The sequence below is a fragment of the Salvelinus alpinus genome, chromosome 26 (assembly GCF_045679555.1).
Source record: "Salvelinus alpinus chromosome 26, SLU_Salpinus.1, whole genome shotgun sequence".
In the NCBI taxonomy this organism is placed as follows: domain Eukaryota; kingdom Metazoa; phylum Chordata; class Actinopteri; order Salmoniformes; family Salmonidae; genus Salvelinus; species Salvelinus alpinus.
Window position 1 is genome coordinate 17327770 of NC_092111.1, and position 244469 is coordinate 17572238.

A 244469-nucleotide genomic window follows, 5' to 3' on the forward strand; every position below is an offset into this window, starting at 1 on the left:
TGTTACAATTTACAACCGTCCCGTTGACGGAACGCCGATCCTTAAGAAAAGTGGTGATCCTAACTGACCTAAGACGGGGATTTTTAACTAGGATTAAATGTCAGGAATTGTGAACAAATTAGTTTAAATGTATTTGGCTAAGGTGTATGTAAACTTCCGACTTCAACTGTAGTTTTGATGTCTTCACTAATATTCTACAAAGTTAAAAAAAAAAAAAAAAAAAATCTTGAATGAGTAGGTGTGTCCAAACTTTTGACTAGTAATGTATAATACGAATTGAAATTTCTGGCATATCATACAAAATGGGTGATGGATATCCACAAATTACTATATACAGTACAAAACATGACATATCATGCTAAAAGGAAAGCCTTGGATTTACGTACAGAATAATACACCATGCTCTGAGAGCAGGTTGCAGTGATGACAAAAGCCCTGGTCTACCCTAGAATGCCTCAACAAAAATATACAGTGGGGAGAACAAGTATTTGATACACTGCCGATTTTGCAGGTTTTCCTACTTACAAAGCATGTAGAGGTCTGTAATTTTTATCATAGGTACACTTCAACTATGAGAGACGGAATCTAAAACAAAAATCCAGAAAATCACATTGTATGATTTTTAAGTAATTAATTTGCATTTTATTGCATGACATAAGTATTTGATACATCAGAAAAGCAGAACTTAATATTTGGTACAGAAACCTTTGTTTGCAATTACAGAGATCATACGTTTCCTGTAGTTCTTGACTAGGTTTGCACACACTGCAGCAGGGATTTTGGCCCACTCCTCCCTACAGATCTTCTCCAGATCCTTCAGGTTTCGGGGCTGTCGCTGGGCAATACGGACTTTCAGCTCCCTCCAAAGATTTTCTATTGGGTTCAGGTCTGGAGACTGGCTAGGCCACTCCAGGACCTTGAGATGCTTCTTACGGAGCCACTCCTTAGTTGCCATGGCTGTGTGCTTCGTGTCGTTGTCATGCTGGAAGACCCAGCCACGACCCATCTTCAATGCTCTTACTGAGGGAAGGAGGTTGTTGGCCAAGATCTCGCGATACATGGCCCCATCCATCCTCCCCTCAATACGGTGCAGTCGTCCTGTCCCCTTTGCAGAAAAGCATCCCCAAAGAATGATGTTTCCACCTCCATGCTTCACGGTTGGGATGGTGTTCTTGGGGTTGTACTCATACTTCTTCTTCCTCCAAACACGGCGAGTGGAGTTAGACCAAAAAGCTCTATTTTTGTCTCATCAGACCACATGACCTTCTCCCATTCCTCCTCTGGATCATCCAGATGGTCATTGGCAAACTTCAGACAGGCCTGGACATGCACTGGCTTAAGCAGGGGGACCTTGCGTGCGCTGCAGGATTTTAATCCATGACGGCGTAGTGTGTTACTAATGGTTTTCTTTGAGACTGTGGTCCCAGCTCTCTTCAGGTCATTGACCAGGTCCTGCCGTGTAGTTCTGGGCTGATCCCTCACCTTCCTCATGATCATTGATGCCCCACGAGGTGAAATCTTGCATGGAGCCCCAGACCGAGGGTGATTGACCGTCATCTTGAACTTCTTCCATTTTCGAATAATTGCGCCAACAGTTGTTTCCTTCTCACCAAGCTGCTTGCCTATTGTCCTGTAGCCCATCCCAGCCTTGTGCAGGTCTACAATTTTATCCCTGATGTCCTTACACAGCTCTCTGGTCTTGGCCATTGTGGAGAGGTTGGAATCTGTTTGATTGTGTGTGGACAGGTGTCTTTTATACAGGTAACGAGTTCAAACAGGTGCAGTTAATACAGGTAATGAGTGGAGAACAGGAGGGCTTCTTAAAGAAAAACTAACAGGTCTGTGAGAGCCGGAATTCTTACTGGTTGGTAGGTGATCAAATACTTATGTCATGCAATAAAATGCAAATTAATTATTTAAAAATCATACAATGTGATTTTCTGGATTTTTGTTTTAGATTCCGTCTCTCACAGTTGAAGTGTACCTATGATAAAAATTACAGACCTCTACATGCTTTGTAAGTAGGAAAACCTGCAAAATCGGCAGTGTATCAAATACTTGTTCTCCCCACTGTAGATGCAACATGCAACACTTTCAATTATTATTTTTTTTGTTAAAATTCATATAAGGAAATCAGTCAATTCACATAAATTCATTAGGCCCTGATTTCACATGACTGGGAATACAGAAGCTTATGAGAATGGCTTTCAGACAACGAGTTCAAATTTCTTTTCAATGACAGTCCACGTATGGCTTCTTTTTATCTTCTTCCAAAAGTCCCACAAGAATCTTGAAAACCTCCCAGGCAGACCAGTCATCAGTGGTAATGAAAGTCTGACAGAACCCATCTCCAAGTACATTGATTACTTTATTACGCCTTTTCTGACGTCACTGCCAGCCAATCTCAAGATACCACAGATGTGTTGAACAAAATGAAGGAATTGAACAATATAGGTACAGCTTCATTTTTGGTAAACATGGATGTGGAGTCTCTATACACCACCATTGAACATGAACAAGGATTGGCAGCTATGCACCATTTCTTGAGTACCCGGCCTGTGACTGAGATGCCTCCCATAAAATTCATTGTCTCACTGACTGAATGGACTCTTAATAATAACATCTTTGTCTTTCAGGACTGTATTTTTAAACAAAGGATGTGCCATGGGAGCTTGCTACAGCCCTTCCTATGCTGGTTTGTACTTAGGTAAATGGGAAAATTACTTCATTTTGGATCCTTCAAAAAAACAGTTATTTGACTGGATTATATGGCGGGGACGCTATTTTGATGATGTTTGCCTGTTCTGGTCTGGCTCAGAAGATGAACTTATTTCTTTCAACCAATACCTTAACAGCAATAACTCTAACATCAAACTAACTATGGAGTACAGCAAGGATAACATGCATTTTGTTGGACCTTGACATCAGTAAAAATGACGAAGGTAGTTTGCACACATCAATCTTTAGGAAGCCTACAGATGGGAATACCATTCTGACGGCAGACAGTTTTCACCCCAAAAGGCTAAAAGAGAACATTCCATATGGCCAATTCCAAAGAGTCCGCAGAATTTGTGATCAGGCAACAGACTACAGTGTCTAATCTGCTGAATTGGAGAATCGCTTCTTGAATCGGGGCTACAGCGCTCAGGTCCGGAAAGATGCAGGTATAAGGGCCGGATGACTTGACAGAGAGAACTTGTTGCGAAGGGGAGCGCCTCGTGATGCATCAGAGAACATTAAAAAATAATTGATGAATCATCCAAAGTGATACGCTACCACGCTAAGTCTTCCCAGAGCCACCAGTCATAATCTTTAAGAGATGTCCTACCTTAATGACAAATTAGTTCACAGCTATCTTCCTGGTGACAGTCAAAAAACTTGGCTAGCACACAAACTCAAGGGCTCTTTTAAATGCAACCAGTGCAACCATTGCAGATATTTTGCACAGAAAAAGTTTTTTGTTGACACAGCTTCTAAAATGGAGTATCAAGTCAAGCATTTCATTAACTGCAAAACCACTCATGTCATCTACAGATTGGATTGTCCACAGTGCAAGGTATTCTACATTGGACGGACAAAGAGACGCCTTCAAGACCGCTTAGAGGAACACAAGTACGGCTTACGGGTAGGCAATGAAGACTACCCCATGGCAAGGCACTACAAGTCCTTACACCATGGTAACCCTGCCTCCCTACAAGGTATGGGTATTGATCATGTTCCGGGCTCAATTAGAAAAGGGGACCGTCTTAAACAGCTAAACCAAAGGGAACGGTTTAAGATTTACAAACTACAGGCCATTAAGTACCCTGGTTTAAATTAAGATATGGATTTCTCACCTTTTCTGTGGGGTCGTGATAGGTCTATTTGCTGTCATCTAGTGGACATTTTTGCTCTTTTGTCCTCAGCTATGTTTAGACTGTTGTCCATGTTCGCTGTGTTTTAGGGTACTATGGAATAGATGGCTCTCCTATTCTTGGCACTTTGTCCAGTCATATTAAAGGTTAGAACAACCTTTCTAGGGGTTCTGATGCTTCTAGCTTGGAGTTGCATTTTTGATAACATATTTATAATATTTCACTTTTTAATGTGTATAGTATTGCTTAATAGGTGTTGTCCAATGAATGCTGTAACCACTCCCTCTTCAAATCAGGACTGATTTGAAAAAGCTGTTCAAAAGAGAATATTTTATTATCATTTCTTTGTACTCCCTGACGAAGGCCATGCAGCCGAAACGCGTCAGAGTTTTTAAACTTTGTTTCCATTGAACATGCCATACAAATAAAGGCATTTAAATTACTTATATGAATAGTGCCTTAGTCCTCCTTTCTTTTTGATGACAGATTTGCATCTGTTGGCCACAGACACATAAAAAAAAGTTAGGGGCGCGGATCAGTAAACCAGTCAGTATGTGGTGTGACCACCATTTGCCTAAAACAGCGTGACACATCTCCTTCACATAGAGTTGATCAGGCTGTTGATTGTGGCCTGTGGAATGTTGTCCCACTACTCTTCAATGGCTGTGCGAAGTTACTGGATATTGGCTGGTACTGGAGCACGCTGTCCTGCACGTCGATCCAGAGCATCCCAAACATGCTCAATGGGAGAAGAACTAGGACATTTTCAGCTCCCAGAAATTATGTACAGATCCTTGTGACATGGGGCCGTGCATTATCATGCTGAAACATGAGGTGATGGCGGAGGATGAATGGCACGACAATGGGCCTCAGGATCTCGTCACGGTATTTCTGTGCATTCAAATTGACATTGATAAAATGGAATTGTGTTCATTGTCCTAGCTTATGTCTGCCCGTACCGTAACCCCACTGCCACCATGAGGCACTCTGTTCACAACGTTGACATCAATACACTGCTCGCCCACACAACACCATACACGCTGCTTTCCATCTTCCCGGTGCAGTTGAAACCGGGATTTATCTGTCAAGAGCACACTTCTCCAGCATGCCAGTGGCCATCGAAGGTGAGAATTTTCCCACGGAAGTCGGTTTACGATGCTGAACTGCAGTCAGGTCAAGACCCTGGTGAGGATGACTAGCACACAGATGATTTTCCTGATTTCTGACAGTTTGTGCAGAAATTCTTCGGTTGTGCAAACCCACAGCTTCATCAGCTGTCTGGGTGATTGGTTTTAGACAATCCCACAGGTGAAAAAGCCGAATGTGGAGGTCCTGGGCTGGTGTGGTTACACGTGGTCTGCGGTTGTGAGGCCGGTTTGAAGTACTGCCAAATTCTCTAAAACGACTTTTGAGACAGCTTATGGTAGAGAAATTAACATTACATTTTCTGGCAACAGCTCTGGTGGACATTCCTGCGGTCAGCATGCCAATTGCATGCTCCCTCAAAACTTGAGACATCTGTGGCATTGTGTTGTGTTTCATTTTATTGTCCCCAGCACAAGGTGCACCTGTGTAATGATCATGTTGTTTAATCAGCTTCTTGATATGCCACACCTGTCAGGTGGATGAATTATCTTGGCAAAGGAGAAATGCTCACTAACAGGGATGTAAACAAATTTGTGCACAATCTTTGAGCAAAATAACTTTTTTGTGCTTATGGAACATTTCTGGGATATTTTATTTCAGCTCATGAAACATGGGACCAACACTTTACATGTTTACACTTCTTCCATTTAATAATGATTGAGGCCACTGTGTTCTTGGGGACCTTCAATGCTGCAGAAATGTTTTGGTACCCTTCACCAGATCTGTGTCTCGACACAATCCTGTATCGGAGCTCTACGGACAATTCCTTCGACCTCATGGCTTGGTTTTTGCTCTGACATATACTGTCAACTGTGGGACCTTATATAGACAGGTGTGTGCCTTTCCAAATCATGTCCAATCAATTGACTTTTGAATTTACCAGAGGTAGACTCCAATCAAGTTGTAGAAACATCTCAAGGATGATCAATGGAAATAGGATGCACCTGAGCTTAATTTCGAGTCTCATTGCAAAGGGTCTGAATAATTATGTAAATAAGGAATTTCTGTTTTTCATTTTGAATATATTTGCAATCATTTCTAAAAACGTCTTTTCGCTTTGTCATTATGGGTATTGTGTGTAGATTGCTGAGGATTTTTGTTTATTTAATGCTTCTCCCTCCCTCTTGGTCTTAGGCTTTGGGATAGTTAAAAGGCCAGTGCCAGAGTACCTGAAAGACCTACTAGAACATTAATAATTTAGCTGTTTGAAAACCAATTTCTCCAGAATCGAGTTGTGTGACATTATTTTTATCCAACAAGTATGTAGTCACAAGCTTGATGTCATCATTGCATGCTAGGAATATGGGACCAAATACTAAACGTTTAACTTCTTTCATACACTATAAGTACATTTGTTCAAATACTTAACTTCTTCAAATCGGGGGGCTAGATACATAAAGTGGGGAAGAACTGGGACGAAAGGTACACTTTATTTTCTTACGTACTCAGAGATTGATAGAGCTAGAGCCACCATATTTTACTATAAACCACTTATACATGTCCTCAACCATTAGCAACTGTAATTTCATTTCTAGGTTAAAGGAGTTCAAATGAAATAGACAGAGAACAGAACTACCACAACGTTACTTTTGTACCTACTGCGGGCCGAAGTAACACATGCTTTGTCGGAAGTAAGGGCTAGCGAGAAGTGCACAATATCTGTGTCATGACTGTCCATGAGAATCCAAATAGGTCAGATCAGGTTTGCAATGAATAACTTCAGTCAGACGTAGACGGGGAAGGAAATAGCTAGTGGGGATTAACAACTCACGTACTGTTGTAAATCAAGGGAGAAGATCCAGGCCTGTGCTCTCCAAATCCACCAAAGGAATGTGCTTTGTCTCAACAGACATTTTTCCCGCTGAAACTCTACCACGTTCAAAAGCAAATACTGGAACAACATTTCTAATGTAGAACATGGGGAACGGTCAAAGGCGATCTATAGAACACTAATGTCATTTTGTTTGTTATTTTGTGATGTCATTAAAAATGTTATAAAGGAAATACTGTAACTTGGAAAGTATACCCACTACAGTACATATATGAAGTTTCCATACTATGCGTTTCAACCCTGTGTTTTGTGTACGTGTTTGTTTAATCAATAACATCCTGATATGTCAATCAAGATGGCGCTGACAGAGATGGTCGCCTCGCTTTGCGTTCTTAGGGAACTATGCAGTATTTATTTTATTTTATGTACTATTTCTTACATTGTTAGCCAAGGAAATCTCAAGTGTTATTACATACAGCCGGGAAGAACTATTGGATATGAGAGCAACATCAACTTACCAACATTACGACCAGGAATACGACTTTCCCGAAGCTCTTCGGACCACCACCCAAGACAATGGACCTAATCCCAGCAGCTGACTGAAAACAACGGCGACGGAGAAGGGGCAGACGGAGCAGTCTTCTGGTTAGACTTCGTAAATGGGCACACCGCTCACCGCTCCCGAGTATATTACTTGACAATGTCCAGTCTCTTGCCAACAAGGTAGATGAAATTCGAGCGAGGTTTGTCTTCCAGAGAGACATCAGAGATTGTAACATTCTCTGTTTCACGGAAACATGGCTCTCTCGGGATATGTTGTCGGAATTGGTTCAGCCACCTGGCTTCTCCATGCATCGTGCCGACAGAGATAAACACCTCTCTAGGAAGAGGAAGGGCGGGGGTGTATGCTTTATGATTTAACAACTCTTGGTGTAATCATAACAACATACAGGAACTCAAGTCCTTCTGCTCACCCGACCTAGAATTCCTTACAACCAAATGTTGGCCATTCTACCTACCAACAGAATTCTCGTGAGTTATAGTCACAGCTGTGTACATCCCCCCCCTTAAGCGAACACCAAGACGGCCCTTAAGGAACTTTTCTGGACTCTATGTAAATTGGAAACTATATATCCGGGGCAAATATTCTTGACTACTGCTACTCTAACTTCCGTGATGCATACAAAGCCCTCCCCCGCCCTCCCTTCGGCAAATCCGACCACGACGCCATCTTACTCGTCTCGTACACAGACAGTGTAGTGAAGAAGGCGCAACAGCGCTTCTTGAACCTCAGGAGGCTGAAGAAATTTGGCTTGTCACCCAAATCCCTGACTAACTTTTACAGATGCACAATCGAGAGCATCCTGTCGGGCTGTATATCACAGCCTGGTACGGCAACTGCACCGACCTCAACTGCAAGGCTCTCCAGAGGGTGGTGCGGTCTGCACAATGCATCACCGGGGCCAAAATACCTGCCCTCCATGACACACCTACAACACCCGATGTCACAGGAAGGCCAAAAAGATCATCAAGGACAACAACCACCCGAGCCACTGCCTGTTCACACCGTTATCACCCAGAAGGTAAGGTCAGTACAGGTGCATCAAAGCTGGAACTGAGAGATTGAAAAACAGCTTCTATCTCAAAGCCATCAGACTGTCAAATAACCATCACTAACTCAGAGAGGCTGCTGCCTACACTGAGACCCAATCACTGGACACTTTAATAAATTCATCACTAGTCACTTTATTAAACAATGCCACTTTAAATAATGCCACTTTAATAATGTTTACATATCTTACTTTACTCACATCACATGTACAGTGGGGAGAACAAGTATTTGATACAATGCCAATTTTGCAGGTTTTCCTACTTACAAAGCATGTAGAGGTCTGTAATTTTTATCATAGGTACACTTCAACTGCGAGAGACGGAATCTAAAACAAAAATCCAGAAAATCACATTGTATGATTTTTAAGTAGTTAATTTGCATTTTATTGCATGACATAAGTATTTGATACATCAGAAAAGCAGAACTTAATATTTGGTACAGAAACCTTTGTTTGCAATTACAGAGATCATACGTTTCCTGTAGTTCTTGACCAGGTTTGCACACACTGCAGCATGGATTTTGGCCCACTCCTCCATACAGACTCCAGGACCTTGAGATGCTTCTTACGGAGCCACTCCTTAGTTGCCCTGGCTGTGTGTTTCGGGTCGTTGTCATGCTGGAAGACTCAGCTACGACCCATCTTCAATGCTCTTACTGAGGGAAGGAGGTTGTTGGCCAAGATCTCGCGATACATGGCCCCATCCATCCTCCCCTCAATACAGTGCAGTTGTCCTGTCCCCTTTGCAGAAAAGCATCCCCAAAGAATGATGTTTCCACCTCCATGCTTCACGGTTGGGATGGTGTTCTTGGGATTGTACTCATCCTTCTAATTCCTCCAAACACGGCGAGTGGAGTTTAGACCAAAAAGCTCTATTTTTGTCTCATCAGACCACATGACCTTCTCCCATTCCTCCTCTGGATCATCCAGATGGTCATTGGCAAACTTCAGACGGGCCTGGACATGCGCTGGCTTGAGCAGGGGGACCTTGCGTGCGCTGCAGGATTTTAATCCATGACGGCGTAGTGTGTTACTAATGGTTTTCTTTGAGACTGTGGTCCCAGCTCTCTTAAGGTCATTGACCAGGTCCTGCCGTGTAGTTCTGGGCTGATCCCTCACCTTCCTCATGATCATTGATGCCCCACGAGGTGAGATCTTGCATGGAGCCCCAGACTGAGGGTGATTGACCGTCATCTTGAACTTCTTCCATTTTCTAATAATTGCGCCAACAGTTGTTGCCTTCTCACCAAGCTGCTTGCCTATTGTCCTGTAGCCCATCCCAGCCTTGTCTACAATTTTATCCCTGATGTCCTTACACAGCTCTCTGGTCTTGGCCATTGTAGAGAGATTAGAGTCTGTTTGATTGAGTGTGTGGACAGGTGTCTTTTATACAGGTAACGAGTTCAAACAGGTGCAGTTAATACAGGTAATGAGTGGAGCACAGGAGGGTTTCTTAAAGAAAAACTAACAGGTCTGTGAGAGCCGGAATTCTTACTGGTTGGTAGGTTATCAAATACTTGTGTCATGCAATAAAATGCTAATTAATTACTTAAAAATCATACAATGTGATTTTCTGGATTTTTGTTTTAGATTCCGTCTCTCACAGTTGAAGTGTACCTATGATAAAAATTACAGACCTCTACATGCTTTGTAAGTAGGAAAACATGCAAAATCGGCAGTGTATCAAATACTTGTTCTCCCCACTGTATATACTGTATTTTATACCATCTACTGCACCATGCCTATGCCACTTGGCCATCGCTCATCCATATATTCACCACTTTAGATTTGTGCGTATTAGGTAGTTGGTGGGGAATTGTTAGATTACTTGTTAAATTTGTGTGTAGTAGGTAGTTGTTGGGAATTGTTAGATATTACTTGTTAGATATTACTGCACTGTTGGAACTAGAAGCACAAGTATTTCGCTACACTCACATTAACATCTGCTAACCATGTGTATGTGACCAATAAAATTTGATTTGATGTCTGGAACAGGAAAAAAATAAAAAAAACACAATTCTACAAAAAACAAGTCTTTCTTTTTTTACTTTCCCTTGTTCAAAACAACTTGTGTATATAACTGGTTGAAATGTTGTTGCAAGCGTACCGATTTTTTTGCTGGGAGGTTGTCTTCCTCATTAGGCACATGCGTGTGTCATTACGTCATTCTAGCTTCTGTGTTATTTGAGAAAATGGGTGTGTTACTTCCGCACCGCGTTACTTTCGTCATGGTTTGCGGTGAGGACTAGATGGTATACAGCTACGAACAGAATGTACTTTTCATAGGTTAGGAGAACTTACACAGCAGGTTATGATAATTAACATAGCAGGTTAAAATAATTAGGTAAAGGTTAGGACACTTCTTAGGTTTATGCGTAATTAAAATTCAAAGATTCTGCCCGAAACAACAAAAATAAAAGACAATTTATGCAATGTAGGTGTCACTTCCATATGTAGTGTCACGCCCTGATCTGTTTCACCTGTCCTTGCGCTTGTCTCCACCCCCCTCCAGGTGTCGCCCCTCTTTCCAATTATCCCCTGTGTTTTTATACCTGTGTTCTCTGTCTGTTTGTTGCCAGTTCGTCTTGTTCGTTCAAGCTAACCAGCAGTTTCCTGTCAGCTCCTATCGTTTCCCAGCCTCTCTTTCCTCATCTTCCTGGTTTTTGACCTCTGCTTATCCTCACCCTGTACTGCCCGCCTGACCTTTCTGCCTGTCCCTGACCCTGAGTTTGCCTGCCGTCCTGTACTGTTGCTCCACCTCTGGATTACTGAACTCTGCCTGTCCCTGACCCTGAGTCCGCCTGCCATACTGTACCTTTGCTTTACCCTGGATCTTCGACCCCTGCCCGCCTTGACCTGTCTTTGCCTGCCCCTGTTGCAACAACAAACATTGTTACCTCGACAGTCTGCACCTGGGTCTTACCTTTATTCCTGATATGTAGCTGTATACCATGTAGCGACAACCCGGTTCTCCACTGCTTTTATTTAAAAACGGTAAAAACGATATGTATGAAAGTACCCTCAGATGAAAGGTGACATGTTGTACTGTCACCTCATATGAAACATTTGCTATAAAATACAAAATGCTGTAGAAGAGCCAAAAGTACACATTTTAGTTTCACTGTCCAAATAAATACGGAGGGGAGTGTATTGATGTTTTAATTGAGGGAATGGGTTGGTAGTGTATGACCTGTGATGGAATAAAATGGGTTATTGAAACGAGAATTCCTAAATTGAGGAATTAAACAGATTTTCAATAATCGTACACCAAACAAATATGTGAAGTGATTTATGACTGGAAACTAATTTCAGTGAAAATGAATAGACTACAAATTACAATAGAGACCACAGAACCAGTTTCCAAGTTGTAATGATGTTCTGGATTACTACTGTCTGTCTTTGCATGTCAACAATATTCGTCTTGGCACAAATACAGAAGACTTTCTAGGGAGTTTATCCTAGCCACCGTGCTTCTACACCTGCATTGCTTGCTGTTTGGGGTTTTAGGCTGGGTTTCTGTACAGCACTTTGTGACATCAGCTGATGTAAGAAGGGCTTTATAAATACATTTGATTGATTGATTGATTGACTTAAGCAGAGGGTTGAAAGCTTGTCTGGTTCCAACTCTTGGTGGATTGGTTTTGGCTGATTGTAAGCCCATGGAGCTGTTGATTCGGTCCGAGGTGATAAGGTTATTGAAAAATAACTGCTTTATTGGCCGAGGGACTTGGTCTGGTCCATCAGCTTGCGTAAGAGGTCTTCCATCTGAGCCTGGAAGTTGTCGACCAGAGGCTTAAGCTGGGCCTGCATGTTCTCAGCCAGGGGCTTCAGCTGGGCCTGGATCTGCTGCAGCTGGGCCTTTCCATCCTCTACGAACGTCCTGTTATGGAAGGAAACTGGTGGTTAGTGGTCTGAATATTGACAAAGGAGAGTGCCAAAAATATTATTTGAAAATAAGTTCAAAACACATTACCTGTTAAAGCTTTTGCAGGTCATTAGCATTTTTTAAATCTAATTTTGGAATGTATATGATTGTTGCGAAGCATCCATTCTACAGCATTATTTTTGACTGCTGTTTATTGTAAATTATGCAAAAGAATGAAGATGTGTTGTGTTTGTTTCACAGTTAATAGTTTAAAAAATGTCACTCACTCTGACTGGATCTTCTGCACTAGCTCCTGAGTGGTGGAGGTCAGCTGAGCTGACAGATCCTGGAAATACTGTGCCAGCGTCTCAACCTCGGGGGACTGTGCTGCTTGGCTTCCTATGGGTAGCCAGAGGATAACTTCATTAACATATTCCAACATTGTACTCAAACCGTTTATGCCCATACAGCATACAACAACACATACAAGACCCTCTCTACATACAGTCATTTAAAATACATGAGTTATAAATAAATCCACCAACTCTGCAATATAAGATTCCTATATCTTGCATATCTCTCAGTATTGTTGTATTATACGCTGAGTATAGCAAACATTAGGAAACCCTTTTGCCCTCAGAACAGCCCAGATTTATCGGGCATGGACTCTACAAAGTGTCGAAGCATTCCACAGGGATGGATGCTGGCCCATGTTGACTCCAATGCTTCCCACAGTTGTGTCAAGTTGGCAGGATTTTCTTTGGGTGGTGGACCATTCTTGATACACACGGGAAACTGTTGAGCGTGAAAACCCAGCAGCATTGCAGTTCTTGACACAAACCGGTGCTCCTGGCACCTTCTACCATATCCCGTTCAAATGGACTTAAATATTTTCACCCTCCGAATGGCACACATACACAATCCACGTCTTAATTGTCTCAAGGTTTAAACATCCTTATTTAACCTGTCTCCTCCCCTTCATCTACACTGATTGAAGTGGATTTAACAAGTGACATCAATAAGGGATCATAGCTTTCGCCTGGATTCACCTAGTCAGTCTATGTGAGGGAAAGAGCAGGTGTTCTTAATGTTTTGTACACTCAGTGTATCGTGCACATATATGAAATATAGTTATAGATCCACATAATCTCCATACAGAATGCAATCTATGAGACTGTGTGTGTGTGTACGTGTTTTTGTTTCAGCTATGATTGTGTATTTAATTCTGAGTGCTACCACAGGGGAGAAACTAACGACAGAGTGTTCCTTTCACTTATGAAGATTTTTCACTTAAAGTGTGCCAGAGCGAGCACGACAACTAGGGCGGCAAGGGAGAACTTCATGGCTGCTGAGTATGGCACCTGAGGAGAGAAGAAAGTGCTAGGATTAGCTTGACCCCATAGGTCTGTGGAGGCATGGTTTGATCACCGGATGGCTGTGGTGTAAAGTAACTAAGTAAAAATAATTTTAAGTACTACTAAGTCGTTTTCACTTTACTATTCATATTTTTGACAATTTGTACTTTTACTCCACCACATTCTTAAAGAAAATATGTACTTTTTAATCCCATATATTTCCCCTGACACATAAAAGTACTTGTTACATTTCAAATGCTCAGGCTGGAGAGAAATATGGTCCAATTCACACACAACGCATTGTCATCACTACTGCCTCTGATCTGGTGGACTCACTAACCACAAATACTGCGTTTGTAAAATATGTCTGAGTGGTGGAGTTTGCCCCTGGCTATCCGTATATTTAAAACACAAGAACATCGTGCTGTCTGGTTTGTGTAATATACGGAATTTGATGAAGACACATAGTATTTACTTTTTATATTTTTACTCAAGTATGACAATTGATTACTTTTTCCACCACTGTACTTTAGTACATTTACTGAAGTAGTATTTTACTGTGGGACATTCACTTTTACTTGAGTCATTTTGTATTAAGGTATCTTTATTTTTACTCATGTATGACAATTAAGTACTTTTCCCACCACTCCCGGGTGGTAAGATTGCCATCCCTGAAGCATTTAGTTGTTTCAAGGATTTTCCCTTGGTATAACAAATAAGGGCACTCAGTGGCAGGTTTGGGATCAGTTAAACTTAACTCAGTTAATTCAGGAAGATTTTGAAATCATAATGAATTTGTTTAATAGTAATGGAGTTGGTCAAATACATGGCTCCCGAGTGGCGCAGCGGTCTAAGGCACAGCATCTTAGTACTAGAGGCGTCATTACAGACCCTGGTTCGATTCCAGGCTGTATTACAACCGGCTGTGATTGGGAGTCCCATATGGCGGAGCACAATTTGTCCAGCGTTGTTAGTGTTTGGTTGGGGTAGGCCGTCATTGTAAATAAGAATTAGTTCTTAATTGACTTACCTAGTTAAATAAAGGTTAAAATAAAGAAAAAAAATACCCGTACCCCTGACTCCCTAGTAAATTGCAACTTCTGCCTTAAGGACAACAAAGTCAAGGTATTGGAGTGGCCCTGACCTCAATCCTATAGACAATTTGTGGGCAGAACTGAAAAAGCGTGTGCGAGCAAGGAGGCCTACAAACCTGACTCAGTTACACCAGCTCTGTCAGGAGGAATGGGCCAAAATTCACCCAACTTATTGTGGGAAGCTTGTGGAAGGCTACCCAAAACGTTTGACCCAAGTTAAACAATTTAAAGGCAATGCTACCAAATACTAATTGAGTGTATGTAAACGTCTGACCCACTGGGAATGTGATAAAATAAATAAAATCTGAAATAAATCATTCTCTCTACTATTATTCTGACATTTCACATTCTTAAAATAAAGTGGTGATCCTAACTGACCTAAGACAGGGAATTTGTACTAGGATTAAATGTCAGAAATTGTGAGTTTGTATTTAGCTAATGTGTATGTAAACTTCCGACTTCAACTGTATATACACTACCATTCAAAAGTTTTGGGTCACTTATAAATGTCTTTGTTTTGAAGGAAATGCAATTTTTTTGTCCATGAAAATAACTTCAAATTGATCCGAAATACAGTGTAGACATTGTTAATGTTGTAAATGACTATTGTACGGCTGATTTGTAATGGAATATCTACATAGGCGTACAGAGGCCCATTATCAGCAACCATCACTCCTGTGTTCCAATGGCAAGTTGTGTTAGCTAATCCAAGTTTATCATTTTAAAAGGCTAATTGATCGTTAGAAAACCCTTTTGCAATTATGTTAGCACAGCTGAAAACGTTGTCCTATTAAAGAAGCAATAAAACTGGCCTTCTTTAGACTAGTTGAGTATCTGGAGCATCAGCATTTGTGGGTTCGATTACAGGCTCAAAATGGCCAGAAACAAAGGACTTTCTTCTGAAACTCGTCAGTCTATTGTTGTTCTGCGATATAAAGGCTATTCCATGCGAGAAATTGTCAAGAAACTGATGATCTCGTATAACGTTGTGTACTACTCCCTTCACAGAACAACGCAAACTGGTTCTAACAGAATAGAAAGAGGAGTGGGAGGCCCAGGTGCACAACTGAGCAAGAGGACAAGTACATTAGAGTGTCTAGTTTGAGAAACAAACGCCTCACAAGTCCTCAACTGGCAGCTTCATTAAATAGTACCCCGCAAAACACCAGTCTCAACGTCAACAGTGAAGAGGCGACTCCGGGATGCTGGCATTCTAGGCAGAGTTCCTCTGTCCAGTGTCTGTGTTCTTTTGCCCATCTTAATCTTTTCTTTTTATTGGCCAGTCGGAGATATGGCATTTTCTTTGCAACACTGCATAGAAGGCCAGCATCCAGGAGTTGCCTCTTCACTGTTTACGTTGAGACCGGTGTTTTGCGGGTACTATTTAATGGGGCTGCCATATGTGTTATTTCATCGTTTTGATATCTTCACTATTATTCTACAATTTAGAAAATCGTCAAAATAATGAAAAACCCTGGAATGAGTAGGTGTCCAAACTTTTGACTGGTACTGTGTATATATATATCTGTCTGTCTGTCTGTCTGTCTGTCTGTCTGTCTGTCTGTCTGTCTGTCTGTCTGTCTGTCTGTCTGTCTGTCTGTCTGTCTGTCTGTCTGTCTGTCTGTCTGTCTGTCTGTCTGTGTATAACTATACATTTAATATTCATTTATACTGTTATGGCCTTTTATTCATAAATGTTGCATTTGGTAATATTAGGTCAGAATTCTTTAGTTATTAATGGTGGAATTTCTCCACAAACATTTCTATATGACGTCTGCATGTTACCTGGGGCCATTTATTTCCAGTGTCTTAGAGAAGGAGTGCCGATTTACCTTGGGTTAATCACAGACTGTGTTGATTCATACAATGCCCTTGAGCTCTTGTACTTTCCTTTCAGAAAAATATGCAGAAGCTAGGCCTGTGTTCACTACTACGGCTTTGAATGCAAAGGGCACTCAATATCATCTGTTATTTGTAGTGGTGACCCATCATTCAGGGCGGGTCGGACAGAGCCACACCTGTTTTGAGTCCCACAAACATAATGAATGGTCCAAAAATATATGAATTAGTATATATATTTTTTATTTAATTTTTGGTTGCCTGTTTTGCATGTTATTTTGGCATTAATACGTGTCACATATCAGTTTGCAAACAATGTACAAAATAAATACAAATCTTTGAGTTAATAAAGCCACATACAAACATTGAGTAAGGCAACTCCAAAATGCAGGCGTTTAAACTTAGCTCAGTGCTTTCTGTGGTGGTGGGGCAGCCAATGGAAAATACGGAGCGTAGAGTAAAGTAAAGTTCTCTAGTTGCGCCGTGATTGGCTCAATGTTCTGTCAGTCATGGGGACACTACGTCACTAAAATATCTACGGGGAGAGCTCGAAAATTCAAGCCCCTTGGGTGCTGCCATACAGTTACATTAGAAGTGCCCATCCAAGAAGGGTCATTGGCCACAGATAAAATGACGTTAAATCACGTTATATATACCGTAGCTTTGAATGGACTGATCATGTCAACATCATACTTTCAAAATCTTAGCTAGCAAGCTAGACAAGCAGTCATCATCATGAATCAAGTCGACAATCTACTGGCAAATCCTTTTCAATCCTTGTCATATGAAGAGAAATTATAGATAAAATGTATCGGTGCTCATTGGCCATTGGACATAAATATTACACAACAAGTTGGAAATTGCAAATTCAACAATGAGTGGTTTGGAAAGAATCAGTGGCTAACTGCAAGTGTTGCAAAGCCATCACTAGCCTGCTACTCAGTGGAGTGGGTGTATGGTCCAAGTCTGAGTTTAACTCGATATGACAACAGCCAGTGAAAGTGCAGGGCACCAAATTCAAACAACAGAAATCTCATAATTAAAATTCCTCTTTTTTTTTTTTTAAGTATCTCTCATGCTAGAAATGTTTGGAGACCTCTGCTATATACTATAGTTTATTTAAGCAATAAGGCCCTAGGGGGTGTGTTATATTGCCAATATATTTATTCCTCTTACGTTTGTGTATTGTATTGAATTGTATTGTATTGTATGTTTGAGTGGGCTATGAATCCAGGAAGATTAGCCATGATGGACAAATGGATATATTAGTAAAATCAACCTAAATAAACTACAAACATTTAGTATTGAGTCTGAGGTGATACACAACACATAGTATAAACCCATTCACCAGGTCAATGCAACCCCAGTACCTTATCATACTTTATAACCATTACGATAATCTCATCAGAACATAAGCCACCACTAGGTAATACATCAAGTGAGGAGAGTAGGGCCAATTGATATAGGCAGCAATGATGAGTATAATGCATTCTGGGAATTTTTTTGAAAATTATATTTGGTAAAACTTTACTATAGCCCCCCTTGTGTATGCATTCAAGCATACAACCATTATAACCTCTACATTATAACTGCTAATTACCACTACATTGTAACATCCATCATAGGAAGTCATAAACATTTAGAACACTGCCGTAAGACATTATAAATGCACTTATAATGGGCATTATAGATGACAGGCAATTTTGTTGTCATGTCCTCTTATGTCAACACAGGCTACACAATAACAATAACAGTTCTGCTTTAACATGCTACTTAGGAGGCTACAATGCAATTCATAAAGCTTTGTGTCACATATCTCAAGGCATACTATAGTGAATGTCATAATCCCCATAATTCTCCTTTGTTGTTATTGCGAAACATTTCAACTCTATATCTGACATGGTACAGGGGTCTTCTTTTTTTTATGAAGTCAACTGTGTCATGTGTCCTTATTGAGTGTACATTGCAGGCTTATGTAAAGTGACACCAGTTTGGTGTGACATAACAGCTTATAAACCACATCACAAGCACAGGTTCAAATTACTTAGAAAAGTCCCTGACTGAGAGGATGTGGCAGGGGGCAGTTGAGTGGGGCTTTGGTTAGCATCTGCTGGCAGCAGCATGGGATGAACATTCGGGGGGAACAGTCTGTAGCTGCACAGTGCCCTCTACTGATGCATTGCAGGGCTGCCTGACAAAAGCCTGGCCTGAGAGCCATACTTTACATATTTCTGAGCACCTTCAAGACATATACCAACTACAGGTCTAGTTCCTTTAGACATAAACGAAAGTAGAGAGGTTTTTTGAGAGGTTGGTCAGGGAAGATTGGTGGGCGTAATACGGGACTGTTTAGTAATTTAAAAGTTGCGTATTCGAATCGCATTGGGGACAATTGTAGCATTTTACCTAACCCTTCCCCTAAACCTTATACTAAATGTAAAACCATATACTGGAGTGGGCCTAATCAGGATTGTTTCTTGCCGGTCTTAAACAAATGTACTTTGAAACAAAAGTATACACCTCACACACATAGTTATGGGCTTCACAAAAAGAAGACACATGTACCATGTCAGATATACAGTGAAAAGTATTCAGACCCCTTGACTTTTTCCCACATTTTGTTACGTTACAGCCTTATTCTAAAATGGATTAAAAATATATATATTCATCAATCTACACACAATACCCAATAATTATGAAGCAAAAAAGGGTTTTATTCTAAAATGGATTAACTTATTCTAAATTTGATTTAAAAAATAAAAATCCTCAGCAAACTACACACAATACCCCATAAAAAAAACAGAAGTACCTTTTTTACATAAGTATTCAGAACCTTTGCTCTGAGACTCGAAATTGAGCTCAGGTGCATCCTGTTTCCATTGAGCATCCTTGAGATGTTTCTACAACTTGATTGGAGTCCACCTGTGGTAAAGTCAATTGATTGGACATGATTTGGAAGGCACACACCTGTCTATATAAGGTCCTACAGTTGACAGTGCATGTCAAAGCAAAAACCAAGCCATGAGGTCGAAGGAATTGTCCGTAGACAGAATTGTGTCGAGGCACAGATCTGAGGAAGGGTACCAGCATTGAAGATCCCCAAGAGCACAGTGGCCTCCATCAATCTTAAATGGAAGAAGTTTGGAACCACCAAGTCTCTTGCTGGAGCTGGCCGCCCCCGGCCAAACTGAGCAATCGGGGGAGAAGGGCATTGTCAGGGAGGTGACCAAGAACCCGATGAGAGCTCCTCTGTGGAGATGGGAGAACCTTCCAGAAGGACAACCATCTCTGCAGCACTCCACCATTATGGCATTTACGGTAGTGGCCAGACGGAAGCCACTCCTCAGTAAAAGGCACATGACAGCCCGCTTGGAGTTTGCCAAAATGCCCCTGAAGCATCCAACAAGTGCTCAGCATATGTGAGAACTCCTTCAAGACTGTTGGAAAAGCATTCTTCATGAAGCTGGTTGAGAGAATGCCAAGAGTGTGCAAAGCTATCATCAAGGCGAAGGGTGGCTACTTTGAAGAATCTCAAATATAAATTATATTTTGTTTTTTTGTTAAACACTTTTATGGTTGCTACAAGATTCCATGTGTGTTATTTCATAGTTTTGATGTCTTCACTATTACTCTACAATGTAGAAAATGAGTAGGTGTGTCCAGACTTTTGACTGGTACTGTATATTTATACTCCGGACTCTGACATTGCTTGTCCTAATATTTGTATATTTCTGAATTCCATTATTTGACTATAGATTTGTGTGTATTTTTGTGAATTGTTAGATATTACTGAACTATTGGAGCTAGGAAAACAAGCATTTTTCCGGCAATAACATCTCCTAAATAGAGTCTAAATAGAGCCTGGTTCCTCTCTAGGTTTCTTCCTAGGTTCCTGCCTTTCTATTGTGCTGCTACATCTGCATTGCTTGCTGTTTGGGGTTTTAGGCTGGGTTTCTGTATAAGCACTTTTTAACATCTGCTGATGTAAAAAGGTCTTTATAAATACATTTGATATGATTTTGATTTGTGTATGCGACCAATAAACTTTTCTTTGATTTGAGGTACATCATCCAATTCGTATGATACTGTATGACAGCTATTCCATTCATAATGTAACCTAACATAACGTGCACTGATTGTACCCCTTTTGCCATCAGAACAGCCTCAATTCGTTGGGGCATGGACTCTACAAGGGGTTAAACCATTTCCACAGGGATGCTGGCCCATGTTGACTCCAATGCTTTCCACAGTTGTGTCAAGTTGGATCATTCTTGATACATATGGGAAACTGTTAAGCATGAACAACTTGACACACTCAACCCAGTATGCCTGCCACCTACTACCATACCCAGGTCACATATTTACGTACAGAATAATACAAATTGCCCTGAGACCACGTTGCTGACAGAGAACTTGAAAAACTTGTTCACCTCTCTCACTTCTAACTCACTTCTACTCACTTCTGTTCTCGATTGGTTGTGGGACAGCATATGGGGCAGGTAAGAGTCATTGTAATGTGGATAGGTGGGTAGTATCTCGTGACAGATAATTAAATAATTAAAACACAGAGGAAAGATTATGGGTTCTGGCAGGGCCGGATCAACCTATTGGGCTATAGACCAGGCCTTTTTAAATCAGTATGTTCTCCAAGCACTAATATTTGAACTGCTTAGAAGCAAATGCTTGTTCACTCCGGCTTTAAATTATAGTTTGGTAGCCTACAAATAGAACTGAAAAATGTGAATGTCCTTTAAGAAAATGTAAGCTTGCGTTAGTCATCTTAGATCTTTGGTCTAGTTAGATGTATAATTGGTATAACTGGTTTAGATCTAAAATCGAGTTGGTCTATCGTCTAGTTAGTAGTAGGTCTGTCTAGCGCTGGTCAAGAGCTTTAATTTAGGGAGTGGTTAGTTGGTGTACTGTAAATCTAAATCTACAGTAGGAAGTTAGATGTTGTGTTGGTCTAGGGCAGGGTTCCCAACCAAGGATGGTTTTATTTGGCACCCCAACTTCTGAGCCCCCCCCCACCCCGTACTGTAAAAACGCAAGGAAATCAGCTCCAAGTAATTGTATTGTTAGCAAGTATTCCCACGCATAATAGAGAGACACGTGGTCATTTACAAATGCAAGCAAGGTTTGAAATTATTATGTTTTAGTCAAATATTATATCTGTTTGGGCTTCTTGCAGTCAGTTTGCAGTCTAAATGTTCTTTGTAATTATGCTCCTGTTTTTAGTTGGTTAAAACTTATTCGGGATCGGTGTCCCTTCCGCAGGACGGTTGAGCTAACGTAGGCTAATGTGATTAGCATGAGGTTGTAAGTAACAAGAAAACCTGCCAGGACACAGACATATCTGATATTGTCAGAAAGCTTATTAAATTCTTGTTTATCTAACTGCACTGTCCAACTTACAGTAGCTATACGCACTGCTAAAGCTAACTCTCTCTCCTCTGCTCTCATCCTTCTAGACCTATCGGCTGCCTTTGATACTGTGAACCATCAGATCCTCCTCTCCACCCTCTCCGAGCTGGGCATCTCCGGCGCGGCCCACGCTTGGATTGCGTCCTACCTGACAGGTCGCTCCTACCAGGTGGCGTGGCGAGAATCTGTCTCCGCACCACGTGCTCTCACCACTGGTGTCCCCCAGGGCTCTGTTCTAGGCCCTCTCCTATTCTCGCTATACACCAAGTCACTTGGCTCTGTCATATCCTCACATGGTCTCTCCTATCATTGCTATGCAGACGACACACAATTAATCTTCTCCTTTCCCCCCTCTGATAACCAGGTGGTGAATCGCATCTCTGCATGTCTGGCAGACATATCAGTGTGGATGACGGATCACCACCTCAAGCTGAACCTCGGCAAGACGGAGCTGCTCTTCCTCCCGGGGAAGGACTGCCCGTTCCATGATCTCGCCATCACGGTTGACAACTCCATTGTGTCCTCCTCCCAGAGTGCTAAGAACCTTGGCGTGATCCTGGACAACACCCTGTCGTTCTCAACTAACATCAAGGCGGTGACCCGTTCCTGTAGGTTCATGCTCTACAACATTCGCAGAGTACGACCCTGCCTCACGCAGGAAGCGGCGCAGGTCCTAATCCAGGCACTTGTCATCTCCCGTCTGGATTACTGCAACTCGCTGTTGGCTGGGCTCCCTGCCTGTGCCATTAAACCCCTACAACTCATCCAGAACGCCGCAGCCCGTCTGGTGTTCAACTTTCCCAAGTTCTCTCACGTCACCCCGCTCCTCCGCTCTCTCCACTGGCTTCCAGTTGAAGCTCGCATCCGCTACAAGACCATGGTGCTTGCCTACGGAGCTGTGAGGGGAACGGCACCCCCGTACCTTCAGGCTCTGATCAGGCCCTACACCCAAACAAGGGCACTGCGTTCATCCACCTCTGGCCTGCTCGCCTCCCTACCTCTGAGGAAGTACAGTTCCCGCTCAGCCCAGTCAAAACTGTTCGCTGCTCTGGCACCCCAATGGTGGAACAAACTCCCTCACGACGCCAGGTCAGCGGAGTCAATCACCACCTTCCGGAGACACCTGAAACCCCACCTCTTTAAGGAATACCTAGGATAGGATAAAGTAATCCTTCTAACCCCCCCCCCCCCCCTTAAAAGAGTTAGATGCACTATTGTAAAGTGGTTGTTCCACTGGATATCATAAGGTGAATGCACCAATTTGTAAGTCGCTCTGGATAAGAGCGTCTGCTAAATGACTTAAATGTAATGTAAATGTCTATTACAGTGAAATAATACCATGCTATTGTTTGAGGAGAGTGCACAATTTTGAACATGAAAAGTTATTAATAAACAAATTAGGCACATTTAGGCAGTCTTGATAGAAAGTTTTGAACATGAATGCAATGGTTCATTGGATCAGTCTAAAAACTTTGCGCATACACTGCTGCCATCTAGTGGCCAAAATCTAAATTGCACCTGGGACGGAATAACATATTACGGCCTTTCTCTTGCATTTCAAAGATGATGGTACAAAAAACAATTCTAAAGAAGGCTTGTTTTTTTCTTTGTATTATCTTTTACCAGATCTACTGTGTTATATTCTCCTACATTCCTTTCACAATTCCACAAACTTCAAAGTCTTTCCTTTCAAATGGTACCAAGAATATGCATATCCTTGCTTCAAGGTCCTGAGCTACAGGCAGTTAGATTTGGGTATGTCATTTTAGGCGAAAATTGAAAAAAAGAGTGGAATACTTAAGAGGTTTTTGAAATTATGTAAAAAATAAAATCTGAGAGGTAGATCTCGGCTTGCATTTTGACTCAGAAAGTGATCTTGACTCAGAAAAGGTTGGGGACCACTGTTCTAGAGTTTTCCCTGTTAACATTATCAACCATGTTTCCCTTTTTTCTGTGGCAATTGTGATCTAATCTACGCAATATTAGCCACTTTCAATGCAACATACTGAAACAAAATTAAGTACGCAAGATATTTTGTTGTAGGCAGAATGCATTGGAGTAGGATTCTATTCCAATAACACCCATGACTCAGCCCATACTCTACACAGACCGGTGTGGCATGAACAATCAGAGCTGCAGTAGGCCTATATGCAAATAGACCATTGCCATATATGGATCTGTGCCATTTACTATGAACTGGACTGTGTTTACAGCATGAGCGTTCATGAGTAGATGCACTTGTTTTGTAATCAAAGTGGGAGCTGCATGTAGCCATGTGTGCACATTTTGCTCATATCCTTTGCTAGTTAGTAAGTTATTAACCCAGTTATAGATCATTTGTAGTCAGCAGTAGGGGAGTGATTGCTTCCTACAAGAGCACTACTTGGCCACAGGTAAAACTGTAACTTAAAGTGGGTACAGCCTCAGTGTTCACAGTAAAAGCATGCTGAAAGTTTTCACAACGTTTAAGTTTGCGATCAGCAGACCTGAAATTCAGTCAGTGCCAAAACAAATTAGAGGGAACATTGCCCCCAACCATCCGCTCAATAAAAAATTGTCCCACTGCTTGATCTGGACTGTGTTATATTTAGATGCCCAGTTGGTCTAGATAGTGAAGATGACTAGTTAGGAAGATGGATGGATCGAGATTGATGGATGGATGGGTGGGTGTGTGGGTGGTTGGGGGGTGGATGGATGGATGGATGGATAGATAGTGTGTGTTGCTTTTATGGTTAAAGAATAGTATGATTTAAAGGTATCTACCACCGTGCTGTCACGGTCATTTACCAAAACCTTTTTTTAAACGTTTTGAATAATTATTTCTGTAGCTACTATTTTTCCAATGTATAACAATTTAAATCACATTAGCCACAGAATTCCTTTACAGTTTTGGTTACAGTAAATGGCCCATTCACAGCTCCCCATTTTCACGTCTCTGATTTCTCCGCCCCTACTCCAAGATTGACAGCCAAGCAGCCTAATCCTCACAAAGACTAAAGGGATTGGCAGGATACATTTTTCTCCGTGAGGAAAACAGAGCTTTTATTTATCAGTCTTTTTTTGTTTCGTTGTTTTCATTTTCTATTACAATATCAGCGGGGAAACCAGTATTTTCATCACGAAATTTCTCTATTACCCCATACTGTTGACGTTTACGCTTCAACAATGGAATCTATCCGCCCTCAGCGACTTCAACCAGGGATAGGATTTGGAGCTGGATCGACTGGGACCCTACGGTCTTCTCTCCGGCCCGGGGTTACAATGCCAACCGCACCTCTACTGCCTCCCCCGGCTTCTTTATGTGCTTCCTCTGGGCCGCCTCCGCCGCTTCAACTGCACAGTCTTCACGGCACTATTGGGAGTGCGGGGCTCGGAACAGGGATGGCTGGATTCGGTCTATGTAATCCAGGGAACCCGGCGGTCTTGAAGGAGGCGGTGGAGGCTGTTGTTCGGAGTTTTGCGAAGCATACGCAGGGCTATGGCAGAGGTAACCTGGAAAAAATTAGTCGCAGAATGTATGTCCTCCGACTTTCCCTGGCCGTTATTCAAATGCAACTGGTCGTAGTTAAAATGTAACCCACTGTAACTGTGATTAAGATAAGAAATGGGATTAAAATAGCCTAGTAGTGCATGTGCAACATGCAGATTGTGTCACCAAAACTGACCATTCAGTTCATAACAGTAGGCTACATGAACATACCGAGTTTATTATAGCCTATATTTTTGTCATGTCTAGCCTAATGACTACAGGATACAGTTGACTACAGGATACAGTTGTGTGCTCAATTTACATAGCATTTGGGCACTCCATCCGACATTTGACACTTCAAGTCACCCACAATGCTTTAAACTAGACCTAGCCAACATGTCATACTATCATCCAAAAACCCAATCAATTAAATGTGAGTAGATAGACCTGTTCAATTTTCATTTACAGAAGTAGTATGATGTTACATACTCTTCATTAATTTTTAGTTTATGTGGACTATTATAACTGTGTTGAAAGTCAACACAATTATGGGCAGCTTCATTCAGTTCAGTGTCTGTCAGTGGGTGGTTCCTTGTTGTTTACTTATAAAATAAACAGGATGTTTTTGGCTATATCCATATATGTACAAAAGTAGTGTTAATGCTCACTCGTGTGTAATAACCCACTGTGCCACTTTTATCCTTTCTTAAATCCAAACCTGCATACCAAATGAGAACAGCAGACCATATTTAAAGGTAAAATCAGCAATTAGAACTTGAGATATTGAGATGCAAGACTTCGCTCTCACAGTCACACACAGTATACGCATGTGCATGGGTTCACGTCAGGCTGTTACAGCGTGGTAGCCAAAGGACCAAAACAGCGGAGAAGTTGAGCCTCGCACTTCAACGGTCTTTGTTGTTGCGGAAATTAACCCACTATGCCGTTTACTTTCTGCATCTGTCATATCGCTGAGTCAGCCTTTAAGACACCATGCAGAGGAACGTTAAACTATAATTTTATGTCTCCTCCAGTGAACGTTAAGCTGTGTCATTTTATGTCTCCTCCAGTGAATGTGGTGGAAGCCTTGCAAGAGTTCTGGCAGATGAAGCAGTCAAGAGGGGCAGACCTCAGGAATGGGGCGCTGGTAGTGTACGAGATGGTCCCATCAAACAACCCACCCTATGTTTGCTACGTCAGTCTTCCAGGGGGAAGCTGCTTTGGGAGTTTCCAGGTGAGCTAACATGTGGCCGTAGGTGTTCTCAATATAGTTGTTGGCACTAAAACGTTGGTTTGCGCCTCAGGTGGAAGGCCCCCTGTATAGTATCACTGAGTTAGAGAAAGTGCTTGAATATTTTCTTTATTTTTACCACAACAGTACAATATAATGGTTTGACATTGTGTTGGTGTAGCTGCATGAATTAGCCTAACTTCCTTATATGGCCATGAAATTAGTGATTTATCCGACCATACAACTCTACTCATGCACAAAAGCTCCCACCCAAATCAATTCTGCCAATCTGACCTCATCTCCTTTAGTACATTGCCCCGGATTTTCAGATCAAATGTCAATCACTGGGAGCCTCTTCTGGACTGTCATGAGTAATGTCAAGTGAGCGCCAGAGAAAAATTTGACCTGGGTCAGGTTTATTGGGGCACACTGTAGCAAAACGTTGTGCAATTGAAAACAATGTTTATGTCGTGTCTTTGTTTGCAAACTTCTAACTGTGCAACCATATTCTGCTGGAAGCATATGACACTTGCAGACACTTTTATCCAAAGGGACTTACTGTACAGTGAGTACATACATTTTTTGTATGTGATTCCTCTGAATCACGAAAATGTGCGTTTCTTATTAGAGAAGTCCATGTAGTCCCTCCAAGTTTCAGTCCGTTTTCTTCCGTTTGGTTCCTTATGAACATGACCCGGATGTTGCCGGGACTTACGGCTCACACGCTTGATAAATCTGGCCTAAGTAACTAATCAAGTTAAAAGGCATCGTTGCATGTTTTACATAGTTTATAACTTGAGCAGAACAGTTGAAGTGTGTGTATATGTGTGTATATACAGTACCAGTCAAAAGTTTGGACACACCTACTCATTCAAAGGTTTTTCTTTATTTTGACTATTTTCTACATTGTAGAATAATAGTAAAGACATCAACACTATGACATGGAATCATGTAGTAACAAAAAAAGTGTTAAACAAATCAAAATATATTTTATATTTGAGATTCTTCAAGTAACCACCCTTTGCCTTGACAGCTTTGTACACGCTTGACATTCTCTCAACCAGCTTCACCTGGAATGCTTTTCCAGCAGTCTATTTTGATTACAACATGATTCCATATGTGTTATTTCATAGTGATGATGTATTCACTATTATTCTACAATGTAGAAAATAGTAAAAACAAAGAAAAATCCTTGAATGAGTAGGTGCGTCCAAACGTTTGACTGGTACTGTATATATCAAGTTTTTATTATTATTGGTTGGGGGGCTTGAACATACTCACAGCTAATAGCTGAATTGCAGTATACAGGAAAAAAAGACAACTGTTAGCTGAAGAATAAAGAAATGGAGAGTGATGTCTCCAGCTTCAGGCTGCTCTTGGTGAATGGTATAGTATGTATACTGTGAATCCCAGATTAAAGCAGTTTGCTGTCTTCCATCAGGATTACAAACCAAGATTAAATTCAATAGCTAACCATTGGCAAATCTCAAATAATAATCCCTGGATCTGAACCTTTTCTGAGGTAAAACACACTGCCACGTCAATAACTCTAGGCAGTTGGGTCCATCAAAAACATGTTAGCAAGGTGTAGGACAGTTTTCTCCAACTGATTTTCATTGGTGGACATAAAAGACTGTAAAAACACCAGGAAATCAACTCCCAAGTTATTTTAATTTAAGAAATCTGTTCCCAAGTATTCCCATGCATAGTAGAGAGACGTGACCGTATGCAAATGTAAAAAAGGTTTGAAATGGTTATGTTTTAGTAAAACATTATATCTGTTTAGGCTTCTTGCGGTCAATTTGCAGTCTACAAATTATTTGTAATTATGTTTCGGCCCCCCAACCATCCGCTCAATACGAAATCGGCCCACAGCTGAGTCTAGTTGATGATCCCTGGTGTAGGATCCTGCTTGTCTTCAGGCTTAGCATAAAAAAAATCTTATATGGAAATTCAAGTTTAACTGAATTCATGATGTAGGAAACCACATTTGGCTGTTGACGAGTTCATTATCTATCTATGAACTTGTATACATAATTACATACAGTACAAGCCATATTCCTATCTTTGCTAAATAATCCACCAGTATTATTGAAATAGTAAAGACTCCTTTAATGTACATTCTTATTTTTTTCAAATGTTATTTGAAATTCTAAATCATACACTAAATATTAGACAACTTAAGCATTGTGCCTAACAGAATATTCCATGGGAGAATGACATGTTTTGCCATTTCTTCCTCTCTTCGAATTGCCTGGCTGCAATGCATACTGGGATGGGAAACTCATCTGGTGGGTGGCTCATCTGGTTGTTATTAGAGCCAAACATTGAGCTTAGAAGGACCTGTGAAACCCCTCCCCACATTCTCCCCCTCATCCCATTTGCACAGAGCCTCCCTTGCCCCTATCCTTCCTAACTCTCTTTCGTTCTTTGAGATAATAGCAATGAAGTGGAAGCGTCGATATTACTTAAATGTAATGATACAATTTAAATAAGAAAAGATTAACATACATTTCAAATGCATAATCTTTCAACAACAAAAAATGTCCCTATTAAAATCCACTTCTAAATGACTTCCAGAAGATCCATACAATAACTTGACCTAACCATCTTCCAGATATGATATTGCATGTATCCATGTCTCACAGGGTCATAACGTTTTGTGCTATAGGCTACATATATTTTTTGGGGACCATTCAGAAAAGTACTAAATATGCTTTACTTTCGGCAGTTTTGTCCAACCAAGGCTGAGGCAAGACGTAGTGCTGCCAAAATCGCTCTGATGAACTCGGTTTTCAACGAGCATCCTTCCCGCCGCATCACAGATGACTTCATTGAGAAGAGTGTATGTGAGGCGCTGGCCTCCTTTAATGTGAGTGTCATTGAATGTGTTTTTCAGATAAAATGACTGACATGAACAGTAGCAGTGAGCACTGGTATTTAATATAGTCATTACTGTAGCTCTTAATAATTAAAAGGTCACGTCCTTATCAGGGTAAGATTTTAATCTGATTGGGCTCTTAAGGAGAAAAAGACTGGATGATTGGACTCTACTTGTCTTTTACAGGGAAACCGAGAAGAGGCAGACAACCCCAGCACAGGTATCGGGGCGTTTCGCTTCATGCTTGAGTCCAACAAAGGAAAGTCAATGCTGGAGTTTCAGGTAAATAGAGGATGGAGGAATGCAAAGTTGGACTAATGATACAGTGGACGTTACTGCAATGATACTTAACATAATTAATAGGTTGGACTGTATATGAGGCTAGTTTAGGAATGTTGCTGCCACTAACTATGGATAATTACACAAAGCAGACAGATAACTATATTCTCATTTAGCTTTGTATTTCCAGTTCATAAAGAAAACTACAAGTTATTTCTGAGTGTTTATCAAAGTCGTTTGGCTTAATCACCTCTGCTTCATGACCTACTAATCTGGTCTCCCAGGTTGAATGAAAAAACTATACAGTAGAACTTGATAAATGCAATGGTATAAGACTCATGACCACATGAACTAAAGCAGAGCATGCCAGTTTCAGGAGCAAATAAAACAATGTACAGCCATTGAACTGGGACTTGAGAACTGCAGCTCACAATAACAGAGTTTGGACTCCAAAGTGCACTTATCAGGAATCAACTGTAGATTTCAAGGACTAGAGTATTAGACCCACTACATGAATGTGAGGACCATCATGCGTGAAGAAGAGAATAGTAGCAGAAACCATGTATTCTCTGTGGTTCTAGGAGTTGCGTATGAGAGCTTGTGGGTCTGGCAAACAAATCTGGACTGTATTGCTGGCTTCCACTCTTTCATTGTTTGTCATCCATATCCACTGATCTAATGCATGGATTGGTCTTTGCTAAACCACAGCTCATGATTTAGGGTTCTACACATGCAAACAAATGAATGCTAGCTATAGACCTTTCTCCCTGTTAGCTTCCCCTAAAAACATCAACAAATCTTGTGACTTTGACATTAAAAACTTGCTTTCTTGCGATGACAATCAAACTTGAAATTGTGCTCTCCATCAGCACAGGCACACACAAAAATGCTTCTTGTCGATGCTGAACTGTGTTTTTCTTTCAGGAATTGATGACAGTCTTTCAGCTGCTGCACTGGAATGGAAGCCTGAAGGCCATGAGAGAGAGACAATGCTCCCGTCAAGTAAGATCTCATTTGGATAAGAGTACTGATTAAAGGTCCAATGGAGTTGTTTTTATCTCAATATCAAATCATTTCTGGATAACAATTAAGTACCTTACTGTGATTGTTTCTTTTTGACCATTTTAATTTAAAGCAAAAATAGCTTCTTAGCAAAGGGTAATTTCTCAATCAAGAATTTAGCTAGGACTGTCTGGGAGTGGTCTGAGTGGGGAGGGGAAAATTAGGTTTGGAACACTCTTATTTGTCTATTAACTAATTTACCGCATGGTGATGTCACCATGGAAGGCCACAATTCCCTCCCACCAAAACAGGCTGAAATGTCATGCAGTCTTTTCAAACAGCTCTTACACTTAAAGGGCATTATCATCTTTGTCACAATTTTACAGTATTCCTCATAGTGTGGAAATATACACTGTGGCCCATTTATTAGGTACACCACCCTGTTCACGAAAATGGTTCGCTCCTACAGACTGTGAGTCACGTGGCCGTGGCTTGCTATATAAAGCAGGTAGAGCATAGTATGATCATCGGTGCCAGGCGCGAAAGTTCCAGTATCTCAGAAACGTCCTGCCTCTTGGGCTTTTCACGCATGACAGTGTCTAGGGTTAACCAAAAAATATCCAGTCAGCGGCAGTCCTGTGGGTGAAAACAGCTCATTGATGAGAGTTCTAAGAGAATGGCAAGAATCGTACAAACAGGCAAATATCGGCGCAGTACAAAGGTGGTCATCTCAGACCCCCCTTTGACTCTAAAACAGCCTGAATTCTTCAGAGCATGGAAACGTTGCTCAATTGGTATTAAGAGACCTAACATGTGCCAGGAAAACATTCCCCACACCATTACACCACTGCCACCAGCCTGTACTGTTGACACCAGGCAGGAAGGGGCCATAGACTGCTTACACCAAATCCTGACTCTGCCATTCGCATTTACGCAACAGGAAATGAGATTCATCGGACCAAGCTATGTTTTTCCACTCCTCAGTGTCTTTTTGTTTTTAGCTGATAAGAGTGGAACATGGTGTGGTTGTCTGCTGCAATAGACCATCCGTGACAAGGACCGACGAGTTGTGCGTTCTGAGATGCCGTTCTGCACACCGCTGTTCTAATGTGCCGTTATTTTCCTGTTTGTGGCCCACCTGTTACCTTACACGATTCTTGCCATTCTCCTTCGACCTCTGATCAACGAGCTGTTTTCACCCACAGGACTGCCGCTAACTGGATGTTTTTGTTTGTCGCAAAATTCTCTGTAAAACCTAGACACTGTCGTGCGTGAAAAGCACAGGAGGCCGGACGTTTCAGAGATACTGTCTGCCTGCTTTATATAGCACGCCACAGCCACATGACTCACTCTCTGTAGAAGCTAACAATTTTCGTGAACGGGGTGGTGTACCTAGTAAACTCGCCACTGACTGTACATCATCAGTCACAGGCTTCATTAAGAAATGTGTTGATGAGGATGTACCCACAATAACAATCCGGACATACCCCAACCAAAAACCCTGGATGAACAGAGATATCCGTTAAGTGCTAACAGCCCGTACTGCAGCATTCAATGTCCGCAGAATGAACCACGATGACTTGGTGATGCGCAACGTGTACAAGGCAAGCAGGTACGAGCTCCGCAAATCCATTAGGGACGATAAAAGACAGTAGAGATGCAAACTTGAATTTAAGTTTGACAACTCAGATTCATGTGGCAAGGACTACAGACTATCACAGACTACAAAGGAATATCCAGCTGTAGTGCCCATCGAAGCCTCCATCCCAGACGAGCTTAACACATTCTATGCTCACTTCGAGGCAGACAATACTGAGCCATCCAGGAAGACTCTCGCTGCTCCGGACGACCATGTGCTTTCGCTCTCCAAGGCTGACGTGAGGAAAACTCTTGAGTGAATACTCACAAATCCGCCGGCCCAGATAGCATCCCTGGCCGCATCCTCAGAGTGTGTGCTGACCAGTTGCCGGGCATCTTCTCAGACATCTTTAACGTGACTCTGTCCCAGGCTGTAGTCCACCATCACCATCCCAGTGCCCAAGGAGACCACCACCGTCCCAGTGCCCAAGAAAAACAAGGTGACATTACAATCGCCACGTACCGCTCACCTCGGTCATCATGAAGTGCTTCAAGAATCTGGTCATGGCCCACAAGGCACACTGGACCAACTCCAATTTGCCTATCGCTCCAACAGATCCATTGCTATTCACATGGCCGTAACACATCTGGACAAGAGGAACACCTACTGTATGTGAGAATGTTGCTCATCGACTACATTTCAGCATTCAACACTATTGTTCCCTCCAAGTTCAACACCAAGCTCAGACCCCTGGATCTGGACACATCCTCTGCAGCTGGATCCTGGACTTCCTGACGGGCAGGTCACAGGCTGTGAGGATTGGCAACAACATCTCCTCCACACTGACTCTTAACACAGTGGCCCCCCAGGACTGTATCATCCGTCCTCTGCTGTACTCCTGTTCACCTACGACTGCATGGCTTTGTACGTAACCAACTCCATCATCAAGTTTGCAGACGACACAACGGTTGTAGGCCTGTAACCAACAATGACGAGTCAGCCTAAAGGGAGAAGGTAAGTAAACTGCCATTGTGGTGACACACACCTGGTGTAAAAGATGGAAAATATAACTCAATCATAACTTAAATCCTCTGAGTTTCAGCAACAGAATAACTGATCAAACTAAACATTTATCGGAGAGCAAAAACAGTAATTTGACTGACAGTTTCCATTAAATCCCTCTGCAGTTTTGGAGAAGAAATCATAGCACTTATTCTTACACACTGCCAGTGATAGTGTTTAATCATAACTCAAATGGTACAGCCAACACTGTATCTCAGTTCAACATACAAAAAGTACAGAATGGGGGTGAAACTCACTAAAGATAATGAGTAACATTGTCTGATTTAAACTCTGGCTTGAGTTAGGATGGAATGTCATGCTGAAGGATCTCTCTAAACCACATTGTGTGGGCTGAATATGGAGGTATTCCGTTCCAGGCGGAGTCGGGTGACCTCAACGTTTATGTGCAGTCCTCATTATCTCATGCATCTTACTGTACATACAGAAACAACTTTTAAGGTGTCAACTACAGTATGAGCCTTGATCAGTTTGGCAAAAGTTTGCGTTTTTCTTTCTGATCTCAAAAATACAACTTTAACTTTTTATTTATTTAACCTTTATTTAACTAGGCAAGTCAGTTAAGAACAAATTCTTATTTACAGATAATAATGAATAATCCCTCACCCTTCATGTTTGCTAATATACAAATGGCAGCTTTATGACATCGTTATTGCAGAATGGGGGTCAATTCAGGCAACTTCCAATGTATTACTTCACCTAAATAATAAAATTTGTGCCTCAACCCTGGCTTTTGCCAATCTACTCCATTCAGATCTGAAGTCTAAGAGGAGGAAGAGCAGCCAGCAACTCCATGATTTGGATAGATACGACTCAGTTGTATTGTGTTTTTCTAATGTTACAGAGTGCTCTTGCCTTGTGTGTCCCTTGACTGATTAGGTATTCTCTTTGGTCTGGTCTTATGCCTTTCATCTCAGTGGTTAAGGAGAGGAGCTGAGCCACTGGAGTAATTAGCGCTTCCAGATGTCTCACATTCCTCATGTGAATTGATGTTATTGCTGGCCATGCAGCTTGCTTATTGTGCATAAAATTTGTGGTTCCAGGTCATTTCATGTCCAGGCATTTCTGGATCATTTAACATAATCTGGAACTCAATCAAACCTGCACTGCTAGGAAACCAGTAGTGTTGAAAAATATAATGATTTAATGGAGCACTTCCACTTCCTACCCAGCTAGCCTGAATTTCTAATGATCATGGACGTGGTGTGAATAAGGTCCATTTCGGCCTAACAAATGTTTGATTTTGCTTTCCCCTAACAGGAAGTGCTGGCTCACTACTCCCATCGGGCGCTGGATGATGACATGCGTACCCAAATGGCTGCTGATTGGGTGAACCGGGAGCAAGGCTTGGCTGGCACCATCGCCCAGGAGGTGGCGGCAACAGATCGAGAACTTGAGGAGGCCAGGCTGTCCGGCCAGGAGCTGCGCTTCCACAAGGAAAAGAAGGACATCCTGATGCTGGCTGTTGGCCAACTGGGTGCAGCCAACAATGCCACCCTGCCTTCAACCTGCTAGGTATACGCTGGATTACAACCCCATAACTTGATTCACTTCTATCTTCCCACATTGACTTCCCCCTCGTGATTCTCAAACGTCTCCATAGGTGAGGGAAACGTTCTAGTAACTCTGCATAGCTTCCACTATATGGCTTTTACCTATTCAGTCCGATCAGATCTGCCCGTTCGGAGTCAAGGGCAGATGGAAGGTAGTTGGTTGTCAGTTTGGAATCTGGCCTTAGAGATGGAATGAGTAACAAGTGGCCAATACCATTGATTGGATAGAGGCTAGCAAGGCAGCCATTTAGGAGCTTTGAATTATAAACAGTTAGTGTTTTTCCAGCCAGTGCAAACACACCTGATTTAGCTAATGAAAGTCTTGCGAATAAGTTGATTAGTTGAATCAGATATGTTAGCGCTGGTTTAGAACAAAGTCTTGCACATGCTATGGGTCTTCGTTACCACGACTGAAAAATTGTTACATAAAAGTTTAAGTAATTGAGGTCATTTTGTGCTGCCATATTGTTGGGTTTGTGAAATTCACATGGAATAATGAACTGTTACCATTCCTCTCATTCCCTTTCTATACTTGTAGACAACTCAACCACATGGGTGGAATTAAAGCCCAGGACCTGCCTTTGCTAATGATTGTACAGGACATAATCTCAAGGATATTGTCACAGAAAGATCTTACACACCAAAATAGACCAATGTCTGTCGCTTAAATATATCTCACTAGATTTTCTGCATGAAGGACTTTGAAAGTTATTTGAACATTACATAATTTAAGCACATACAGTTGAAGTCGGAAGTTTACATACACCTTAGCCAATTACATTTAAATTCCGTTTTTCACAATTCCTGACATTTAATCAGAGTAAAAATTGCTTATTTTAGGTCAGTTAGGATCACCACTTTATTTTAAGAATGTGAAATGTCAGAATGATAGTAGAGAGAATGATTTATTTCAGCTTTTATTCAGTTATTCACATTCCCAGTGGGTCAGAAGTTTACATACACTCAAGTAGTATTTGGGAGCATTGCCTTTAAATTGTTTAAATTGGGTCAAACGTGTCGGGTAGCCTTCCACAATAATATGGGTGAATTTTGGCCCATTCCTCCTGACAGAGCTGGTGTAACTGAGTCAGGTTTGTAGGCCTCCTTGCTCGCACACACCATTCAGTTCTGCCCACAAATGTTCTGTAGGATTGAGGTCAGGGCTTTGTGATCACCACTCCAATACCATTACTTTGTTGTCCTTAAGCCATTTTGCCACAACTTTGGAAGAATGCGTGGGATCATTGTCGATTCAGAAGACCCATTTGCGATCAAGCTTTAACTTCCTGGCTGATGTCTTGAGATGTTGTTTCATTATATCCACATAATTGTCCATCCTCATGATGCCATCTATTTTGTGAAGTGCACCAGTCCCTCCTGCAGCAAAGCACCCCCACAACATGATGCTACCACCCCCGTGCTTCACAGTTGGGATGGTGTTCTTCGGCTTGCAAGCATCCCCCGTTTTCCTCCAAACATAACGATGGTCATTATGCCAAAACAGTTCTATTTTTGTTTCATCAGACCAGAGGACATTTCTCAAAAAAGTATGATCTTTGTCCCCATGTGCAGTTGCAAAGCGTAGTCTGGCTTTTTTAATGGCAGTTTTGGAGCAGTGGCTTCTTCCTTGCTGAGCGGCTTTTCAGGTTATGTCGATATAGGACTCGTTTTACTGTGGATATAGATAATTTTGTACCAGTTTCCTCCAGCATCTTCACAAGGTCCTTTGCTGTTGTTCTGGGATTGATTTGCACTTTTCGCACCAAAGTACGTTCATTTCTAGGAGACAGAACGCGTCTCCTTCCTGAGTGGTATGATGGCTGCGTGGTCCCCTGGTGTTTATACTTGCGTTCTATTGTTTGTAAAGATGAACGTGGTACTTTCTGGCATTTGGAAATTGCTCCCAAGGATGAAGCAGACTTGTGGAGGTCTCCAATTTTTTTTCTGAGGTCTTGGCTGATTTCTTTTGATTTCCCAATGATGTCAAGCAAAAAGGCACTGAGTTTGAAGGTACGCCTTGAAATACATCCACAGGTACACCTCCAATTGACTCAAATGTCAATTAGCCTATCAGAAGCTTCTAAACCCTTGAAATCATTTTCTGGAATTTTACAAGCTGTTTAAAGGCACAGTCAATTTAGTGTATGTAAACTTCTGACCAACTGGAATTGTGATACAGTGAATTATATGTGACATTGTCTGTCTGTAAAGAATTGTTGGGAAAATGACTTGGGTCATGCACAAAGTAGATGTCCTAACCGACTTGCCAAAACTATAGTTTGTTAACAAGAAATTTGTGGAGTGGTTGAAAAACGAGTTTTAATGACTCCAAACTTAGTGTATGTAAACTTCCGACTTCAACTGTGTATATATATATATATATATATATGTGTGTGTGTGTGTGTATATGTATGTGTGTATGCATATGTATGTGTGTGTGTGTATGAATAGCTATTACATTACAGATCTTATATACAGATGTTGGATCTTAATTTGATCACTCTTTTGTTGCTAAGAATTTTCCTGCACTGCAGGAAATGCAGATGAGCTTCGTGATTTACATAAATTCAAACTAACACACGGTTATATTAATAGCATTGCACTTTTCATACTTTTGGCCAGATAATAGCCTAACCACTGATCAAGAATATTATGGACAAAATTTTCAAATCTTGTTGCTGCAGGATTGTTTTGCTGTGAAAATACAGGTCAAATTAAGATCCTATATCTGTAGAGTATCTTAAGTGATAGCCAGCCTTATTTGCAAAGAAAGAACCGCTTCACCGATTCAAACTGATTTGCCTTGCTTTGCTTGTTAGAATGGATCATTCACAAGAATGTCAGTTATCCAAGAGTGTTGGAAAAACTGGCCTTAATGCAGCTTAATGACTAATCGTTCAGCGTTATCATTCATTTTAAACTCTATTATTTGGCTAACACTTAAAGTAATTTAGACGATACTGATATGCGGATTGACCAGTGCATTGGCGTTAACAACTCTGTAATGTGAAAATTGTGTGCAAAACAAAAACATAGCATACACAGTGCACAAACGTAGTGTTTGTAGGAATATATGGATTACACTTTCCCCCTAACTACAAGTTACTCTTAAGGTAAAAAAAAATCTAATATTGAGGCGTTTTGGCAGCAATACGCTTCCATAGATGAATAAAAAGGACAAAAAAAGAATTGTACATTTTAAATAAATGTATGGTGAGTTACCCATGGTTTTTATGGCAATTGTCTGGCTACCATTAACATATACATTGTCAAAAAAACGTTGTACTTCAGGAATTAAGTTGTTTAATGTTTGGTTCCCACTTTTATATAAAGTATAACTAAAACTACCAATCTTACCTGGTTGTAATTACATTAGCAGGTACATTGTTCACATTGTTGTAAGAGTACTGTTACCTGTTTTAACCCAATCAATTTCAGTTTGTTGCAACATTTTTACACATGTAATTTGTATCCAGATTGATAAAATGTGTACCTACACTGAACCTGTCTGTGTAATTACAATGTAATTACATATTTTTTTGTGTCATTTAGCAGACACTCTAATCCAGAGTGATTTTCACTAGTGAGTGCATACATTTTCCGACTTTTTTTCATACTGGTCCCCAGTGGGAAACGAACCCACAACCCTGGCGTTGCAAGCGCCATGCTCTACCAACTGAGTTATTAAGCGACACTTAATATAACGTGGGACTAACGTTTGAGTGTAATTCCTTTTAACAGGCGGCAATCTTTTTGTTATTACCCTGCCTTCTAGTTATCAAGATGTGCATGATTCATAAATCCATTATAACAAAATGTTATCTATATAAACTTTGTTTGTTTTATACTATTCTTATGTATTTTATATGACCCGTTTTAAATTGTTACTTTTTTACTCAGTGTAGGTTTGTATTTCGATTTATATACATAGAATGCAATAAAGCAGTCAAAAACAACTCTCACTGCTTCCAATGCCTTCCATTATGAATGAATGAAAATGTAGTTTGCTGGAGCACACTTTCTCATGACAAAGTCAGTTCTGCTAAAGAAAATCAGCAAAAAAAACAAATCTCATAAGTCTGTTTTTCAACTAAAACAGACTCCGAAGTGCCTTTCTCCTGTCCTACGTCAAGTCCCAGAGGAGGGGTCGTTGAAGTCCACAGACACAGTAGGAGGGCTATTACTGCAGATCCGTGTTTCAGGCACTGTGCCTCCTAACTGACAGATAGAGTTGCACATACTGTAGGACAGGGGTAGCTCGAGGCCTTCGATGTCCTTGAATGCGGCCCCTGCACTGGTCACAGTAGAAGTGTCCGCAGACCAGCCGAGTCTCGTAGGAGATGCAGCTCTGGCAGTGCGGTGGGTCGGGGCTCAGGGAAAGACTACAGGTCTGAGGGCTGCTCTCCTTCCTGGCAACATGTACCAATGTCGCCTCCGCTGGCAAGCTGTTTCAGGAGGATGAAGGAAACAAATGTCCATTACCTCCTAAAAAGTGTACAGCGGAGAAAAAATAAATAAAAATGCCATTAATTTCAGTCTTATAGTATACATTATACACTCACCTACGTATTTATTTTGACAGTGAAGCCTAAACTTTTAATTTGGCTCTATACTCCAGCATTTTGGAAGTGAGATCAAATGTTTTATATGATGCGACAGAACAAAATGTCACCTTTAATTCCAGGATATTTTCATACTTATCTATTTTCTCGTTTTAGAAATGAAAGCACTTTATGTATGCAGCCCCCCCCCCCCCCCCCCCATCTGAAGGTGTCATAAGTACTAGGATACATTTACTGTATTAAGTAGTCAAAAGTTTTGGAATTAGCCCTATATTCCAGGCACGCAATGACTACATCAAGCTTGTGACTACAAACTTGTTGGATGCATTTTCAGTTTGTTTTGGTTGTGTTTTGGATTATGTTGTTCCCAATAGAAATTAATGGTAAATAATGTATTGTGTCACTTTGGAGTCACTGTTTTTGTAAATAAGAATAGAATATGTTTCTAAACACTGCAATATCAATGTGGATGCTACCGTGATTACGGATAATCATGAATTAATTATAAATAATGATGAGTGAGAAAGTAACAAGAAAAATGATCATACCTCCAAGACATGCTAACCTCTCACCCTTACCTATAACAGGGGAGGTAAAACAGATATGTATGAAAATACCCCAAAATAAAAGGTGACATTCTGTACTGTCGCCTCATATGAAACATTGGATCTCAGATTCAAAATGCTGGAGTATAGAGCCAAATTAAAAGTTTAGCTTCACTGTCCAGTGTAGGCTATACTGTAGCTCCTAAACTGAACATGTAAATGGTCTATTCTTAGGCCCATGGAAAAATTTGACAACTCTAGTTCAACAAAGTGTCTGAGTGAGTTAGAAAAAGAACATGGTCAGGTCACCTCCTTTCTAAAGCACTACATTTGAACCCAGGGTTCTTACATTCAGTTAGTTTTGGTTGTGTATCACCAGCTATAACTCAATGCATGTTTAAGGATTTTAGTCAGTTAAAGTTATGGTAACCTAAAAGAAAGTTAACCATTAGAATATAGAGGAGTATACATCCCCTGTACTTTTTACTACAACTCTCTTGTCTGAGCATTATACAGTTGAAGTCGGAAGTTTACATACATTTAGGTTGGAGTCATTAAAACTCGTTTTTCAACCACTCCACAAATTTCTTGTTAACAAACTATAGTTTTGGCAAGTTGGTTAGGACATCTACTTTGTGCATGACACAAGTCATTTTTCCAACAATTGTTTACAGACAGATTATCTCACTTATAATTCACTGTATCACAATTCCAGTTGGTCAGAAGTTTACATACACTAAGTTGACTGTGCCTTTAAACAGCTTGGAAAATTCCAGAAAATGATTTCAAGGGTTTAGAAGCTTCTGATAGGCTAATTGACATTTGAGTCAATTGGAGGTGTACCTGTGGATGTATTTCAAGGCCTAACTTCAAACTCAGTTCCTCTTTGCTTGACATCATGGGAAAATCAAAAGATATCAGCCAAGACCTCAGAAAACAAATTGTAGACCTCCAGAAGTCTGGTTCATTCTTGGGAGCAATTTCCAAACGCCTGAAGGTACCACGTTCATCTGTACAAACAATAGTACGCAAGTAAAAACACCATGGGACCACGCAGCTGTCATACCGCTCAGAAAGGAGACGTGTTCTGTCTCCTGGAGATGAACGTACTTTGGTGCGAAAAGTGCAAATCAATCCCAAAACAACAGCAAGGCCCTTGTGAACATGCTGGAGGAAACAGACACAAAAGTATCTATATCCACAGTAAAAACGAGTCCTATATCGACATAACCTGAAAGGCCGCTCAGCAAGGAAGAAGCCACTGCTCCAAAACTGCCATTAAAATAGCTAGACTACGCTTTGCAGCTGCTCATGGGGACAAAGATCGTACTTTTTTGGAGAAATGTCCTCTGGTCTGATGAAACAAAAATAGAACAGTTTGGCCATAATGACCATCATTATGTTTGGAGGAAAAAGTGGGAGGCTTGCAAGCCGAAGAACACCATCCCAACCGTGAAGCACGGGGGTGGCAGCATCATGTTGTGGGGGTGCTTTTCTGCAGGAGGGACTGGTGCACTTCACAAAATAGATGGCTTCATGAGGAGGAAAATTATGTGGATATATTGAAGCAACATCTCAAGACATCAGTCAGGAAGTTAAAGTTTGGTTGCAAATGGGTCTTCCAAATGGACAATGACCCCAAGCATACTTCCAAAGATGTGTCAAAATGGCTTAAGGACAACAAAGTCAAGGTATTGGAGTGGCCATCACAAAGCCCTGACCTCAATTCTGTAGATAATTTGTGGGCAGAACTGAAAAAGCGTGTGCGAGCAAGGAGGCCTACAAACCTGACTCAGTTACACCAGCTCTGTCAGGAGGAATGGGCCAAAATTCACCCAACTTATTGTGGGAAGCTTGTGGAAGGCTACCCGACACGTTTGATCCAAGTTAAACAATTTAAAGCGAATGCTACCAAATACTAATTGATTGTATGTAAACTTCTGATCCACTGGGAATGTGATGAAAGAAATAAAAGCTGAAATAAATCATTCTCTCTACTATTATTCTGACATTTCACATTCTTAAAATAAAGTGGTGATTCTATCTGACCTAAGACAGGGAACTTTTACTCTGATTAAATGTCAGGAATTGTGAAAAACTGAGTTTAAATGTATTTGGCTAAGGTGTATGTAAACTTCCGACTTCAACTGTATATTTCGCAAAGTGGCAACCACTCACCCTTGAGCAGTTGTTTTTGCCCAAAGTAGAGGCAAATTGATGTCCAGTGTGTTAACAGTCACTGCTAGACAGCTATTGAACAACAGTTACACAGAAGTGCATAGCCTGAACCCAGGAAAGTCAGACATAATAAGAGATACAATTATAATACATTTTGTCAAATAGGCAGAGACAAAAAGTATAGGCCTATAAAAAATGTTCCAATGTAGTTAACTTTTTTTATCCAGACCATTTGGTATTTATTGAATGTTATGTTAAAGCCAAGATTTGCATATACATGTGACCCCTCTCAAATTCATACACTGTGCTATAGATTCAAGAACATCCTCATCCACATGACAGTTGTAAGGTTCTGTGTTTATTTTCTTAGTCAACCTTGTGTTCTGAACGTAGCCCTGTTTCTTTGTGTTCTTGAACGTAGCCTTGTCTTTCATTTTTGTTCATTGATTTCACCTGTGTTAGTGACTCACCTGGTCTCATCAGCTCCTTATTTAGTGCAATTCATTCTGTTTGTGCCTTTGTGGGGTATTGTTCAATTTGACTCTACTAATCCTTTAACCAATTTGTTTGTGAGAACCATTTATAGCCTTCAGTTCTAGTTTTGATTCACCTGCCTGTTTACCTACCTGTGTATGACCATTTTCTGCCTGTGACCACGATTCTTGCCTTCAGTGAAGGCGAAATAAACACCTGCGAGTGAATCTACACTTTTTTCTCAATGAGTGTTCATTACAACAGTTTTAACCCTTTTATCTCTTTATCTATTATTATTTGTCAACAATATAGTAATACAATAAAACCTTATTTGGAATTATGATATGATAGGGTAAAACAGTTGTGAGCTCAATAATTTGTCAAGAATAAATATATCTAATCCTAGATTCTTAGACTGTACATACAGGGCCTTCAGAAAATATTCACACCCCTTGACTTTTTACACATTTTGTTGTTTTACAGCCTGAAATTAAAATTGATTAAATTGAGATTGTGTGTCACTGATCTACACACAATATCTCATAATGTCAAAGTGGAATTATGTTTTTAGAAATGTTTATAAATTAATAAAAAACTAAAAGCTGGAATGTCTTGAGTCAATAAGTATTCAACCCCTTTATTATAGCAAGCCTAAATAACTTAATGAGTAAAAATTTGCTTAACATGTCAGATAAGTTGCATGGACTAACTCTGTGTGCAATAATGGTGTTTAACATGATTTTTGAATGAACTGTTAAATGGCTAAGAAAACTGAGGATGGATCAACAACATTGTAGTTACTCCACAATACTAACCTAAGAAGGAAGCCTGTACAGAATGCAAATATTCCAAAACATGCATCCTGTTTGCAATAAAGCACTTAAGTAATACTGCAAAAAAGTGTCAAAGAAATTAAATGAACTTTTTGTCCTGAATACAAAGCATTATGTTTGGGGCAAATCCAACACAAAACATCACTGAGTACCAGTCTAAAATATTTGTTTAAGCATGGTTGTGGCTGCATCATGTTATGGGTATGCTTGCAATTGGTAAGGCCTAGGGAGTTTTTTATGATAAAAAGAAAAGTAATGGAGCTAAGCATAGGCAAAATCATAGAGGAAAACCTGGTTCAGTCTGCTTTCCAACAGACACTGGGAGCAAATCCACCTTTCAGCAGAACAGTAACCTAAAACTTAATGTAACCGATGTGAAATGGCTAGCTAGTTAGCGGTGGTGCGCGCTAATAGCGTTTCAATCGGTTACGTCACTCGCTTTGAGACCTTGAAGTAGTGGTTCCCCTTGCTCTGCAAGGGCCGCGGCCTTTGTGGAGTGATGGGTAACGATGCTTCGTGGGTGTCAGTTGTTGATGTGTGCAGAGGGTCCCTGGTTTGCGGTCGGGGCGAGGGGACGGACGTAAAGTTATATTAAGGCCAAATGTACACTGTAGTTACTTGCCAAGACGACATTGAATGTTCCTGAGTGGACTAGTTACAGATTTGACTTAAATCGGCTTGAAAGTCTATGGCAAGACTTGAAAATGGCTGTCTAGCAATGATCAACAACCAACTTGAAAGAGCTTGAATAATTTTTGTAAAGAATAATGGGCAAATATTGCACAATCCAGGTTTGCAAATCTATGATATCCATGATATCAATGATATCAGCTGCATCTTGAACGAGAGCTCACCGTTACAGACAGCCCGCCACTAGAGGGCGACTTTATCGAATCGCGTTCTTTGGTTTTGTCGGATATGTTCCTTGCCCATCAGATGAACATAACGCTGCCCTCACGCCGGATTTAACATGGCGGCGGGACCAATTTCGGAGCGAAACCAAGGTAGATAAGTCTTTATAACTTACAATGAATTTCATCAAATGTGGCCATACGGGTAGTTTCAATCACATTTGGCCGCATGGCCAGAACACTAGCTAAATTAAGTAGTTAGCCATATCCCCTTGCGTGTGTGACTGCATTCCATTGCCAAACTAAGCTAGTTAGCTCCATTCTCGTTTACTAGCCAACGTTTGCCATGTCTAACAAGCTAGCTATTTAGATACATAGACATGACCTGGAAATACAGATACAGGACATTACATGGCAATATCGCTAGCCATATATTTTCATGTCCTGACGGACTCGTCAGATTTGTCTAGGTGTCTGCCGGGCTATGAATGGGTAGCTAGCTGGGTCATTCCTAGTATACGGTTCATTTTATGTCCCCAGGAATGTTTTGTTCATATTTAGTGTAACATTTGTATTCCGAAAGGCATTAACTATAAGGTCAGGTGTCCTTTACCTTAAAATACAAAAATATGGATCTGAAAGGGAATTTTATTTATTTTAAACGCTTTGTCAGTGGGTGTAGGCCATTATTTTGCAATGTCCAAAGGTGTCATTTATCAACTTCCACAAGAAATATAAGTAGATTACACAAGATGCAATTTTGAAATGTGGTTGTGCATCAACAGTTTCTCTTGTGTAAATCACTGATAGTCACTCAATTAGCCTATGTCAGTATATAGATTTTTCTAGATAGCTGGACGCTAAACTAAGTTACCTATCTAAACCTGTAGTAATCAAAGTCGAATCAGAGCCAGTCTCACTCAGATATCATATAAAAAAAACTCCACCCTATGGCAAAATCTGTAGAATTCCAGGAAATTATATGTAAAATGGTTTTGATTTACAGGGTCAGCCATAGCATTAAAGTGCCCCTGGAGCAATTAGGGTCAAGTGCATATCGACAGATTTTTCACCTAGTCGGCTTGGGGATTAGAACCAGCGAACCTTCGGGTACAGGCCCAACACTCTTAATCACTGGGCTGCCTGCCACTTCTATTCCCTGTCTTTGGCAACACTGCCCATTTTGCAGGGTTTGTGCTAGTGAACCACCACAGATGGGATGTAAAAAGAGTAGATTTACAGCTTTCTTGTGCACTGCTCGGTAATGTAATAGGAACCGATTACGTACATGGGGATGGTGTTGCTAAAAACAGGTAACGTTAGTCATTTCGTCAGAACTTGAAATATCTCGTATGGCAAGGTCTTCTGTTTGGGTTTATACACATCCACTTAACAACCATGTTGTTGTTATGTTGTGTTGCTACCATGCTGTATTGTCATGTGTTGTTGCCTTGCAATGTTGTCTTAGGTCTCTCTTTATGTAGAGTTGTGATGTGTGTTTTGTTATATTTATATTGTATTTATTTTTTAAATGTTTAATCCCAGGCCCCCGTCCCCGCAGGAGGCCTTTTGGTAGGCCGTCATTGTAAATAAGAATTTGTTCTTAACTGACTTGCCTAGTTAAATAAAGGTTAAAAAAATAAAAATGTGGTTTTGCTCTGATCATTTTAGATGCCACTGTGTATGTGGGTGGTCTGGATGAGAAAGTGGCAGAGCCACTGCTGTGGGAGCTCTTCCTACAGGCTGGGCCTGTGGTCAACACTCACATGCCCAAAGACAGAGTCACGGGACAACACCAAGGTAAATAACAGTCATAAACAACACATTGGTAACAAAACTGACACATTCTACCATCGGTAAGACCAATAAAATATGCTACACTTTACGGCAGTCTAACGTAGGTGCACATGGTGAGGTGGCACACTCATGTTTGCAAATAGGAACTGTGTAGAAATAGCCTATACAAAAAAGACAGACCATTGTAGATTATAAACACAGAAATTGCTTCTGGTAGTAATCAGGGGTTGTGTTAGAATTCAGAGATCTGCATTTTCAATACGCAGACCATACAAAAATCTGCATATTAAACCTTTTCACTTGCGTTTTATATTGAAAGTCATGTTTCAGATAACACATTAGTGCAACACATTTGGTAGAAAATGGCTTCGTTTTCATCATATGACAACAGAAGTGCAACGCTGTTTGGCTAGCAGCCATACAAGTAAATGAGCTTACAATGAAAAAGCAAGGTATTTTTTGCTTAAACGATGCATGGCCGTCATATTTCTGTTAATCATCGAAGAATGCGTTCCAGCTACATTTCCTAATGTTTTGCTTGAAGTTAATCTTGCATTTTATCAGAGAAAATTAGGTTATGCTGAGAAAAGTGTTAAGTTCATGTTTTAAGTATCCCTATATTTCGGTTATTACGGGGCTATCACTCTGTCAAGAGTGCGCCTGCGCAGGAAGTTTGGTTGTTGATGGACCTAGCCTTGAGAGGAATGGCTACCTTGTATTGTGTTCATACAGTATAGTAAACTTTTTAAAACTGGAACCTTGTCGTTGTGTCATTTCGAGTTAACAAAAAGTACCAGAAAAAAAGTAGCTACACGTCAGTCAGAGCGCTGCCTGTTGATAGAATGCCCTTTGGTGAATTCTCATCCAATTAGAGAAGTGCAACTGAAGCACAAAATATGTCTGATGCCGAGCAGAATTTACAATAGGAACCTTTTGTGGTCTGCGTTTACAATACGCAGCAAGATATTTGTTATATATATCTTTTGTGAAAAATGCAGAATTCTGCTTAATTACACTGAACAAAAATATAAACACAACATGCAACAATTTCAAAGAATTTACTGAGTTACAGTTCATATAAGGAAATTTGTCAATTTTAAATAAATTCATTAGGCCCTAATCTATGGATTTCATGACCGGGAACACAGATATGCAAGAAGCTAAGGTAACTGAACTAAGTGACTATCACCACGTAGCAGTCACTTCTGTCATCATGAAGTGCTTTGAGAGACTAGTCAAGGATCATATCAGCTCCACCCTACCTGATACCCTAGACCCACTCCAATTTGCTTACTGCCCTAATAGGTCCACAGACGACGCAATCGCCATCACACTGCACACTGCCCTATCCCATCTGGACAAGAGGAATTCCTATGTAAGAATGCATTTAACACCATAATTCCCTCCAAACTCGTCACCATCCTGGGTCTCGACCCCGCTTTGTTCAACTGGGTCCTGGACTTTCTGACGACCCCCCCCCCCCCCCCCCCCCAGATGGTGAAGTTAGGAAAAATCTCCACCACGCTGATCCTCAATACTGGGGCCCCACAAGGGTGCGTTCTCAGCCCTCTCCTGTACTCCCTGTTCACCCATGACTGTGTGGCCCTGCACGTCTCCAACTCAATCAAGTTTGCAGACAACACTGCAGTGGTAGGCTTGATTACCAACAACTATGAAATGGCCTACAGGGAGGAGGTGAGGGCCCTCAGAGTGTGGTGTCAGGAAAATAACCTCTCACTCATTGTCAACAAAACAAAGGAGATGATCGTGGACTTCAGGAAACAGCAGAGGGAGCACCCCATCCACATCGACGGGACAGCAGTGGAGAAGGTGGAAAGTTTTTAGTTCCTCTGCATACACATCACGGACAAACTGAAATTGTCCACTCACACAGACAGCGTGGTAAAGAAGGCGCAACAGCGCCTCTTCAACCTCAGGAGGCTGAAGAAATTTGACATAACTTAAAACACTCGCAAACTTTTACAGATGCTCAATCGAGAGCATCCTGTCAGGCTGTATCACCACCTGGTACGACAACTGCACCGCCCTCAACCGCAAGGCTCTCCAGAGGGTGGTACGGTCTGCACAACGCATCACCGGGGGCAAACTACCTGCCATCCAGGACACCTACAGCACCCGATGTCAAAGGAAGGCCAAAAAGATCATCAAGGACAACAACCACTCGAACCACTGCCTGTTCACCCCACTATCATCCAGAAGGCGAGGTCAGTACAGGTGCATTAAAGCTGGGACTGAGAGACTGAAAAACAGCTTCTATCTCAAGGCCATCGGACTGTAAATCAGCCATCACTAACATAGAGAGGCTGCTGCCAACATACAGACTCAAATCTCTGGCCACTTTATTAAATGGATTTAATAAAGGTGTCACTAGTCACTTTAAATAACTCCACTTTAATAATGTTTACATATCCTACATTACTCATCTCATATGTACAGTTGAAGTTGGAAGTTTACATACACCTTAGCCAAATACATTTAAACTCAGTTTTCACAATTCCTGACATTTAATCCTAGTAAAAATTCGCTGTCTTAGGTCAGTTAGGATTACAACTTTATTTTAAGAATGTGAAATGTCAGAATAATAGTAGAGTGATTTATTTCAGCTTTTATTTCTTTCATCACATTCCCAGTGGATCAGAAGTTTACATACACGCAAGTAGTAATTGGTAGCGTTGCGTTTTAATTAAATTGTTTAACTTGGTTCAAACGTTTCGGGTAGCCTTCCACAAGCTTCCTACAATAAGTTGGGTGAATTTTGGCCCATTCCTCCTGACAGAGCTGGTGTAACTGAGTCAGGTTTGTAGGCCTCCTTGCTCGCACACGCTTTTTCAGTTCTGCCCACAAATTATCTACAGAATTGAGGTCAGGGCTTTGTGATGGCCACTCCAATACCTTGACTTTGTTGTCCTTAAGCCATTTCGCCACAACTTTGGAAGTATGCTTGAGGTCATTGTCCATTTGGAAGACCCATTTGCAACCAAGCTTTAACTTACTGACTGATGTCTTGAGATGTTGCTTCAATATATCCACATAATTGTCCTTCCTCGTGATGCCATCTATTTTGTGAAGTGCAGAAGTCCCTCCTGCAGCAAAGCATCCCCACAACATGATGCTGCCACCCCCGTGCTTCACGGTTGGGATGGTGTTCTTCGGCTTGCAAGCCTCCCCCTTTTTGCTCCAAACATTACGATGGTCATTATGGCCAAACTGTTCTATTTTTGTTTCATCAGACCAGAGTTATTTGTCCCCATGAGCAGCTGCAAACCGTAGTCTGGCTATTTTATGGCAGTTTTGGAGCAGTGGCCTTTTAGGTTATGTCGATATAGGACTCGTTTTTACTGTGGATATAGATACTTTTGTGTCTGTTTCCTCCAGCATGTTCACAAGGTCCTTTGCTGTTGTTTTGGTATTGATTTGCACTATTCGCACCAAAGTACGTTCATCTCTAGGAGACAGAACACGTCTTCTTTCTGCGATATGACAGCTGCGTGGTCCCATGGTGTTTATACTTGCATACTATTGTTTGTACAGATGAACGTGGTACCTTCAGGCGTTTGGAAATTGCTCCCAAGAATGAACCAGACTTCTGGAGGTCTACAATTTGTTTTCTGAGGTCTTGGCTGATATCTTTTGATTTTCCCATGATGTCAAGCAAAGAGGAACTGAGTTTGAAGGTAGGCCTTGAAATACATCCACCGTACACCTCCAATTGACTCAAATGATGTCAATTAGCCTATTAGAAGCTTCTAAAATGACATAATTCTCTGGAATTTTCCAGCTTAGTCTATGTAAACTTCTAACCCACTGGAATTGTGATACAGTGAATTATAAGTGAAATAATCTGTCTGTAAACAATTGTTGGAAAAATGACTTGTCATGCACAAAGTAGATGTCCTAACCGACTTGCCAAAACTATAGTTTGTTAACAAGAAATTTGTGGAGTGGTTGAAAAACGAGTTTTAATGACTCCAACCTAAGTGTATTTAAACTTCCGACTTCAATTGTATATACTGTGTTCTATACCATCTACTGCATCTTGCCTATGCCGCACGGCCATCGCTCATCCGTATATTTATATGTACGTAGTCTTATTCATCCCTTTACATTTGAGTGTATGTATATAAGGTAGTTGTTGTGAATTTAAGATTACTTGTTAGATATTACTGCACTGTCAGATCTAGAAGCATAAGCATTTCGCTACACTCGTATTAACATCTGCTAACCATGTGTATGTGACCAATACAGTTTGATTTGATTTGGTCACAGATACCTTAAAAACAAAAAAGAGTGGCATGGATAAGAACCAGTCAGTATGTGGTATGACCACCATTTGCCTCATGCAACGCGACACATCTCCTTTAAATAGAGTTGATCAGGGTGTTGTTTGTGACCTGTGGAATGTTGTCCCGCTCCTCTTCAATGGCTGTGCGAAGTTGCTGGATTTTGGCAGGAACTGGAACACACTGTCGTACAGGTCAATCCAGAGTGTCCCAAACATGCTCAATGGAGCATTGGACATGGAGATGAAGCATTATCATGCTGAAACATGAGGTTATGGCGGCGGATGAACGGCACGTCAAAGGGTCTCAGGATCTTGTCACAGTATCTCTGTGCATTGAAATGCCATCGATAAAGTGCAATTATTTTCATTGTCCGTGGTTTATGCCTGCCCATACCATAACCCCACATCCATCATGGGGGCACTCTGTCCATCAGCAAACCGCTCGCCCACACGACATCATATACACTGTTGTCTATCTGCCCGGTACAGTTGAAACTGGAATTCATCTGTGAAGAGCGCACTCCTCCAACGTGCCAGTGGCCATCAAAGGTGAACTTTTGCCCACTGAAGTCAGGTACGACGCCAAACTGCAGTCAGGTCAAGACCCTGGTGAGGATGACGAGCACACAGATGAGCTATCATGAGACTGTTTCTGACAGTTTGTGCAGAAATTCTTCGGTTGTGCAAACCCACAGTTTCCTCAGCTGTCCCGGTGGCTGGTCTCAGACGGTACCGCAGATGAAGAGGAGGTAGTGGAGGTCCTGGGCTGGCATGGTTACACGTGGTCTGCGGTTGTGAGGCCAGTTGGACTTTCTGCCAAATTATCTAAAACAACAAAGGTGGCTTATGGTAGCGAAATGAACTTTAAATTATTTGGCAACAGCTCAGTCAGCATGCCAATTGCACGCTCCCTCAAAACTTAAAACATCTGTGACATTGTGTTGTGTGACAAAACTGCACAGTTTAGAGTGGCCTTTTGTTGTCCACAGCACAAGGTGCACCTGTGTAATGATAATACTGTTTAATCAGCTTCTTGAAATTCCAGACCTGTCAGGTGGATGGATTATCTTGGCAAAGGAGAAATGCTCACTAACAGGGATGCACGAAATTTAAGAAATACGTTTTTTGGCTTATGGAACATATCTGGGATATTTTATTTCAGCTCATAAAACATGGGACCAACACATTATATTTGTGTTCATTGTATGAAGGGTATTGAATTGAATAGGTCTATGCTATGAATGCAAACCCAACACTTGATGTCACGTGATATTTGGAGACTGCTTTAGTGACAAATAGCCTGTCAATAATGCTGATTAGAAAGAGACTTTAACAGTTATAATTGAATGTTGTTCTTTGCTCTGCCCCCCCCCCCTGCTCTGTAAGGCTATGGCTTTGTTGAGTTCCTCAGTGAAGAGGATGCGGACTATGCCATCAAGATTATGAACATGATTAAACTATACGGCAAGCCCATCCGTGTCAACAAGGCCTCAGCGCACAACAAAAACCTGGATGTGGGCGCAAACATCTTCATTGGTAACCTAGACCCGGAGATTGACGAGAAACTCCTCTACGACACGTTCAGTGCCTTTGGGGTCATACTCCAGACGCCCAAGATCATGCGCGACCCGGACACTGGCAACTCCAAGGGCTACGCCTTCATCAACTTTGCCAGTTTTGACGCCTCTGACGCAGCCATCGAGGCCATGAACGGCCAGTACCTGTGCAACCGTCCCATTACGGTGTCATATGCCTTCAAGAAGGACTCCAAGGGCGAGCGGCACGGCTCAGCCGCTGAACGCCTCCTAGCAGCACAAAACCCACTTTCGCAGGCCGATCGGCCGCATCAGCTATTCGCAGACGCACCGCCTCCCCCCTCTGCCTCGACCCCTGTCCTCACCACCCTGGGAGCCGGGATGCTCATGCCTGGTAAGTGTGTGTGTGCGTGGAAGTGGGTGCACCAGGGTTGAATAATTTAATTTCATCTTCCAAAATCCTTCGGGTATTTTGTGGGTGTACTTAGATAGGATCACTATTTGCCCTGTATAGCTTAGCCATAGATTGTGCTCTGTAGATTTGTAAGAGTAAGAATGTCAAAAACTAGATTTTCCTCACAATTTGAAAGTTTTATGTTGGCGTCACAATAACTTAACTAATAACTTCAGTAACACATCTACATCAAGTTCATTTCAATTCAACTTAACAAAATGTGTAATTTCTCTCTCTTTCTCGGATCTTAATTTCCAGGCATGCCCCCTCCTGGTGCCTTCCCTCCTGTGCCACCCCCCGGATCCATGCCTCCTGGTATGCCCCCTGGCATGCCCCCAGCCCCAGGGACACCAGGACCCCAGGGAGGGGGCTCAGGCCCCCCACCTGGCCCACCACCCTTCCACCAGGGCATGCACCCGGGTAAGTCACTCACCACGACCATATCATTGGAATGAGTACAACTGTCAGGAAAAGTTTTCCCAGATTGTTACATTTGGTAATTGTAGTGTGTGGAATTGTAAGTTAGTGCTACTTCTGGTTAAAGAAAGAGAGCTTATTGCGTGTGATGAGGTGCATTAATATATGCCATTTAGCAGACTCTTTTATCCAAAGCAACTTAGTCATGCATGCATACATTTTGCGTATGGGTGTTCCCGGGAATCAAACTCACTATCCTGGTGTTGAAAGCGCCATGCTCTACCAACTAAGCTACTGAGGCCCACCACCAATGATATTGTTCATATCCAACAGGAATGCCCCAGATGCCCATGCATCCTCATGGCCATCCCCCGGGTATGGTGCCTCCACCGGGCCCCCCAGGATCCAACCAGCACCGGGCACCTCCACCCCCCGGCATGCCCCCTCACCCTCACATGGGCATGCCACCGAGAGGGCCCTATGGGCATCCCATGGGTGAGTGCTGTGCCTTCACAAGGCTAGGGATAAGCTGATAGGAGATTTCAACTGATAGGAGTTGAAATCTCTTATCAGTTGAATAATTGCCTTTTAGTTGACTCCTGATTCATGCAAAACATTTCATCACTTTTGGTTATGTTACTATTCTGTTTCTTAATGTTTAAAGCTAGAGTCCGCATTTGGTACTTCCATTTTGGACTTTTACTAAATGTATGTAGTTGTAAACAAACACTGTTTAGCTTCAAAACATTTTGACAAATGTATCTAAAGGGACACAATAAATAAATACATTAATTTGATGGATATCCTAGAGCTTTGTTTCCTAATATCCTTGTTGAAATGTGCTGCTTGCGCTGAGATGATATATCATTGTGTGAATCGCCCCTCTCTCTCTCTCCCCATCCACACAGGTCACCCCATGCATCCAGGCATGAGAGGACCCCCTCCTCCCATGCCCCCACCAGGCTACGGTGGGGGTCCCCCTCGTCCACCTCCGTTTGGTTTCCAGAGGGGGCCTCCAATGCCACCGAGGCCCCCCGGCGGCCCACCTCGAGGTCCCATGAGAGGACCAATGCCCCCATAGACTACGGAAAACCACAGCAAGGCGCATGACCATGCTTTCATTTAGCTTTTTTTTTGTTCTATTCCAGATGACAATTTAGAGACATAGTGTAGCTCCATTTTTTTGTATGTTTTTTCTCTTCACTGTACAGATGCCAAACCTGCAAGGAATAAAGGTTTTAATACAACAAATTGGGTCTTTCAATTGATGTCCTTTCAGTTCTCTCAGATGAGATTTAATTCAGAACATGCATCATATCAATGAACTTCTGCTTTCCTGGTACAAACATAAGACACAAAATGTAGTTGGTCCCCTGAATAGGTTAGAAACTACAAATGTGATCAAAAGGCCAGTCGTTTGAGACCATTGGTAGCCAGGAGAGAAGGTGATGCATGTCCATAATGACAAGATGAATGGGATGGTTATGTTTTGACCAGACAAAGCACACGTAAGTTGATAGGTTCCAGACCTAATAGAAACTAAAACCTCTTCACCAAATATAAACCTGAAGTGTTTTTTATAAACCCCCTGAAGTAACTAGAAACCCACAAAATACAGTGCCTTGAGAGAAAGCTATTGGTAGATTACAAATACTAATTCTGCACTTGCTTCCAAACTACAAAGAAATGTGTTTGTGTTGCGTCCATGTTGAATGAGGTACTCACTCGGTCTGTTGCCATGGTTATGGCAGATGCCACTTTTCTGAAGTAGTGGGTTATGGAGGAGGATGTAAAGGGCTGCATAATCACACTGATATTTTAGGCCATTTTTGATCATTTAAATTATGATATTGATTCTTAAAGATATAGTAAAAATTGGTTGATGCCACTGAGCGCCAGCTGAAAAGGGATTTTGAGAATTAGTTAATTGTGGCTGGACCCAACCTAGCTTGACTGTGGAGACAGAATATTGAGTGTGTCAGCCCAGACCTAGGTCAACAACACGAAAACAAGGCAGTCATGTAAAATTTCTCTGGGCCGTGAAAATCTTCTAGGGGTCAAGTGATTTTTGTACATAGCGGGTAAGGAGAGCATTTTCGCTAAGCCTTTTCTTAGCCTTAACCTCAGTCTCCTAACCTTCTGCGTTAATTCTAACCTGCTGTGTAAGTTCTCCTAACCTGCTACGAAAAAGTAAATTCCTGTCATAGCTGTATTGAAGTGGTGTTAAGTGTTTCTCTTTTTTTAGGTGGATAATGTTTCCTTACATTGTGAAGGGTACTTATTTTACTAATTATTATTAAGCAGGTCTTATAATGAGCATTGGTGGAAAAAGTACCCAATCTTTATACTTGAGTAAAAGTGAAGACCCAAATGACCCAAGTGAAAGTCACCCAGTAAAATACTACTTGAGTAAAAGTCTAAAAGTATTTGGTTTTAAATATACTTAAGTATCAATAGTAAATGTGATTGCTAAAATATACTTAAGGATCAAAAGTAAAAGTATAAATAATTTTTAATTCCTTATATAAAGCAAACCAGATGGCATAATTTTCTTGTTTTTAAAATGTACAGATAGCCAGGGGCATGGTCCAACACTCAGACATAATTCACAAATGAAGCATGTGTTTAGTGAGTCCCCCAAATCAGAGGCAGTAGGGATGACCAGGGATGTTCTCTTGATAAGTGTGTGAATTAGACAATTTTCCTGTTCTGCTAAGCATTCAAAATGTAACAAGTACTTTTGGGTGTCAGGGAGAATGTATGCAGTAAAAAGTACATAATTTGATTTAGGAATGTAGTGAAGTCAAAAATATAAATAGAAAAGTAAAGTACAGATACCCCCAAAAATGACTAGTAGTACTTTCAAGTATTTTTACTTAAGTACTTTACACCACTAATAATGAGTGATTAATGAGTGCAAACAAAGAGGCTTAAAACCCTATATTAGATTGGTTTATTAAACCGCCCTTTAAAATAAGAGTTAGCAATTTTCATAGAGCTAGAATAACTGATATTTTCTGCATAACTGAGCTGGGCAGGAAAGTCATGGGTAGTCAATTAAGCTCACTTGTTTCTGGTCCTGTGATGTCACTAGGTGGGATGGGCCAGTGGTTGGCATAGAAACAGGGGCAGTTGTGTGTGTGAGAGATAGAAATATGGGGTTGGCATTTTGATTTTTCAGCTCAGGGAGACATGTCCATTAACATGGAAAATATTGTTTCAGAGACCTCTTATGCCTGTTGATTAGGGGCTACTATTAGTCTTATTCCAACGATTAAAAAAACATACAACTCATTATATTTAAGCTGTTCTATTAGAACATTGAATTGGAGCAGAGTAATACAACATTTGGCAACTTAAGTGTATCACTGAAAGGGAGGCAATTCTTATTATAGGCTGTATGTAGGCCTACATGTTTGCGTGAGTGGTAAAGATACATCTTTTCATTCAGGGTATGTAAGCCTACTACAGCTAAAGCTTAGGACACATTCATCGATTTGAAACATAAACATACCAACACCTTGATTAATATCAACACATCATAGTTGCTTGCTTTCACATGTTTGCGTGAGTGGTAGAGGGGGGGGGGGGGGGAATCTACGATGCTACTTATGGTACCCACTGAGGTGGTACCTCTTGGTTCTAGCATCACGCTTCCTCTTCAATCAGTTGGGTTACGGGGAGCCTATCCACGTTGGAGCAGCAGCAGCATCAACGCACTGTCATCCTGTTGACAAAATTCAAGCTGAGGATATAGTGAAATCCATGTCCATAATTACGGTGAGATGATGCTGTTACCTTTACTAAAATGAAACTCGGCAAATTAGTTATAATTAGACTACATAGGCCGACTCCGTTGTTATACGAATGTGGATGTGCGTGCTTCCCAAAATATCTTACCCACTGGCCACGATTTAGGATGTGAAAATCATATCGTGTTTTATTGAAATGTAGCCTATCTATTTATGCGACTATGCAGGTCGATGCAGACTCAATACAGACTAAAATTATTGATGTTATTGATATTTCTTGTAGCCTATTTAACATGACAGCAGGCCTGTCTATCTAACATGATACCCAAGTCTTCCCTGCGTAAAAATGCAGTCACGACAATTCAATGTCTCTTCAAATGATGAGATTGGAACTGCGTTTGAGTTTAAATCGTTTATATTACCGAAAACATGTTGAATATTGCATTTAGATAATTATTTCAACAATTGAGCTAATTGCTTTAGGTCAGTTGTAAAAGTCGCGCTGGTCTTGTTGCACTACGTTAAATATTTAATTATAGGCTTATCCGAAATAAAATGATCAAAATAAAAGATATTACTGGTAGCATACTATCATGATTTCGCAGTCGTATCGCGCCTGAATGGAGAAATGTGTTATAATTTTGCCATCGTCCTTCACGTAGGCGATTCATCATGATTGTGTTGGCGAGGGGGATGGTAACTAGGCATTGTGTCATCCTCAGGTTTTTAAAGGGGGATTCCGTGTCGACTGAATGCCAACCGTCCGTAGTGCATGTTATTGGCAGACCATTTATGAAATAATAAACTGACACTTGTGACCTTGCAAAGATCTCACAACGATTGACCATTATCTTGAAGCCGTGCTACTTTTGGCAAGACAAGACATGTGCATTCCTTGCCTCCATCTATAACGACCTTGTCTCAGACTGGCGCCATTTGTTGCTGATGCTCAACGGGTTTACTATTTCCCTTAACAAATAGCCTACATATTTCCTTAACCGTTAAAATAAACAAGCCTGCAAAACATAATCAGAAGGTGAATTTTTTGAGAACATTGTTATGGAATGCAGAGGACATGCCTAGGGGCACATGCCCCCTCAGATTTGCCCTGTTTAAAATTAATACATACAATATATATATATATATATATATATATATATACCTACTCATTCCAGGGGTTTTCTTTATTTTTACTATTTTCTACATTGTAAAATAATAGTGAAGACATCAAAACTATGAAATAACACATATGGAATCATGCAGTAACCAAAAAAGTGTTAAACAAATCAAAATATATTTCAGATTTGAGATTCTTCAAAGTAACCACCCTTTGCCTTGACAGTTTAGCGCACTCTTGGCATTCTCATAGTCACCTGGAATGCAGTTCAATTAAAATGTATGCCTTGTTAAAAGTTGATTTGTAGAATTTCTTTCCATCTTAATGCGTTTGAGTCAATCAGTTGTGTTGTGACAAGGTAGGGGTGGTATACAGAAGATAGTCCTATTTGGTAAGAGACCAAGTCCATATTATGGCAAGAACAGCTCAAATAAGCAAAGAGAAATGACAGTCCATCATTACTTTAAGACATGAAGGTCAGTCAATTCGGAAAATTTCAAGAACTTTGAAAGTTTCTTCAAATTCAGTCGCAAAAACCATCAAGCGCTATGATGAAACTGGCTCTCATGAGGACCGCCACAGGAAAAGAAGACCCAGAGTTACCGCTGCTGCAACCTCTGTGTCTTTGTGAGACGCAGTGTATGTGAACGGATGATTTCCGCATGTGTGGTTCCCACCATGAAGCATGGAGGAGGAGGTGTGATGGTGTAGAGGTGCTTTGCTGGTGACATTTTTGGTGATTTATTTGGAATTCAAGGCACACTTAACCAGCATGGCTACCACAGCATTCTGCAGCAATACGCCATCCCTTCTGGTTTGCGCTTGTTTTTCAACAGGACAATGACCCAACACACCTCCAGGTTGTGTAAAGGCTATTTGACCAATAAGGAGAGTGATGGAGTGCTGCATCAGATGACCTGGCCTCCACAATCACCCGACCTCAACCCAATTGAGATGGTTTAGGATGAGTTGGACCGCAGAGTGAAGGACGGTTGGAAAAACATTCCAGGTGAAGCAGGTTGAGAGAATGCCAAGGGTGTGCAAAGCTGTCATCAAGGCAAAGGGTTGCTAATATATTTTGATTTGTTAAAAAAAAATTGGGTTACTACATGATTCCATATGTGTTATTTCATAGTATTAATGTCTTCGCTATTATTCTACTATTTAGAAAATAGTAAAAATAAAGAAAAACCCTTGAATGAGTAGGTGTGTCCAAACTTTTGACTGGTATATATTTTTACAAACAAAATGTATCTGTAATACTACTAGCCACTTAGCAATTGTATAGTCAGGAGGATACAGACGGCTCAAGATGTATGCTTAGATATGCAGAAAAATATACATATATTTTTTACATGGAATTAAGCATAATGATCGTGGCTCTAAAATGCAGAATTCTCCAACTTATGGATGGGCCGTAGCCCCCCTCCGGGCCACGCCCCAGTCATCCTCGCTTACTTTGTGCCACCACAGATTTTTGGGGTTTCCAACGCCCCTGATGGCTTGCCTGCCAATTCCTAATTAACACACACTATTGGTAATAAGGATAACTTTGCATCAGTGTCTGTCTGCACACCAATGCTGTGGAATGAAATGGGTTTAATATCACACCAAGCCCTCTACTGCTCAGAGTAGCTATTGCCTCAACACCATCTTACAGCCTAGGCTATCCAGTGACCTCGTCAACGGGTTGTTGGACTGATAGTCCCAGGGCCTCTGGTTCAGGTCCTGGTCAGGGCTGCCACCCTGAAGTGGGATGGCACCCAAGTTCGTACATTGAGTGTGTTCTATGGTGTAAGGGAATGGCTAGAGTAAAGTACTGGGACGCCAGGAGGGCGAGTTTTGCATTTTAGGACCAATATGTGTTTAAGTGAGGCTCATCCCTTTCTTTGAACCCACATGTGTAACCGTGTGGGCGTGTTACTGACTAAAAGATAGCATATCTGGTGTGTGTATTTACTGCTCAGAATGTGTGACAGTGTTTTTTTTAAATAGATGGATGTGTTGTCATTACTGTACCCAATTTAGTCCTCACTCTTTCAGCTTTTGGCAGGCACCTTTTAGTCTAATGTGTGACCCAGTGGCCCTTTAATCATTTTGTATGCCACCCTGTTGTCAGGAAGGAATCCCCTGAAGAATGCTCTCTCCCTCTCTCCCTCTCTCTCTCTCTCTCTCTCGCTCTCTCAATTTCTATCTCTCCTTTTCTCAATTTCTCTATTCAATTGTCTGTGCATTGCATCTTGTCCTGTCTCACTTCCTTTGCTTTCTCCCTTCCCTCACTATCTCTCTCTATGTTTCTCTCCCCCTACCCATCTGTTCACAATCGTGACCTCCCAAAAGTTCATCCTCTCACTCCTGTACTGTTGTTTTCCCTTCGTATAATCCCAACACATGGCATGAGAGGATTAATAATCCTCATTAGCCAGTTAAAGCAGTCACTGCTTTAAATACCCTACAATGGCAAGATAAGTAAAGAAGAGCATGAGAGCTTATCTCCAGCTCCTGTCGAAGATTAAGTGGACAGCTGTTTCAACAAAATACATATAGTTTGTAGGTTTCAGCCTTCTTCAATGGGTTTTTGGTATTTTGCTGTCGAGGAAAATGTGGCCACATCCATAGACTGAGACAATAAAGAGTTGTGAAAAGCAGAAAGATCAAATGACAAGAACATACAGCCCATCCCTCTGGGAAGTCAGTTCGAAACATTGAATTGAAGCTCAGTTACATTTTGACCCACCCATTTGATCATGTTAAATATAGAGATTCTTCGATCAACACATCTCTTCATCACTGTCTTACAACATCCAATTCTATACTAATACAGTTGAAGTCGGAAGTTTACATACACCTTAGCCAAATACATTTAAACTCAGTTTTTCACAATTCCTGACATTTAATCAGAGTAAGGATCACCACTTTATTTTAAGAATGTGAAATGTCAGAATAATAGTAGAGAGAATTATTTATTTCAGCTTTTATTTATTTCATCACATTCCCAGTGGGTCAGAAGTTTACATACACTCAATTAGTATTTGGTAGCATTGCCTTTAAATTGTTTAACTTGGGTCAAACGTTTTGGGTAGCCTTCCACAAGCTTCCCACAATAAGTTGGGTGAATTTTGGCCCATTCCTCCTGACAGAGCTGGTGTAACTGGGTCAGGTTTGTAGGCCTCCTTGCTCGCACACACTTTTTCAGTTCTGCCCACACATTTTCTATAGGATTGAGGTCAGGGCTTTGTGATGGCCACTCCAATAATTTGACTTTGTTGTCCTTAAGACATTTTGCCACAACTTTGGAAGTATGCTTGGGGTCATTGTCCATTTGTAAGACCCATTTGCGACCAAGCTTTAACTTCCTGACTGATGTCTTGAGATGTTGCCTCAATATATCCACATAATTGTCCTTCCTCGTGATGCCATCTATTTTGTGAAGTGCACCAGTCCCTCCTGTAGCAAAGCACCCCCACAACATGATGCTGCCACCCCCGTGCCTTACGGTTGGGATGGTGTTCTTCGGCTTGCAAGCCTCCCCCTTTTTCCTCAAAATATAATGATGGTCATTATGGCCAAACTGTTCTATTTATGTTTCATAAGACCAGAGGACATTTCTCCAAAAAGTACGATCTTTGTCCCCATGTGCAGTTGCAAACCGTAGTCTGGCTATTTTAATGGCGGTTTTGGAGCTGTGGCTTCCTCCTTGCTGAGCGGCCTTTCAGGTTATGTCGATATAGGACTTGTGTTACTGTGGATATAGATACCTTTGTACCTGTTTCCTCCAGCATCTTCACAAGGTCCTTTGCTGTTGTTCTGGGATTGATCTGCACTTTTCGCACCAAAGTACGTTCATCTCTAGGAGACAGAAGTCTACTTCCTGAGCAGTATGATGGCTGCGTGGTCCCATGGTGTTTATACTTGCATACTATTGTTTGCACAGATGAACGTGGTACCTTCAGGTGTTTAGAAATTGCTCCCAAGGATGAACCAGACTTGTGGAGGTCTCCAATTTGTTTTCTGAGGTCTTGGCTGATTTCTTTTGATTTTCCCATGATGTCAAGTAAAGAGGCACTGCGTTTGAAGGTAGGCCTTGAAATACATCAACAGGTACACCTCCAATTGACTCAAATTATGTCAATTAGCCTATCAGAAGCTTCTAAAGCCATGACATAATTTTCTGGAATTTTCCAAGCTGTTTAAAGGCACAGTCAACTTAGTGTATGTAAACTTCTGACCCACTGGAATTGTGATACAGTGAATTATAAGTGAGATAATCTGTCTGTAAACAATTGTTGGAAAAATGACTTGTGTCATGCACAAAGTAGATGTCCTAACCGACTTGCCAAAACTATAGTTTCTTAACAAGATATTTGTGGAGTGGTTGAAAAACGAGTTTTAATGACTCCAACATAAGTGTATGTAAACTTCCGACTTCAAATATATATGCTATATTTATTTGTTTCACACTACAGAAAGAGACCATTGCAGGTTTACCTCTGTGATAGGCAGACATACAGTGCCTTCATAAAGTATTCACACCCCTTGACTTTTCCACAATTTGTTATGTTACAGACAGAATTCAAAATTGATTACATGGAGATGTTGTGTCACTGGCCTACACACGATACCCTATAATGTCAAAGTGGAGGTCCAGTTATTGTCTTATTTATTTTTTCTAACTAATACAAAATGAAAAGCTGAAATGTCTTAAATCAAGTATTCAGCCCCTTTGTTATGGCAAGCCTAAATAAGTTCAGGAGTAAAAATGTGTTTTACAATCACATAATAAGTTGCATGGATTCACTCTGTGTGCAATAATACTGTTTAAAATGATTTTTGAATGTCTACCTCATCTCTGTACCCCACACATACAATTATCTGTAAGGTCCCTCAGGCGAGCAGTGAATTTCAAACACAGTTTCAACAACAAAGACCAGGGATGTTTTCCAATGCCTCGCAAAGAAGGGAACCTAATGGTAGATGAATAAAGAAAAGCATGGTGAAGTTAATAATTCAACTTTGGATCACTACAAAATCACTACAAAGACAGGTACGGAGTTTAATGGCTGTGATAGGAGAAAACTGAGTATAGATCAACAACATTGAACATATGGCAAAGAAATTAACTGTATGTCCTGAATGCAAAGCATTATGTTTGGGGCAAATCCAGCACAACACATCACTGAGTACCACTCTTCATATTTTCAAGCATGGTGGTGGCTTCGTCGTGTAATGGGTATGCTTGTCATCGGCAAGGGAGTTTTTTTGGGGTATAAGAAGCGGAATTGAGCTAAGCACAGGAAAAATCCTAGAGGAAAACCTGGTTCAGTCTGCTTTCCAACAGAAACTGGGAGACAAATTCACCTTTCAGCAGGACAATAACCTAAAACATAAGGCCAAATATACACTGGAGTTGCTTACCAAGACGACATTGAAGGTTCCTGAGTGGCCTAGTTACAGTTTTGACTTGAAAATCTACGGCAAGACTTGAAAATGGGTGTCTAGCAATGATCAACAACGAACTTGAAAGAGCTTGAAGAATAAAAAATAAAAAAATGTGCAAATATTGTACAATCTAGGTGTGCAAAGCTCATAGCTGTAAATGCTGCCAAAGGCGATTCTGCCAAAGGTGATTCTAACACGTATTGTCTCAAGAGGTTGAATGTGTATGTAATCAAGATATATTAGTGTTTTATTTTTCATATTTTTTTTCACAAATGTTGTATTTTTTTTGTGTAGATCGTTGACAAGCAATGGCAATTTAATCAATTTTAATCCTACTTTGTAACACAACAAAATATGGAAAAAGTCAACGGGTGTGAATACTTTCTGAAGGCACTGTAGATAAAAGGCTACCAAACAATATTGTTATCAGTGATGTTGATTGTATCAAAGTATTCCCACCTTCTTTAATGGTGGCCACCATTTTAAATCTGACATTGCTGTAGTCAGGTGTTTGGGGGACAGGAACCTGTCTATCAGTGCATATAGTATATGGCTTAAAAATGTTAACTAATGGGCCTCCCGAGTGTCGTAGCGGTCTAAGGCACTGCATTTCTGTGCTAGAGGCATAACTACAGACCCGCGTTCATTCCCGGGCTGTGCCACAACCGGCAATGGTAGAGAGTCCCATAGGACGGCGCACAATTGGCCCAGCGTCATCCGGGTTAGGGGAGGGTTTGGCCGGGGGGGCTTTACTTGGCTCATTGCGCCCTAGCGACTCTTTGTGGCGGGACGGGTGCCTGCAGGCTGACTCCGGTCATCAGTTGAACAGCGTTTCATCCGGCACATTGGTGTGGCTGGCTTCTGGGTTAAGCTGGCGAGTGTTAAAGAGCGCGTTTAGGTGGGTCTTGTTTTGGTGGACGCATGACTCCTTAAAAATAAAGGAGAGCCGCACACTCTAGGAGCTCAGATGCAAAAATGTAATTACCAACGTTTCGACAGCCAAGCTGTCTTCATCAGGGACGCATGACTCCACCTTTGCCTCTCCCGAGCTCTTTGGGAAGTTGCAGCGATGAGACAAGATCGAACAAAAAAAGAGAACTAATGTGATGTGTTGTGGTCCCTATATACACCTAAATACTAAGTGTTATCTACATTTTACAGGCCTTTTACTTCCAGTATGGTCAGTTCTGCATCTTAACATGCGAGAGGCCATTTTCAAATAAAGCAGTATAAGTCAAAAGCAACATTATTGCAACAGCAATAATGCACTCTTGGACTCATACTCTTACAATATATTATTTTAAATGTATTTTCCATTTGTTTGTGAAGAATATTGTTTTTGACTTCTCCATGAATCCATAGTCCACTAGGAAGAGTTGCTACCCTTCTCAGTTTGTCCCTGCTTTACTTTCCCTGGTGTTGAGTTGTTATCAGATGGACACAAGACACAATATGTCAACATCGAACAGTAAGCCATTCCTAATCAGTTTACAGAGAATGCTATTTGAGATAAGATGCTACTTGGCATCTGCTTAGAAATATGCTTCCCCTAGCAAGTAACAGGATCTGGGCTTACTCATATTGAGCATTATAGAGATAGAACGTTACTTAAAGGGGCAATCGGGGATTCTAAAAACCACTAATTGGCCACCCCACCACTTGTTTTGATAAACAGCTGAGGGATGAAGCTATGGATGCAAGGACTGCATTAGACCACAATTGTGGTTTTAAACATGTTTTGAAGCTATACAGTATTTATTTACAATTGTATTGACCCAAACCCTGATTCAAAAGTTTGGTCCATGTGACTAACAATGTATTTGCGCTTTCCCTCTGTAGAGGAGAAGTCCATCGCAGAGCGGGCCCTGTGATCCAATCCAGCTCAACTCTCCGCCACCCTATTGAGGGTAAACTGGAACACTGCCTGACAAACACTCCCCAGAGATTCCTGAGCTCCATCCTGCTTTTCAGGTGATAAACCCCTGCCTTTGAGATTCCTCGACCCTTCAATAATGGAGGACGGCTATCAGAACAAGACAGCCTTTATAAAGGGCGCCAAAGACATTGCCAAGGAGGTCAAGCGCCAGGCAGGCAAGAAAGTGGGCCGCGGTGTGGACAAGATGACCGACGAGTACAGCAAACGCTCATACGCCCGCTTTGAGGAAGACGACGACGATGACTACCCTGGAGTGCCTGGGGGGCAGGACAGTGGCTACTACCGGGGCGACAGCCAGGCAGCCAATGACGATGAAGGTGGCCACAGCGACTCCACAGAGGGCCACGACGAAGACGACGAGATCTACGAGGGCGAGTACCAGGGCATTCCCCGCGCTGACTCGAGCAAGGCTGCCGACAGCCTAGCAGGGGGAGATGGGCAGCAGTTCAGGGACATGGCACAGTTTGAGGGGGAACGGCGGAAGGATCAAGAAGAGCTAGCCCAGCAGTACGAGACCATCCTGCAGGAGTGCGGACATGGAAAGTTCCAGTGGACCCTCTACTTTGTGCTGGGGCTGGCCCTCATGGCGGACGGTGTAGAGATTTTTGTGGTGGGCTTTGTGCTCCCCAGCGCCGAGAAAGATATGTGTCTGTCAGAGGAAAGCAAGGGCATGTTGGGTAAGTGTGACCCTTAAACTGTGTCTTTTTAATTAACTTGATTGATTTACATGCTAGGTTAGTGAGCCCTTAAATGTTTTTCTCCGATCAAGTGTCAAATGTGGGGGAGTTAATCGGCTCCAATGCAAATTCAATAAAAACCCTGTCGTTCTATGGTAAATTCCTCACATCTTATGTCTTTGATAGACGATAAAATTATCAATCTATGAATGTGTAACCTAACGTAGCAGGCGTAAAAAGACTCCTGAGCGGAGTCCCCACATCCATTTTTCAAGTTAGGTTGTATCCCTGAAAACCGGAAACATCTGCTTTCTGCCGACCCTCTGGAGAGTGATGAATGTGTAACTCAGTAACCTATTCATTGACATCAGCACCGGATACACAAATGTCTGCTTGGCAGCAATTCATTTTATGATAAAGAAATTACCTGGTTACCTTTATTCACGGAAATAACCAGGTACTGTAGTTACTAGTGCAAACTTAAAAAAAATTAATAGTACCCTTCGTTACCACATTTTTCTAGCAAAAATCAGTACAGTTAAATAAAATTGTATTGTGTGTTTGTGTTGAGTTGTGAATTTCATGCCAGTGTACCACCAGCATTTAGCCAGTTGCGCTCTAGCATCTTAAACAGGTCTCTCTCTGTTTTTTCTCTTACCGTCTCTCTGTCTTGTGCTATCTTTAGAATACTTTATACGTGCCCATAAACTTTGTTGTGGCTCAGAAACGGTCCAAAGCAGAGAGCAACCTAGGCCCAAATTGGCTACCCATTTTTCTGAGGAGATAAACATGAACATCATTTTATTATGCTGAAAGAGTATGATAGAGGAAAACATGCAAAACATTGCTGGTTACTAGTTTTGATTGAATATAGGGACCCTAATTTATGCTCTGCAGCTTGCGTTGATCTTGTCTCTCTGACACGTATATAATAATAATAATAACAACAATTGATTAACCTTATATCTCAAAGTGCTTCAAGAGCAAAAATCAAACAAGCAATATGCAGTATCATGACAAGTCAACCAATAGAGGCCAAGTCTTTGCTGCATCCTCTGAAGATAGAGAGGGTCAGTTCATGGGTTGAGCGTAGGGAGCTGGTCAGAGGAAGGTAAATGATGGCGATGGAGTCTGCTGATGATCTTGTAGAGGGCAAGTCTGGAGTCTTATAGCCACTGGACTTCTCCTCTTCCACTCTGTGATGCCGCAGCAGTGATGCCTTGGCAGCTCTGGACGCCAAAAAGCTCACCACACAAAGTTCAGAATAGAAGCCAGTCGTCGTCACTACAAGCCCTCTGCTTTAGCACTGCTGTATTCCTCTACGTAATACTGGCACCCAGATGGAACAAAAAGCTGGTAATGTGTCCAGGTGCATTTTTCAAACAAAAACATTAGCCGGGTAGCCATAGCTAGCTACCTATGTCTACGCTGACAAAGAGAGTTCATTCTTACATAAAGGGGAAAACCATCTATGATTAGCCTCCTCCATCCCACACCTCCCGCTTCACTACCCTTGAGCTTTGTGTGTGTAGGTGTGTACGTGTGTGTGTGTGACCTTTGGAAGAGATTACAGCCTCGAGTCTTCTTGTGTATGACGCTACAAGCTTGGCACACCTGTATTTGGGGAGTTTCTCCCATAGTTCTTTGCAGATCATCCCAAGCTTTGTCAGGTTGGATGGGGAGCATTGCTGCACAGCTATTTTCAGGTCTCTCCAGAGATTTTTGATCGGGTTCAAGTCCAAACTCTGGCTGGGTCACTCAAGGACATTCAGAGACTTATCCGGAAGCCACTCCTGCATTGTCTTGGCTGTGTGCTTAGGGATTGTTGTCCTAAGTACTCTGGAGCAGGTTTTCATCAATGATCTCTCTGTACTTTATTCCGTTCATCTTTCCCTCGATCCTGACTAGTCTCCCAGTCCCTGAAAAACATCCCCACAGCATGATGCTGCCACCACCATGCTTCACCATAGGGATGGTGCCAGGTTCCTCCAGACATGACACTTGGAATTCAGTACAAATAGTTCAATTTTGGTTTCATCAGAGTATCTTGTTTCTCATGGTCTGAGAGTCTTTAGGTGCCTTTTGGCAAACTCCAAGCGGGCTGTCATCTCCCTTCACTGAGGAGTGGCTTCCGTCTGGCCACTCCACCATAAAGGCTCCAGAGATGGTAGTCCTTCTGGAAGGTTCTCCCATCTTCACAGAGGAACTCTGGAGCTCTGTCAGAGTGACCATCAGGTTCTTGGTGGTCCAAACTTCTTCCATTTAATAATGATGGAGGCGACTGTGTTATTGGGGACCTTCAATGCTGCAGAAATGTTTTGGTACCCTTCCCCAGATCTGTGCTTCGACACAATCCTGTCTCGGAGCTATACGGACAATTCCTTCAACCTCATCGCTTGGTTTTTGCTCTGACATGCACTGTCAACCATGAGACCTTGTATAGACAGGTGTGTGCCTTTCCAAATCTTGTCCAATCATTTGAATTGACTAAAGGTGGACTCCAATTAAGTTGTAGAAACATCTCAAGGATGATCAATGGAAACAGGATGCACCTGAGCTCAATTTCAAATCTCGGTCTGAATACTTATGTAAACAACTTTTTTTTGTTTTTGTTTATTGTAAGAAACCAATAAGATTAGCATTCCTGGCACGTTATTTTGTGGAAATATACAGTAATTCCATCTCTGATTGCACCCAAATTGGCCATTGTAATTTATAGGATTCATATAATATAAAGTTTTGACAATTTCTTTGGATTCCTCATGTCTAACTTTTTTTTAAAGTTTGGTTCAAATGGATGTTAGGTATTATATTTATTAAATGTTATATGAATCCTATAAATCCTATAAATGGCCAGTCCTATAAATTAAAATGGTCAATATTTAAAAACATAAACTATGAACGATCCGAGATGGTGGGTGTCGAAATCATCTTTCTTGTGCCACATGTTGTGCCGAAGGGTAACAAATAAAGCAGCTGTATGCACAGGTATGAAACATGTAACTCTCATTTTCTCTTTCTGTCCTCTGCAGGTCTGATTGTTTATCTGGGAATGATGGTCGGTGCATTCGTGTGGGGTGGGCTCGCTGATCGGATAGGCCGACGGCAGTCCCTTCTCATCTGTCTCTCCATCAACAGCGTCTTCTCCTTCTTCTCCTCCTTTGCCCAGGGTTACAGCACCTTTCTCTTCTGCCGACTACTTTCTGGTGTTGGGTAAGATTCTGAAAACCGATGGATGGTGAATGATAGATAGAGACAGAGTTACACGCAGACGCAGGTGGGCTTAATAGCTTTTTTTATAGTTATATAGCAGAGATATATATGTCTTTTTGCTTTAATGCTATGAAGGACATTTCATCCAAAGAGCACCCTCACAGAAGCTAAGTAGCACCCCTACCACCAAGTATTCTCCCCAAGTTTGATTTCATTTACAGATTTTCCAAAAAGATTAAACATGAACAGGATTAGAAAGTCCAGCTCAACTTCCAGTGGTTTGTTTCTCTGTGCTAATCCTTACAGGATCGGTGGTTCCATCCCCATTGTGTTCTCCTACTACTCAGAGTTTCTGGCCCAGGAGAAACGTGGGGAGCACCTCAGTTGGCTCTGCATGTTCTGGATGATTGGTGGCATCTATGCCTCAGCTATGGCATGGGCCATCATCCCACACTATGGTGAGTAGCCTATGGCGGGTAGGCTACTCACGGATATTGTCCCAAAAGCGCACAAAATGCCTTACAACAAAGTTGTATCTAGGGATTACGCAGGTTTACAGTTTGTGCTTCGTCCCATTTCTCTCTCTTTGCTCCTCTCCTCCCAGGCTGGAGTTTCCAGATGGGGTCAGCGTACCAGTTCCACAGCTGGCGTGTGTTCGTCCTGGTGTGTGCATTTCCCTCTGTTGCGGCTATTGCTTCTCTCACCACCATGCCAGAAAGCCCGCGCTTCTTCTTAGAGGTAAGCAGGGATCACTTTCTCAAGTCCATATAGTCCATATAAGTCCATATAGAAGCAGTTTACCCAATTCCAATTCTAACCTCAATCACTTGAAGCCATATACAGTTGAAGTTGGAAGTTTACATACACCTTAGCCAAATACATTTAAACTCAGTTTTTCACAATTCCTGACGTTTAATCCTAGTACAAATTCCCTGTTTTAGGTCACTTAGGATCACCACTTTATTTTACGAATGTGAAATGTCAGAATAATAGTAGAGAGAATGATTTATCTCAACTTTTATGTCTTTCATCACATTCCCAGTGGGTCAGAAGTTTACATACACTCAATTAGTATTTGGTAGCATTGCCTTTAAATTGTTTAACTTGGATCAAACGTGTCGGGTAGCCTTCCACAAGCTTCCCACAATAAGTTGGGTGAATTTTGGCCCATTCCTCCTGACAGAGCTGGTGTAACTGAGTCAAGTTTGTAGGCCTCCTTGCTCTTACACACCATTCAGTTCTGCCCACAGATTGTCTATAGGATTGAGGTCAGTGCTTTGTGATGGCCACTCCAATACCTTGACTTTGTTGTCCTTAAGCCATTTTGCCACAACTTTGGAAGTATGCTTGGGGTCATTGTCCATTTGGAAGACCCATTTGCGACCAACTTTAACTTCCTGACTGATGTCTTGAGATGTTGCTTCAATATATCCACATAATTTTCCTCCTCATGATGCCATCTATTTTGTGAAGTGCACCAGTCTCTTCTGCAGCAAAGCACCCCCACAACATGATGCTGCCACCCCCGTGCTTCACGGTTGGGATGGTGTTCTTCGGCTTGCAAGCCTCCCCCTTTTTCCTCAAAACATAACGATGGTCATTATGGCCAAACAGTTCTATTTTTGTTTCATCAGATCAGAGGACATTTCTCCAAAAAGTACGATCTTCGTCCCCATGTGCAGTTGCAAACCGTAGTCTGGCTTTTTTTATGGCAGTTTTGGAGCAGTGGTTTCTTCCTTGCTGAGCGGCCTTTCAGGTTATGTCGACATAGGACTCGTTTTACTGTGCATATAGATAGTTTTGTACCTGTTTCCTCCAGCATCTTCACAAGGTCCTTTGCTGTTGTTCTGGGATTGATTTGCACTTTTCGCACAAAGTACATTCATCTCTAGGAGACAGAATGCCTCTCCTTCCTGAGCAGTATGACGGCTGCGTGGTCCCATGGTGTTTATACTTGCGTACTATTGTTTGTACAGGTGAACGTGGTACTTTCAGGCGTTTGGAAATTGCTCCCAAGGATGAACCAGATTTTGTTTCTGAGGTCTTGGCTGATTTCTTTTGATTTTCCCATGGTGTCAAGCAGAGGCACTGAGTTTGAAGGTAGGCCTTGAAATACATCCACAGGTACACCTCCAATTGACTCAAATGATGTCAATTAGCCTATCAGAAGCTTCTAAAGCCATGACATCATTTTCTGGAATTTTCCAAGCTGTTTAAAGGCACAGTCAACTCAGTGTATGTAAACTTCTGACCCACTGGAATTGTAATACAGTTAATTATAAGTGAAATAATCTGTCTGTAAACAATTGTTGGAAAATTTACTTGGATGTCCTAACCGACTTGCCCAAACTATAGTTTCTTAACAAGAAATTTGTGGAGTGGTTGAAAAACAAGTTTTAATGACTCCAACCTAAGTGTATGTAAACTTCCGACTTCAACTGTAAAGTGCCTTCAGAATGTATTCACAACCCTTGACTTGATTTTGTTGTGTTACAAGGTGGGATTAAAATGGATTTAATTGTAATTTTTTGTAAATGAGCTACACAAAATATTCTGTAATGTCAAAGTGGAAGAAAAATACTAACATTTATAAAAACTTTAATCAAAACGATAATATATCTTGATTACATAAGTATTCAACCCCCTAAGGCAATACATTTGGCAGCAATACCTTTGGCAGCGATTACAGCTGCAAATATTTCTGTTTAAGTCTCTAAGAGCTTTGCACTCCTGGATTGTACAATATTTGCACATTTATCTTAAAAAATGTATTGGTTGTTGATTTGTTAAGTTGGTTGTTGATCACTGCTAGACGGCCATTTTCAAGTCTTGCCATAGATGCTGGGGCGGCAGGTAGCGTAGTGGTTAGAGCGTTGGGCTAGTAACCGAAAGGTTGCAAGATCGAATCCCCGAGCTGACAAGGTAAAGATCTGTCATTCTGCCCATGAATAAGGCCGTCATTGAAAATAAGAATTTGTTCTTAAGTGACTTCCCTAGTAAAATTAAATAGATTTTCAAGACGATTTAAGTCAAAACTGTAACTAAGCCACTCAGGAACAATGTCATCTTGGTAAGGAGCTACAGTGTATATTTGGCCGTTTGTTTTAGGTTATTGTCCTGTTGAAAGGTGAATTTGTCTCCCAGTGTTTGTTGGAAAGCAGACTGAAAACAGGTCTTCCTCTAGGATTTTGCCTGTTTCTGTTTATTCTAAAAAAACTCCCTAGTCCTTGCCAATGACAAGCATACCCGTAACATGATGCAGCCACCACAATTCTTGAAAAATATGACGCTTTGTATTTAGGACAAGAAGTTAATTGCTTTGCCACATTTTTTTGCAATATTATTTTAGTGCCTTGTTGTAAACATTCTGTACAGGCTTCCTTCTTTTCACTCTGTCAATTAGGTTAGTATTGTGGAGTAACTACAATTGTAAGGATTTATGTGTAGCTGGTGCAGAGGAGTCAGGAGCAGGACAGCAGAGATGAGTAAATAAAAGTAACTTTACTCAAAGTCATCAAAATACAAGAGAATTACCAAGCCCACAAATACGGACCACAATGCAACAAACAATCACTCACAACCAAACATGGGGAACAGAGGGTTAAATAATAAACAGGTAATTGGGTGAGTGAAACCAGGTGTATAAGACATAGACAAAACAAATGGAAAATGAAAAATGGATCGGCGGTGGCTAGAAGGCCGGTGACGTCGACCGCCGAATGCCGCCCGGACAAGGAGAGTGACCGACTTCGGTGGAAGTCGTGACAGTACCCCCCCTTGACCCCCCCCCCCCCGCCGACACCGACCTCTGGGATGACCCGGAGGACGAGGCGCAGGGCGATCGGTGGAGACGGTGGAAATCCCGCAGCAACGAAGGGTCCAAGACGTCCTCCACCGGCACCCAGCATCTCTCTTCCGGACCGTACCCCTCCCACTCCACGAGGTACTGAAGGCCCCTCGCCCGACGCCTCGAGTCAGGATGGCTCGAACAGCATACGCCGGGGCCCCCTCGATGTCCCACACCTCAGCTTCCTGGAGTGGACCAGCCACCACCGGCCTGAGGAGAGACACATGGAACGAGGGATTAATACGGTAATCTGGGGGAAGCTGTAACCTGTAGCATACCTCGTTCAGTCTCCTCAGGACTTTGAATGGCCCCACAAGCTTCCGGCAGGGCAGGCGGAGGGGCAGGTTCCGGGTCGAGAGTCAGTCCCCTCACTGTGGTGACGGTTGGCGCTCGCCTTCTGCCACCTCACGGCCCGTTGCAGGTGCACATGGGCGGCGTCCCAGGTCTCCTCAGAGCGCTTAAACCATTTGTCCACCGCAGGGGCTTCGATCTGGCTCTGATACCACGGTGCCAGAACCGGCTGATACCCCAGTACGCACGGGAAAGGAGAGAGGTTAGTGGAGGAGTGGCGGAGTGAGTTTTGGGCCATCTCTGCCCAGGGGATGAACGCCGCCCACTCCCCCGGCCGGTCCTGGCAATATGACCGCAGAAACCTAGCCACATCCTGGTTTACTCTCTCCACCTGCCCGTTACTCCATAACAAGTTGAATACTTATTGACTGAAGATATTTAAAATTTTAAAATTTTATTAATTCTACCTTGACATTATGAGGTATTGTGTGTAGGCCAGTGAACAGAAATCTCAATATAATCCATTTTAAATTCAGGCTGTAACTAGGGATGCACCGATATGAAATATTTGGCCGAAACTGAAAATATTTTCTCACACACACACACACACACACACACACACACACACACACACACACACACACACACACACACACACACACACACACACACACACATACACACACAGACCAAAAAGTAATTTTGTTGGCTTTTACGAATGTTTTCATTACCAATAAAACTTAATCAAAACCTATTTCTTTAACTAACTGGCTGTGCTGTTTCGTTGTTCATTTGTTCAGTCTCAATCAGGATTTCATCATACATGTCAAGCAGTGAAGTTTCAGCTCTGTCTGTCCGTGACCTCTCTTCCTCGGTCACTGGGTCCGTTTCCATCTTGTCCAGCTGTGTCTGTAACATTTCACATAAACCCTGTTTCTTGTCTGCATTGAGGTAGCGGTCCTTGTACATAGCATCGAGCATGGTGGCGACACAGTAGAGGCTCAGAGAGAATTCCACCGAATCGCTTGTTCACAGCCTCTAGTAGAGTACTTTTCCAAGTTAACCCGACGGTCTGTGTTGGCATTTTTGTTGAGCAGGCATTTCAATGCCATGACAGGGTATCACGTCTGCTGCATGTTCTCAAATGCCATTGAAATGGCAGCAGTGGTATGAGAACCAGCACATTCTTGAGCATGCAATACGGCTTTCCTCAGTACGAAATCGTCATCGACCCACTGTGCTGTCAGATGCTCATGGGGCTGACATTGCTGGTCCAAATATCAGTCTTGAAGCTAATAGCAGTTATGCCCATAACAAGTAGCTTGTGGACGTGAGTTTCAACAAGATTGTGTAACTCTGGTAGGGCAACATCTAAACAATAGTGCCTACTTGGTAGTGTGTACCGGTGCTCGACCAGTCGGCGAAAGCCAACATCATCCACGACTGAGAACGGTTGATTGTCAAGGGCAATGAATTTTTAGCTAATATTGTTCGATTCCGATATCCTTACCGATATATCGTGTGTCACTAGCTGTAGCACAACAAAATATGGAAAAAGTCAAGGGGTGTTAATACTTTCTGAAGGCGCTGTATGTCATTACCTTGACTGAACAGCAGTAAATATTGCAGATTATACCTTTAAAGGTACAATCTGGGATCTTGTGAATTTAGTCTTTTCAATTCTTCAGATTCTTCAGATTGATTGTTGAGTTCAGCACAACTGTCTTACTCTAGTAGCATAAACCTAAATATAAGGCTTTATTACAAATTCATGGAAATTAAGGCACATTACAGTATACCCTTAGACACTTACTTCACACAGACATAATGTTTCGCAATACTCGTAATGTGTTTCAACTGTAAGTATTTTTGATGAAGTATGCAATCATTTCCCAACAGAACGGCAAACACGACGAAGGCTGGATGATTCTGAAACAAGTTCACGACACCAACATGAGAGCAAAGGGACACCCAGAGAAGGTGTTTTCCGTGAGTATTTCTGAGACAAACGTGTAAAGTTTTTGAATCGAAGGGTTCTTCTGCAAAAAGTGTTTATGAAGTTGTATTCTCCTGTCCTAGCTGTTTGTTATTGTGTAACCACGTCCCCAGGCTGGAAGAGTCTGATGTTGTCTACTGCGTAGCCTAGACCCGCTATGTTTTTGTTTTTTACCACTCCAAACAAGAAGTTCCCTCACAGGAAAATCTAATTTCATCTAATCTAATCTAATGTATACATGTACTGCACACAAATGAGTTGAAAATGGAAGGTCTTATTTTTCCCAGGTCACCACCATCAAGACTGTAAAGCAGATGGACGAGCTGGTGGACATGGGAGGAGACATATCAACTTTGCGACGCTATAAATTGAAGCTGACCAGCCTATTCCACCAGGTAAGAGTCATGTTAAGATCCCTATAAAGGTATGAGGTTATGATTATTTTCTGTGTATATCTTTTATATTTCATACAGAATATGTTAATTTGCGACTGCATACACCATTTAACAGACGCTTTTATACAAAATGACCAAAGCCCAATTTATGCTTAGGTAAAAAAAACTTTTGTGCAATGTGTTTTATAGTGGGTTTTTATGTTTTTAAACCGTGTCAGCAGTAAAACCTAGATGCATATTTGAGTTATTTTCTGTGGGTTGCTATAGGTGCGGAGTAACTTCTTGGCCATCTTCAATACAGAATACAGAAGGACCACCTTCATGATGATGGCTGTCTGGTTTACCATGTCGTTCAGGTAGCAGGACCAGGGCCGTGACCATAGTGGTTATCAGCGGCCTGTGCACAAACTGGTTATTTTTTTTATCAATCAAAAAGCTCAAGAAATGTTTTGTCAGATCAAATCTAAAAAGATTCCCCAAAGAAATGGTGGCTCCTGCCGTCTTAACTTACTGGGCATTGATATTATTAAGGTTCATGCTTATCTCAACTGATTTCAACATAGTGAAAAATGAAGAAACATAATCATGTTTGTTTGGTTGAACCACATTTGTCTTTTGCTTCTCCCCCAGCTACTATGGGCTGACAGTGTGGTTCCCTGACATGATCAAGTACATCCAGAAGCAGGAATATGCCTCGCGCACCAAGTTCTTCACCAAGGAGCGAGTGGAGCATGTGACTTTCAACTTCACCTTGGAGAACCAGGTGCACCGCCAAGGACAGTACTTCAACGACAAGTCAGTCCTCATGATATTACACAGAACTTTCTGAATTTGCTAGATTTTCTTCTTAATCGGGAGTGGTAAACTGTGCTCGTCTTAATTTTGCAACTATGCAATGGACACTAATTGTTAGTCGACTCTAATGCAACTGGGCCGCTAAATACGTCTTTCTTACTTTTACATTGTCCACAAGGTTCATCAACCTTAAGATGAAGTCCATGGTGTTTGAGGACTCATTGTTTGAGGAGTGCTACTTCGAGGACATCACCTCTAGCAGAAGCTTCTTCAGAAACTGCACGTTCATCTCAACCCTCTTTTACAATACAGGTAAAGTGTCTCCCAAAACAAGAAGCATAAACAATATAAAGTGGAGCTTACAATAGTTATGAGCTCAGTCCATGCCTAGATGTTCTGTATTATGTCATTCTGTATTATGTTTCATGTTTTGTGTGGACCCCAGGAAGAGAAGCTGCTGCTTTTGTAACAGCTAATGGGGATCCTAATAAAATACCTAATACCATTGAACTGGGCAGTATCCTACTCTTGGACCCTTCTTGACACCTCTCTTACTTTCTTTTCTCTTGACAGACTTGTTCCAGAACAGAATCATCAACAGCAAACTGGTAAACAGCACCTTCCTACACAACAAGGAAGGCTGTCTGCTGGACTTCACTGATGACAACAACGCCTACATGATCTACTTTGTCAGCTTCCTGGGCACATTGGCTGTGTTACCCGGCAACATTGTGTCAGCCCTGCTGATGGACAAGATTGGACGTCTGAGGATGTTGGGTATGTCACGCCTTCATTCATGTGTTTTTAATGCTTTATACAATATTTAAAGAATATGTGCATATTTTGAGATTATGTGATGATGCATTAATCATGCACCCCTTCCTACACCACAGTATTTCATGATTAGCCTACTAAAGAAAGATCCCTTATCTTTGTCTGATCTGTTTCACCCTCTTTCTCTTCCCCCTCAACCTCTTTTCCTACACAGCGGGATCAAGTGTCATATCTTGTGTCAGCTGTTTCTTCCTGTCATTCGGCAGTACCGAGTCGGGAATGATCGCCCTTTTATGTCTCTTTGGCGGCATCAGCATAGCTTCCTGGAATGCCCTGGATGTGTTGACTGTAGAACTGTACCCCTCGGATAAAAGGCAAGTGCAGCTACCTCACATTTTGAAGGTGTTACAGCTCCTTAATTCTTGCACAGTGAATAAAGGTGTATTTGATGCAAACATATTTATTGAAAAGATTTTTAAGTTTTCATGTTAAGTTTTAAGAAGTGACCCTGTCAGAAGTGCTGACAATTTCCATTGTTTTCTCTTTTTTAGGACCACTGCATTTGGCTTCTTAAATGCCCTTTGCAAGTTGGCTGCTGTCCTGGGCATAAGCATCTTCCAGTCCTTCGTAGGCATCACCAAGGCTGTGCCCATCTTGTTCGCTGCGGGAGCACTCGCTGCCGGCAGTTTCCTAGCACTAAAGTTGCCTGAAACACGGGGCCAGGTGCTGCAGTAGCACAATTCACCACCAGAAGGCAGCGGAGTGTAGCTCCCGACCAACCGTACAATCTCAGCCTTTAGCAATCCAACGTTGCTCATTAAACACTAAAAAACAGACTGTCATCAACAGTGTCACAACAGTCCCAGATTACTGAGAAAATATGAAGATAGCATCATACTTAAAATGCAGATGTGACCCATATAGCCAGCACAGACTAGCTGGCATCTTCACCACAGCATAAAATAGCACATTGGGTTTGCTTCTCAGAGACCCTACAGATTAGACAGAATGAAATCCTGCCAACAAAGATATAAGCTTCTAAACCACTACCAAAGGATACAACGATACTGCTTGATAGCTACAATGCCTAATGGGGATACTTCCCAACAAAAGAGATCAAACATCTATACACCCTCAATTCATCCTAGCACCCATATCTGACCCTAATACCAAATAATATGAGGTTAAAGATGCCCTCCAACAGATTTCCACCTGAAAATAGCTTTCACTGTAACTTAGCTTTCCACTGAATTTACATATCTTATTGGCTTCCTCTGAAAGAGAATATTGCAAACAATATTTCCCTTACCAGGTGACATGCACCAAGCTCCCTGCGTCAAAATAATTATATAGATTATGTGTTCAAACTTGGCATTGATACTAGTTATTTTATCATATATAAAATGGACTGTACATGTGTGTTGAAGATACATAGCAAAGAAAATAAATAATGACAGGACAAATAACCGTTTATTTATTGATGGTAATACGAAGGGATCGGTTTTGTTGATATGCACACAAAAAAATTACTTTGTATGTTTGTCCACATCAAATTTACATCAAGCAGTGAAACATATGTCTAAATAGTTATATGTTGTGTGCGTATTAGGGAGAAAGATGGAGAAAGTGTTGCATCCTTCTGTATGTTTTTGTAATTGGTTCAATGAGACTTCTGAGGAACTTATTCATGTACATTGATCTACATTGATAAAGTGCATCATTATGGTTCTGTAAAGATATTGGAAAAACAGACAAAGATGAGTAAATAAGATGAGAACCTATTTAACACATCAGTGGAGATATCCTTTCATTTTGAAAGGCTAGAATATTGTTACTTTAGAATAACTTTTAATGCATCAATGAGTCCAGCATTACAGCTCATGTTTCCTGCGTCTCACATCGTGGTCTTATGCTCACTCTTCATCAGCATGTTTAACATTCCAGTTAGCTAAGGCCAACATGTGCCCTCTGCTGTCTATTAAGACCTAAAGAACATTACACCTAGGAGGACCAAAGTCAGTCGGTTCAGTCGTTAAACGATGCAGTATTAATGAAGCACAAATTATTCCATATACACTGTTACTAAGCACATTGTCCTTCAGTCACGCAGCTCATGGGAAAAGAACCATAGCAACTAGTCGCTCACAGATTCATTTGAAGCGCTCAATTAAATCCAAACTGTGTTGTGTTTTTCCACAGTAGTATAAAACACAATTTTCTCTGTGATAAGAAATGTTCAAGTTTTTGTGTTCCCCGTCCCTCCCCCTCCCTCTCGAAAAATCCCCTCAAAGGTAGATGCCTACAGTTATCAGAATAACATGTGTACAAGGGTATGTACATTGGCAAGGCAGGCTTGGTTGAATCTAGCCCTATGTCTTTATTGATTACTATGTGCTTACCTGTCACGCCATCCCTTCTAATCTTTGTGTCACAAGTGTGGTGACAATCAGTGAGAGAGCTGATCTCTCCATTGCTCAGCTGTAGTGTGAGTGTGATATCTGACTGCAGGGAGATTGGGCGTGTTAAATGTGTAGCCTGCGGGATTTCTCTGTTGCTGTGTGCTTGGTACAAGTGAGTGTCTGATGTGGTGCTGGATTTATTTATTAGAATCAGATCTCTTTAGTGTTGCATATGTCTGTATATGACATCTGTTGTTATTTGTGTTTGCACATAACTGACACATTTGTGTGTTTGAGTGAGTTTGCGAAAGATAATTGTAAAATAATGTGTTCATGTTTGAGAGTGTAGTTTGAATTTGTAATCTCTGTTGTGCTCTCTCTCTCTCTCTCTGTGTGGGTGGGTGTGTGTGAGTGAGTGTATGTGTGTGTGTGTGTGTGCGAGTGCCAAATATTTTTTTACTTCTGTTCTGGTGTTTTAATCCCAAGAACGAGCACAGATCAATAGGGGCCAATATAACATATCTATGAACTAAAAGACTAAGACAATAGATATCTAGATCAATGTGATGTTCTTTATAGTGTCAGCCTTGCTGATTAGGTCTCCACCAAACAAATGTTTGCCCCTGAAAACATTTTGTCTCTGTGATTACCTGACAGGTTGCATGGTAATCATAACATTTGTTCAAAGTAAATTCAAATTAAATGTGTTAGCAATTGTAGCGTGGTTTTGGGGAGTGTCAAAATCCCAGGCATTCTCCCTTTAGATAGATGCTTGTTGTTTCCAGCATAAGAATCTGGACCCAAGTTTTAGACCCATCAACCTTTAAACTTTTCTCTGTTCATATCTCTCTAAGATTAAAGGTACATGTGGCAGGCTGGTGAAAGTAGCCCTCACAGTAAACAGGATGCTAAGCATGCTTGTGGTGTCTGATCTCTCTGGCTGCCCTGTATGCCTGGTCTGTTTGTCCAAAGCAGGAGCTGCTTTTGTATTGCTGTCTTATGGTGACACTTTGGGTCTTTGTGTAACAGTGTCAGCTCTATGATTGCTTTTTGATCAGAGTGGGATGACTTGGTGCAAGTTTAGTCTGTTTTTTTTAAGTAAAACATTTTTGGTGATCCTATTACTTTCGTTGGAATTGTTGTACTTCTCTCTGCTTTCAGTGGGGGGTTAAAGTTCCAAGGAGAAAAGAAATCAAAGCAATAAAAGGGACATATTTCTTAGGGAATAGGCACAAGTAAGTAGGAATTTCAAAAGGACCACCATGTTTACGTCAAAAGAGCGCCTTTAGTCTATTAAAGCTCATGTCCACTTGAGATGAAACTGCCATTATTGAAATGTGACTTAAACATCAACGCGCTATCATTGTACTGTGTGTAGAAACTGTAGATGTTTGTACGTATGAGTATAAAATATGTGGACAAAAAAAGATCAAGGAAAACACTTTGACAATACTATCAACATGACAGAACACTATTGTATGTTGTTTTTATTTTGTAAATTACATATATTGAAAAAATATGTGAATATATTCTTCAGTAATCACTCCCATGGGATGTTGAGAATATTTTACAGTGATGCTGACCAGGTGCTGTATGTATTTATTTTATGTGAGAATTGTTACTTATGCTAGGATTCACACTTGTGGGCCATTTGTCTATCCAGTTCTATGAAGAAAATAAATAACTACTATGGATATAAAACAAAGTCCTTTCCCCGTATTGTATGGTTTTTGATAAGGACGTATTTTGTGTGTGTGTGTGTGCGCGTGACCATAGGAATCAACCATGTTGAATGTTGCTCTAAGATTTGTCACAAACACAAGGCCTCATACACATCACTGTACCTTCTATCAGTTAGCAGGAAGGACATCCTTCACCGTAAGGCAACAGAGTCACTATTACATGCTTGTCTCTAAGGCCATTTTAGGGCAGCTACCAATATATTGAAGTGCTTTACCTTCCCTACAGACTCATGGTCATTACCGTCTGAGATCACAGAACTGTATTTTATATAACGTTCCTAACACAAGAACTGAGTTTGGTAAGAGTGCTTTTTGATTTGCTGCTCCATCATCTTGGAACACTTTGCAGAAGGGCTTATAACTAGATCATTTTATCCTGATTGGTGATTTTAGATCCTGTTTGGATGGCTGCTGACCACAGATTGCACATGTTTATAATCTCTTATGCACTTTGTACTGTTTTATCTTCCATTCATTATTGTGTTTATGTTGTGTTGTGTCTCATGTGTAACTAACTATATGCATGTTGCATTCTTGGCCAGGGTTCAGTTGAAAAAGAGATGTAAATCTCAATGTGACTAAATAAAAGAGGTTGGCATGGGTCCCATCAAAGAGGTCGAAGAGGTGGGCATGGGTCCCATCAAAGAGGTCGAAGAGGGGCATGGGTCCCATCAAAGAGGTCGAAGAGGTGGGCATGGGTCCCATCAAAGAGGTCGAAGAGGTGGGCATGGGTCCCATTAAAGAGGTCGAAGAGGTGGGCATGGCCCCCATCAAAGAGGTCGAAGAGGTGGGCATGGGTCCCATCAAAGAGGTCGAAGAGGTGGGCATGGGTCCCATCAAAGAGGTCGAAGAGGTGGGCATGGGCCCCATCATAGAGGTCGAAGAGGTGGGCATGGGCCCCATCAAAGAGGTCAAAGAGGTGGGCATGGGCCCCATCATAGAGGTCGAAGAGGTGGGCATGGGCCCCATCAAAGAGGTCAAAGAGGTGGGCATGGGCCCCATCATAGAGGTCGAAGAGGTGGGCATGGGCCCCATCATAGAGGTCGAAGAGGTGGGCATGGGCCACATCAAAGAGGTCGAAGAGGTGGGCATGGGCCCCATCATAGAGGTCGAAGAGGTGGGCATGGGCCCCATCAAAGAGGTCAAAGAGGTGGGCATGGGCCCCATCATAGAGGTCGAAGAGGTGGGCATGGGCCACATCAAAGAGGTCAAAGAGGTGGGCATGGGCCCCATCATAGAGGTCGAAGAGGTGGGCATGGGCCCCATCAAAGAGGTCAAAGTGGTGGGCATGGGCCCCGTCAAAGATGTGGACATCAGAGAGAGGGAGGCAGACGGCAGGGAACTGTTATGTCTAATAAAGTCCTGGCCATCGTCGTTGACCATGTGGTAAACAGCGGCTTTACCATGGTAGAGGCTGACACATTAGTTCACCCCAATCTGAAAAGATCAACTGTCAATTCCATCATGAGAACATTTCGCCAAGTAAAATGGTAAGTCTGCAGGATATGCGCCGTGCTTTACCATTACATTTACAATAAATGACATATTGTAATGCAAGTAAATTCACAAAACATGTTACAGTATACTGATACTCTGTTCTACCATCAGAATTGACAGAAGACCAACAACAATCGCCCACCTTTTGAAGGGGCACCAGGTGTCTATGAAAAGTATTTACCTGGTGCCTTTTGAGAGAAACAACGACCGGGTGAAACAACTGTGGGCCGAGTATGTTCCGGTACAGCACTATATACAGTATTACTGTTACTATTTGATACACATGCTACTTCACAATATCATATTGGAACTGTACTGTAAAAAATAACTAACCAAAATATATTTTTAAAGGGTGATGTTGCTTGATGCTGCTGTGAACCATAACAAGTATATCTTTTTAGATGAAGCGGACTTCAACCTGGCCAAAACTTGGCGCCGTAGGCGGAACCTCATCGGCTAATGGGCGATCATCCAAGTGCCTGGAAAACGTGGGGGAAACATCTCCATGTGCACAGCTATCTCTGAAGATGGTGTGGTAGGACGTAGGCCATTACTTGGATCCTACAATGCTGCACACCTCATTGTGTTTCTCATTTAACTTGAACAGGCTTGTCAAGGTAAAGGGGTCACCTATGTCATTGTGTGGGACAATGTCAGGTTCCACCATGCAAAGGTGGTTCAGGCATGGTTTCGGGCCCATCACTGATTCGTGACCCTGTACCTGCCCCCATACTCTCCTTTCCTCAACCCTATTGAGGATTTTTTTTCAGCATGGAGTTGGGAGGTGTACAATCACCATCCCCATGAGCATGACACTCTCCTTTTGGCCATGGATGAGGCATGCAACAACACCAATGTCAAGCTTGGACTCGCCAGGCCGAAAGGTTTTTCCCACGGTGCATGAAAAATGAGGACATTCACTGTGATGTGGATGAGAATTTATGGGCAAATGCTCAAGACAGGCTTGATGCAAATTAATGCGTGCTAAACGTTGTATATTTTAATTTCTTACATTTGATTACAGACAGTACACCTACAGTATGTTGCAATTATAACTGAAAATAAAACGGGTTTTTTTGGCATTAAAGATTGTCAAGGATGTCTTCATTGATCACACCTTTTTAATTTCACATTGGATAAATATTATGTTAATGATAGATTTTCCGTTAATTTTGTTGGGTAATGTAAGTATATTGCCTATGTGAAAACTGTGTAATCTACTGTAATTTACAGTACTCTAGCATATTACTTTCAGCACTTCTAAGGGCTATGTGAAACATTTAGCTTGCATTGTTTGCTATTGGATTGGCAGTTAAAAATACTCAATTGAAAAGATATCATCATTTAGTTTTTTGTTGATTAAACCAATGTTCTCATTACATTTCACAATAAACTTCTATTTTTAATCAATAATTGTGTGGTGAGAGATGTTTACAATCCAAAGTAATGCATAATGACAGGTTTTGAAGGAAAGACAGGCTGCGTTACAAGTGTGACCAGTTTGAAGTTTTATACTAAGAGTTGTGAAAATGTATCACATACTTGTGAAAATAGTAACAAAGCAATTTTAAAAACTATATGCCCTGACTTTTCACTGTAGTTTTTACATTTTGTATCATGTTAAATATTAGCCACTATTGGTAGCCACCGTCAGTTATACCCACATACTATACATTTATAACTGTCACTTTAATGTTAGTTTCCTTACATTTTGCTTCATTCCATTACATCTTTAGTTTACATTTCTTTCCTCTGTCATGTTCATGTGGTTGTTCCTGAGGATTGCTAGTAATAGTCAGGGTCGGATTACCGAACCAGGGGGCCCCCAATCCAAAAACATATTTGGAAATTGTGGTGCCCCCAGATAGAATATGATTACAAAATGTGTAGAATTGCAGGAAATTAGCTTTAAAACTGCATAAATGTCCCTCGGCCTCATGGCAAAATGTGAACAAAAGCATGAGATGAGCTCTCTCGGGAGAGAGCCCTCCTCTCTCTCCCGAGCTTTCGCTCGCCTCCAGCACACACGCACTGTTGGGGTGAGTGACTCTGAACTTACAATGGCTAGCCCCAAGTCGTTATATATATTTTTTTAGATATTGTGCATTTTGCTATTTGCATCATGACACCTGCATGCTTTGTTGACCACAAACTTTCTTTACCCAACCGTGGGACAAACTATGTTTGTTCCCACACTCGGGACTCTGACTCTCTATTGATTTCACAGACTTTTGGCCTCCCATCCTATTCTAACCACCTCTCGCCGGCTTTGTATTCATGTTACCTGATGAAATTGCTGTACAATATGATCTTGTTGCCATCTGATGCACATTCAGATGTCATAAATCAGCACTGCAGAGCTCTCCCTGTACTATGCTGTGCCTTGATTGTATTACTGTTGATCATATCTGGAAATGTGCATGTACACCCTGGCCCACCTACTGTTGCTAGCCCCAGTTCTGACTTGTGCTCTGATATCTGCTTCACTGATTTCTGCTCCCGTAAAAGCCTGGGTTTTCTGCATGTTAACACTAGAAGCTTATTACCTATAATGGAGCAATTGAAAGTGTGGGTTCACAGCTCCAATCCAGATGTGTTGGTCATTACTGAGACGTGGTTAAGGAAGAGTGTTTTGAATACTGATGTTAACCTTTCTGGTTATAACCTTTTTTCGGCAAGACAGATCTTCCAAAGGTGGGGGAGTGGCAATCTTTACCAAGGATCACCTTCAGTGCTCGGTTGTCTCCACCAAGTCCGTGCCCAAACAATTTGATTTTCTGGTTTTAAGTATTCAAATTTCAAATAGCTCTTTGTTGACCGTTGCTGGGTGCTATCGTCCTCTATCAGCACCGGCCTGTACCCCACCTGCTATAGGCTCTCTCCTATCTCCTTACACCAAGTCCGAATTTGTCCTGCTAGGTGACCTAAACTGGGACATGCTTAAACCACCTGACCAAGTCCTAAAGCATTGAGACTCCCTTAATTCTTCTCAGATTATTACCAATCCCACAAGGTATGACTCCCAACACCCAGAAAAGGCTACTCTTCTTGATGTTATCCTCACAAATAATCCTGATAGGTATCAGTCTGGTGTTTTCTGTAATGACCTTAGTGATCACTGTTTTACAGCCTGTGTTCGTAATGGCTGCTCAGTGAAACGACCTCTCCTGATTTGTCATAGACGCTTGCTAAAAAACTTTAATTAACCAGCCTTCCGTCATGAACTGTCCTCTTTAAAATGGTATAGAATCCGCTTGATCGCCTCAGAAAATCTGCTGTCTCAGCTATTGCCTGTACCCCAAGGCTCAATTCTAGGCCCCACCTCTCAATTTACATCCACAACATAGCTCAGGCAGTAGGAAGCTCTCTCATCCATTTATATGCAGATGATACAGTCTTATACTCAGCTGGCCCCTCCCCGGATGTTGTGTTAAATGCTCTACAATAAAGCTTTCTTTGTGTCCAACAAGCTTTCACTACCCTTAACCTTGTTCTGAACACCTCCAAAACAAAGGTCATGTGGTTTGGTAAGAAGAATGCACCTCCTCCCACAGGTGTTATTACTACCTCTGAGGGTTTAGAGCTTGAGGTAGTCACCTCATACAAGTACTTGGGAGTATGGCTAGACAGTACACTGTCTTTCTCTCAGCACATATCAAAGCTGCAGGCTAAAGTTAAATCTAGACTTGGCTCGAGCGGTTCAATGTTCTTTACCATTCTGACATCAGATTTGCCACCAATGCTCCTTATAGGACACATCATTGCACTCTATACTCCTATGTAAATTGGATATCTCTGTATACCCGTCGCAAGACCCACTGGTTGATGCTTATTTATAAAACCCTCTTAGGCCTCACTCCCCCCTATCTGAGATATCTACTGCAGCCCTCATCCTCCACATACAACACCCGTTCTGCCAGTCACATTCTGTTAAAAGTCCCCAAAGCACACACATCCCTGGGTCGCTCGTCTTTTCAGTTCGCTGCAGCTAGTGACTGGAACGAGCTGCAACAAACACTCAAACGGGACAGTTTTATCTCAATCTCTTCATTCAAAGACTCAATCATGGACACTCTTAATGACAGTTGTGGCTGCTTAGCGTGATGTATTGTTGTCTCTACCTTCTTGCCCTTTGTGCTGTTGTCTGTGCCCAATAATGTTTGTACCATGTCTTGTGCTGCTACCATGTTGTGTTGCTACCATGCTGTGTTGTCATGTGTTGCTGCCTTGCTATGTTGTTGTCTTAGGTCTCTCTTTATGTAGTGTTGTGTTGCTTCTCTTGTCGTGATGTGTGTTTTGTCTTATATTTCTATGTTATTTTATTTTTTAAATAATTTTTTTTAATCCCTTTTGGTAGGCCGTCATTGTAAATAACAATTTGTTCTTAACGGACTTGTCTAGTTAAATAAAGGTTAAATATATATTTTTAAGAATAAATAAATCAGCAACAACAACATAAAATCTCTGCACCATGGCAAAATGTGTTGAAATGCAGGAAGTTGGCTGATCACGCTTGCAGAGCCCGTTATGCACCTGCATAAGGTACAGTACCAATCAAAAGTTTTGACACACCTTCACCAACATTCCAGCTTTTTAATAAAAATTTAAAAAACTATTTTCTATAATGTAGAATAATAGCGAATACATAAAAACTATGAAATAATACATATGGAATCATGTAGTAACCAAAAAAGTGTTAAACAAATCAAAATATATTTGATATTTGACATTTTTCAAAATAGCCACCCTTTGCCTTGATGAAAGCTTTGCACACTCTTAGCATTCTCTCAACCAGCTTCATGAAGTAGTCACCTGGAATGCATTTCAATTAACAGGTGCGCCTTGTTAAAAGTTAATTTGTCGAATTTCTTTCCTTCTTAATGCGTTTGAGCCAATCAGTTGTTTTGTGACAAGATAGGGGTGGTATACAGAAGATAGCCCTACTTGGTAAAAGACAAAGTCCATATTATGGCAAGAACAGCTCAAATAAGCAAAGAGAAACGACAGTCCATTATTACTTTAAGACATGAATGTCAGTCAATCCGGAAAATCTGTTTCTTCAAGTGCAGTCGCAAAAACCATCAAGCGCTATGATGAAACTGGCTCTCATGAGGACCACCACAGGAAAGGAAGACCCAGAGTTACCTCTGCTGCAGAGGATAAGTTCATTAGAGTTACCAGCCTCAGAAATTGCAGCCCAAATAAATGCTTCACAGAGTTCAAGAAACAGACACATCTCAACATCAACTGTTCAGAGGAGACTGCATGAATTAGGCCTTCATGGTCGAATTGTAGCAAAGAAACCACTACTAAAGGACACCAATAAGAAGAAGAGACTTGCTTGGGCAAAAGAAACAGAAGCAATGGACATTAGACCGGTGGAAATCTGCCCTATGGCCTGATGAGTCAAAATCTGAGATCTTTGGTTCCAACCGCTGTGTCTTCGTGAGACACAGAGTAGGTGAACGGATGATCTCTGCATGTGTAGTTCGCACCATGAAGCATGGAGGAGGAGGTGTGATGGTGTGTGGGTGCTTTGCTGGTGACACTGTCAGGGATTTATTTAGAATTCAAAGCACTTTTAACCAGCATGACTACCACAGCATTCTGCAGCGATACGCCATCCCTTCTGGTTTGCGCTTAGTGGGACTATCATTTGTTTTTCAACAGGACAATGACCCAACACATCTCCAGGCAGTGTAAGAGCTACAGTGGGGAGAACAAGTATTTGATACACTGCCGATTTTGCAGGTTTTCCTACTTACAAAGCATGTAGAGGTCTGTAATTTTTATCATAGGTACACTTCAACTGTGAGAGGCGGAATCTAAAACAAAATTCCAGAAAATCACATTGTATGATTTTTAAGTAATTAATTTGCATTTTATTGCATGACATAAGTATTTGATACATCAGAAAAGCAGAACTTAAATATTTGGTACAGAAACCTTTGTTTGCAATTACAGAGATCATACGTTTCCTGTAGTTCTTGACCAGGTTTGCACACACTGCAGCAGGGATTTTGGCCCACTCCTCCATACAGACCTTCTCCAGATCCTTCAGGTTTCGGGGCTGTCGCTGGGCAATACAGACTTTCAGCTCCCTCCAAAGATTTTCTATTGGGTTCAGGTCTGGAGACTGGCTAGGCCACTCCAGGACCTTGAGATGCTTCTTACGGAGCCACTCCTTAGTTGCCCTGGCTGTGTGTTTCGGGTCGTTGTCATGCTGGAAGATCCAGCCACGACCCATCTTCAATGCTCTTACTGAGGGAAGGAGGTTGTTGGCCAAGATCTCGCGATACATGGCCCCATCCATCCTCCCCTCAATACGGTGCAGTCGTCCTGTCCCCTTTGCAGAAAAGCATCACCAAAGAATGATGTTTCCACCTCCATGCTTCACGGTTGGGATGGTGTTCTTGGGGTTGTACTCATCCTTCTTCTTCCTCCAAACACGGCGAGTGGAGTTTAGACCAAAAAGCTCTATTTTTGTCTCATCAGACCACATGACCTTCTCCCATTCCTCCTCTGGATCATCCAGATGGTCATTGGCAAACTTCAGATGGGCCTGGACATGCGCTGGCTTGAGCAGGGGGACCTTGCGTGCGCTGCAGGATTTTAATCCATGATGGCGTAGTGTGTTACTAATGGTTTTCTTTGAGACTGTGGTCCCAGCTCTCTTCAGGTCATTGACCAGGTCCTGCCGTGTAGTTCTGGGCTGATCCCTCACCTTCCTCGTGATCATTGATGCCCCACGAGGTGAGATCTTGCATGGAGCCCCAGACCGAGGGTGATTGACCGTCATCTTCAACTTCTTCCATTTTCGAATAATTGCGCCAACAGTTGTTGCCTTCTCACCAAGCTGCTTGCCTATTGTCCTGTAGCCCATCCCAGCCTTGTGCAGGTCTGCAATTTTATCCCTGATGTCCTTACACAGCACTCTGATCTTGGCCATTGTGGAGAGGTTGGAGTCTGTTTGATTGAGTGTGTGGACAGGTGTCTTTTATACAGCTAATGAGTTCAAACAGGTGCAGTTAATACAGGTATTGAGTGGAGAACAGGAGGGTTTCTTAAAGAAAAACGAACAGGTCTGTGGGAGCCGGAATTCTTACTGGTTGGTAGGTGATCAAATACTTATGTCATGCAATAAAATGCAAATGAATTACTTAAAAATCAAACAATGTGATTTTCTGGATTTTTGTTTTAGATTCCGTCTCTCACAGTTGAAGTGTACCTATGATAAAAATTACAGACCTCTACATGCTTTGTAAGTAGGAAAACCTGCAAAATCGGCAGTGTATCAAATACTTGTTCTCCCCACTGTATTTGACCAAGAAGGGGAGTGATGGAGTGCTGCATCAGATGACCTGGTCTCCACAATCACCCGATCTCAACCCAATTGAGATGGTTTCGGAGTGAAGCAGCCAACATGTGCTCAGCATATGTGGGAACTCCTTTAAGACTGTTGGAAAAGCATTCCAGGTGAAGCTGGTTGAGAGCATGCCAAGAATGTGCAAAGCTGTCATCAAGGAAAAGGGTGGCAACTTTGAAGAATCTAATATCTAAAATATATTTTTTGGGTTACTACATGATTCCATATGTGTTATTTCATTGTTTTAATATCTTCACTATTATTCTACAACGTAGAATATAGTAACAATAAAGAAAAACCATTGAATGAGTAGGTGTGTCCAAACGGTTGACTGGTACTGTAAGTCTAAATACCAACTACTGAGAAGTGCGTAGGAAATGCGTGCACAGGAAAGGCGTACATTTCCTAAATCTGAATTGGGCCCTAATAGAAGAGGGAGGAGAGAAGAAGAAGGGCTGATTTTTGTTATGATGTTCAGCCTTATTGAATTTGGATTATTGTCCAGCCAGATGTAAATGATAACAACACATCATATCAGAGGTTATCTTACTCCTCCTCTCTCTGTTTTACACATGCACAAACGCACACACTCACACTTTTTGCCTCTCTTTGCCTCTCTCTCTTTCTCCCGGCTCCTATCGGAGCTCTATGACTGTGGCTAATGGTACATTCCCAGCTCTTAGCCATGTGATTGGTACATTCCTAGCTCTTAGCCATGTGATTGGTACATTCCCAGCTCTTAGCCATGTGATTGGTACATTCCCAGCTATCAGCCATGAGATTGATACATTCCCAGCTCCTAGCCGTGTGATTGGTACATTCCTAGCTCTTAGCCATGTGATTGGTACATTCCCAGCTCTTAGCCATGTGATTGGTACATTCCTAGCTCTTAGCCATGTGATTGGTACATTCCCAGCTCTTAGCCATGTGATTGGTACATTCCCAGCTATCAGCCATGAGATTGATACATTCCCAGCTCCTAGCCGTGTGATTGGTCCATTCCCAACTCCTAGCCGTGAGATTGGTCCATCCCCAGCTCCTAGCCGTGCTCTGTCTCCACAGCCAGATCATTCAGCCTGCAGGCAGCAGCTCGACACTTTCAGACAGCCAGTGTGGGAGAGAACGTTGCTGCCGTACTTCTGTGTGTGAGAGTGTGTGTGTATAATACTGTATATGTGCATGACTGTGTGTGTGAGATAGTGGTTTAAGCAGCCTCTTAGGATGAGCGGCAGAGGGAGACAGACGGTTCTGTGATTGAGAGTTGGTAACATCGCCTCTCTTTGCCGCCTCACCCTGTCCTCAGCCCATCCTGCCCTTCTCTCCCTTTCCTCTGGCTCTGATCTACAACACCGCTGGGATGTCTTCTTCTCCAGGATCCATGGATGGAAGACAGAGGAATAACTGTAGGTACCCACCATAGATATACGTACAGTATATATGCATATAATACAGCGCTCTAATTATATTTCTATGGTACTGACACCCGCTTGCATTGGTTATTTCTTTATTGTTTTTTGTTTGTGTCATAATGTCTACATGCTAATGTATGGTGGACTAGCAGATGTTGATCCATGCATGATTATTAGATAGTTGTAATATTTGTAGATATGCTTCTTCTTTTTCCTGGTAGCCTTTTTTAAAATCTGGTTTTCTTTTCAATTTTTTATCTGAACTTTGATAATGGTCACAGTTGTCACAAAAATGTAGTAATTTTTTGGTGGAGGTAGATCTCTAAATGGGTTGGATTTCGTTTCAAACGTGTATGGAATTCATATCAACATTATTTGATGCCAAACATTTTGAGTGAAGTGGATAAGATGCAAGCCTTCAACCACAACTGAACACATACAGTAATACTAAGATACGTATGTTATTAATGAATAACAAAACGTCTGGGATGGAAATGATTGGTGCTGTAGCTACCAGTGATTGATGGGTGATGTGACTTATTGTGACAGCTCAGTGTGGGCGTGTGCACACACACACACACACACACACACACACACACACACACACACACACACACACACACACACACACACACACACACACACACACACACACACACACACACACACACACACACACACACACACACACACACACACACACACACACACACACACACACACACACACACACACACACACACACAGGAGATGAGAGAATGAAAGCTTTTTATTCCTTTCATTATTATTGAACCCCCCACTTCCCTTCTCCTTCTGCCCTTCCATCTATCCATCCATCCACCCCCCTCCTCCACCACTCCCTCCTCCACCTCTCCACCACCGTGTTCAACTCCCTCCTCCCTATCCCCTTCAATCCATCCCTCCACCCACCCATCCATCCATCCATCCCCTTTGTATGTCTCAGGACACTCATGTTCCATGGTCTGTTAACACAGCCACACATCTTGAAAGCAGAATATTGGATGGTTTCGATGGGATGGTTTGACAGTGTTTAGGAAAGAGATGTGACAAGACAAGAAAGAGATGGGACAGGATGGAGGTAGGACAGGACAGGAGAAAGATGGGACAGGACAGAGATAGGACTGGGCAGTATAGAACAGGACAGGACATTGAACATTGGTCTCTGTAATCTATTGAAAAGCTTCACAATAACAGTGCTGTAGAGGAGAGGGGTGGCTCTGAATAGCCCTCTATGATGAAAGCCAGAGGGAAGCAACAACATTAGCAAAGCCAAAGAGAGAAAATGAAAGAAGAAGCAACTGTATATTGAAGTAATTAAAGGTTGCCCCCAAAGCATTGTTTACAGTGTGGTTGTGTGTGCGTGTTGCATGCGCGCTTGTGTGTATGTGTGTGTGTGTGGTTTGGTTTTTATTATCCTTGTTGGTATCGGAAGTCCTAACAAGGCTAGTAAAACGAGGAAATGTTATGTAATGAGTTACTGCAGCCTGGAGTATTTTAGCCTATTTGACAGATGTTGGCACACCTGGCGAATAGCATGATGTCTATACTGGGTTGGCACGATGTCTACACTGGGTTAGGGTTAGAGATGTATACTGTACACTGGGTTAGGGTTAGAGACCAACGTAATTGGTCAGCTGCTTGATTAAGTTCTGGGTCCATACGTGTGAAGAGAAGAGATGAAAAGATGCTAGAATGAGGAGCGGAACCAGAAAACAAGCAGCTCCACCCTCTCTCTTTGCAAGTTAATGTCCCCTCCCCTTACGAAATTCGAAAGATACCAACACCTGCAAAATCTTGATTTTTCCAAATAACCAGTGACAACCAAAAAAAAGGACAAAACTACTGCTTCTCGTTATCCCACGCATCCCATTCCTTCCCAATAGATTCTATGGTACCAGTTATGCACACATACAGTTGAAGTCAGAAGTTTACATACACTTAGGATGGAGTCATTAAAACTCGTTTTTCAACCACTCCACAAATTTCTTGTTAAGAAACTATAGTATTGGCAAGTCGGTTAGGACATCTACTTTGTGCATGACACAAGTAATTTTTACAACAATTGTTTACAGACAGATTATTTCGCTTAATCACAATTCCAGTGGGTCAGAAGTTTACATACACTAAGTTGACTGTGCCTTTAAACAGCTTGGAAAATTCCAGAAAATGATGTCATGGCTTAGAAGCTTCTGATAGGCTAACTGACATCATTTGAGTCAATTGGAAGTGTACCTGTGGATGTATTTCAAGGCCTACCTTCAAACTCAGTGCCTCTTTGCTTGACATCATGGGAAAATCAAAAGAAATCAGCCAAGACCTCGATTTTTTTTTATTGTAGACCTCCACAAGTCTGGTTCATCCTTGGGAGCAATTTCCAAACGCCTGAAGGTACCACGTTCATCTGTACAAACAATAGTATGCAAGTATAAACACCATGGGACCACGCAGCCGTCATACCACTCAGGAAGGAGACGTGTTCTGTCTCCTAGAGATGAGATGAACTTTGGTGCGAAAAGTGCAAATCAATCCCAGAACAACAGCAAAGGACCTTGTGAAGATGCTGGAGGAAATCGGTACAAAACTATCTATACCCACAGTAAAACGAGTCCTATATCGACATAACCTGAAAGGCCGCTCAGCAAGGAAGAAGCCACTGCTCCAAAACCGGCATAAAAAAGCCAGACTACGGTTTACAACTGCACATGGGGACAAAGATCGTACTTTTTGTAGAAATCTCCTCTGGTCTGATGAAACAAAATTAGAACTGTTTGACCATAATGACCATCGTTATGTTTGGAGGAAAAAGGGGGATGCTTGCAAGCCGAAGAACACCATCTCAACCGTGAAGCACGGGGGTGGCAGCATCATGTTTTGGGGCGTTTTTGCTGCAGGAGGGACTTCTGCACTTCACAAAATAGATGGCATCATGAGGTAGGAACATGATGTGGATATAATGAAGCAACATCTCAAGACATCAGTCAGGATGTTAAAGCTTGGTCGCAAATGGGTCTTCCAAATGGACAATGTCCCCAAGCATTCTTCCAAAGTTGTGGCAAAATGCTTAAGGACAACAATGTCAAGGTATTGGAGTGGCCATCACAAAGCCCTGACCTCAATCCCATAGAAAATCTGTGGGCAGAACTGAAAAATCGTGTGCGAGCAAGGAGGACTACAAACCTGACTCAGTTACACCAGCTCTGTCAGGAGGAATGGGCCAAAATTCACCCAACTTATTGTGGGAAGCTTGTGGAAGGCTACCCGACACGTTTGACCCAAGTTAAACAATTTAAAGGCAATGCTACCAAATACTAATTGAGTGTATGTAAACTTCTGACCCACTAGGAATGTGATGAAAGAAATAAAAGCTGAAATAAATAATTCTCTCTACTATTATTCTGACATCTCACATTCTTAAAATAAAGTGGTGATCCTAACTGACCAAAAATAAGGAATTTTTACTAGGATTAAATGTCAGGAATTGTGAAAAACAGAGTTTAAATGTATTTGGCTAAGGTGTATGTAAACTTCCGACTTCAATTGTAAATCTGTACACGAGAGATGAACACTGGGATGACATGACATCATCTGATCTATCATTGATAATCTTCTAAAAGACTGTTGTAGAACCATATTGCCTCTTGCTTCGACAGGGCTATCCAGAGATGATTTAGCATAACTTGTGTGTGAGCTTTTTTTTCCAGTGAAACTAAGTAAAGTACAGTATCATCTGAAAAACCATGTGCAAGGTTTTGGAATATTCATACACAGAGAAGCTCTAATCTACTGTCTGCTTGGTTAGGGAGGAGACTCACACAGAGGCTGAGGCTTGACACACTGCTCGCTTAACCAGCCGCGGCAATGAAAACTGGCAACCGTGTCAGCATGCATGCACCCAGCCTGCCACAGGAGTCGCTAGAGCAAGGATATCCCGGCCAGCCAAACCCTCCCCTAACCTGGACAATTGTGTACTGCCACATGGGTCTCCTGGTCACAGCCGGCAGCGACACAGCCCAGGATCGAACCCGGGTCTGTAGTGACACCTCAAGCACTGTGATGCAGTACCTTAGGCCGCTGCGCCACTAGGGAGGCCCTTCCAAGCAGCCCAATTCTGATATTTTTTCACTAATTGGTGTTTTGACCAATCAGTTTAGCTTTGGAAAAGATCTGATGTAAAATGTTCTTAGTGGGCAAAAATATCAGAATTGGGCTGCCTGTGTAAACACAGCCAGAGAGGTATTGGGTCAGTAAGGAAGGATCAAGTCAAATCAAATTTGTCACATGCTTCGTAAACAACAGGCAAAAACTAACAGTGAAATGCTTACTTAGGAGAAGGTGACACATTGGAATGTGTTGCAGTGCAAGGAGTTTTAACAGGCTAAGAAGTTGGAAACAGTGGAATATTACCAGTGGTGTACTGTGTGGTACTACTTTGTACTGGTTGCTTGGTTACTTGCTGATTTGGCAGTGATGTTCCCTACTCATGGTTCTCTCTCCCACTCAGGGTTATTGCTGATTGTCCATCGGACTTGAGAATGCTGCAAGAAGGAGGAGTAGGAGAAGAAGGAGGAGGAAGAGGTCCATCTTGCACAATCTGTTCATGTCCATAAATGTGTTTAAAATAGGAGTTACTATGAGATAAACCATCACTGGAGGCTATGAAAATACATGTGTTGGTCACAGGAATAAGCCACAATTGGTTAACAGTTGCCTCATTGGTTTAAATTAGTGTGCTGACATAGAACACTGACAGTTCCAGCAATGAAGTGAGTAAGCGGTTCAAAATGAACATTAGATAGTTTAATGGCAGTGAATGCTTAGTGCTCTAATAGGTATAGTGCTTGGTAGATATAATGCTTAGTGCTCTAATAGATATAGTGCTTGGTAGATATAATGGTTAGTGCTCTAATAGATATAGTTCTTGGTAGATATAATGGTTAGTGCTCTAATAGGTATAGTGCTTGGTAGATATAATGCTTAGTGCTCTAATAGATATAGTTCTTGGTAGATATAATGGTTAGTGCTCTAATAGATATAGTTCTTGGTAGATATAATGGTTAGTGCTCTAATATATATAGTATTTGGTAGATATAACGGTTAGTGCTCTAATATATATAGTGTTTGGTAGATATAATGCTTAATGCTCTAATATAGTGTTGTTGTTTGACTCTGCCAGCTCTCTCTCTAGGATGTTGAGTGGGCCTGACAGCAGTAGAGTGACTCAGTTTGCCCCCACTCCTACGCTTTTCTTGTCTGCACAAACCAAAGTAGAATGCAGATAGCCTGGGCACTGTGTTCCCGTGAGTACTGTAATGGAAACTCCTCTGTGTATGTGTGTGTGTGTGTGTTTGCTTTGCCATAATCATTATAGCACATGTTCGCTGGATGCAAATGAAGCTATTAAACAAAGAAAACAAAGACAGAGTGGTCTTGTCGTTCTGGCGCCCCCCTCACTGTCATTAATCAGTTCACTTTGTCATGAGCAGCTCACCATCAGTTCACTTTGTCATGAGGCGCTCGATGCATGAATGTAATTAATCCTGTGTGCCAGACAAGCACAGATGAGCATGTTGCTATCCCTAATCTTAACCCTAGCTTCATATCCACATCACAATTTAACCCTAGCTTCAACCCTAACCCTAACCTTTAGCCTAATCCTAACACTAGCTTCATGTCCACATCCCCGTTCAACCCTAACCCTTGTCTCAACCACAACCCTTACCCTAGCTTCATGTCCACATCCCGGTTCAACACTAACCCTAGTCTCAAACAAAACCCTTAACCCTAGCTTCATGTCCACATCCCGGTTCAACCCTAACCCTTGTCTCAACCACAACCCTTAACCCTAGCTTAATGCCCACATCCCAGTTTAACCCTAACGCTTGTCTCAACCACAACCCTTAACCCTAGCTTCATGCCCACATCCCAGTTTAACCCTAACCCTTGTCTCAACCACAACCCTTAACCCTAGCTTCATGCCCACATCCCAGTTTAACCCTAACCCTTGTCTCAACCACAACCCTTAACCCTAGCTTCATGCCCACATCCCAGTTTAACCCTAACGCTTGTCTCAATCACAACCCTAACCCTAGTTTCATGCCCACATCCCAGTTTAACCCTAACCCTTGTCTCAACCACAACCCTTAACCCTAGCTTCATGCCCACATCCCAGTTTAACCCTAACCCTTGTCTCAACCACAACCCTTAACCCTAGCTTCATGCCCACATCCCAGTTTAACCCTAACCCTTGTCTCAACCACAACCCTTAACCCTAGCTTCATGCCCACATCCCAGTTTAACCCTAACCCTTGTCTCAACCACAACCCTTAACCCTAGCTTCATGCCCACATCCCAGTTTAACCCTAACCCTTGTCTCAACCACAACCCTTAACCCTAGCTTCATGCCCACATCCCAGTTTAACCCTAACGCTTGTCTCAACCACAACCCTAACCCTAGTTTCATGCCCACATCCCAGTTTAACTCTAACGCTTGTCTCAACCACAACCCTAACCCTACAGTAGCTTCATGCCCACATCCCAGTTTAACCCAAGCCTCAACCATGACCCTAACCTTAACCCAAGCTTTATGTCCACATCCCAGTTCAACTCTAGCCTCAATCACTAACCCTAACCCATACGAACTCTCCACTACTACTTACTGATCTTTTACTTCTAACTTTCCACTACTGCTTACTGATCCTTTACTTCTAACTCTCCACCACTGCTTACTGATCCTTTACTTCTAACTCTCCACTACTGCTTACTGATCTTTTACTTCTAACTCTCCACTACTGCTTACTGATCCTTTACTTCTAACTCTCCACTACTACTTACTGATCTTTTACTTCTAACTCTCCACTACTGCTTACTGATCCTTTACTTCTAACTCTCCACTACTGCTTACTGATCCTTTACTTCTAACTCTCCACTACTGCTTACTGATCCTTTACTTCTAACTCTCCACTACTGCCTACTGATCCTTTACTTCTAACTCTCCACTACTGCTTACTGATCCTTTACTTCTAACTCTCCACTATTGCTTACTGATCCTTTACTTCTAACTCTCCACTACTGCTTACTGATCCTATACTTCTAACTCTCCACTACTGCTTACTGATCCTTTACTATTAACAGCGTAAGTTATTTTCATGTTGGCTACTGCCTTGCTGGAAATCTGAACACTTGTGAGAAAGATACCTGCAATCTAAAAGTAACATTGCATAAATGCACTGCTACAACTGTCAAGAATGTGAGGTTCATCAGGCCACTAGTACATCTTATTTTTAACCATGCATAAACAAATTCATTTCAGAGTAGACAATCCTTTAAGATGATGAGTTTACAAGAACCAAATTATATGCATTATTTATATGCATTTTTAAAACTCTAATAATAGACAATAATTTGAGCTGATGCGTTTCAGATGAATAAGGGAGGGAAATTGACAGCATTGTTCTGTATTGTGAGTAATGTGTCCTCGTGAATGGTGTTTATTGCTAATCTGTTGTCTCTGTGGTGGGATGTGCTTGCATTAGCCTACTTTCCACTATTGGGCTGGATGAGACAGCTCGATTGTGTAGTCTGGCAACACTCTAAATGGAGACCTGCAATCAGATAATGATGTCCAGGTTCATAGAGGCCCAGCCAAAACCCTCTCACAGAATACTAATATAATTTTACTGCTTATACAGTGCCTTCGGAAAGTATTCAGACCCATTGGCTTTTCCATATTTTGTTACATTACAGCCTTATTCTAAAATGGATTAAATCAATGTTTTCCCTCAATCTACACACAATACCCCATCATGACAAAGCGAAAACAGGTTTTTAGAGATGTTTGCAAATGTAAAAAAATAAATAATATTCAGACCGTTTGCTGTGGGACTCGAAATTGAGATCAGGTGCATCCTGTTTCCATTGATCATCCTTGTTTCTACAATTACATTTAATTGATTGGACATGATTTGGAAAAGCACACACCTGTCTATATAAGGTCCCACAGTTGACAGTGCATGTCAGAGCAAAAACAAAGCCATGAGATCGAAGGAATTTTCTGTAGAGCTCTGAGACCGGATTGTGTTGAGGCACAGATCTGGGGAAGGGTACTCAAAAATGTCTGCTGCATTGAAGGTCCCCAAGAACACAGTGGCCTCCATCATTCTTAAATTGAAGACATTTGGAACCACCAAGACTCTCGCTAGAGTTAGCCTCCCGGCCAAACTGAGCAATTGGGAAGAAAGGCCTTGGTCAGGGAAGTGACCAAGAACCCGATGGTCACTCTGACAGAGCTCCAGAGTTCCTCTGTGGAGATGGAAGGACCCAGAAGTACAAATATCTCCGCAGCACTCCACCAATCAGGTCTATTAAGGTCGAGTGGCTAGACGGAAGCCAGTCCTCAGTAAAAGGCACATGACAGCCCGCTTGGAGTTTTCCAAAAGGCACCTAAAGACTCTCAGACCATGAGAAACAAAATTCTCTGGTCTGATGAAACCAAAATTTAACTCATTGGCCAGAATGCCAAGCGTCACATCTGGAGGAAACCTGGCACCATCCCTACGGTGAAGCATGGTGGTGGCAGCATCATGCTGTGGGATGTTTTTTCAGCGGCAGGGACTGGGAGACTAGTCAGGATCAAAGGAAAGATAAATGACGCAAAGTACAATGAGATCATTGATGAAAATCTGCTCCAGAGCGCTCAGGACCTCAGACTGGGGCGAAGGTTCACCTTCCAACAGGACAGCGACCCTAAGCACACAGCCAAGACAACGCAGGAGTGGCTTCGGGACAAGTCTCTGACTGTCTTGGCCCAGCCAGAGCCCGGACATGAACCTGATCGAACATCTCTGGAGAGACCTGAAAATAGCTGTGCTGCGGCGCTCCCCATTCAACCTGACAGAGCTTGAGAGGATCTGCAGAGAAAATTGGGAGAAGCTCCCCAAATATAGGTGTGCCAAGCTTGTAGCGTCACACCTAAGACTCGAGGCTGTAATCTCTGCCAAAGGTGCCTCAACAAAGTACTGAGTAATATTCCCATTTCTTTTTTCTTTATTTGCAAACCTTTCTAAAAACCTGTTTTTTCTGTGTCATTATGGGGTATTGTGTGTAGACTGATGAGGGGAAAAAACGATTTAATCAATTTTAGAATAAGGCTTTAACGTAACAAAATGTGTAAAAATTCAAGGGGTCTAAATACTTTCCGAATGCACTGTGTGCTTTGTAAGTGAACCTTGGTCATCCATTCTGATTACAACCCATTAAGAGTTGTTATGTAGTAATTCCCACACATCTGTTTATTGGTGTGGTTGGAATATGTTTGGATGGAATACTAATGTCTATAAATACAGATTTCTTCATCAGTTAACATACAAATATTTTATTTGATAGCACATACATGAGCAATCAATCAAAAGTATTTATTAAGCCCTTTTTTCATCAGCAGATGTCACAAAGTGCTTACACAGAAACTCAGCCGAAAACTCCAAAACAGCAAGCAAGCAATGCAGATGTAGAAGAAAGGAACTTAGAAAAAAAACTAAAGAGGAGCCAGGCTCTGAAGGGTGGCCAATCCTGTTCTGGCTGTGCCGGGGGGAGATTATAAGAGTACATGGCCATTAAGGCCAGATCGTTCTTCAAGATGTTCAAATGTTCATAGATAATAATCACAGTGGTTGTAGAGGGTGCAACAGGTCACTACCTCAAGAGTAAATATCAGTTGGCTTTCATAGCCGAGCACTCAGAGGTCGAGACAACAGGTGTGGTAGAGGGAGGGAGGGAGGGAGGGAGGGAGGGAGGGAGGGAGGGAGGGAGGGAGGGAGGGAGGGGGCAGCAGGTCCGGGACATGATTCAATCATCTTGGCACAGTATATATGACTCATTTCATTTTTACAACATGCGCAATTTTACTATGTCAAGTCGAGTGGAGACACATTCTACAAGGGCAGAATATCTTTATTTCTCAGGGTTAACAAAGTCGAAGCCAACTAACCACAGCAATGAAACACACTGGAGTCCCTTAGGAACCCCACTTCCTTTAATTCATCCTCAAACAAAGCACAACACACACACATATGCACGTACACAGGCACACAAACACACTCGCAAATAAAAAAATCACAGACACTCAAATACTGTACACACACACACACACCAACCACACTCAGCAACACATACAAAGATAAAGAGTGGAAGGGCAACAGTGAGTGATGGAGAGAAAGAGGGGAAGGGCAACAGTGAGTGATGGAGATAAAGAGGGGAAGCTAAAGAAAGAAAGGGGGAGAGACTGGGGACAGCTGCTGATATTGGGGACGTCAACTGTACCTGCTCTCTTTCTTTCTCTTTCTCCCACTCTATCTATCCCAGTCTCTCTCCCTTTCGTGACTTAGATCGTTCTTATATAACGGACTCTCCCCGTCTGAGAGAAACAGTTAGCTGAAGTGACACTGTGTCGTCTAAATCTCCAGGCTCTGTCATCATCCAGACAGACAGAGATGGTCAGTAGGCTCTGTCATCATCCAGACAGACAGAGATGGTCAGTAGGCTCTGTCATCATCCAGACAGACAGAGATGGTCAGTAGGCTCTGTCATCATCCAGACAGACAGAGATGGTCAGTAGGCTCTGTCATCATCCAGACAGACAGAGATGGTCAGTAGGCTCTGTCATCATCCAGACAGACAGAGATGGTCAGTAGGCTCTGTCATCATCCAGACAGACAGAGATGGTCAGTAGGCTCTGTCATCATCCAGACAGACAGAGATGGTCAGTAGGCTCTGTCATCATCCAGACAGACAGAGATGGTCAGTAGGCTCTGTCATCATCCAGACAGACAGAGATGGTCAGTAGGCTCTGTCATCATCCAGACAGACAGAGATGGTCAGTAGGCTCTGTCATCATCCAGACAGACAGAGATGGTCAGTAGGCTCTGTCATCATCCAGACAGACAGAGATGGTCAGTAGGCTCTGTCATCATCCAGACAGACAGAGATGGTCAGTAGGCTCTGTCATCATCCAGACAGACAGAGATGGTCAGTAGGCTCTGTCATCATCCAGACAGACAGAGATGGTCAGTAGGCTCTGTCATCATCCAGACACAGTCAGTTGCTTTTCAAAGGCTCAAGCTCTAGGGCAACTGATATCACAGCATTTTGTATCAAATTATTTCATGCAACAGAGCTACAATAATGTATATGGGATGCTGTACACACCTGTAATCCACGCTAGTAACCACCTGTAATCAATGCCGGTAATCATTCATTGTTATTTGAGTTTAGCTGTTAAAAGCTCAGTGCAGGCAAAAACTTGATTTTCTTGTGTTTTATATATATATTTCCATAATATGAGGTTGAAATAACACTGTGAAATTGAGAAAATTATGATAATGCCCTTTCAATGTATGAGCTGTTTGAAAAGACCGTTTGCCTGTTTTGATGGGATGGAGTTTTGGCCTGCCTGGTGACTAGACCAATACAAATCAGTTCCAAACCTCTCTGCCAATAACAGCTAGCTTTCAGTTTTCCCCTCCCCACTCAGACCACTCCTGGAAAGTCCTAGCAAAATTCTTGTTTGAGAAATTGTTTGAGAAATTGTTCTTTGCTAAGAAGCTATTTTTGTTTATTTTTGACAATTTTTATTGAAAATAAAATCACAGAAAGGTACTTCATTTTTACCCAGAAATGATTTGCTAGTGCGATAAAAATGGCTGCATTGGACATTTAAATGAAAAATGTAAATATCTCGGCCCTGTGTAGCGGATAAGGTGCCACCCCAGGTGAACAAGGCGGAGCCTGCCCAGGTTAAGTTAAAGGAGGTGGATCCTCCCCAGGTGAAGCCAAAGGAGGTGGAGTCTAGCCAGTTTAAGCTGAAGGAGGTGGAGCCTGCCTTGGTGAATCTGAAGGAGAGGCAGAAGTTCTTTGAAGAGGCATTCCAGCAAGACATGGATCAGTACCTGTCCACCGGCTACCTGCAGATCTCTGAGAGGAGAGGTGAGAGACCCACCTTAACGCCTTATCATCTTCAATGGAGAAGTATGGTCACAGTGACAGATGGTGTGTGTGTGTGTGTGTACTGGTACATTTCCAATAAGGATTTACCCCAGTGTTTTACCCAAAAGGTTCAGACTTTTTTGTTTCGATCTACATGGGTCGGAATCTGTTTTACACTGGGCCATGGCTCCGGCGGACCTGCACCTTCTCACAAAACAACAGATTTGAATGATGCAGACATTGTTGATTTTGCTCACCACAAGTCTTTAGTGTCACACTTGATGGAAAAACAACAGCTTACATTAAGATTAAACACTGGCGACCCACTGGTGTGGGGGTAAGTCTCATTGGAAAAACACCATTTGTGTGTGCGTGCATGTGTGTGCGTGGCTGGCTAATAACAGTTCCCTCTCTCTTTACTCTGCCCCAACCTGCTGTCCTGCCCTGCTCTCCTCGTATCCTTGAGGTATGCCGCCTCAGCTGTCAATCATCCTTCACAGTGCACTGTGTGTTTGTAATGCGTGCACCACGTGATCTTAACACAGGTATTACAACAGGTATTGTTCCTGCAAGGTGATGAATCCAGGACATTGATTGAACAGACACCGCCTGGAATAATTTACGACAGGTTAGAACCATAGACACCGCCTGGAATAATTTAAAACAGGATTGAACCACAGACACCAGGCTGGAATCAATTTAGACATGATAGAACCCTACAGACATCAACCTAGAACAATTGCAGGGTTTCTCGGTAAGTCAGTGAGGATTGATTAAAACAATTATTCAGATGAAGATCAGCTCTTTTGATGGAACATGATTTCTTGAAGGTTGTGTTTGAATAATCTGAAGGTTTGGGTGGGGGGAGGGGGGGGGTTGTGGTGAGTAGGCGCTGAATCTGCGGTTTCTGTTCATTCAGATTTAGCCACTTTCACACCCAGAAGAATAGTCAGTTAGCTAGCATGCAAGATTTTGTGGGTTCAAATATAAATATATTTGCCAAAAGCAGTAAATGATTTTGGCTTTTTATTTCTTTGAGAGTTTTAAAACCAAAAAGGCTTTAAGGCTCTTCCTGGACTCAGCCCCTTGCCGTTGCATTCTTGGTGAAGTTCTGTATGAGTTGGTGACTAACACCTGTGTCTTGCTGATCAGGGCCAATAGGCAGCTTTTCATCCATGGAGGTGAACGTAGACATGCTGGAGCAGATGGACCTGATGAACATGGCCGACCATGAGAGCCTTGACGTCTTCCTCCTCTCTGGGGGAGAGGACAACAGCGTTGCCTCGCCCATGCTGGGTATGACACAGACACACATACATTTGTAAACAAACATGCACAGTAAACAGCAACTTCATACTTCGATTAGTTCTTGGGCACTGCACAAAACTTCCCTCTGTCTCTCAGGTCCAGACGTGGAGTCAATAACCACAGAGATCACACTGCAGGTTCCCACCCAGGCTGAGCTAAGACACACGCTTTCCTCCCTCTCCTCCACTGACAGCCAGAACACTAAGGCCAGGGAGGATGAAGGGGGTAGGGAGGACCGCATCCACTGTCCTGTCGGGGTGCAATCATACGAGATAGAGGTTCCCCCCAACACAGGCCTAGCAGGAAGGCCACTGCCCCCACCCAGAAACCAGACACTTAAACACTGAGGACAGCAGCTCACAGGCCACGTAAGGGCCAGGGTAGAAGCGAAGACACTGAACAGCCCAAACCCCTGCGAGGACTGGTTGCTATGCACTGGATGCATGGAAGAGATGCATCATTTATGTTCACTGTATTTTCATCCGTTTTGTAAAGAAATAATTCCATGTTGAACATTGTGTGGTTACAGTATTATTCCCCCCCCCCAAATCTCTTGAATTGGTAATAAACATTTCACCCCCTTGTACTGCCATTTCTCATACTGATCCCTTAGTGCTATTTCAGAATGAAATGAAACAACCCTGTTTCATAGTACCGCTCCACTAGTCTTGATTTATAACCCAGCCTGAACCCTTTGAACACAGGGACAGCCGACCGGCGCCACCGCAGACGAGCGCTACATACATTCACGGTTTATTTTCTTTACTAGAGGCCATTGCACACACCTGCATATGTTTTCATAACATGGTTATATAGAATCATATCATACAGTTGCTTGACGCGCCAGCACGGCCTGCTAATGGAGTAATCGCTCACAGGTGTGGGTGATCGGCAGGTTATTGTAGAGTGAGAGGTGAACTAAGTAGCCTCTCGGTCTGGCGGGGTCTTACAGTGTTGGTTTGACACCTTTTTGTTATTATACCCTTTGAGATAATTCCATTTTTGTTTTGACCATTTGAACTTAAATGGTCTGGTAGGGCTGGCCGTCAGAACTCGCCCTGGACAGTACGCCATTTCCTGGGTACATTACAGACATCTGTCCACTTACCCTTGTTTCACACATTTGTATCAGGTTATGGACCAGTTAGTCAGGCTTGGACCCCTAGACATGAGATTAAACTGACAGAGTATACTTATTTGTAGAATGGCTAGTTAGTTTTTTTAACATCACATCTTCAGAACACCACAACGACAGACACGCAGGTTCAAAAGAAAAGACAGTGAATTGTCTGTACGTTTTTATTAAACCTTTAGTACAAACTGCAAAAGTAAAAAACTGGCAATATAACCAACATTAACTCTTTCCAAGTGGAAGGAAAGATGGAGACGCAGTGCTAATAAATTAACTTGCCAGACCGTGAGCAATAGTTTATACTGTAGAAAAAGAAAATTGCAAAGAAATCTGAATAAAATACATTGTAAGGCCATGACAACCACTTTTTTGTTGAAAACGACCGACTTAGTTTTCATTAAATATTCCTAAAACAGTTCAGTCTTCTGTAAAGGACAACAACAACCAACAAACTGGATAATAGGATCACCTTGTCAGCCACCACTGGCAAGCTCAGTGCAACATGAGGAGCTACTACATTGTTGAATTTTCAGTACATTTTTGTGAACATATTTTCCCTTTTCTTTAAAAAAGTAAAGCTAAAAAAAAATAAAAAAAATAGGGGGCCATAGCTACTCCATATCTTTGTCTTAGTGATGTAAGCAGCACTTAAAATGTATACACGTAACCAGAGCAACCCTGTAAGCATCAAACTCACACAGATGAAGAAACTGAAACGTAAGGCTTTTCTTCATCAAGCACTTCCTCCCTTGCTTCCTGTAATACCTTTAGAGGTATCATTTTCCTTCCTTCACCCCAGAAAAGGCTTGAGTATTTAAAGACATTTACAGGATTATGTACAAAAATGTATGTTGTGTTGGACCTTCTGCTAAAATAATTCATAATACATCTGAAAAAGGGAGAAACCTAAAATACACACCAAAAAACAAACAAATTTGGATTTCCATATTTCACACCCTTTGACTAGTGACTCTACTCGCACATCAGAACAAAAACACAATCAAAATAAAAAATAAAATTATTAATGTTTACTGGTACAGATGAAACAGTAGGACTGGAAGAATGGAATGTTAACATGATTGCACATCGAGAAGAGGAGAGCCTAGAACCCTAACCCTATGGGAGAGGAGAGCCTAGAACCCTAACCCTATGGGAGAGGAGAGCCTAGAACCCTAACCCTATGGGAGAGGAGAGCCTAGAACCCTAACCCTATGGGAGAGGAGAGCCTAGAACCCTAACCCTATGGGAGAGGAGAGCCTAGAACCGTAACCCTATGGGAGAGGAGAGCCTAGAACCCTAACCCTATGGGAGAGGAAAGCCTAGAGGCTACCGCCCTGTGGGAGAGGGGGCTAGCAGTTAGCCAGCACCCCACCTTTCTTTTGTATTGTTATACAGTAATAATAACCAACAGCACCAAAAACAATGTATCTCTTTGTTGAGTATCAGGCACAGTTTTCACTTGCTAGCGAAGGAGGCCTCCCTCCTACTACAGAGACAGAGACCAGCGGCACCTAGGTCTGTATTTCTGACATACAGCCATGGCACCTTGGTCCGTTTGACATACAGCCACGGCACCCCAGGCTGTGTTTCTGACATGCAGCCTGGCACCACTAGTTCCACAAGTAACAAAGAAAAAGGAAACAACGACAACAAAATAAACACAGAAGACTTTCTCAAAATCTAAAATCAAAGCTAAAATCCCAAATAAAACAAGCCAGCCAAAACACATCTGCCTTTCAAGTTTTACCTGGTGTGGGTTAGGGAGCAACAGGCCCTGAACAACAGGAGCTTCTGCAGGCAGAGGAGGAGAACAAAAACAACTCATCTTCAAAAACTAAAGATGAGAGAAAACTTTGGGTTCTACTTGTGTCATTTCAATAAAATGAAAAAAGGAGCACCTTCTCCATTCGTCCCTTTGTTCACAGTTGAGTGACAGATGGCGATGGGTCTGACTGCACACATGGGGTGGGGGGGGGGGGGTGGGGGGGCAGTGAAAGGGGCACAACATTTACCTGTGAACGTTTCAATTAATGCTAACACCCCGCCCCCAAAAAATAAACTGAAAAAACATTTTCCGTGCTAGTGCAAAAAAAGACTGCTTGTTTTCACAAGTTTGCCATACTAAGGGGGTGGGTGGGGGTAGTTTGCCATACTAAGGGGGTGGGTGGGGTAGTTTGCCATACTAAGGGGGTGGGTGGGGTAGTTTGCCATACTAAGGGGGTGGGTGGGGTAGTTTGCCATACTAAGGGGGTGGGTGGGGTAGTTTGCCATACTAAGGGGGTGGGTGGGGTAGTTTGCCATACTAAGGGGGTGGGTGGGGTAGTTTGCCATACTAAGGGGGTGGGTGGGGTAGTTTGCCATACTAAGGGGGTGGGTGGGGTAGTTTGCCATACTAAGGGGGTGGGGTAGTTCGTCATACTAAGGGGGTGGGGTAGTTTGCCATACTAAGGGGGTGGGTGGGGTAGTTTGCCATACTAAGGGGGTGGGTGGGGTAGTTTGCCATACTAAGGGGGTGGGTGGGGTAGTTTGCCATACTAAGGGGGTGGGTGGGGTAGTTTGCCATACTAAGGGGGTGGGTGGGGTAGTTTGCCATACTAAGGGGGTGGGTGGGGTAGTTTGCCATACTAAGGGGGTGGGTGGGGTAGTTTGCCATACTAAGGGGGTGGGTGGGGTAGTTTGCCATACTAAGGGGGTGGGTGGGGTAGTTTGCCATACTAAGGGGGTGGGTGGGGTAGTTTGCCATACTAAGGGGGTGGGTGGGGTAGTTTGCCATACTAAGGGGGTGGGTGGGGTAGTTTGCCATACTAAGGGGGTGGGTGGGGTAGTTTGCCATACTAAGGGGGTGGGTGGGGTAGTTTGCCATACTAAGGGGGTGGGTGGGGTAGTTTGCCATACTAAGGGGTGGGTGGGGTAGTTTGCCAGTTTGCCATACTAAGGGGGTGGGTGGGGTAGTTTGCCATACTAAGGGGGTGGGTGGGGTAGTTTGCCATACTAAGGGGGTGGGTGGGGTAGTTCGTCATAGTAAGGGGGTGGGTGGGGTAGTTCGTCATAGTAAGGTTGCGTGGGAGATTTGGGGCATTATATTTTTTCTTTCTTTAAAAAAAGGACAACAGTGATTCTCCAAACTAAGATGGAGGGGCAGTGGGCGGTGTTAACTTCCTCATGTGACGGCTGCAGGAGACAGGTGGGAGGAGGAGAGGCGGGACAGGGACACCTCCACGGTCTCTCTCTTCCGGGGTCCGCGTTTAGGTGGTGGTTTGATGGGGCTTGCACCGTTACATTTCTCGGTCGTCTTCCCCAGGGCCTTGCCACACACCTGCTTCACCAAGCTGTTGATCTGCTCCTGGGGGGGGCGAAGGCACGAGGGATTAGACAGAACATATGCGTTATAATGAACACTACACTAGAAATTAACAAATATCATATTTATCCAAACATTGCATGTTACACCACTCCGCTGTTGAAGGTTCTGATCAATTCTACTCAGATAAGAGCGGGTCATCCCAGCAAACCAAAATTGTTCCAAAAAAGTTCTAATAACACAATTTTTGTATAAAACATTCACCTGATTGCAAGACCATTCCCAGAACACATGTAGTTATTACATTACCTGAAAACGTAAGAAATTTAGGGGATTGTTCTGTGTGGGTTGTTAGATGTTGTGCACAACATTTTTGTGAATGTTAGGAAGACATTCCAAGCATATTTCATTTAAAACATTAAAAACATTTTATCTAAAACATTAAAAGAATGTTTTCATCATAATGTTCGATAAAAACCGAACTAGAACTTAAGCCTCTATTCAATCCGTATCCTGGAAGTTCAGCCTTAAAGCCCAATTTAAAGGCAATGTTCCCACAGTGGCAGAGACAGTATTCACGTTAAATGCTGCATACGATGGCTCAATCAGAAATGTTATGATCATTTTCCATCGCGCAATCTGTAACGCTTCAGCGATAAATTGAATAGAGCCCTTAATGGGAATTTTAGCTAATGTCCTGGGAATATTCCAGGTTTGCTGGGATGGAATCTTACCTCATCATAACGATACATCATCTTGAGGCCTCTGCAGGACTTGTGATTCTCCACGTATCTCAAAGCACACTCCAAACAGAAGACTACGTTTTCATTCTCCTGGACCACCTGGGATGGACATCACAACTCAGAATTCAACACATCTTTTCATGGAATGGTAAACTAAATTCATCTTTACATTTAAACCATTTAGCTGACGCTCTTATCCAGAGCGACGCACAGGAGCAATTAGGGTTAAGTGCCTTGCTCAAGAGCACATGGACAGATTTGTCACCTAGTCAGCTTATGGATTCGAACCAGCAACCTTTTGGTTACTGGCCCAACGCTATTCTCCGCTAGGTTACTTGCCGCCCCGTACATGGAGTGGTTCACTACATTCACCCTTGCCCAGCACCAGCTCTAGTTCCAACCCAAATTAACACTACTCTCCATAACCCAGCCCTAACCCTAGCACTATTCCCCATGGGCCAGCTCTCACCATGGACAGGTAGCAGAGGTGTTGGCAAGTCTGGCAGCGTCTCTCTGACGACTCCAGCGCCAGCCACTTCCTGGGTTTCTTGCGTCCATCACCGGGCACCAGGCTGTTATCATGTGTTCCGTAGCGGGCAGAGGACAGAAGCCCTGCCTCGTACAGTTCCTGCCGTTGTCTCATCTCTATGTTCCTATTAGAGCAGAGCAACACAACTCAGTGATTCAGAACACGACAATTCACAACGTTGTGATTAAAGCTCAGTATTAACTGTTTGCTGTATTATCTAAAGGTCTTTCCGCCCTGATGTAGACACTAAGCCCATCCATTAAATCATGGAGCGTATTTGAAACAGAAGATTTTGGGGTATTTTCAACATGGCTTTGACCACAGTTAGACTGAGCTATGTCTTTGATCATACTGGCATGGCAACAGAGGATGAAGAATGAGGCCGTAACAGCATCCATGTTTTGATGTGCCCGGTTTCCATGGCTACCGACCTGAGGTCTTTGAGAAGAGCGGAGATCGTAGTCAGAATGTGCCCATTCTCGCGTTTGGATTCGGCCGTGGCGATCTGATAGAGTAACTTCTCCATGGAGAAGGGTTTGGCTATGTGCCGGCATTTCAGGTCCTACAGTGGGAAGGCAGAGAGACACTGCGTTAACACAGAACTTTGACAGAATATCCTACAGCCTTTTGTATCAACCAGATTACATATGGCACTACACTGATCAACAGGAAAAAAAACCTGCATAGACTGTAGAGCAGTGCTGCCCAACCCTGTTCCTGGAAAGCTACAATAACCTCCTGTAGGTTTACGCTCCAACCCCAGTTGTAACTAACCGGATTAATCTTATTAACCACCTATTAGAATCAGGTGTGCTAAATTACATTTGAAGCCAAAACCTACAGGACGCAGTAGCTCTCCAGGAACAGGGTTAGGCTAGTGCTCCCGAGTGGCGCAGCGGTCTAAGGCACTGCATCTCAAGTGCTAGAGGCGTTAATACAGACCCTGGTTCGATCCCGGGCTATATCACAACCGGCTGTGATCTGGAGTCCCATAGGGCAGCACACAATTGGCCCAGCGTCGTCTGGGTTAGGCCGTGGTAGGCCGTCATTGTAAAATAAGAATTTGTTCTTAACTGACTTGCCTGGTTAACTTCTCTAGGGTAGGGGGCAGCATTCGGAATTTTGGATTAAAAGCATGTCCAAATTAAACTGCCAGCTACTCATCCCCCAGAAGATAAGATATGCATAGTATAAGTAGATTTGGATAGAAAACACTCTGAAGTTTCAAAAACTGTTTGAATCATGTCTGTGAGTATAACAGAACTTATTTAGCAGGCGAAACCCCGAGGACAAACCATTCAGATTTTTTTTTTGAGGTCACTCTTTTCAATGAGTTTTCATTGGGAAAACAGATTTCTAAGGGACCTGCTTGCAGTTCCTACCGCTTCCACTGGATGTCAACAGTCTTGAGAAATTGGTTGAGGTTATTCCTTTGTGTAATGAAGAAGTACGGCCATCTTGAACGAGAGTCACTTGAAGTGTCCTGTTAGATAGAAGCGCGTGACCAGAAAGCTAGCTATAGTTGGTTTTAATCCTGTATTGAACACAGATCATCCTGTCTTCAATTTTATCGATTATTACCGTTAAAAAAATACCTAAAGTTGTATTACAAAAGTAGTTTGATTTTTTTCTGCAAAGTTTACAGGTAACCTTTGAGATATTTTGTAGTCACGTTTGAGCAAGTTGGAACCGGTGTTTTTCTGGATCGAACGCGCCAAATAAATGGACATTTTGGATATATATCGATGGAATTAATCGAACAAAAGGACCATTTGTGATGTTTATGGGACATATTGGAGTGCCAACAGATGCTCGTCAAAGGTAAGGCATGAATTATATTTTTATTTCTGCGTTTTGTGTCGCGCCTGCAGGGTTGAAATATGCTTCTCTGTCTTTGTTTACTATTGTGCTATCCTCAGATAATAGCATCGTTTGCTTTCGCCGAAAAGCCTATTTGAATTCTGACATGTTGGCTGGATTCACAACCAGTGTAGCTTTAATTTGGTATCTTTCATGTGTGATTTAATGAAAGTTAGATTTTTATAGTAATTTTCATAGTAATTAATTTGAATTTGGCGCTCTGCATTTTCTCTGGATTTTTGCCAAGTGAGACAGTAGCGTCCTGCCTAAACTCAGATTTTTGGATATAAATATGAACTTTACCGAACAAAACATACATGTATTGTGTAACATGAAGTCCTATGAGTGTCATCTGATGAAGATCATCAAAGGTTAGTGATTAATTTTATCTCTATTTCTGCTTTTTGTTACTCCTCTCTTTGGCTGGAAAAACGGCTGTCTTTTTCTGTGACTGGGCTCATACCTAACATAATCGTTTAGTGTGCTTTCGTCGTAAAACCTTTTTGAAATCGGACACTGTGGCTGGATTTACAACAAGTGTATCTTTAAAATGATGTAAAATACTTGTATGTTTGAGGAATTTAAATTATGGGCTTTCTGTTGTTTTGAATTTGGCGCCCTGCAGTTTCACTGGCTGTTGACGAGGTGGGACGCTACCGTCCCACATACCCTAGAGAGGTTAAATCTAAATAAATAGATATACTGTGGTAGACAATGAGCTATGTCTCTAAACGGCCACAGGGTGGCAGCTCCGGCTTCAGACTCACCTTAGCAGCCTCATATCCCAGGTTCATCCACTGGGGGGTGGCAAAATGCACGGTTTCCGACACACTGTAGCCACAGCAGACCTTGGACACAAAGGTCCCGGGGAAGCAGACCACAAACTGACCGCTCTGCTGGACGGTGCGGTGGACCTTGATACCCTCTCGACAAAGCACCTCTGGAGAGATCATGATGTTCTTCTCCAGCATCTCCAGCCCGGGGGTCCCGTTGGCCTGCAGCAGTGTGTGAACCACCTTGTCAAGCTTCACCTTCTCCTCAGCAGGAACAGAATACCTGGTAGGGCGAGAAAGAACCAATCAAGCTCATGCAAGAGTGTGTGTGTTATGCTGGACATCAGCTGTGCTGTGTAACCCCTCAGCTTTGAACAGTCAGAGTTAAGTCTGTGCTTACGCTCTGCCTCAAAAGGTTAGAGAGAAGATTGAGAACGAGAATGAGATCCTAAAGAGGTGGCTTTCCTGTGGGGATCATAGCCTGTAGAGTTCTGTCCGTCTGTGGGTTCATCTGTCAAATGGAGGACCTTGAATGCATAATAGAATGAGACCTCTTTTTAAACAGACTCACTGGACAACTAAGTCCTCTGGGAATAGTGTAACAGACTTATGCTTGTCCTAGTGCATCCCAAATGAGCACTTCCTGTATCTTTAGGACATGCAAACACAATGAAAAGATGAGTGGAACATTCATACTTCAAGATAGCAGGCAGTCAATTATGATGATTATGACTTGCCTTCATCTCAGGAACCTCCTAGCACATTTCTACTCACCTGTGTCACCACCAATGGGCAGGTAGCACACATGGGGAGGGAGGGTTGGGCTGGTGGATGTCTACAGCCACTGCCCTTTCTCAAACCCTTCATTACCATTACATTCAAGTTGGGCTAATGCAAAGAGATTAAACATTGCCTTCATAACAGGTCAATACACAACACAGCCTGTGGCTCTACATATTTTCAAAAGACTGGCGTGTGTTCAATGAAGGTGGAATTTGATCAGCTAATTACAAGTCTGATCCGAGTTATCAATGGCATTATGCTTTATATCACATATTCCATGTCACCTTAGAAAAACCACACATCTTTGTAATGTCCTTGCACAGTACACATGTACCTGTGAGGAGAAAGAGAAACCCAGAGGTGGTCCTGTTGGGATACTTACCAAATGCAGTCAGCACCAGTGTGTAAGTAATCAATGTATGGAAGGCGGTTTTGGTCTCGAGACCAGCATGAGGTAGAAAAGACCATGCCAATGTTCAGCCAAGGAATGGTGACCCCTACGGGGAGAGAGAGAAAAGTCCATTTTAACATAGCAGACACCACAACAGGCATCACATTGTCTCAGAAAGACGTGTGCCTCAGGGGTGAGGACGACGGGTTAGAAATCTCACCGGGCACAGCTCCAAGATGCCGCAGAATGGATCCAGAATTATTAGGGAGGACAGTGAGGTTCCATCCATGTCTGAAACAGAGAGAACAGTCATTAACACAGTGGCCAGTCAAGAGATATATTTTTAACTCTATGGTTATTACGCCACGTATTACTGTGTTTAGGGTGTGATGACATTGGGTTTTCTTACTTAGAAAATGGCTCTGACTTTCCCACGGGGAAGCCACTTCCGTGTGTGTTGGTGTCCACTTTCCCATAATGCACTGCCACATGGCAGTGCCTCTGCTCCACTATCCTCCAGTATTCTTGCTGTAAAGGAAGACAAATAGGAGAAGTGATAGATACATCTGCGTACTGAACAAAACAAAATGTACAGTGACTAATAAATGGAGGTCAATGTCATGCTACAGTAGTGAGCTGACCTCTACATGAAGCCAGTAGGGATTGAGACTAGTTCCATTCTTACCTCGACCTCAGCAGCCCCAGGCTCTTTGTTAAAGCACATGATCATGGTGTTCCTGGCTATCCTGAAGAAGTTGGTGAGAGATACAGATTTCCCCTGCAACAAGAGAAGCCACATCAGGATAGTACAGCTAGCATCAAACAAAGTCAGGTACCCTGTAAACGCAAACGCCATCCTATAGACGAGCCTTGAAGAGAAACATATACATACCACCAGGGCATAATTCTGCAATGAAAAATGAAAGGGAAGACTAGAAGACCTCAGTGTACTGTATTCCAAGTCTCTGCAGCTGCATGTCTGTCCTGAAGGTTTCCGATCTTGACTGTAGTTAATATGAACCTTCGCCGGGACACCTCCTCAGAATGGAGGGGTGTTGATAGTCTATAAATCTGCCTGTACCGTCCCTGGATTTAATACTCCGCTGAAAGACACCCTCTCCTCACCCCTCTTCTATGTGAGAGCTAGGTTACTGTACTGAACTCACATCTCATGGGTCTGCTTGTGTTGTGGATTTGGTTATAAGAAAAAGAGGGAAAAGATTGAAATGGAATCCAGACTAGAACAGTGTTTGAGATGTCATGATCAGACATGCAGCAGGTTCAGAGGAAGGAGACAGTTAGAAACAACATGCACAACATCACACTCAGGCTCTTCCATGAGAAGAGCAGCAGGGGCAACATCTGGGTCACGAAGCTGTGGTGTGTGTGTGTGTGTGTGTGTGTGTGTGTGTGTGTGTGTCTCAATGTTTGGGCAGGGGTAACAGAGGCAGAGCAGAGCGTTGTTGAGTAGAGAGGCAGTGGCCTGCTGTCTGTGGGTCCATTTCACCCAGCTCAGCACTGACCTACATTCCATCAGCTAGAACAGAGCAGGCAGACAAACAGGAAGACTGGAGCTGCACTACCAGGTTTCCCTTCCTCTTGTAGCATGAGCAGAGCAAGAGAGTAATGAACAAAAACACTCATTTAAAAAGGATGTGCAAAGTTGTTGCCCTTGCATCACCTTGTAAATACACTTGTGCTGGTCACTGAGAACCCCCTTCTCCTCATCCTCATCTTCCTCCTGCTGTGTCATTTCCCCATTCCTCTTTTCCTGAGAGAACAGCCTCCGGCGTCCCACCTTGAGCTGCTGACTGTCCAGCTCCTTCAGCCGGCTGCACAGCTGACCGTTGCTGTGCTGCACCAGACTGCCGGCCAGCCCGTTCTTGGGCTCGTAGCGTGGCAGGGTCAGGCTCCTGTCTGTGTGGCCCTCCAGGGGCCCCCTGCGACGCTCCAGGCCCTCCTTCTCCTGCAGCACCTCCCTCTCCAGGCGCCGGTGCTCCTCTAGGGACAGAGAGTCAAAGGACAGCAGGTACTGGAGGTAGGACTCCTGCAGCTTGGCTAGACGGTCCTGGGCTGACTTGGGGATCCGCAGCAGATCAGCCAGTTTACTCCACTTCTTCAGGTCCATAACCTGCTGCATGCCGCCCATGTCATTAATCAGCTGGAAGAACCGAGCCAGGTCCACCTCGCAGCCACCTGGGGGGAAGAGACAGATCTATGGGGTCAGATAGAGTTAACCCTAAACCCACAGCCGACTGGGGAGAGAGAGATGGGTTAGGGTCTATGGCCGTGAGTTTAACACTCCCACAGTAATGATCTAATCAAATTGGTCACATACAAATATTTAGCAGATGTTATTGCGGGTGTAGCGAAATTCTTGTGTTCCTAGCTCCAACAGTGCAGTAGTATGATAGCACTACATCGGCCGTATTCTCAAACCGATTCAGTAAACATTTATTTCAGCCATATAGACTGACTGGGCTAGAGGCTGTTTAAAACACATCAAGCTGCTGAGTGAGAGATCTAAAGTGACAGACAAGCTGCTGGGTATAGTTTTATTGTCTCAGACATACAGGCCACATCTGAACATTGATATTGACCTCACAGTATAAATACCAGATACAGTTGGTGGAAGGCAACAAACATTTTATTGGATTGTCAATACTGTCGATACCCAATTTTTGTGATGTTTGCTAAAGAGGTCCGTTTTGCGACAGTCGTCCAGCCTATGTGAGTGTGTCTGACTAACTGATGACCAGTGTTAGGGTTGTGTTGCTGGTAAAGTAGGGACAGTCTGAGTTAGACTCACCGATGAGTGGTGGGTCTTCCATGGTGATGCCCTGAGATTTGAGGTGCTTCTTGATGCAGGCTAGCCTCTGTACGTTAGGGCCCCAGCGACGGCCTAGCTTGTGGATGCGCTGCACCTGGGTCACAAAGCGCATCTCATCGTTCAGTTTGCACTCTGGGCGCCAGTCAGCCGGGGGAACCACCCGACACAGTCCGCAGGGCTCCGCCCCCTCCCGCACAGAGTCCAGGTACACCAGGGGGTCCTGGAACTCCCGCTGGGTGGGACTGAACTCTGGTGCCTCACCCAACGCTGCCCAGCTCGCCCTGCTCCTCTCCGCCCTCTCCTTCTCCCTTTCCCACTCCCTGTCAGGTCGGGGCTCTGCTGGTTTGTGAGGGGTATGCCCGGGGGTGTGGCCAGGGGACTCTGAGGTAGTTGAGCGGTTAAGGGTGTGGGTGTGGTTAGGGTTAGAGGCAGCCTGCGCCCGGTGCTGTGCTTGTCTGATGAACATCAACTTGCCGGCTGACGCTCGCTTGGGCCGCTGACGCCCTGGCTCTGGATTGGCTAGTGGTGTGGAGGGAGGGGGTGGGGCTAGCAGGGAGGGGGGAGGGGTGGTTTCCATGACAATGTGTCCGTTAGGGACCGAGGCCTTGTCCTGACATGCTTTCTTACTGCGTGTCTCCAGAGGGCTGCTATGGTTCTGTTTGGTCTTCTTACGGTTGCGGTTAGTCTCCAGGACGACCAACTTACCCTGGGAGTCAGCCACCGCCCCGATGGCAGCCACCGCCACCTCCAGCCTCCGCTTGGAGTTCCTCAGTCCCTCACGCCCCTGCCTGCCCACCTCCTGCTTGGCACAGAGGTGCCCGTTGAGGCGCACTCCGCCCCCGTTGGTCACCTTGTGCACCCCATTGGATAATAGCACCTGCTTGCTTGTTTTTGCTTTGCTATTCTGGGCTTTTCCTGAGTTGGAGAGGGGGAGTCGCTGGTGGCGCTGGAGGTGGTTGTGGTGGCGATTGTTGCTATGGGCTCTATGGGTAGCAGCAGTGCTGTGTTTGCGCTTGTTCAGTTTGGTTTTCTTCACCAGTTCTCGTTTTCCTTTGGTGTATGTGACGAGGCCATTCACAGTTTTGGACGGCAGTCTGAAGTCTTTCGTTTTTTTGGCACCGGCCGTGTGCCTGCCTGTCTGGGACACCCGTGTGACTCCGTTCACTTTAGAGACCTGAGAGTGGGAGGCGAGAGAGAGAGACCAGAAACATGGAGTTGTTTATTCACATACTGTAGTGCAGCAAAATAGTACACAGAATCCCTGCACTAACACACACTCTCAGGAGCTGGAGCTTCACATTGAAGTAAAAACTCCAAGCTAACATTAACACGCTGAAACAGCTATAAAAGTAAAGAGTTAGGGTTAGAACTAAATGCTATGCAGAAATTGCTGCCATTCATTAAAGCCTATACAGGGTTGCTGTACTTTCAAATCAGCTAGTTATAAACAAACACTCTTCTCACAGGGCAAAAAACAGATCAATCAGCTTCAACAACAGATGAAAAAGCCATCCCGGCCCTAACATGAAGAGTGAGGTTCACTTCAGAGCCAACTGCTGTATGTACAAAACACTACATAAAATGGGTTACTACTTGAAACCCCATCCCAGCAGAAAGACAGTTTTATTTGGTATGGTTTCTTTAAGCTCTTTAAAATGGCGAAAATACTTTTTTTTTTGTCGCAGATCTGAGAACCCCTGCTGAACATGTGAGCTCTAATGTAGGTAGTTTGGGTTACGTCGTGGACCTCACTGGCTAATGGCCGCTGGGGGAATGAAGCCACCCAGACCCACCAGCGGAAGAAGCAGAGTCGACTCCTTCTCTCAGTTCCCTCTCTCCCGTCATGTTGTTTACTTGCCCTAGTTTTAGTGCTGCCCCTAAACCACCCTCCCCAGAACATGATACAGACTAGCATCAACATGAACAGGAACAAACTTCATTCATGTTAATATACATGTGTGTGTCTAGTAAAATGGAAACGGTGTGTGTAGTCAAAACAGAGGGGATGTCTGGACTGAGACGGATACATTGGGGTTTCTGGCAGCTGCACACCAGCTTTCTGCTTAGACCCCACTAGCTGCTCTGCTGTTCTTCCCACTGCATCCCTCAGTTTGAGTAGCACCCTGTTGTAAGTGAACCTAGTAGCCCTGCTGAAGCATCCTGCTGTAAGCGAACTATGCAGAGGAGATGAGAGGATGGCGTTATCGAACCAGCGAGGTGCCAGAGGGAGGTGACAGCAGGCTTGACGGCTGCGTTTGAAGCAGGGCCGCAGCTGTATTGTATTCCTATCAGGTGCAGCCAACACAAAGAGAGGCTATTAAAAGATAAGGGGAGTGAAATGTGACCCCCTTCATCAATCCTGTCCCCTTCCACTCCAACAGTGGAAAAATACAGAGAAGGAAGGATGGAGAGCGAGAGGGGGGAGAAGGGAGGGGAGAGAGAGAGGGGAGTTGACAGCGAGAGAGGCAACAGAGAGAGGAGACAAGAGACACACACAGAATGCCTACACATTCCATCACAAAGCCCTCACCTACAGAGAGATCCACCTAGAAAAGAGGCCCCTCAGCCAGCTGGTTCTGGGGCTGTTCACAAAGACCCCACAGAGCCCCAGGACAGCAACACAATTTGACCCAACCAAATGATGAAAAGGCAAAAAGATAACTAATTGACACTGGAAAGAATCAACCAACAAAAACAGAGCATATTTGACCACAGTGACTGACCCAAAATTAAGAAAATCCATTGCTATTGAGAGAGGCCGCCATAGGCAGACCTGGCTCTCAAGAGAAGACAGGCTTCATGCACACAAAATGAGGTGGAAACTGAGCTGCACTTCCTAACCGCCTGCCAAATGTATGACCACCTTAGGAGATACACATTTCCCACAGATCCTATGGACCCACAACGAATATAAAAAATAAAAAAATTGATCAACTCCCATATCTGTTAGGTGAAATACCGTAGTGTGCAATCACAGCAGCAAGATGTGTCCCGTTGCCATGAGAAAAAGGGCAACCAGTGAAGCAAACAAACAATTGTAAATACCACCAATCATTGATTTGTTTATTTATCTTCGCCTACTATTCGTACTACAACTATTTGCACATTGCTAACACACTGTACATAGCGGATAATATAACACTTGAAATGTCTATCATTTTCAAACCTTAGAGAGTGCAATGTTACTGATCGGTTTTGAGTTATAACTTTTATTTATTTCACTTGCTTAGGCAATGTAAACACGTTTCGCATGCCAATAAAGCCCCTTTGTATTTTAGAGAGACAAAGAACGGCGTCGCCCCGGCAGGCCTGAGTGATGATGTCTAAACGTAGCGTGACGTCTGCCAGGGGCTCGAAACGTAACGCCAAGAACCAACGAACACATCAGATTCTAGAACTCTAGAAGGTTAGGGTCATAACCAAAGATTAAATAAGATTCTTAAGACTTCTGTCTGCAGAATTTAAACAACACCTTCCTTTAGGGGTCAAACTCATCCGTTTGGCTTCGAAGACCAAAGTAATAGAAACAGAAAGCCAGTCAGCCAACTGTGACTGAACAGATATGCTGACAAAAAGGCACAGCGGGCTGGGTGGCGGTCTACTTTAGTTTCACCACTAGAGAGCTCACTGGCACTGCGCTGCTGCACAAGCCTTGAGGGTTGGTGTGCACGTGAGCCCTGGCCTTGCACTGTAATAGTCTGGTCTGAGACAGAGGAGAGGGAGAGAGAAGACAGGCTACATCCCAGCCCCATGGAGCAGGAGAAGGCCCCAAATGCTACTGTAGAAAGCACCAAAAGACTGGTGAGAACTAAGGAGAAAAATCAGTGCCGGAAACAGAGGTGAGAGGTGGAGAGAGAGAACGAGAACAGAACCACAGCCAACCCTCTGAAGTGGATTTTGGTCACACGTGAGTGGGAAGAGGGGGGTGGCGGGGGATGGGCCAGGATGACATCATGTGTTGCTATAGCCAATCTGCAGGATGGCAAGAAGATTCACATGGAACATCTGCAACTCAGCTGCTTATAGGAACAGACTGGATCCATCTCAACAAAACAATAGAAACAGACTGGATCAGGAAGCGGAGCTGGAAACGTAACCCTTCCAGTGCTTAGAGAAACAGACACACACAAACAAACCAACCAATGTGATAGCTGAAAAGATGTGGCCTTAGTCTTCATGAATAGCCTTCAGAATATTGACTTTTAAACTGAGACAGAAAGGTCAACAGGAGACCGGAGCAGCAGCCCAATATTCCTGCGCCATTAACATTCCTCAGTTCGGATCTCATAGAACATCATGACTCTGGCTTACTCTAACTGCTGTACAACAAGGCCATTGGGTTCTTGTATGATAACCTTTAACCTATGGCTGATTCCCTTCCACAGATAAGGATCCTGATCGCGATGCTTTCGGCCATGGGATTGGACATCAGCCTACTGCTGCACTCACAGTTAATATCAGAAAACACAAAATGCTAATCCCTCAAAATGATTGGAGCTCTGTTGCCAAGGATGGTAAATCTGCCAGCATAACATATGAACAGAGGTAAAGAGTGAGAGGAGAAAGAGAGGGGGGGGGGGGGATTAATCAGAAGGAGAGAGCGAAAGGAGAGCGAAAGCAGAGAGAGAGGAGGACAGAGGGAGGGGGGATAGAACAAAGGCCAATAACTTGAGCGTAGTTTGTCTTGGCTCTCCCCTGCTCATTGAGATTCATTGTTCCTTAATTAGTCAGTTGGCAGCACTTAAAACCGACAGGCCCGGCATCAACATGAGACAGCATGGCTCGGCCCCGTCTGCTGGCCGTCTGGGAGAGCTGCTAGTCTTGATGCTACCCTCTCTGACGAGGCAAAGCCCCCAGCACTCCATTCTGACTAGTTCACGCAATTGTCAGAAGCACAATGTGCTTTTTGAGCCGAGTCAAAGTTACTCTCCATCCTCCTCCCGACCTCTCCTCCTTAGTAGAGCTATTTTAAACCAACGGAACGTCTTGGACAGGAAGGCAGCTTTCACAACCCAGCCTCGGTACTAAATATAGTAGCAGACTGAAATACAATCATTACACAGAGACAAAGGGAGGAGAGGAGCTCAGGGATTTCACACAACACTGAGCATGCTGCTATTATGTTACTCTATTAATGTATCATCTTTTTTTATCATAACACATTACTGCTCTTCTAATGACGATAATGTCTGCTCTTTAATCACGTGCCTGGTGGCTACTGAGGCATGCTGGTCAGCCATCTTTATGACCATTATAGAGAGTTACATATTAGCCAAATCAACGAAGCATACTGTTCAGGTATAGATGAAGTATGATACAGTACCTGCTTGCAGAGCTCCTCCGCGGCCCTCCTGTGGGGCAGTCCGTTGGTAGTGTGGCCCCTGGGTAGGGTGTGGCCCCTGGCTGTAGCCTCTAGCTGGCTGAGGGCATGCTCCCTCCGGGCCTCGGCCCTCTCACTGCGCTCTCTCACCTGCACCCACTCCTTCCCTCTGGGCTTGTGGCTGTCTCGGGGCGCCTTGCTGGGGCCGTTCAACACTGAACCAACAGGAAAGAAAGATGATCTTAGATCAGCTTAGGAGATTGAACACCGGACCAACAGAGAAAATATGATTTCAGGGCAGTGTAGAAGGGATGCTGCTGGCTTACAGTGCCTTCAGAAAGTATTCATACCCCGTGACTTATTCCACATTCTGTTGTGTTACAGCCAGAATTCAAAATTGATTAAATACAAACGTCTCACTCATTTACACACAATACACCATAATGAAAAAGTGAAAACATGTTTATCAAAATGTATTGAAAATGAAATATATACATCTAATTTACATAAGTAAATAGAAGCACCTTTTGGCAGAGAATACAGCTGTGAGTCTTTCTGGGTAAGTCTAAGAGCTTTCCACACCTGGATTGTGCAACATTTGCCCATTATTGTTCTCAAAATGCTTTAAGTCCTGTCAAATTGGTTGTTGATCATTGCTAGACAACCATTTTCAGGTCATGCCATAGATTTTCACGCATATTTATAGTCAGAACTTTAACTCTGCCACTCAGGAGCATTCAATGTCTTCTTGGTAAACAACTCCAGTGTAGATTTGGCCTTGTGTTTTAGGTTATTGTCCTGCTGAAAGGTGAATTCATCTCCCAGTGTCTGGTGGAAAGCAGACAACCAGGTTTTCCTCTAGGATTTTACCTGTGCTGAGCTCCATTCCGTTTCTTCTATATCCTGAAAAACTCCCGTCTTTAATGATTACAAGCATACCCATAACATGATGCAGCCACCACTATGCTTGAAAATATGGAGAACGTTACCCTGTAATGTGTTGTATTCAGGACAAAAAAGTGAATTGCTTTGCCACAATTTTTTGCAGTATTATTTTAGTGCCTTGTTGCAAACAGGATGCATGTTTTGGAATGTTTTTATTCTGTACAGGCATCCTCCTTTGCACTCTGTCAATTAGGTTAGTGTTGTGGAGTAACTACAATGTTGTTCATCCATCCTCAGTTTTCCTCCATCACAGCCATTCAACTCTAAATTGTTTTTAAAGTTACCATTGGCCTCAGTGAATTCCTAAGCGGTTCCTTCCTCTCTGGCAACAGAGTTTGGAAGGACACCTGTATCTTTGTAGTGACTGGGTGTATTGATACACCATCTAAAGTGTAATTAATAACGTCAACATGCTCAAAGGTATATTCAGTGTTTGCTTTTTTATGTTTACCCTACCAATAGGTGCCCAACTTTATGGGGCATTGGAAAACCTCCCTGGTCTTTGTGGTAGAATCTGTGTTTGAAATCCACTGCTCGACTGAGGGACCTTAGAGACAATTATATGTGTGGGGTACAGAGATGAGGAAGTTATTCAAAAATCATGTTAAACACTATTATTGCACACAATGCAAGTACATGCAACTTATGGGACTTAAGCAATGTTTTACTCCTGAAAGTGTTTAGGCTTGCCATAAAGGGGTTGAACACTTATTGACTTAAGACATTTCATCTTTTCTTTAGTAATTCATTTGTAAAAAATTTTTTTTTAACAATTCCACTGACATTATTGTGTATTGTGTGTAGGCCAGTGAGCAAAAAAAACTACATTTAATCAATTTCAAATTCAGGCTGTAACAAAATGTGGAAAAAGTCAAGGGTTGTGAATACTTTCTGAAGGCACTGTATATTAAAACTTTAACAAGAATTGATCATTTCAATGAAATATTTCCTCCAGTCTTGTACAGTGACTTGTGGTGAACATTATATTGGTCAAACACCAGACTCCAGCCCTGCTAACCTCAGACGAGAGCAGAAGCATTGACATCAGCAGGCTGAACCATTCCAATTAACACATTCAATAGCTCTCTTTATATTTTATGGAGGTTCACTATTTTAATATCAACAGTCGCTGGCGTTTATAAAACGACACGGTTCGTTCTCTCCCCCCGTCTGTCTAAGTCCCTTCAGCGTTTTGAAAAGCTACTGGAAAACTGAACTCAATAAAAAGGTGTTTAATTTAGAAAATGTAAACATGGTTGGGGTTAGCAAGGTGCAGGGTAATGAAAGCAGAGCTCTATGATTTCTCATTCTGTGCACAGCAGCTCAAATAAACTACTGAAGTCCTGCCCACGCTACATGTTAAAAGTGTCACATCTGACACACGGCCTTATAGTGTACTGTACTGGCCAGGTATAATACTGTACTGGGATACAGGCTTCTATGGTACTTACAGACCAGGCCTAACACTGTACTGGGAGCAGTGGCGACCAGTCTTTTTTGTGTGCCTGTTTTGCATGTTAATTTGGCATTAATACGTCACATATCAGTTTGCAAACAATGTAAAAGTAATAATCATTGAGTTAATAAAGCTGCATACAAACTTGGTCTCTTTTTTACTTTCTGAAGAAAGGCAGCTTGAAAATGCAGGTGTTTCAGCCTAACTCAGTGCCTTCCGTGGTGGGGCAGCCAGAGTAAAATACATAGCGTTGGGGTTGGTAATGTTCTTTAGTTGCACCGTGATTGGCTCAGTGTTCAGTCATTCATGTGGAAACTACGTCACTGCGACATCTACGGGTAATGGTCAAATTCAAGCCCCTTGGGTGCTGCCATAGAGTTACATTAGAAGAACCCAACCAAAGCGGCTCAAGGTCATTGGCCACAAATAAAATGATGTCAAATCACATATGTACAGTAGCTTTGATTGGACTGATACTTTCAGAATCTTAGCTAGCAAACAAGCAGTCATTAATCAAGTCGACAATCTACTGGCAAATCCTTTTCAATCCTTGTCATATGAAGAGAAATTATAGATAAAATGTATCGGTGCTCATCGGCCATTGAACATACACATTACAACAAGTTGGAAATCGCAAATTCAAGTCGATAACTGGGGCCTCTTTCTAGAGCTCCAAGCTGATGATCACTTGCGTCATCATGATTCGACCTTGTCCCCCCCCCCCCCCCGAGTACCCAGTTATCTTGAAAGCACCATAAATCAAGAGAATGCCAGACTTTGATGACAAAATGTTCCCACAAAGGAGCGACGCATCACCTTCCTGTTCAAGGGAGCACAGCACAACAAGGCGAGTCCAAAAATATCTTGTATAAATGCATAAATGATGTGATATGCCAGGGCGATATGTATACTGTAGCTAAGAAAATAATACTAAGTGTATGTTGGGTAGTAAGATGTTAGTAGCCCATGTTATAAATTGTCGCTGTACATTTCAAAAGTACTGAACAAATGGTTATATTGACTACGTCCGTCCTAGCTCACTCATGAATGTCTTAATCGAAATTACGGATTGCCTCTTACACGCTCGTTGTCCCCTTATGCCATAGTTTGTACATCTCAATTGTCAGTAGAAACCACATTTGTTTAAGTCCACCTTATGAGCTATGTTTTTTTGAAAGGCAGTAAAATGAGGCTGAATTAACTGTTTCTCTGCCAGACAAGGCTCCGCTGATAGCCAGGTGTAGGGGTGGTATGGTGTTGGGACTGCTGTTGGTGCTCTGCTGTTGGTTCAGCTTCATGTAGGCCATAACAGTTTGTCACCATTATAGTGCAATTCATGTACTGTCTAGTGGCTTTGCTGGCATGCATGTAAAAAAAAAAAAAAAAAAAAGTGTTTTCCCAACCCAGATTTACATGCTAAAAATCGCCACTGACTGGGAGACAGGCTTCTCAGGTACTTACGGTCTAGGCCTAACACTACTGGCAGACAGGCTTCTCAGGTACTTACGGTCTAGGCCTAACACTACTGGCAGACAGGCTTCTCAGGTACTTACGGTCTAGGCCTAACACTACTGGCAGACAGGCTCCTCAGGTACTTACGGTCTAGGCCTAACACTACTGGCAGACAGGCTCCTCAGGTACTTACGGTCTAGGCCTAACACTACTGGCAGACAGGCTCCTCAGGTATTTACGGTCTAGGCCTAACACTACTGGCAGACAGGCTCCTCAGGTACTTACGGTCTAGGCCTAACACTACTGGCGGACAGGCGTTTAAGATACTTGGAACTAAGAACACTGGCCTTGTTTCCATGGGGATTGCCTGGGCTGGTGGATCTGGTGTCACAGGGAGGAGGACTACAAAGTCAGGAACATAGCACTGTACTTACAAGTGTGTGTGTGTGTGTTTCTATAATAACCACTGAAAGTTGCTGAGCAACACCAAGCATGTGCCACTGATAACATGTAGCTATTTATTGCGTGGCTTTGCCTGCTTGTAGCCTTCATCACCACTGACACGTTGTGTTTTAACATGACGTGTTTCATTAAGACAAGCTCCCCTCAGAACCACACACAGTGTGTGTGTGTGTGTGTGTGTGAGAGAGAGAGAGCGGTGGAGCTTTGGGGTGTGTGCTCCTTGTTTTCCATCCCTGTTCCCCTCCTCCCTGGCCAGCTGTGAGCTGAATGCATAAACACCTTGTTACCGCTGTTCCCTCCTAGTGTTAATTGGAGTGGAAAGATGGAATGCTCCCTGCCACACTCCCATGTGAGTTCCTCAGTCTCCATGCTCTCCCTACCTCCCTCCATCCATCCCTAACTCAGCCATGCTCGGTTGCAGACAGCTCTAACCGTGTGGGCCTCTTGTGCACATTAGGTCCATTGGAACCAATCCACCTGTTTCCCTTCAGCCCTCAACCATGATTGGTCAGTGTTAAATGTCTGTTGTGATTGGTCAGAGTGTGGTGTGGTACTGTGCTGTACTGCATGTACAGAGTTCTATAGAGACTAAGGGAGCTGGCAGTATGACGGCTGAAGCGTCGCACCGTGGCCGTTGACAGCGTGTTTCCCGGGCGGTTCGGGGTTGGGTGGGTGAGAAGGAGAGAGAGAGAGAGGATAGTTTCGTAGGGTTAGCATTGAGGTTAGGTAAGAAAAAGGACATTGTCGTACCGTGGCCATTGACGGTGTGTTTCCCTTGGGGTTTGCCCTTCCTGGGCGTGGACTGACAGGAAGTAGATGCCACGCTGACGTCTGGCTTCACATCCTCGTACTCCTCTTCATCATCCAGCGCATCTTCATCCTGAGAGGTCCCAAAGTACGCCATGTTACTGGGCAACGCTGACGACCCTAGGAGAGAGAGAACAGAGAGAGAGAACAGTGTTAAAACTAGTGAGAACCTACCAAGCAGTTATGAGGAGAGGAGAGAGCTACTGCAGCCTTCTGACAGAGTGTAATGTGCTGGCAAACACCAGTACTGTAAAATCACAGCATCCCAGAAAATGTAAAAAAATAAATAAACAGGTGATATTAAATCTCCTCCCTCCTTTTCCTTGCGCTCCTGTGTTAACATGCATAACAAGTCCCATTGTCTGCACCATGTTCCAGTGTCTCTCAAATTATATAGAAGTGCGACCGGTGCATTATGGGACACTGGGAACACACACTAGATAATTGAATAAATACAGGTGAGTCATAGGTATGTTGATATGAACGATTTAACACTGCAATAGAAGGTTCATAGGGTGTGGAATACTAATAGTGTTGACAGTGTATAGGTCCTTATGTGGTCCCACACCCGTAGTTCACCTATAACCCCTGGAGCAGGGATCCACAAGTAGATTGAGCCACGGGCAGATTTTTTCTTGAGCGGATGGTCAGGGGGGCGAAACATAATTAGAAATAGTTTCAGACTGCAAGAAGCACAAACATATATAATTTGACTAAAACATAATTTCAAACCTTGCACTGACATACACACAGTTCAAAAGTTTGGGGTCACTTAGAAATGTCCTTGTTTTTGAAAGAAAAGCACATTTTTTGTCCATTAAAATAACATCAAATTGATCAGAAATACCGTGTGGACATTGTTAATGTTGTAAATGACTATTGTAGCTGGAAATGGCAGATTTTTTATGGAATATCTACATTGGCGTACAGAGGCCCATTATCAGCAACCCATCACTCCTGTGTTCCAATGGTAAGTTGTGTTAGCTAATCCAAGTTTATCATTTTAAAAAGCTAATTGATCATTAGAAAACCCTTTTGCAATTATGTTAGTACAGCTGAAAACTGTTGTTCTGAAAAAAGAAGCAATAAAACTGGCCTGCTTTAGACTAGTTGAGTATCTGGAGCATCAGCATTTGTGGGTTTGATTACAGGCTCAAAATGGCCAGAAACAAAGACCTTTCTTCTGAAACCCACCAGTCTATTCTTGTTCTGAGAAATGCAGGCTATTCCATGCGAGAAATTGCCAAGAAACTGAAGATCTCGTACAACACTGTACTACTCCCTTCACAGAAGAGGGCAAACTGGCTCTAACCAGAATAGAGAGAGTGGGAGGCCCCAGTGCACAAGTTCATTTGAGTGTCTAGTTTGAGAAACAGACACCTCACAAGTCCTCAACTGGCAGCTTCATTAAATAGTACCCACAAAAACACCAGTCTCAACGTCAACAGTAAAGAGGCAACTAAGGGATGTTGGTCTTCTAGGCAGAGTTCCTCTGTCCAGTGTGTGTGTTCTTTTGCCCATATTAATCTTTTATTTTTATTGGCCAGACTGAGATATGGCTTTTTCTTTGCAACTCTGCCAAGAAGGCCAGCATCCCGTAGTCGCCTCTTCACTATTGACGTTGAGACTGGTGTTTTGCGTGTACTATTTAATGAAGCTGCCAGTTGAGGACGTGAGGTGTCTGTTTCTCAAACTAGACACTAATTTACTTGTCCTATTGCTCAGTTGTGCACCAGGGCCTTCCACTCCTCTTTCTATTCTGGTTAGAGCCCGTTTGCCCTGTTCTGAGAAACATCTCAGCCGCGAAGTGGTAGGCCACACAAGCTCACAGAACAGGACCGACGAGTGCTGAAGCTCGTAAAAATCGTCCGTCCTCGGTTGCAACACTCACTAACGAGTTCCAAACTGCCTCTGGAAGCAACGTCAGCGCAATAACTGCTAGTCGGGAGAATCATGAATTGGCTTTCCATGGCTGAGCAGCCACACACAAGCCTAATATCTCCATGTGCATGCCAAGCGTCGGCTGGAGTGGTGTAAAGTTCGCCGCCATTGGACTCTGGAGCAGTAGAAACACGTTCTCTGGAGTGATGAATCACGCTTCACCATCTGGCAGTCCGACGGACGAATCTGGGTTTGGCGGACGCCACAAGAACGCTACCTGCCCCAATACATGTGCTACCTGTAAAGTTTGGTGGAGCAGGAATAATGGTCTGGGGCTGTTTTTCATGGTTTGGGCTAGGCCCTTAAGTTCCAGTGAAGAGAAATCTTAATGCTACAGCATACAATGTCATTCTAGACGATTCTGTGCTTCTAACTTTGTGGCAACAGTTCGGGGAAGGACCTTTCCTGTTTCAGCATGACAACGCCCCTGTGCACAAAGCGAGGTCCATACAGAAATGGTTTGTTGAGCTCGGTGTGGAAGAACTTGACTGGCCTGCACAGAACCCTGACCTCAACCCCATCGAACACCTTTGGGATGAATTGGAACGCAGACTGCGAGCCAGGCCTAATCGCCCAACATCAGTGCCCGACCTCACTAATCCTTGTGGCTGAATGGAAGCAAGTCCCCGCAGCAATGTTCCAACATCTAGTGGAAAGCCATCCTAGAAGAGTGGAGGCTGTTATAGCAGCAAAGGGGAGACCAACTCCATATTAATGCCCATGACCTTGGAATGAGATTTAACAAGCAGGTGTCCATATACACTACTAAAAAGTATTTGTACACGATCAAATACACTGAGTATATCAAACATTAGGAACCCTTTCCTAACACAAATGTTTTACAGTGTTTTATGTCCAACAATAAAATATTTGCGCAGAAAATTTGGGTGGCCAAATAAAGTCACCCGCTGGCCAAATTCTGCCCGTCGGCCGCAAGTTGCAGAACCCTGACCCGGAGCACAGAGAAAGCAGTTCTATGGCCAGCTGGCGGAGGTCCCAGTCCTTCGTAGGACTAGGAACCGCTTTAGGACTAGGGTCTGGCCTCTTGCAGCCATTAGAGACACCAGAGGAAAAGAAAGCTGGTTTGTATGCATCAGCGGTCTCCATTGTGGTTTATCGGTTTAAACCGTTGTAATGGTCTCCAATGAGCTTTGATTAGACCTAAGTTAAGATGTTTGAATTAAGTTTGTGTTGTCAATCATTACATTTTCATGTCACAGTATATATTATAAAAATGCTCATTCCTAATGACAGTGGGAAATACAGTGCCTTCGGAAAGTATTCAGACCCATTGACTTTTTCCACATTTTGTTACGTTACAGCCTACAGCAATCTACACACAATACCACATCATGACAAAGCAAAAACAGGTTCGGACATTTTGGCAAATTACAAATAAAAAAACAGCAATAAGTTATTTACATAAGTATTCAGACCCATTGCTATGAGACTCTAAATTGAGCTCATGTGCACCCCGTTTCCATTAATCCTCCTTGAGATGTTTCTACAACTTGATAGGAGTCCACCTGTGGTAAATTCAATTGATTGGACATGATTTGGAAAGGCACACACCTGTCTTTATAAGGTCCCACAGTTGACAGCGCATTTCAGAAAACCAAGGAATTGTCCGTAGAGTTCTGAGACGGGATTGTGTTGAGGCACAGATCTGGGGAAGGGTACCAAAATAATTCTGCAGCATTTAAGGTCCCCAATAACACCGTGGCTTTCATCATTCTTAAATGGAAGAAGTTTGGAACCACCAAGACTCTTCCTAGAGTTAGCCTCCCGGCCATACTGAGCAATTGGGGGAGAAGGACCTTGGTCAGGGAGGTGACCAAGAACCAAATGGTCACTGACAGAGCTCTCGAGTTCCTCTGTAGAGACGGGAGAACCTTCCAGAAGGACAACCATTTCTGCAGCACTCCACCAATCAGGCCTTTATGGTAGAGTGGCCAGACAGAAACCACTCCTCAGTAAAAGGCACGACAGCCTACTTGGAGCTTGCCAAAAGGCACCTAAAGGACTCTCAGACCATGAGAAACAAGATTCTCTGATCTGATAAAACCTAGATTTAACTCTTTGGCCTGAATGCCAAGTCTGGAGGAAACTTGGCAACATCCCTACGGTGAAGCATGGTGGTGGAAGCATCATGCTGTGGGGATGTTTTTCAGTGGCAGGGACTGGGAGACTAGTCAGGATCGAGGGAAAGATGAAAGGAGCGAAATGCAGGTTTTCATCAAGGATCTCTCTGTTCCAGAGCACTCAGGACCTCAGACTCTGGCGAAAGTTCACCTTCCAACAGGACAACGACCTTAAGCACATAGGCAAGACAATGCAGGAGTGGCTTCGGGACAAGTGTCTGAATGTCCTTGAGTGGCCCAGCCAGAGCCCGGACTGAAACCCAATCAAACATCTCTGGAGAGACCTGAAAATAACTGTGCAGCGACACTCCCCACCGAGCTTGAGAGGATCTGCAGAGAAAAATGGGAGAAACTCCAAATACAGGTGTGCCAAGCTTGTAGCATCATACTCAACACTCAAGGCTGTAATCACTGCCAAAGGTACATAGAAAAGTACTGCGTAAAGGGTGTGAAAATACTTATGTAAATGTGATATCAGTTATTTTTTTTATAAATGAGCAAAAATGTCTAAAAACCTGTTTTTGCTTTGTCATTATGTGTAGATTGATGAGGGGGGGAAAAAACAATTTCATCCATTTTAGAATAAGGCTGTAACAAAATGAATACTTTCCGAAGGTACTGTACATGATTGTGTATTAACATTTGTCTAGATAAGTACTTTTTAAAAAAGGTAGAAATTTAACTAACCTTCATTTGGCCACGAGGAGTAACCTGAAATTAGATGTGGTGAAGCTAGAATTAGTCAGAGATCAAAACCAAAACTTCATAATCAAATTGGATGCAAATCCATACAATCAACAGTATGATAGGAACTGGTCTATTGCAGAAAAGTGTGCTTAAAGCTGAGCATCATTAATAAGCGACTTATTGTTATGGTTACAATAGGGGAGCCAATGGGGTTAGGGTTACTTTGAATGCAGTAATGAATTACAGTGATATCGGAGCCTTCTGACTCACACGCACATCAGAATAGTTAGTAGGCCTACAAAAAAAAAGCACAATAAAGTCAGTACCCACAATACAACACAGCTTTTGGAGCGGCAGGTAGCCTAGTGGTTAGAGCGTTGGGCCAGTAACGAATCCCAGAGCTGACAAGGTAAAAATCTGTCGTTCTTCCCCTGAACAAGGCAGTTAACCCACTGTTCCCCGGTAGGCCATCACTGTTCCCTGGTAGGGCATCACTGACTTGCCTAGTTAAATAAAGGTTACATAATAAAAAATAAAAAGCTTATCACAACAGGACTAAAATGCCAGTGTGACTCGATACTTTGACTATCCCTGCATGTAGAGAGAGCAGAGATGCCAGTCCATTGTTATTAGGGGTCATTGTGTAAGGTTTAGGAGAAGAGTATAATGTGTAACGTGAGAAGAAGTCATGTCTGGACTAGGTTTGAAGTGCTGGTTTCAGTCTCGGCTCCAGGTCAGGCTAAGACCAGGCTGTAGAGAACTGGGGTAACTCGGTTCTGTATAAGCACTTTGTGATGTAAAAAGGCTTTAAAAATAAATGTGATTGATTGACTGACTGCAGAGGAGTGTGATAGTAGCACATTTGTGTCAGCTCTCCAAACTAGTCCTTTCTCCTGGTGACAGAGGCCAGGGGGACTTAGAGTCAACAAACTCCCAATCAGCTTCAAGTGACCTCCTTCATTAACAACATGGCTTCCATTTCTGTGTTCTCTGGGGTCACAGGGCCAATGGCTAGCAGGCCCAGATGGGCACGGAGAGTTGAAAGGGGACAGGGGGTTGGCGAGGTGGTGTGGCGCATGTGGGTGAGGTCTCATCTAATGGGTGAGGGATCTCTTTGTGGGGAAGTGAGAAAGAGAGGAGAGGATGAGACTGGACAATGTTATCCTGTAATCTTTTCCAGTGGCCCAAAATAAGCCTGTTACTCCCATGTATTTACAGTAACCCCTAGAGTCAGAGGGAGGGAGAGAAGAAGCCTGTTGGGCTGGCTCATCTGGTCACTGGTGTCTGGTCTATGGTTAGGCTGTGTTTTCAGCGGGTGGTTCTCAGACAGGGGAGCAGGGTGGTGCTGGGCTTAACAGCCGCTCTCTCTGGTGCGGAGACTCCATCTGTCAGCTCCCAGACACAGAGAAATATAACCCGGGCCTCCCTCCAGGCCTGTTCCCCTCCCTCCTCCCAATCCTCAATTATGGGCCTTTCATGTGCCTCAGAACCACAGTCAAATCATAATTAAGGCTGAAAGAGTCCATTATGACTGTCATTTTTCACTAGACAGGCGTAATTACAACCAAAATGGTCGACTTAAAAAACATTGTCCTTTAATAGAGTTTAAACAATGAGGAGTTTAAACAGCCAATCAAGAGCTTTAACGGAGAAAAAAATGACACAAATGTATAATCTGACTAACATCCATGTTAAGGAAAATTAGCACTTCTCCTGGTTCTCGGGTATAGCCTAAAGATCCTCCGGAATCTCTAGAGCCTCTCAGAAAAGCAGTTCCAAGATGTGTATAAAAAGAGCAGACGCTATTGAGTCAAGTGTATGACCTTCCTCTTCGATGGAAGTAGAGGGCCAATCCCTGGTTGAATCCCCCGTCATAGACAGAGAGAGTGTGTGGAGAGACCATGTCAGACACTCTGCCCCCTCTCCAACCCCTCATATTCACCACTTGCCTCGTCAGGAAGAAGATGGGTGGAGAGGAGGGGAGGGAATGGAATGGAAGAGAGCGGACTGGGACTTTTTCAATAACATTGTTTTACAGGCCGCTGCAGCAGAGTGAATCTGAGAGGATTGGGGATTATATCACCTCTGATTTACATTCCTGAATGTCTGCAAATCCATTAACCCATGCTGCCCTCGGCTCCAGTCAGCTCTAGGAGTCACTGGCTTATTAAAAAAAAAAAAAAAAAAAATCTGCCTTCGTAAACACAACCACGGCCGCAGCCTCCGACCTAGACCCAGACACATTCAATGCTCAGCCAGCCATGGCACACACACATAGTAGTAGCTGTTATGTAACATTGGACAAGCATATTAGTGGGGGTTACTCATCTACTATATCTGGCACTCAGCCATGCGTGTTTGTGTACACAGAGAGAGGCTCAACTGCGATGAGGAACCGTGGATATTGTCACAGCCACTACCAACAATTATCCTCTCTACCCATCACTACAGGCAAGGCTCTGTGCTGCCTGTATCCAAGGCTACAGACTCAGAGTTACAGCATACTACGACAGCCTACACAAGCTGGCTGGACTACTACCCCAGCCTCAGAGACAAGCTGGCTGGCCAGCCTCCAAATGGATTCTGCCACCGCCGCAATAAGAAGGGATGCGAGAAGGCACGTAGCACATAAACACGACCGATTCACTCCGTTTTGTGACCGTCGCACATTGCATCAGAACAGCCAGCAGTTTCCCAAGAGGGATTAAAAATATATCGTTCCTGTTTAAAAATCAGGAGAAAGAAAACAGCTCATTATGATGCCGAGTCCCAGATGAATAAGCAGGGGAGATTACAAGCTGCTGCTGCGGTAGAGAACAGAGGAAAACTTCTCCCCGTGAAATCATGGTGGAAATGGCCTGCTTTCATAACCAGCGCATTATTATCAGACACTTTTCTAAAGCGGTCAGACTGGGGGCTTGCTGGGTAAATGTGGCATGTTTGTCAGATAAGATAAACATTTGAGAGGAGCGGAGCCGTTTGAACAGAATGACCGTTTGACCTCTAATGTCGACCAGGAACGTCATTGATCTGTTCCAGAGCTAGAAGAACAGACCGCGTGCCGACTGCTTGCCTCCCTAACCCCTCCGTCAGCTCTGGGGGAAATATAAATAAATTGATACAAAGTGTTGCTGCCTGGTCTTGGGCCACTACAGTGGAATCAGTGTAACACCAAGCTAGCGTGGGCCACCAAAGTGGATTCAGATGTACAAAGTCCTTTGAATGAAATCAAAAGGCCAAAAGCACCTTTGAAAAATAAAATGTTAAAAACCGTTGCTGCCTTATGGTCTATATCTATCTGTCCCTAGGACACCGACCGTGCTTGTGCGCATGCACACCCCTGCGCTGCCCTGACATTCTTGCACGTCTCCTCGATGTATTGGTCTCTTCCACACGGGCCATTAAAGTGAAGGAAGAGAGAGCACAACCCTGTGTATGAAAATGCCATTAAGGCAGCATGAGCTCTGCAGAGGAATCAGTCCGCCTCTCGGCCGGGTAACAGAGCTATAAATAAGGCTGCCACAGACGGGGTGCAACGGTCAACCAGGCGCGGCACAGTGGGGGGGGGGGGGGGGAAGAGAAAAAAAACACTAGGAAACTGGTCAGGAGTTAGCATAGCATCCAGGAGTTGTCCAAAACCTGAACAATAGAAGACATTTACTGGAAGATTCTGAGAACAGATATGTTCCATTGAGAATAAGGCTGCCAACCCTGTCAGTTTGACTGATCGCTAATTACGTTACATTGAAGTGACATTGGCTTTTAAACACGAGTCTTCATCTCTTCTTCTCCTCCTCTGGGCCTCTTAGCTCCCAGCTGATTCTAGTTCGTTTTAACCTACTTCATGTTGCCAGCCGAGGTTAATGGCAATACCAAATTAATCTAAATCAAGGCATTACTCTTCCTAAAGGGCTATTTCTGGTTGTGATGAGTCGGGGAGGGTTCTGCTGGATGGGAGGAGATACTGTTCAGAGTTAAACACTCTCTGGGATTGAAGACATCAGTAAAAGCCAAGGCCAAGGTTGTTCATAAAAATAAAAATAAACATCCAAGAATCCTCTTTGTTCCTGAGGTGAGGCTATACTCCACTCATTTTCTCCATTTCTTTTTTCGTGTTTCAATTCATCATTGAGGTAAAGAGTAAAGGGAAACATGTCCATGATAGTGAGGTGGGATTGAGAGGTGGGATTTCAGCTGAACCCTGTAGCTGAAATGCTGCCCTGTTCTGCCTAGCTTAGCCGTGTTTGTGTTGGTGGGCGGCAGAGAGCAACCCAGGCCTCTCTGTGCTCTGAGGTACAGGAGCAGGGTTATCTGGCTCTACCAGGATGTCTGTGTGGTTGTGTGCGTAGGGGGGGGGGTGCTCAAAGCTGACTGTGTGCAGATAACAATATTCAATATTCATTGTTGAAACATTATCTGTAGCCAATGTGTAACCTGTGAGGACAGAATGGGTTTGGTGTTTGCCTTATCAGGGTCAATGAACCTGGACCTCTGACTGAACTATTCCTTCTGCACAGCTAGGCCTGGATCTAGGTCAAAGGCGGGCCGGGAGGAAGGCCTGGAACTCTCCTGAGATGTGTGGCTGCTGAACTGAAGCCCTAGTCCTAACGGAGGTCAGAGAAGCAGGGCCCTGGTGTTGGCCTGGTGACGAGACGCATGGTGCTAGGGGGACTGGGCAAGTGAGTGGCCGACTGAATGAGTAAATTAGTGAGGTGGGAGGATGAAGGACAGTGTGTATGGGGGTGGATGAAGGGGTGTGTGGATGAAAAGGTGAGATGTGAGGCATGGACCACAGGGTTACTGTACCTCTCAGGCAGAGGAAGGTGAGGAAATCTTCGGTCTTGGGTTTTCGTCTGGAGATGTCTCTGATGTGAGCGGAGGGTGCGGGCAGGGCGGTATCAGACACCTTGACCGGGGTGGTGCTGGGAGAGTTGGGCTGAGACTGGGCAAACTTCCTCTGTGCTTGCAGTCTGGGCCTGGGAAGAGACAGGAGAAAACAGGATTATTCCATACATCCTTACACAGACCTACGATAGGAACTGACATACAGCTCGCCCTGTTTTGTGTATGCATTTCATTTACACTGAACAAAAATAAAACACAACATGTAAAGTGTTGGTCCCACGTTTCATGGGCTGAAATAAGATCCCAGAAATGTTCCATACGCACAAAAAGCTGATTTCTCTCAGATTGTAAACAAATTTGTTTACATCCCTGTTAGTGAGCATTTCTCCTTTGCCAAGCTAATCCATCCACCTGATAGGTGTGGTATATTAACAAGCTGATCATGATCATTACACAGGAGCACCTTGTGCTAGGGACAATTAAATAGACTACTTTAAAATGTGCAGTTTTATCACACCACACCGCAGATATCAAGTTGAGGGAGCGTGCAATTGGCATGCTGACTACAGGAACATCCACCAGAGCTGTTGCCAGAGAATTGAATGTTCATTTCTCTACAATACGCTGCATCCAATGTAAACTCAGATTATTTGGCAGTACGTCCGGCCTCACTACCGCAGACCACGTGTAACCACGCCAGCCCAGGACCTGAAATGGGCATAGTCTAATTGACTCAAACAACCAAAAACACATATGGTATCCGTTTAGATTTCTTAATAAAACAGAAAATCTCTTTGGGGGGGGGGTTATCAAAAGTTAGCTGGCTAACTCATTAATCCTGGTTTGTAGTATACCCCTCTGTTCAGCGGTTTAACACAACGCTGGCCTCAGTTGTTAGTATGCCTAATTTAATCAGTCTGGACATTGGACATGATTTAATTATCTTTAATAACACTGCAGTGGCCATTGACTGAAGTGTCCACGGAGGCTAAAACAATGATAATCCTCCTTCAGAATAACCCCCAGCAGCACCTGCAAGCAGCCGTCCACCTCATAAAAGACTTCTGATTCATGTTGACTCTTTGAATTGTAATTAAGTTCTCCATTAAAGCCAAGACATCTGCAGCAGCTGACAACTGATAACAAGTACAAAGGAGGTGTCAAATTGCAGACAGACTTTCAAGTCCAGATTTAGTTTTTTCCCTTCCGTCTCTCCAGGTCAGATCTCTTTCTGCGTCCGTTCTTTCTTCTGATTCCACAGAGGGAGCAGGCTGACAGGATGGAATACTAAGAGCAGCTTGTCTGGAGATGGACCTGGTCACACCTCTTCATCTTTTATCACACACACAGCACCCTGCTTTTAAGAGAAGTGTGCCATTTAATTTCACCATCTCCTTGTTTCAGGGATGTTTGATGCCAGATACAGGCCGGTCTCACGGTAAACCGAAAAAGACAATGCCACGCTCATACTGCCTCCCTGTATTCCACCGTCCTGTTTGAAACAATCTCCCATTCAATCTGATGCTTGTTTAGAGGGGAACGTTCAGGCCTTCCAGGCAGGTTGACAGACACAGACAGCATCACTAATCAATTGAGACCACAGCCACTTGCTCCAGACAGATTGACTACTCGGCTGATTGTCTCATTGCGCTACATGTAGGGAGAGAAATGCTTCATGATATCCTACAGTGAGCCCCCCCCCCCAAAAAAAAACATGACATTCGGCAAATTATGCCCTGAAACACCCAATGTATTTTGTTTCCATCAAACCCCCGGAACCTACAGCTCTCCAATTGCACTTCAATCACAAAGCAATACACAGCCTATTTAACACCAACCCTGACTAAATACCTTGAACAAGAAGCTGTGAAGAGATTGCGTCGATACACACATATACTGGGTTCAGTGACGGAACAATCTGTTCAGTTCTTGAGAGAAGCCATTGTTCAAGAAGGATTCTGTATTTGATGAGCAGGTGCATCAGTATGATAACCAATCTGTTCTCATGCTTTAGTTCAGCCAGTGAAGAGAACAACAAACAGGTTCTGTTCCCCCTGGAAAGACCAATGGCTGTTGCAGGTCGCATGGTTCAAACACCTGAACATGACAGGTGTCACCAGCCCGTCATTATGTTGTGAATGGAGCTATTAGTTTCCCTGCCAGACTGGTAAAACATGAGCTGTTTAAACAGCCTGACTCATGGCCCTATAGCTGGCAGGGCCTCAGGATGGAGAGAGCGAGATATTGTGAGTCATGGAGACTGGTGCAGATTAGAGATGCAGAATGCATTAGTTACAGTGGCTCCCTGACACCACGTCTCCCAGAGGACAGAACCGACACTACAACTTACTTGGGGGAGAACCAGCACTACAGCTCCATGAAGGTAGAACCAACATTGCAGACAGCAGTGGACCATTAGAACGTGGACGAGGGTATTTAATGACTGCCTCCCAGACAGTAACAGGAGAAAAACATGGCTTTCAATAAACCCCTTCAGAAATATGATCTTGCTCATGGGAATAGAGCCAGCGATAAATAGGAGCATTTTAACTGGACGTGGTTGTTAAAGGTAGGATCAGTTAGAGACATAAGATAGACCATTAAACTATTAGAAGTGCCATGGCTCTAGACAGACCTGAGCACCAATGAGCACAGTGGCTTTTATTGGAGGGGCTCTTCCTATCGGTATTAAAGACATTCAACAGTGAACCACAAGACTAAAATCTGGACCCTTTCCCCCAGGAGGATGGAGTACAGACCATCTAGTCAGGATATCATGGCGCCACGATGTACCCACAATACCCAGCAGGACTTAAGAGACAAATAGACAACAAGCCTCTCAAACCCAGAGCCTCCCTGTAGAAAGCGCCCACTGACACAAACTTCTCAACACCGTCACATCCATGTGATAGAAAATATTTTCTAACACTGGCCCTATGTCAGAAGTGGGGTAAAACTGGTGTTGCTTGATGAGGTGCTATCCTTCTATATGGGTCTAAAGACATGCTATGTCTGCCGTTTATTACCACCACCTAACCCAGACTTATACTCGCTGCCAGGGCACTGCTCTACACACGCCTAATAGAGAGATTGGGAGCGAGAGAGAGGGAGGGAGAGCAGAGCACCTGCAGTAGAGGCACAGGCTTACAGGGGAGGAGGGATTACTGCAGGATGTCCCCTTCATCCCAAACTAATCTTCCTCCTCCTCTTCCTCCCCCGCTCTTCAAAGCTGCCGTTCCTCTGATGTTACACGTGCTTCCGCTCTGTATCATTGATTAGCTCTCAGACAGAGGGTTACCCAGCGCCGGAACAGAAACAATGTCTGGATTCCCCCGGCTAAATGAAGGGAGGAATGAGGTTCTAAACCGCTCCAGATGGTCCACATGGTCCTAATAAACTCTACCAGCAGACACTGCAGCGCTCAGCAGCTGGAGAGGAGACCGGAGACCGTCAGACGCAGATGCAGGAGAAGAGACCGAGAGACAGACACCGAGAGTGTAAAGACAAGGTAGCCAGACTAGCAATATTCAGTTAAGGATGCAATAACCATTACTGCAGCTTGTTTAAAAGTATTGATTGACATCAAACTAACAACACAGCCACAAGGGGAGTATGTAGCGGATACACCTGCATTGCTTGCCGTTTTGGGTTTTAGGCTGGGTTTCTGTATAGCACTTTGTGACATCCGCTGATGTAGAAAGGGCTTTAAAAATACATTTGATTGATTAAACCCATGGGTTTAGTATCCAGGTGAAACTACAGCCAAACTTTATGTCCAACATCTCTCCTCACAGCAGCACCATTCTCCTAGAACATCAACACCATGACCACGGCTGTCAATACAAACATTAAGACTGGATGAAGCAAATGACTGGGATTCTAAAGTAGGGGGTTAGGGTCAGGGTTAGTGTAAACAGCGCTCACGGAGAGAGCCACTCCGGCTAATGTGTTATTGCTTTTCTGTCTGTCTTTTCTGAGTGTTGAGCGCTTGGAGGAGAGATGGCCTTGCTTGAGCCGACTGTGTGACCTGGTGACCCTGTGACCTGGTGACCCTAAATCATTTTGAACGGTCATCCAACTCGCCACTCTTTCTAGAGCTCCAACTTTCCAACCTGAAGATCATTGACGTCATGATTTCACCTCGTATTTTTCAGAGTTGCTAGTAAAAAAATAGAAAAAAAGCACACCAGTGAACACATTTCTCTTTTAAATGTGAAACAGGGAGTGTTGGCGAGCATTCCAATGCGAGTTAACACAGACTAACAAATATATCGGCGCAGTGTTGGTGTGTGATGTGTACATAAGGCTTAAATGAGTCCTACACGATGACCTTCACACAATCCACTTTGCACATAATTTAATTAAAGCAACCTAAGCCTACGTGTTGCATAATGCATTACCACACTACCATGTTACTGTGTCCACTATTTCTCATTATTATAGAACCAGTGGTGGAAAAAGTACTTTAAATGTTATAGTTGAGTTAAGATACCTTAATAAAAAATTACTCAAGTAAAAGTGAATGTCGGCCAGTAAAATACTACTTGAGTGAATATCTAAACGTATCTGGTTTTAATGTACTTATGTACAGTGGTGGAAAAAGTACACAATTGTCATACTTGAGTAAAAGTAACAGTAAATGCTATACATCCAATTACTTATATTAAGCAAACCTGACAGCAATATTTTCTAGGTTTAAAAATAAATAAATAAATGTACAGACAGACAGGGGCACTCTCCAACAATCAGACATCGTTTACAAACGTACTATTTGTATTTAGTTAGGTCGCCAGGTCAGAGGTAGCCAAGTAGCCAAAAACATAAAATAGCAAAGTAAAGTACAAATACCCCCAAAAAACAACTTTAAAGTAAAGTATTTATACCACTGTATACTACGATGTTACGGTGTCCACTATTGCTCTTTAGTATACTACCACCATTGGTGCCAGTACATTCTCTATGCTTAGAGCAGTGAGCTGATGAACTGTGTATTAAGTCGGCGCTGGACAACATCGCCTTCTCCTCAGCTCAGTGGGTCGACCACTTTACTGGAGTGACCCTGGTCTCTGACCTCTAACCCATGATCTTGGCGGCCATCTTAAAAATCACGCTAAGCCAGATCAATAACGAGCAGGCTCAGAGAAAAGCTGTGTTATTGCTGACATCACTTTAAAATCAGGACATTATCCATGACATCACAGGCTCTGAATTCTTCTGGCCACAGCAGTGGAACATGGGATTTGCCACCCAGTCCACATCCGATTACGATAGAACAAAACTACTTCTCTTCAGAACTGCTGTATAGTTTGTTGTGATGTTGCCGTTTTATTCCTTTGATGTGCCTATTGTCTTCAGTGAATACAAACAGCCTGCAGAGAATAGAGAAACTGGAACAAACACTGTTAATGACAATGCCCTCTCCGATCTCACCTACTGTCTTCACTGCTTGGTAACAGGTTATACAATATCACAATGTATGATAATACACAACTCCTCCGCTCGGCAGACAGTATTGTGAGAGTTTATTCAGAATGATGTGTGACAGTATTTAATGCAGGGATCATCAACTAGATTGAGCTGCGGACCGATTCTTTCTTGAGCCTATGGTCAGGGGATCGGAACATATTTACAAATCATTTGTAGACTGCAAATTGACAGCAAGACACCCAAGCAGATAGAATAATTTCAAACCTTGCTTACATTTGTATACAATCACATCGCTCTATTACACGTGGGAATACTTTGGAACACATTCCCACAATTAAAAAGTATTTGATCTCCACTTATGCTCAGAAAATGGGGGGGGGGGCAACAGAACAGCAGACAAAGGCAGTGCTTACTAACTTGGCATTCATTAAAACAAACGACAAGCAGCTCAATGAGCGTTACTTGGCTCTTACTACTGAGGAGAATTGGCCTCAATCTCCCTAAGAAGTGGAGCTTTCCAACTATGGTCACCATGGCTGAACCGTGTGTTTCCTATTCCAGCTTCGTGGTGTGGCTGGGAAGGGGAGGAGGGAAGAACCTCTCCAGTACTTGGCAGGGTTCTAAGATGCTGGGGCCCGATTTCCAATCTCGGTGTCCTAGGAAGACAAACACCTAAGGTCCCCGAACGCCTCCCTGGGACCGCCCATCCCCTCCCGAGACACACTGGGAACCTCCCCTGCGCCCCAGGATGACGCAGCCAAAACCGCGCACCTGCACCTCCCCTATCCGCTAGTTCTTGCGTTGCCAGGTGTGAAAGGTCCTGGCACCTCCTCAATCAGCCACCCTGTTATAGAGTGGCGTGGGCTGCAGAAGCCAGGGCCAAGAAGTCATCCTCCACACACACACTCCCCACACCAAAAGGCCTGAGCTATTGCCAAGCACTGTGAGCCGGCTGCTCATTAAGAGAGGGAGAGAGCGTACTTTTATTCCAGCATGAGAACTAATGAAAACCATCAAACCACTGTAGTGAACACAGGCCTGTTGTTGCCGCAACGTCTTTCTGCTTCTCTCCCTGTCCATCTTGCTCTCCTTTTCAGGTTTGCCAGGCCTCTTAATGACCAGTTCTGCTGGACTATTAAATAACAGGTACTGCACACACACGGAGGGTGAAAAGAGGATGTGGAGACGTGGAGCTGAGGAATCATGCGATGGCTGGCTACACAGAGGGTCTCACGGTGAGAGATTACAGAGCAGATCTCTGTGCTATGGCCGCTGCAGTACAGCATGTGTATATATGATTTAAATGTAGCTGTGAGTGTGTGTGTGTGTGTGTGTGCCAAGCAGTGCATTTCATCCACAGTGGCTGGTCTGTTATGGAACCAGGACCTGCTAGTTGAGACGGAATCCCTCCCAGTCTGAACCCACCAGTGTGCTCACACCACTCCTGCGCCCCAGTCTCCTCCAGTCCCTCATAGCCCCCCAGCCCAGTCTCCTCACACCCCCCAGCCCAGTCCCTCATAAACACCCCCCCCAGCCCAGTCTCCTCCAGTCTCCTCACACCCCCCAGCCCAGTCTCCTCCAGTCAAGCCCAGTCCCTCAAACGTTCCACAGGTGACAGCCAGCCAAGAGGTACAGAACACCATGTCAGAGTGGAACCCTACAGGGAACAACCAGGCCATCACACTGCCCCATGTTCAACCTAGGCACAATATTTCACTCATACTATAGACAGTTTTCAGAGTCTTCAACCTATCTTCCTCATTATGCTAGATCTGAAGAAAATAACCCATTAGAGATCAACCACTTGAATCTCAAAGGGATAATGTTATAAGAAGCACAAGTACCAATCTTCAATTTCTAATTTCAAAATTAAAAATACTTCCCTGCATACTATCCAAATAATAGTCTTATTCTTTTTTCCATGAGAATGAACCCGAGGGGAGAAACTGAGTGAGAGAAGCTCTTGTGAAGCAGTTTCCCCCAAGGCCTTTATAGATTACAAATCACTAGTAGGAATGACATGGAAACAAGGTCATTGTTGTATTTGAATGCATTAACTTTGTCCTAAATTATGATTTGAAAATGCTCAACACATCTCTTAATCACTCATGTAGGGCTCCTGAATGGCGCAGCGGTCTAAGGCACTGCATCTCAGTGCTAGAGGCGTCACTACAGACCCTGGTTTGATTCCAGCCGTGATTGGGAGTCGTGATTGGGAGTCCCATAGGGCGGCGCACAATTGGCCTAGCGTCGTACGGGTTATGGTTTGGCCAGGGTAGGCCGTCATTGTAAATAAGGATTTGTTCTCAGCTGACTTGCCTAGTTAAATTAAAATAAATTAAAACTGAAACAACTTTCCGCCTTTTAAGAACGAACGCTGGTTAAAGAGCTCCCATTCTTCACTGTTGATGCTGTCATGTCCCATTACTGTAATTCCCTGACTTAACCAAACACATTACTGGAGAACAGGAGAAGAGAATACAGCAAGAAGGAAGTGAATTAATAAAAAGACAGCAGAGGCCTTTATACATTTACTACCACAATTGTATATTTTGGCTTTGATAATACACACATACGGATCTGAGAGCGCTGAATAAACAACCAATGCTGACATCACCTGGATCAAAACACCTCTATGATATTGTACCTCGGCTGTACTGTGTATATATATAATTTTTTTAATTTTTTTTTTAATTTATTTATTTTTTTAAATCAGGGCCCAGATTCACAAAACACTACTTACAAAAAACATTAGCTTCTTAAAGTTCATAAGAAAGTTCGTAAGTGCAAATCCTCAACAATATGTTAAGATGGAATTATTTTCTTACGAATTTCTCAAATATCTTCTTAAAATGGTTGTTGCTAGGCAACCATTTTAGCTATCTAGCTAGCAATGGCAATCATGTTAGCATATTTCTTACTAAGATTACTGTTCTAAAACATGTTCTTGGGTTTAAAATAATCAATACTGAAACTATCAGATGACGTGTGTGAGTGAATTAAATATGTTCAATTGCTTTCATGAACTTTCATTGCCTTGAGTTTAAGACGAGGGTTTAGCTATCTTGGAAAAAAGGAACATTTCCAATAATTTTATTTTCAATAATCTAATTTCTTAACTTTTAGTTTAAGGAGAAACATGAAGAAATGGCAAAAAAAAAATTTCAATAACTTTGAGGAATATCAACTTTGCTTACATTTTCTTAAGTCTATAATTAAGGAAAAAATGCCAGTTAAGACATTTCTTCTTGAGGTTTTGTGAATCTGGGCCCAGGTACTGTAGAGCTCCCCCTGACTATCACTACCTTCACTCAAGCACTATCTGGTTCAAAGCATCTGCCGATCAGAGAGAGAGCAGAGCGAGAGAGCCATCGCTCCAGAGTACAGGTTAACACACTCACCTCTTCTTGGCAGGGCCATCCTCAGAGTACTCGCTGCTGCCGTCGGTGCTCTGGAACCGTGACCCGTCAGCATTGTGGCCCTTCTGCCCTGAGCCATTGAGCTGCCCGCGGGCATGGGAACCTACAGAGACAAGACGACATGGTTAAGAGACCATGCAGTGTACTGCTAGGACATGACTGGAGAGAAACACGGTGACCAAAGTAAGAGGGCTGATTTGTGTTTGGAGCCCGTTAGCTGAACAAAGTGAACAAGTCAGGACTTGAGCAGATCTCAAAAAGACATTCCAGTCAAATGAAGACAGCATTGATGAGTAACCAAGACATGAAAATGAAGTGAAACCCTCTTGATCAAACGAAACCGCATTCACTGCAATTACACAAACAGGGTGGAAGTATTAATGATGGTTAAGAAAAACAGATCAATTATGATCCACTAAATCTTTGTAGGTTGTAAAAGTCTACCTGGTACTGGCATTTCTAGTTGACGCATGACCCTCCCATCACATTCCTTAGGACTGAGGCCTTAAATCATGTGCCAACCCAAAACCACAACCCTTAACTGCAGGTGTCAAAGGAACATAAATTAGAATGGTAATAATGACATAGTGGCTAATGGTTGAGTTGAGTGGCAGCTTCCTCTGAAAACTTGTTTGAAGAACCCAGAACAAACCCAGGCAGCTGAAGTCTGTGTACCGAGTGCAGGTCACTACCTGATAGCAGGAGACCAGCCATAGAGCTTAACATGTCTGTAGACCTCTTAACATGCTCTGGCAGTATGAGTCACACCACAGTGGTGCTCAGGGAACTGACTGGGTTATGTTTAGTTTGAGTGTGTTCTGTGCTCAGGGTGAAGCTTATAACACCAAGAACTCAAAGAAACCATTCTGATTCAGCTATAATAATATTGGTCTAATCTGTAGTAGTAGGTGACTGTAATAATATTCATACTGAACATAAACAGCCTGGCGAGGGGCCATCTTGTCTCCTCTACTCCCTCCCCTCTCCGCCCTTCCGAGATGTTTTACATATGTTGGTTTCACATCAGTGCCTTTGTGAGGGGCCTGGCAAGGAGGGCGAGACAGGGATGCAAACTGGCAGTCACGAAAGGGAGCCAGACTGGGCTGGGGCCTAAATTCTTTCCCCTGGTCCCAGTGAGGCCTAGCTGGGAAGGAGGATGACGGCTGATCCGTAAGGGACTCTAATCAGATGTATGCGTGTTTCAATAAGCCCATCACCTTGCTATGTTCCTCCTGCTCTCCAGACAGACAGAGAGCAAGAGAATGAAGGAGATAGGGAGAGGAGCGAGGTTGGGGGTGCGTACCATAGCAAGTCAGAGTGTAGCCCATTAGTGGGAGGTGGAGTAATGCGGACAGGAAGCCCAGATGCAGACAGAACATTTTAACAGCCAGGAGAGTGGCATTACTTCAGCTTTACAAACAGAGTGATTACAACTGAATAATAATGTTTCTAATGGAGCAAGCTTAGGGTCCATCAGCAGCCTGTAGCAGTAACCCTCTCACTGGTCCACTGTACTGTGGCTAGTAACAAAATACTTATTTCTCTCAAAGCTTTTAATGACACAGTATGATTGGGACTGTAGTGGGTATAAAAATAAACAATGCGTTTGTTGTGTGGGATTTTAACCCATTTGAATGTATTTTCAACCACTTCTGACAATAGAATGGGATACTAAAAAGGGAACTCTAGGAGACAACCCTACAAGAGGACAACAAAAACTAGTGTTTTTAAAATGGCTGTCTCAACCACACAGTTCTGACCACAAATCAACCCTAGACCGAAATAGACAGATCCTATTTAGTAACTATTGTCTATGTGGCCTAGGGTGGTCTAGCAGTCTAAACCGCAGCCTCCTCTGGCACATACTGTATGTCTACAGTGTTGGCAAAGGTTGGACTCTGGCCCTTTGACACCACCTCTATATTTCCCCACTGTCATCTTCATAAAATACCTTAAAATATACTTTAAAATAAAAAAATCATTTGAGTAGATGTGTTATGTGAGAATGACATGCTGCAGATTGTCAGTCTAACATTCGCCCTATCCGAGAGGAAGCCAGCTCCACCACCAAGGCTCTGTGCCATCTTCCACTATGTTCTGGTCAAAACTTCCAGTGTCGTCCCCATGAGACAGGACAGGGTCAGTGCTAAGGGACAGACAGAACAACGCCGGTGGTGCCATTGGGCAGACACTCACGACACCATCCACCATCTCCAATGGTTTGGAACACAGCCAGTAGTTTCATCAATGGGGGGGTATGGAGAGGAGTGCAGGGGAGCGGGAAGAAAGCTTCCTGAGCAGTAGTAACCAGAGGCCTATTGATGTAATGATGCCTTCCATCTAAGGAGGAATAACAGGGAGGGGAGAGGATGCAGAAGGGGCATCTTGTAATTAGTTGAATAATGCAGAGGGGGAGCGAGGGCTAAGAGATGGAGAGATGGACGCCTGCCAACAGTGAGAGGTAAAGTGGTCAGGGAGATGGCATGATTGCCGGTTATGGGATAGGATATAGACGGGCGGGTGGGAGGGGAGACACGCTTAGGGCCTTGCAGGGTCGGTCCCTTCACTCTGCTGTTGGATCCATGCTGTTGGTCATGTAGTGTACTTCAGTAGAGATCCAGCTTGTTGTTTGGTCATCTTGTTCTAATCTAATTTGCACCTTCCTCACATCCCTCTGCAGGTAGCTGGCTCCAGACAGCCAGCCAGACAGACACACTGCCGGGGGGTGAAGATGGATGAGAAAACCGCCATCACAAAAGTTGCTGTTTGACTGATTCTCCAAAATGGATGACAGTTTCAGCCGGTACAGGGCAGTCTGTGTGCGACTGAGTCTGTGACCTAGATCTGAACTGAGGCTTCTCCATGCCTGCTTGGCACGGTGTAAACTTCCAGAGGCCTTTATCTCTCTCTCGGTCTCTGGGTTGTGTCGGTGACAGCTGAGAATAGGTTCAGAGGCCCGTGTGAAGTTCAAATCTCCTAGTTGGCTGGTGTTTGAAGCAGAGAAGGGACAGAGCAGAGTGGATTGAAGCAGAGTGGATTGACGCACAGCGAAGGTGTCAAACAAAGCAGCAGCAGATAATTCAGACCAGCCTTTATACCACAGATGGACACAAACAGGCAGCCTGAGCTCCCTGGATGTTATTGCACCTGCTTAGAAAAACCCCTGCAACATCCTCGGTTTCATTGTGCATACCAAAGCACCTTCATTCTGAAATAACGCCATATTAAAATGTGTCACTATTCTATCACTCCTATCATTATTAGCTAGTCCACTGCAAACAACTAAAGACAGAGCAGCCTATCGCAGGTCTGTGAGCATCCAGACAAAAGCCTGACTGGGTCAGTGCTGCAGAGAAAAGGGTCCCAGGGGAAACTCACCATTAGTGTATTTGGTTCCATCTCCGATGCCGTCTCCGAGCTGCCTTTTCTGAGCAGTCTTGAACTCCTTCAAGGAGAGATAGAGCACCTTCCTCACATCCCTCTCCTCTGACCAGGGGATCCCATCGATATCATCCTAAAAACACAGGACAGAGGACTACTGATTATCATAACACAGCATCTTAACATAACACAGCATAGTAGATAGACGTTAGTATAAGAATAACATGATACATTAGCATAACCTAGCAAATCATTACGAGTAGCATCACGTTTCTCACAACATAACCATAACCCACAAAAGACAGAAGGGTGATTGCTTACGAAACTAGAACAAAACTATGGTTTGGGGGATTTTCACAAAATGTAATCCATAGAAGGGTCCTTTTGGAGTTGGCATTTGACATATATTTAATATTTATGTGTGAGCCATCACCCAGAACCAATAAAGCCTAATAATGAATTAAATTGGGAGACTACGGCTGCCTAGTATGACCGTTTCTCTTGGCTGACAAAGACAGACACAGGATGTTATTGTAACAAGGGTGACAGACGTCTTAATCACACTGCTTCCTTTTCCTTCATCACTTTTCATCTTTGACAATAACCCTCTTTCCATCTCAGTACTATTGGGAATTTTAAACAATGGAGGGACAGTCCATGAGGTCAATGTGGCACAGATACTCACAGCAGTACACCACTAGGAAAGACAGAAGAATAGGATCGCGTCAGACTTCCGTTACATTACACTAACTTTCCAACATGCTTCATTAAGGTCTCCAGTGTCTGAATACAGAAATAACATACTTCCTACACAGAGCAGATTTAATGTATAACACTGTTATAACCCTACTTCCCCTCACAGTACAGCACTGCTTCCTACACACAGTGTAGCTGTACTAGGCTACTGTTTGATGTGTAACACTAAATTATCTTAAGAAATTAGAACGAGATGACCAAACAAGCTGGATCTCTACTGAAACCAACAGTATGTGGAAACCTACTTGTCAAACATCTAATTCCAAAATTATGGGCATTAAGATGGAGTTGGTCCCCTCTTTGCTGCTATAACAGCCTCATTCTTCTGGGAAGGCTTTCCATTAGACGTTGGAACATTGCTGCGGGGACTTGCTTCCATTCAGCCACGAGGATTAGTAAGGTTGGGCAATTAGGCCTGGCTCGCAGTCAGCATTCCAATTCATCCAAAAGGTGCTCGATGGGTTTGAGGTCAGGGCTCTGTGCAGTCAAGTTCTTCCACACCAATCTGGACAAACCATTTCTGTATGGACCTTGCTTTGTGCACAGAGGCTTTGTCATGCTGAAACAGGAAAGGGCCTTCCCCGAACTGGTGCCACAAAGTTGGAAGCACAGAATCGTCTAGAATGTCATTGTATGCTGTAGCATTATGATTTCCCTTCACTGGAACTAAGGAGCCTGAACCATGCAAAAACAACCCGACCATTATTCCCCCTGCACCAAACTTTACAATGTACTATGCATTGGGGCAGGTAGCGTTCTCCTGCCATCCGCCAAAGCGTGATTCATCACTCCAGAGAAGGCGTTTCCACTGCTCCAGAGTTCAATAGTGGCGAGCTTTACACTGCTCAAGCCGACGCCTGGCATTGCGCATGGTGATCTTAGGTTTGTGTGTGGCTGCGCGGCCACAGAACCCCAGTTCATGAAGCTCGAGTTCTTGGGCTGACGTTGCTTCCAGGGGCAGTTTGGAACTAGTGTGTTGCAAACGAGGACGGACGATTTTCAGCAGTCGCTGGCCCTGTTCTGTGAGTGTGTGTGGCCTACCATTTCGCAGCTGAGCCGTTGTTGCTCCTAGATGTTTCCACTTCACAATAACAGCACTTAGTTGACCAAGGCAGCTCTAGCAGGGTAGAAATTTTATGAACTGACTTGTTGGAAAGATCACATCCTATGAGTGCCACGTTGAAAGTTACTGAGCTCTTCAGTATGGGCCATTCTACTGCCAAAGTTTATCTATGGAGATTCCATGGCTGTGTGCTACATTTCGTACACCCATCAGCAACAGGTGTGGCTGAAATGGCCAAATCAACTAATTTTAGGGTTGTCCACATACTTCTGTATATGTGGTGTAGCTGTAGGGTAATTACACATTTCATGACGAAATTACACATTTCAAAGTTTAACAAACCACAAAACTGTATGAACAAGGCCTACTTTCAACAATTCCACTGAACATTTTATAAAAACGCATTTTACAGGAAAAACTGCACATGCAAAGTTTGATAACAGTTTTTCCAGCAAAAGTATATATTTATTTTGCTGTGTAAATTGTTCGAAGTAGTCATTGAGCATAGAGTTGTATGTTTGTTAAACTTTGAAAAATCTGTGGTTTATGTTTGGCATACATGTTAAATAAAAAATTAATAAGACACTGAGCGTAATACCATTAACGTGGAATTGCCCTGTAGTGATCATCAGTAGCGGACATCACTGAGATATTCCATGAGAATCAACGTGATGAAGTTAGACAATCGGGTGTCTCCTTGTGATGAAGCGGAGGGGTGACAGCCATGTTTCCCTGCAGACACACTCAACTGTGTCGCCAATGCTGTGCACCAACGCTCCTCGTTACACTTAGCTTTGACTGACACAAACACACGCAAGCTAGCACCTCTGGCTTTGAACTCTGGGAGCAGACCAAAAATGTGCTTGCAAGTGTGTGTTTTTCCTTCTCTTCCTCTTGGAGGCTGGCAGGCTGCCAGAGTGATTTCCTCATCTCCCTACACGTAGTGACGCGGAGTTGGAAACTGCGAAGTGCTGGCTCGTCAGCCGAGAGTCATCGTCAGCCGAGCCCCGCAAAGAGATGTAAAAAAAATAATTTGCTACATTTTGTTGCAACACAAGGCAAAAACATCAACAGAAAAAGGAGAAAAAAAGTCAAAAAGGTTTCCAACATTCTACCGAAACTCAACACTTAAATCTTTAAAATAGGACTTTATTCTGCAGATCGCTCGTCTTAACAGAAAGCATCCCTGTCCATCTGCTTAGTAAGGGCTAAACCCTCTCTAAACACTCAAACCTCATGTGTCATACATCACAACATGTTCAACTCAATGCTTTCAGAAAAGACCAAAAACGGTATAAAAACCCAACATTGCTATCCCAACATTGCTATCGTGCCTTTGCTGTAAGTAAATGCGTTTTTCCTGGCACGACCGACAGACAGAGGTAGGCAGAGAGACTAGCAGAGGCAGGAGTGGGTAGTTAGGCAGGTAAGCAGGCCGTTGAGAGGGCTGACTGACGGAGGGTTGCCAGGCCTCTTCAGAGGGAGAGTCGGGCTGCTGGCAGAGCAGAGTAGGGCCTGGGCTCAGATGAGAGCTGAGGAGCTGGCACCACCACAGAGACAACACGCAGCACTGAGCTGACAACCCCCCCCCGCTCCCACTGGGAACCCACAGCCTGCTAATGAACGCTGGGGCCTTTGTGTGTCTACTGTTGCGGGACGACCGGCACACGGCACGCACACGTTTTAGGGGCCCCAAAGGAACTCAGAACCCGCTGCCTTTCATACCACAGCGCACCACCTTGGCAAACACAGCGAACAGAAAGACACACGGAGGCTCTTCTAAATGACATCAAGAGCCTCTACTCCTTTAACAATCCCACTGAGACGAGCCAGGATGGGGAAGGTGGATATCCGCAGACCGAGACTAAAGGTGGGTAGTCCCAGTCAGACGTCTGTCACAGCAGACGGAGGAGACTCTACATCAGACGACACGCTGGCTCCCTCACACTGTAAAACACACGCCAGTAGAGACTTAGATGCCAGAAAGAAACCATGTCAACTTGTAAACGCTTTACAGTCTGGAACCTCCCCAATAGGCTTCAGGAAAATAAGTAGTCTACACCTGATTGTTCTTGCCGTTTACACTAGAAGCCCAGTGGAATAGTTATTTATAGCATTGGTACCCGAGTCTAAAGCAGGGGCTAGTCTTAAAGGGAAACTTCAAAAATGTTTCAACTTCATATTCATCATCTCCAGTACCACCCCAACATATGTGAAAATGGAGCGTTTATGTTTTGTGGTAAAAAAGAGTGGAAGATAAGTGTTTCCAATAACATCGGTGTGCATCGTGTGATTTTGACCAATTGGGAGTCGGGGTTGGAAACGCTGATCTTGCTCTTTTGTTTTTACGACAAAACATAGAAACCTGCCATTTTCACATATGTTAATGTTGGGGTGGAACTAGATTTGTATAATGTTTTTGAAATGTCCTTTTAACAGCAACATCAGTAGTAGTGGGAGACGGTTGTGGTTCCTCTGCATCTTATTGAGCAGTGATGTAGTGAGATGTCCCATGTTAACACATCACTGGGTTGTAAACCTCTAACCATTCCTATCCAAAGCCACCTGATCCATTAAGACCAAGACTAATATAATAACCAGGACAGAGACAACTCAGTTTCATCTGTCAACTCGAACATTGCATGATAGAAGAAATAAAGCTTGAATGTAGTTGTAGAAAGCGAGAGCTTGGGACTAAGGTTCTATCTGCAAAAATGATTGCGATCATTGGCTTTAAGGTTCTGAACCCTCATTGGTTTGAACTGTGTCAGCAATGTATTATTTTGAACTTGACATGAGGCGGTATTTAGAGTACTATATTAGGTAAAGAACATTGAACAGAACAGGGCTGTCAACTCAATTTTGACAAAAATGCTGATAAATACTAAGTTTATATCTGTGTGTGTGTGTATATATATATATAAAACATTTTTTTTTTTACTGCTCTAAGGATATAATAACAATAAAGGTAATGTATTTCTTTTTCCTCCTTTATGCAGTGCATAATGCACAGATCAACAGAATAATTATCACTGAATTATTGTAATGTTTGTTTGTGTTAATTAATCTCATACGCGATGGGTTGCCAACTGGCGATTTGACACGAACATAAATGTAATTCATCCATTCATTAATTAATTCCCAAGCTCTTGAGATGTCTGTAGCGCTGATGCATGACTAAATACAAATTGTCTTGTGAGGTGAACAATAATGGAAACAAGGTCACTGCAATGAGGAATAAAAGAACACTGGTTCTTCAAACCTACTGTGTACTGTAAAAGGATTGGATGAACATACTGTACACTTGGGGCGGCAAGTAGCCTAGTGGTTAGAGCGTTGGGCCAGTAACCGAAATGTTGCTGGATCGAATCCCCGAGCTGACAAGGTAAAGATAAAAATCTGTCGTTCTGCCCCTGAATAAGGCAGTTCACCCACTGTTCCCCGGTAGGCCGTCATTGTAAATAAAAAAAGGTTCTTAACTGACTTGCCCAGTTAAATAAAGGTTAAATAAAAAAAAAACTAAGAAGACTGGCAGAAAGATGTGATGCCGAGAGGAAGTCCATCTAACCAAGCAGGAAGTTCACACACCCCCGTCTGCAGATTTTGTCATAACCACCATGGATTAATTTTATAGGAACAGAACCCCCTCCCCCCCACCCACACACAGGAGGGGTTGTCCCAATTTCAAAACAAAAAAAGGAACACGCGTTGGTTCACATGGCAGACTAATAATAACAGTGCTGATGGTCTGGATCTCATCAACTGGAGAATGTGGGCCACGCGCCAACTGAGATCCGTCTGAAATGTGTTTTAGTACTGTATAACACATTCTCCTGGTCGGGGGGTGGGGGGGGGGGGGCTTAGTGTTTGTGTAGCTGCTAGGAAGGGTCTCCCTCGCGCTTCCCCTCTCCTGAGGGTCTCCACCTATCTAGACTCCACGTGTCCCAGCGCTAACAGGAGAGGTTCTCACACAGATCAATATCACTTTTTTACAGCTTTCCTCCCAAACCGTTACTTAGCTTGCAGATACAAGTGACAAGCTGCAAATTAATTGGAGGGGTTGCAAAGCCGACAGGATTTCACCAAGTCACAAGCAGAAGTCCATTCCAGAGTGCAGGGCTGAGTCAGTCACTCAGTCTGCTCCTAGTAAGAGTGCCTAACTCACTGGGAGTTAACAGATGCGTGAGGAACTTAATGTCATCACCTCATTACACCTCTACCTCAGCGCATCGGAATGCCCGGGCCGTATCCACCATTAAACACCCTCATGCTGGGATCGACCACATTCCTGTTCTCCGTCTCAGACCCAGAGCACTTCCATCTGCACCATTGCTAAACATTGTCCCGTTTTGGGAACTTTTGAAATGTTAGGGGCTGGCGACACGGAGGGGGACGAGTTGCCTCGCTTCATCACTGTGTCTCCCCTGCCCTCCTCCCCATCTCCAGTACCCAGGGGTCCACCGTGAACACCCTGAGAGAAAACACTGCGTTGATCTGAGACACACTGCCAGGCGCAGTGAGCTTTATCATGGTGTGGTTTCTCTTCCATGACAGTGTCATTCAGCCCTGTCAAGCACATTGTCAGACTCATTAAACGGGAGTAGAAAGGAGCAGAATAATGTAGGACTGGACGATATATCATATTCATTTGATTGCATGTTTTAGCGCGATGTTCCAAATGCCTGCATCACAAGAATCGAGTTGATTTGCCACGGCACGTGGCATTGTGGTACCATGTACCGCTAGCAGCATTGTAGCCACAAACGTGTGCTAGCTGTCTAGTCTCTCATAAATGTGCAATGAGCATAAAAATATGCATTTGTATAAGGGATTGGCAACTCTCTCAGTCTGAGAAATAAGAATTTTACCACGGCAGGATTTCAACATAAACAAAGAGAAGAGGCTGTTGGTCAAACAGTTGGGAGACGGACAGGAAGGTATATTCATAACAGCAAATAGATCCAAGTCGGTTAGACTTTAAACAAAGGATTTGCTGGCTACTCACTAGCAGTTGGACATTTTTATAAAACCTGTGTTCATTTTCTATAATTCCTGCTACCAGAAGTTTGTCATTATTAGTGGATGTGCATGGTTCTGGTTACATTGTAACCATGTAACCAGGGCATTTTCATAGACTTGAAAGCCAGGTCAGTGAATATTGCAAAAAAGCCGGGTAAACTATTTTGATCAAATAATTTAATTATTAGTGGGTCTTATGGTTGAAGGCTTATATTTAGCCTAGGTATAATTTTACAGGCCCCGAATTCATTAGATTATTCCTGACAGTTTGAAATGCAGTGTATTGGCCTTGAAATGTGCAACAGCGCTTATTTAGAGAAAAAGTATTTAAAACGTTTATTTTTATTTTTATGTATAAATGTAGATGTGAATCACCTATAAAAGTTTGAGAAAATTGTAGATATGAGTTTTAGACCATATCGCCCAGCCCTAGGATAACATAACGATTTAAAAAGAGCAGGATAAATGTAATGTTTTATATTATATTGACATAAATAAATCTGAGTGGATTCCAGGTTATAGGAGCTAGAGAGAGGTTCCAGGGCACAAGTTGGACCAATAAAGAGGCTTTATCAACTAGGCTTACTGCCCCTGACCAGTCACAAGACTGAAGAAAAAACCCAACAAGAAACAGAGTCCACCTGGTCATAATAACTGTGTGTGTGTGTGTGTGTGTGTGTGTGTGTGTGTGTGTGTGTGTGTGTACTGGGCCCCTCAGTGGATGCAGACAGATTCAGGAAGTGACCCGGGGGAAGGGGGGGTGGACGGGAAGTCCAAAGTCCCATTACTCCGCTGGGCTCTGATTGAGGTGAAACGGTCTGGATCCCACAGGCAGAGATGGCATGAACACGCTCATACAGCCCAGGCACAGACAGGCTAACACACTAATACAGCCCAGACACAGGTTAATACAGCACAGCTCGCCACAGACAGATGGACCTGGGCCCACTTCAACTTTTCAGGGTTTAGTGTGGACAGGGAGAGGGAGGTCGAGGTCGGTTTAGTGTGTCAATGTCCACTTATTCAGCCTTGAAAGTGGATCAGCAGTCTCAGTGAGATCCAGCCCAGAGCCCACCATGCAGCTCTGTTTACACAGGCAAAAATCGACCAGATAAAGAGGAACAGATGGTACAGTCATCCCTCTGCTCTCATCCCTCCATGCCGCTCTGCCTTCATGTGTCAATACTACTCAAGATCTATCTCTTCCCATTAATCCCACTACTTTTTCCACAGGATGCCCCCCTCCCGCCATACCTCTCAGTGGAGAACAGTCAATCAAAACAGCCAATCAGGATCCTGAACAGCTTCTACCCCCAAGCCATTGGACAGCTAAATAGTCCGGGTAACTATTGGTTAACTATCTGCATTGTCCCATTTTGCACCAACTCTATTGACTCATCACAAAGGCTGCTGTTACTGTTTATTATCTATCCTGTTGACGAGTCACTACCTACAGTTAATTCTGAAAGTATTCAGACCCCTTGACCTTTCCCACATTTTTTACAGGCTATTAAGCTAAAATTGAATAAATAAATACAATCCTCAATCTACACACAATACCCCATAATGACAAAGCAAAAACAGGCAGACATTTTTGCTAAGGTCTTAAAAAAAAAAAACTTATTTACACTATCTATTCAGACCCTTTGCTATGAGACTAGAAATTGAGCTCAGAGGTGCATCCTGTTTCCATTGATCTGCCTTGAGATGTTTTAACAACTTGATTGGAGTCCACCTGTGGTAAATTCAATTGATTTGTAAAGGCACACAGTAAAAAGTTTGGAAGCACTTATTCAAGGGTGTGCGAAGCTGTCAAGGTGAAGGGTGGCTACTTTGAAGTACCTAAAATATACATTTTGATTCATTTAATACTTTTTCGGTTAGTACATGATTCCATGTGTTATTTTATAGTTTTGATGTCTTCACTATTATTCTATAACGTAGAAAATAGTAAAAACAAGAAAACCTGGCCTGAGCAGGTGTCCAAACTTTTGACTCGTACTGTAAGCTCCCACAGCTGACCGTGCATGTCAGAGCAAAAACCAAGCCACGAGGTCAAAGGAATAATCCGTAGAGCTCCGAGACAGGATTGTGTCGAGGCACAGATCTGGGGAAGGGTACCAAAAAATGACTGCAGCATTTAAGGGCCCCAAGAACAGTGGCTCCCATCATTATTAAATGGAAGAAGTTCAGAACCACCAAGACTCTTCCTAGAGCTGGCCGCCTGGCCAAACTGAGCAATCAGGGGAGAAGGGTTTTGGTCAGGGAGGTGACCAAGTACCTGATGGTCACTGACAGAGCTCTAGAGTTCCCCTGTAGAGATGGGAGAACCTTCCAGAAGGACAACCGTTTCTGCAGCTCTCTACCAAATCAGGCCTTTATGGTAGAGTGTCCAGACGGAAGACACTCAGTAAAAAGGCACGACAGCCCACTTGGAGTTGGCCAAAAGGCACCTAGACTCTCAGACCATGAGAAACAAGATTATCTGTTCTGATGAAACCAAGATTGAACTCTTTGGCCTGAATGCCAAACGTCACATCTGGAGGAAACCCATCACCATCCCTACGGTGAAGCATGGTGGTGGAAGCATCATGCTGTGGGGATGTTTTTCAGTTGCATGGACTGAGACTAGTCAGGATCGAGGGAAAGGTGAACAGAGCAAATTACAGAGCGAGAGATCCTTGATGAAAACCTGTTCCAGAGCGCTCAGGACATCATAAAGTTAACCTTCCAACAGGACAACGCCCCTAAGCACACAGCCAAGACAACGCAGGAGTGGCTTCGGGACAAGTCTCTGAATGTCCTCTGGCCGAGCCAGAGCCCTATCGAACATCTCTGGAGAGACCTGAAAGTAGTTGTGCAGCGACGCTCCCCATCCAACCTGACAGAGCTTGAGAGGATCTGCAGAGGGGAATAGGAGAAACTCCCCAAATAGAGGTGTGCCAAGCATGTAGCGTCATACCCAAGACTCAAGGCTGTAAATCGCTGCCAAAGGTGCTTCAGCAAAGTACTGAATATAGGGTTTGAAACCTTATGAAAATGCAATATTTCAGTGTTTTATTTTTAATAAACTTGCTAAAATTTATTAAAAACGTCTTTACATTTTTGAATAAGGCTGTAACATAACAAACCGTGGAAAAAGCCAAAGGGTCTGAATACTTTCCGAATGCACTGTATACCTACCTAAACTCTCGTACCCCTGCACATCGACTCGGTACCCCATGTATATAGCCAAGTTATTGTTACTCATTGTGTATTTGTTCCTTGTGTTATTATTTTTCTATTTCACTTTTTTCCCCCCTCTCTGCATTGTTGGGAAGAACCCTTAAGTAAGCACTTCACTGTTGTATTTGATTAGTCATAGGACTAGCACACTGCATTCAGTGTTTCCCCCATTGGAGATCTCATTGGATGTGTTGAACAGGGATTTTCTCATCTGGCTGCGAGGGTTGGAGGTCACTGCAGTGTTTACAGAACACACAAACTTCCACACAGAAAGCTAAAGGCTGTATTCAAGTGCTGGCTATCTGAATACTACAGACATTGGTCTACCAACCACAAATAGTAAACATGCATTGCTTTCTATACACACACACCCCCTCTCTGCCCCATATTTTAAATAATCTTGGAGGATTAAAATAATCTGTTTCTGTATTTAGAAAGAGGACGTACTGTGGGTAAGAGAAAGCAGCATTACACCTCACCGTTCTGAATCAATCCTCGATCACTAAATCAATAGGATGTTCATTACAGCGTAGCTAATGCAGAACCAAACCCTAAGAGTTCAGGTTTAGCAACGCTTCCTGAAGTCAGCACTGGGTCTCTCGCCGTGGCCATTGTCACTGGGTAGCTCACTGAGTCACCGAGGGAGTTCACCACAACCCTTACAATCTGAAGGAGAGTCGACTCAAACATACACACAGGATACTTGTGCCCCTGCACTCAGCTCGTATGGTACTCATATGAGGTCAGAGCTTGAAATGGCATCTGAATCAGCATCAGACTGAGCTCCTTTCCACACAAACCCACACATATATCAGCACTGTGCTGGAGACGGAATCCAGCAGTGCACAGTGAAAGCCAGCCAGCCAGCCCCCACACCTGCATGTTTTTGCGAGGCAGGCAACATCATTTCAGGGAAACATGTCAATTCAGCAACGTCACTACTTTTATCCACCCAGTCAAACCTGACTTGTATTTTACTGTCCCTGACCTGTTGTGTACACCCCCCCACACAACAACCAGGGGGGGAGGTTCAGACCACCACAGCATGTGATTACTCACACCCTCCAACTTGGGAGATTATTTTATTACCAAACAAAAGCAGACAGCTGTGGGTTCACACAGAGGAATGGATTGAGAGAGAGACAGAGACTGTAGGTCAGGAGAGAGAACAGTCACTGCTCCACTAACAGTGCCAGCCTGGCTCAACCTAGGAGAGACAGTGATGCTGAAGCATGACTCCACCACCCACTCCCTAGCCCCCATTCCTCTAATTCCCCCCTCTTTTTCTGTCTGTCTCATGGGGTGAATCAATCTTCCTGTTCTTTCATAGAAATAAAATGCGCCCTGAACACTGTGGCTGCTCCCATGTCCCCCTGCCTGTCCTGGTCTTATTATTCAGCCCTGTCCCTTGGGACACAGCTCCTAGCACTACACTATCCCACCTTGTTGACCACCATGTGACCCACTAACTGCACCGCATGATGTTGAGTAGATGTAGTTCCGTGGTAGTGTATGAATACGGAGGTGGTAAGGACAGAAGAGAAGAAAGCCGAGCGAGAGGAGAAGAATAGCAGTAGGGGAGAACAGCAAGGCAGCTCCTGTTGTCAGCCCTGGGAGCTTTAGCGCCTCTTCTCACAGCTGGTGGAAATACTTTCCAGACTGCTGGCGGCATCGTAGGGCTGGAGCCTGGATGTGTTGCAGCGAGTGGCACAGAGCAGAGAGTACTGAGGGTGCCAGGACACGGGGCAGGATGGCACAGAGCAGCACGCAGTGCCGGGGTAAACAATGCACAGTGTTCTGGGATGCCCTCTGCAACCCTGGCACTCACTGGCCCTGTGGCACGCTACTGGGCCTGAGCTCTTAGCTCTGATCGAGCGTGCGTGCGTATGCACACTGAAAACAGGATGAACAGCTGTTTTCAGATGACATCACAGTTTTAATAGACGGAGCAGAGGCAAAGTGGTGAGGATCAGGTCGAGTCAGACATCAGGAAATCAAATTAGAGTGAATGTGTAATTGGATAAAAACGCTGCCCTATCGTAACAAGAGCAGAACTAGTTGTAGTTGTAATGTGTGCACGAGGTCAAGCCGATCTCCCTCTAGCCAAACCAACAAGCACCGCTCAGCGCCATAATATCCATCAGAGCACCACATTCAGGCAAAACATTCAGACATCCAGTGTTTCACAGCACAGGGGCCTGGTGTCTTTGATAAACCTTTGCAGTGAGTAGATAGTTAAGAGGCTGTTATTATTTTATTACTCCCAGTCAGTGTGTGATGCAGGGTGAAGCAGAGTGGGGGTAGACGCTAGGGGTCCTGGTAGACTGAGTCACCTGTTTCTCTTTGCTTAACCTGTCTCAGCGATGTTAAATTCAACACACATTTCAGTGATGTAATTCAATTTTCACCCGCTCCTGCCTCCAACTCACTGACTCGCTCTGCTTCCTCTCCTCCGGCAGGCTCAGTGAGCCAGCCAGATTCTGTGGCGTTCCTCTGCCCTGTAAAACCAGAGATGTGTGCTGCATCCGCATTCACACACACTCCAGCAAAGTCCTGCATTCTCCTCTAGCTCCATATGGGCAGTGACGGGTCAGCTTGAACATATGTCGACCCTGACACACTTCACTTCCTAGAGGGATTCTGCTGCATAACAGAGACCATGGAAACTGACCAACCAAACGGCTGCTGATTCCCCTCTACAGAGAGCCAGTGTACTGGGAGCTTCATTTCATTTTTGAGACTTCAAAACAGTGCATTTAGACTAGCAGCATTACTGAAATAGTGTCGACACCTCATGGTATTTCAGGTAAGAAGGACAAAGCAATAGAAGGTTCAGCTGAGATATCCAGCCGTAAGCCAGCACCAGTCTGTCAAACCAGTCAGCACTAGCTTGTCAAAAGCAGATTCACAGTAGAGAGATGACCATCTCAGTTTAAATCACAAGGTTAGCAGCGGTATGGTTGTAACCAGTAGCTTTACAGAGAAGTCAACAGAAATGTTACAACCATCTGGCAGCAACCACTAGGACCTCACACTTTCCTTTTTTCACACGGATGGGAGAGAAGTCTACACGTACCATATATCAACACAAGTGCGGGGCACACGATGGACCTTTGATCATCATCATTGCGGTCCACTGTTCTGTTTATTCAGTCTGACACACTGACCCAATTTAGACAGAAAGGGAAATGAAGTCTACCTTGAGAATTTGCACTTCCCTGTTCACCAGCATCCATTAACTTGTCATTGTTAGTGGCTGTTTGCAAGACAATATGAAACTAACGCCTAGCGCTGGTGGGAAGACTGCAACACGGTGCAATTTCTAAGGCAACAAAATGAAATATTAAACATTTCACTAAATAATTAACATAAATCACACACTAAACAGAAGCCAGCCAGGTTTAACAACAAAAGCGGAGCTGGCTGGTCTTCTGGGGGTTTACAGAGGTCAGAACAAACTGGAACCTGGAAGAGGAATGGTTGGGACACTTTAAAATGTCCACAGCAATTCAGAAGCTCAAAAAAAAAAACACTTCCTAACGTTGATATTGACTGGTGGATGTTTGGGAACAGAAGAGACAGAATAGATCTGCGGGAGCAGGCAGGGGGAGGGATAACAGAACAGAGATACAGGATCACATGTCCAGGGAGCTGCACCAGAAGTGTGGGGTTGGGGGTCAGGGAGGCAGGTGGCGTCTGGGGTTAAAGGGGACTCCCAGCAGACACCTCTAGGTTGTTCTGCTCAAAGAGCCCGTCAATCAATATTGATTATTTACCATCCTGCGTCTCGCTCAGCCTAACCTCAGGGTCTCTCTTAGATAAATCCCTTTACATGACAAAGTGGTACGAGGGAAGGGAAAGAACAGGGAGGGGGAAAAAAATACAATAGCAGGATGGATGAAACTCCCATGGCACCAGGTCCATCGTCAGTACCCTGCTTTTAAACTGAAGAATCAACGGGACAGGAAGGGTCATGACATACGCTACAACATCAATCTGTGCAAGTAAAGATTCTGTTGGAGTTTAGATTCCTCAGAGATGGAACCGTTTGGTCTGGGACGCATGCGGACGCCTTAACACCTTCAGACACGTCAGTCTCTCCATCAATCACTGACAGCAGCTAAATAAACAAATCAAACCTGCCATCCATCAATCACTGTCTATTTTTTTTTAAAGACAGTCAGGCAGTCTCAATCGCTGCAGGGTTGTGTACATGCGGCGTGTGCCTTTGTGTCCGAGTGCATGTGTGAAATTATACATTTTAAAGAGAGAATGTAGTTTAAGGAAGTCAATGGAGCACCCTGGCTTGGAATATGATTTACAAAGCGAATACACTGGATCCACTGATGGCAGCATGTTGTTTTAGGACCTGGAATGAGGAGGCTGGTTTAGGGGCCCAGAGACAGTTGGTACCTTCCAGCTCTGTTTAATGGCAATGGTGTGTGTGGCACTAGTCACTGGGACATAATGTCATCACAGCCCTGCTACTAAGAAACTAAATGACACTGCATATTGGGAGCAAACACCAGTTGTCATTTCACAGTCAGAGGTCAAACAAGGTCACATATACCAGGATCACCAGGTATGAGTCTGTAGTGACGTAGACCTACTGGGAACCTGACCGGCTACACCAGTGCCGTTACCAGACAGGTACCCAACGCCTCACTGTGCACATCATGACATGTCTGACTCAGCCCTGCCTAGACTGGTCCTGCGTGGATATAGCCTCATCCCAACCGGCAACATTCCTATCGTGTTCATCCCCCGAGCTGAAGGAGAGTGATAGTACTGCCGTTCAAAGGAGAGGAGCAGCACGGCCTCTCAACGACCCTGGAGTCGACTTAAAAAAAAAAAATGTATACAAAAATAAAACTACCTTGTAGGAATCCACTGCCACCAGGAATCACAATGAATAGGGCAGTGAATAAAACACAGCAAAGGCCAGACAGAAGAATCAGACAGACCCTAGTATGTAGCCTGCTGACAACAGCACACATACAGGCCCACTCACTGTAGGAGGAGACCATCTACCTTTAACTAACTGCAGAGTCAGACAGTGTCGATTTGTCTTCTCTAAGATGCAAATAAGGAGAGTATTGGCTTAGGACATTTGTCTTCCCCCATCTGTCTACAGACCAGAGGACTGGGTTGTTATATTAAACCCTACTAGGCATTTAAACCAGTCCTGGCGTTTTAATGTACGTTTGTGACTCTTATACATGTTATGGGATTTATAGGGCATCATAAAATGTGTCGTTGAATTTAACCTATTTTTCTGTTAGCGAACCGCACAATAACTCCCCTGTATTAGCTCACTGAGGGCCTTAATCTCAGTTTTACTGTGCCTCGGAAAAAGAGAGGGCAGAAAAAAAAACTAAGAAATACAGGACATAATTGCATGCCACTTGCAATCAGCCTGAATGCAGCTCCAAAATACACACACACACGCTTCTGAAATATGGAATCGAATCAAGTGCGGTGTTCAATTTCCTAGTGAATGGCAGTGCGGTTTTGCGCTGGTAAATTGTCCTCTTCAATTAGTGGGAGATTTTAAGCTGAAGGCTCCTCCTGGAAAAGAAAGAACACTGACTGAAAAAAAAAAATGGATCAGAAAAAAAAAACGTATTCTGTCGCAGCCAAAAAGAGTACAGGACTATAGTGTGAGAATGTCTAATGACAGTGCATTGAAATACTCAGACTTGACACAAATGTAATGACAAAAGTGGATCTCAAAAGGAGCAGCAGCTACTAGGTGTAGAAAACGCATGATTATGGTCCAAACATTTAGCAAAGTAAAGCTGTGTCTGATCACAGCCTAACTTGCTTTGTAATGACACTAGCTGATGCTGGCTAGTTCAGACCTGTGTCAGGCTCATTTTAAATAACAAATGCTTGTTCGATTACTCTCCCAGCTACACCTAGAACCATTAAATCAAGCTGCCAGAGAGCAACCATATTTATCCAAGCTGCCTGCCTTACAGAGGACTGAGCCCAGCCAGAAAGGGTTCTGGCCTCCTTCCCTCCTGACACTACCCCCCCGTAGCACCCCGGGGCATGCTTGACTTCCAGATTTCCTGTCCACAATTAAGCGGGCAATAATGTGGCTGCCGCCTGGCGGGCAGAGCTATGGCAGAAGGCTTCCCCGGCCCGGTTTAGCAGTTCAGGGAGGGAGGGTTTCTGCTGATGCGTTGAGGAGCAGAGCGTGGGGAGGGAGCGGAGTGGGGAGCAGAGAGGGAGGGTAGAATAACAGCCATCCATTGAGTGTCTTAAGGAGACATGCTCTAGTGACTTTACGGAGAGCAAGAACACCACACAACTAAAGCATCAAATACTCAGACAACGGGTAGAGTAGGAGAGGACGGTCTTGTTGTTCCCAAATCATTGGCACAATGAGCTGGTTTCTTTAATGACAAAGTTCCTCTTTGAGGGCTTGGCAGTGCTCTGATCTCTGTTTCAGCTCATGTAGGCAGAGAGACGTTTCATATAAAAATCACTCCACTACACCCACCCACACGAGAAGAATCAACACATGGAAAATGGACAGGGAGAAAGAGAGCGAGAAGGGTGGCGCCATATGAGAGGGTTTTCAGACTCGGATCAGGTAAAGGGGGATGAGAGGAGAGCTGGGGCAGACTGGGACCAGAACTCAGCCCTGGCATTTATAACACACCGGACCATTTTTTTCTTTCAGGCACGCACAGGCCCATTTTGTTCCCAGTGGCCCCCATTTTTTTATTTTTTTATTAAACTTTTATTTTACTAGGCAAGTCAGTTGAGAACAAATTCTTATTTACAATGACTGCCTACTGGGGAACAGTGGGTAAACTGCCTTGTTCGGGGACAGAACGACAGATTTTTAACTTGTCAGCGCGGGGATTCGATCGAGCAACCTTTCAGTTACTCGCCCAACGCTCTAACCACTAGGCTACCTGCCACCCCAGTCAGTTATTAGTAAAATAACTATAATTTTGCGCCAATAACCCAAGTTACAGGGCCACTGGGCTAAAAATTGACCAGTCCATCTGGCATTTGCCCGGAATGCCAGATGGCCAGTCAGCCCCTGGAGGAGAGGGCGAGTGCAGCCAGTGCATTTCACTGGGTGAGGTCATATTTTTCCTATGGGTGTCATTCGAGCCATATCTCAGGCAATTATGCTGCCTTTAATGCTATTTTATCTCGTGAGCCAACTGCACATCTAGATAATGCTGTCTAAATATACCCAGTCTAGGTGAGGGATCTTCCTGAAATAAAACACACTTATCCCCTTAAATCTGAAAATACTCAGCGCTTACTTTACACATGCCCCATTCAAGAAATTTAGAGACAGGAACAGATATAGCCCTTGGTTCTCTCCAGACCTGACTGCCCTTAACCAACACAAAAACATCCTGTGGCGGTCTGCATTAGCATCGAACAGCCCCCGTGATATGCAACTTTTCAGGGAAGTTAGAAACCAGTAAATACAGGCAGTTAGAAAAGCCAAGGATAGCTTTTTCAAGCAGAAATTTACTTCCTGCAACACAAACTCAAAAAAGTTCTGGGACACTGTAAAGTCCATGGAGAATAAGAACACCTCCTCCCAGCTGCCCACTACACTGAAGATAGGAAACACTGTCACCACTGATAAATCCACTATAATTGAGAATTTCAATAAGCATTTTTCTACAGCTGGCCATGCTTTCCACCTGGCTACCCCTACCCCGATCAACAGCACTGCACCCCCCACAGCAACTCACCTGAGCCTTCCCGATTTCTCCTTCTCCCAAATCCAGTCAGCTGATGTTCTGAAAGAGCTGCAAAATCTGGACCCCTTCAAATCAGCCGGGCTAGACAATCTGGACCCTTTCTTTCCAAAATTATCTCCCGAAATTGTTGCAACCCCCATTACTAGCCTGTTCAACTTCTCTTTCGTGTCGTCTGAGAATCAAAGATTGGAAAGCAGCTGCGGTCATCCCCCTCTTCAAAGGGGGGGGGGGGGGGGGGGGGAGACACTCTTGACCCAAACTGCTACAGACCTATATCTATCCTACCCTGCCTTTCTAAGGTCTACGAAAGCCAAGTCAACAAACAGATTACCGACCATTTCGAATCCCACCGCACCTTCTCCGCTACGCAATCTGGTTTCAGAGCTGGTCATGGGTGCACCTCAGCCACGCTCAAGGTCCTAAACGATATCATAACCACCATCGATAAGAAACAATACTGTGCAGCCGTATTCATTGACCTGGCCAAGGCTTTCGACTCTGTCAATCACCACATCCTCATCGGCAGACTCGATAGGCTTGGTTTCTCAAATGATTGCCTCGCCCGGTTCACCAACTACTTCTCTGATAGAGTTCAGTGTGTCAAATCAGAGGGCCTGTTGTCCGGGCCTCTGGCAGTCTCTATGGGTGTGCCACAGGGTTCAATTCTTGGGCCGACTCTCTCTGTATACATCATTGATGTCGCTCTTGCTGCTGGTGAGTCTCTGATCCACCTCTACGCAGACGACACCATTCTGTATACGTATGGCCCTTCCTTGGACACTGTTAACAAACCTCCAAACGAGCTTCAATGCCATACAACTCTCCTTCCGTGGCCTCCAACTGCTCTTAAATACAAGTTAAACTAAATGCATGCTCTTCAACCGATCGCTGCCTGCACCTGCTCGCCCGTCCAGCATCACTACTCTGGACGGTTCTGACTTAGAATATGTGAACTACAAATACCTAGGTGTCTGGTTACACTGTAAACTCTCCTACCAGACTCACATCAAACATATCCAATCCAAAGTTAAATTGAGAATTGGCATCCTATTTCGCAACAAAGCATCCTTCACTCATGCTGCCAAACAGACCCTAGTAAAACTGACCATCCTACCGATCCTCGAATTCGGCGATGTCATTTACAAAATAGCCTCCAATACCCTACTCAATAAATTGGATGCAGTCTATCACAGTGCCATCCGTTTTGTCACCAAAGCCCCATATACTACCCACCACTGCGACCTGTACACTCTCGTTGGCTGGCCCTCGCTTCATACTCGTCGCCAAACCCACTGGCTCCAGGTCATCTACAAGACCCTGCTAGGTAAAGTCCCCCCTCATCTCAGCTCGCTGGTCACCATAGCAGCACCCACCTGTAGCACGCGCTCCAGCAGGTGTATCCCTCTGGTCACCCCCAAAGCCAATTCCCCCTTTGGCCGCCTCTCCTTCCAGTTCTCTGCTGCCAATGACTGGAACAAACTACAAAAATCTCTGAAACTGGAAACACTTCTCCCTCACTAGCTTTAAGCTTTAAGGCCTTTTTTTGCCTTTACCTCCCTTATCTCACCTCATTTGCTCACATTGTATATACTTATTTTTTCTACTGTATTATTGACTGTATGTTTGTTTTACTCCATGTGTAACTCTGTGTTGTTGTATGTGTCGAACTGCTTTGCTTGATCTTGGCCAGGTTGCAATTGTAAATGAGAACTTGTTCTCAACTTGCCTACATGGTTAAATAAAATAAATAAATAAACATGACATTCACACCTGTAGATAAATGAGTTAGGGCAGGTTAAGGAGTCATTTTAGGAAGCATGAACCAGGCAGCATGTTAACCAGGCAGTTAATGCCAGGCAGACCCAGAGAGCCTAAACCAGGCTGCAGCAGTAGAAAAAGTACCCAATTGTCATACTTGAGTAAAAGTAAACATAACTGAATAGAAAATGACTCAGTAAAAGTCACCCAGCAAAATACTACTTGAGTAAAAGTACTTGGTTTTAAATATACTTAAGTATCAAAATTAAATATATAGTCCTTATATTAAGCAAACCAGACGGCACCATTTTTTTGTTTTCTGAATTTACCGAGCCAGGGGCATACTCCAACATCATTTATAAACAAAGAATGCTTATTTAGTGAGGCCACCAGATCTGAGGCAGTCAAGATGACCAGGGATAAGTGTGTGAATTGGACCACTTTCCTGTCCTGTTAAGCAATCAAAATGCAAATGCAAAGAGTACTTTTGGGAAAATGTATGGAGTAGAAAGTACATATTTTGTACATAGGAATGTAGTGAAGTAAAAGCTGTCAAAAATATAAATAGTAAAGTACAGCTACCACAAAAATGACTTAGGTAGTACGAAGTATTTTTACTTAAGTGCTTTACACCACTGCCAGGCAGACCATTAACCGGCAGGTAAAGGTTTATCCAGGCAGCATGTTCAGCAGGTAGAGACCAGGCAGACTGATAACCAAGCAGCCAACAGGTACAGCTTTACCCAGGCATCCTTCAGGCAGAACCTCAACTAGGCGGAGCGTTAACCGGCAGGTAAAGTGGGCGTTCCGCTTCATTAAGGCTGTGGTGACTGAGCCAGAGCAGATTTACCCAATTTAGGCAGGAAATGACATGATGTCAATGAGCTGAAGAGAGAGGGAGGGAGAAGAGGCGGATGCTGCCAGAGAGTGAGCCTGGTGATGGCCGTCAGAAAGCCTCAAGCAGAGCAAACTGAATTACCCTGCTCCTCAAGGACGGGAAGACAGGACAGTCTAATTACATTACTACTGGGTGAGGAAGAAGGGTTACTGTTGGATATGGCCATCTTGGAAATCAAGTCTGCTTCTGAGAGGATAAAGGTCAACTGGTTCAGCAGGGAGATGGAGGGACAAGGTGGAGCAGGGAGTTGACATAACAGGACAAGGCCACGGGAGAGCAGGAGGAGGTCGATAGTGCATTAAGGAGAGAAGAGGGAGCATGTGCAAAAGAGAGCGGAGAAAGATTGAGAGAGAGGGATGAGAGAGAGTGCACGAGCGAGCAGAGAAAGAGATTGAGAGGAGAAGACACACAGGGCTGAAGTCAGCCAGGCGGTCTGTAACATGTGCAAGGGCCTCTGCACTAATCAAAAGGTGCTTAAAATAGCAACAGCAGCAGGAGGAGCAGGCCAGGCTAACAGCCTCGGTCTGTAATCATGTCCCCGAAACCTCCAGAGGAAGGGCTATATAGTAGCAACACACAGGACGGACCAGGATGGCAATATAACATAGGAAAAGATTCATCTGAAAAGGCCTGGAATATCATGAAACAATAGTGATAATCAGTTTGGATTCCAGGCTAGGAAAAGATAGGACACAAATCAATGGCATTAGAAAGGGGGCAGATCAGATCAGCAGGTTCCCTAAAGCCTAGGAGGTGACATTATATAATGTGTTATTGATTATTCCACACAGCAGTCCATGAGCCCAGGGAAAACACCCTGTAAAGCCCTGGCTGCGGTGCAGCCACTTAGGAAGGCAGTGTCAGAAGGACATGCATGCAGGAACTCACATTTTGGCAGAACTAGAGAAACAGATGACGTTTGGCTAAACAAACACTAGGCCCATCCCCACGGCAACTAGAACTGCTAACAGCCATTTGAAGTGAGGGGTTAAATATTTATAGGAGATTCGACTAACAAATCACATCCTTTTTCTCATGGGCAGGATAGAAATACAATATAGGATGGCGTCTGCTGAGGTAGCCTGCCATCAGACAGACAGAGACATCTCACCCCAACAGACAGCAGCACTCTGTGGCTCCAGCCTCTCAGAAAAACACAACAATCCCACCATCCACTGTGCTAAACATCCTACCAGACAAGATACATTTTTAATGTAGTCATAGTATGATCAACAACCCTCTAATTAAAGACTAGTCTTTCTGCTACTTCCTCGTCTACTCAGATTCTACTAGAGAAACATAAGAGGGAGTGCTGTCACATTCTGACTGACTGGCAGTCATGCTGGGCTGGGATAAGAGGACACAGGGCTGGTCGGCGCGCATATATGACTCAGGCAGCAGACTCGAAGACGAACAGACTGAGCGAACAGAAAGATGATCTTGATGTGCAGCCAACAAAAATGTGTATATCGAGAACTGAGATCTTGTCTGACTGTCCCTCACCTCCTACTCAAATACACAGAACGAGACAGATGCACACCCACAAACACTTTTCTGTGAGAAAAGCTAGAATTTGGACAGGAAGCAAGGCCACTTTAGAGCAGCAGCTGAGGCAGTCAGTAACTGGGGCATCAAAGATCTTGGACAAGTATGATGAGACCCTAATGCCCCCTAACCCTTCACTACCCCCCCCCCTAACCATAACCCTATTACATATTAATGATGACAGGTTTAGCCTGGAGGGTCTAGTGGGGGCGGCCACTGGAGCAAACACGCATCCAGACGCATCCAGATCCAGCTAAAACCACAGCAGCATCTGCTAGTTAACCTCTTATGCACTGAGCGCAGAGACCTAAGAGTACGCTTGACTTGGTCTGAGGCTCCATACTGTAGCTTTAAGCAGTTCTTGGTGATGAACTAAAAGGCAGAAGGCCTCCATGCTGGCTGGTTGGCTGAGAGCGCGGCATGCAGGGCTCGACATCAATGCTTGTCCACTTGTCAGGTGCACAAAAAAAACATTTATTTTTTAAATTCAGTTGTTACTTTGATCAGAATTGGATGAGGGCAGTGCATGGTTGACATTGATTAAATTACCTATGTCAATAAATATGTTATATTTACAACGGGATCTAGTCTCCCCATAAGATCGGAAAAATATCTGGTCAGAAAATGTTTGTTTTTTCCTCGCTCTCGAATGATCTGGGCCAATAGCCGAAGCTATTTTTTTATAGAGGACACTCCGTGTCTTATTGTTATAGAAGCCCAAATGTTCTATTTCCTCTATTTGATAGAAATAGGACTTGGCCTATTAAGCCACTCCGTGCAATGCATGCTAGATTTTTTTAATAGAACAATGAATGAATCTAGTTCTAGGCCATCTCAGAAAGTTAAGTTGTTTATGAATAACACAAAAACCAAGGTAATAAAAAGAGACAGAAGAAACATTTGCAAGATATAAAAATCTAATGAGAAATTGGAACAAACCTAAGGCAAACCATAAGACAATTGATGCATGAGGCAGAAATAAAATATCCATCCTTGCGAACCAAATGACCAAAAGCCTAATCCTACTAACTGAAAAATCACAAAAGCAGTATGACAAATTAGAGTATTCACCAACCTATTCTAACAAAGTTTGTCCTATAGTTGCAGCTTTTAAATGAGAATCGGTATGAAAGTCCATGCTATTCTCATTCACAGATTCATTTTGAATGACAACATTTTTTAGGCCACAACAAGAGAAATTGAGCAAACAGTACCAAGATGGAAATCTAATGGAATGTATTTATTTATTTATTTAAAAGGAGGAAAGCTTATTAAATCAATTATACATAGTTGGTCTAGAACTAGTTCCATATGACTCTAGCAATGCGCAACCTACCCACAACGCATGTACAGTGCTCTCAGAAACTATTCACATCCCTTGACTTTTTCCACATTTTGTGTTACAGCCTGAATTGAAAATGGATTCAAATTGAGAATTGTTTTAGGTCACTGGCCTACTACACACATCAGTGGAATTGTTTAATTTCACAAATTAATAAATAATGAGAAGTATTCAACCCCTGAGCCTAAATAAGTTCAGGAGTATAAATGTGTTTAACAAGTCACATAAGTTGCATGGATTCCCTCTGTGTGCAATAGTCATAAAAAAATTACTTTATACACTAACTCATATCAGTACTACACACAAAGATAATTTTAAGGTCCCTCAGTCAAGCAGTGAATTTCAGAACACCAGTTTCAACCACAAGACCAGGGGCGTGTTCCAATGACTCGCAAAGGGCACCTATAGGTCGATAAAAAAATACCGACACTGACTATCCATTTGAGCATGGTGAAGTTATTACACTTTGGATGGTGTATCAATACAACCAATCACTACAAAGATAGTCATCCTTCCTAACTCAGTTGCTGAGTTAAAACAGTTAAATTTAATGGCTGTGATAGGAGAAAACTGAGGATGGATCAACATTGTAGTTATTCCACAATACTAACCTAATTGAGAGTGAAAAGGAGGAAGCATGTACAGAATAAAAATATTCCAAACCATGCGTCCTGTTTGCAACAAGGCACTAAAGTAATACTGAACAAAAATGTGACAAAACAATTCACTTTTTGTACTGAATACAAATTGTTATTGGATTTGCCTCAAACATACAACACATTACCACGCACCATCTTTTCAAGCATAGTGGTGGCTGCATCACGTTATGGGTATGCTTGTAATCGTTAAAGACTGGGGAGTTGTTCAGGTTAAAAAAATAAAATAGAAGAATGGAGCTAAGCACAGGCATAATCCTAGAGAAAAACCTGGTTGTCTGCTTTCCACCGGACACTGGGAGATTAATTCACCTTTCAGCAGGACAATAAACCTAAAACACAAGGCAATAAACCTGAAAATACATGGCAAGACCTGAAAACAGTGGTCTAGCAATGATCAACAACCAATTTGACAGAGCATGAAGAATTTTGAAAACAATAAAATGGACAAACATTGTACAATCCAGGTGTGCAAAGCTCAGAGACTTACCCAGAAAGACTCACAGCTGTAGGTCACTGCCAAAGGTGATTCTAACATGTATTGACTCGGGGATGTGAATACTTACGCAAATTATATATTGCATTTAATTTCAATCCATTTACTCAAATGTGTCATTATGGGGTATTGTGTGTAGATGGATAAAATAAAATAAAAATTGATTCTCACCCATTTTGTATTCCGGCTGTAACAAAATGTGGAATAAGTGAAGGGGTATGAATACTTTCTAAAGGAACTGTAGTGGCCTATGCCTAATAAGAGAATGAGGCACAAATGCAAATCAGTTTATAATTATCCAGTTGTGAGGACAGTAGAGTTGCTCTGCAGCCCATGATGCTTTTCAACCCATCACAAGACGCATCGCCAGCGAGGCTTGTTGACCGTCACTCGCTTCATCAGCATTTTTCAGAACACACAGCCAGATGTGTAGAAGCCTAGGCCTCTTTCGTGCCACAGCTCCACCAGAGTGGAATAGGCTATTCGAAAAGATTTGGATCCACTAAATATATTTTGTCCATGTCATGATTCCTCTCGTCCCTCAATTAGCATTAGAGCCAAAATGCATAGTAGTGTGTTTTTTACTTTTTGGTATAACTGCTAGGGGGCAATAACATAGTATATCGCCAAGCACAGAAAATTATTTATGTCCTTCTATATACTTCAGTCATTTTTTCAGTAACCCTTTTGGCGTTGCAGACCTTTTTGGGGTCGGGATAAGTGACTTCAGCTTGTATAAAAATGTATCTGTCCTAGTGGCAAAAAAAAGTTAAACGTCAACTCCTGGTCATGTAGGACTGTGAATCGCTTCACATCTGAGGACCTGAAAAAAGTCAAGAGTGCTCGCTGCAGAGTTTGTTTCAAGTATTATTGTCCCATAAACAAGTACAGTAAAATGTCTTTCTTGCTTGCTCTTTCCCAACAATGCAGTAATCGATATAGGTAGAACAAAAACAAACAAGAAAATGAGAGCAGTCCAGTGGAGACTACTGCATTAGAAGCAGCTCTGCTCTCCGTGCATGGCATGCAGTTCAGCTGCAGTAGCAGTGCACGCTCACCCGACCACAACACACAAACCCAGAGCTGTGGGTGGAGAGCAGCAGAGTGGGTGGGGAAGTAGGACATGTCAAAGGTCCACATTCTACAAACCTTACCAGGCAGGCACAAAATGGATGTTAACATAGTGTGAGAGAGGAGTTTGGACGAGGCTGGGACCTTAGGAACTTTTTCAACCCACACAGAGAAGCAAGAATATCCCCTAGCCCAGACTTCCTGGAGCTACAGTAATACCAAATAGATTAACATTCATAAACACTGTTTACGAGTGCTGTTGCAGATTTGATAGTGTTAAGTGCTTCCAACATAAACACTTGGCACATTTTCAGTTGCAATTTGTCCCTCCAGTAAAATCTATATAACACAATGCAGAAATGCAACAAACAGTATGAAAATTCCAGGGTTAACAAATAGGCTTTAAATGATCTGTTCTAGCACCTCTATACTCTCAGGTTGGTCATGAATCTAAGTGCATCAGTACTTCTGCACTAGTGTAAACTACATTCCACTGCGTCTTTGAGCGTCCAATTTAAAAAATGCAGGACTCAGAGCCACCAGCCATGCTTTGCTATGACTTCGCTATATTTGAATACCCAAAATTCTGTCTGTGCATTACAGGCGTGTGCTGCAACAGACCCTGTTCATCTCTTTAGTAGATGACATATTTCGGTCTGCTGCTGAAACAGTTCAGTTCTATTAGAACAAGTAATCAGCTAAGCCCCCAGAGCCACCCCTCCCGGGCCAAACTCCATGACCCTTCATCTAATCATCAGCCTGGTGCTGCCTGAGAGAGAGAGGACAGATCAAGGCTGGGCTACAGAGAGAGGCAGCCCTGAGAGAGACCATGGTAGGGTGAGCCATACCAGACGAGTCAGGAGAACCCACTACTACTGCAGTGCTGTGACATTCAGACAAATCACGTTTATATTAAAAACAGCCCATTTATACAGTCTGTATGGGTGTTTAATAGGTCTACAGTGATCTTGTCTGACAGATTAATGGAGGAGCCCCTCTGTGCCTTAACACAAAACCATTCCCATACCCAGCAACCATATGACTCAGTAGAGCCTGTTTAATATGGTGGTGGGGGAACAAACCACTGGAGGTTGTCAGTTAGGTGCATCATGTGACTGAGTTAAAGCAACACAGACCATTCAAGCCTTGCCAATGCTGTGTGTTAGATTACTTAGCCTGACCATCTGATCAAGTTCCACTTTCATAAGCCCCTGAGTACCACCCTGCTGCTCACCCCACCCAGGTCCCATCTTTAGGGTCTAGATGCTTGGGTGACTGAATGCCTCCCCACTCCAGAAACCACTGGAGGTAATTTGTCTGATGGTTAACGGTTAGTCAGAGTCTCCCCTCCCTCCCCTCCTTGATAAGTCGTCTCTGCTTAGAGTAATGTTGTTAGCCAGAGGGCAGTAGCCCCCAGAGACAAGGCAGGCAGGGGTCTTCAACCTAAAACCAAGGACACATGGAGAAACAACCACACCACAAAAACAGTCCTAATGCCCACCGGGTCACAGAACCAATGGCTGAAACACTACCGACTGAAGTGGAGAAACTCAAACGCGCTCATCTCCGAAGACCTCGCTCTACCTCAACTACTGCACATTGCCTCGGTACTGGTACTCAGTGTATATAGCCTTGTTATTTTATTGTGTTACTATTTCATATAGAGCATATTGTAATTTATTTATGTATTACTTTAACTCTGCATGGTTTGGAAAGGGCTATTAAGGAAGCATTTCACAGTAAAGTCTACAACTGTTGTATTTCGGTGCATGTGACAAATACATTTGATTTGAGCTGAACATTTCACAGCTTCTGACATCACCACAAGGCACCGACAGCGAGAGGAATGACTGAGAAAGAGTTTCCCTTTGGTGACAACACTAGTTTCCTTCAGCTCAGTCTCATGACCGAGGAGGATCTCAAACATTCATCAACAAAACAAGGAGCTTCTGGTAGGCGATACACTGAGATGAGTAAAAACCACTTCAGATATTGATGTCATCTTCCTAACAACCCACTCAGGTTAAAACCAACATAATGATTGGATGTGATGCAGGGAGGAAGCTCTGAGGAAACTACTGTGACTCAGCCATCCTGAATCATTCTTTCATGTCTTTATCATTATTCTACAGACAGAGGTTCTCATGAACACATTTCTGCTGGGTGGGAAAGTTTGCCAGACATCAAGCTTATTTTGTAGCTTTCAGCACACAGGAGCAGAGGAGGCTGCAGAGAATTAAAAGTCCATTTTGAAAGCACAATAAACTCTAACTGGAGGTCCTCGCCTCACCTGGATGGCTCCTAATTGTAAACTTCCTTATCAGGCAACTCCTTCCTCCATCCATCCCCCCCCCCCCCCATATCTTCTTCCTTTAAAAAAAATCAGTCTTCACTTCCACCTGACTGTTGAGGCTGGCTGGGTACCAGTGGCTGCCAGAAGAGAAGTCTACTGAACTACCAGTCTAGGAACTAAAACACCATGGAAGTGGTTCAGTTATCTCCTACCCGCAGGAGGGACAGATTCAGGTCGTGAGTTGTGATCAGTGACAAGTTTATCCTGTTCTGTTCTAGTCAGGCCACTTTAACAATAAAATACCCAACTCGTTCAAATCACAGTATTTGTCTCGATTAGAATAATCAGTATAGTTAGTTAAATTTAGCATTGACCTAGGGCAGACAGAAATACATTAAGAGGGATGACGACAACACTAGAGCCACGTCTGTGTGCAGACTGTACCCACCTCCAGCTGATCCGAGCTACCTCAGTCTGCATTCACATGTTACTCATCCTCTGGGCCAGATGCTCTACGTGTATGACAGGAGTGGGAGGAATGAGGAATAGCTCCAAATTTTAAAAAGGGAGAGGGGAAAGCTCAAGAAAACAACTTGAATTGAGCTCAGTGGTGCTGTGCTATCAGAGGCTGCCAAGCAGACAAAGCATCAGCCAAAAGAGAAACCATGAGAGGAGAGATCAGTCTCAGGGAGACCTAATTACACAGTCACACCCTTGTGCCGTCACTTCCTCACACACAGGTCCGTATTGACAGTCACACAGGGGCCTCTGCATGAATGCTTAAAAGGGTTCTCCTGCTTAAGATGAGCTGTATTGTGGCAGGGAGGGCATGGGGAAACTAGGGAGCCACCAGGACTGTAACCCCACTGTTCCCAGTAGACAGACAGATCGTACAGAAGTAGCTGGCCGAAACATCTGTTACTCAGAGAGCAGCCATTGATATCGCTCCCAGTCCTCCTCCCACCTTCTCACACTACCGTCGCTGCCAGAGGACATTGCCAGTCAAAGTGTGACATGTCAGTGCACCACTAGTCTCTTGTTCATCTGCTCAGTTGAAAACGTGCAAGTCTTTTTCCTCTGGTTCCTCCAAAACTCCACTACAGCCAGTTCACTGCAGTCCAGCCAAGTCAGTGGTGGGTGGGGATTTTGATTTGAACCAGACTAACCAACTACGTATCCTCAATAGCAATGTTAACCACACACACACACATGCCATAAAATGGCATTCCTATTTTCTCATTATTTTGCACACATTTATTCCCTGACCTCTAGAACCTCCTTTTCTATAAAAGCTACTTCGGAACACTTGGAAGATACTGTATTGGAGTAGGCAGTTCTGTGGGAATACCTTTGACAGAGGAAGTTCCCCTTGTTCTAGCCAATGTGATTCCATTGTTGTTCCTCAGGTTCACACACGCATCTCCAACTTAACACGTGTAACTGTACCACCTTATGTCACTTCAATGAAGTTATGAATAAAGGCTTCCATGATATGGTATGAAACTCCTCCCCCCTCTTCCTGCGTTTCGCCTCGTAGAATAAAGCTAAGGCTACGGAACAACCATAGAACACAGAAAGCTTTGTTTCCATACCATCACTTTCCCTCAGCTCCCCCCCACACACACACACACAGAGTCTGCTCCCTGGGATCTCCATCCACATGATGTAATGCTTTGCTACAGACTCACACTACGGTCTGTTCTCTCAGTTTTTAGTGGCCAACAGACCAGGCTACCAGACAAAAACTGTGGCATCATCTTGGGTCAAAGATTAAGCGCTAATGAGACCAGACTTTTTCCTGCAAATCAGTGATGTCCGTTTTTCATTTCCCCTTCATCCGAACTCCTGACAATCTTTTCTAGGTGGTTCTCTCATAGTGAAACTCCTCTGACACCAGTCGTCCTGTCAGACGGCAGTGGGGATACCCTTATCAGGTATCAGATTTCTGAATGGACACTGGCCGATGACCCACAATGCCAGACTAGTGATGTAACCATCTGAACAGGAAGCGCAACCAGAAGGATCCTGTCTGGTTGCCATGGGAAAAACTGGACATTTCCCTGCAATGCTGCCATCTAGCTAACCCATAGGAATAAATAATGAAACCCTCCCTTTCTTCAGGACAGGACTGCTGAGAAGCTTCTCACCCACGCCTCAGTGGAACCTGGAGAATTCACCCAACAGACTAGGGTTGGTTGGTCGGTCACCCACTTACAGGAGGCTACGGTGACTTTCACTTTTGTGTGTGTGGGGGTGGGGGACGGGGTGTAGTGCCAGTCATCTGAAGAGAAAAAAACTACTTCTGCTCCAAAGGTGTTGTTAAGTCAAACTGTTCTCTGGTTTTAGGCCTGGCTGCCAATCCCAGCTTATACAGTACCAGTCAAAAGTTTGGACAGGCCTACTCATTCAAGGGTTTTTCTTTATTTGTACTATTTTCCACATTGTATTATATTAGTAAAGACATTACAAATATGAAATAACACATATGGAATCATGTAGTAACCAAAAACAAATCAAAATATATTTTATATTTGAGATTCTTCAAAGTAGCCACCCTTTGCCTTGGCAGCTTTGGACTCTTAGCATTCTCTCAACCAGCTTCATGAGGTAGTCACCTGGAATCCTTTTCAATTATCAGGTGTGTCTTGTTAAAAGTTCATTTGTGGAATTTCTTTCCTGCAATAGTAAAAATAAAAGAACCCCTGGAATGAGTAGGTGTCTAAACTTTTGACTGGTACTGTAAAATCAAATACAGGAGAATTTCTGCCAGTTATCTTTGCATGAGTGTGCATGTTCGTGTGTGCCAGTCTGTGAATGTTGGTAAATGTGATCGTCTAAATTATGAAAGGAGGAGAAAAGAAGAGCAGAGACCGGAGGGATAGCTTAGTGACCAGGGTCTGTGAAACGCTCTAGTGAGTGAGAAAGAGGGGAGGAGCAGGAAGAGAGAGAGCCCTTACTGACAGATTAGATTATTTCGAAGCCTGGTGTGGTGGAAACACAAACAGACCGGCTCCATGCTTCCTGAGTTGATGTTGCCATGCATGAGAGTTAAAAAGACAGGAGTGTTGGCCACTTGTAGACTAAAGGGTGATAGAAGCTTCAAATAATCTTGAGCCAACATTACACAGAAGGGGGGGGGGCCTCAGTGAAACTGCTGTGGTCTTAATATTTTATTGATACAGTTCATTGATCTCTATTCAGCTTTACGTTCTGGATGTTTTACGTCAGCAGCAGCTCAGGGCTGGATGGAACTGAGGGCCGTGGCAGTGCCAACCAACCTGAGCTCGTTTCAGCTCCTATTAGCCATTTAAACACATGACAAAACCCAGGGGAAGGAGACTACCTACCCACCCCGGAGTCCCTCAACCCCCAGAGTCTGGTTACACTGCTGCTCGCCTATCAAAAGCACTTTGTTCTGCCATGGAGACCTCAGCCAACTACACAGCAGAGTGAGCAGGGAGCTTGGCAGGGATTGGCCAAGGCATATGGGTGGCTCCACCCATTCTCCCCCCATGCCCTAACAACAGCAGCATGCTGGTCTCTCCCTCTTCGCTTCCTTTCTCTCCTCAGCAGACTAACTGCACTCAATCTCTCTCCATCCAGGTCTGTCACACTCCCTCTGTTCATAACCCCTTTCCGGTCCCGTTTTGCCGGTCTGTCTGTGGAGAAGCCGTCATTATTCTCCACCACCCATCTCCATTTCCCCCTCAACCCTATCGCTCGTCAGTCCATTTCATGTCTGCAGCACGACACTGAACAGACCCCTCCAAGCACAGGGGTTCAGCGGTCACACACGCCTCCTGGGCCTCTTGCCTAGGGGCTCAGAAGCAGTGGGAAGTCAAGCTGGTTGCTGGCGGAAGGAAACACTGAACAGAAACACAGTAGAGAGGCTGAGACAGCAGAGGCATATTGCTCTACGCAGGTCTGCTTGACGCAGCACAGCGCAGGGTTGACGAGGCCTCTGATCTGACCTACTTTTCAATCGTCACTACAGGAAGGTAACGGAGTAAAAATGGCGGCCGGTCAGTTCCTCTATGACTGCTCAGGTCCACAGTTCCACATAAGACCAGGTGAAGCTCTGTTTCATCTGGTGAAGAGAAGGGTGGTCTGTCATTGTGGCTCTCCCTCCTTCCCCTCGTTGTACTCCCTCGTTCCACTCTGAGCAGAGCAGCAACAAAGAAAGAGAGGCCCTTCCCTTCAGCTTAGAAAGGTGTTAGCAGCAGCCTGTGTGTATGTGTGTGTGTGTTCGCACGTGCGTTACTATATCCAGCAATTTGTCCAGGCTGTACCATGGATGGCCCAGGTGGAGGCGGACAGCCCACGTCTTTGGGAGTGTGAGCAGAACAGACACATTGCCCTCGAACACAGCTAGCACCTGTCTGAGCAGGAGCAAAGCTGCCTGGTCCACATAAAAAGGAAGGTGAGGAATATGCTTCTTTTGCAAAGAGACAGAATCACACAGCAAGCTGTGAGAGGAGTGACGAGCACTGGTTCTTTTGAGGAGATGGAGAAACTGGTTCTTTTGAGGAGATGGAGAAACTGGCTCTTTTGAGGAGATGGAGAAACTGGCTCTTTTGAGGAGATGGAGAAACTGGCTCTTTTGAGGAGATGGAGAAACTGGCTCTTTTGAGGAGATGGAGAAACTGGCTCTGACAGCCTTCCTCTACTGTGAATGGGCAGTTTAATTGCTATTGATTTATTTTGTAGAAGTAGTACAGATAAGGTCTCATAAAATAACATTTGATTGTATGATGAATACATTGAATAAAGAATTAATTATAATTTCACAAAATCATGGTGGTGTGTGTTCTTATGGGGATACTTGCCTTGTGTACCTGTCCTTAGAAAATCTGTTTCTATTCCAACTTTCTTCCTGTCTGTCGTGGCTTTAGAGAGGAAACGTTATTTTCAGCAGAGCACAGCTGTGCATATATCTCACACATCCCTATTCAGACAACTGCCTTTGTCCAAACAGCCTTGAAGAATAAAAGCCAGTTAGATGTAGACAATACATTGATACCGGGCTTGGCAATCCGCTTCAGTCCCATCCTCCTTTGTAAATACATAAAACTACATTAAAAATCACCGCACATAAGACCTTTAACATTGCACGTTTAACGCATTTCTCCATTGTTTGTCATAAGAAATACACAACAATTAAATAGGGCCAGCTGTCAATCAGCCATTGTAAGAGAAGCTGAATGAGTGAAGGTCCGGGTGCTTCCCAGATCCATGTTGTTGCTCAGAGTAGAATCACTGCTGTACAATCACTGGTCTCATATTACCATACAGTTGGCCTCCACTACGCATGGCTGACCACACCGTTAAACAAACACCTGCAGACATCAGGTTAGTGGAACAGAAGGAACAGGTTCACACACACAAACGAAGGGGGGCATGTGGCATTGTCACAGAGTCGCTTTCAGAACAGACAATGGCAGCATGGATGGAGAAGACAGGCAATGAACAGAGTGTAGGGGTGAGGAGAAACCACAGAGGAAAAGTTGAGTAGGAAAAATAGTAGTTCTACACATCACAAAATGACCCTTGCACAATCACTTTAAAGTATATTACTTTATTTGGTAAATATTTTCTTAACTTTTCTTGAACTGCACTGTTGGTTAACTTCTTATGGCTGGGGGCAGTATTGAGTAGCTTGGATGAATAAGTTGCCCAAAGTAAACGGCCTGCTCCTCAGTCCCAGTTGCTAATATATGCATATTATTATTAGTATTGGATAGAAAACACTCTAAAGTTTCTAAAACTGTTTGAATGATGTCTGTGAGTATAACATAACTCATATGGCAAGCAAAATCCTGAGGAGAAATCAAAACAGGAAGTGAGAAATCTGAGCTTTGTATGTATTCACCAGAGTCCCCAATGAAATCCCTTTGAGATATTAATGTTGCACTGCCTAGGGGTTCCACTAGATGTCAACCATCAATAGAAATTATAAAATGAGACTTCTATGGTGTTGTGGGAGTGAATGATAGCAGAATCTTTCAGGTGTCTGGCAGTCAGCCGTTTTCTGATCACGCTTATTCCTCATGGTACCCACTTGCGTTCCATTGCTCATGAAGACAAGGAATACTCCGGTTGGAACTTTATTGAAGCTATATGTTAAAAACATCCTAATGATTGATTCTGTACTTAGTTTGAAATGTTTCTTCGACCTGTAATATATTTTTGATGTTTTTGTCCGATGTAACGCTAACCAGAATGAGCGTTTGGATATGTATACCAAACGCGCTAAGGTATTTGGACATAAATAACGGACATTATCGAACAAAACAAACATTTATTGTGGACCTGGGATTCCTGGAGTGCTTTCTGATGTAGATCAAAGGTAAGGGAATATTTATCATGTAATTTCTTGTTTATGTTGACGTCAACATGGCGGCTAATTGTGACATTTTTCTGAGCGCTGTCTCAGATTATTGCATGGCTGGCTTATTCCGTAAAGTTTTTTTTAAATCAGACACAGCAGTTGCATTAAGGAGAGGTATATCTATAATTCCATGTGTATAACTTGTATTATCATCTACATTTATGATGAGTATTTCTGTTGAATGATGTGGCTATGCAAAAATCACTGGATGTTTTTGGAACTAGTGAATGTAACGCGCCAATGTAAACTCATATTTTGATAAATATGAACTTTATCAAACAAAACATACATGTATTGTGTAACATGAAGTCCTATTAGTGTCATCTGATGAAGATCAAAGGTTAGTGATTAATTTTCTCTATTTGATCTTTTTATCTCTCTTTCACTGAAAAAAAATGGCTGTGTTTTTCTGTGGCTATATGTGGTAACCTAACAATCGTTTGTGGTGCTTTTGCTGTAAAGCATATTTGAAATCGGACACTGTGGTGGGATTAACAACAAGAATAGCTTTAAAATGGTATGAGATACATGTATGTTTGAGGAATTTTAATTATGAGAATTTTGATGTTTTGAAAATGGCGCCCTGCACGTTCACTGGCTGTTGTCATATCGGGATTGCAGCCATAAGAAGTTAACTTCTTTGGGGTAGGGGGCAGTATTTTCACGTCCGGATGAAAAGCATGCCCAGAGTAAACATCCTGCTACAAAGCCATAAAAGCTAGAATATGCATAGTATTAGTAGCTTTGGATAGAAAACACTCTGAAGTTTCTAAAACTGTTTGAATGATGTCTGTGAGTATAACAGAACTCATCAGGCAGGCAAAAACCTGAGAAAAAAATCCAACTAGGAAGTGGGAAGTCTGAGGTTGGTTGATTTTCAACTCAGCTCCTATTGAAGATAGTGGGATATTGGTAATGTTGCACTTCCTAAGGCTTCCACTAGATGTCAACAGTCGTTAGAACCTTGTCTGATGCCCCTACTGTGAAGTGGGGCCGAAGGAGAGAGGAATGAGTAAGGTCTATCGTGACCTGAACATGCCCTGACCATGCGCGTTCACGTGAGAGCGAGCTCTGTTCCATCGCACTTCTGAATACACAGGAACACTCCGGTTGGAACATCGACGAACTATGTTAAAAACATCCTAAAGATTGATTCAATACTTTGTTTGTCATGTTTTTACAGATTGTAATATAACTTTAACTTTTCGTCCGTACTTCCCGCTGGACCTGACCTCGCGTTGTGAGTTTGGAAAGTGTACTGAACGCTAGAACAACAAGGAGGAATTTGGACATAATCGAACATTTGTGTAACTGGGATTCCTGGGAGTGCATTCTGATGAAGATCATCAAAGGTAAGTGTATGTTTATAATTTTACTTCTGACTTCTGTTGACTGCATAATATGGCGGCTATATTTGTGTCTTGATTGGGCTCTGAGCGCCGACTCAGATTATTGCATGGGTTGCATTTTTCGTAAAGCTTGTTTGAAATCTGACACAGCGGTTGCATTAAGGAGAAGTGCATCTAAAATTCCATGCATAACAGTTGTATCTTTTAGCAATGTTTATTATGAGTATTCCTGTAAATTGATGTGGCTCTCTGCAAAATCAAAGGATGTTTTGTGACTTCTGAACATAAGGCGCCAATGTAAACTCAATTTTTTGGATATAAATATGAACTTTACCGAACAAAACATACATGTATCGTGTAACATGAAGTCCTATGAGTGTCATCTGATGAAGATCATCAAAGGTTAGTGATTCATTTTATCTCTATTTCTGCTTTTTGTGTTATTCTGTGAATAGGCACTCACCTAACATAATCGTTTGGTTTGCTTTCGTTGTGAAGTTTTTTTTGAAATCGGACACTGTGGCTGGATTTACAACAAGTGTATCTTTAAAATGGTGTAAAATACATGTATGTTTGAGGAATTTTTAATTATGGGATTTCTGTTGCTTCGAATTTGGCGCCCTGCAGTTTCAATGGCTGTTGAAGAGGTGGGACGCTCACGTCTCACGTACCCTAGAGAGGTTAAGGGCTTGTAGTAAGCATTTCACGGTAAGGTCTACACATGTATTTGGCTCAGGTGACACAAAGTTGGATTTGATTTGTATTGGAGTTATTTTCTCAGAGAGCAAAAGGGAAACGTTGTATTAAAGCTATTCATCAAATCCTGTGAGACAGAAAGAAACACTTGGCCCTGAACACAAAACTGAAGCCGAGAGAGGTAGAGGTATAGACGCCAAGACGCCCTACTGACTGATATAAGGTGATAATCTAAATTTGGCTGTCAATCTGTGGGCTCACTGGGAACAGTCGTGTGTTTGAGGAAGAGACGGCTGCTTTTGGAATCAATTCCTCTGACAGGTTCTTCATACATCAATGCCCTCATTTGGGGAGAGAATATGCACACTGCAGAGTCAGACACTCAGCTTTTCCATGAATTAATTTCACAGGACTGAAATAAAACAGTATGGTTTAGACTAGCTTCTCTCTGGTGAGGGAGAACATTAAACCAAACTAGCATGAAGCACTACTGTCTACCTTTATCAATGAATGAAAAGCATTTAGACCTTTATAAATGAATGGCAAATAACCAGCTCCAAAACATCAGAACTGAGTTTAGTCAAACTCAAATATCTGTTTCAGTGGCATGGACTGAAGAGAATTTAGTATAAATAGCCAACACAGCTGAGAATTGGTGTAGCCTACATCTCACTGCTGAGAAGGCTGTGCACAGACCACATTTACACAAACATCATAGTGGTTCAGTTAAACCTCATGGGATCCCCAAGACACAGCGGGCCGTGTCTAGACTTGACAGTTCATGCCGCTTTGGTATTCTGATCATAGAGTTCTGATCATGGAATTCCGAAAGCGTCAGGAGTCTACACCTACATGTAAATGAGTCTACAGTGTCCAGTGTGTCCGGACTCTCTTTTCCCGCCAATATTCAAATGCCAGTATGCATTCTACAAACGGTGGAATAGGCTAAATTATAATAAAATCACAACTGATGGCAGTAGCTAACCTCTGTAGTTAGCCAGTAAGCAATGCTAAAGGGATTGCAAATGAATGAGCATATCTCTAGTCAAACAAATGAGTTTTTCTTCTAAATATGAACTAGCTGGCTAGCATTGAAGAGGCCTGCAAACATGTTCCTCGGTGCTTGGAATGCATTTCTGGAGACTGGTGGGAGGAGTGCTGGACGTCACCCACTGTATGCGCTTTCGGTAGCCTGGCTGCATTCAGACGAAGGAGAAATTCCCACACAATGCATCCCTGACCACCTGATGTGGTCAGCCATATTTGAACACAATTAGACCACAAAGCGACTTTTGTACATCTAGACCAGTCTTTTCAATGCGATCTTTGTATTCTGATAGTAGGAGTCGCATGGAAGTGTCAAGTGTAGACACGACCTGAGAAACTACAAGTCAAAGGCATTGTGAGTTTCTCTGGAGTGGGGAAAGAAAGGGGGAAGGGAGGCAGACTGACAGTTTCACGGTACTGTGGTTTAAGGACAGACAGAACAGGGCACACATCTGTAGCTGTCGCTCACAACCAAGCAGAGCGATTGACAGCCAGGGGGATCCATGCAGCACCGTGCTCCCAGAGCCATGTTCACAGTCAATTAGTAGTGGGGAGAAGAAAAAATATATATTAAAAAAATAAATAAACTTGGCTCATGGGAGAGCACAGGGGTAGCAGGAGGGTTACTCTTACCCCAAAACATAGGAGTATTCTGCACTCTGCAGCTCCCATCATGCACCATCACTGCGGTTGGGGAGCTGTGTTGATGCAAGCGTGAGGCCGGGCCCCAGCACAGCCAGTAGAGCGCTGACTGAGCTGAGAGACGCAAAGCTGCTTTGTCCCGTTTGTAAACGTCCAGGGTCAGAGGGTTCACAGCATACAAACGCTGTGCTTAACCCCCTAACCGACCTACCAGCCATGTTCCAGGAATCAAAACAATAGCAGCAGAAAATGTAATTTGTTTTTCCTCAGCACTACAGTTACTCAATATAGTCCAGGCGTTTGACCATCATATTTCAACCGTATTAATTTTATTCACAAGCTATTCTCCTTTGACGTTCAAACAAAGTAGGCCTGAAAATGACCCATAACAATGGACTCCATTTCTCTGATGGAGAGAGAAGTTATTTACAACAGGAGAACAGAGCCAGACAGCCAGCAGCAGCCGTGGCTTCAACAGATTCATGCCCCATAAAAATAGCAGTGGATGGATTTCAGAGAGTAGAGTCGCCTGCCAGATGCTGGGAGACTAAATGATTATGTTAGGTTATAGTCGCACTACACGGCTCTGTTAGCTGGAGGAAAACAACTATCAGGGCCAACAGAAATTAAGTGGAGGATTTCATGTGGTTTAATGAAGCTGTGAGCTCTGCTCTCCTGCAGCAGGCCCAGTGTCACCAACAGGACACACTGTGGATGACAGATACAAGCAGCTAGTGATTAGCTGGCCTGGTATTCACAGGCCAGTTTGACTGGGAGGGAGAAACCTCAACTGTCACTAAAACGCTCTCTTTCTGCAGAGACAATGAGTGGACTGGTAGAGTGAAGCTCAAAAGAGATGGCTGCAGGAGAGAAGGCTGAGTGTAATGCTAACTGTCAGGGAGATAAGATTAGCCGTTACTTTGCTGGTAATGGAGGAGACCGCAGCAGAACAGACAGTTGACAGGAAGCTGACCACAGAGGGGCCCCAGCCTGGCTCTACACCATGCTACTGCTCTGGGCTCACAAACGCTCACTGACATGGACATGCATCCAACACAGTGTTGGCTTCTTACACCACAGCCTTTAAATCTAATAGCCAACAGAAACTAATAGAGAAAAAGGTCCATGCCAGTATAGCCCAAACACATATTTTTTGCATCTCTTGTTCTGGCAATTATCACATACTGTAGAAACGTCATTGGGAGGAAAGATGTTTGATATGCTTTTTACACACACCACTGCTGAGAAAATCATGATGAAAGTGGCCATTCAGAGTGCAGGGCTATATGACTGTAGATTACAGTGGGCAGGTTGTTGTTTGTTTGGGGCTCACAACACTAAAGCCCCTCGCTTGCACAGAAATACAGAAAACAGGCAATTAAGAAGTGATTTTCACCTCATAGCTTGGCCCGTTTCCTCACAAAGAACCACGCTGCAGCCTGGGGAGGAGAGGAGAGGCCCAGGGAAGGAGCTGCAGGGGTAGGACAGGGTGGTGTTACTGGGAGGCAGCGTACTGTGGGGCCGTGCGCAAAATATTATGATGTATGAGAAACGATTAGATCAGATACAGAAGGGAGGGAGGGAAGGGTCCCCAGCAGGCTAGAGAGAGAGGAGCAGCAGGGTTGATTCATACTATCCCTTTCTCACTCCTTCCTTCCTTCCTTCTCATTCTCTCCCTCTAGTTGGTAATTGAGCTCAAAGGGATCCTGTGGAGGTGAAATGTACTTTGTCTCAGGCACACAGACAAACCTGGTTGCCACGGAGACAGAGACACCTAGTTACCACGGTGTCACCGCTTACAGGATCCTCTGCCAACGTCACAGTAAACAGGAGAACCAGTCACACACCTCCTGTCCTATCAGGCCAAGTCACAGACACAAAGCCACACACCAAACCATGGCTGCTGCCTCAGTCAGTGGGTCTGGCAGATTGTCCAGTGATAAAGGTACTCAGACACTCCTCCTTCAAGGTTGGCAAATGGTTCCACTTAACTATGTCTGAGCACCAAGCCAAGTAAGACCATTCAATACTCAGAGGAAACTAAATGGCTGCCTCTCCTCCACTTGCTCTCCATTCGGGTAGTAAAGTAAATGTGGTAACAATGACTGATAGGAGTAATAATGCCTCAGTTGATTTCAGTGGAACCGTCATTTACAGTACCAGGTAATGGTTTTCTGGTTTCATTCAAAATACAATAGTGTGATATTAAAGGGAACAGGCCTCAAACAGCTAGTTCTGTCAGGAAATGCCTTAGTTGTGAAATACCTAAAATAGCACTAGAGTGTAAATTGCCACACATTTCATACCAAAGTAAGTCATGCCTCTCAGCCTGTTACCTACAAACACCCCTCAGTACAGTCTGTGCAAAGCTACTTTACAGTCTAACTTCAGCTCTCCACTATGTTCAGACACTGGAGTGTCGTGTCTGAAAACAGACCGATGGATGCTCCATTCTGCCCAGACTCCAGCAGTTGCTATAGTAACGGAGTGGCTAGGCCCCCTCCGATGGCATGAATAAAAAATAAATAAAAAAAACACTAGGTGACTCCCAGATTCAGTTTACATTACATGGCAGAGTTGGTTTGGATTGAACTTCTATGATTACCAACTGAAGCCTTACTAAATCGCATACTCTGTCCTCAGTCACACAGTATACTATAGACCTAGATAGACATCTATAGGCCTAAATGGCTGTAGTGTAAATCTGCTGAAATTTACCAATGTAATGAGATTTAAGCAAGGCTGTACAGTATATGGATCTGACGTGATCAACATTAAGATCAGTATCTAGACCCGGCTCTGTCATTAGCAACGGTAAAGATTGAAATTCTACCCGCAACAGACCCCAATTTAATTATTTCTATCCTCTTTAGTTCTCAGACTAAAAACCACAACCTGTGACAGTGCTTCCTTTGGGAGGGTTATTTGATCCAGGGCCAGGGGGCAGGGCCAGCCTTTCAGCCTGGGCTTTGGCTCCCTTCCCTGGGTGTACCAAACACTACAGTCCCCTGCTGTGAGGCCTAGTGAAAACTTAGCAGCTAGAAGTGTCATTAAAATTCTGCCATTATGCAGAGAGATCAGAGGCATTACTTTTGACTGAATCAGATTTCTGACAATTCTTCTATTTTAAATATTAATCCCACTGTTGGGTCATAATGAACATCTGTCAACGTTCTTTATGAAACCACATATTGTGAATAATCTTTATACGTTTCAGGCCGCCAAGACAACAGCAGCTATCTAATGGCATGTGAGGGACAGAATGTGTGGCTAACCAAACTCCTGGCCTCATGTGTTTAGCTGACCCACAGGGACAAAGCACAGGGTGCCTGTTTATGGTGAGAGAGGGAGAGGCGAGGTGAGGTATTCCAACAGTTTACACTCCATCTATCTGGGGAAGCTTCCAATGTTTCCTTTGGCAGTTTGAAGCCAAACAACAAAATGTGGGAAGAATGCAGCGAGGAGGGAGTGGAGAGAAGAAACCACCAAGGAGACGGATCTCCCGCCAAACAGATGAATACAAACACACTACAGACAAATATACACGAGTGTTGTAAGCAGCAAGATATCCCACCGCCAACCCCTCCACAGCAGTTTAGAGGAGATTCTCTGGCTCAGCGGGAGAGAACTGCCGTAGCTTCTGCTCTCATACTGATCCCACTGGAAACGGTGCCGCTCTGCTCTTTGCACCTGGCTGAGTAATGACACTGAGGGAATAAAAAAATATATATAAAAAAACAAACAGTATTCTATTACCAGACAAGATGGCGCAGGAAACTAATGTGTTTCTCATGGTGCTGGAGCACAGAGCGGTAACTAACTCGCCTCCATTCACCAAAAAAAAAAAACGCTTCAGTTTCTTGCCTCCCCACCTTTGAGCTGTGCAAGTCCACCCCCCCCCCCGCCACTCGGTCCCCACAAAGCCAATGCAGCCCACCCAACTACTCCAGCAGATTATAGTGAGAAGAGTACACACTGCAGCCACTTACTGCACAAGCTCATTACTGTAGTAAATCGAGAGGCGAGCTGCCACCCAGAGTTAGGCCTGTCCTCAGAAGGGGGGGCGACGCTTGTTGAAAAGGCTGCATTAACATGCACTGAGGGAGAGGACATCTTTCAGAAAACGACACCGGCTTGTTCAAGGGCCTCAAATGACTGCAATAAAAATGTAAATAAAGAAATACCTTCATCACCACAGTAAATATGACATCTGACTAATGCTTTGACTCCAACTTAACCCGTGGATAAGTCAGTGTGCCAATCTAACACAGCAGTGGACAAAGGTCCATGTGGGGGTCTCTGGCAGGAAACAGATATTATACAGCTACACATGAAATATAACCATTATATACACCACTACAAACATCATTGCATCACCGATTTATATAGAATAAATTGGTGGAAACCTAGAACCCCAAACTACATAATGAGAGTTTTGTAATGAGTGCACTATGATTCAAAACTCAGACATGAGTAAATACGAGTCCTATAAACCAGGTATAACACAGCTGTGTAATCTGATGGTCAACTATATTTAGACATTGAGTATAATGATTTATAAATCATGTTGAATAACAATATATGGCTAAAATAGCCTCCTCGCTGCCCATTCAGCAGCTCATCACGCATCAAAGCATTAGGAGTCTGTAACGTGGATCAATATAGTCAGAATGGAACCTCTATTGCTTTATCCCTGGAGGCTTACTGCTGCCTGATGAAGGTAAGTCAGAGTGGTAGAAAGGGATCTAGAGATAATACCGGATTGACCGAGAGTGTATAACTGATGTGTCCAGCCCCAGCTCAACCATAGAAGCAGTCCATGCACTCACTCTCCACAGGGTCGGTACAACACAGATGTTTCGGGTTTTCAACCTAACTTCCGTTTGCCCTAAAGAACAGATGTAGGGACAACGCTGAGACGTCTTTTTACGCCTGCCATGTTAGGTTAGTGGTTGGATGGCAGGACACTGCAGTACTAATGGTTCCATTAGGCTTTACAGTCAGTAGAGACTCCATAGAAGTCTACCGCACTCTGAACACAACCCTCACCAGCTGAATGGGTTCAGCTAAGGTGTCTTGTTCATAATGCCCTCCATCCTCCCCTGTTCTGCCCTCCAGTCACACCCATGCAGCCTACCTACTGCCGTCAAGTGTCCTCCCACCTCAGGGTTGAAGCATGTTGAGGCAAAACCAAAGACATCTAAAAATGCTGATTCAGCTCCTCCGGGATTCAGAACAGATAAGCTTTGGCTGCCACATACACACACATACTGTGTAGTGCAGCTTGTGTCCCTCTCAGGGCAGTCCAGCCAAACCCACAGGAGTAGGAAGACATAAATCATGTAGCAAAATGAAGCAGTGCATTCAGTGAGAATGTGGTGTACATGAGTCTCATACATACATATATTCTGAATAGTCCTCCAATACAGCAATGTCAGACAGTCTCATCTCAGAATAATCGCACATATGATAGAGTATATTTCAGCACATGATTACAATATCAAACAGTACATAGGAACACATCCTCCTCAGCACAGATATGGAGTCATTATCCATGGTATCAACACAGTCACCCCCCATTTGTATGATATTACAGCAGTTCATCTGCCTGGTACAGTACGTATGGCACTACCCTGGTAGTTTAATAAAATAGTGCATGAGCCTGGCTGGTAGTTTGCCCATAAAGAGGTTGGTCTAATGAACAGAAAAGGAACTGTGGCCTTGTGCAGAGATAGTGCCGAGATGGTAACAGCTGATAAGAGATAGGTCACATTACATAACAGGGCAACAGGGGCAGGGTGCGTGAAGTAAAGCTGTCATAAAATCAGGGATAGACAGAATGGAGAATAGGAGGCGATGGGCTGGCTGCAGCTGATCACTGGCGGCCCAAATTAAATTTGGCAGTTTGGGGAGCTCCCGTAACGACGCAGTAAAGTGGAACATTGTCTGTTGGCAGACAGAAAAACACTGAGAACTGAATAAATCCATCAATAAATGCAACAGCATCAAAAGGCTGTGTCTGCCAGTTCCCTCTCTCCACGTACTGTGGAGATCCAGCTCTCCACGTACTGTGGAGTCAGTGGTCCCGCCGATATAAAGGAGGATAAAACTATGATTAATACTAAGAATGCTTGAGCAAGAAGGTGGAGGGTAGTGGTGTAGAATGAGGTGTCTGAAACCTTCCTGTTGAAACCTACCTCACAGCATCTCACTGGCCCAGTTACAGTGCCAAGGTTCCTCAGGGCGGAACGGTGAACTCTGCTGTGTTACACACGGGAAGAAAACGAGGATTTTAAAAAGACCATCTGCATTAAAACAGAAGGTTAAATTAAGCACATTCAGGCTCAGACCCACAAACTCTCATGGGTGGATATGAGGCACAAATTTAAATAGTAAAGCTGAAGGACTGGGGAGGGAGAGAGGGGAGGGAACGTTTACAGGCCTCGACCCCGGCCCCCTCTATTTGTGTTTCCTCTTTTTGTGCTCAACACACTGCAGTGGATTTTTCAACTTGGCCCTCATCAGTTGTGTGCCTGATGAAACAAACACTGACAGCTTCTTTACATTTGTAAAGACCCCTGCAGCAGCTGTGCTTATCCCACCACACAGCCAAGCTCTATCCCAGCACACAGAGGCCAGCCCAGCGCCACAAAGCCTGAATCAGAGGCAGCTCTATCCCACCACACATCCTGAGAACAGCCTAGTCAGGACAAAATGGCCCTGGCTGCACGTCTCCTCTCAGTGGTATGTTCAGATAAACACCACAAATCTAGCAAACGCCGCTACCCAAATGAGTTATTACACCCCCGCCAAATTCACTGAATATACAGATATCATTTCAGAGAGTGAGAGTGTTTGTGCCTCTAAAATTGTTTTTTTGGGGGGGGTTAACTTGAGTCTTATCTAAGGAGCAGCAACTGCCTTGTCTGCTTTATAAAAAGTGTTTTTTCCCCCTGATGTATGTATTTAATAACATGGATGGAGCACATGGGGGAGAATCACAACTCACTCTTTTCCAGTGTTCCTGAGGAGCCAAGCATGGCTAATTGTCTAACGCTAATTAAGGGGACGTTAAATCAGAGGGGCCAAGAGTTGTTCTGAGGGGGAGGGTGTTGCGTTCTGAGTGGGGGGCCCTGAGGAGAGGGGGGCACCTCCAGGTTGTTTTGTCGTTCGCATGGTTTGGTCCGACCAGATTTTTACCCCAGCTGCTGCAGCTCAGCAGATGTGACAGCCATGTTCCGTGCAGTCCAATTCCACACACAAACATAGCCATATAAGCATACATCTATAATTACGTAAGTTATGAATAAAATATCAGACATAATTTTCAGTCTTGAGATTTCCCCAGTGTCCTTTTCGCTGTCAAATTATCTCACCTGTCCCAAAGAAAGTTGGAAATGTAGTGCATTGATTACTTTAGCATTGCAGTGAGAGTTGAGTATGTTAGGGAGAAATAGTATCACACTCTGGGGAAAGTATAGAGTATATGGACTGTAACTATATGCTTAACACTTCGGGAAATGAGTATTATTTCACCTCATAATATATAAAAAGTATAACGTTTCAATCACGTTAGAGTGGAATGTTTGGGCAAGGCCACAATCACACCTTATGAGGTTCCCACTGTGCTTTCATAACTCAAGTGTTGTGGGCCACAAACAGCAGGCCCACACGTGGCCAAAATGTTTTGAGATTAAATATATGGAAATAAAAACGTGCATCATCTGAAGTTATGTTATTATTCAAAGTAGTTCATAATAACTTCACATTGTTTCCACACGAGGAAAATTCACACGAGGACACGCAGTAACGTGAGGGTTAAACTCAGCCAAGGGATGTGCCAGTGTCTCAGTTTGAGAGAGTACGTCATTGGTTAGTTTACGCCTGTTTTAAAACTAAATTTAAAATATTTTAAATCTTTTGGGTTACACAGAGGGTAAAAATCTTTAAATTACCTAAATTGGTATAGCCCCTTTGACAAATTCACCGGTATTAGGTAGTTGCAGATAGAAAATGGTCGCTTCTTGCCTCCCCTTCACACGAACCTCTGCAATGCGACTGAAATACCACCTCTTTAAAATTACACAAAAAACAAGTTCGCGTTTAATATACTATGCCCTTTAACACTTCGTTTAGTGGCATCCAGGGTCTCTCGTCTGCTTAAACTTAAATGGGGATTTAGAAAAAAAATGTCCGAGAAGCTTTAACATTCCTGACTCAGCAAGCTCAGGCTGCAATATATTCCATTCACTGAGATAACACAGACGTGCAACACAACATTAAAATGATGAGACCCTTTATCGCATATCAATGTTAGTAAACCAACAGACAAGCAACTCCTCCTGAACGTTCCACTACGATTGTATAATGATAAATTCTTCTCAAATGTTAAATTGCCTAACCCCTGCGTCCTCTTCCTACCGAGAAAATTAATGAGCCACAGTCCACTCATGGTCGGACTGTGCTTTTCAGTTACAGTCAAGTCACGTCAACATAACTAAAGTGAATGTTGTTATGATATCCAACAGCAAAACAAATGTTAATTTATAAATGCCACAGTGTATAGAGGGCTGCTCAGGATGGGGGTATGCAACCCGGAATCAGCCATGGGAGATATGGCGGTCTCTCTTCACGGCTCTGAAAGGAACTAAAGGAGAAAAATATATTCTGAAAACAAGTAGCCAGCTCCAGTGTAAAATTGACTTAAATTGTTGTGTGAGGTTTATTGATTTCTCGTAGAGTGATGATTCCTCAATGCGCATTGCCCTTCCATGGCGAGTTAATAATCAAATAAATAGCCTTGTCTGATGTTTAAGAACTGAAGCAACACAGACACTGTATACATATAACAGACTCTTTAAAATCAAAGACGTCTAATTGATAACACATTCTACAACTTCAATATCTGAAAGGCAATTCGACTCCAATAGGCCACAGCTGTGTAATGGTAACCTTTCTACTCCGTGATCGAAGTGGATGCATTTTCTTCGAAACAGGCGAATTGAACGTGCAAACTTGTAAAGGTCAAATTATTTTATGCACATAGGACAATAATAGGAAAGTAGCTACTCACGTATTTCTTTTGGATGATATTCCTCTTGGGTCTTTCCTTGCTCATTCTGCAATCCAAAATATTTTGCTAAAGAGAGAATGGCCACATGAATTTCTTTCTTTGACTCTCGCTTCTCCCGGAGCACACCAAACACAATTTAAATCCCCGGTCTGTTGGGAGCTCTCTGGCTTCGTAGAATCCCCACTCAGGGTTTCCCTCGACGATCTGGTTTTCGTCGTTAGATTCCAAATTAAAGGTCCACGACGAACAGAGACAACCCAAAAACAAACTCACGTCGGCATAACATACTCAAAACAATTCACAACAAATAACTTCCATTCGCAAAAACCCCTCGGCGTTCTCTCTCCCGGCTATCCTGACATGAATATTCTAAAGGTATTAGTCTTGTTTTAAAAGTCACATCTTGTTTGAGAAGAGGATATCAATCGAACCAAATAAATAAATAAAATAAAAAAGGTTCGATGTCCCGTTTTGGCTGGAGCTATCAGACGACGACTGTTGGCTACTCCAGCGCCGCTGCTATTCTGTACGAGGCGTGCTTCTTTCTTTCCCAGGTTCAGCCTATCACATCCGTTACCATGGACAGCGGCAACTTTAAAAGACCGTTTTTCGGGCACCGGGTAAAAATTATTTTACAAAACGGGAGATGAATAATATATCACGGATAAAGTAGCCTACTTTGTTCGAAGGAATCGGATCCCCACACGTAGGCTAGTTGGTTCTTTGAAAATTGCAAGTTACCACGTGTTTCCTATTTCTCCTCAGTGGCTTGAGCTATCAAGTGAAAAGCGGATCTGGATTCCATTCATATTTAGTGTTCAAATTATCAACCTTGTTTCAAGCCCTCAATCTATGTAATGGCAATGCTACAAAGTAATCAATAATATTCTGTTGCCAAAGTAAATACTGTTTTTAGCCCACAGGCCTACATTCACCTTCAGAATGGCATTGTGCATTGAGGTAAGGAAGGTGAAGTCAAGTAAACCTTACATCACAGCTACCATATTATTTTGGGGAATCTTATCACATGTAAATGTGATTTTTTTTCTTCTAAGATTTGAGATTTTCAAAACTAGCTTCCTTGTTAAATTCACTCCAGCTGTGCACAACTTCTGGCAGACTCACTAAACACCGTTGAGAAATGGTCACCAGAATCCGAGATTATGCTACAGGACTGCTTTTGAGACTAACATTGACAAGCTAACCACCTCCATCACTGGAAAATGCATTGGCTACATTGTCCCCACATGAGGGTTTGTTGCTTCCCCAATCAAAAGCCCTGGATTAGCACTGAGAGTGGCACTAAATTAAAGGACTACACAACCCTGAGGCGACTGCCAAGGATATGAATAAGTACAAGACGTCCTGCTATGACCTCCACAGAGTCATCAAACGAGAAAATTGACAATATAGCAATAAGGTGGAATCATACTACACAGGCTCCGACGCCCGTCGCTTGTGGCAGGGGCTACAGTCCAATACGGATTCAAAAGGAAAAAGCAACCGTGATCTGCCCAACGATGCCTCTCTACCAGACGGACTCAATGCATTTTATGCACGCTTTGACAACAACATCGAGCCGGGTGTGAGGGCCGTCACCAACCCAGAGGATTGGGTGATCTTGCTCTCCGAGGCCGACATGAGAAAAGTCTTTAAGCAGGTCAACACCCGCAAGGCCGCGGGCCCAGACGGTATTCTAGGGCGCGTTCTCAGAGCATGCGCAGAACAGCTGGCAGGCATATTCATGGTAATTTTCAACTTCTCCTTGTCCCAGTCTGTAATCCACACATGTTTTAAGATGACCACCATTATTCCTGGCCCCAAGAACTGTAAGGCTTCACACCACAATGACTACCACCCTGTAGCACTCACTTCTGTAATCATGAAGTGCTTTGAGAGGCTGGTTATGGCACACATTAACTCCACCATCCCAGACACCCTAAACCCAATTTGCATACCGCCTCAACTGATCCATAAATGACACAATCTCAATTGCTCACCACAATGCCCTCACCTACCTAGATTGGAGGAATACCTATCTGAGAATGCTGTTCATTGACTACAGCTTAACGTTCAACGCCATTGTCCCCTCTAAACTCGTCACCAAGCTTAGGACACTGGGTCTGAACACCTCCCTCTACAACTGGATCCTGAACTTCCTGACAGGCACCCCGGGTGGTGAGGGTAGGCAACATCCCCTCTGCCACACAGACCCTCAACACAGGTGCCCCACAGGGATGTGTGCTTACTCCCCTCCTGTACCCCTGTTCACCCATGACTGCGGGGCCACGCACGACTTCAACACTATCATCAAGTTGGCTGACGACACGACGGTGGTAGGCCTGATCACCGGCGATGATGAGTCAGCCTACAGAGAGGAGGTCAGTGACCTGCCGGTGTGGTGCCAGAGCAACAACCTCTCTCTCAATGTCAGTAAGACCACGGAGCTGATCGTGGACTACAGGAAACAGGGGGATGAGCACACCCCCATCCACATGCCCCGATCCACCCACATTGGCTGCAGTGGAGCAGGTCGAGAGCTTCAAGTTCCTCTGTGTCCAAAGCACTAAAGACGTAAAATGGTCGAAATAAGCACGCACAGTCGTGAAGAAGGCACGACAGCACCTCTTTCCCCTCAGGAGGTTGAAATGGTTTGACATGGGCCCTTAAATCCACAAAAAGTTCTATAGCTGTACCACTGAGAGCATCTTGACTAGCTGCATCACTGCCTGGTATGGCAGTACCACCACCATCGATCCAATGGCGCTACAAAGGGTAGTGCGAACAGCCCAGTACATCACTGGGGCCGAGCTCCCTGCCATCCAAGACAGCTATATCAGGTGGTGTGGAAGGAAGGCCTGGAAAATTGTTAAAGACTCCAACTACCCAAGCCATAGTCTATTCTCTCTGCTTCACATTGTCAAGCGGTACCAGTTTATCAAGTCTGACACTAACAGGCTCTTGAACAGCTTCTATCCCCAAGCAATAAGACTGATACATAGACTATCTGAGTTAACATTGTATCTTTATAGACCTTATTTACATTTTTGCACTGTTTCTATGCACACTCACAGGCCCTACACACTCACTCTATCATCTTCTCACTCACACATAATACACATGCACTTATACTGACTCTACACACATCCACACCCACTCACATACAAGCTGCTGCTACTCTGTTTATCTTATAACCTGTTACCTAGTTCCCTTACCCCTATACTGTACATATCTACCTCCACCACTCCAGTATCCCTGCACATTGTAAATATGGTATTTGAACTGACCCTGTCAGTTCAGCCTTCGGGAAGTATTCAGAGGGGACAGTGGTGCAACATCTCAAGACATCAGTCAGGAAGTTAAAGCTTGGTTGCAAATTGGTCTTCCAAATGGACAATGACCCCAAGCATACTTCCAAAATTGTGGCAAAATGGCTTAAGGACAACAAAGTCAAGGTATTGGAGTGGCCATCACAAAGCCCTGACCTCAATCCTATAGAAAATGTGTGGTCAGAACTGAAAAAGCGTGTGCGAGCGACGAGTCCTACAAACCTGATTCAGTTACACCAGCTCTGTCAATAGCAATGGGCCAAAATTCACCCAATTTATTGTGGGAAGGTGACCCAAGTAAAAAAATTTAAAGGCAATGCTACCAAATACTAATTGAGTATATGTAAACTTTTGACCCATTGGGATTGTGATGAAAAAATTAAAAGCAGAAATAAAAAATTATCTCTACTATTATTCTGACATTTCACATTCTTAAAATAAAGTGGTGATCCTAAGACAGGGAATTTTTACTCCGATTAAATGTCAGGAATTGTGAAAAACTGAGTTTAAATGTGTTTGGCTAAGGTGTATGTAAACTTCCGACTTGAACTGTATGTAGTTTTACTTGTGCATGTTACATTAAAACTTGAAACATTCGTGCTTCTTTTCTTAAATTATGTCTGAGTGTTGGAGCGTGCCCTTGGCTATCCGTCAATAAAAAATACATCAAGAAAATTGGGCCGTCTTGTTTGCATAATATAAGGAATTAGAAACTATGTATACTTTTAATACCTAAAGTACAGTATATTTGAGCAATTACATTTTTGGGGTATTTTAAAACCAAATACTTTTTGACTTTTACTCAAGTAGTATTTTACTGTGTGACTTTCACTTTTACTTTAGGCATTTTCTATTAAGGTATCTTTACTTTTACTCAAGTATGACATTTGAATACTTTTTCCACCACTGCCAATCAGTTCGGTTCAACGTTTGCTACATTGCGTGACGGTTTGTACGCTGCTGAACAACATACTACTGAACAACATGTTTCCCTAAAACAGTGCTTTATTCGACATCCTTTGAGGTATGTTTTCTACAGTTCAGTGGGTGTAGCGAGGTGTGGCCTGATCAATATGTGTGTGACCATTGCAAAACAGGTGCAGCACACACCATCCACAATCCCATCTGGGCCTCCAGAGTCCTCTTCTTCATCCTTGTTGTTCAGTACCGTTTCCGTTTAAATTAACATTGAACACCGTTCTGTTGTAGGCTACTAAACGAACCCCAGGTGAAATCCAGGCTACTGTAGAAGGTTACAGTAATAGACAAATGCACATACACCATCAACATGACTCAAAATGAGCTTTTCATGTTAAAATTGACTAGAAGTTCAAGTAGATTAATCATAGCCTACTACCCAGGAATCTAATCATTCTGCCAGGCCTTCCTTCACTAAAGTGGAACTGTAGGCATCTACCACCTCCTCCACAACTAAGGGAAAATATCCTCTCTCACCTGAGAACCAGTGATTTAGCAGTGAACAGTGAACCAATTAGTCAAAGGTTTTGGTCATATCCAAATATGTCTTCATTTCGGTGAACAAGAAGAGAAATGGTTTGAAAACGTACCACCATCCAGGAATGGAAGGTGTCGCTGTACTCCTTACTTTCCCATTATCCCATTCGCAATTCGAGAAGGTTGAAATACTGCTAGTTATTAATTAAACTGCCTTCTTCACCCTCATTCTAGGTAGCTACTGATAAAGCAGCTCGTTTAATTCCACAATCACCACCAGCAGCTACTCACCCAATTGCTTGGCGTCGCATTTTCATGGAATCTAATGGGCTGATTTAGCTTCAGCTAGCTTAGAATGCTGACGGAAAAGTTCTATTAAAACTATTAAAGCAGTATTTCAATCTTCTTCATTTGCCTATTGGGATAATTAGGAGTACAGCGACATCTTCCATCCCTGGATGGAGGTCGATTTTCAAACTGCCATCCCCCTGCATCTCTCTGATTCAGAGGGGTTTGGTTAAATGCGGAAATACATTTCAGTTGAAGGCATTCAGTTGTGCAACTGACTAGGTATCCCCTTTCCCTTTCTCGTTCACAGAGATTCAAATATTTGGCATATGACTGTTTTCGACTTGTAAAGTCAAAAACAACTCTACTGCCTTCTGTTACTCAGAACATCCCTACTGGCCCCTACACTGTCAGGGCTTATCATTGCTTTGAAGTCATAAAAACTGTGTGTGTCTGCGTCTTGAAGGACTGATGAGCAGGATCTCGGTTGGTTGTGATGACTGTTTGATGACTGGTTTCTCTTCCTCCTCAGGGACCTATCAGGAGAAATGACATGGCCTACATGTTGATGCAGTTTGTGAAGGGAAGACTGTGTGGACCAGAGGAGGCTGGTGAGGGGAGGACGGCTCATAATAATGAATGGAGTGATTGGAATGGTATCAAACACATGGAAACCAGGTGTGTGATGTGTTTGAGACCATTACATTTATTCTGTTCCAGCCAATACTATTAGCCCATCCTCCCAATTTAAAGTGCCACCAGCCACCACTGGTGTGGACCTGTGTGATGTGGGTAAGTACTGTTACTGCTGTTCAGAGCAGCAAAGTCAAGCCTCTGAAATCATGTAAAAAGGGAAGGTAAAGTCTCTTCTGCTGTTGGATTGGCTCTTTAATAAGCTAAACAACATCAGTCTATTCACACTGGGGTTGGATCAGGTGCACTTCCTGATGATAGTGAACCGAGATGCTGAAATGAGCCCTACAGGGAACAGATGAAAACCAGTGCATGAACATGCAGATTTCTTTATAATCATGCAACGAGGATGGGATATCACTCCCCAGCATGTTTGATGTAGATTCAGCACCATGCTCACAGTGATCAAAGCTGTGAACTTGCCCATGAATGAACAAACACTCTGGATCAATATCTGGCAGATCAATAAGCCACAGTGAAACCTGCAGATGACATTATATTATGGATCTGATTAAATCCGACCAGCCTCCAGACTTCACACTGATCCCAGTTAACCACACGGTTGTAACACTTTATATAATAACTTTCATTTATAAGCCATTGTCAGATAATTTCTAAGGTATGTGTTAATGATTTGCTGAACATTTGTAAATCTTTATTACTAATTTATTAAATATCAGTAAGCTATTTATAAACTGTTACACTATAATAATTTCCGTTATTGTATAGGGATAAATATATATATTTTATCATCATTTAACTCATCACTGATGTGCGACCTTGATGTAGACACATAAATAGTTCAGTTAATGTTTTGGACATGAGTTACGTCTTTCTGTTTTTCCACGTCCTCCTGATCCCAGGGGTTCTGTGGGGCTCTGTCCTGTTTAGTGACATTTAAGCCCACTATTCCTGCCTGGCCCCTGATCACTATTCCTGCCTGGCCCCTGATCACTATTCCTGCTGGCCCCTGCCCACTATTCCTGCCTGGCCCCTGATCACTATTCCTGCCTGGCCCCTGATCACTATTCCTGCCTGGCCCCTGCCCACTATTCCTGCCTGGCCCCTGATCACTATTCCTGCTGGCGCCTGCCCACTATTCCTGCCTGGCCCCTGCCCACTATTCCTGCCTGGCCCCTGATCCCTATTCCTGCTGGCCCCTGATCACTATTCCTGCTGGCCCCTGATCACTATTCCTGCTGGCCCCTGATCACTATTCCTGCTGGCCCCTGATCACTATTCCTGCTGGCCCCTGATCACTATTCCTGCTAGTCCCTGATCACTATTCCTGCTGGCCCCTGATCACTAATCCTGCTTGGCCCCTGATCACTATTCATGCTGGCCTCTATTCACTATTCCTGCTGGCCTCTATTCACTATTCCTGCTGGCCTCTATTCACTATTCCTGCCTGGCCCCTGTTCACTAATCCTGCTGGCCCCTGATCACTAATCCTGCTGGCCCCTGATCACTAATCCTGCCTGGCCCCTGTTCACTAATCCTGCCTGGCCCCTGATCACTAATCCTGTTTAGCCCCTGATCACTAATCCTGCTTGGCCCCTGATCACTATTCATGCTGGCCTCTATTCACTATTCCTGCCCGGCACCTGTTCACTAATCCTGCCTGGTCCCTGTTCACTACTCCTGCAGGCCTCCATTCCAAACGCATGTTCTCCACTAATAGCTGTAGATACACTTGACTTGACTTCTAGGAGCCCATGCAGGCCGTGACACTGAGCAGACAGACACGTTTAAACCTCCTCTTTAGAGTGTTGCTTTAACAGGCTGTTTGGTGTTAGGTCTGCTCTTAGGTGGGGAGGTGGTGTGGAGGTGGATTGAGGAGTCTAACTGTGTCCCGATGTGCCGGGGGGGGTTGATTAGAGTTTTCACTCCCCATGGTTTTAATTGGTGAGTGAGGCTGATCAGAGCAGACGGTGCTACTCAGACTGATGTCCCGTAGCAGAGTAAAGGGAACGAGCGGAGGTGCAGTGGAGGGAAAATACCATTAATTTAGCATGGCTAATAAAGCATTGACAAAAAGGGAATCCAAATTAATGTTGAGAGATCTTAAAAATATATACAGTGGGGAGAACAAGTATTTGATACACTGCCGATTTTGCAGGTTTTCCTACTTACAAAGCATGTAGAGGTCTGTAATTTTTATCATAGGTACACTTCAACTGTGAGAGACGGAATCTAAAACAAAAATCCAGAAAATCACATTGTATGATTTTTAAATAATTCATTTGCATTTTATTGCATGACATAAGTATTTGATCACCTACCAACCAGTAAGAATTCCGGCTCTCACAGACCTGTTAGTTTTTCTTTAAGAAGCCCTCCTGTTCTCCACTCATTACCTGTATTAACTGCACCTGTTTGAACTCGTTACCTGTATAAAAGACACCTGTTCACACACAATCAAACAGATTCCAACCTCTCCACAATGGCCAAGACCAGAGAGCTGTGTAAGGACATCAGGGATAAAATTGTAGACCTGCACAAGGCTGGGATGGGCTACAGGACAATAGGCAAGCAGCTTGGTGAGAAGGAAACAACTGTTGGCGCAATTATTAGAAAATGGAAGAAGTTCAAGATGACGGTCAATCACCCTCGGTCTGGGGCTCCATGCAAGATTTCACCTCGTGGGGCATCAATGATCATGAGGAAGGTGAGGGATCAGCCCAGAACTACACGGCAGGACCTGGTCAATGACCTGAAGAGAGCTGGGACCACAGTCTCAAAGAAAACCATTAGTAACACACTACGCCATCATGGATTAAAATCCTGCAGCGCACGCAAGGTCCCCCTGCTTAAGCCAGTGCATGTCCAGGCCTGTCTGAAGTTTGCCAATGACCATCTGGATGATCCAGAGGAGGAATGGGAGAAGGTCATGTGGTCTGATGAGACAAAAATAGAGCTTTTTGGTCTATCTCCACTCGCCGTGTTTGGAGGAAGAAGAAGTATGAGTACAACCCCAAGAACACCATCCCAACCGTGAAGCATGGAGGTGGAAACATCATTCTTTGGGGATGCTTTTCTGCAAAGGGGACAGGACGACTGCACCGTATTGAGGGGAGGATGGATGGGGCCATGTATCGCAAGATCTTGGCCAACAACCTCCTTCCCTCAGTAAGAGCATTGAAGATGGGTCGTGGCTGGGTCTTCCAGCATGACAACGACACGAAGCACACAGCCATGGCAACTAAGGAGTGGCTCCGTAAGAAGCATCTCAAGGTCCTGGAGTGGCCTAGCCAGTCTCCAGACCTGAACCCAATAGAAAATCTTTGGAGGGAGCTGAAAGTCCGTATTGCCCAGCGACAGCCCCGAAACCTGAAGGATCTGGAGAAGATCTGTAGGGAGGAGTGGGCCAAAATCCCTGCTGCAGTGTGTGCAAACCTAGTCAAGAACTACAGGAAACGTATGATCTCCGTAATTGCAAACAAAGGTTTCTGTACCAAATATTAAGTTCTGCTTTTCTGATGTATCAAATACTTATGTCATGCAATAAAATGCAAATTAATTACTTAAAAATCATACAATGTGATTTTCTGGATTTTTGTTTTAGATTCCGTCTCTCATAGTTGAAGTGTACCTATGATAAAAATTACAGACCTCTACATGCTTTGTAAGTAGGAAAACCTGCAAAATCGGCAGTGTATCAAATACTTGTTCTCCCCACTGTATATCTCAACTCTCAGGGTACTGGGAACTTGTTTTTAAACTGTTGGAACAGTATCACTGTTAGTGTAACCTCAAATATTTTGGGATCATTTTTGTGGTATTATAATGTTGAATGTGGTATTATAATATTGAATCTGGTATAAATATCAAGGCTTCTTTTACTCTTTTTATTATGGAAAGATGATCACTTGGGCTCCCGAGTGGCGCAGCTGTCTAAGGCACTCCATCTCAGTGCTAGAGACATCACTACAGACACCCTGGTTCGATTCCAGGCTGTATCACAACTGGCTGTGATTGGGAGTCCTATAGGGCGGTGCACAATTGGCCCAGTGTTGTCCGGGTTTGGACAGGGTAGGCCGTCATTGTAAATAAGAATTTGTTCTTAACTGACTTTCCTAGTTAAATAAAGGTTCAATAAAATAAATACTGTAAAAAAAAATACCGCTCCACTACAGCAACAGACAGAGGAACAGCCCTGTGCTGCTGGGTGGGGGAGGAGGTTGTAAAATAGATGCTTGCCACTTGTACAATTTTGTATTTTCAAGATGCTGTAAAATGTAAGTATTAGTGAGGATATTGAAAATGACACAAAAGAGTGAGAAATAATGTTTTAAATGGTGTGGCGTGCCGAGGGTCGCGCTAGTATGAAATTACCTTGTTGAAATGGAAATCCTGTACCCAGTCTCATTAAAGTGAGGTTAACCTCCCCTGCCCCCTCTACCCTCTCCCCCACCACCCTCTCCTCTCTGCTGGGACCAGTCAAGATCACAAACAACATTTATTTTACAGCCTTGGCCCCCGCAGAGGGACTGAGAGTCCCAGTCTACCACGCAGGATAATTGGACACCTTGAGTTCCTAAATCCCTCCTGGAATGAAATACATGCTAGGTAATTGCATCAGCTGGACTCAAATGGAAACACCAATGAGAAAGAGAGAAAATCCAAGTTCAATGTGAACAACAATAACAACAGAATCCAAAGACTGTGTAACTGTTCATGTCGTGAAATATCAGTTACACTACTGCTTTACTGGTTGGTTAAACACAACCACAAGGGTGCTGCTGCCCCACCGCTGTTGTTGTGTTGTTGTGTTTGTTGACAATGTTAGTTGTCACAGCCTCACCTCAGAACCCACAGCCTTACCTGTTCTCACCTAGGAACCCTGTCTTCATCCTGTCTCTATGGGACTGTCTGATGTGGAGTTGGTTCTGTCCAGCTGAACCTGTTGCTTGGAGACGCCCCCCATCTGATACAGTCTGATGTGGACACTTTGTGTCTTCTGTCTGTCACTGTTTCTCTGTGATCTCTCCGTTCAACTGTACATTCGGGTTGTCATTCTCTTCCTCCCACTCAGCAGTCAGAGTCCATTCACATTTCTCCTCCTCACATTCTGGGGTTTGATTAAGTGGATTTGTCTCTAGCCATGATTCAGTGATGACCAGGGGAGGCCTGCCATCCTCAGTGTAGCCACGTAACGAGTGGCAAGAGAAGGTGTTCTGTTCGGCTGACTGACTGACTCAGCTGGGATGAGCTGAAAGTTCTCCAGAGGGACCTGAGTCTCCTGGGTCTCCCTGTAGCCCTGAGGCCCTTTCATGCCCAGGACACCTGCACCGTTCACAAACACCAGCCTTCCTCTGCTTTGTGATCACAGGGAGAGAGGGAAGAGAGAGAGAGGGAAGAGAGAGAGAGGGAAGAGAGCGAGGAGAGAGTCGAAGAGAGAGAGAGCAAGCGAGGAGAGAGAGAGAGAGCGAGCGAGGAGAAAGGGAGAGGGAGCGAGGCCACTGCCACTGACCTCAGCCACGTGGTAAAAAAGTAACACAAACGGGCCATGGCCAGGATCAGCTGGGGAACACAGAACGACAAGACAGACTGGGCGGTGATTCGGGTGGGCATTCTATGTGTTATATTTCTTTGTTTTTGGCCGAGTGTGGTTCCCAATCAGAGGCAGCTGTCTATCGTTGTCTCTGATTGGGAATCATACTTAGGCAGCCTTTGCCCACCTGTGTTTTGTGGGTAGTTGTTTTCTGTTTTGTGTCTGTACCAGACAGAACAGCTTCGTTTTGTTCTACTGTTATTTTGTTTCAGTGTTCAGTTTGTTTAAATATCATGAACGCTTACCACGCTGCGTCTTGGTCTCCTTCTACTTCATACGACGAGCATTACAGCGGTCTGGGAAAGGGGGGAGCAGAGCGGGAGAGATGGTTCCAGGTACTCCTAGCATCAATGAGTGTCTGCTGTATAACCTGTGAGCAGAATAGAGTCTTTCACTGACATGGTGGAATATTCCCTGCGTTTTATATGGAGCTGGTCCTAGCTGCTTTGTTTGCATGATAACAAGAGAAGGTGATTGTAGTAGAAAGTCCTGTTGATGAACATTTCCCCTGGTTCCCCTGGGCTCTGGTCACTGAGCTACACATGTCCTTCTCCTGATGGGATGGAGGTTGTTAGAGCCTGGAGGGTTGTGAATGACAGGAGGGTTGGAGGAGGATTGTGTTCAAGAGGCAACCACTCGTTGGTCTGGCCTGGTCTTACACTCAACTGAACATTGAAGAGTAGTTATGTAGTCCTCTGTGTATCTATCATATTTCACTAGGATAATTTGCCTGTCAAAGGTTGCGCCAACACAAGATGTTACTCAGTAGACTCAGTATATTCATACTAATAATCCCAAAATTGTTATCCCAGACCTCATACCAGATTTATTAGGATTTATTGCACAATTTGCCCAGCGTTGTCAGGGGTAGGGGAGGGTTTTGCCGGTGGGGCTTTACTTGGCTCATCGCAATCTAGTGACTCCTTGTGGTGGGCTGGGTGCCTGCGGGCTGACCCAGGTGCTAGTTGCACAGTGTTTCCTAAGACACATTGGTGCGGCTGGCTTCCGGGTTAAAGAGCGCGGTTAGGCGGATCATGTTTTTCGGGGGACGCATGTCTCCACCTTCGCCTCCCTCGAGCCTGTTGGGGAATTGAGGCGATGAGACAAGATCGAAAAATTGGGAAAAAATGGTGGTTAAAATAAAAAGCCTTATTTCTCACCAGAAGAACTCATAGACATCCTTGATAACAAAGTGTGATTATGATGATATTAATTATCATTACTCTAAGCAAGCTCTCTCTCTGTTCAGCAGCTCTCGGGGAGTGTAGTGTGTAGTGGTCGAGGAGTGTGGTGGTCGAGGAGTGTGGTGGTCGAGGAGTGTGGTGGTCGAGGAGTGTGGTGGTCGAGGAGTCGAAGAGTGCGGTGGTCATTTGGTCGAGGAGTGTGGTGATCGAGTTGTCAAGGAGTGTGGTGGTCGAGTGGTCGGGGAGTGTGGTGGTCGAGGAGTGTGGTGGTTGCGTGGTCGAGGAGTGTGGTGGTCGAGTGGTCGGGGAGTGTGGTGGTCGAGGAGTGTGGTGGTTGCGTGGTCGAGGAGTGTGGTGGTCGAGTGGTAGAGGAGTGTGGTGGTCGAGTGGTCGAGGAGTGTGGTGGTCGAGTGGTCGAGGAGTGTGGTGGTCGAGTGGTCGAGGAGTGTGGTGGTCGAGTGGTCGAGGAGTGTGGTGGTCTAGATGTGTGGTGGTCGAGTTGTTTTGTGGTCGAGTGGTTTTGTGGTCGAGGTGTGGTGTGGTGGTCGAGGAGTGTGGTGGTTGCGTGGTCGAGGAGTGTGGTGGTCGAGGAGCGTGGTGGTTGCGTGGTCGAGGAGCGTGGTGGTCGAGGAGCGTGGTGGTCGAGGAGCGTGGTGGTCGAGATGTGTGGTGGTCGAGGAGTGTGGTGGTCGAGGTGTGGTGGTCGAGTGGTCGAAGAGTGCGGTGGTCATTTGGTCGAGGAGTGTGGTGGTCGAGATGTGTGGTGGTCGAGGAGTGTGGTGGTCGAGGAGTGTGGTGGTCGAGGAGTTTGGTGGTCGAGGAGTGTGGTGGTCGAGGAGTGTGGTGGTCGAGGAGTGTGGTGGTCGAGGAGTGTGGTGGTCGAGGAGTGTGGTGGTCGAGGAGTGTGGTGGTTGAGGTGTGGTGGTCGAGTGGTCGAAGAGTGCGTAGTCATTTGGTCGAGGAGTGCGGTGGTCATGTGACCACTACACTCCTCGACCACCACACTCCTCGACCACCACACTCCTCGACCACTCGACCACCACACACCTCGACCACCACACACCTCGACCACCACACCACTCGACCACCACACTCCTCGACCACTCGACCACCACACTCCTCGACCACTCGACCACCACACCACTCGACCACCACACCACTCGACCACTACACTCCTCGAACACCACACTCCTCAACCACCACACTCCTCGACCACTCGACCACCACACACCGACACACCTCGACCACCACACCACTCGACCACCACACCACTCGACCACTACACTCCTCGAACACCACACTCCTCGAACACCACGCTCCTCGACCACTCGACCACCACGCTCCTCGACCACTCGACCACCACGCTCCTCGACCACTCGCCCACCACACTCCTCAACCACCACACTCTTTGACCACCACACTCCTCGACCACTCGACCACCACACTCCTCTACCACTCGACCATCACACACCTCGACCACCACACTCCTCGATCACTCGACCATCACACACCTCGACCACCACACTCCTCGACCACTCGACCACCACGCTCCTCGACCACCACGCTCCTCGACCACCACACTTTTTTCTCTTACTCTTCCTGACTCTTACTATTTCTCACTATCTCTTGCAAACATACTCCCTCTCTTTTCCCTCTCTCTCTCTCGCTCTACTCTCCCTCTCTCCCCACCCATGAAAAATGGAGGCCTCATGAATTGTTTACAGGTTTGCTGTGTGCGTTGTCCAGGGTGTTGGGTTCAGCAGGGGAGGCGAGGCAGAGGGGAGGTGCGTCAAGAGTATGCTCACAGGGAGAAGTGTCAAGACGATGCTGATCTCTTAAGCACGGCACAAAGGGAGGTGAGAGGAAACGCTTATCTCAGAGCCCCTCTTAACAGAAGCAGGGTGTACAGCCCAGCTAGCAGGCTCACCTTCTAGTGTGTTCTAATGAGGCAGGATGAGACACAGGAGTTTGTAGAGGAACACAGTATGCTGTTTATACACTGAGTATACCAAACATTAGGAACACCTTCGTTATATTGAGTTGCACTTGCACCCCCTCCTTTTGGCCTCAGAACAGCCTCAACTATTCGAGGCATGGACTCTATTAGATGTCGAATGCGTTCCCCATGAATGCTGGCCCATGTTGACTCCAATGCCTCCCACAGTTGTGTCAAGTTGACTGGATATCCTTTGGGTGGTGGACCATTCTTGATACACATGGGAAACCCAGCGGTGTTGCAGTTCTTGACACAAACCGGTGCACCTGGCACCTACTACCATACCCCGTTGAAATGTACTTAAATATTTTATATTTCCCATTCACCCTCTAAATGGCACACATATACAATCCATGTCTCAATTGTATCAAGGATTAAAAATCCTTTAACCTGTCTCCTCCCCTTCACACTGATTTGAAGTGGATTTAACAAGTGACATCAATAAGGGGTCATAGCTTTCACCTGGATTCACCTGGTCAGTCTATGTCTTGGAAAGAGCAGGTGTTATTAATGTTTTGTACACTCAGTGTATATTCCTACTGAGTCATGAACTTTCAGCACTCTCAGTATCACAGCACCAACACCCACCTCAGCCTGTTAGTCAGCTAGGAGGGAAGAAGGTTAGCAAGAAGGAAGGGAGGAAGGGTTAGATAACTGAAGCCTGACATCTGTCTCCTGCTGATCAATGTGTGTGTGTGTGTGTGTGGTGTCTGTTTTTAACCTCACTGCTTCTGTAGATCCTCCTCAGCACCACTCTCAACGTCCACCACGCTGTAGGATGTAGGAGGTAGATGCTCTGTAGAGACCAGGCAAATGCTTCTAATGACTAAGGACTCAGTATGTGGGCTGATTGTATTGTATGTCCGTGAGCAGTCTGTTGTGCTGATTCTGACTACCAGAATGCTTTCTAGTGCTAAACAGAAATTGTTCGGTCCTCAATAACCTTTCCCATTCCAGGAGCAACAGGCTAAGGATTTCACTGTTAAAACCTGTTATGGCTGCAAGCCCGACACCGGTACACCTATGACAACATCCAGCTCAAATGCAGGGCGCGAAATTCAAAATCTATTTTTTTTTTATATTTAACTTTCACACATTAACAAGTCCAATACAGCATTTGAAAGATAAACATCTTGTCAATCCAGCCAACATGTCCGATTTTTTAAATGTTTTACAGAGAAAACACCACATATATTTATGTTAGCTCAACCACCAAATAAAAAAGAGGACAGACATTTTTCACAGCACAAGTAGGATGCAAGTAGCATGCACAAGCCAACCTAACTAACCTAGAACCAACCTAAATAACCTAGAAAAAACTACCTCAGATGACAGTCCTATAACATGTTACACAATAAATCTATGTTTTGTTCAAAAAATTTGCATATTTGAGCTATAAATCAGTTTTACATTACTGCTACCATCATAGCTACCAGCATAGCTACAGTCAGAAATAGCACTGAAGCAGCCATAGTAATTACAGACACCAACGTCAACTACCCAATTACTCATCATAAAACATTTCAGAAAAATATATGGTGGATAGCTAATGAAAGACTAAGATCTTGTGAATACAGCCAATATTTCCGATTTTTTAAGTGTTTTACAGCGAAAACACAATATATCGTCATATTAGCTTACTACAATAGCTAACATCACAACAAAGCAAACGGTAGCATAGCACAGTTCGACAGATATATATGAAATAGCATCCCAAATTGGGTCCTTATCTTTGTTGATCTTCATTCAGAATGTTGTACAAGGGGTCTTTTGTTCAGAACCGTCTTTATTTGGATCCAGAAGAACTATTTCCCTCTTGAATTAGCAAGCACACTGGCCTTACTGCGCTAACCTCTCCTTCGTCTTCAAACGCATCACGTATAAAGTCACGAATAAATTTCAATAATATAATTAAACTATATTGAAAAAACATACTTTAGGATGATATTGTGACATGTATCAAAAAAAATCGAAGCCAGGGGTCATATTCATCTATAACGACCGTTTTCCAGGTGGAGAGTCCAGGTCCAAATTCACGCCTCAGAATTTTTTTTTAATGACGGTCCTCTCACTCCAAGAGGGTGTATGCATTCTCTGAAAGAGATAATCAACTGATTTCTGCTCTCACTTCCGCATGACACCCAGAGGAAGGTGTATGACGTGTTTCTACAGTCCTAAGTGACATGACCTTTTATAGACAAGCTCTTGAAGAGACACTTCGCTTTTTGGAAATCTCACTTCCGGATAGGAAATGAGCTGTAAAAAGAGTTCTGTTTCACTTAGAGACATAATTCAAACGTTTTTAGAAACTAGAGAGTGTTTTCTATCCAATACTAATAATAGTTTTTTATTGGAAAAGTTTGGTTACTAGTTGGAAACCTTTTGATTTTGGATCCAGATTTTTTATGGAATATCTACATAGGCATACAGTGGCCCATTATCAGAAAGCATCACTCCTGTGTTCCAATGGCACGTTTATCATTTTTAAAGGCTAATTGATCATTAGAAAACCATTTTGCAATTATGTTAGCACAGCTGAAAATTTTTGTTCTGAATAAAGAAGCAAGAAAACTGGCCTTCTTTAGACTAGTTGAGTATCTGGAACGTACTTTGGTGCGAAAAGTGCAAATCAATCCCAGAACAACAGCAAAGGACCTTGTGAAGATGCTGGAGGAAACAGGTACAAAAGTATCTATATCTACAGTAAAACGAGTCCTATATTGACATAACCTGAAAGGCCACTCAGCAAGGAAGAAGACACTGCTCCTAAACCGCCATAAAAAAAGACAGACTACGGTTTGCAACTGCACATGGGGACAAAGATTGTACTTTTTGGAGAAATTTCCTCTTGTCTGATGAAACAAAAATAGAACTGTTTGGCCATAATGACCATCGTTATGTTTGGAGGAAAAAGGGGGAAGCTTGCAAGCCGAAGAACACCATCCCAACCGTGAAGCACGGGGGTGGCAGCATCATGTTGTTGGGGTGCATTGCTGCAGGAGGGACTGGTACACTTCACAAAATAGATGTCTTCATAGGAAAATGATGTGTATATATTGAAGCAACATCTCAAGACATCAGTCAGGAAGTTAAAGCTTGGTCGCAAATGGGTCTTCCAAATGGGAAATGACCCCAAGCATACTTCCAAAGTTGTGGCAAAATGGCTTAAGGACAACAAAGTCAAGGTATTGGAGTGGTCATCTCAAAGCCCTAACCTCAATACCATAGAAAATTTGTGGGCATAACTGAAAAAGCGTGTATGAGCAAAGAGGCCTACAAACCTGACTCAGTTACACCAGCTGTGTCAGGAGGAATGGGCCAAAATTCACCCAATTTATTGTGGGAAGCTTGTGGAAGGCTACCCGAAACGTTTGACCCAGGTTATTAAACAATTTAAAGGAAATGATACCAAATACTAATTGAGTGTATGTAAACTACTGAAATAAATCATTATCTCTACTATTATTCTGACATTTCACATTCTTAAAATAAAGTGGTGATCCTAACTGACCTAAAACAAGGACATTTAACTCGGATTAAATGTCAGGAATTGTGAAAAACTGTGTATAAATGTATTTGGCTAAGGTGTATGTAAACTTCCGACTTCAACTGTAGGTAGAGTTATTAAAGTGACTATGCATAGATGATAACAACAGAGAGTAGCAGCGGTGTAAAAGAGGGCGGGGGGTATCCTTTTGATTAGGTGTTCAGGAGTCTTATGGCTTCGGGGTAGAAGCTGTTTCGAAGCCTCTTGGACCTAGACTTGGCGCTCTGGTACCGCTTCACATAGCATAGCAGAGAGAACAGTCTATAACTAGAGTGGCTGGAGTCTTTAGGTTAGGTTTTGTCGTGCCCTCTTTACCACATGTCCTGGTGTGCTTGGACCATGTTAGTTTGTTGGTGAATTAGACACCAAGGAACTTGATGCTCCACTGCAGCCCCATTGATGAGAATGGGGGCGTGCTCGGTCCTATTTTTCCTGTAGTCCACAATCATCTCCTTTGTCTTGATCACGTTGAGGGAGAGGTTGTTGTCCTGGCACCACACGGCCAGGTCTCTGACTTCCTCCCTATAGGCTGTTTCGTCGTTGTCGTGATCAGGCCTACCACTGTTGTGTCATCGGCAAACTTAATGATGGTGTTGGAGTCGTGCCTGGCCGTGTAGTCGTGAGTGAACAGGGAGTACAGGAGGGAACTGAGCATGCACCCCTGAGGGGTCCCTGTGTTGAGGATCAGCGTGGTGGATGTGTTGTTACCTACCCTTACCAACTGGGGCGGCCCATCAGGAAGTCCAGGATCCAGTTGCAGAGGGAGGTGTTTAGTCCCAGGGTCCTTAGCTTAGTGATGAGCTTTGAGGGCACTATGGTGTTGAACACTGAGCTGTAGTCAATGAATAGCATTCTCATGTAGGTGTTCCTTTTGTCCAGTTGGGAAAGGGCAGTGTGGAGTGCAATAGAGATTGCATCATCAATGGATCTGTTGGGGCGGTATGCAAATTGGAGTGGGTCTAGGGTTTCTGGGATATTGGTGTTGATGTGAGCCATCACCAGCCTTTCGAAGCACTTCATGGCCACAGACGTGAGTGCTACGGGTCAGTAGTCATTTAGGCAGGTTACCTTAGTGTTCTTAGACACAGGCACTATGGTGGTCTGTTTAGAACATGTTGATATTACAGCTCGGACAGGGAGAGGTTGAAAATGTCAGTGAAGTCACTTGCCAGTTGGTCAGCGCATGCTCGCAGTACACGTCCTGGTAATCTGTCTGGCCCTGCGGCCTTGTGAATGTTGACCTGTTTAAAAGTTTTACTTACATCGGCCATGGAGAGCGTGATCACACAATCTTCCAGAACAGCTGGTGCTCTCATGCATGTTTCAGTGTTATTTGCCTCAAAGCGAGCATTGAAGTAGTTTAGCTAGTCTGGTAGGCTCGTGTCACTGGGCAGCTCTCGGCTGTGCTTACCTTTGTAGTCTGTAATGGATTGTAAGCCCTGCCACATCTGACGAGCATCAGAGCCGGTGTATTACGATTCGATCTTAGTCATGTATTGACACTTTGCCTGTTTGATGGTTAATCAGAGAGCATAACGGGGTTTCTTATAAGCTTCCGGGTTAGAGTCCCGCTCCTTGAAAGCGACAGCTCTAGCCTTTAGCTCAATGCGGATGTTGCCTGTAATTCATGGTTTCTGGTTGGGATATGTACGTACCGTCACTGTTGGGACGACGTCATCGATGCACTTATTGATGAAGCCAATGACTGACGTGGTGTACTCCTCAATGCCATTGGAGGAATCCCAGAACATATTCCAGTCTGTGTTAGCAAAACAGTCCTGTAGCTTAGCATCTGCTTCATCTGACCACTTTTTTATTGATCTAGTCACTGCTGCTTCCTGCTTACATTTTTGCTTGTAAGCAAGAATCAGGAGGATAGAATTATGGTCAGATTTGCCAAATGGAGGGCGAGGGAGAGCTTTGTATGCATCTCTGTGTGTGGAGTAAAGACGGTCCAGAGTTTTATTCCCTCTGGTTGCACATTTAACATGCTGATAGAAATTTGATAAAACGGATTTAAGTTTCCCTGCATTGAACTCCCTGGCTACTAGAAAGCATGGGGTGAAATCTCTTCAGATTACCTCAACAAATTGACAACTAGAATGCCCAGGTCTGCAAGGCTGTAATTGCTGCAAATTGAGGAATCTTGGACAAAAGCAAAGTTTATTATTATTTCAATTAAAAATCATTATTTATAACCTTGTCAACGTCTTGACTGTATTTCCTATTCATTTTGCAACTCATTTCATGTATGTTTTCATGGAAAACAAGGACATTTCTAAGTGACCCCAAACTTTTTAACGTTAGTGTATATTCAGAGCCATATCCCAGTAATGCTTAGAGAAGATCTCATGTCAAGTGTTATTGGTACTGTGGCTGCAGGTTCACCTACCTTATCTAAAGCCCAATATTTTGGGGTGTTGCTATAGGCTGCCAAGTGCTAACCATCAGTATCTAAATAATGTGTGTGAAATGCTTGATAGTGTATGTGATGTAAACAGAAGTCTACTTGCTTGGTTTTCATCAAACTGTCCGCTCAAGAGGAAACTTCTCACTGTAACCAGTGGCTGTAATCTGGTTCAGGTTACTAATCAACCTACCAGGGTGTTTACAAACACTACAAGAACATGATCATCCACATGCTTTGATCAAATTGTTACTAATACTGTAGAACTCTTTTCAAAAGCTGTAACCATACCCATTGGATGCAGTGATCACAATATAGTGGCTATATCTAGGAGAACCAAGGTTCCAAAAGCTCGGCCTAAAATAGTGTATAAGAGATCATACAAAAGTTTTTTCTGTGACTTTTATGTGGATGATGTAAAAAATATTTGTTGGTCTGGTGTAATTAATAAGGATTATCCAGATGCTGCACTTGATGAATTTATGAAATTGCTTCCTCCAATTATTGATAAACATGCCCTGCTAAGAAACTACTCTTAGAATGTTTTGTTATCGATCAATAATGACAAACCTCTTGGCATTGACACTTAGATGGAAGGCTACTGAGGATGGTAGCTGACTCTATGGCCACTCCTATCTGTCATCTTTAATCTAAGTCTAGAGGAAGATGTCTGGAGGGAAGCCAATGTCATTCCGTTACCCAAGAGCGGCCTTTACTGGTTCTAGCAGCAGACCAATCAGCTTGCTGCCAGCTCTTGCAAACTGTGGTAAAAAAATTGTGTTTGACCAAATACAATGCTATTTCTCTGTAAACAAATTGACAACAGACTTTCAGCATGCTTATGGAGAAGGGCACTCAGCATGTACTGCACTGACACAAATGACTGATGGTTGGTTGAAAGAAATTAATAAAAAGATTGTGGGAGCTGCACTGTTAGATTTCAGTGCAGTCTTTGATATTATTGACCATAACCTGTTGAGTATTGTGGATATTATGCCATTTTGTTGATTCAGAGCTATCGATCTCATATAACTCAGGGGTTTCTTTAATGGAAGCTTATCTAATGCCTAGCATGTAGGGTGTGGTGTACCGCAAGGCAGTTCTCTAGGCCCTCTACTTTTTATATTTTTACCAATGACATGCCACTGGCATTAAACAAAGCCTGTGTGTCCATGTATGCTGATGACTCAACCATATACGCATCAGCAACCACAGTTAATGAATTCACTGAAACCCTGTTGCAGTCAACACTGTTGCAGTCAGTTTTGGAATGGGTGGCCAGTAATAAACTGTTCCTTAACATCTCTAAAACTAAGAGCATTGTATTTGGTACAAATCATTCCCTAAGCTCTAGACCTCAGCTGAATCTGGTAAGAATGGTGTGGCTGTTGAACAAGTTGAGGGGACTAAATGACTTGGTGTTACCTTAGATTGTAAACTGTCATGGTCAAAACATATACAGATTCAATGGTTGTAAAGATGGGGAGAGGTCTCTCCTGCTATCGCTGCTCCCGGTCAACTGGTAAGTGCTGTTATTGTGAAGTGGAAACGTCTAAGAGCAACAACACCTCAGCTGCGAAGTGGTAGGCCACACAAGCTCACAGAACGAGATCGCAGAGTGCTGAAGCGCGTAGCGGGTAAAAATTGTCTGTCTTCGGTTTTAACACTCACTACCGAGTTCCAATTGCCTTTGGAAGCAGCGTCAGCACAAGAAATGTTAGTCGGGAGCTTCATAAAATGGGTTTCCATGGCCGAGCGGCCACACACAAGCCTAAGATCCCCACTCTGGATAGATTGCCACTCTGGCATGCCGACGGATAAATCTAGGTTTGGCAGATGCCAGGAGAATGCTACTTGCCTGAATGCATAGTGTCAACTGTTTGTTGGAGGAGGAATAATGGTCTGGGGCTGTTTTTCATGGCTAGGCCCCTTAGTTCCAGTGAAGGGAAATCTTAACTCTACAGCATACAATGCCATTTTAGACGATTCTGTGCTTCCAACTTTGTGGCAACAGTTCCCAGAAGAGTGGAAGCCGTTATAGCAGCAAAGGGGGGACCAACTCCATATTAATGCCCATGATTTTGGATTGAGATGTTCGACGAGCAGGTTTCCACATACTTCTGGTCATGTGGTGTATTTAACAGATTTGTTCCCACAGTGGTTTATTTGAGAACCCAGCATCAGTCATCGATGAGCTGTAAAAAAACAAGGTGGGAAGACCGGTACAACCTCCCCTGTGGTACATCATCTCTCCCAGTGAATGACTTCATGAGGAGGAGTGTGTGAGATGGAGAAAGAGAGAGTGAGAGAGAGAGACTGACTCCGCACTAAAATGAGTTGGCTCAGCAGAGACACAGGGGAGTACTTTGGGTGGGAGAATGTGATACAGAGAATTTTTCATGGCATACATCTCCAGCTGAAAGGATAGGCTGTGAGTGTTGAGGCCGTAGTGATAGAGTGGCAGGGCGGATGGTGAGGCAACGGCTCTTCCTGCTTCTGTCGTTTCCTGTGCTGAGGACTGTCTGTTCACCAGGCTCCCCCCTGACCCCCACCCAGTAGAGCTGAAGCCCAGAGATTAGCTCCAACACACTGGGGTGACTCCCCACTGACACTGGCTCCCTCGCTCTCCACTGCAGACAACCATCCAGCAGCCTGGCTCTGCCATGAGGTCCATCACATGACTCAACACCAACTGTCGCTGCAAGTGGTCTGTCTCCCAGTACAACCCTCCTGTTGTCACAGACAGAGAGTATCTGTCATGTTGTACTCCCTCCCTTCTGTTTCCCCTTGCCATGTGTAATCCTTTGTTTAACCCTCATCGGACACCACAGTTTTCTGTACTTTGTCACACTACATTATCTTTATATGAACGAACAAACATGCTGTTTGTTCGTATTTGTTTTGTACAAAAGAGAAGCTCCTCCACTCGACCTCATCCTGACTGGCCCTGAGAGGGAGGGAACCCAACACCAAGACAACACACCCGGCTACCACGGCAAAGCACCAGGCTTTAGCTGGCCTGTTGACCCAGGGCACAACATCGCCACGGTAACAGTCTCTTCCTTGGCCTACCTAACCAGAGCCAGGATCTCTCTCTCGCTCTCTCTCTCTCACATTAGACTGAAGGGTCAGCCTGGAACCATTACTGATAACATTGATTAAGTCTCCTTGTGTGAAGCGTAGCACTTTCTCTGCGCTTCATACGTGTGTGCGAGCATTGCTCTCTTCCCCCCCCCAGCCAAGTCTGTGACACTAAAAGTCATGTGGTAGAGGAACTTAAGCAACTGGAAATATACTGGTGTTGAAGCATGAGCTCTTTGAAGCTGCAGTGCTCTGTTCAGACCAGCCAAATCTATGTCATCAACCCCAGTTATAAAACACTTCCTCTCTCAGAAGTGGCATTTTCCATTGTTGTAAGACGTCATGCTTTGACATGATAGCACAACATATTTTCCTGTCTCAGCCATATTTCTGACACAGAATGTCGGTCTAAAATAGCTTGCTTTTCCAGATGAATTGAACCAATGCCATGTGCTGCTCAGAGGTTGTCTGTGAGTTCAGTTCTACACCATAGTCCTGTAAAGGGGAGCAGACCACTCAACCTCAAAGCTACTCATCTAACCAACCTTGTGTATTTTTCCAGAACCCAACGTTTAATTTTCCAAGCAAACTTGATCCTCGTTATGAGACAAAATAAGGTGAACAGAACAGAACAACAATTAACACCGAGTGAGGCTTGTGGTAATTGCCTTATTGTAAATCTGTCATTTCCTAAGAGAGACTGAGGAAAGTACATTTTAAGGGATCTAAATATGTCCACCAATTTATTATACGCTTGGCTCTCAGGGCTACGACACTGTATGTTTCTATTTAAATTCAATTTACGCATGGATTAAGGAGGAAATGGAAGAGTCAGGTGCTTCTTAACACCTTACTATAGTCTTTGTCTCTAAACTGGAGTCTATAGTCTTTAGTCTTTTAGAGGAGTTTATCTCGTTGTCGCTACAGAGGGACTTAGCAGACCCTAGATAATTATAGTGTACTGCCCCCCACAGACTGTGGTCTGACTGAGAACAACAAAGTGTCTAGAGCTCACTGAGCTATGCTACAGAGACAATGTCAAAGTCTGGGGCTGGATTAGTGAGGCAAGAGCCAGGGATACATGTTTTATCTCTGTTTTGTTATCTTTATACAGAGAGTAAAAGGGTGATACACTGAATTTAACCCTGGTATTTTTTTTGATACCTTCACAGATACCCATGCATAACAAACATGCACTATGTAAGTCCTGGACTAGTCCTCCCAGGCACTGGAGCTGCTGGTGATTTCAAAATGATAGCTCTGCCACACCACTCAGCACAGCCCAAAGTAAATCCAGTTTGCTGCTATTTAAAAACCAAGTAAAAAGCTGCTACTTAACCCCTACCAAGCCTCTTCTACCCCCTGTCGTCAGGCTCCAGACTGACAGCATGTATATGCAAATCAAAGAGTCTGTCACGTATACCATCACCAGCTCTCGTCAACGCCAGTCCACAACCCACAACTTACTACCTACCTCCACCACCCCTCCACCCATCTTTCTATTATCGTGCTCTTTCCCTCTCGCCCTCTCTCGATCTCGCTCTTGTTCTCTTTCATTCTCAATCTCTCTCCCCCTTGCTCTCTTGCTGTCTTTCTCTCTGTCTATATCTCTCACTCTTGCACTCTTTCTCCCCCTTGCCCCCGTGTGCTTTCCCTCTCTCACACACACATTATGTGGGCAGAGTCAAGGTCAATGGTCTGTCAGTTTTTTTAGTCTTACCTTCAGTCACTGTGATGTAAAATATCTCAACAGCCTCAAACAGCATTCACATTTCACCCATTTCTCATCCCACATGCTCTGAGAACTTTTTAGCTTAGACTGCAATGTACTTTGCAGTGTCTTGAATTTCAGTTAAGTCATCCCGTCAGTGTTTAAGACCATCAATCTACGCCCCTGGAAATGCTCTAACTTGGACAATTTGTCTTTATAATGCAGAACTGTCAACACCTCACATCTCTGTAAAAGAGACTATCCCCAGCCCTGTCTCTTGCTCCAGGGTCTTAGAGAGGCTTGTAGATGGCCGTGGGTTTGGAACAGGGTGCAGGTTTTGAGAACGGCAGGTTTGTGTTGCTGTAAAGACCAGGTGTGTCCACCTGTCAACCATTCACATCCCCTCAAGGGGAACTGTAGTGGAGCGTCCAGGTATCAGCTTACAGCATTGCTCTCGCTCTGTCTGGGCTGTCTGTAGAGGCACGAATCTCTCAGGTTGGGGAGTGAACTGTGAGCCGGGAGGAACGCAGAAGATCTATGATCCATGAAATTAAGAGTAAGGGTTTGAGACCGACACAGAAAGGGGTTTCAGACCGACACAGGGGGTGGAGTGAAAGGTGTAGACTGGAAGGTAGTGGTTGATTGATGGCTGGGAATGGGAAACATGCAGGTAGATGAGAGGTGGGAAGGAGGGAGTGGAGCAGAGCGGGGAGCAGGGCGGGTTACAGCAGGGGGAGGGAGCAGAGCGGGTTACAGCAGGGGGAGGGAGCAGAGCGGGTTACAGCAGGTGGAGGGAGCAGAGCGGGGAGCAGGGCGGGTTACAGCAGGGGGAGGGAGCAGAGCGGGGAGCAGGGCGGGTTACAGCAGGTGGAGGGAGCAGAGCAGGGAGAAGGGCGGGTTACAGCAGGGGGAGGGAGCAGAGCGGGGAGCAGGGCGGGTTACAGCAGGGGGAGGGAGCAGAGCAGGGAGCAGGGCGGGTTACAGCAGGGGGAGGGAGCAGAGCGGGGAGCAGGGCGGGTTACAGCAGGGGGAGGGAGCAGAGCGGGGAGCAGGGCGGGTTACAGCAGGGGGAGGGAGCAGAGCAGGGAGCAGGGCGGGTTACAGCAGGGGGAGGGAGCAGAGCAGGGAGCAGGGCGGGTTACAGCAGGGGGAGGGAGCAGAGCGGGGAGCAGGGCGGGTTACAGCAGGGGGAGGGAGCAGAGCGGGGAGCAGGGCGGGTTCCAGCAGGTGGAGGGAGCAGAGCAGGGAGAAGGGCGGGTTACAGCAGGGGGAGGGAGCAGAGCGGGGAGCAAGGCGGGTTACAGCAGGGGGAGGGAGCAGAGCGGGGAGCAGGGCGGGTTACAGCAGGTGGAGGGAGCAGAGCAGGGAGAAGGGCGGGTTACAGCAGGGGGAGGGAGCAGAGCGGGGAGCAAGGCGGGTTACAGCAGGGGGAGGGAGCAGAGCGGGGAGCAGGGCGGGTTACAGCAGGTGGAGGGAGCAGAGCGGGGAGCAGGGCGGGTTACAGCAGGGGGAGGGAGCAGAGCGGGGAGCAGGGCGGGTTACAGCAGGGGGAGGGAGCAGAGCGGGGAGCAGGGCGGGTTACAGCAGGGGGAGGGAGCAGAGCGGGGAGCAGGGCGGGTTACAGCAGGGGGAGGGAGCAGAGCGGGGAGCAGGGCGGGTTACAGCAGGGGGAGGGAGCAGAGCGGGGAGCAGGGCGGGTTACAGCAGGGGGAGGGAGCAGAGCGGGGAGCAGGGCGGGTTACAGCAGGGGGAGGGAGCAGAGCGGGGAGCAGGGCGGGTTACAGCAGGTGGAGGGAGCAGAGCAGGGAGCAGGGTGGGTTACAGCAGGGGGAGGGAGCAGAGCGGGGAGCAGGACGGGTTACAGCAGGGGGAGGGAGCAGAGCGGGGAGCAGGGCGGGTTACAGCAGGGGGAGGGAGCAGAGCGGGGAGTAGGGCGGGTTACAGCAGGGGGAGGGAGCAGAGCGGGGAGCAGGGCGGGTTACAGCAGGGGGAGGGAGCAGAGCAGGGAGCAGGGCGGGTTACAGCAGGGGGAGGGAGCAGAGCGGGGAGCAGGGCGGGTTACAGCAGGGGGAAGGAGCAGAGCAGGGAGGGTTACAGCAGGGGGAGGGAGCAGAGCGGGGAGCAGGGCGGGTTACAGCAGGGGGAGGGAGCAGAGCAGGGAGCAGGGCGGGTTACAGCAGGGGGAAGGAGCAGAGCAGGGAGCAGGGCGGGTTACAGCAGGGGGAGGGAGCAGAGCAGGGAGCAGGGCGGGTTACAGCAGGGGGAGGGAGCAGAGCGGGGAGCAGGGCGGGTTACAGCAGGGGGAGGGAGCAGAGCGGGGAGCAGGGCGGGTTACAGCAGGGGGAGGGAGCAGAGCGGGGAGCAGGGCGGGTTACAGCAGGTGGAGGGAGCAGAGCGGGGAGAAGGGCGGGTTACAGCAGGGGGAGGGAGCAGAGCGGGGAGCAGGGCGGGTTACAGCAGGGGGAGGGAGCAGAGCGGGGAGCAGGGCGGGTTACAGCAGGTGGAGGGAGCAGAGCGGGGAGCAGGGCGGGTTACAGCAGGGGGAGGGAGCAGAGCGGGGAGCAGGGCGGGTTACAGCAGGGGGAGGGAGCAGAGCGGGGAGCAGGGCGGGTTACAGCAGGGGGAGGGAGCAGAGCAGGGAGCAGGGCGGGTTACAGCAGGGGGAGGGAGCAGAGCAGGGAGCAGGGCGGGTTACAGCAGGGGGAGGGAGCAGAGCGGGGAGCAGGGCGGGTTACAGCAGGGGGAGGGAGCAGAGCGGGGAGCAGGGCGGGTTACAGCAGGGGGAGGGAGCAGAGCGGGGAGCAGGGCGGGTTACAGCAGGGGGAGGGAGCAGAGCGGGGAGCAGGGCGGGTTACAGCAGGTGGAGGGAGCAGAGCAGGGAGAAGGGCGGGTTACAGCAGGGGGAGGGAGCAGAGCGGGGAGCAGGGCGGGTTACAGCAGGGGGAGGGAGCAGAGCGGGGAGCAGGGCGGGTTACAGCAGGTGGAGGGAGCAGAGCGGGGAGCAGGGCGGGTTACAGCAGGGGGAGGGAGCAGAGCGGGGAGCAGGGCGGGTTACAGCAGGGGGAGGGAGCAGAGCGGGGAGCAGGGCGGGTTACAGCAGGGGGAGGGAGCAGAGCGGGGAGCAGGGCGGGTTACAGCAGGGGGAGGGAGCAGAGCGGGGAGCAGGGCGGGTTACAGCAGGGGGAGGGAGCAGAGCGGGGAGCAGGGCGGGTTACAGCAGGGGGAGGGAGCAGAGCGGGGAGGAGGGCGGGTTACAGCAGGGGGAGGGAGCAGAGCGGGGAGCAGGGCGGGTTACAGCAGGGGGAGGGAGCAGAGCAGGGAGCAGGGTGGGTTACAGCAGGGGGAGGGAGCAGAGCGGGGAGCAGGACGGGTTACAGCAGGGGGAGGGAGCAGAGCGGGGAGCAGGTCGGGTTACAGCAGGGGGAGGGAGCAGAGCGGGGAGTAGGGCGGGTTACAGCAGGGGGAGGGAGCAGAGCGGGGAGCAGGGCGGGTTACAGCAGGGGGATGGAGCAGAGCAGGGAGCAGGGCGGGTTACAGCAGGTGGAGGGAGCAGAGCGGGGAGCAGGGCGGGTTACAGCAGGGGGAGGGAGCAGAGCAGGGAGGGTTACAGCAGGGGGAGGGAGCAGAGCGGGGAGCAGGGCGGGTTACAGCAGGGGGAGGGAGCAGAGCAGGGAGCAGGGCAGGTTACAGCAGGGGGAGGGAGCAGAGCAGGGAGCAGGGCGGGTTACAGCAGGGGGAGGGAGCAGAGCGGGGAGCAGGGCGGGTTACAGCAGGGGGAGGGAGCAGAGCGGGGAGCAGGGCGGGTTACAGCAGGGGGAGGGAGCAGAGCGGGGAGCAGGGCGGGTTACAGCAGGGGGAGGGAGCAGAGCGGGGAGCAGGGCGGGTTACAGCAGGGGGAGGGAGCAGAGCGGGGAGCAGGGCGGGTTACAGCAGGTGGAGGGAGCAGAGCGGGGAGAAGGGCGGGTTACAGCAGGGGGAGGGAGCAGAGCGGGGAGCAGGGCGGGTTACAGCAGGGGGAGGGAGCAGAGCGGGGAGCAGGTCGGGTTACAGCAGGGGGAGGGAGCAGAGCAGGGAGCAGGGCGGGTTACAGCAGGGGGAGGGAGCAGAGCGGGGAGTAGGGCGGGTTACAGCAGGGGGAGGGAGCAGAGCGGGGAGCAGGGCGGGTTACAGCAGGGGGAGGGAGCAGAGCAGGGAGCAGGGCGGGTTACAGCAGGTGGAGGGAGCAGAGCGGGGAGCAGGGCGGGTTACAGCAGGGGGAGGGAGCAGAGCAGGGAGGGTTACAGCAGGGGGAGGGAGCAGAGCGGGGAGCAGGGCGGGTTACAGCAGGGGGAGGGAGCAGAGCGGGGAGCAGGGCGGGTTACAGCAGGGGGAGGGAGCAGAGCGGGGAGCAGGGCGGGTTACAGCAGGGGGAGGGAGCAGAGCGGGGAGCAGGGCGGGTTACAGCAGGGGGAGGGAGCAGAGCGGGGAGCAGGGCGGGTTACAGCAGGGGGAGGGAGCAGAGCGGGGAGCAGGGCGGGTTACAGCAGGGGGAGGGAGCAGAGCGGGGAGCAGGGCGGGTTACAGCAGGGGGAGGGAGCAGAGCGGGGAGCAGGGCGGGTTAAAGCATGGGGAGGGAGCAGAGCGGGGAGCAGGGCGGGTTACAGCAGGGGGAGGGAGCAGAGCGGGGAGCAGGTCGGGTTACAGCAGGGGGAGGGAGCAGAGCAGGGAGCAGGGCGGGTTACAGCAGGGGGAGGGAGCAGAGCGGGGAGTAGGGCTGGTTACAGCAGGGGGAGGGAGCAGAGCGGGGAGCAGGGCGGGTTACAGCAGGGGGAGGGAGCAGAGCAGGGAGCAGGGCGGGTTACAGCAGGTGGAGGGAGCAGAGCGGGGAGCAGGGCGGGTTACAGCAGGGGGAGGGAGCAGAGCAGGGAGGGTTACAGCAGGGGGAGGGAGCAGGGCGGGTTACAGCAGGGGGAGGGAGCAGAGCAGGGAGCAGGGCGGGTTACAGCAGGGGGAGGGAGCAGAGCGGGGAGCAGGGCGGGTTACAGCAGGGGGAGGGAGCAGAGCGGGGAGCAGGGCGGGTTACAGCAGGGGGAGGGAGCAGAGCGGGGAGCAGGGCGGGTTACAGCAGGGGGAGGGAGCAGAGCGGGGAGCAGGGCGGGTTACAGCAGGGGGAGGGAGCAGAGCGGGGAGCAGAGCGGGTTACAGCAGGGGGAGGGAGCAGAGCGGGGAGCAGGGCGGGTTACAGCAGGGGGAGGGAGCAGAGCGGGGAGCAGGGCGGGTTACAGCAGGGGGAGGGAGCAGAGCAGGGAGCAGGGCGGGTTACAGCAGGTGGAGGGAGCAGAGCGGGGAGCAGGGCGGGTTACAGCAGGGGGAGGGAGCAGAGCGGGGAGAAGGGCGGGTTACAGCAGGGGGAGGGAGCAGAGCGGGGAGCAGGGCGGGTTACAGCAGGGGGAGGGAGCAGAGCGGGGAGAAGGGCGGGTTACAGCAGGGGGAGGGAGCAGAGCGGGGAGCAGGGCGGGTTACAGCAGGGGGAGGGAGCAGAGCGGGGAGAAGGGCGGGTTACAGCAGGGGGAGGGAGCAGAGCGGGGAGCAGGGCGGGTTACAGCAGGGGGAGGGAGCAGAGCGGGGAGAAGGGCGGGTTACAGCAGGGGGAGGGAGCAGAGCGGGGAGCAGGGCGGGTTACAGCAGGGCGGGTTACAGCAGGGGGAGGGAGCAGAGCGGGGAGCAGGGCGGGTTACAGCAGTGGGAGGGAGCAGAGCGGGGAGAAGGGCGGGTTACAGCAGGGGGAGGGAGCAGAGCGGGGAGCAGGGCGGGTTACAGCAGGGGGAGGGAGCAGAGCAGGGAGCAGGGCGGGTTACAGCAGGGGGAGGGAGCAGAGCAGGGCGGGTTACAGCAGGGGGAGGGAGCAGAGCAGGGAGCAGGGCGGGTTACAGCAGGGGGAGGGAGCAGAGCGGGGAGCAGGGCGGGTTACAGCAGGGGGAGGGAGCAGAGCAGGGAGCAGGGCGGGTTACAGCAGGGGGAGGGAGCAGAGCGGGGAGCAGGGCGGGTTACAGCAGGGGGAGGGAGCAGAGCAGGGAGCAGGGCGGGTTACAGCAGGGGGAGGGAGCAGAGCGGGGAGCAGGGGGGGTTACAGCAGGGGGAGGGAGCAGAGCAGAGCAGGGAGAAGGGCGGGTTACAGCAGGGGGAGGGAGCAGAGCAGGGAGCAGGGCGGGTTACAGCAGGGGGAGGGAGCAGAGCGGGGAGCAGGGCGGGTTACAGCAGGGGGAGGGAGCAGAGCGGGGAGCAGGGCGGGTTACAGCAGGGGGAGGGAGCAGAGCGGGGAGCAGGGCGGGTTACAGCAGGGGGAGGGAGCAGAGCAGGGAGCAGGGCGGGTTACAGCAGGTGGAGGGAGCAGAGCGGGGAGCAGGGCGGGTTACAGCAGGGGGAGGGAGCAGAGCAGGGAGGGTTACAGCAGGGGGAGGGAGCAGGGCGGGTTACAGCAGGGGGAGGGAGCAGAGCAGGGAGCAGGGCGGGTTACAGCAGGGGGAGGGAGCAGAGCGGGGAGCAGGGCGGGTTACAGCAGGGGGAGGGAGCAGAGCGGGGAGCAGGGCGGGTTACAGCAGGGGGAGGGAGCAGAGCGGGGAGCAGGGCGGGTTACAGCAGGGGGAGGGAGCAGAGCGGGGAGCAGGGCGGGTTACAGCAGGGGGAGGGAGCAGAGCGGGGAGCAGAGCGGGTTACAGCAGGGGGAGGGAGCAGAGCGGGGAGCAGGGCGGGTTACAGCAGGGGGAGGGAGCAGAGCGGGGAGCAGGGCGGGTTACAGCAGGGGGAGGGAGCAGAGCAGGGAGCAGGGCGGGTTACAGCAGGTGGAGGGAGCAGAGCGGGGAGCAGGGCGGGTTACAGCAGGGGGAGGGAGCAGAGCGGGGAGAAGGGCGGGTTACAGCAGGGGGAGGGAGCAGAGCGGGGAGCAGGGCGGGTTACAGCAGGGGGAGGGAGCAGAGCGGGGAGAAGGGCGGGTTACAGCAGGGGGAGGGAGCAGAGCGGGGAGCAGGGCGGGTTACAGCAGGGGGAGGGAGCAGAGCGGGGAGAAGGGCGGGTTACAGCAGGGGGAGGGAGCAGAGCGGGGAGCAGGGCGGGTTACAGCAGGGGGAGGGAGCAGAGCGGGGAGAAGGGCGGGTTACAGCAGGGGGAGGGAGCAGAGCGGGGAGCAGGGCGGGTTACAGCAGGGCGGGTTACAGCAGGGGGAGGGAGCAGAGCGGGGAGCAGGGCGGGTTACAGCAGTGGGAGGGAGCAGAGCGGGGAGAAGGGCGGGTTACAGCAGGGGGAGGGAGCAGAGCGGGGAGCAGGGCGGGTTACAGCAGGGGGAGGGAGCAGAGCAGGGAGCAGGGCGGGTTACAGCAGGGGGAGGGAGCAGAGCAGGGCGGGTTACAGCAGGGGGAGGGAGCAGAGCAGGGAGCAGGGCGGGTTACAGCAGGGGGAGGGAGCAGAGCGGGGAGCAGGGCGGGTTACAGCAGGGGGAGGGAGCAGAGCAGGGAGCAGGGCGGGTTACAGCAGGGGGAGGGAGCAGAGCGGGGAGCAGGGCGGGTTACAGCAGGGGGAGGGAGCAGAGCAGGGAGCAGGGCGGGTTACAGCAGGGGGAGGGAGCAGAGCGGGGAGCAGGGGGGGTTACAGCAGGGGGAGGGAGCAGAGCAGAGCAGGGAGAAGGGCGGGTTACAGCAGGGGGAGGGAGCAGAGCAGGGAGCAGGGCGGGTTACAGCAGGGGGAGGGAGCAGAGCGGGGAGCAGGGCGGGTTACAGCAGGGGGAGGGAGCAGAGCGGGGAGCAGGGCGGGTTACAGCAGGGGGAGGGAGCAGAACGGGATATACAGTATATGGGTGAAGACAGAGGGATGATAACTATATGGATGTGGGTCAACTGTGTTCATGTTAGTTAAGGCTTCATTTTGTAGGGTTTAATCCCAGATTGAGGAACGGGATTTTATCTCAGAACTTTAAAGAAAATCATACGTAGATGTCCAATGGAGGCGGAGGTGTTGCTAACATTTACGATAGCAAATTTCAATTTACCAAAAAAAAAAATGGCGTTTTCGTCTTTTGAGCTTCTAGTCATGAAATCTATGCAGCCTACTCATTCACTTTTTATAGCTACTGTTTACAGGCCTCCTGGGCCATATACAGCGTTCCTCTCTGAGTTTCCTGAATTCCTATCAGACCTTGTAGTCATAGCAGATCATATTCTAATTTTTGGTGATTTTAATATTCACATGGAGAAGTCCACAGACCCACTCCAAAAGTATTTCGGAGCCATCATCGACTCAGTGGGTTTTGTCCAACATGTCTCTGGACCTACTCACTGCCACAGTCATACTCTGGACCTAGTTTTGTCCCATGGAATAAATGTTGTAGATCTTAATGTTTTTCCACATAATCCTGGACTATCGGACCACCATTTTATTACGTTTGCAATCGCAACAAATAATCTGCTCAGACCCCAACCAAGGAGCATCAAAAGTCGTGCTATAAATTCTCAGACAACACAAAAATTCCTTGATGCCCTTCCAGACTCCTTCTGCCTACCCAAGGACGTCAGAGGACAAATATCAGTTAACCACCTAACTGAGGAACTCAATTTAACCTTGCGCAATACCCTAGATGCAGTTGCACCCCTAAAAACGAAAAACATTTGTCATAAGAAACTAGCTCCCTGGTATACAGAAAATACCCGAGCTTTGAAGCAAGCTTCCAGGAAATTGGAACGGAAATGGCGCCACACCAAACTGGAAGTCTTCCGACTAGCTTGGAAAGACAGTACCGTGCAGTACCGAAGAGCCCTCACTGCTGCTCGATCATCCTACTTTTCCAACTTAATCGAGGAAAATAAGAACAATCCAAAATTTCTTTTTGATACTGTTGCGAAACTAACTAAAAAGCAGCATTCCCCAAGAGAGGATGGCTTTCACTTCAGCAGTAATAAATTCATGAACTTCTTTGAGGAAAAGATCATGACCATTAGAAAGCAAATTACGGACTCCTCTTTGAATCTGCGTATTCCTCCAGGGCTTAGCTGTCCTGGATCTGCACAGCTCTGCGAGGGCCTGGGATCGGGAGAGACACTTAAGTGTTTTAGTACTATATCTCTTGACACAATGATGAAAATAATCATGGCCTCTAAACCTTCAAGCTGCATACTGGATCCTATTCCTACTAAACTGCTGAAGGAGCTGCTTCCTGTGCTTGGCCCTCCTATGTTGAACATAATAAACAGCTCTCTATCCACCGGATGTGTACCAAACTCACTAAAAGTGGCAGTGATAAAGCCTCTCTTGAAAAAGCCAAACCTTGACCCGGAAAATATAAAAAACTATCGGCCTATATCGAATCTTCCATTCCTCTCAAAAATTTTAGAAAAAGCTGTTGCGCAGCAACTCACTGCCTTTCTGAAGACAAACAATGTATACGAAATGCTTCAGTCTGGTTTTAGACCCCATCATAGCACTGAGACTGCACTTGTGAAGGTGGTAAATGACCTTTTAATGGCGTCAGACCGAGGCTCTGCATCTGTCTTCGTGCTACTAGACCTTAGTGCTGCCTTTGACACCATCGATCACCACATTCTTTTGGAGAGACTGGAAACCCAAATTGGTCTACACGGACAAGTTCTGGCCTGGTTTAGATCTTACCTGTCGGAAAGATATCAGTTTGTCTCTGTGAATGGTCTGTCCTCTGACAAATCAACTGTACATTTCGGTGTTCCTCAAGGTTCCGTTTTAGGACCACTATTGTTTTCACTATATATTTTACCTCTTGGGGATGTTATTCGAAAACATAATGTTAACTTTCACTGCTATGCGGATGACACACAGCTGTACATTTCAATGAAACATGGTGAAGCCCCAAAATTGCCCTCGCTAGAAGCCTGTGTTTCAGACATAAGGAAGTGGATGGCTGAAAACTTTCTACTTTTAAACTCGGACAAAACAGAGATGCTTGTTCTAGGTCCCAAGAAACAAAGAGATCTTCTGTTAAATCTGACAATTCATCTTGATGGTTGTAAAGTCGTCTCAAATAAAACTGTGAAGGACCTCGGCGTTACTCTTGACCCTGATCTCTATTTTGACGAACATATCAAGACTGTTTCAAGGACAGCTTTTTTCCATCTACGTAACATTGCAAAAATCAGAAATTTTCTGTCCAAAAATGATGCAGAAAAATTAATCCATGCATTTGTTACTTCTAGGTTAGACTACTGCAATGCTCTACTTTCCGGCTACCCGGATAAAGCACTAAATAAACTTCAGTTAGTGCTAAATACGGCTGCTAGAATCCTGACTAGAACCAAGAAATTTGATCATATTACTCCAGTGCTAGCTTCCCTACACTGGCTTCCTGTTAAGGCAAGGGCTGATTTCAAGGTTTTACTGTTAACCTATAAAGCGTTACATGGGCTTGCTCCTACCTATCTTTCCGAGTTGGTCCTGCCGTACATACCAATACGTACGCTACGGTCACAAGACGCAGGCCTCCTAATTGTCCCTAGAATTTCTAAGCAAACAGCGGGAGGCAGGGCTTTCTCCTATAGATCTCCATTTTTATGGAACAGTCTGCCTACCCATGTGAGAGACGCAGATTCGGTCTCAACCTTTAAGTCTTTACTGAAGACTTATCTCTTCAGTAGGTCATATGATTGAGTGTAGTCTGGCCCAGGAGTGTGAAGGTGAACGGAAAGGCTCTGGAGCAACGAACCGCCCTTGCTGTCTCTGCCAGGCCGGTTCCCCTCTCTCCACTGGGATTCTCTGCCTCTAACCCTGTTACAGGGGCTGAGTCACTGGCTTGCTGGTGCTCTTTCATGCCGTCCCTAGGAGGGGTGCGTCACTTGAGTGGGTTGAGTTACTGATGTGATCTTCCTGTCTGGGTTGGCGCCCCCCCTTGGTTTGTGCTGTGGTGGAGACCTTTGTGGGCTATACTCGGCCTTGTCTCAGGATTGTAAGTTGGTGGTTGAGGATTTCCCTCTAGTGGTGCGGGGGCTGTGCTTTGGCAAAGTGGGTGGGGTTATATCCTTCCTGTTTGGCCCTGTCCGGGGGTTTCTTCGGATGGGGCCACAGTGTCTCCTGACCGCTCCTGTCTCAGCCTCCAGTATTTATGCTGCAGTAGTTTATGTGTCGGGGGGCTAGGGTCAGTTGGTTACCTGGAGTACTTCTCCTGTCTTATCCAGTGTCCTGTGTGAATTTAAGTATGCTCTCTCTAATTCTCTCGTTCTCCCTTTCTCTCTGAGAACCTGAGCCCTAGGACCATACGTCAGGACTACCGGGCATGATGACACCTTGCTGTCCCCAGTCCGCCTGGCCTTGCTGCTATTCCAGTTTCAACTGTTCTGCCTGCGGTTACGGAACCCCTACCTGTCCCAGACCTGCTGTTTTCAACTCTTAATGATCGGCTATGAAAAGCCAACTGAGATTTATTCCTGATTATTATTTGACCATGCTTGTCATTTATGAACATTTTGAAAATCTTGGCTCTCTCTAATTTTCTCCTTCTGTCTTTCTTTCTCTCGGAGGACCTGAGCCCTAGGACCATACGTCGGGACTACCGGCCGTGGTGACTCCTTGCTGTCCCCAGTCCGCCTGGCCTTGCTGCTATTCCAGTTTCAACTGTTCTGCCTGCGGTTATGGAACCCCTACCTGTCCCAGACCTGCTGTTTTCAACTCTTAATGATCGGCTATGAAAAGCCAACTGAGATTTATTCCTGATTATTATTTGACCATGCTTGTCATTTATGAACATTTTGAAAATCTTGGCTCTCTCTAATTTTCTCCTTCTCTCTTTCTTTCTCTCGGAGGACCTGGGCCCTAGGACCATGCGTCGGGACTGCCGCCCGTGGTGACTCCTTGCTGTCCCCAGTCCGCCTGGCCTTGCTGCTATTCCAGTTTCAGCTGTTCTGCCTGCGGTTATGGAACCGCCACCTGTCCCAGACCTGTTGTTTTTCAACTCTTGATGATCGGCTATGAAAAGCCAACTGAAAATTATTCATGATTATTATTTGACCATGCTTGTCACTTATGAACATTTTTGAACATCTTGGCATAGTTCTGTTATAATCTCCACCCGGCACAGCCAGAAGAGGACTGGCCACCCCTCATAGCCTGGTTCCTCTCTAGGTTTCTTCCTAGGTTTTGGCCTTTCTAGGGAGTTTTTCCTAGGCACCGTGCTTCTACACCTGCATTACTAGCTGTTTGGGGTTTTAGGCTGGGTGTCTGTACAGCACTTCGAGATATTAGCTGATGTACGAAGGGCTATATAAAATAAAATTGATTGATTGATTGATTGATTTGCGTGAAACTTCTTGGTCGCACACATGTTTCTCAAGCGATGATTCGACTCACTATTTCTACTTAATCTTCAAGCAGTGAAGGCTTTGTTTGGATTATTTACCAAGTGTTGGCTCGTAGGTGTTTATTAAAAGGTAATCTGTGATTTAAGAACGATCCTGTCCACTTTGTCAATGAGTAAAAGGAGGGCAGCAGACAAGTTTAAAGGAAGCTCAGTGTAAACATGACATTTTCCAGGACCACAGCTTCCTGCTTTCCCAGGCGGTTAGGGTGAAGTGTATCTGGAGGGTCACCGAGCGGGGTCTAACAGGGGAAGGCAGCCTGGCTGAGGGTCCTTCAAAAGTAGTGCACTATATGGAGTGCCATTTTGGACGCGGTCCAACATGTATCTGAGCAGCTGGAGAGCACATTGTTTTATTAACTTCTGATCTCTGCTCTCCTTTCTCCTCTCTCGCATGCCATCATCCTGCTTTGTTTACACCAAAGTCACGGCATGCTGATGACAGCATTGTTGAGACTCGACTTCCTTTGTGACTCCTTGGGGACACCTTAGGGACTCACACCACTCCTTAAACACCATGACGACAAACACCACACCTGAAACTCTCTGACGACACACACCACACTTGAAACACCACGAGGCAACAAGTATTACAAAGACACAGTTGACAGCATGATGGACTCTTAGATAAACATCAACCTAATACTGTTCTGTGTTCTCACTGTGTGGCATTGTGACTGATAGGCCAACTTCCTTAGAGGGACGGGCGTTGTCAGAAAAACATGCAAATGTCTGTAGTAAAATGACCTTGTCATATACTGCAGGCAACTAACGACCAACAGGGTGCTAACTGGGAAACATACAACTAAAACAAAGACAATGTTGCATTTATCAAAACTAAACTGTGAGATTTCATAGTATTTTTTTTATTTACTTTTGCAATACATTAAAATGCCTCATTGGGAGCTTCAACAGATGCTGGATATAAACAGATACAGTCAAGTCCACAGATCCACAGGATTCCTACTTTCTTGACATTAACAGAAGAGAAGCTCCATTTTCCCCCGGGCTCATCATCAACAGCTTTCCCCCTCCCTCCTCTCTCTTCAAGTTGTCATGGAGATGTAACCTTCTACCAAACTCTGAGTGATACCTGGGAGTCAGATCATTACAAGAACACAACGATCCTCTAAAAGGATTCATTTGTAATTCAAATCGAAAATGAATTTGTGCCAAGGTGCTTTGCATTGGCTGAGGGTAATGCAGCCTGGTTGATTTGATTAGTCTGGATGAAAGAAAGAGCTGTCATTCTCAGCAGCTGTCTGTTCCATGTTTAGCTATGTCCATATTATTAATCTCTCTATATTCATCACTCCAGCTCACCACGGAGGAGGACATTGCTGGAACATGACGATGAAGTATCATTATTACTCATCTTTCAGAGACAAACGGAAATAGATGTTTTTCTTTGACTTTATTTGATATATATAAAGTATGTTTGGCTTCCATTATATTCACAAGGTCTGATGTTCAACAAGTCAGCACCTGATCCCGGAACAGAGTAGACTGGTAAACTCTGCCAGACTGGCCAGTGCCTGAGGATTAAAATGAAGAGCCAACAGTAACAATAATAAGTATGTGGTTTACTGGAGGTTTCCGGAAGGTTGGATGCATCAGGCGCTTGTCATCTCTTCGTGGCTTTCAGTAGGAGTTTCAGTAGGAGTTTTACATAAAATCAAATTGAGATGGAGAATGAGAGTACTGGAAAATGGGGAACCAATGAGCCTCCTCCATTTAATCTCATTTACAGTCATACATCTGCAGACTACTGTGTATGAGAGAGAATTACAGCACAATCTCCCTATCTTTTTAATATCAGTGTTTTTCTCTGAGAGATACAGTCTGTCTCAAAGTCCCACAGCTTGTTATCAGATCACTGTCTTTATTTGAGTATTCCATCTCCTCTGTCTCACTCTCTCCCATTATCTTTCTCTCTCTGTGTCAGTATCTCCCTTTGGATCTTCTTCTCTCTTTATTTCTTAAGAACTCTTATTTATCCCTGTTTTCTCCCTCTGATAATAAGACATGCTGTACAGTACGTTTAAACCATGATAATAAGACACGCTGTACAGTACGTTTAAACCATGATAATAAGACACGCTGTACAGTACGTTTAAACCATGATAATAAGACATGCGGTACAGTACATTTAAACCAGGATAAGACACACGGTACAGTACGTTTAAACCATGATAATAAGACACGCTGTACAGTACATTTAAACCAGGATAATAAGACATGCGGTACAGTACATTTAAACCATGCTAGAGAGCAGCAGAAGGGGTGGGGAGAAATGAGGCAGCATGTCAGGGGGAGTTAAGAGTGTGCCGTGTCCCCCCTTCCCCATCCTCTCCCCCTCTCACTGCTCTTGTGTTTACAGCCTGTCATTGAGGAAGGAGGGAATGAGGGTGTATGGGGGAAAAGGGAGGGAAGAAGTGGGGTGTATGGGATGGAAACCCAAAAAGTTGGCCCCATGACAAGTGACCCCCCCACCCCCACCCCTGCACACACAGCAGCAAGAATTGCACCACAGAAAGAAAGGAAGGGACAGAGAAAGAAAGAGACGGACAGAGAAAGGGCAGAATAAAGGAAAGCAAGCCCAGCTGTAAGCTCCACAATGTAGACGAGAGCTTGGCAGGAGCTCAAAGCGGCTCCAAACCACTGCCTCCATTTTCCTTCTGAATTAAAAGGCTCAGTGCTGCAAAGCTGAAGGGAGGGAGGGAGGGAGGGAGGGAGGGAGGGAGGGAGGGAGGGAGGGAGGGAGGGAGGGAGGGAGGGAGGGAGGGAGGGAGGGAGAGCCCGGAGGTAAAGTGAGAGGAGGGGGGAGGCACGGGGGATTATACATTAATGTGTTTCTTCAGCAGCTTAATCCTTATGATTACACCAAAATAAATATAATTTAGGCCTGTTTTATCTGCTTTGGTTAAAGCAGGCAGGTGCCAGCAAGGTCGTGAGGAGAGAACAGAAACAGGGATACCTACTGTTAAATATTTAAAGCTAACACCAAAGTTATAGATCTCTTGTGTATTTATGTAAAAATGTCTTGTCTTTTTTTCTATATTAGGCCTAATACAATTCTAAGGCTGCGCAGAATAACTTTTGAAGATTTGGGGTCCAATGTAGTTCATGACTGGTATGAGACTGTGGGCATTTGTTGAGCTATAGCTTGTGCATTCAAGCCCCTCTGTTGTCCTCACACACGCACGAGGTAGAAAAACCCATTTTACTAATAGTTCTAGCTCATCCATCCACACAGGGGTTGCGGTTGATGTTATTAATAGCATGAAACCGTTTGAGCCTGTAGCTCAGCACAGACAGCACAGAGCTCCCACCTAACCCTGACTCTGACACACAGGCAACAGGCACCCACATCTACTGTACAAGGTCCTCTGTCAGATCTCTCTCTCTCTCTCTCCTCATCTCTCTGCTAAAGCCATCCATCCCACCAGAAGACAGAAATCTTTTACCTGGTGTTTTAACGCCAGAGTTTAAAGGGCCCCCTGAACAGCATGATGATTTCAGCTGGCGTGTCGCGCTGAAGGCTGGGACACATGTTGAGCTCCGGCCCCTGTAAATCCCCGGAGGTCTCAGTAGGAGATGAACCCCTGGAGGTCTTTGTACATTTCCGTTTGGGGTTATGTCTCAGTAGGGCAGGGCTATTCAACTGGCGGCCCGTTTAGTCATTTAGACTGGCCCTTTGATCAATTCTGAACAACAATAAAAGCTCTGCAAAAAAATCCCTGCCAAGATCCAACATTTAGTGCCAAAATTACAAGCACTATGGTGGTTGTCTAACTCTCTATTGTGGTTTCTAGCGATTTTTGCATTTTCTAGCGCCTATGTGGCAAAGTTGATTCTCTTTTTCTTCATATGAATCTGGCTCAAGGGTTTGAAATGTTTAAGCTACAAAATAGAATAACCCCATTGCTGAAAGTTGGGACTCTCAGGAAGCATGCCTTCTCCCTCCCCTTCTGTTTCCCTCTCTCATACTCATTAGAAAGGGGTGTGACAAAAAACGCACCTAATGACGGAGGGAAGTTAATTCAAAGCATACTTCCTTCAAACTCGAATTTGGCATTACCTGATTTGACATATCGTTGTGTTATTTATTGAGACCCTTAGTTTTCTGATTATTTTAAAATGGCCTAATTACTTTCAAGAAGCTTTTAAACTGTTACTTGAATAAAATAATATGTTTTGAATTCTGAACAAGTTTTGCTCCTTTTCAATGATGATCACATTTTTGGGTTGCACCTCGACTCACGTTGGTTGAGCGTCCTCCACTTCCTTCCTAATTACTTTCAGCAACATTGCATTTTAAGAAAGTGCTTTATTGGTGTGTGTACTTAGCTTTTTTTATCCAGTTCTTCAAAAAAATAATTGCATGTGGAATAGCCCTGCAGTATGAGATGCGTCTCGGATGTAGGCTGCAGCCTTGGAGCAAGGGGAGGAGCCAGCGGGTCAGCGAGCTCTGGGCCCGGTTTCGATGATAGCGATGATGCATCTTTCCTACAACGGCCGAAGATGTATCATGCATTTCCCAAAACACCACGCAGTAAGAACATTCGCTAAGTGCGTCGTTGGAGCGTTTGTCGAAACTGATAGGATCGAAAGAAAGGCAGCTCTGCTCTCTGGTCAGCTTTCTCCATTCAAATATTACCTTAACGTTATAATTATTCCACGATACTGACGACAGATCAGCTCCTAGAGAGATATCACCTAATGTCGCGAAATTTTGAGGATGCTTATTCTAATTCTTACCTTATAATAATGCAGTCAATCACATATTCATTTGGCACGTTTCACACGTTACACATCATTAAATATATTGAGGCAAACATTACAGATAATGTAGCCTACAAATAGAACTCAACTGACTGCAATTACATATATTTAAGCCTATAGGATTACTGTACAAATGTTTTAATGCACTCATCTCGGTTTCTTTTTAAGCATATTTTTATCCTTCACTTGTTCAACTACAAAGACATTGGCAAATTTGTATTTGTAGTTAATTTCTTCCAAAGTTATTGCTGGTCACATAGAGACAGATAAATAGCTTGATTATATGTTTCCACAGATCTTATGTCTTTAAAGCAGTGGTGGGCCGTCAGGGCCTGCAAGGCCTTCTCTGCTGGCCTAAACATCATCAGAATATATATTTTTTTTAAATATATTTTCCCACAAATATGTATTAAATTATTCCCCAGAGTAAGAGTTATACTCTTCATTTCATAGCTTTCCTCTTGGTTGCACTGCTTCCAGCCCCAGGTTGAGATTTGGAGGGCTGGTCTTTATGTTAGATCTTTTATCCAATCATATTCAGCCATCATGTGTTGCCAGGGGTCTAAAATCTGCTCTTAGGCCTTCAGAATCAACAGTGCAGGCGCTTGTAGCTTAAAGTGAATGGAAATTAAAATTTTGTGTCAACCAATCAGCTTTAGAGTTGGCTATTGTACGCCTGCTGGCTGGCTCCAGTGTTACACAGGAGCCAGCTAGCAGGCGTAGGGCGTCCACGTCTTTTGATTGGATTACCAATATTGAGAGGCAGGTCCTATGGGCAGGTCTATGCAGATCTAGGAAACTGAATTTGATAAACGAATTAATTCGCGTACTACCTAAACTGTTTTTTGAACCCACAATGGCGGAAGGAGGAGAAGATATCGATTTGGTCGAGGATATAATTATAACGCCATTCTCAAGACGAACTTTTCAAGAAAAGTTAGACATTGTAAGGAGAGGTCGCCCGACGCCACAAAGCCTGTCACAGGCGGGAAAGGGGTTCGTTCGTTCGCCACTTTCAAAGTTTCAACTATGAGCGCTGTCAATGGCTCACAGGCTCCGAGAAGCACTGCAAACTGTACTGCTGGGAATGCCTATTATTTGCAAGTGATCGATTTGGTGTTTGGAGCCACACTGGCTTTGCAAACTTGAGTTGTCTAACCAAGGCAGCAACGAGACACCAAAGTACGGCTGGGCACTTACAAGCAATGGTGCTTTTGAAAACGTTTGGGGACACCAGAGTGGAGCTACAGCTCTCACTCGTCCTGCGTTATGTGACGGACACGGGAGTCAAGGAGCGATTTATCCGGTTTGAAGATGTGACAAGCGGCAAGCGAGCTGATGACATTGCCGCTCTTATTTTCCGTTTCTTGGAGGAAAATGAATGTAGTCTGGATAAAGTTGTGGCACAGTGTTTTGATGGCGCAGCAGTCATGGCATCTGGACTCAATGGGGTGCAGGCTAAAGTTAAGGAGAGGGCACCGATGGCCTTATTCATTCACTGCTATGCACATCGACTAAATTTAGTACTGACTCAAGGAGCCTCAAAGCTTAAAGAATGCAAGGTCTTCTTTGCCAACCTCAATGGCCTTGCAGCATTTTTCTCACGATCCCCTAAGCGCACGCAACTGTCTAATAATCAGTCTTTGGTGAGTAGGCATACAATGCATGTTATTTTTTATTAAATGTGTATGTATGTTTCGCATTTTATTTCGTTAATATTAAATAGCCTATATATTAACAAAATAAAATGGCAAATAGCCTATGTTGCAAATTATTTGTTTTCTTTTATTTTCAGTGAATAGTTATGTGTCTTTATCATCACGGTGAAACTGCTTTGGGTGCGACAATGCGCTGTTTAGTGAACACACTGTATTTATTTTTTGGGGGACTTAAAGCTCAAAGTTTGTGGACCAGAAATTGATAGAAGAAGAATATTAATATAACTCTGTTGCACTCGACTATGTTCTTGCCTATTAGTTGAACTGTACTGTATTGTACTCTTCCCCTGCAATTCTCTGAAAAAAATGTCAATTTCAAGGTGACGCAACGCCTGGTTATACTGCGTTTCTGTCTAAATGTATAGTGTCTAGAGCCATGGCATCTAAATGATGGTAATAACAGGTGGATTAATTCGGGTGGGACTGTGTAGGACCTCACTGGAGGCCCAGGCGCCAGGCCCACGGCACGCTACTGCTTTAAAGTGATGTGGAAGGGCAAAAAAAACATCTAAGAACGCACTTGGCTGTTCTTTGAGTGGTCTGAGGCAGTTGGTAAATAACGAACGTGTACAAGTGCAACTAACAATGGTTTTGGGAAACAGCTTGGAGATTTAATGATGCTCGACTAAGGTTCTCATAATGAACTTAGCCTTAAGATGCTTTTGGGAAACCGGGCCCTGAGAGTGTAGTCGGACTGTCTATCAACACCTCACTGCTCCTGGCTGCTGTACCCCTCCACCTGTTAGAGGGAAGACAGTGAGCCCCCAGAGAGATCCCTGTTCCTCCTGACCATCACAGAGTGTATGGATGGAAAAGGTTACCGACCCTACTCACAGGCCTGACTGGCCCGGACATTCCTTTATTGTACATGACAAGCCATTTCCCTCTCTGCCTATTCTGTAGCCTGGAGCACGGCGCCGGTTTCACCAGGGAAAATCTGACTTTGAATCTCCCTATCTCATCAAATCCCTGACCAACACCCCATACACACATACACATACAAACACACACACCGAGCCCCCCTACCCACCATGACCAGGAGCTGCTGAACCAAAACCATGATTGCGGCTGTTCTTTTAATGGTCCTCCTTATTGAAGTTCTTCCAGGACCAGTCAGAATGACAGTATCAGTGTCTCTGTCTCTGCAATTAGGATAGTTGATCCAGTGAGACTGCCAGATCTCCATAGGACCGCCGCATTGCCCCTTTTTCTATTGGTCTTTCCAGACCAGGTGGTAGAGGGTATTGGTTTACTAATCTCTGTTATGTCTGTAGGCCAGCGGCATTAGTGGAAACGATCTGGACTTAGCAGTGTGGAGCAGAGGAAGCACATATGTGTTCACCGTGTAGCGGAGCCACATGCAGTGTTAATGGTATAGGCCAGGCACACATAGAACCAATAGGGGCTTAAGAATCTCATCCCATCCATCAACAATGTCATATTTAGTCTGGGCCTGTCTTCCACAGCAGACTGTTCTGGCCTAGGCTGGGTTCTTCTCTTCCTGGAGAGTGTTGTGTGAGCTTGTAGGTGTTCAATTAAATTAAAGAGGAAAACAAGACCTGGCAGCTTCTTGACACAACTGCCATGTAGTTCTCCTACAGCTTTTCAACATCCCTCAACGTCCTGCAGTTGTGCTGTTCAGCCACCTCTGCGGTTTTCCTGTTGGTCTTGTTTCTGACCCAGGTAGCCTGAGTTGTAGAGGTAGCCTCGGGACACATGATGAGCTCATTAAAGTTACAAACCCCAGATGAGAGTTCAGACCCAGACGGACAGACCAGAACCAGGCCTCCAGTGGTACAGCATGGTTCACTGTGTCTCCAGCTCTCTAGTGAAGCAACATGCCTGTGTGTCTCTGTGTCACCTTGAACACAGCCAACTGATTAGTGACTACTGCTCCCAGGAGAAAGTTTATTGCCCAGGAACCCCCCAGCATTCCTTTGTTGCCAATTTCCGGACACAAATTTGAAATGTTTGAAAATGCTCTGTCCCCCATCTCTCTCTCTCTCTCTCGGCGATTCATCTGTATTAATTGGATTTGTTAATTATCTCCAGTAATAATTGTTAACACCAGAGTGGTATTCTCCTCTCCCTCCGCTCCTCTCTGATGCTGCTGTCTAACTGGGTCATTACTGAAAGACAGACTCATATTTAGATCACTCAGGGTCAATAGATCACTCGGGGACAATAGATCACTCAGGGACAACTCTCAAGACTCTTCTCTTATAGCAGGTCTGACTAAAAAACATGTCATAAATGTCAGTACCCCCTGAAACAAAGCCCCAGTAACCTTAGACGAGGCCGGTGTAACCTTAGAGACAGGGTGTAAATGCGTACATTTTGGCAACAGACACATGTAGTTTTAATTACCTCCCCCCACGCTCTGTCTCGACTCAGGCAACCCCCCTCCACCCCATCTCTCTCTCCCCCTAACCCCCTAACCCAGGCAACCCTTCTCCACCCCATCTCTCTCTCCCCCCTAACCCCCTAACCCAGGTAACCCCCCTCCACCCCATCTCCCCCCTAACCCAGGCAATCCCCTCCACCCCATCTCCCTCTCCCCCCTAACCCAGGCAATCCCCTCCACCCCATCCCCCTCTCCCCCCTAACCCTCCCAGCCTCCAGCATCACATGGGGATTATTATGGTCTGTATTTAGCAGGCAGCAGCAGCAGGAAACAGACTGATATGATATTCCACAACAATAGCCCAGTAATCACATCTACTCTGCTCCCATGTCTCAGTTTGTTCCTCTCATCATAAAGTCAAGAGTTGTTTTTCAGCCCTTGTGGGCAATTTGTTCTGCTAGCAGCAAGACACTGCAACACAATCACCAATCAGCTTGTCTCCTCTAATAAGCACTTATCCTGCGTCAGTAAGAAGACTGGTCTTTGTTTCTGTGATTGTGTTTCAGGGGGAGGCCACTGGGGAAGATGTTACACTGTTACATGTGGAGGTGGGGAGGTACTCAGGAGCATCTTGTTCTTTGTAATGAAGAGAAGAACTAGGCACCACACTGTAGAGTTTCTATAGAAACAGCAAGAGAATGAAAGTTGATTCAATACACAGTGAATAACTCTGGACTGCTGTAACAAAGAGAGGTTTACTTAGAGTACATTAGAATACACTGGAGGATAACTGCTCTTCAAGCAGTTGAAGATGACGTGTTGTCACTTGTCTAAACTCCCATCAACTATATGGGACCACACAACCTGTCATGAGAGGGGAGCAACCACGGTAATTATTGACAACATGTACCACCTGTTTCCATTCTGCATGGTTGAAACACTCTTTAAGCCCAAAGAAGCATGCTGTTGATCTTCAAAGAATACAGAGAGGCAGTACTCACACGCACACAGAGACATTGGCAGTGTCTTGCAGGCAGGCAAAGAGAAAGGCAGCCAGGCAGTGGGCATGCAGACAGGCAGGGAGACCGGGGGACAGACAGGCATGCGAGCAGAGAGGCAGGCAGACAGGCACAGGCAGGTAAGGAGACAGACAGGCAGGTAGGGAGACAGACAGCCAGGATCTACAGTATAGTAGAGAAACTGTGAGCAATTACTTTATAATGTAACTACATCACAGGAAAGAGGTTTCTATGTATCCTGCAGCCATAACCATTTTTCCAGCCAGGAAGAACATGCAAAGTCTGTAGAATTAGTCATCTATGGCAGGTACATTGTTAATTTGTCTGTCCTCTATAGATGAAAAAGTCAAATCAAATTGTATTTGTCACATTTCACAGACCTTACTGTGAAATGCTTACTTAA

General features: G+C 44.4%; 6 protein-coding genes across 15 annotated transcripts; 4 read left to right on the top strand and 2 right to left on the bottom strand.

Moving 5' to 3' along the window:
• Positions 1–12034: 12034 nt before the first annotated feature.
• LOC139554306 (type-4 ice-structuring protein-like) lies at positions 12035–13589 on the bottom strand. Its single transcript, XM_071367071.1, has 3 exons — positions 13537–13589; positions 12534–12641; positions 12035–12261 (listed from the first exon to the last, which is right to left on the bottom strand). Exons 1-3 carry the CDS (start codon positions 13587–13589, stop codon positions 12093–12095), a joined length of 330 nt encoding a protein of 109 aa, XP_071223172.1. The 3' UTR covers positions 12035–12092.
• An 11336-nt stretch (positions 13590–24925) lies between these two features.
• Positions 24926–38985, top strand: LOC139554839 (LIX1-like protein). Its single transcript, XM_071368006.1, has 6 exons — positions 24926–25442; positions 26495–26658; positions 29387–29527; positions 29723–29818; positions 30740–30817; positions 34737–38985. The coding sequence occupies exons 1-6, from the start codon at positions 25121–25123 to the stop codon at positions 34989–34991; spliced, it is 1056 nt and encodes a 351-aa protein (XP_071224107.1). The 5' UTR covers positions 24926–25120; the 3' UTR covers positions 34992–38985.
• Positions 38986–44485: 5500 nt separating this feature from the next.
• On the top strand, positions 44486–54229 carry LOC139554841 (splicing factor 3B subunit 4-like). 2 transcript variants are annotated; one of them, XM_071368010.1, is made up of 6 exons: positions 44486–44625; positions 46144–46272; positions 51959–52501; positions 52820–52981; positions 53312–53473; positions 53887–54229. In XM_071368010.1, exons 1-6 carry the CDS (start codon positions 44592–44594, stop codon positions 54057–54059), a joined length of 1203 nt encoding a protein of 400 aa, XP_071224111.1. In that variant the 5' UTR covers positions 44486–44591; the 3' UTR covers positions 54060–54229. The 2 variants fall into 2 exon arrangements, with proteins under 2 accessions (XP_071224111.1, XP_071224112.1); XM_071368011.1 differs by lacking the exons at positions 44486–44625; positions 46144–46272 and adding an exon at positions 47775–48494.
• On the top strand, positions 46160–81314 carry LOC139554840 (synaptic vesicle glycoprotein 2A-like). 2 transcript variants are annotated; one of them, XM_071368009.1, is made up of 13 exons: positions 46160–46272; positions 65126–65899; positions 68932–69112; positions 69419–69570; positions 69717–69850; positions 75150–75239; positions 75534–75641; positions 75909–75997; positions 76272–76436; positions 76615–76748; positions 77010–77213; positions 77425–77584; positions 77762–81314. In XM_071368009.1, the coding sequence occupies exons 2-13, from the start codon at positions 65299–65301 to the stop codon at positions 77943–77945; spliced, it is 2202 nt and encodes a 733-aa protein (XP_071224110.1). In that variant the 5' UTR covers positions 46160–46272; positions 65126–65298; the 3' UTR covers positions 77946–81314. The 2 variants fall into 2 exon arrangements, with proteins under 2 accessions (XP_071224110.1, XP_071224109.1); XM_071368008.1 differs by lacking the exon at positions 46160–46272 and adding an exon at positions 56616–56758.
• A 9945-nt stretch (positions 81315–91259) lies between these two features.
• On the top strand, positions 91260–106670 carry LOC139554853 (dysbindin-like). 7 transcript variants are annotated; one of them, XM_071368056.1, is made up of 6 exons: positions 91260–91617; positions 96146–96407; positions 96818–96941; positions 103387–103620; positions 104773–104916; positions 105025–106670. In XM_071368056.1, the coding sequence occupies exons 3-6, from the start codon at positions 96914–96916 to the stop codon at positions 105273–105275; spliced, it is 657 nt and encodes a 218-aa protein (XP_071224157.1). In that variant the 5' UTR covers positions 91260–91617; positions 96146–96407; positions 96818–96913; the 3' UTR covers positions 105276–106670. The 7 variants fall into 7 exon arrangements, with proteins under 7 accessions (XP_071224157.1, XP_071224158.1, XP_071224156.1 ...); XM_071368057.1 differs by having other exon boundaries at positions 96146–96219; XM_071368055.1 differs by having other exon boundaries at positions 96146–96941.
• A 2316-nt stretch (positions 106671–108986) lies between these two features.
• On the bottom strand, positions 108987–197283 carry LOC139554855 (protein Jumonji-like). 2 transcript variants are annotated; one of them, XM_071368060.1, is made up of 18 exons: positions 196616–197283; positions 149551–149686; positions 146155–146275; positions 137288–137457; positions 132482–132505; positions 127656–127832; positions 122594–122805; positions 117250–118444; positions 116122–116636; positions 115126–115218; positions 114850–114968; positions 114661–114731; positions 114432–114546; positions 113261–113549; positions 111065–111195; positions 110574–110757; positions 110096–110203; positions 108987–109403 (listed from the first exon to the last, which is right to left on the bottom strand). In XM_071368060.1, exons 1-18 carry the CDS (start codon positions 196658–196660, stop codon positions 109221–109223), a joined length of 3888 nt encoding a protein of 1295 aa, XP_071224161.1. In that variant the 5' UTR covers positions 196661–197283; the 3' UTR covers positions 108987–109220. The 2 variants fall into 2 exon arrangements, with proteins under 2 accessions (XP_071224161.1, XP_071224162.1); XM_071368061.1 differs by lacking the exon at positions 132482–132505.
• Positions 197284–244469: the final 47186 nt, after the last annotated feature.

What these genes read in the sequence shown, in the direction of transcription:
- LOC139554853 (XM_071368053.1), top strand. Translation starts at nt 91,572, where the DNA reads ATGTCTTCTTCTCCAGGATCCATGGATGGAAGACAGAGGAATAACT. An exon ending in TGGAAGACAGAGGAATAACT is followed by an intron (nt 91,618 to 103,386) that starts GTAGGTACCCAC and finishes GGCCCTGTGTAG; the next exon opens with CGGATAAGGTGCCACCCCAG. An exon ending in GCAGATCTCTGAGAGGAGAG is followed by an intron (nt 103,621 to 104,772) that starts GTGAGAGACCCA and finishes CTTGCTGATCAG; the next exon opens with GGCCAATAGGCAGCTTTTCA.
- LOC139554839 (XM_071368006.1), top strand. Translation starts at nt 25,121, where the DNA reads ATGGAATCTATCCGCCCTCAGCGACTTCAACCAGGGATAGGATTTGGA. An exon ending in AGGCGCTGGCCTCCTTTAAT is followed by an intron (nt 29,528 to 29,722) that starts GTGAGTGTCATT and finishes TGTCTTTTACAG; the next exon opens with GGAAACCGAGAAGAGGCAGA. An exon ending in AGTCAATGCTGGAGTTTCAG is followed by an intron (nt 29,819 to 30,739) that starts GTAAATAGAGGA and finishes TTTTTCTTTCAG; the next exon opens with GAATTGATGACAGTCTTTCA.
- LOC139554840 (XM_071368009.1), top strand. Translation starts at nt 65,299, where the DNA reads ATGGAGGACGGCTATCAGAACAAGACAGCCTTTATAAAGGGCGCCAAA. An exon ending in GGAAAGCAAGGGCATGTTGG is followed by an intron (nt 65,900 to 68,931) that starts GTAAGTGTGACC and finishes TGTCCTCTGCAG; the next exon opens with GTCTGATTGTTTATCTGGGA. An exon ending in GGCCATCATCCCACACTATG is followed by an intron (nt 69,571 to 69,716) that starts GTGAGTAGCCTA and finishes CTCTCCTCCCAG; the next exon opens with GCTGGAGTTTCCAGATGGGG.
- LOC139554855 (XM_071368060.1), bottom strand. Translation starts at nt 196,660, where the DNA reads ATGAGCAAGGAAAGACCCAAGAGGAATATCATCCAAAAGAAATAC. An exon ending in AGCACAAGTGTATTTACAAG is followed by an intron (nt 115,219 to 116,121) that starts GTGATGCAAGGG and finishes CTCTTGTTGCAG; the next exon opens with GGGAAATCTGTATCTCTCAC. An exon ending in GCATCTTGGAGCTGTGCCCG is followed by an intron (nt 114,547 to 114,660) that starts GTGAGATTTCTA and finishes CTCTCCCCGTAG; the next exon opens with GGGTCACCATTCCTTGGCTG.
- LOC139554841 (XM_071368010.1), top strand. Translation starts at nt 44,592, where the DNA reads ATGGCGGCGGGACCAATTTCGGAGCGAAACCAAG. An exon ending in AGCCGGGATGCTCATGCCTG is followed by an intron (nt 52,502 to 52,819) that starts GTAAGTGTGTGT and finishes CTTAATTTCCAG; the next exon opens with GCATGCCCCCTCCTGGTGCC. An exon ending in CCACCAGGGCATGCACCCGG is followed by an intron (nt 52,982 to 53,311) that starts GTAAGTCACTCA and finishes CATATCCAACAG; the next exon opens with GAATGCCCCAGATGCCCATG.
- LOC139554306 (XM_071367071.1), bottom strand. Translation starts at nt 13,589, where the DNA reads ATGAAGTTCTCCCTTGCCGCCCTAGTTGTCGTGCTCGCTCTGGCACAC. An exon ending in CTCGCTCTGGCACACTTTAA is followed by an intron (nt 12,642 to 13,536) that starts GTGAAAAATCTT and finishes ACCCATAGGAAG; the next exon opens with CCAAGCAGCACAGTCCCCCG. An exon ending in GTGCAGAAGATCCAGTCAGA is followed by an intron (nt 12,262 to 12,533) that starts GTGAGTGACATT and finishes CTTCCATAACAG; the next exon opens with GACGTTCGTAGAGGATGGAA.